The sequence below is a fragment of the Lissotriton helveticus genome, chromosome 3_1 (genome assembly GCF_964261635.1).
Source record: "Lissotriton helveticus chromosome 3_1, aLisHel1.1, whole genome shotgun sequence".
NCBI lineage: Eukaryota > Metazoa > Chordata > Amphibia > Caudata > Salamandridae > Lissotriton > Lissotriton helveticus.
This window is the reverse complement of record NC_136061.1, coordinates 844,052,174-844,340,531: the sequence shown is the minus strand read 5'-3', so window position 1 is coordinate 844,340,531 and position 288,358 is coordinate 844,052,174. Positions and strand designations below refer to the sequence as shown.

General features: G+C 45.7%; 1 protein-coding gene and 1 long non-coding RNA gene across 5 annotated transcripts; one reads left to right on the top strand and one right to left on the bottom strand.

Annotated features, from left to right (window-relative positions):
- Positions 1 to 92,132: 92,132 nt before the first annotated feature.
- LOC144823017 (uncharacterized) lies at positions 92,133 to 170,910 on the top strand. Its single transcript, XR_013608724.1, has 3 exons — positions 92,133 to 92,372; positions 123,489 to 124,576; positions 170,784 to 170,910. It is a non-coding gene; the product is annotated as an uncharacterized LOC144823017 (long non-coding RNA).
- Positions 170,508 to 203,310, bottom strand: LOC144823016 (zinc finger protein 706-like). 4 transcript variants are annotated; one of them, XM_078681141.1, is made up of 4 exons: positions 203,182 to 203,310; positions 198,867 to 199,007; positions 173,207 to 173,320; positions 170,508 to 172,628 (listed from the first exon to the last, which is right to left on the bottom strand). In XM_078681141.1, exons 2-3 carry the CDS (start codon positions 198,996 to 198,998, stop codon positions 173,225 to 173,227), a joined length of 228 nt encoding a protein of 75 aa, XP_078537267.1. In that variant the 5' UTR covers positions 198,999 to 199,007; positions 203,182 to 203,310; the 3' UTR covers positions 170,508 to 172,628; positions 173,207 to 173,224. The 4 variants fall into 4 exon arrangements, with proteins under 4 accessions (XP_078537267.1, XP_078537264.1, XP_078537266.1 ...); XM_078681138.1 differs by having other exon boundaries at positions 173,211 to 173,320; XM_078681140.1 differs by having other exon boundaries at positions 173,211 to 173,320; positions 203,227 to 203,310.
- Between the last annotated feature and the right edge of the window lie 85,048 nt (positions 203,311 to 288,358).

Below are 288,358 nucleotides of genomic sequence, written 5' to 3'. Positions count from 1 at the left end.
ATATATAGTGGTGTAGCCGGGTCAGCATTGCCTCCAGGAAACTCCTTAGGCAGTGGGACATGGTGGGCTGGGATATCCCCCCTGCAACAGCGACCATCCCCTGGAAGCTTCCGGAGGCCAGGAGGTGCAGGCAGCACAATACCTGCACATGTGTGGGCACGGCATTGGTCCTCCTTGTAGGGTGCTGCATCAGGGGTCTAGGTCCCGGAGGAGCTTGATTATCATGGCCCCACTCAGGCGGTACTTGGCATAGATTTGCTCCCTGGTTTGGCCCAGAAGGGTGACCCGCTGGCGGAATATCCGCTCCTGTATCCTCCGTCTGTTGCGTGCAGCTCGCTGCGGCCTACGCCGCCTCACCAGCATGTAAAGTCCAGGCATTGTGGGAATCACTAGGCTCCAGCTGCATGTCCTTAAATGTGTTTGATCAGCCCTGCACCTGTTGGGAGTGACCTAACTGTTTTTTGGAGAAAAAAAAAATTTAAGTACTGGTTCCCACCTGATTTGAGTTCTTCTTAAATTGCGCGTCGCAAATAGCGATTTTGACGTTTTTCGCTTTTAGCGAATTTTCATGAATGGCATTTTTGCGAATTCTCTATTAAATTTGCAGAATCCATGGGTCCTCGCAATTTCCGATTCGCAAATGCCCATCCTCCAGGATTCTGCGAATTTAATAGCGAATTCGCTATTTTTAAATAGCGAATTCGCTATTTTGGTTGTTTGGGTTTCTTGAATTCCTTCCCTTCAAATTGCGAGCGGAATTGCGAATTCGCAGCTATTGCGAGCGCAATTTCCTTTCATGAATCTATGTGTTGGAGAACACACTTTAGGGTGCCACACTTCAGCAGGTCTTCGGCGTAGGCCAGACACACTATTCAGAAAGGGCACGTGGACCCCTTTAAGGGCAGTAATTCTCCATGTGCACAACATAGTCCACTAGCAATATGCACCATGCAGTCCGGGTTCTCCGGTCCCGAGTCCCCGCAAGCGTATCTCACCCTTTGCTGAAGGATTGAATCAGTAGTTATACTGTCATGTGACTTTAAAGTGAGGGGTGGTTTAAAGGGTTTCCCTTTGAACCAAAGGTGTCTCCCCTAAATTGAGGCCTGTCTGCCATGGTTCAGTAGAACACAGCTCTTAATCTTTAGTGTGACCATGACCCGGCCCCTAGAGGATAAGTGTCAAAACATATCTCTACAATATATCCCATTCGACCCTCAAATGGCAGAGGACTGACGTTCTAGTTGTACACCCATGGTTTATGACTGTAGCTGGGAAATGCACAGATGTGGTCTCCTGACCACTGACGTCCACAGGAGCCAGGCATCACAGCACCCAAGACTCTTAGAGCATAGAAATGTCAATATTCTATAAGTGGCATTCCTAGGCGTGACATGCCAAAACCACTTTTAACACTGGATAGGGTTTGGCATGACGAATCCATTGATAGGAAACATCATGAGGCTGTTCCAATGCAATCCATTATTGCAGCCTGAAGTAATGTCTGCCACTTCTCAATGTTAACCTATGGGAAGAGCAAGCCTCATTGGTAGTAAAGACACACACACACAGGTATTCCTCACTACCTGGACGCTCATGCTCTAGTGCACACACAGACATGCAATGGCAGATTGGACGCATAGTCTCCAGCACCAGGGGTGCATTTTCGCCCGCCTGTGTCTGCAATGGCAGATGTTTTTAACTAATATGGGTGTCAGTGCTCGCGCACAGGCTTGCCATGGCAGACTGCACATGCAATCATGAACAGCATAGGTGCGGATACCCACATAAAGCGGCCTGCAATGACAGGCTGCTCATGAGTTTAATCAAGCTAGATGCCAGTGCGCACACACCGGTCTGTGATGGGAGGCTAGCCCATGTTTCAAAACCTCAAGTCAGCGCCACATCCCAACACTGATGGGAAGGGCACGCGCACTTCCACACTGTATTAACAGTGGGAAAGTGCCCAGAGGCCACACAAGAGAATTAGCAAAACCCAGGCGGAAAATGCCTGTCCAGGTTCTTCTCTCTATCATTCCTGAGGGATTTTGCTGGTGAAGCAAGGGAAATCTGTACAGGCTTTTGCTGTTTTGTGGATTTTATGGTGGAATTTCTAGTTGAAGTACTGGACGGTGTAGCCTTTTTAGGCTGCATTATCTGTCTTTAAATTCTCTCTTAAGTGTCTATGCATTTCTGCATTTTTTGACACTGTAAGAGATTATTTTTGATTGCTCCGGGGTCCACGCACATGGGCGGGACTATTCACTAGATTATGACTATACACAGAGATCCCCTACTACAGAAGATATATTTTAATGTGTGCTTTATTTTAAACTCTGGTGCACGTGTGTGTTTTGAGTTTACAGGGAAAGGCAGTCTCGCCCAGGCATGCATCTACCCTGCCAGAATGAAAATTTGCATTTCCATACTTGCACAGGTCCAGCTCTAACCCTGCTCTACACTTTAATCCTAATCCCAGCACAAGAGGTACGGGTAGCTGGAAGGAAAAGGGCTTGTCCCACTCCAATCAGCATCTCATCAACTGTCGCAAAGAGACTCACTGGGGAAGTCTGAAGTGAATTCTAAAGAAATAAACAGTTTGGGGTCTAAAGGGATGGACGGTCTCAGGAGACCACCAGAGCCAGTCAAATAAACAGAAACAAGGGTTGGGGAGAGCGGGACTGTGCAAGCTCACCCTCACTTGATTTTCACTTCAGCGCGTGAACGGTCGGATTTACCTTCCCACGCAAATTTATCATCCTGCGGGGTTAAGGGCCGCAAACACAAATAAGGCAATGTCGCCCGATGCTTCCTGCTGTTCATCATGAAACAATACAATAATAAACCTTGGGATACCTGGAGGAGGGGAGCCAGGATGGCGCTTATGGCTTTTGGCGGAAAAGCAACTGCTCGCGGCATACTTTTGCAAGACACCTACCCATGCTTAAACAAAATAACCAGACACTGTGTAATTGTAACTGGTGTTCATGTTAAGTGCTTCAATGCCCTGCCAGGCTTCCTTCCACTGATACAGTGCCCGTCTTCACATTTTCTCCCAAGATAGGGAGGAATTGGTATAACTTGCTTACCATTTTCAAAAGGCACCACCCGCCACTGCATATACTTTCAGCATAAAACACATTTGGAAATATAACTAGCAGTTCTGGCCCCACTCGTATTGTGATGATATCAATAGAATGCACACTGTGAACAATCCCTAATCCAACACCCCGCAGAGAGAGAGCACCCTCATGCTGTGCGTCATCACTGGCGTAATGAAAGTTGAGGGGACCCCCTTCAAGGTACATGAATGGGCCCCCACTCCATACTTAACATGGAGCTCTCGGGCCTGAGTATGATGCTGAGGGGCCCCTTGCAGCTCGGGGGGCCCCTGCAGCTCGGGGGGGCCCCCTGCATCGCGAGGGCCTGTATTACGCCCCTGTGTGACATGCTGTCAACTGCAGGCCCACACTAGCAATTCTGCTAATACAATCCCACACAGTTATAGGGTACACCCCAGGTAACAACGATATATACATACATGAAACGAGAACACTTTTTAGCAGTACCACAGGCCAGAGCCACACGGGTGAACCCATGTTAAATGTATTGTGCTTTTCGCATGAAATCAAAGTATAAAGCGCACCACTGGCCAGTTTATTGAATCACAGATGTGCCGCATTTAGAATGCAGCGCATCATGGCGCAAGGATAAACATATGCGTGTCGCATCTGCCGGCGTAAGGTTAGCGCAGTGCTGGAGTTGTGTCGTGGGCGCGACACAACTCCAGCACTGTTGCAACCCAGCCAATCTCTAACATGCTGCGTCACGCCTTACGCCTGCTTCAAGCAGGCGCAAGATTTTGACGCAGAGGTGCCGGAAACGTGATTGGGTGAAATCTTGTAGATTTCACTTAGGCACTTTTCCGAGGCGTTCCTGCGATGGAACGCCCCCCGTGCGATGAATGCCCACATGAAACCTGATGCAGGTTTCATGTGGCGCAGGGCTTTACAATGTGACGCATCTCCCTAGATGCGTCACGTTGTAAATATGGCGCAACGTGGCGCATCGTTTATGCCAACGCTGCGTCACAAAAGTGACGCAACAGCTGCGCAAAAGTGGCGCATGGGGCTTGTAAATCTGCCCCACAGTCTGGGTCCTGGGAAGCGATAAATGGGGAGCAAAACAGGGGAGCCTCTTGGTAGGAGGAGGCACCCCATTTGGTGCACATTGATCAGGGTCGTTTCCAGGCTATCCGGGCACAGCATCTGGCGCACGTTGGTATGGGTGCACCAGACACTTCAGATCTCAAACACAGAGTTGCATATTCCATACTTCCCTGGAAGTGGGGCACAATGACCGGTGCATATTGAGATGGGTTACACCAGGCAATTCCGGTCACACACAACAAAGAGATGCGAATTCCGTACCTCACTGGAAAGGAGGCACAAGGTCCCGTGTACGATGAATCAGGTTGCACTAGATCAATCCTGTCACACACAGGCATAAGTTCAGCAGAGCCACATGAGGTAAACTGATGCACAAGTACGGGTACATCCCCACCTCCGAGGGTTGTACCCTGTAAATCGGATACCGCACACAATGAGCATGCAGTCGGCATGACACATGAGGGATGCGGTATTATCGACGAAAAGCACCACGCGGAGTCCTGGAACCAGTGAATCTGCTCACCACCAACTAGAGGTTTATCAGTGTTAGGGTCCCTGTGGTACAGGAACCATAAACCTTAGATGCGGACAAGATTTCTGGGGCTCTGCACTAGACAATCTGGTCTTCAGGCACAAATCTTAGTTTCGCGCTCACACCACACTAACGTTGGGATTCAGTAGCTGAGGTGGGCATTTAAGAGGGCACAGCTCTCTAGAAGACACAGGTAGTTGGCGTAAGTCCCTCTCTGGAGTTCTTTGATGTTCCAGAGATTTCCGGGAGAGCAAGAGGCCCACTGAAAGGCCTTGCACATAGATTCATCAATGTCCAATTCTGCAAATTTCAAATTGCGAGTAAATGCGAATCGCAATTTAGAATTTGCAGAACGGCATTCATGAAGTTTTCCGATTTAAAAATGCGATTTCGAGAAGCCAGAAATCGGTAAAAAAAAATCGCAGATTCCGCCGATACCCCTGTTGAAATTGCGAATTCGCTATTACCGATATCGCAAATAGCGATCTCGCTAACTGCGAGATCGCAAAAACGGGAAGTCGCATCCTGAGCACAGTGATGACATCACAACCAGGAAGTAGGCAGGTCCCACCCTCATTCAGCAGTGAGAGGCTGAAGTACAGGCAGCAGTTGCAGAGCTCCCCTCCAGCATTCCCACAGGACTACAGCAGGAGACAGCACAGTGGCAAGCATGGCACAGGATGCAGCAGGAGCTTCCACCAGTGGGAGAAAGCGCAAAATAAAGTTTTCTGAGCAGGAGCTCGAACACCTAATTGAAGGTGTTTCCAAGGATCACAACCGCCTATTTGGCAGTGACTCCCAAAGGGTACCAGAGGTGGACAAATGGCGCATATGGCTACGCATCTGCGCCAAAGTGAACGCCGTGGGGGTGACCCAGCGCTCGGTGGACGAGCTGAAAAAGCGCTGGTATGACTTAAGAGGGCGGGCAAAAGAAAAGATTGCTGAGAGGCTGGGGGAGCAATTAGCGACAGGTGGAGGGGAGCCCACTGTCCCACCGAACACCCCACTGGAGGACCAAGTGGAGGAGACCATCAACCCACAGGCCTGTGTGGGTGTGACCCAGCTTGACTCCTCCCAACCCACCCAAGACACACCAGGTAAGTGCCATGCGACTGCAACCCCCTGTCCCCTAACATCGTCCATGACTCCAGTGCATCCCATAACAAACCCCAATCATGCAGCCAAAGTACAGCTCCATAGCGCTATTGCATTGTGGGACATGTAGTCTGCCCACAATTACCATCCTGTACCATAGAGCCTGACATGTCCAGTGAGAGTCAATCCTGCAGCGAGACAGGGAATGGTAGACTGCATGCATGTAGCAAGCCTAACTGTGTACGGAACATGTCACTAATCAACGTCCACTTCACATCACAGGTGGCGCTGATGTCCCCAGCTCAGACAGCGAGGCCCTGGTGATAGAGGAGAACACGGAGGGGGATACACATCATACCCCACAGCCCGGACCATCAGGGCAACCTGCCACAACAGCGGTCATCCCACCACCCGCCCCTGTGGCCCGTGCCACCCCCGTGAAAACAGGCGCTGCTGTAGCACCACGCAGCACACAGCCACCAGTGGGGCCTGCAACACCAGCAGCAGGTCGCCAACAAACCCGCCGCCCTGCCGCTGTGAGGAGCCAGACGAGCGGTCTGGTCAGGGAGCCGCGCACCAACACATCCCGCAATGGCAGCGGCAGAATTGTGCAAGCAGGTGGGCTCTCTATTGAGCCCAGGATGCTGAGTGTGCACCAGACCCAGGCCCGACACCTACCCGCCATCCACCTCCAAATGGACAAGACGGCACGTAATGTGGCACATATGACAGCAGCTGTGGAGACCAACACTCAGGCAATGTCCAGGCAGCGGAATGTCAATCACCACAGACACCGCCAACTATTGACCCGCCTGTCGGCGTATACGCGGTCAAATCACATTTTTGGGAACACCACCTCCTAGCTCTCGCGACGCTCCCTGGCCATGCAGGGCCAAATGGTGCAGTGCTGCCAGGACGTCGCAACAGCCCTGGAGAACATAGCAACAGCCATGCAGGGCATGCAGGCCACTGGCCATGGCCAGGCGGGGGGGGGGGCAGATGACAACAGTGAGGCAACATCAAGCCACAGCAGCCAGTCCATACCACCGGTTGTAGCACCCCGCCGCAGCAGCAGGCCCTCTGCTGCCGCACGGCACAATCTGGAGGAGGACGTTGAGAGGAGGTCAGGGGCAACTACCCGGAGACACCACTGAACTGTTGTGCATTGCAATGAGGCCACATGCTGACGCAACAAGCAGGCCATACAGACTAACCTGGACATATGACGCAATATGTCAATCTTTTCACACTTTTCAGAATGCCATGTTTATTGTGCAGTAACAGTAACTAAAATTCTGAATAACGTAAAGTGCCTCATGTCATTATTAATGTCGTCATGCATTAGTTGAGTTATGGGTGTGGGGAGTGGGTGCCCTAGAAATAGTTCATGCAGATTTGGTTGCGGCGCCTGTGTCCTTCTGCTGGGTTCTCCCCGCGTGCGTGACGCACATGTGCAGGTGGGCGATTGCCCCCTTCTGACTCACTGCCAGAGATGTCAACAGGGATCCTGCGCTTGGTAGCAATGTTGTGAAGGATGGCACACACGGCCACGATGCGGCAGCAGACCTCAGGATCGTATTTCATGGCCCCACCTGTCTTGTGCAGTATGCGGAACCTGCTTTTCAACAGGCCAAATGTCCTCTCAATACAGTTCCTTGTGCGAATGTGTGATGCATTAAATCGCCGTTGTTGTGGAGTTGCAGGGTTGAGGTATGGGGTGAGGAGGTACTCACGGAGAGCATAGCCGCTGTCACCTGTATGTAAGGAGCAGAGAGTGAGTGCCTGTTCTGCGCAGCTACATGATCACAACGTACACATTTGGGGCATGTGTACTTACCCAGTGGGTGTCCTTCCCCAAAGTCTCCCCTGGCCAGTCGTGTGTGGATGCCGCTGTGCCTGAAGATGAAGGAGTCGTGTGTGCTACCTGGGTACTGTGCCACAATGTCTGTGATTATTGTTTTGGCATTGCACACCATCTGGATGTTGAGGGAGTGGTAGCATTTCCGGTTGCGGTACATGTACTCCGTCTCAGCAGGTGGGCAAATATGGACGTGCGTACAGTCAATACATCCAATGACGTGTGGGAATTGGGCTACATTGTAAAATTGCAGATTTGTATCATTGAGGTCCTGTTGGCTGTGGGGAATGATATATAGTGGTGTAGCCAGGTCAGCATTGCCTCCAGGAAACTCCTTAGGCAGCGGGACATGGTGGGCTGGGATATCCCCCCTGCAACAGCGACCATCCCCTGGAAGCTTCCGGAGGCCAGGAGGTGCAGGCAGCACAATACCTGCACATGTGTGGGCACGGCATTGGTCCTCCTTGTAGGGTGCTGCATCAGGGGTCTAGGTCCCGGATGAGCTTGATTATCATGGCCCCACTCAGGCGGTACTTGGCATAGATTTGCTCCCTGGTTTGGCCCAGAAGGGTGACCCGCTGGCGGAATATCCGCTCCTGTATCCTCCGTCTGTTGCGTGCAGCTCGCTGCGGCCTACGCCGCCTCACCAGCATGTAAAGTCCAGGCATTGTGGGAATCACTAGGCTCCAGCTGCATGTCCTTAAATGTGTTTGATCAGCCCTGCACCTGTTGGGAGTGACCTAACTGTTTTTTGGAAAAAAAAAAATTTAAGTACTGGTTACCACCTGATTTGAGTTCTTCTTAAATTGCGCGTCGCAAATAGCGATTTTGACGTTTTTCGCTTTTAGCGAATTTTCATGAATGGCATTTTTGCGAATTATCTATTAAATTTGCAGAATCCATGGGTCCTCGCAATTTCCGATTCACAAATGCCCATCCTCCAGGATTCTGCGAATTTAATAGCGAATTCGCTATTTTTAAATAGCGAATTCGCTATTTTGGTTGTTTCAGTTTCTTGAATTCCTTCCCTTCAAATTGCGAGCGGAATTGCGAATTCACAGATATTGCGAGCGCAATTTCCTTTCATGAATCTATGTGTTGGAGAACACACTTTAGGGTGCCACACTTCAGCAGGTCTTCGGCGTAGGCCAGACACACTATTCAGAAAGGGCACGTGGACCCCTTTAAGGGCAGTAATTCTCCATGTGCACAACATAGTCCACTGGCAATATGCACCATGCAGTCCGGGTTCTCCGGTCCCGAGTCCCCGCAAGCGTATCTCACCCTTTGCTGAAGGATTGAATCAGTAGTTATACTGTCATGTGACTTTAAAGTGAGGGGTGGTTTAAAGGGTTTCCCTTTGAACCAAAGGTGTCTCCCCTAAATTGAGGCCTGTCTGCCATGGGGCAGTAGAACACAGCTCTTAATCTTTAGTGTGACCATGACCCGGCCCCTAGAGGATAAGTGTCAAAACCTATCTCTACAATATATCCCATTCGACCCTCAAATGGCAGAGGACTGACGTTCTAGTTGTACACCCATGGTTTATGACTGTAGCTGGGAAATGCACAGATGTGGTCTCCTGACCACTGACGTCCACAGGAGCCAGGCATCACAGCACCCAAGACTCTTAGAGCATAGAAATGTCAATATTCTATAAGTGGCATTCCTAGGCGTGACATGCCAAAACCACTTTTAACACTGGATAGGGTTTGGCATGACGAATCCATTGATAGGAAACATCATGAGGCTGTTCCAATGCAATCCATTATTGCAGCCTGAAGTAATGTCTGCCACTTCTCAATGTTAACCTATGGGAAGAGCAAGCCTCATTGGTAGTAAAGACACACACACACAGGTATTCCTCACTACCTGGGCGCTCATGCTCTAGTGCACACACAGACATGCAATGGCAGATTGGACGCATAGTCTCCAGCACCAGGGGTGCATTTTCGCCCGCCTGTGTCTGCAATGGCAGATGTGTTTAACTAATATGGGTGTCAGTGCTCGCGCACAGGCTTGCCATGGCAGACTGCACATGCAATTATGAACAGCATAGGTGCGGATACCCACATAAAGCGGCCTGCAATGACAGGCTGCTCATGAGTTTAATCAAGCTAGATGCCAGTGCGCACACACCGGTCTGTGATGGGAGGCTAGCCCATGTTTCAAAACCTCAAGTCAGCGCCACATCCCAACACTGATGGGAAGGGCACGCGCACTTCCACACTGTATTAACAGTGGGAAAGTGCCCAGAGGCCACACAAGAGAATTAGCAAAACCCAGGCGGAAAATGCCTGTCCAGGTTCTTCTCTCTATCATTCCTGAGGGATTTTGCTGGTGAAGCAAGGGAAATCTGTACAGGCTTTTGCTGTTTTGTGGATTTTATGGTGGAATTTCTAGTTGAAGTACTGGACGGTGTAGCCTTTTTAGGCTGCATTATCTGTCTTTAAATTCTCTCTTAAGTGTCTATGCATTTCTGCATTTTTTGACACTGTAAGAGATTATTTTTGATTGCTCTGGGGTCCACGCACATGGGCGGGACTATTCACTAGATTATGACTATACACAAAGATCCCCTACTACAGAAGATATATTTTAATGTGTGCTTTATTTTAAACTCTGGTGCACGTGTGTGTTTTGAGTTTACAGGGAAAGGCAGTCTCGCCCAGGCATGCATCTACCCTGCCAGAATGAAAATTTGCATTTCCATACTTGCACAGGTCCAGCTCTAACCCTGCTCTACACTTTAATCCTAATCCCAGCACAAGAGGTACGGGTAGCTGGAAGGAAAAGGGCTTGTCCCACTCCAATCAGCATCTCATCAACTGTCGCAAAGAGACTCACTGGGGAAGTCTGAAGTGAATTCTAAAGAAATAAACAGTTTGGGGTCTAAAGGGATGGACGGTCTCAGGAGACCACCAGAGCCAGTCAAATAAACAGAAACAAGGGTTGGGGAGAGCGGGACTGTGCAAGCTCACCCTCACTTGATTTTTACTTCAGCGCGTGAACGGTCGGATTTACCTTCCCACGCAAATTTATCATCCTGCGGGGTTAAGGGCCGCAAACAAAAAACAAGGCAATGTCGCCCGATGCTTCCTGCTGTTCATCATGAAACAATACAATAATAAACCTTGGGATACCTGGAGGAGGGGAGCAAGGATGGCGCTTATGGCTTTTGGCGGAAAAGCAACTGCTTGCGGCATACTTTTGCAAGACACCTACCCATGCTTAAACAAAATAACCAGACACTGTGTAATTGTAACTGGTGTTCATGTTAAGTGCTTCAATGCCCTGCCAGGCTTCCTTCCACTGATACAGTGCCCGTCTTCACATTTTCTCCCAAGATAGGGAGGAATTGGTATAACTTGCTTACCATTTTCAAAAGGCACCACCCGCCACTGCATATACTTTCAGCATAAAACACATTTGGAAATAGAACTAGCAGTTCTGGCCCCACTCGTATTGTGATGATATCAATAGAATGCACACTGTGAACAATCCCTAATCCAACACCCCGCAGAAAGAGAGCACCCTCATGCTGTGCGTCATCACTGGCGTAATGAAAGTTGAGGGGACCCCCTTCAAGGTACATGAATGGGCCCCCACTCCATACTTAACATGGAGCTCTCGGGCCTGAGTATGATGCTGAGGGGCCCCTTGCAGCTCGGGGGGCCCCTGCAGCTCGGGGGGGCCCCCTGCATCGCGAGGGCCTGTATTACGCCCCTGTGTGACATGCTGTCAACTGCAGGCCCACACTAGCAATTCTGCTAATACAATCCCACACAGTTATAGGGTACACCCCAGGTTACAACGATATATACATACATGAAACGAGAACACTTTTTAGCAGTACCACAGGCCAGAGCCACACGGGTGAACCCATGTTAAATGTATTGTGCTTTTCGCATGAAATCAAAGTATAAAGCGCACCACTGGCCAGTTTATTGAATCACAGATGTGCCGCATTTAGAATGCAGCGCATCATGGCGCAAGGATAAACAGATGCGCGTCGCATCTGCCGGCGTAAGGTTAGCGCAGTGCTGGAGTTGTGTCGTGGGCGCGACACAACTCCAGCACTGTTCCAACCCAGCCAATCTCTAACATGCTGCGTCACGCCTTACGCCTGCTTCAAGCAGGCGCAAGATTTTAACGCAGAGGTGCCGGAAACGTGATTGGGTGAAATCTTGTAGATTTCACTTAGGCACTTTTCCGAGGCGTTCCTGCGATGGAACGCCCCCCGTGCGATGAATGCCCACATGAAACCTGATGCAGGTTTCATGTGGCGCAGGGCTTTACAATGTGACGCATCTCCCTAGATGCGTCACGTTGTAAATATGGCGCAACGTGGCGCATCGTTTACGCCAACGCTGCGTCACAAAAGTGACGCAACAGCTGCGCAAAAGTGGCGCATGGGGCTTGTAAATCTGCCCCACAGTCTGGGTCCTGGGAAGCGATAAATGGGGAGCAAAACAGGGGAGCCTCTTGGTAGGAGGAGGCACCCCATTTGGTGCACATTGATCAGGGTCGTTTCCAGGCTATCCGGGCACAGCATCTGGCGCACGTTGGTATGGGTGCACCAGACACTTCAGATCTCAAACACAGAGTTGCATATTCCATACTTCCCTGGAAGTGGGGCACAATGACCGGTGCATATTGAGATGGGTTACACCAGGCAATTCCGGTCACACACAACAAAGAGATGCGAATTCCGTACCTCACTGGAAAGGAGGCACAAGGTCCCGTGTACGATGAATCAGGTTGCACTAGATCAATCCTGTCACACACAGGCATAAGTTCAGCAGAGCCACATGAGGTAAACTGATGCACAAGTACGGGTACATCCCCACCTCTGAGGGTTGTACCCTGTAAATCGGATACCGCACACAATGAGCATGCAGTCGGCATGACACATGAGGGATGCGGTATTATCGACGAAAAGCACCACGCGGAGTCCTGGAACCAGTGAATCTGCTCACCACCAACTAGAGGTTTATCAGTGTTAGGGTCCCTGTGGTACAGGAACCATAAACCTTAGATGCGGACAAGATTTCTGGGGCTCTGCACTAGACAATCTGGTCTTCAGGCACAAATCTTAGTTTCGCGCTCACACCACACTAACGTTGGGATTCAGTAGCTGAGGTGGGCATTTAAGAGGGCACAGCTCTCTAGAAGACACAGGTAGTTGGCGTAAGTCCCTCTCTGGAGTTCTTTGATGTTCCAGAGATTTCCGGGAGAGCAAGAGGCCCACTGAAAGGCCTTGCACATAGATTCATCAATGTCCAATTCTGCGAATTTCAAATTGCGAATAAAAGCGAATCGCAATTTAGAATTTGCAGAACGGCATTCATGAAGTTTTCCGATTTAAAAATGCGATTTCGAGAAGCCAGAAATCGGTAAAAAAAATCGCAGATTCCGCCGATACCCCTGTTGAAATTGCGAATTCGCTATTACCGATATCGCAAATAGCGATCTCGCTAACTGCGAGATCGCAAAAACGGGAAGTCGCATCCTGAGCACAGTGATGACATCACAACCAGGAAGTAGGCAGCTCCCACCCTCATTCAGCAGTGAGAGGCTGAAGTACAGGCAGCAGTTGCAGAGCTCCCCTCCAGCATTCCCACAGGACTACAGCAGGAGACAGCACAGTGGCAAGCATGGCTCAGGATGCAGCAGGAGCTTCCACCAGTGGGAGAAAGCGCAAAATAAAGTTTTCTGAGCAGGAGCTCGAACACCTAATTGAAGGTGTTTCCAAGGATCACAACCGCCTATTTGGCAGTGACTCCCAAAGGGTACCAGAGGCGGACAAACGGCGCATATGGCTGCGCATCTGCGCCAAAGTGAACGCCGTGGGGGTGACCCAGCGCTCGGTGGACGAGCTGAAAAAGCGCTGGTATGACTTAAGAGGGCGGGCAAAAGAAAAGATTGCTGAGAGGCTGGGGGAGCAATTAGCGACAGGTGGAGGGGAGCCCACTGTCCCACCGAACACCCCACTGGAGGACCAAGTGGAGGAGACCATCAACCCACAGGCCTGCGTGGGTGTGACCTAGCTTGACTCCTCCCAACCCACCCAAGACACACCAGGTAAATGCCATGCGACTGCAACCCCCTGTCCCCTAACATCGTCCATGACTCCAGTGCATCCCATAACAAACCCCAATCATGCAGCCAAAGTAACAGCTCCATAGCGCTATTGCATTGTGGGACATGTAGTCTGCCCACAATTACCATCCTGTACCATAGAGCCTGACATGTCCAGTGAGAGTCAATCCTGCAGCGAGACAGGGAATGGTAGACTGCATGCATGTAGCAAGCCTAACTGTGTACGGAACATGTCACTAATCAACGTCCACTTCACATCACAGGTGGCGCTGATGTCCCCAGCTCAGACAGCAAGGCCCTGGTGATAGAGGAGAACACGGAGGGGGATACACATCATACCCCACAGCCCGGACCATCAGGGCAACCTGCCACAACAGCGGTCATCCCACCACCCGCCCCTGTGGCCCGTGCCACCCCCGTGACAACAGGCGCTGCTGTAGCACCACGCAGCACACAGCCACCAGTGGGGCCTGCAACACCAGCAGCAGGTCGCCAACAAACCCGCCGCCCTGCCGCTGTGAGGAGCCAGACGAGCGGTCTGGTCAGGGAGCCGCGCACCAACACATCCCGCACTGGCAGCGGCAGAATTGTGCAAGCAGGTGGGCTCTCTATTGAGCCCAGGATGCTGAGTGTGCACCAGACCCAGGCCCGACACCTACCCGCCATCCACCTCCAAATGGACAAGACGGCACGTAATGTGGCACATATGACAGCAGCTGTAGAGACCAACACTCAGGCAATGTCCAGGCAGCGGAATGTCAATCGCCACAGACACCGCCAACTATTGACCCGCCTGTCGGCATACACGCGGTCAAATCACATTTTTGGGAACACCACCTCCTAGCTCTCGCGACGCTCCCTGGCCATGCAGGGCCAAATGGTGCAGTGCTGCCAGAACGTCGCAACAGCCCTGGAGAACATAGCAACAGCCATGCAGGACATGCAGGCCACTGGCCATGGCCAGGCGGGGGGGGGGGGCAGATGACAACAGTGAGGCAACATCAAGCCACAGCAGCCAGTCCATACCACCGGTTGTAGCACCCCGCCGCAGCAGCAGGCCCTCTGCTGCCGCACGGCACAATCTGGAGGAGGACGTTGAGAGGAGGTCAGGGGCAACTACCTGGAGACGCCACTGAACTGTTGTGCATTGCAATGAGGCCACATGCTGACGCAACAAGCATGCCATACAGACTAACCTGGACATATGACGCAATATGTCAATCTTTTCACACTTTTCAGAATGCCATGTTTATTGTGCAGTAACAGTAACTAAAATTCTGAATAACGTAAAGTGCCTCATGTCATTATTAATGTCGTCATGCATGAGTTGAGTTATGGGTGTGGGGAGTGGGTGCCCTAGAAATAGTTCATGCAGATTTGGTTGCGGCGCCTGTGTCCTTCTGCTGGGTTCTCCCCGCGTGCGTGACGCACATGTGCAGGTGGGCGATTGCCCCCTTCTGATTCACTGCCAGAGATGTCAACAGGGATCCTGCGCTTGGTAGCAATGTTGTGAAGGATGGCACACACGGCCACGATGCGGCAGCAGACCTCAGGATCGTATTTCATGGCCCCACCTGTCTTGTGCAGTATGCGGAACCTGCTTTTCAACAGGCCAAATGTCCTCTCAATACAGTTCCTTGTGCGAATGTGTGATGCATTAAATTGCCGTTGTTGTGGAGTTGCAGGGTTGAGGTATGGGGTGAGGAGGTACTCACGGAGAGCATAGCCGCTGTCACCTGTATGTAAGGAGCAGAGAGTGAGTGCCTGTTCTGCGCAGCTACATGATCACAACGTACACATTTGGGGCATGTGTACTTACCCAGTGGGTGTCCTTCCCCAAAGTCTCCCCTGGCCAGTCGTGTGTGGATGCCGCTGTGCCTGAAGATGAAGGAGTCGTGTGTGCTACCTGGGTACTGTGCCACAATGTCTGTGATTATTGTTTTGGCATTGCACACCATCTGGATGTTGAGGGAGTGGTAGCATTTCCGGTTGCGGTACATGTACTACGTCTCAGCAGGTGGGCAAATATGGACGTGCGTACAGTCAATACATCCAATGACGTGTGGGAATTGGGCTACATTGTAAAATTGCAGATTTGTATCATTGAGGTCCTGTTGGCTGTGGGGAATGATATATAGTGGTGTAGCCGGGTCAGCATTGCCTCCAGGAAACTCCTTAGGCAGCGGGACATGGTGGGCTGGGATATCCCCCCTGCAACAGCGACCATCCCCTGGAAGCTTCCGGAGGCCAGGAGGTGCAGGCAGCACAATACCTGCACATGTGTGGGCACGGCATTGGTCCTCCTTGTAGGGTGCTGCATCAGGGGTCTAGGTCCCGGATGAGCTTGATTATCATTGCCCCACTCAGGCGGTACTTGGCATAGATTTGCTCCCTGGTTTGGCCCAGAAGGGTGACCCGCTGGCGGAATATCCGCTCCTGTATCCTCCGTCTGTTGCGTGCAGCTCGCTGCGGCCTACGCCGCCTCACCAGCATGTAAAGTCCAGGCATTGTGGGAATCACTAGGCTCCAGCTGCATGTCCTTAAATGTGTTTGATCAGCCCTGCACCTGTTGGGAGTGACCTAACTGTTTTTTGAAAAAAAAAATTTTTAAGTACTGGTTCCCACCTGATTTGAGTTCTTCTTAAATTGCGCGTCGCAAATAGCGATTTTGACGTTTTTCGCTTTTAGCGAATTTTCATGAATGGCATTTTTGCGAATTATCTATTAAATTTGCAGAATCCATGGGTCCTCGCAATTTCCGATTCGCAAATGCCCATCCTCCAGGATTCTGCGAATTTAATAGCGAATTCGCTATTTTTAAATAGCGAATTCGCTATTTTGGTTGTTTTTCGGTTTCTTGAATTCCTTCCCTTCAAATTGCGAGCGGAATTGCGAATTCGCAGCTATTGCGAGCGCAATTTCCTTTCATGAATCTATGTGTTGGAGAACACACTTTAGGGTGCCACACTTCAGCAGGTCTTCGGCGTAGGCCAGACACACTATTCAGAAAGGGCACGTGGACCCCTTTAAGGGCAGTAATTCTCCATGTGCACAACATAGTCCACTGGCAATATGCACCATGCAGTCCGGGTTCTCCGGTCCCGAGTCCCCGCAAGCGTATCTCACCCTTTGCTGAAGGATTGAATCAGTAGTTATACTGTCATGTGACTTTAAAGTGAGGGGTGGTTTAAAGGGTTTCCCTTTGAACCAAAGGTGTCTCCCCTAAATTGAGGCCTGTCTGCCATGGGGCAGTAGAACACAGCTCTTATTCTTTAGTGTGACCATGACCCGGCCCCTAGAGGATAAGTGTCAAAACATATCTCTACAATATATCCCATTCGACCCTCAAATGGCAGAGGACTGACGTTCTAGTTGTACACCCATGGTTTATGACTGTAGCTGGGAAATGCACAGATGTGGTCTCCTGACCACTGACGTCCACAGGAGCCAGGCATCACAGCACCCAAGACTCTTAGAGCATAGAAATGTCAATATTCTATAAGTGGCATTCCTAGGCGTGACATGCCAAAACCACTTTTCACACTGGATAGGGTTTGGCATGACGAATCCATTGATAGGAAACATCATGAGGCTGTTCCAATGCAATCCATTATTGCAGCCTGAAGTAATGTCTGCCACTTCTCAATGTTAACCTATGGGAAGAGCAAGCCTCATTGGTAGTAAAGACACACACACACAGGTATTCCTCACTACCTGGACGCTCATGCTCTAGTGCACACACAGACATGCAATGGCAGATTGGACGCATAGTCTCCAGCACCAGGGGTGCATTTTCGCCCGCCTGTGTCTGCAATGGCAGATGTTTTTAACTAATATGGGTGTCAGTGCTCGCGCACAGGCTTGCCATGGCAGACTGCACATGCAATCATGAACAGCATAGGTCCGGATACCCACATAAAGCGGCCTGCAATGACAGGCTGCTCATGAGTTTAATCAAGCTAGATGCCAGTGCGCACACACCGGTCTGTGATGGGAGGCTAGCCCATGTTTCAAAACCTCAAGTCAGCGCCACATCCCAACACTGATGGGAAGGGCACGCGCACCTCCACACTGTATTAACAGTGGGAAAGTGCCCAGAGGCCACACAAGAGAATTAGCAAAACCCAGGCGGAAAATGCAAAACGTTTAGGGAACGGCTACCTGATGAGTATCAGGTCCAACACTCCCATTATCCCTTTTCTGTATTTGTCTCTCTTGATCAAACTCTGTTGAAGAACAATAGGTGTTGGCCCTCAAAACTGAGCACCAGTGGGTCCTACCAACAACCACTGTCTCAAATTAAGCACTGGCTCTCCCATCCTCATGCATATACAACCTGCCTGCTCTGGACCCCCTCATACACACACAACTCTTCACTGGCCTCGCCAGCAATATATCTTAGTCACAGCAATTGCACCTACCCATAATTCTCTACCTTTTGTCCTCAGATCAGTTCTGCACTTTAGCACCCTCACTCACAATTTATTTTCCTTCAGTCTCACATCTTCCCATAACGAACCACCATAGCTTTTTGCCTCTACAAATTCTGACACTCTGAATGCCCCCAAAAACATGACCAAATATATCTCCTTGAACAACTTGAATGTCTAAACGTATGTGTACACATATCTTAATTGGCCATTTATTCTCCTCAATAGGTCAGCAGTTATTGATCTCCTTTTGTCACCCACCCCCTCTCTTTACTAGCTCATCCTTCCAAAATCCATCTTCTCCAAATTGCCCTCACATAGCTCATATCCACAGAAACAGTTTCCTTAAAAGGCAGTACCCGCCATCTTTTGCTCAATGGTCATTGATGCCAGCCCTTTTGCCACCTCATCAAAACATTTGTTATGTCCACTCTTCTTTCCTTTGACACTGACTTTCACCACTCAATTTAGCTCCTAACTGCACATATTCTGTCCATGCTACCTTGAATGTTCTTATTATGAAGACACCGGCAAGGTAAGATTACTTCAAGCTTTATTAAGGTACACCCAGTGCTTTAAATGGGCCGGTACTCACCGGTACTGAGTACCGGCACTTCTTCATTTTCTCCCCTTGAGCACCAGCACTTTTTTCTAGAAGAAAGAGAGTACCGGTACTCATGGGGATCTGACTTTAACCGAGGCAGCGCGCTCCCTTTATCCCTCAAGTTATACCACGAGCACCTTTCAAGCACTGCACGGAATCAATCAATAGAGCTCGTCACCAGGACCCAGCGTGAGCTGCTTTGTAAATCAGAGCAGGGGTGTGTCTTGCTGAGTCATTTGCTTATCCAAAGCTCTTTCACAGTGGGCGCTAAGAGGGGGCTGTAAAATCTAATGGGTGGCGGTAGGAGGCACTATTCAGGACATAACAAAAGAACGTATGGGAAGGCTTTTACAGTCGCCACGCATCTGAATTGCTTTCTTGCACACTTCCACTTCCACACTCACTGATTCCTATTTCATCGACCTTGGACAGACCTTAAGACCAATCAAAAATGTGGAGATTGTCACCTGGTTCCCCAGTACAGACGTTGTCAGCTCTGGCCCTAACTCCGGTTTACAAATGTTCCAGGAGAGACTTGTTTATTTATTTTATGCTTTTTTATATCGCGCGGACTTTACCCGAAGGTGTCAGAGCGCTTCACAATAGGAACAGTAATGATACATGAGGAGAAAATTACAAGTGAACAAATTACAAAAGCAAACGTTAAGTTACATAATTCAAAAGTGACAATTGTGAGCAAACAAAATACATGAGGTAGCAAACGATACATTACAGGAGGAAAAAGTGATATGTGTGCAGGTTACAAAAGCATACAAAGTACAAGTAGAGGTATAGTACTGCAATAAATGGCAGACACTCCAGCACAAGAACAAACGTTACATGAGGCAATGGTGGCACTTGCGCAAGTATCTAAAGCAAACAAAATGTAAGAGGTAGCAAACAGTATGTTACAAGAGAAAAGTGACGTGTGCATGTTACAAAAGAGTACCAGTACTGGACAGATGGCTCAGTGGGCTGTAGGCCAATGGTTCGATTTAAGGCAGGCTGAAGCAGCATGTAATCCTTAGGCGGTTGATAAAATGCATGCAGATTTCGTGCATACAACCTTGGCACGGTCAAAAAGCTAACCCCGCCCTTTGTTCCCCCTTAGCCCCGCCCTAAACTCCACCCACTGCTCCTTTTGGTGAGTTCCTGCACTTATTTTTTTCCATTTGAAGCACTGCGTACACCACCATAGACAGTCAGCTTGACCGCTTCATCACCCTGTCAGAACACAGGCAGGAGGCAGTGGTAGAATGTTGGGACAATGGAAGGGAAGTTCCAAGGAGGCAGGAAAAGGAGGGGGGAAAGGATGAAACCAATAGATCACAACACATCTCTCTGGGCAGGAGGGAAAGGAAACACAGAAGAAACAGGTGTAGCGATTTCCTGGCGCATTAGGAAACATCATCTCTGTCGTCCTGAGAAAAGCGCAATCTGTAGAAAAGAGTGTACAAAACTACATGTCCCAGCATCCTTAGGGTTGACATTAGTGAAGGAAGAAGGCGGTGCATTCTTAAGGGCCGCCCAGAGAACAGGAAAGTGCTTGTCAATTTTCCCTCGAGGTGTTGGAATGGCGGATGGTGCTCCCCGCCGGAGTTCAGCTTGAAGAAAGAAGAAAAGCTGTATTTCACTGTATGAATTCATCGAACTTTGTTTCCTGAAGGACTGCGGAAAAGACTCTGTTTTTGGTCAGGTATTCTTGTCAGTGGAAGCCTCACGAGGATAATTATCTTGTGTGAATATTTATTCACTTTGAACAAGCCCCCGAGTAGTAGCTGTACTTTTGAAGCATAGGCGCGTTTAAAAGGACATGCAAGATATTTGTGAAAGTGTTTATTTAGAGGCGCGCCTGAAGCAAAGACGCCTTCTGTTCTAAAGCATTCCTAGTGACAAGTTCTGTGAAGAAAAAAGAAAGACTGTTTTTCCCCGTGGCTGGCCTTTTTTGTTTATCTTCATCAGACTGTACCTGATAAAGACAAAGTTTGTGTCAGAAAAAAGCTTCAGCAACGCCGAGATTTGCTGAGTGTGGTATGAAGAAATACCATTAAAGAAGAAAAAAGTGCTGTTAGCTTCATGCACAGATTAAGGACTGTTAATGGTTGGAAATCATTAGAAGGGTTATGTTTCTGAAGGGATTGGATTCCGTGGACTCATTCTGCTCCTGAATACTTATATAAAGCAGAGAGTGTTATTACAGAGACAGCCTGTGGGCTCAGGGTGAGTAGGGAGATGAGCATAGAAAATATGTCAGTCTAGTTATTCTCTATGCATTATTGACACACATTCTTTGTCGTCCTCCTGTAGTGTGCACATCTTTTGGGGTCTGCGCTGACGGCTGGCCGGGACCTCGAGTGATACACTGAAGCCACAGCTACTTTATTATTTTTTCCCTTTCCCTTTTTTTCCCTGGGGGCACGGATTCACGCAGAGGTATTTATCTAGCCTCTGTGGGGGTTCGTGTTTCAGGGGACTAGGGGGGCTAACATCACACATCGTCTCCGCTTGGCGTCTGGAAGAGGTTAGTGGCTATTTTACTATTCTTGAGCTACAGCCAATCCTGATAGATTGACAAGCCCAAGTATATATAGCCAGCCTGGACGATGGAGGTCGAGACAGTGTTGACCTCTGTGGTGGAAAGCTTAGCGACCTTACAGCTGGAGGTAAATGCTTCCAGATCAGAGAATCAGGCCTTGTATAAAGAAGTAGGCATTCTCTGTAGGGAGGTAGCAGGACTTTCTCGAGGAAGCACTGGGGGGGTACCCTATATAAAGCCTGCTACGTTGCCTCCTCCAGTATCCGCGACGTACCCTGCTCCACAAGGTGCAGAAGGGGGTGGGTTTTTTGTAACACCGTCAGTAACATCTTCTCCCACTGACCCTGCTCAGACGGTACATGTAATTCAGAACATGGGAATACCATTGGCCCCTCCTGAACGGTTCTTTGGGGATGCACGTAAATTTGAAACTTTTCTGAATCAGTGCAGGTTACATTACTTATGCAAACCCGGGGTGTTCCAGGATGACTCTGCCAAGACTGCCTTTATGATGTCCTACATGGGAGGGAATGCAGCAAGTTGGACGATTCCCTTACTAGAAAGAAACGATCCAGTGCTGCATAGTTTTCCTAATTTTTGTTTGGAGCTTCGAAAGCTCTTCGATAGGAAATCCCATATGTTGACTTTAGATAGGGAATTGATTACCCTAAGGCAGGGAACACAAGACCTTCTAACATATATTACCACCTTTAATAGGTTAGTGGTTGAAACCGAATGGCCTCCTGCAAAAAGGATTTCCTTGTTCTATCAAGGGTTAAGGGGAGAATTGAAGGACGTCCTGTCTCAAGTAGTCCAACTTCCCAACACCTGCGAAGAGTTGATAGATCTAACTGTTCAGTTGGATCATCGTCTCTTAGAACGAAAAGGGGACAGAAATAGAGGGGATGGTCGATACTTTTTTCCCCCGAGTTAAGAGCTCTGCTGAGGAACATCCTAAGGTAACTGAAGGTGTTGAACCTATGCAAATAGGAGGTATTCGTGGTCCCCTTTCATCGGAAGAAAGAGACAAAAGACGAAGACTGAAACAGTGCATGTATTGTGGAAAAGGGGGACACTTTATTAAGGATTGTAGAGCCCGTAATGCAGTACCTGGAAAATCCTTTGTTCCCCGTGTCCAAGCCAGTATCCAAGCATGTGAGCCGGCGGAAAACTGACGAACCCAAATCAGGAAGAGATCTCTGCCTTGGGTTCCCACTCTTCAACGATCTCACCAGTACTTGCTAATACATTGCATCCAGCTGTGGCCCATATGAACTTGAAGGTTAAGCTCTGGATTACTTCTCACGATTCCTTGAATATCGATGCCTTGTTGGATTCCGGGGCGACTGGTAATTATATCGACCAAGAATATGCTATGAAGATCGGGATCGTTTGCATAAAGAAGGAAAAGCCTGAGTTGGTCAAGGCGGTTGATGGAACTGTGTTGTCTTCAGGTCCTGTGTCATATCATACTCGTTCTCTTTTGATGCAGACTAGTATAAACCACCAAGAATATATTCAGTTTGATGTTATTGATGCCCCTCAATTTCGACTCATCCTGGGCATGCCTTGGTTGACGCTTCATGATCCTCAGGTCAGCTGGGCAGCTCGTACCATTACATTGTCCTCGGAATATTGCAAAGAGCATTGTATTCAAGACTCGTTTAGTACCAGCTCCACTGGTGTAAATCCTTCTGTATGTCTGGCTTCATCCTGTTCTCTGGAGCGGTATTGTTGTGCTACCATCCTTCCTGAGGAGTACAGCGAATATGCTCCTGTGTTCGATAAACAAAAGGCTACTCATTTGCCTCCGCATCGGGTATATGACTGCCGGATAGAGTTGGAGGCCGGGGCTGACATTCCGTGTAGCAGAGTTTATGCTCTGACAGAAAAGGAAACGGAGTATTTGAAGAACTATATTGAGGAAAACCTTTCTACAGGTTTTATTCAGCATTCGACATCACCAGCTTCCTCGCCCATGTTCTTCATTCCAAAGAAAGATTGTGCAGAATTGAGACCCTGCATCGATTATAGAGCCATCAATCGTGTAACCATAAAGAACCGGTATCCTCTCCCCTTAATCCCAGTGCTCATGAATCAACTGAAGGGAGCCCGATATTTTACCAAGCTTGACCTTCGCGGAGCCTACCATCTGGTACGGGTTAAAAGAGGGGATGAGTGGAAAACGGCGTTTCGGACCAAGTTTGGGCTGTTCGAATATAGGGTGATGCCCTTTGGGCTGTGCAACGCCCCCGCCGCTTTTCAATATTTTATGGACGAGGTGCTACGGGGATGTCTGGAAACCTTCTGCGTCGTATATATCGATGACATTTTGGTTTATTCATCAACCCTGGCAGAACATGTAAAACATGTCAAAATCGTGCTTGGAAGATTGCAGCAATACACGCTATATGCTAAACTTGAGAAGTGCTTATTTCATGGGCAGGAGGTGTCATTCCTTGGCTATGTGATTAACGCCCAAGGCTTCCAGATGGATTGTAGTAAAGTCGAAGCCATAACAGAGTGGAGTACCCCCCAGAATGTCAAAGCGGTACAGAGCTTCCTCGGTTTTTCTAATTACTATCGAAGGTTCATCAAGGATTTTTCAAAAATCATTCATCCCATCTCTTGTCTTTTGCGAAAGAATGTTCCTTTTGTCTGGAGTGAGGAGGCAGACAAGTCGTTCAGGTATCTTAAAGAACGTTTCACACAGGCACCCATTCTCCATCATCCTGATTCCCAACTCCCCTTTATACTGGAAACCGATGCATCCCAATATGCAGTTGGAGGGGTTCTGTCACAACGCCATCCTGTGTCAGGTCAATTACATCCGGTTGCTTTTTTCTCAAAGAAACTCACTCCTTGTGAGGTTAATTATTCTGTTTCCGACAAGGAACTCTTGGCCATAAAGAGGGCCTGTGAGGAATGGCGTCACTATCTCTTGGGTGCTGTACATACCGTTGAAATATATACTGACCACAGGAACCTGTTGTTTTTAAAAACCGCCAAGGCCCTGACTCCCCGGCAATTAAGGTGGACCTTGTTTTTTTCTGATTTTGACTTTGTTATTAAGTACAAACCAGGTCCACAAAATGGGAAGGCGGATGCTCTATCTCGTATTGGTGAAACAGGAGAACTAAGAGAGATCGAAGACTTGGAATCTCCCTTGATACTCACGGAGGTGGAAGAGCCTGCACGGTCAGTTGCCTTGTTATCTTCTCATGAATTCCTGGAAGACGTACGAGTTGCTGTAGCAGAGATGGATGTCCTTGAATGGATACAGAAGGATCCTGAACATCGTTCAGAAAAAGACAACCTCGCATATCATCACACTGCCATTTACGTGCCGACTGATCCTCTTCGGCAACAAGTATTGGCTTGGATCCACGATTCCCCCTTGGGTGGACATCTAGGAATCTATAAAACTATTGCCAGTTTGGAGCGTTCCTTTTGGTGGCCCCAACTCCGTGAAGATGTTCGGCTGTATATTAAGAACTGCGCTGTATGCGTGCAAGGAAAATCTCTCCACGTAAAACCTGTTGGACTCCTTCAACCTCTCTCTATCCCTCCTCAACCTTGGCACACAGTGTCCATGGACTTTATAGTTGAAATGCCACCCTGTGATGGAAAAACAGTGATCCTCGTTGTGGTTGACCATTTGACAAAAATGGGGCATTTCATACCCTTGGCTGGCTTACCGACTTCAGCAGAACTGGCGGCTGTATTCCTCCAACACATAGTGAGAGCTCATGGTATTCCTAGTGTACTGATTACGGATCGGGGATCGCAGTTCACGTCTCGGTTTTGGAGGGCTCTTTGCAAGATCTTGGACATTGATGCCCGTCTGTCCTCCAGCTACCACCCTCAGACAGATGGAAAGACGGAACGCCTGAACCAGACACTGGAACAGTACCTCAGGTGTTTTACTCAGCAGAACGGATTGGAGTGGACTATGTTGATATGGATGGCTGAATTTGCCTACAATAATGCCCAACATTCCACATTGGGTTGCTCCCCTTTTTTCTGTTTACATGGCTACCACCCCAACTCACTACCCTTTGATATGCCTGTTCGTTCCCCTGTGCCTAGCATACATGAACATCACGCACACCTAAGGGCAGTACTGATTGCAGCCAAGCGTAGTTTGGCTGCCGCACAGTTCTCTCAGAAACAATTTGCTGATAGACACAGAACAGAGGAACCTAACTACAGGGTGGGGGATAAGGTTTGGCTCTCTACAAAAAATCTCCATATCAAAGTGGTTTCTAAACTAAAACCTAAATATGTGGTCCCTATAGTATAGTGGAGGTCATTAACTCTGTGGCAATGAAGCTCTCCCTTCCGGCGTCTTGGCAAATTCATCCTGTGTTTCATGTTTCTCTTCTCCAACCTTGTCTTCCTGGTATGAGACTACAGGAGAAACCTCTTCCAATTGAAGTGGATGGTGAGGAGGAATATGAGGTTCAGTCCATCCTTGATTCCCGTATGTTGAGAGGTAGAGTCCAGTATCTGGTAGAATGGAAGGGATATGGGCCTGAGGAGAGGACGTGGGAACCTGTGAATAACCTGCATTGTCCTGATCTAGTGGACAACTTTCATGCTTTACATCCAGGCAAACCAGGTCGACCACCGGGACGGCAGTCCTCGAGAGGGGGTTCTGTAGCGATTTCCTGGCGCATTAGGAAACATCATCTCTGTCGTCCTGAGAAAAGCGCAATCTGTAGAAAAAAGTGTACAAAACTACATGTCCCAGCATCCTTAGGGTTGACATTAGTGAAGGTAGAAGGCGGTGCATTCTTAAGGGCCGCCCAGAGAACAGGAAAGTGCTTGTCAATTTTCCCTCGAGGTGTTGGAATGGCGGATGGTGCTCCCCGCCGGAGTTCAGCTTGAAGAAAGAAGAAAAGCTGTATTTCACTGTATGAATTCATCGAACTTTGTTTCCTGAAGGACTGCGGAAAAGACACTGTTTTTGGTCAGGTATTCTTGTCAGTGGAAGCCTCACGAGGATAATTATCTTGTGTGAATATTTATTCACTTTGAACAAGCCCCCGAGTAGTAGCTGTACTTTTGAAGCATAGGCGCGTTTAAAAGGACATGCAAGATATTTGTGAAAGTGTTTATTTAGAGGCGCGCCTGAAGCAAAGACGCCTTCTGTTCTAAAGCTTTCCTAGTGACAAGTTCTGTGAAGAAAAAAGAAAGACTGTTTTTCCCCGTGGCTGGCCTTTTTTGTTTATCTTCATCAGACTGTACCTGATAAAGACAAAGTTTGTGTCAGAAAAAAGCTTCAGCAATGCCGAGATTTGCTTAGTGTGGTATGAAGAAATACCATTAAAGAAGAAAAAAGTGCTGTTAGCTTCATGCACAGATTAAGGACTGTTAATGGTTGGAAATCATTAGAAGGGTTATGTTTCTGAAGGGATTGGATTCCGTGGACTCATTCTGCTCCTGAATACTTATATAAAGCAGAGAGTGTTATTACAGAGACAGCCTGTGGGCTCAGGGTGAGTAGGGAGATGAGCATAGAAAATATGTCAGTCTAGTTATTCTCTATGCATTATTGACACACATTCTTTGTCGTCCTCCTGTAGTGTGCACATCTTTTGGGGTCTGCGCTGACGGCTGGCCGGGACCTCGAGTGATACACTGAAGCCACAGCTACTTTATTATTTTTTCCCTTTCCCTTTTTTTCCCTGGGGGCACGGATTCACGCAGAGGTATTTATCTAGCCTCTGTGGGGGTTCGTGTTTCAGGGGACTAGGGGGGCTAACATCACACATCGTCTCCGCTTGGCGTCTGGAAGAGGTTAGTGGCTATTTTACTATTCTTGAGCTACAGCCAATCCTGATAACAGGAAAGATAAGAAGAAGAAGAGGTAAAGAGCTAAGAGGTAACCAGGATAAAAATACCAGAAACAGGCACAGAAAATGTAACCAACATTATAGTCTTTGTGCCATGAAGGGCAACTGGTGTCCCTTGATGATCTACAAACCGGGTCAAGGTTACTAGGCGAGGCTTTAGCTACTCCTCCCCCCTTTTGAGGATGGTCGTATTTGACCACTCTGTCCATTCCCCAGGTTTGTCAATTTTCCAGGTGAACAACATTTCTTCCTACTGCTGTAATTTCGGAAAACCGGGAGTGACTTTTCCTTCTAGCCAGTGGCAAATCTATGCGAATCCATTCTCCTGGTTTGAATGCGAGTGCCTTGACATTCTTGCTATAGTCATACCTTGTTTTGTATTTCTCGTGTTGCGTTTCAATATTCTTAGTAATGTCTGACCTGTCCATCTTGCACTCGTATGTATTGTACAGCCATCCTGCTGTGAGGTTGGTTTTAGGTTTTCTTCCTTTTAGGGATATAAAAGGTGGAATGCGTGTGACAGTGTTTTCGGTGCTGTTCTGTAGGACCATATAATTTCTTGCAGGGCTTGTTTCACAGCTACATTAGTGGATTCTGCTCTTTGTAGACATTACTGCAAATTTCCTGAATTCGGAATTACCTAAATCTGCCCCCTTCCCATTTACAGACTCTTAAATACCGAATCGGTAAAATTCGGTATTTAAGAGTCTGTAAATGGGAATTACCTACATCTAGGCCTTGGTGTCAACGAGGTTCACCCATTTAGTCACCACCCACCTCGAGTGATAATCTATAAGAACTAGGATGAAACGTTCACTCGCTTGTCTAAGATTCAAAGATCCAATAATGTCTAGCGCCAGTTTAGCCCATGGACGTTTGGGGACTTGAACAGGCGACAAAGGAGATTTTCATACTGAAAGCGTTTTGTCACTTTTAGCACAATCTATACAATTCTTGACTACATTTTCTACCATACTGTCCATTCCCGGCCACCAGTATTCTTCCCGTACTTTGCTTTTTGTCAAACTTCGTCCAAGGTGTCCTATGTGTGCTAACCTGATAATTTTGTCTCTCACTCCTTCATGGGGTACAATTTTTTCTCCTCGATAGACTGTGTTGTTGATTATGATGAGTTTGAATCTTACTTCCCAAAACTTACTAACAGGGTCCGATAATGTGTTACTTTGGTCTGGCCACGCCTTTTTGATAAGTTCTTTGAAAGTCACTGCCGAACTGTCAAGACTTTCATAGTTTTCCCAACACTGCTACTTCCAGTACTACTACATCATTTTCTTCTTCTTCTTTTGTGTTGCAGTCACTGTCTGCTTCTGCGAGAGTGCTCATCTTGTTGGGAAACAACCCTTCAAACATCTTACTGTCTAGCAAGGTGTACGGAGAACACGAGTTGGCGAAAACTCTGACCAATTTATTGTCCAGTTGGATGGTGCATTCCGGAAAGTTGACCATGCCATCATTGTCTTCTACTTGGAATACCAACTTAGCCTCTACAGGTGTGGGTTCTGCTTCTATCAAGGAAACTGTTTTGGGATTATTGTCATGGCACACTCTGGCTAGGTGTCCCTTCCGTCCACACATGTGGCATGTTACATTTTTCGCTGGACAGGATTATTCACCTTATGTGCTGGGTTACCGCACCTATAACATTTAGTTTTAACATTAGAACTCATTTGATTTTTCTGTTTCAATTCCTTTTCCTTTGCTGATTCTTGTTTGTTAATGGCATTTACTTCATGGCGGGACTCAGCACTCACGTTTATTTCTTTTATACATTCTGCTCTGTGTTCAACACTTAAAGCGATTTCTATAGCTTGTTTCAGATCTGGGTTGACCTCCAACAATTTTTCTTGAATCTTGTGGTTGTTTGTGCATCTAACCAATTGGTCTCTAATGAGAAATTCTGTTACGCTTCAAACTCACATGTGTTGGATAACCCTTTTAAAGCTGAAATATAAGGTTTAATCTTCTCACTTTTACCTTGAACTCTGGAAAAGAATTTGTGCATTTCCAGAACAATGTTTATGGCTTTCCCAAAATGTTTCTCCAGTTTGTTCATTGTAGCTAGGTAAACATTGAAATCTCCTTCACTTCCTTCTTCAACTTCTGTGTCAGGACCTTCTAAGTTATTAAAAGTCTTTCGGCCTTCAATTCCTAAATTATGCAATAAAATGTGCTGCTTCCTGAAATGCGAAAATTTTTCTCCCCCTATCGCTATCAAGTATGATTCAAATATTACTCTCCAATCCTTCTATGAGATGGTAAGATCTTCTTCTTCATTCAGAAATGGCGGAGGCAATGCCATGTTTAATGCAGCCATAACGCACTAAAAGAAATAATTGCAGGGTAGGACTAATAAAAGAGTCAACTGGAGGTGGCAGGACTAAAGAACACTGAGGTCTGGTGGGGGAGCGTCTAGGGCAGTTCTCCACAGGATATTTTTAAAAACTGGATATCTTAACGGACTGTAGCTAAGTACTTGCTTGTTAAGAATGGACAATACAACCAGTAATTTAAAATCAAAGACAGGCACTATGGTAATGCTGTGCCTGTTAGCATGCGTTAAAAGGGAATGATTCTTCGAAGTACTGGATGGTAAAGCTGTGCCCATCAGCGTGTCACATTGAAAGCAACTTTGGTAAGGCTGTGCCTATCAGCATGTCACATTGGAGGCAACTCTTAGAACAAGACAGGCAATATAGCATAAGCTGTGCAAAAATTCAAAACTAGATAAGCTGTGCCCATCAGTGTGCAGTAACATAAACTCCCTCAATGACGTGGACAGGCAGTGTAGAATAAGCTGTGCCCATCAGCGTGCACAGCGACTGGTAACAAAGTTCTCGTCGCGAAAAATCCCTCAGAGAAATAATGAGGAAAGTGTGGATGAGAAACTTCAGCTATTTTTCCAGTCAAGATGAATGAAAGTGCTGACTAGAATCACTGACCACACGGGGCGCTTGTCAGCCGAGCTGAGGAGGGTTCACAGGGTGACGTGGGTTAAACTGAATACTTAGCCGATCAGAAACATAGGGGCATATTATCAAGGACCGGTGTTAAAATTATCGCTGTTTTATCGGCAGGAAACTGCCGATAAAACGGCGATAATGGGTTTGATAATACGCCCTTGTTAATTCCCATAGAAGCCCATGTTAACACAAGGATTCAAAAAGGGGGGGTGGTGATGGACAGAGTACCTGAATTAAGCAGAACACTCCTACCCAGTCAAAAGATCAGGGCTTGATCCATCACCGTTTTTTAGCTCACTGCACCATCCCAGTTCAGAACCTGGCTACATGCAAATTAGTCTGTCCCTGGCCCAGTGCATCATGGGAACAGGGCAGACCAAACTACCAAGCCAATTCTTTACTGGAAAGGAAACAAGCTTCCGGGGACCGGTTTCTGGCATTACAGCCGTCTTCGGCCCGGCTTGCTTGAATCCTGATGGTGCAGTGAGCAAGGGACTCACATCTGAGCATACCCTTCCACGCTTGTGGTGGCCAAAACGATTCAAATAGGGGGGTGGTGATGGACAGAGTATCTGAATTAAGCAGAACACTCCTACCCAGTCAAAAGATCAGGATTACTGACCACACGGGGCGCTTGTCAGCCGAGCTGAGGAGGGTTCACAGGGTGACGTGGGTTAAACTGAATACTTAGCCGATCAGAAACATAGGGGCATATTATCAAGGACCGGTGTTAAAATTATCGCTGTTTTATCGGCAGGAAACTGCCGATAAAACGGCGATAATGGGTTTGATAATACGCCCTTGTTAATTCCCATAGAAGCCCATGTTAACACAAGGATTCAAAAAGGGGGGGTGGTGATGGACAGAGTACCTGAATTAAGCAGAACACTCCTACCCAGTCAAAAGATCAGGGCTTGATCCATCACCGTTTTTTAGCTCACTGCACCATCCCAGTTCAGAACCTGGCTACATGCAAATTAGTCTGTCCCTGGCCCAGTGCAGCATGGGAACAGGGCAGACCAAACTACCAAGCCAATTCTTTACTGGAAAGGAAACAAGCTTCCGGGGACCGGTTTCTGGCATTACAGCCGTCTTCGGACTGGTTAAGAGTGGTCTGCTTAATTCAGACACTCTGTTCATCACCACCCCCTTTTCTGAATCGTTTTTGGCCACTATAGGTGTGGCAGGGTATACTCAGACATGAGTCCCTTGCTCACTGCTCCATCAGGATTCAAGCAAGCCGGGCCGACGAGGCTGAAATGCCAGAAACCGGTCCTCGGTAGCTTGTATCCTTTCTGGTGAAGAATTGGCTTGGTAGTTTGGTCTGCCCTGTTCCCATGATGCACTGGGCCAGGGACAGACTAATTTGCATATAGCCAGGTTCTGAGCTGGGATGGGGCAGTGAGCTAAATAACGGTGATGGATCAAGCCCTGATCTTTGGACTGGGTAAGAGTGGTCTGCTTAATTCAGACACTCTGTTCATCACCACCCCCTTTTCTGAATCGTTTTTGGCCACTATAGGTGTGGCAGGGTATACTCAGACATGAGTCCCTTGCTCACTGCTCCATCAGGATTCAAGCAAGCCGGGCCGACGAGGCTGAAATGCCAGAAACCGGTCCCCGGTAGCTTGTATCCTTTCTGGTGAAGAATTGGCTTGGTAGTTTGGTCTGCCCTGTTCCCATGATGCACTGGGCCAGGGACAGACTAATTTGCATATAGCCAGGTTCTGAGCTGGGATGGGGCAGTGAGCTAAATAACGGTGATGGATCAAGCCCTGATCTTTGGACTGGGTAAGAGTGGTCTGCTTAATTCAGACACTCTGTTCATCACCACCCCCTTTTCTGAATCATGTTAACACAAGAACATGGGCTTCTATGGGAATTAACAAGGCGTATTATCAAGCCCATTATCGCCGTTTTATTGGCAGTTTCCTGCCGATAAAACGGCGATAATTTTAACACCGGTCCTTGATATTATGCCCCAAAGACTCCCCAAGGCACTCAATGACGGAGTTGAAGAGGGTAGCAGGTCCCATGCAATGCGAGTCGATACCTAAATCGCCTGAAAATGCTGCCAGGAATCTCTGCCTGAAAATGCTGCCAGGAACCTCCGCTAACGAGAATCCCTGTGTCCAAACGGCAGGAACACTCCCCACTTGACAAGAGAGGTAGCACCAGGATGAAGGTTCTGCTGACAGGAACTGTCGCTTGCCAGGAATGCAGTGTCCACAGCGGCAGAAACCTTCCAAGTGGAGAGTATAACAGTACTAGAAGAGAAGAGTGCTCAACGTCAAGGAAACAGTGAGCAGGGCAAACTCCCCAACAGCCAACCACACAGAGGCGCCGTACTACCAGTGGCACAACTCAACTGGAAGGGTATATGTGCAGGCTGACGCCACAGGAACCAGCACACAAATAGGTAGACAGGCCGTCTGGAGACGTCGGCACCACAGGACACAAAGCACGAAATGGTGAGGGTCCACTTAGAAATGGTTTCAGCACTAGCCACGTCCCTCATGAAACGATGTGCCCCTCACAGCAACCGCGACCGTACCTGAACTCCTCTCCACAATCACCTTCCCTCTGTTGAGAACAAGACACCGCTGTGAACAGCTGGGGATGGTGGTGTAGCTGCCCTCATGCAGCGCTCGTTGCCAGTATTATGAAGACACCGGCAAAGTAAGATTACTTCAAGCTTTATTAAGGTATACCACCTTAGACAGTCAGCTTGACCGCTTCACCACCCTGTCAGAACACAGGCAGGGGGCAGCAGCAGAATGTTGGGACAATGGAAGGGAAGTTCCAAGGAGGCAGGAAAAGAAGGGGGGGAAAGGAAAGGATGAAACCAATAGATCACAACAGTTCTCCTCGTTGAATCGGTCAGCAAATTCTGCTAAATCCCTTGCTTTCATTGTCGGCAGTGTTCGATACTGTATCCCATGACCTTCTATTAAACATTCTACATGAAAAGGGGCTTCATTCGAAAGCCCTCCAATAGTTCAGCTCCTTTTTACGTAATAGAACACAGAGAGGCCAAATGGGCCCATTTTCTTCTAGCTCAACAAACATTAACTATGGTGTCCCGCAGGGAGCCTCTCTGAGCCCCTCTTTTTAATGTCTATGTCTCCTGAAATGGGACTTCAACATCTGCTCCTATGATGATGGTACTCCGCTTTTAATTGCTTTCAAAAGAGGACACTAGGAACAATCTAATTATTTGTCTGTCATAACAGCAGCGTGGATGACAGAACACTGCCTGAAACTAAATGCTAAGAAATCGGAGATCCTGCTTTTTAAAGGAGCTCACCTAATCTGGGACAACACCTGGTGGTCTCGGACACTTGGAGATGCCCCGGAACCAAAAAAAGTCACAAAAAACCTTGGCATCTTCATAGACAATGGACTCACCATGCATAACAAAATCAAATGACTGTGTGGAAAAAGCTTTGCTATTTTAATGCTTTTAAAAATACCTTTTCTATGGATCCCTTTGAACTGTCGCGAGACCGTCAGTCAGGCACTAGTCCCCAGTAGGTGATTCGATTAGGTGAATGCGCTCTATGTAGGCATGTCAGAATACCTGTTCTCCCGACTGCAGGTGATTCAGAACGCCGCCACCAAACTCGTCTATAATAAAAGCAAGTATAGTTCAGCATCAGAGTGCCTGAAATAGTCTTATTGGCCGCCTGTGCACCAGAGATCCAAGTTTAAACTCATGTGCTATACACATAGAGCATTAAACAAGCTTGGCCCTTGAATTTTGCAGGACAAAATTTTATTTTATACTCCCACTCAACAACTGAGGTCTTGCAATCTCGCTCTGGCCAAAACTAAATGTCTTAAGAAAACCAGAGTAGGAGGTCGATCCTTCTCCAATTTGGTAGCAGTTCACTTGAACAAACTCCCCTTAGACCTTCGCCGCATGGACGATTATTTGTCATTCAGAAAGAAGCTGAAAACAATACTGTTTCCAAGGTTGTAAACAATGATACCTGCAGCTTTCACATTGGGTCCCTACTCTGTTCTGCCGGGCCATTTGTTCACTATTATAGCAGCGCCGTGCTATCCCTCAGGATGATTGATGCGCTTAATAAATACAAATACCCATCTTCTACATTTCTGGTGGTACTAGAGTCCCTTGTTGGTAAGCCTCAGGAACAATAGCTGTGGTGTCAAACCAGAGTAATGGGGCGGGCAGGGGGTTGGGGTGGGACAACAACATAAATCACAACAAAACGCAAAAACATATAACTTACCTGCCGCATCGCTACTCTTCTGCTCCGCTCTGGCTCCAGTCCACTGCACACACAGACTCCCAGACTCCCCTGCGGTCAATCCAGATGCTTCTCTCATTCTGCATGAGAGCAGCACCTGGATTGGCCCGAGCGCCCTTGATTTGCACTCCCAAAGCGACTGGGAGGCTGTGCCTTCTGTCTCAAACCCGGCAACGCAGCTCAGGTGTGACAGCTCAGTACGCATGTTGGTTTGGCCGTCCTAAGACAGCCAGCCAAACCGACATGCACACTTATAGCAGTGCCTACCACTCCCCCTCTGTGACAGCCATTGTGATGGCCCCGCTCCAAGACTCGACCCTCAGAGGAAAAATGAGTATGTTCAATCATTTTATTTTTCACGTTTTGAGGCAGCGGGCGGGGGATGATGCTCCTCCGCCATAGCGGAGTAGCCGCCACTGCTCAGCCTAAACCACAGCATCTTACCCTCTATGAATGAGAAAGCAGTCGAGATCCCATTGCCTAGTCCTGGAATATGCCTTGCCCTAAACTACATATTCTACTTCAGGCACACCAACACTAACTCTTGTAAACGTTGAAGCACATACCCATCCTTGATTGACATTTTATTACAAGTCCCACTACTTTGAAGTCCACCCTAAAAGTCAGTCTTTTATCTCCAGCTCTTCACCTCTTAGCTCACGGCCAGCACCACCAAAAAGAATTCCGAAAAGGATATGCTGTGCCTCTTCTGTCTCCACTCCCATCTGCCTTTTTTCCTCGCACTCCTTGCCTCTCTTGCCTGATGCATCAAAAAATATCTCCACAGTCCGGTCTATCAGATTTTCTAAAGCCACAATGTCACTTTGTTACAGCACTCAAAAAAACTCAACAAGATTTCCATGTCATGCCTCACTTTCTCCATAATCCATATTCTATTGGGTCAAAGTTGTTCCTTTCAAGATAAAAGCCAATTTTCACAAAATGCCCCGCCTGAAGTAATTACTTTACTGGCAAAATGTACATCTCGTAGCAACCCAGTGAATAAACCTTAGCTCACACTTGTTTCTCTCCACCAATTCCCTTAATATATTCCTCTGTCTACCTAATATGCCTTCCAGTAATCAAGACACCATTGTCACTGAGACTAACACAGTTCCTAAGAACATCAGTTGTGTACTCAGTCCTACATCTTTTCTGGGGCCGAAGATATCTCAAAGTTGTGCACTACCATCTCAAAACTGCCCTAACTACAAAGACAAACAATTTCACTATAGTGTAGCACTTGCTCTGACCTCACCATCTGTCTTACCACCCATTACAGAATGCGCCAACCTTTTCAAATATCGCATAAGCTACTGAGCAAGGACTTGTCCATATAGAGCTGGCCTTAAACCTGAATGCCAAATAAACAGGAAGAGAGAGAGAGAAGCAGCTATTCATTCAGCTTCCCGAACGAGTACTTAAATAATCAAAAAGAATGAAGCACTTAGGTATCTAAGTAAATAAGCTGATCATCTCCTGGATACAATAGCAGCAGTCAAAACACAGACTTTGTATCCATCTTTTCCATTTCCAATGCTGTTTCGCACCTCAGGACTATTGTCATTGCAATGTCAATATTAGAGTATGTCACTATACAGTCATTTCTGTCTATGAAATCATTCACAGAACCCCCTTCTAGCCATGACAGGTGGTGTATCAGGCAGAGCTAGTCTGTGGCCTTTTTCTGCACTGTGTCCAAGGGGGATTTCATAAAGTTCATTATAGGAATTGTCAAAAGAGCCTGCCATGCATTCCTTCAATGCCTCTCTCATCAGTGTGTCACACACAACCACCGACTATCCCCTGCAAAGTTTGAGGTTTTCTGCCAAGTGCCCTGACCGTGGGCCTGTAGGAGGAATTTAAAATGCCATCCCTGTATCTGGGTACTGTTGCAGATACTGCTGCAGACAGCTTCTCATCCTGTCGACAGTAACCGGTGAAGTTGTCCTTCCCCAACAACCTTTGACTGACACCTCTGCTCCTACTCCCTTGTCCACTCCCACACTGAAGCACATGGCTTTTCCCTCCATTTATAAGACATTTGTGGTGGAACCTACAGGGGCAGGAATAGCATCCCCCTTTCTTCCAAAATGCCCACATCTGTTCGTGTCTGTTTGATCCAACTCAAACTGGCTGTCCGAGCCTTCCTCCCCTATCCCTCTGCCTTAGTCTTCCTCCCTTGCTGACCTCTTCTCCCCAATCCCCCTACATGTTCCTTTACTTCTGAGCTATGTGCTCTCATTGCTGGACTCATAGCCTATCATGTGTACCACCTCCAGCAAACTGAGAGCAGCGCTGTGCTCCATCGCAATACTAACACTCTCACACACTCTTGACTGCAATTCTCTCATGTCCCCCAGAAAATGTTGTTTTGTCTTTGATGGTCTTTCTTCTTATGCGTTAGTCATCTTCTGCCCCCTCTTCAAGTTGACTGTCCCATATGAACCACCTTTTTCCAATGCAGTGGGGGGCACGCCCATGCCATTCCGCCCCTTTGGATTGGGGTCCTGAACTGAAAGCCTCCCCCTCCCTTACTCTGGGGTGCTCCAGAGATTTCTCACACCTGTACCCATCTGATAAATGGTCTCGGCCCCCCAAAGTGGCGATGCTCCATATGGTCTTTCTGCTAGTCACAGGCTCCACTAGCTTGCCAATCTGTAGAGGTCTTGAATCTGCGATAGGGTGCCTCCCTTTCTCGTACTCCCCACTGCATGCTTTTCTTTTAGGTCCTGGCTGGACAGCGCATACGCTGTTTTGAAGCGACATGTGGTATTCAATCAGTGGGCTTCAGCCTGAACAGAGGCTTACCATTTGCTCACTTCATTGTCACTCTGATAATCCTTTGGTGTCCCTTTCTACACATAAACAATCTTAAATGGCGATTTGTAACTTCCACGTGTGCTGCTTTGTGTAGCACACATAGAAGTTGCAACTCGTCTTTTTTTAAAATGATTGTTTATGTTCAGGAAGGTGTCCCTTCCTGCACATAAACAATCATCCATGCGTTTTGCTGTTTCCATGTGTGTCGCACAATGCAGCACATTTAGACACAGCAAAAACAAGGTGAAGTAAAGCATTTTTCCTTGTTTCGCCATGTTAAAATCAGGTTTTTTTTTGGTTTTAATTATGATGCTGCTTCTTATTTATGCCACCCTTGGAAATAGAGGGGAGCATAAAAATCTTTGGGTGTTGACGTGGAACACCCAACACAACACCCATTGCCCACCCCTTTCACACTAAGTATAGCATGAAAGGGGGGGTGTGGCCAACACGATGGCGGAATAGTAGCTCGGAATGAGAGCTCCTCAGACTCCTCATGAATCTGGTATCGATCCTTACCTCCCGGAGCCATCCAGAGTGCTAGAACGGGGTGAAAGTGGTGCAGTAACTCCTGGTGCCCACCGGTCCAATTATCTGCCATTGAAGGAGCCAGTAGCTGGGCCTGGGCACTGCCGGGATTGTGCCAGCAGCGCGGAATGGCGTCACGTGCAACCTGACTCACTAGATGGTGAGGACCATGAAACACAGGGACGGACTGGAACTGATGGACGATCAAGTCCGGGGCCCGTAGCGCTGAGTGCTTCCTCCCAGAGGTGGCTGCGAGGACTGGGCCACGGCAGAATTCCAGTGCTATGGGCCGCTCTGTAAGGCGGAGGAAGTCCCCAAGGGCCTGTAACCCCTGTCCCCTCCCGGTGCCCTGGGAAGTGCTCATAGTCCTGAACGCAGGAGGTGGTGGTGGTGGCCCTGAGACCAGGACTGAACAGCCAGAGGTGCATAGCAGACGGCGGATGCACAGAGTGGATGGGTCTGACCCCTCCCCACCTAACAAATGAGCAGATGTTTCCCCACTGCGGGACATGTAGAAAGCCCTGTTACTAATGGGGGCTAGGGAGAGACTCTGGTCACCATAAGAGTCTCGACCCCTTCCCCGCATAAACTGGAAGCGGAGAAGGCCCTGGAATGGGCGTTATCTACAGGGGAGTCGAGGGAACGCAGAACCTCCCAGTGCACATCTCAGCAGGCATCCAGGTGAGCAAAGTAAGGAGGGGCCAGAGACAATACTACCAACAGGACCTGTGGAGACAATACTGATAGAATAGAGGCACGGAACCCCTGTGGAGGAAGCTGAGGCTGGAAGGAATGTGCACCCTGCACAACAGATCTCCCCACAGTGACTGTTGGTTCGGCCAACTTGCCCCAGGGACATCACCCCACACAATAACAAGACCACCGCCCATCCCCTATTGAAGAAGAGTATTGAGAGAAACTGACGAGGACCTCACTGAATCTAGCGACACCTGTGTCCCAGGCTGCCTTAAGCAAGAGGAACAGAAAACGAGAGGAACCCGAATGAGAGCAATCAGAGCTGAAAGAAGACAGACACAACAACCACTGAACGTTACGTCACATGACTTTGCAACCATGGCCAGGGACAAAAAACCCAAACCACAAAGGCAGGGTAAACTGGAAAAGTTTACAAAAACAACGGCCCCACTGGTAGACCGAGAGACCGGGCCTCTCCCACGACACTGCAATTCTCCTACAAGCAATACATGCAGCCAGAGACACCCTGGAGGGAAAAATAGGGGAAGTCTCTTTAGAAGTCACACTATTGCACCAAGATCTGCGTCAAGTAGCGGAAAGGGTGATGCAAGCAGAAAACAAAATTTCAGTAGTGGAGGATTTGACCAACGTCACGCAGACAGAAGTTTTGGAATTCAAAGCCACGTTGAAGGAGATGGTTTTGAAAGTGGATGATGCTGAAAAGTGAGTAACGAGGAACAACCTACGCTTTGTGGGATTTCCCGAGGGAGTTAGAGGCTCAAATACAGGAGAATTCCTAAAAAAAAACTGGCTACAGGCCTCCTTCCCAGAGGCGGGCTTCTCAGCATGCTTTATAATAGAGAGAGAGCACATAGAGTCCGCAATGCAAAACCCTCGTGGGTGCCCAACCCGCACCCTCATCTCAAAGTTCCTGAATTTTCAGGACAGAGACTTAATCCCTAGAGAAGCAAAGAAACGGAGAGAACTTCGGCACACACAGGCCAAAATAATGATCTTCCCCAACTATTCGAGAGAGGTACAATCTCAATGACGCACCTTTGATGCAGTAAAGACTAAACTTAGAGCACTGAACGTTAAATATAGGCTCCTATACCCACCTAAACTCAAGGTCATCTTCAACCAGAAACCTCTATTCTTCCACTCCACGGAAAAAGCGTGGACAGAGATAGAGGAGCACCCCTCGATCCGACGCGACAAATACCAGAAGACCCCTGTGACCAGCTGGCAGCAAAGATCGGGATCCAAACAAGGGCGGATGGAAAAGCATTTCAGCAGATCCCAGGTACTCACGAAACAATGGCAATCCGCACCGCTACTGGGGGGAAAAATGTACTTCTAGAGTCAGAATGTCCGCACACACGAGAAGAACTGTCTACAGTAAGGACCCCAAGACACAAGGGTTGAGTGATAAGGATGACAATGAAACTGATGATCCACACTCTGGCCATTTGACGACTTCAGACCTAGAACACCCACTTTTGACAACTATTTTGAACTTGGAAAACCCACCTGAAGCAATGCTGGATCAAAATGATAAGCTGGACATTGCAGAGGGAGGACATTAACACATGCCAAAGTAGGCTGGAAAGAGACAAGTAAGACACATTAACTTGATCAATATTTTTGATTTAGAACAGCAAGGAGCCACAGCCCCCAATGTAATACTTATTTGTGGTGGTTGTTGTTATCTAAAACTATTTTTGGGCACACTAATAGTGAGACCAAAGGAGAACTAAGAGTGTTGGGTGGGGGCAAGACCTCTCAGAGCTACCCGTGACACAGTTGTCATGTTGATGTATGGGGGGGGGTGCGTAGGAGAGGGGGTTGGGGTGGGGGGGTTGAAGGGACAGTTTGGTTGTTAGACATCACATACAAAGTTGACAAGGACAATTAGCGGAACATAGTAGCATGACACAAATTCCACGATGTGGTACGGGGAAGGGACAAGTTAAAGACCACTTTACTACAGTGAAATGGGTGGACTGATGACAGGTAATGAGAGGATGTACTCTATACTCTACTGGAAAGTCAATGGATTAAGAAATAAGAGGCCTAGTTCCCATTTACATACATAGACTGACACCCAATTTAATTTTCCTTCAAGAATCGGACCTGAAAGGTACACATTGTCGCTTTCTGGGAAGAGAAGCATACACAACACCTGCACATGCAGGATTCACATCTGGCTCCTGGGGAGTTGCAGTCTTTATAAGGAAATCCCCTCCATCAAAATAAATCGCACATGGGTGGACCCTAGTAGGACATTTGTGGCAGTTCTTGGGGCAGGAACATCTGCAGGGGCATCCACAAATAGGGGCACACAATTGAAAGGATTTACTGACACAATGGGACTTTCCGACCTTTATTGTAGACATCACCTACACACCGGTACATACTCCTATTACTCCGGGGCACACAAGGTGTTCTCATGATTAGACTATGGGGCTCGATTCACAAAGGCAATCCGAGACAAAAGTTTAACTTTATGACTTTTGGTATTTACAGAGGTCATTTACGAGTCATATCTTTAGGTCCGTAGTCGAGCCGGAATCTCTGCACCCGGACCGTAGTCTCCAACTCGGGCCACAACCTACAGCTTGGGTCATACTCTCTGGCTCGGGCCGGTTAAAGTGTAATCAATGAGTTTGAATACCATCTTAACTAAAATGGAACATTAGGAACGTGTGATAAATGGTAGAGGAGGCCATGAAAATCAGTTTGGGCAGGGAAAACGGTGTGGCGAACACTGCGTCATATATCCAAGAAAAGTTTGCTCCTTTGTATCATGGTATATGCAGTCCACAATTTGCGCTCCCCTCGGTGTTGACTGTAGTGTTGTTCCTAGATAAAAGTATGCAACTTACCACCACGCTTCAAAATGTGTGCAGAAAGAAAGCTTACATACTAGAAATTGTTGGGCAAAGTATAGCGCTGGGTGAAAATACGCCTACAAATGCACACAGCCATGTAAAGTTAAAGAAAGGCACCCTGAAAAAAATGTAAGTGTATTACATTCAAACAAAAGTATGGTAACATTATTTAAAATGAGTCATTGAAGCATAAACTTTGAAGCATAAAAATAAGAAGACCTTGCTTAAAAAGTACCAAACATGCAGAGTTGCCATGTGATTTTTATTTTACATAAATATCATTAAAAGTCTATTGGACCTTCTCTAAAAATCATCAAAATGGAAACAAACGACCAGTGTTTTTTTCTGAGAAAGGTAACCACTCTGCCACTCCAGTGGTTCTGACTCGCCATTACAACAACGTTGGGCACCATGAGACATGCCCGTGACTGAACAGTGAGAAATTACATAAGGCACCATGTGATGTTTAAGAATAACACTGAACGTTATACCGTACCATGTTGCTCATTAGTGGGATAGCACATGACACTGTATTGAATGACATGCTGCCTGTCGGGGGTTGAAGTTTGCTGTGTTTTGTTCTGGCTGAGATGTCATACTCCGTGGGTGAGATTAGAGCTGGTTTGTTATTGAATCTGGATGCGGAGATTCTGGCTGTGTCCCAAGCCTGTCAGTGAAGAGGAGAAGGAACTGACCCACACAGAGATGCTATGCTCACTACTGGGAGACCGCGAGGTGCAGGGACACACAGAGGTAACAAGCATTGCTAAATGTAATTGTTTTCACCAAGCATTGGTAAATGAATTGTAAAAATAGCGGAATGGAGTCCCGGGCGTCGGAGCTAGGGAAAGTTTTGTGTGCAAGTCAGGGAAAGTTAAGTAAAAAATGAAAATGAAGGAGAAATGTAGGCTGGAATGCTGCCACAAAAATTCTTCTTCTGATGAATCAGCACTACAGTCAACACAGAGAGGAGCGCAAATTGTGGACTGCATGTACTATAAGACAAAGGAGTAACATTTTCTGGGATATGATGTAGTGTCCGGCCACACCCTTTTCCCTGCCCAAACTGATTTTCATGACCTATTCTACCATTTATCACATGTCCCTAGTGTTCCTTTTTTGTAAAAATTACATTCTGTCCTATTGATTACACTTCATCCGGCCCAAGCCAGAGAGTACAGCCCGGGCGCGGAGAGTACAGCCCGGGTGCGGAGAGTACGGCCAGAGATTTCGGCCCAACTGCAGATGTAAAGATACGACTCGTAAATGAACTCTGTAAATACCAAAAGTCATAAAGTTTGACTTATGTTTCAGATTGCCGTTGTGAATCGGGCCCTATATGTTTGCCCTCGCAGGAGAAATAGACAAGATAGAAAAGGCAGAATACCTACCCGGGGGACAACTCCCCAATGTGGCTTACCGTGGGACAGAAGACACGTGGCTTGGGCCAAATTTGGAAATTAAACACAAGGGAACGAAGAGACGAAGAAGTGGCAAGAAAAATTAGAACAGCCATAGAACTATATTTTTAAGAAAACACGGGGTCAGTAGAATCCACCATTTCGCTCTAGGAGGTCTATAAGATCATCCTCTGTGACAGAGCGCAAAATATATTTGCATAAAAGAAGAAGTAGGAAGTAAAAGAAATAGAGGATATAGAGTCTTGCCTCCTCCATTTAGAAGCTCAACTGGACACACTCCCTAACCCTAAACAATTACGTGAAATGATGATCGCGCGCTCAGAATATCAGGCCATGGCACAAAAAAAAGCCAGAGCTAAGCTCCAAGTCTCCCATAAGGAAAATGCTACTTACCAGTATGCATCTGTTCTTGGCATGTAGGGCTGCTAACATTCATATCTTAGCATAGATCGCCGCCTAGTGTTGGGTCCGGATGTTTGCACCTTGTTGTCTTGGAAGAGTCTTCGAAGTATCACGAGATAGGTGACTCCTCCCCTGACTACAGTGCACATCGGCATCTTCTGAATCCTCAGATTGTTTTTCGCCATTGTCAATCAATCAATCATAATATTTGTATAGCGCACTACTCACCCGGAAGGGTCTCAAGGCGCTTGGGGGAAGGGGTCCGCTTCTGCTCGAACAGCCAGGTCTTGAGTTGTCTCCTGAAGGCGAGGTGGTCCTGGGTCAGCCGAAGGTGGATGGGGAGGGAGTTCCATGTCTTGGCCGCCAGGTAGGAGAAGGATCTGCCTCCGGCGGTGGCTCTTCGGATGCGTGGTACGGCGGCGAGGGCGAGGCTGGCAGACCGTAGCTGGCGGGTGGGCGTGTAGAAGGTCAGGCGGTCGTTGAGGTACTTGGGGCCCAGGTCGTGGAGAGACTTGAGTGCGTGGGTGAGGAGCCTGAACGTGATCCTCTTGTTGACGGGGAGCCAGTGCAGGTCCTTCAGGTGGCCGGAGATGTGGCTGCGTCGGGGGCTGTCCAGGATGAGTCGGGCGGAGGCGTTCTGGATGCGTTGGAGTCTTTTCTGTAGCTTGGCTGTGGTTCCGGCGTAGAGGGTGTTTCCGTAGTCCAGTCGGCTGGTGACGAGGGCCTGGGTGACCGTCTTCCTGGTTTCGGTTGGGATCCATCGGAAGATCTTGCGAAGCATGCGAAGGGTGTGAAAGCATGATGAGGAGACGGCGATGACTTGTCTGGTCATCGAGAGGGAGGAGTCAAGGATGAAGCCCAGGTTGCGTGCGTGGTCTGTTGGCTTGGGAGCGGTGCCCAGGGCTGGGGGCCACCAGGAGTCATCCCAGGCGGAGGGTGATGGTCCCAGGATGAGGACTTCCGTCTTGTCTGAGTTCAGTTTCAGGCGGCTGTTCTTCATCCACTCGGCGACGTCTTTCATCCCTTCGTGTAGGCTGGTTCTGGCGGTGTCGGGGTCTCTGGTGAGGGAGAGGATCAGCTGGGTGTCGTCGGCGTAGGAGATGATGTTGAGGTTGTGTTGGCGTGCGATGGCAGCAAGAGGTCTCATGTAGACGTTGAAGAGGGTGGGGCTGAGTGAAGATCCTTGCGGGACGCCGCAGATGACTTCGGTGGCCTCGGATCGAAACGGGGGGAGGCGGACTCTCTGTGTTCTTCCGGCGAGGAACGAGATGATCCACTCCAGTGCCTTATCTTGGATGCCGGTGTTGCTGAGGCGTTGGACTAGGGTGCGGTGGCAGACAGTGTTGAACGCTGCAGAGAGGTCCAGTAGGATTAGTGCCGCTGTTTCCCCGTTGTCGAGCAGGGCTCGGATGTCGTCGGTGGCTGCGATGAAGGCGGTCTCGGTGCTGTGGTTGGCTCTGAAACCGGACTGCGAGGGGTCGAGGGATCCGTTCGTCTCGAGGAAGGCGGCAAGCTGTCTGTTGACGATCTTCTCGATGACTTTGGCAGGAAAAGGGAGGAGCGAGATGGGGCGGAAGTTCTTGAGGTCGGTGGGGTCCGCTGTTGGTTTCTTCAGTAGGGCGCTGAGCTCGGCATGCTTCCAGCTCTCCGGGAAGGTGGTGGTGTTGAAGGAGGTGTTGATGACGTCCCGGAGTTGGGGTGCGATGGTGGAGTCGGCCTTGTTGAAGACGTGGTGGGGGCAGGGGTCGGTTGGAGATCCGGAGTGGATGGTGTTCATCTTGCGGGCTGTGTCTTCGGTGGTCACCGTGGTCCAGGTGCGAAGGGTGGTGGTGGGGTGCGTTGGTTCGACGGTTGGGTGCGTGGATGGTGCGCCGAAACTGTTGTGGATGTCGGCAATCTTGTGGTGGAAGAACGAGGCGAGGGAGTTGCAGAGATCTTGTGAAGGAGTGATGTCGTTGTTGCCGGTGCTGGGGTTGGAGAACTCCTTGACGATGCTGAAGAGTTCCTTGCTGTCGCGGGCGTTGTTGTCCAGTCGCTCCTTCAGTGATTTCTTCTTGGTGGTGCAGATGAGCTGGTGGTGCTTGCGGGTGGCGTGTTTGAGGGCGGTCATGTTGTTCGTGGTCTGGTCGAGGCGCCAGGCTTTCTCGAGGGTGCGGCAGGTCTTCTTGGAGTCCTTGAGTTAGTCGGTGAACCAGGGGACCTTCTTGCTTCTGGGTCTGCTGGGAGGGTTCTTTAGTGGTGCGAGGTCGTCGGTGCAGGCGGTCAGCCACTGCGTGAAGTTGCGGGCTGCTTCGTTGGGGTCCGTTGTGCTGGCAGGTGGGTTCTGGCTGAGGGAGGTGGTGAGCTGGTCGGCGGTGATCTTGCTCCAGCTCCTGTGAGGAACCTGTTGCGGGTGGTGGTGGGTTGTGGTTTTTCTGAAGCTGAAGTGGACGCAGCTGTGGTCGGTCCAGTGGAGTCCGGTGGAGTGGCTGAAGGTGATGTGCTTGCTGGATTAGAAGATGGGATCAAGCATGTGGCCGGCGTAGTGGGTGGGGGTGTTGACCAGTTGCTTGAGCGAGGTTGGCGAGGTTGTCCAGCAGGGCGACGGTGTTGCGATCCTTGTTATTCTCCAGGTGGAAGTTGAGGTCCCCTAGGAGGATGTAGTCGGCGGAGGGGAGGGCGTGTGGGCTGATGAAGTCCGTGATGTCTTCGCTGAATTGTGTGCGTGGTCCCGGGGGTCTGTAGATGAGGGTGCCTCTGAGGGTCGTCTTTGGGTTGGTGTGAATCTGGAAGTGGAGGTGCTCGGCGGCGGCGAAGGTGTCGTCGGCGTCAGTCGTGATGCGCATGGTGTTCTTGTGGACGATGGCGATGCCTCCTCCGGTCTGGTTGACGCGGTCCCTCCTGATGATCTTGTATCCATCCGGGATGGCGATGGCGAGGGCTGAGGAGGCGTTCATCCATGTTTCCGTGAGGAAGGCGATGTCTGGTGAAGTTGTGTCGAGGAGGTTCCAGAGTTCCACGGCGTGTCTGTGGACGGAGCGGGTGTTGAGCAGGATGCACTTGAGGTCGCTGCTGGAGTTTGGCTTGGCGGGCGCGGTGCAGGTTTGGAGGCAGGTGAACTTGCAGGTTGTGCAGGTGAAGGGTCCGTGAATGCGTTTCGGGGCGGCCTGGCAGCAGGTGGGGTTCCGGCCGGCATTGAGTGCGATGAGGGCCGCGGCGTCGTAGGTCTGTCGGGTCGTCTTGCATCGACGGGCACCAGGGGTCCAGGCGCTGGGCGCGTTCCAGGCGCGGACGGGCGCAGACGGGCTTGCCTTTGGTGCTCCTTCGGCGCACAATCGGTGCTCCCGCTGCACGTGACCGCTGCGCGTACGCGCGGTCGCCATTTATGGCTAAGTGGGAGGAGCAGCTGGGAGGCGGGGAGGACACAAAACAAAAGGGGGCGTGGCCGCGTGAACGCCGGCGGGGAGCGGGGCGGGCAAGGCACAGGGGGACAACAGTAAGGCTAATACAAAAGGCAATAAAAATGCACACGGGCACAGGGGGACAACAGCACAGATAATACAAGAGGCAATGAGAAAACAACAGAAGCACAATATACTACAAAAATACGGCGGAGGTGCTGGGGCGGGGAACAGCGAGGCAGGCAGCTAGGGCGGCAATAGCACAACGAGGCTGCGAGCAGCAGCGAGGGGCGAAGGGCACACACACAGCTGGTGGCCGTGCGGCGCTGGGGTGTCCTGAGAACAGGCAAACTCCATTGTGGCAAAGATGGAGTATAGAAAAGTAAGAGATGACCATGTAAGTGTATGTTAAGAAGGTAACCCTGCAGCTGTGACAGGCACCGGCGAGGAGGGTGGGCGATATCAATGTCAGCAGCCCTACATGCCAAGAACAGATGCATACTGGTAAGTAGCATTTTCCGTTCGAGGCATGTGGGCTGCTGAATTCATATCTTAGCATATGTTAAAGGGGGTGCTTCTATAGCGCACGGCTACTCCGAGGAGGTCCCGGCGCTGTCAGAGCCTCAACAAGTCCAGAGTGGAGAAAGACGGACGAATGAAGGGGGCATAGCTCAAAAAAAGGCGGTGTTATTGCAGGAAGAGGAAGGTCTTCAGGTCTTTCCTGAAAGTCAAAAGGTTGGGGCTGGATCTGAGAGAGAGAGGAAGATCATTCCACAGCCGCGGGGCAAGATGTTTAAAAGAGCGCCCACCACAGCGAGCACGACGGATAATGGGAGTGACTGCCTTGGCCTGGGTTGAAGAGCGCAAGGATCTGGATGGAGAGTAAAAGCTGACCCATTTCTGAAGATAGCGGGCACCTGAACCATGAAGAGCTTTAAACGTGATGGTCAGGGCCTTAAAGGTGATCCGCTTCTTCATGGGAAGCCAGTGAAGAGTTTTAAGAAGCATAGACTGTATAGCAGTTTTTCCTCTAGCAGTGGTCGCCTGTACCAGCTGCAGAGGTTTGAAAAAGAGTTGTAAGGACAGCCTGGCCTACTGCAGCTTGTTGCTTAGCTTGCACGTCAACACAGTAGTGTTTAGTGAAGGTGTGTATGGTAGACCATGTAGCTGCCCTACATATGTCTTCTAAGGGAGTATTTCCTAGGAAAGCCATGGATGCCCCCATTTTGTAATGTAATGTAAAGTGCATTTTTATAGCGCAGCTACCACTCCAAGGAGTATCTTGGCGCTTAACACCAACCCAGATGAAAAGGGTCAGGGGGAATGAAGGCGAACTCAGTAACAATACACTCTACACCAAAGCTCTACACGCGACATCAGTAAGTGAGAACATCCAGGTTTTGAGCGCTTTCCTAAACTTGCTCTCATTAGGGATCGATCGTAGCTGCGGCGGAAGTTTATTCCAGGCCTTAGCGCCCAGAAAAAAAAGAGATCTACCACCTTTGGTAGCCCGCTTAAATCTGGGTATTACCAACAGGTTCTGATTTGCAGACCTCAGACAACGCGTCGGCTGATAGCGCGTGAAGCCGCTGGCCAGATATCTAGGCCCTAACTGTTGGAAAGCTCTGAATGTAATCAAAAGAATCTTGAACAGGATCCGTTTACAGATCGGTAACCAGTGAAGTGCTTTAAGCGCGGCCGAGGCAGACGACTTTCGGGGCCAGCGTAACACCAAACGGGCAGTTGCGTGTTGGACCATCTGCAGCCTGTGGAGCACGGACCTATTTGCTCCTGCGTACAGGCCATTGCAGTAGTCCAATCTAAATGTAATCAAAGCAACTGCCACTGTTTTTCTTGCTGACAAAGGAAGCAGATCAAAAAAATTCCGCAAGGATCTAATAAGGTGAAAACACGTACCAGCCACGGCCACCGCTTGTTGTTGAAAAGACAACTGATCATCAAATTTGATGCCCAAGTCCCGGGCAGAGGAGATAGTGTTTGGGGGGACTTCAGCATCATCAGGCCACCAGTCTTTCGGAGAGAACAGGTTTTGAGAGCCAAACGGCAAAATTTCCGTTTTACCGGAATTACATTTGAGGTGAGTGTTAGTCATCCACTCAAATGTGGCTGTAAGGCAGTTTTTCAAATTTTATTCATCCCCAGGCAATTCCCTATCCAGGACCAGGATGAGCTGAGTGTCATCAGCATAAGATATTGTGCTAATAGAGTAGCTCGCGATTAGCTCAATCAGGGGCACCATGTACAGGTTGAAAAGTACAGGGCTCAAACTCGAGCCCTGAGGGACCCCTGAGCTGATGATTTTAGCTTCAGATTGATACTGGCCCAGTACCGTGATTTGGCGCCTATTGCTCAGAAAATTTCTAAGCCATGCCAATACCACCCCTCCAATACCTGCGTTAGCTAAACGGTCCACTAAGATAGTATGTGAGACCGTATCGAAGGCCGCTGATAGATCGAGTAGCATCAAGACGGCCTTCTTTCCCTGGTCCAGAGCCAATCGTAGGGTCTCAACCGTAAACAGCAGAGCTGATTCGGTAGAATGTTTCGAGCGAAACCCTGATTGGTTGGGGTGCAGGATGTCATTCTCCTCCAGAAAATTTGTAAGCTGGTTATTAACAAATTTTTCTGTCAGTTTGAACACCAAAGGGAGCGGGGAAATAGGGTGCAGGTTGGAGAGGGTGGTCGGGTCAGGGATAGCCTTTTTCTGAAGAGGCTTGACTGCAGCAAGCTTCCAGTCACTGGGAATTTCTGCCGTAGCCAAAGATGAATTGATGATGTTGTTGATGATGGGATTAGCCACCTCCACTAGAGCCTGCACCACTGAAGGTGGGCATGGATCAAAAGGGGACCCAGATTTACTTACTAAGATGGCATTTTTTGTGTCATCCAAGGAAATAGGGACAAATACATTCAGACTTGAAAGGCCTGTAGTTATATTAGCCACCTCCATGTTTCCAAGGGTAGAAGACACAGGTGGAAAAACCTTCACAATGTCCAAGATCTTGTTTTCAAAGTAGTTAGCAATGGCATTACAAAGAGATAAGGACGGGGGAATTTCCTGTAGAAGAGCTGGAGGATTAATAAAGTGAATTTTGCATGTTTAGTGGGCTTTTGGGGGAACTGTTAAAGTGCGCTTTGCCTTTTGATAGCATATTTGAATGCATTTAATTATCCATCTGGCTATTCCTGTCTTTGAAATGGGATTACCCTTATGTTGTGGAGAAAAAGCAACAAAAAGTTGCTTTGTTTTTCTGAATGATTTAGTTCTGTCCACGTAATATAGCAGAGCTCTTTTGACATCTAGTGTGTGTAGGGCACTTTCAGCTACTGACTGTGGGTTTTGAAAGAAAACTGGCAATTCTATGGACTGATTGATGTGGAAAGTGGATATAACTTTTGGCATGAATTTAGGGTTAGTACGAAGCACCACTTTATTTTGGTGTATTTGCATTACGGGTTCCTGAATGGTTAGTGCCTGTAGCTCACTTACTCGTCTGAGGGAGGTAATGGCAATTAAAAATGCCACTTTCCATGTTATGAATTGTAGTTCACATGATTGGAGTGGTTCGAAAGGTGGCCCCATGAGTCTGGTTAGTACTACGTTTAAGTTCCAGACTGGCGAAGGTGGATGCTATGGAGGGATAATTCTTTTAAGACCTTCCATAAAAGCTTTGATAGGTGGTGTTCTGAACAGGGACATGTGTTGCCTGTTTTGAAGATATGCTGCTATAGCAGCAAGGTGTAGCTTTTTGGATGAGTAGGCTGTGGGGTTTTAGGTTTAAACCTATAATAACTGATAAAACCCCACTGAAAGAACAAGCATTGGAAATGCAATAGGGCTCGCATTAGGAAAGTTTGAGCTATTGGTCTTATAAACGATTTTTTTTTAATTTAGGTGTTATTTTTTAAAATAGCTAAATTAATAGCTTTGTCATTTACAATGCCAATAGTTAAAACTTTCGCAAATGTGACACCTATAGCATTTGTAATGCAACATGTTTTGTATTTACGTGACTTAGATGTATTGATATTACAAATAACAATGGCTTTTAATTTTTTTAAATAATTAATACTTAAATAATTTATTTAATTTGTAATGGCAATAGCTTACATTTTTGTAAATAACTTTTGTGAAGATTATGTTCAGTGTTTTTTATTGTGGAGAAAATCCAAGAACAGAAGTGAAATATTAACATCTTTTTGGGATTTGTAATAAAGCCTGAAAGCTTGAAAACAGTTTGAAACATTGAAAGAACATATTTGAACCAGTGATGCTGTGGTTGCGCTGAGTGATGCTGTGGTTGCGCTGAGTGATGCTGTGTGTGAGGGTGAGGATGAGGGTGTGTGAGGGTGAGGATGAGGGTGTGTGAGGATGAGGGTGAGGATGAGCGTGGGTGAGGGTGTGTGAGGGTGAGGATGTGTGAGGATGAGGGGGTGTGAGGATGAGGGGGTGTGAGGGTGAGGGGGTGTGAGGGTGAGGGGGTGTGGGGGGGAAGCAGTGTGTGAGGGTGAGAGGGTGTGTGAGGGTGAGAGGGTGTGTGAGGGTGAGGGTGTGTGAGGGTGAGAGGGTGGGTAATGGTGAGAGGGTGTGTGAGGGTGAGAGGGTGTGAGGGTGAGGGGGGTGAGTGGTAGGGGGGTGAGGGTGAGGGGGGTGAGGGTGAGGGGGGTGAGGATGAGGGTGTGTGAGGATGAGGGTGTGTGAGGGTGAGGATGAGTGTGCGAGGGTGAGGATGAGGGGGTGTGAGGATGAGGGGGTGTGAGGATGAGGGGGTGTGAGGATGAGGGGGTGTGAGGGTGAGGGGGTGTGAGGGTGAGGGGGTGTGAGGGTGAGGGGGTGTGAGGGTGAGGGGGTGTGAGGGTGAGGGGGTGTGAGGGTGAGGGTGTGTGAGAGTGAGGGTGTGTGAGAGTGAGGGGGTGTGTGAGAGTGAGGGGGTGTGTGAGGGGGTGTGTGAGGGTGAGAGGGTGTGTGAGGGTGAGAGGGTGTGTGAGGGTGAGAAGGTGGGTAAGGGTGAGAGGGTGGGTGAGAGGGTGGGTGAGAGGGTGGGTGAGGGCGAGAGGGTGAGAGGGTGAGGGGGTGTGAGGGTGAGGGGATGGGGGAGGGGGAGGGGATGGGAGGGTGAGGGGATGGGAGTGTGAGGGGATGTGAGGGGGTGTGAGGGTGAGAGGGTGTGAGAGTGAGGGGGTGTGAGAGTGAGGGTGTGTGTGAGGGTGAGAGGGTGTGTGAGGGTGAGAGGGTGTGTGAGGGTGAGAGGGTGTGTGAGGTTGAGAGGGTGTGTGAGGTTGAGAGGGTGTGTGAGGGTGAGAGGGTGGGTAAGGGTGAGAGGGTGGGTGAGGGGGTGTGAGGGTGAGGGGATGGGAGGGAGGGTTAGGGGATGGGAGTGTGAGGGGATGTGAGGGGGTGAGAGGGTGTGAGGGTGAGAGGGTAAGTGAGGGAGGGTGTGTGGGTGTGAGGGTGAGAGGGTAAGTGAGTGTGAGGGTGTGTGTGAGGGTGAGAGGGTGTGAGAGGGTAAGTGAGTGTTAGGGTGTGTGAGGGTGAGAGGGTAAGTGAGTGTGAGGGTGAGAGGGTAAGTGAGGGTGAGCGGGAGAGAGTGAGCTAAGGGGGTGGAAGAAACGTCTGCAGGGGAACAGAGACAGAAGAGCGATGCACAGAGACAAAGGGGGTGAGACGAAAGGGCCAACGGGGGAGACACAATTGAAAACGAAATGCAATTCTGCTGTCATTTACCTTGAAGCATTAGATTGGCACAATAACCAAATCTGTCTTGTTTTCCTCTGCGTTGCCTAAATACGTTTTGTATTGGGGCTTTTATCACTTAGAGAAGTGAGTAGAGCTGTTGTACACATGGCATGATTGAGCATATAAGGCCACCTATGAGACTTTGTGAATTCAACTAAACACATCTGTCCCTTGGTGGCGTTGTTTCATGGCGTGTATTAAAGTTTCCCATAATCCTCCCACCAGCAAATTCCGCAGCCATCAGCCTCCTCCATTATTCGTTTTAGAAACTAGGCCAATAGTGAGCATAGGTTAATTAAAGTTTAAAAAGCTGTTCTGTGATACCCGACTGCAAACACCACCAATAACTCCAGGGGTTAATTGTAGAATAAAGCCTCACTAAAGTCTCTAACATGTCCACTTCGGAACCAGAAGACCAGAATTTTAAAAGCCAGCATACCCTAGTGAGCAACTAACTTTAACTCTTAGTACCACACCCCATTACTTGCCAAAATTGGGAGTAACTAAATATGTTTTTGTTTGTATTTGTGCAACCGTGTAAAGCTCTTTTATTCAGTTGCTGCTCTTTACTTTGTCATGATTGTTTGACGTCAGGTTGATAGACTTCAGTCAAATTTAAGTAATGTTAGGCTAAACGTGCTTCCCGGCGGGGCAAGGAGAGTTAAGTGTAAAGGTAAAACGAGTATGGTACAGAATGGGAAAATGTGTAACAAAGAAATAAAATAAAATGGTGCAGTGGCATCTGAAGATATAGAACTTGGGTTCTGAAATACTTACAGATCAGAAAGCACCGTAATATCTTGGTAAGTTGTTTGCAGGAGAAAATCTATTAGGGTGCTCATCCTGTAGCCGGTGCTTCCAGCAGCCATGTCGGAACCCAGAGGAGGTGGCAGAGGAGTGGAGGATGCCGCTGGTCTCCAGTTGCACAGGGGCCATGATGTTGTTGGAGCCCCAGAGGTTGAGTGCCCGAGGAAGGGACTGACAGTAACTCCAGTTACTCCTGTACCCTGCAACTGGTGCACAATTTTATACTACGCCCTCTGTCAGCTCCCTGGGCAGGGTACGGGATTTCTGCGAGCCTTTAGAGAGAGAGAGAGGTGGAAGCTGCTTGGAACTGGCCAGTAACAGCCTGCTAGAGGCTGCTGTCAGCCGGTACCCATGGTGTCCTAGTGAAGGCACCTCCAGTGCTGTTTTCTGCTCTGTTGGACTAGACTGTGTGCCTCTCCGTGCCCTGTAGGTGGTGGAAGGGCAGCGGAAAGGGCTTTGTTTTTATGACCGGTGTGCAAAGAGACGGTGCGGAAGTGTTTTTTTTTTTACGAGCTCAGCTCATTGTCGAGAGATCGACATGCAACTGTGGCATATAAGAATGCTGCCCATGGCTACAGACTATGTACTGTATCTTTTGTTTACCCCCTAACTCGAAGAAATGAGTTTACTTAAAGCAAATTCCAGCTGTGTAGGAGTTTTACACGGAGATTGCACACACACACCGACACCTCCGAAGGGTTCACCGAACAGCGCAATGATATTATTTACTGCAGGCTGGAGTGGCACTGAGAAGCAAAGTGTTTAACAATCTGCGATAGGGCATTTTTTTCCAAATAGGCCTCCTGCTGTCACAGTCAAGAGTCCAGTCTCACTCTCAGCAAACAGTACTCCATGTTTGCACCTTCGAACGGAAAGTGAATAGAGGAACCAACGGGAAGAGGACACTGCCTGGCTCATTTGTTACTTTATTGCAAAGTAATATTTTAGTGGCGCAACCACCAGCATTAAATGTTAATAATTGAAAACACTAGACGACACCTTTATGTTTTAATTATGAAGTTTAAATTGTAACCGTTTTTGGATGCAATTGAGCTGGTTACTTAAAATGTGAAAAATCTGATACTACGTCAGCTATTCTATATAAATGTCTCTTCCCATGAATGACAGTAGTAATTGTATTCCTTGATTTTGAGTATTTTATGTAGCGCTTAAGTTGAAAGTTAATTTAAACAAGCATCAAAGAGCATAAAACGAGACTGAAAGTACGCCGGCCGTCCGTGAATAATTAGGGGAGGGAGGAGAAATGCCGGCCTGAGGCAGAGCGCACGCTGAGAAGCTTGAGGGAGGCTGGGCTGCCTTTGATGTGGTAATGCCAGGCAGGCAGGCAGGCAGGCAGCTGGTGGCATTGTGCACGCGCTTTTTAGGGCTTGTGCATGCGCAATGACCTAAAAAGCACATGCACTGCAAGGAATCGCCAGTGGATATCGTGCTTGGTTCAACCCTGGATAAGCCGCTATAGAGCTTCGCCAGCTATGCGCTATGCGCATCAGCAGGCGAGCCCTAAAAATAGCCCTCACTGGTGAAAAAATATAAACACTGAAAAAACACCTGCACAACAACAAACTAAATGCCATTCAAAGAAAGGAAAAAGAAAGTGAAAGAGTCATTTTGTTCTTACTGAAGGGGTCAATAAAATGTAACTTTGTTATACAAGCTAGCAGAAAGAAAGACTGGCTAACATTATTCTGCTTGAGTTTTGTTCTTTAGGGATGCCACTAAAATATTGTTTCTTCTTCATTTAACTTTTTTCAGTTTTATGGCCTTTGGTCTAAAGATGCAGTGTTTAGTTTCACGTTTTAGGTTTAGTTTAATTATTTTATAAACTGTAGAGAATCAGGAAATATCAAACTCACATTTGATATTTTGGCTGCATTTGATTCTTTCACTGATAGGTAAAATGGCTAGTTTCATAAAAATCTTTCCTAATATGTGTCATCACATTTACCCACAGAGAATGGGTAAAAACTCTTAATACATCAGACCATAGTTTCTAGTGGGTCAGTATTGATAGGTGAATTGCCAACACCTCAGGCTTTAAACATTAAATGCAAGGTATAGTGACAAGTATATATATCACCAAGCATCTGGGATAGTGGTGAAAACGTGACACCAGACTTTTGGAAAACATGGAACGCATTGTCACTTATTATGCTCTGCAAAAAAGGTTCTTTCCAAGTTCAACAAAGATTGGAGTGATATTGTTTGTATTTGTAGTGATTCAGCTACGTTTATAAAAAAATTGTGATATGACCTGTCAAAATTGATACCCGAGCTGAAGTGATTCCCTGTAGGAGATTCTTGCCACTTGTTAGATGGTATGCTGAAAGCATCTTTACAATCTTCAGAGTTAATGAGGGATGCTATTGACTTTTTAGTCCATTCTGGTGCACTGTTTTCTTATGCACAGGAACTAAAATACAAATATTTATCATTTCGTGCTTTATGTGGCATCAAAGAAACAGTCATCCCAACTGTGCCCCTTAGCTGACGGTTCTCAGACCAAGGGGCTATGAATGCTGAGAGGGCCTTTTCACAGAAGTTTACATGGGAAGGAAAGCGCGAGCGCACATGAGCAAGGACTCACTGAAGAAGTATTGTATGGTGTACTACAATAAGATTAATTTGCAAAAATCTCTCTGGACCTCATATACACGATACGTACACTGTCTATATACCATGTTCTTTCAGTGCAGAAAACAAGCAATGATAAAAGCAAAATGTTCCATAAACACCGGAAAAACACTTTTTCTGTTGTTTTTATTGGTGTGAAAATGTATAACCACTGATAACAGTTTTTTAAGATATTGAAAACACTGAAAAAACCCCACCAGAATTTACCAAAAATAGAAACTGAAAACAGGACAGCCTATGGATGAGTATGCTAGATTACATCTTTGAAGATGTAGCAAGTAACAGATTATGTTTTGGATGGAGGCATAATGGATTGATTTGATTGTTATTGCAATAGATTACAAATCTTTTCCATTTAGCTGCGTAGGATGCTCTAGTAGTGGGGCGCCTTGCTTTCTTGATAATCTTCATGCAGTCTGGAGGCAAGTTTAGGTATCCAAACTCTAAGACCTCAGGAGCCAGGTCGCTAGGTTCACCTGATTGGGATCTGGGTGCCTGATTTCGCCATGATTCTGTGTTAGCAATTGTGGCAACAGGCGTAGTCTTTGGTGCGGGACTACTGATAGTTCTAGGAGCATTGTGTACCATGGCTGTCTTGCCCATGTGGGAGCAACCAGGATCATTGTGAGTGACTGCTGTTTTAGTTTGCGTGCCACTAATGGAATCAGTGGGGTTGGCAGAAAAGCGTACGCAAATCTGCCTGACCAGTTCATCCATATTGCATTGCCCTGTGACAACGTGTGTGGGAACCTGGCGGCAAAGGACTGGCATTTTGAGTTTTCTTTTGTGGCAAACAGATCTATCTCTGGTTGCTCCCATTTTTGGAAGAATGGTTATTATTATTATTATTATGCGTTCTTATATAGCGCTCGATTACCCGTAGGCATCTCGGCGCTTGCCTTGGGAACCCGTCCTGGCTTCCCCAAGGTGAAAGCCAGGCATCCCGCCGCGGGGGGGCCGTAGTGGAGATTAAGCAGGCTAATGCCCAGAGCTGCAGAGTGAGAACCCGTGATTCAAGTAGGCACCGAAACGAGAATTATCGAGTCCGTGGATATTTGGGCTCAAGACCCTGCCGCGTCGGGAATTGAACCCTGGTCCCGGGTCTGACCTCTGCTTCAGGGTCTGCCTCCTCTAACCAGTGAGCCACACTTCTCCACTGGTTGGAGAACTTGAGGGTGAATCTCCCATTTGTGTATTTGTTGGCTGTGTCGGCTCAGTAGATCTGCGATCGGATTGTCTATTCCAGGGAGGTGTTCTGCCAGGAGAAAGATGTTTTTTGGAATTGCCCACTTCCATATGCTCTGCGCTAGGTGAGACAGCTGTGGAGAGTGCATCCCTCCCTGTTTTTGAATGTAGTACATTGCTGTCATGTTGTCCGTCCGGATTAACACAGCCTTGTTGTACAAGTATTTCTGGAAGGCTTTCATTGCTAGAAATACTGCTAGTAACTCTAAGTGATTTATATGTAATGTCTTTTGTTTGACTGTCCAGAGACCTTGGACTGTGTATTGAAGGAGGTGGGGTCCCCAACCTGTCAGTGATGCGTCCGCAGTTAATACTACTTGTGGAACTGGCTCTTGAAACAGTCGCCCCTTGGAAAGGTTTTGTGGGTTCCACCACTGCAGAGAGTTGAAAGTGCGACTGTCTACCAACACTAGGTCTTTTAGTTGTCCTTGAGCTTGGTTCCACTGATGTGCTAGGCATTCCTGCAATGGACGCATTTGAAGTCGGGCATGAGGGACAATGAATATGCAGGAGGCCATCATGCCTAAAAGCTGAATGAACACTCGAGCTGGCAGGGAGTGTTGTGGCTTAAATTTTTGAATGAGAGACTGTATGTTGGATATCCTGTCTGGATTTGGCTATGCCTTCGCCACTGAGGTATCTATTGTTGCATGTGGGAGGGCTGCAGATGTGATTTTGGGTAATTTATAGAAAACCCTAGACTGTGCAGAAGCTGGATTGTCTGAGACGTATGGTTTGCACACTGTACGTATGAGTTGGCTTTTATGAGCCAATCGTCCAGGTAGGGGAACACATGGATGTGTTGCCTTCTGAGGTGTGCTGCTGCTACTGCTAGGCATTTTGTAAAAACCCTTGGTGCTGTAGTTACCCCGAAGGGAAGAACTTTGAATTGGTAGTGGTGACCCTCCCTCTATTGTGCACCTGAGGTATTTCCTGTGAGCTGGATGTATAGGTATGTGAAAGTATGCATCATTGAGGTCTAATGTAGTAAAGAAGTCTGGAGTAGCGGGAGTACTTGTTGTAGAGTGATCATATGGAAATGCTCTAAAAGTATATATTGGTTCAGAGGTCTGAGGTCCAATATTGGTCTGAGGGACCAGTCTTTTTTGGGAATAAGGAAGTATAGAGATTATACCCCTGTGCCCTGGTGTTGAAAAGGGACTGGCTCTATGGCTCCCTTTTCCAGCATGAACAGCACCTCTTGTTGTAACAGCGTGATGTGTTCTTTTGACATTGGACGGTGTTTGGGTGGTATGTTGGGTGGAGTAGAAGTGAGTTCCAGGCAGGAACCATACTGGATAATTTGTCTCACCCACCTGTCTGTGGTAATGGCATTCCAGGCTGGTAGGAATTGTGTTATTCTGCCTCCGACTGGGGTTAAGTGGTCTGGAGGGAGTGTGAACAAGTCACTGTTTGTTGGTGGCGGAGGCTCTGGTGTTATTATTACCACGTCCTCTGCCTTTGTAATTATTTCCTCTATAGCTTCCTCTGTTGGAGCCTTTATTACAGGTGCCTTGGGTATTTGTTTTAAATGATGAAGAGGTTTGTGATGTGTGGCTTCTGCCTAAGCCTCGAAAGGAGGAGCGGCGAAAGGAGCCCCTAGACTGTTGGAATTGAAGTGCCCCAATGGACTTTGCGGTGTCAGTATCTTTCTTCATCTTTTCTAAGATGGTATCAACTGCTGGGCCGAATAAGAAATCCTGGTTAATGGGTTGATTAAGTATGGTAGACTGTACTTCATTTTCAAAACCTGAGATGCGGAGCCAGGCATGCCGGTGTAGCAACACTCTAGTGTTGACAGAGCGAGCGGCTGTATCGGCTGCATCAAGGGCGCATTTTATAGATAAGTTAGTGATGAATTTCCCTTCTTGAATTAGGTCGTTAGCTTTTGCCTTATAAGGTTCTGGTAGGTGTTGTAATAATCCCTCCAGTTCATCAGTGTGCTCTGTCATAGCGTGCTAGAAGAGCTTGTGTATTGGCGATTCTCCAGGTATTTGCTGCCTGAGAGGCCACTCTCTTTCCAGAGGCTTCCAAGATTTTTGACTCTTTGTCAGGAGGGGGGCATCACCTGTTTGAGAATTCGCCCGTTTTCTGGCGTTAGAAACAACAAGAGAGTCTAGTGGTAACTGAGACTTGATATAAGAGGGGTCTGCAGGGGCTGGTTTATATTTCTTTTCAATTCTTGGATCCCCTTTTGTATCGCTTTGTTCGCCCTAAGTGTGGCAGGGTTTACTCAGACGTGAGTCCCTTGTTCACTTGGCCACTGGATTCAAGATAGCCTGGCTGATGAGGATTATGAATCCGAAACCGGTCCCAGGATGCTTGTTTCCGGTCCAGGGAAGACATGGCTTGGCAGTTCGGGCTGGACTGTTCCCATAAGGTACAGGGTCAGACTGATTTGCATATAGCCATGTCTGAACTGGGGTGGCTGAGTGAACTAAAGAATGGTGATGGATTAAACCCAGATCAGTTGACTGGGGGTAAGTGTTTGATTTGTTCAAACGCTCCGTCCATCATCCCCTTTTGTATCGCTTTGTTCGCCCTAAGTGTGGCAGGGTATACTCAGACGTGAGTCCCTTGTTCACTTGGCCACTGGATTCAAGATAGCCTGGCTGATGAGGATTATGAATCCGAAACCGGTCCCAGGATGCTTGTTTCCGGTCCAGGGAAGACATGGCTTGGCAGTTCGGGCTGGACTGTTCCCATAAGGCACAGGGTCAGACTGATTTGCATATAGCCATGTCTGAACTGGGGTGGCTGAGTGAACTAAAGAATGGTGATGGATTAAACCCAGATCAGTTGACTGGGGGTGAGTGTTTGATTTGTTCAAACGCTCCGTCCATCATCCCCTTTTGTATCGCCTTACTCTCTTTCCTGAGGCTTCCAAGATTTTTGACTCTTTGTCAGGAGGGGGGCATCACCTGTTTGAGAATTCGCCCGTTTTCTGGCGTTAGAAACAACAAGAAAGTCTAGTGGTAACTGAGACTTGATATAAGAGGGGTCTGCAGGGGCTGGTTTATATTTCTTTTCAATTCTTGGATTGAGGACATGCGCTCTGGCTGGGTCTTTAAAGATGTCTGGTGCTTGCTTAAGTACTCCCTTTAGCATAGGGAGTGTGCGTATACTCTTCTCTGATGTTGGGAAGGAATTAAATAGGAAATCCTCCTCTATATGGTCAGTGTGCATGCTTACATCATGATACTGAGCTGCTCTGTCAAGTAGCTGGTTAAAAGCAACTGTGTCGTCAGTAGGGGATGGCCTAGTGGGATATGTGGAAGGATCTGGTATGGGTTGTGTATCATATGGGTCATGAGGGTCATTTTGATCTTCCCATGTGTGATCTTGGTTTCCCTGATCATCAGGGTCTATAAAGTCCTGCTGAGGGTCTTCACCCATGTCCTCTTCCTCATCATAATGTGGAGGTGTAGGAGAATATGGAACATAAGGCATGTCAGGAGTGAAAGGAGGAGGTGTAAAAGGTCTAGAAGGGGATGTCCCAAAGTCCTTTTTCTTAGGGGGAACAGGAGAAGGAGACTCAGTGTCCAGTCTTCTCTTGTTCTTATTGTAGACTGTTATATGTCCTGTATTAGGGTCTATATGCAGTCTATTTTGGTCTGGGCTCACTAGATCACGATGAAAAAGTTCTTCTTCTACTGTCCGTGGCTTCGGCGCCGATGTTTTTGGATCAGTCGCCCGTTTGTTTTTATTTTTATCTTGAGCTTTTTTCTGCTCGACGTCTCTTGTCGGCTCGACAGCTGTTTTCGGCTCGACGGCCTTGTTGGACTCGACCACCTTCTTATGTTTGGCGGTCTTTTTCAGGTCGACAGCCTTTTTCGGCTCGATGTGTTTTTTCGGGTTGACGACTTTCTTCGGTTCGACTGCCTTTTTCGGTTCGACTGCCTTTTTCGGGTCGGAGGCAGTGTTTCGATCGACGACCTTATTCGGGTTGATTCCTTTTTTCGGCTTGCTGACCTTTTTTGTGTCTGCAGTCTTTTTTGGATCTACGCCCTTGTTTGGGTCAACCGTTTTCCTTGGATCTACGCCCTTTTTCTGGTCGACAGTCTTTTTCGGATCGACGAACTTTTTGGATGGCCGGTGTTTTTCGGATCGATGACTTTTCTAGTGTCGTGGCCCGTTTTAGGCTGTGGAACAATCTTTGAGTCTATTGCTTTTTTGGAAAGGGTCTTGCTCGGTCCCGGGGTACCGGAAGGCTTGGTAATGGTCTTCGAAGCCGAGTCGGAAGGCGGGGCTTCTGAAGCTGTGTTACAGTCGCGGCTAAGGCCTTTTGGCAATGCTTTGACCGGAGCCTTGTCTGGAGGTGGAGGCAGGGTAGGGGCTATAGTACTCACGGTTTGCCCCGGTGGGAGGTCTTCATCGGAGACCGACTGGTCTTCTACGGTGACTAGCTCTAGGTCGGAGTCCGCTGCCTCTGGAAGTTCATGTTCGTCATCGAAATTTTTTTCCGGTTCAGGGGCCTGTCGCTGCATCTCTTGTCAAGCAGCTCTTTGGTTCCGGATAGTTTTCTTCGACCGGAACTGAGCACAAGCTGGACAATCTTCCTCGTTGTGCTCCGGAGACAGGCACTTGTTGCATACTGTATGCTTGTCGCTATGTGGAAACTTGGATCGACATTGTGGGCATGTTTTAAACGGGGTTCTTTCCATCGGCGGTAGGCCCACGTGGCGTCAAAAAGGCCCAACGCCCGGTTCGACTACCAGAGATGGATGGAAAGAGTTGTCGAGTCGAGGGATACAGAGCGGAAACAATACCGTCGAAATTATGAGGTTTATGGCCTTAGAAATTAGGAAACTTTCAATCCCGAAGTTGGAGTTGTCGAAGTGCATCCGAACCCAATGGCGGAGAAAAACAATCTGGGGAGGGGGAAGATGCCCATACGCACTGTAGTCCAGGGGAGGAGTCACCTATCTCGTGAAACTGCGAAGACTCTTCCAAGACAACAAGGTGCAAACATCCGGACCCAACACTAGGCGGCGATCTATGCTAAGATATGAATTCAGCAGCCCACATGCCTCAAACACGTCTTTACGATGCAGGAGGCAAAGTCAGGAAACAGCTGGCCTGGCTCAGTAAGAAAGAGGCAGAAGCCCCATGGGTGACAGCTATAGATACAGAAGCTGCCCACACATAGACAACACCCTGAGAGATTGCAAATTAATTTTCCTGCTACTATACAGCATTTAACAAACCAAGGCCCCTAGCTAACACTCACCAGACAGAGTCGTATCTGACAAAGATCTCACTCCCAACCCACACAACAGACGCAGTAAAGATGTTGGAAGAGTAGATAACTCTGACAGAGATAGAGGCAGTAATACAACACTTGAAAGCGGGGAAAAACCCTGGACTAAACTGCATACCGGCAGAATTCTATAAGGAAGTTATAGAATTCTATAGGGAAGTGTGGCTCAATGGTTAGAGCGGCAGACCCTGATGCAGTAGTCTGGCCGGGGCCAAGGTTCAATTCCCGCCTCGCCGGGTCTCGGGCTCAATTTCCTTGGACCTGATAATTCTCGCCTCGTGCCTATTCTAATCATGAATCCCACTCTGCACCTTTGGGCAATAGCTTGCTTAATCTCTACAACGGCCCCAACAATGCTGAAGATGCCTGACTTCACCTTGGGGGTGCCCAGGAGTGGGCTCCTCACAGGGAAAGGCCAGGAAGGGTTGCTCGGCGGTATTCGTACAAGCGCTGAGATGCCTACGGGTAGTCGTGCGCTATACAAGTGCGTAATCATTTTACTTAATTCATTTCATTATAAGAAGAACAGGAACATACTAAGCCCACACCGACAAACTATTTCTTGAAGCAAAAGAACAAGGTATACTACCCCCTGATCTCAGAAACGCTATGATAGCAGTCATACATAAACCAAATAAACTGCAAAAAGCCTGCAGCTCTTATCGCCCTGTCTCCCTACTGAATATTGAGGCAAAAAAGCTAGCCATAGTTCTGGCAAAAAGATTGGTCCATATGGATTAAGGTCGTTATGACTTGTACCAAACTCGTTTTATGCCTAAAAGATCAACCCACCTCAGCCTTCGTCGCCTTAATAACTGGCTAGAGGCTACCTGAAACCTGAAGATACCACAAGTGATAGTATCACTAGATGATGAAAAGGCGTTTGATGCCATTCATTGGCCCTTCTTGAAACAGTGCTCAAGGGATACAGCTTTGGGTCCCACTACCGAGCCTGAAATGAGTTACTAGATACAAAACTGTGCACCAGAGTACGGGTGAATGGAGCAATATCAGATGAATTTCTGATTAGGAGGGCCACAAGACAGGGGTGCCCGTTGTCCCACTGTTATTTGCGCTGATATTGGAACCACTAGCATGCAATCATGAGATCACATGCTTCTTAAGAAGGAGGAGATATATGTCGATGAGAAGATATTCCTCTTTGCGGATGACATCCTTTTATACATTATGAACCGGCGGCAAACTCTTCTCCGCATATTTGAAACCGTTGAAACATATGGGGCCCACGCAGGCTACAGGATAAACTGGGAGAAATCTAGTATATACACAGCAAGACACAAGTCAGATCAGGAAGATATCCCATGAAACCTGAAAATACCTTGCCAACGGTGTCACATGCTCGGGCATGTATATATCCCTGGATAGAGAAAGAGACATGCAGCATAACATCTACAGGGTGCTGGCAGACTTCCAGAATGACAGACAGATGGAAAACACTCCCACTAACACTCCTAGGCAGAGCAGCCATCTATAAGATCATAACATTACCAAAATGTTTCTACATATTCCAAACACATATCCGAAACTGTCAGATGAGATATTCAACAAGATAGAGGGGATGGTCAGAGAGTTCCTCTGAGTTAGATTTGGGGGTCTCTAGTTGGCACCGGTAGGTACTTGTGACAAATAGGGACCCTTGCCTCTAGTCAGGATAAGGGGATTACACTCCTTAAACAACCCCTGCTCACCCCCTTGGTAGCTTGGCACGAGCAGACAGGCTTATCTCAGAGGCAGTGTGTAAAGCATTTGTGACCACATACAATAACCCAGTGATAACACTACAGAGGGACACCACACAAGGTTTAATATAAAAAATAAGTATACTTTATATAGATTTACCAAAAGACCATAAACGACAAAAATACCCAATACTGTTACTTTAAGATGGTAGTTTTAGCTTCGTTCAGTTCTTAAGATGCGACACTTGGCATCAATGTACCTTACGATGCGTTGCGCTTCCACAACAAGTAATGTCGCAGCGAGGGAAATGCGGCAAAGTTCCGGTGCAAAGAAATAAAAGACGTGAAGATCTTCCGGATGCGGCACGCTTCTCTGGGGATGCGAGAAGTTCTCGGTTCGTAGCGTGGGATGCAGCGGCAACACCCTTGTTTAGCGATGCGACGGCAACAGTCTCAGCTGCGACACTTCTACCACGTTTGCGTGAAGCTGTGGAAAAGTAAATTTTGTCATGTTCTGTGTCCCTACGTGTCATCCATCATATGTTATGTGTGCATGATTAAATATGCATATGTATTCCCCATGTCCGATTCAAGACGCAATTACAGTTGTGCCCACCTCTAGTATGCCAGTTCCCAGTTCTCGTGAATACTATGAGTGTCAGGCCTATGTAAAGTTATGTTGCCACGTTTCTCAGTGTGCACGTTAATTCATTGAAAGTCCCCGTTTCTAGGCCTCAACAGGGCCCGGACACCAGATTCAGCTCCTGTCTCCTGAAGCCTCGCTGAGGAGCGATACAGCCCCCACCTGTATCCTCGACCTTTCGCTTACTTCCTGCCTCGCAGTGCCCGGTGCAGCTTGGCTCTGCCTCTGAGTCTGCCAAGACTATGTTATGATTCCAGCTATCAGTTTAGTCCTCCTTCTCTGCATTCCCAAGCTACTGAACTGCATCAATAGTTTCCGTCATTGTCTAGCCTATTCGGCCCCATGTTAAGAGAAATACTGCATTTAATGGTCATTTAATATTCTTCATCACGCACTACATGTAGAATAAATGCATGCTCTAGCCTTAGAGTCTGTTAGCTTTTCCCCTCATGACTTCTAGTTTATATCAACATGTTCCCTAAACATTAGATACCAGATAGGGTTTAGGTACATGTCGCTCCGACCCTCCAGACTTTAGTCTCTGCTCCTAGCACAGAGTTCATAGCCCCCAGCTTCTCCTAGTAACACGTCATTGCCAGTTTGCGCGCACCATCAGGTTAGAGGTCCCGGCTCCTTAGGTAGCCCCCTCCAATGTTTCCGCCCATTCATGACATATTCTGTTACATTTGCATCACATGTCTATGTGCACACCCAGTTACACCCTCTTTAGCCCTTATCTTTCGCGACTGTTTCGCGTCATGCCACCTGCTCCACCCACTGCTACGCCCATTGCAATGTAATGCTATGTGTTGGCGTTATGTATATATGCTCATGTATTGTTATTAAAAAGTGTTCCCAGTTCCGATCCTGTTGGTGAGCCATTCTAGACCCTGACCACGGCAGCGCTGCCAGGCTTGCCATCCTATTCCGTGCAGGTTGTCCTGTTCCTGTCCTTATGCTGTAATAAACCTGCAAAACTCCTACTACCTCGAATTTTGACTCTTATTTATTGAGCTATCTGTTATTCATTCATTCATTCAAAAATAGATCCGGTATTATTTATTTATATACCACATAATGGCGCCCGAATAGGGACTTGCCCTTTCCCCACGCGTCGGTGAAGCCACGCCGACCCCCTGACCCTCTGCAGTCGTGACGGAACTCTTCTGCGCAGTGGCAGATATTTCTGCTCAAGTATCCCTCAGGCCCACGGAGGAGACGGAGGAGGCGGTCCAGCATCCAAACGAGACGGTGGAGGAACGCGGCGAGTCCCGACCAGAGCCCAAGCCAAGAGTCCAAGGTCCGAGGTATCCGGAGGTCCACCCGTAACTGAAGTCCGAAGTCCGAAGTTCGTCGTCCGTCGTCGTAGCAGTCCAGTCCAGTCCGAGGCCTTCCGTTCTTGCTGCCCGGTGAGTACCGTTACTGGGGTGGTATCTAGACAGGGTCAATTTAATTGACTCTGGTCTGTGGGTTGGTGGTACACAGTCCCACAAACGAAGTGTTCACTTCGGTGGATACGGGTCCTGACGTGTCTCTTTAAGAGACCGGTAAGTTTCGTACTGTTTCAGCAGTGCATCTAGTTTCTGTTCTAGTCAGTTCTGTTCTCGAGAAATTTCAAGTGTTCTGTTCTCAGTATTTCCAGGTAGTATTCTGTTCGAACTGTTATTTTAAATGTCCTTCATGTATTTTAATGTCGTGGTATGAATGGGGATTAAGTATCGTGTTTATTGTGTATTGTATTGTGTCTAGATTACAGTTCAGTCATGCCCATATTTTCCAAGTTACGTCAGTTAAAAACTAGAAAGGGTCTGCTGGAAGCAGCAGTTCCCGTCCCGCCTAGGGACAGTCCAGGTCACTTTATGTATCAGAAACATGGCATAAGCGCCATATTATATTTAGATTTATGGGTAGAGTATACAAAGGAGCTAGAAGAGAAGTATAGATGGCCCGTATCGGGTACATGGGATGCCGAATGCATCATGCGAGTAGAAGAAGCATTATGGAAAAAGAAAGCCAGACAATCACAGAAAGATGCCATTGAGTTATGGCGCAAAGAAGCTCATAAAAGAACCGAAAAAGAAATCAGAAAGTCAGAACTAAGTAGAGAATCCCAAGAACGAGCCCAAGAAAGGGAATTAATCGAGATAGGTGAACAAGTCAAAGCCGAACAGTCAGACAGACAGAGGCATGCCCTTATTAAGGGTATGTATCCTCTTCTTGCCGAGGGCTTGCCAAAAGCGACCCCGGAGGCATCCAGTAATTTCCCGCCACCGTTAGTTCCGACCAAGCTACGTCACAAACCGACCGCAGCTGATATTTTCATCTCGTCCTATTTGGACGACACAATCCCTGAATATGTAAATCCTGTCCGCGCTCCGCCAGTCCCTGTAAATCAGGTAATTCCTACTCCCCCAGACACCGGGGTGCCCTTAACAGCCCCCCCGGGTCAGCCCGCCATACAAGTCCAGCCCACGTTACAATTACCCACCCTGCCAGGACGAAAAGCATCAGTTGATGATTCTAGTTTAGGGGCTGCAGGAGGAGGTCTTCCTCAAACCCCGCCGCCATACAAGCGTTTATCAGCACTCGAATTACATGCTCAAGCATCACAGCGTACTCCTAAAAGTAATAAGTCTGTTGCAGAGATCAGGCAAACCCTTGGCGAATGTGTCTATGACCCAGTTCCAGGCGAGTTTAATATGGTTTTATATTCCGTACGCGTAAGGAGAGTGACCGAGTATCTAGTCACCCTGCCGAATATGAAAGAAGATCTAGATAGGATATATCGTTTCATCCGTACAGGGGATGACCCACAAAGTATTAGTGATGCCATGTCTCAAAGGAAAGCCGAGATTCAGCGCATGATATTAAAGTTCTTGATTAACTGTCTAATAAGAGAACAGGATCATCCGTCTAAAGACCCGGAAGAAATGAAAACTCTAACAAAGTGGAGTGATAATATAGCCGAAGGAAAGCACAATACCATTGGTGCCATGGAAAGTATGTACAAGAAAATCCGTAGAGAGATAATAAAGATACACGAACAGCGTAAAGCAGCACAAGTAAGCGAGAAAGAAAGTACCTCTGATCCTGAAGAAGAAGACGATGAGAATACCGCCAGAATAGCGTATGTAGGAAAATCTAGATTTCCAGATCGCCATTTACGTCTAGAACACAAGCCAATTTCCCATCATTCAGCACCAGAACAAGGTTCCCTAGAACAAGTATTCCAAGCTACCGATCACATTCTGAAATCACGAATCGGTTATAGTGAGTTAAGTACTATGCATGAACAAGAAATAGTTCGGTCAGCAGTCCGATGGATTACTGATTCTACCACTTTTCCAGACGAAATAGTGGCACAAATGTTTCTGAAAATGCCCCCAGCCGAGCAGCGACTGGTGGGTATGTATATGATTCAGCACCTCATTACTCTGTATGAGGGTCAACATTCTGATCCAGGCCCGTTACATGATATCCTGAACGAGTTACTCCAGTACAGATGGAGAGGTCTAGGTACCGATTTAATTAGTGTCATTCTAGAACAACGCCATAAATATAGAATGTTCTTGAACCCGCATTTTGTTCATGTCTCACCCCCAGAAAGTAAACCATTTTACATGGAAAGACAGAATCCGTTACGAGAAGTGCATCCAGTTAAGACAGAGGGTGGCGAAATGCAGCGAGTGTTTGTATACACTCCAATCACAAAGATGGAACTTCTAGAGATGAAGAAATTAATTCCCTGTCATGACAAAGATCCAGCAGGGTACCATAGAGAATTAAAAGACATGCTCCGTATGGGAGAATACACTTACCCAGATATCATTAAAATGTTAAAGGTTCTGTTGCCCGCAGGGGTGTATGAAAAGCTCAAAGAGAAAGAATGGGAGGTGGGAGAGAAAAAGATAGATTGGGCAGTCCTAGAAGCAGAAGATAAGATACGTGTACCAGGTACTGGTCTAGGAGAGAAATGTAAAGAATTACCAGAATTATTGATTCAAGTTTTACCCAGATTATTGACAACTAGAAAAGAAGACTGGGATGCAATCTCAGCCTGTAAACAGAAACAAGATGAAGATATTAGTGATTTTTATTCTAGGTTTGAAAAGTGCTTTAGTATCAATAGTGGCCTCAAGACAAGTAGTGAGTCGTACCCTCACCTTTTCGTTACTAAATTAGTCGAGAATTCAAGTCCACCAATTAAAAACCGAGTTCTGAAAGTCGAAAGTACCTGGCAAGCTAATACTCCGTCCCAGATGCTCCAGATGCTCCAGTATCACCAGAATAGAATCAGAGAAGAACAAGAACACGAAAGAAAACGTATGAAAGACACAAAAATGAAAGTGCTAGTTGCACAATCTGTTCCTCACGACAGTCAGAAGAGGGGTCCGAATCAAGCCAGTCATCCTGCAGCACCCGTTAAAGGGAACTGCAATTATTGTAAACAGCCAGGTCATTTCATAAACGAGTGTACAGTTCTGAAACATAACATAGCTACTGGTAAGACTAAAGAAAGACCACGTCCGCCTAGACAAGAACAAGTTTCACAGACTCCTCAGTCACAGAATGCACCACAGACAGTTACAGCACCGCAGCCTATTGCTGCAACACAGCATGTTACATCGCAGATGTACCAGTATGCACAGTCTGAGTATCCAGAGTATCAGCAGTATTCATGAAACAGCCTAGAGAGGGAGGTAGGCTTGCCTCTCATCGAGATACCTGTAGATCAAGAGGGTCCCTATGTTCACAGTCAAGTATTAGGGAAAGACAGAAAGTTTTTGATTGATACAGGGGCAAGTAGGACCACAATTAGTCACGCCGAAGTTCCAGGGGCTCCGCTCTCAGGCTCTAGAAATGTTTCCCTTGGATTTTCAGGAAAGCCTATCGTAAATGAGATTTCAAAGCCAGTTACTCTAGAAGTAGGTCCATTGTCCCGCACTACTGATCTGTTACTTACTAAGTCATGTCCAGAAAATCTGTTAGGCATTAAGACATTGAAAGAGTTAGGTGCAGTTATATGTTGTTCCCCCGAGGGAATACGATTGTTCCTACGTGACTTTAAGGGTCACTATGTATTACGAGATTTTGATCCGAGATTGTCTTATGTCCCGCAGCATTTATGGGCGCAAGGTCCAACTGATGTAGGTTACATGCAAATCACACCCCATCGTGTGACTCTCAAACCAGGTGTAGTGTTACCACGAATCAGGCAGTATAGATTGCCACCTGAGGCTGTAGCAGCCTTATCCAAAATTATAGACGAGCTCATGGCTCAAGGAGTAGTTGTAGAAACTGACTCCAATGTATGTAACTCTCCGATCATTCCAGTCATGAAACGTACTGATCCAAATGCACCCCCAGTATATCGATTAGTGATTGATTTACGAGAACTTAACAAATGTATTATTCCTCAGTACCCAGTTGTCCCAGATATCTCTTCCCTATTGACAGCCATTGATTCCGAAGCCATGTTCTTTACAGTAATCGATCTTAAGAATGCATTTTTTAGTGTTCCCATCCATCCAGACAGCCAGTTTCTTTTCGGATTTTGTTTAAATGGAAGGAGCTATATGTTTACACGAGCTCCTCAAGGTTTCACAGAAAGTCCTAGTATTTACAGTCAAGCACTTAAGAGACAACTAGACAATATTCACATGCCAACTGACACTGCCCTGCTCCAGTATGTCGATGATCTATTGATCACAGCCCGTTCTGAACGTGACTGCGAGCGAGCGTCACTGACGGTTCTGTATTTCCTAGCCGAGATGGGGCACAAGGTGTCCCCTTCGAAGCTTCAATTCTGTGTCCAGCAAGTGGTTTACTTAGGACACTTGCTGTCCAAGAGGGGTAGGCAGTTGACACCTGACCGTATCCAGTTAATAGCGAGTCTTCCTCAGCCCAAGACCCAGAAGGAGGTACGTGCCTTTATTGGCCTTACTTCTTACTGCAGACAATGGATTCCTCAGTATGCGTTTCTAGCCAAACCACTGATACAGTTAACGACACAGGAGGCAGCCGTAACGACTGTCCTCCCTTGGACATCTGAACATACACTTAGTTTCAACGAGTTAAAGAAAGCTTTATGTCAAGCTCCAGTTCTAGCTACACCAAACTACAGTAAGTCTTTTACACTTTTCGTCACTGAACGCGAAGGTACAGCATTATCTGTTCTCACACAAGATCAAGCAGGACAATACAAGCCGTGTGCTTATTTTTCTAGCACATTAGATCCAGTCGCCCAGGCTTTGCCTGCGTGCCTCAAGTCAGTTGCAGCCACAGCACTAGCTATCAGACAAAGTGATTCCATAGTTTTAGGACACTCCCTGACAGTACAAGTTCCACACTCCGTGGAAGTTCTTTTAAATAGAACACAAACACAGCACTTGACAATTGCACGTTTAACGGGTTATGAATTAACACTGTTCCAGCCACACATAGAAATCAGACGCTGCAACGTCCTGAACCCTGCTACACTGTTGCCATCAGCTAGTTCAAATTCTGCCGCACACAATTGTGTGGAAGTAGTCAACATTACGACAAAGCCAAGACAAGACCTGACAGACATTCCGTTACTAGATCCCGACCTGACACTTTATGTGGATGGGTCATGTATGAGAACTAGTACAGGAGATTTAGTTGCCGCGTATGCAGTGACTACTGACACTGAAGTTATTGAGACACACCGCATTGACACTCTGTCCGCTCAAGCAGCAGAGCTAGTTGCTCTGACACAAGCTTGTATACACGCCAAGGAAAAGAAAGTTAATATTTACACAGATTCACGCTACGCATTTGGAGTCGTTCACGACTTTGGAGTGCTCTGGCAGGAGAGAGGTTTCATGACTTCTCATGGAACCAAAATTCAGCATGGTCTCCTTATTCAAGCTCTGTTAGATGCAATACATTTACCGACATCCATTGCTATTATGAAATGCAAAGCACATACGAAAGTTACTGATATTATTTCCCAAGGTAATGATCTAGCAGATCGCACAGCCAAGCTTACAGCACAGACTCCAGACATTCAAGTTAATCCGACACAGACACAAACTCCAGATCTGACTACATGTATGACAGTTAAGGACCCTACACAAGATGTCATAAATATCCAGTTACATGCTACTCCTGAAGAAATCAAGAAATGGTCTGAACAAGGAGGGGTCCAGACAGATCAAGGATGGGTGACGAAGGGAAGAACCACATGGTTTCTCCCCGACTCTATGGTTCAAGTTATCATTAATACCGCACATAGTCCAGCACATTTAGGAGAAAAAGCAATGTTAGACAGTATCCAGAACATTTGGTTTAACAAGCATTTACGAGCTGCAGCCAAGCAGAAAGTCCGTACCTGTATGATATGTTGTCAGTTTAATCCAGGTAAAAGTGTCCCGGTGGAACAAGGGGGATTCCAGCCTCCTGACCACCCTTTTGAGGTCCTCCAGATGGATTATATTCAGATGGAGCGATGTCGAGGTTTCAAGTATGTTCTTGTAGTTGTATGCGCTTTGTCCAGATGGACAGAAGCATATCCAGTCCCAGATTACACAGCCGCGACCACTGCCAAGCAGTTGGTTCGTGAGTTTTTCCCTCGATATGGACTCCCTAGAGTCGTATATTCTGATAACGGTCAGCCATTCTCATCTGAACTCATGAAGCACGTTTCCCTGTTGTTAGGGTACCAGTGGAAGTTCCATTGTGTACGCCATCCTGAAGCAGCCGGTCTCGTTGAGAGACATAATCAGACTCTGAAAATCCGAATTGCCAAAATATGTAAAGAGAAAGGTGTGGACTGGCTAGTAGCTCTGCCAGTTGCTTTGTTTTATATGCGCATGGTCGCACATTCCAGATCAGGTCTGTCCCCGTATGAGGTCGTTTTCGGCCGCCCCCCTAACATGTGGGGTACTCCTAGACCCCGAAGTATTACCGATGTTTCAAGTAATATGCTGACAGATTACCTAGCTTCCTTGATGTCTGCCCTCAACTCATGTCGTTCACAGGTTGCCGCCGCATTTCCAGACAATACCGAGGTGGCCCCGCATGAAATCGTTCCAGGTTCAATGGTCCTCGTACGTAACTTCGACAGATCAAGTCCGCTGGAGCCACGTTGGAAGGAGCCCCGTCAGGTCCTCCTCACCACCCGTACAGCCGTGAAATTGGAAGGACGCCGCGGCTGGGTACACCTTTCGCACGTCAAGAAATTCTACGGATTAAAGCCGGTCTCCAAGAACATTTCCCAGGATTTAAAAACTTGTCAAAACATTGTTCCTAAGGACTGTCCCGCAAATGACATTGACACAACCCCTCCCCTGTTAGAGAAAACTCCGCAGCAGGAGTATAAGCAAAAGCTACGGTCTAGTAAAATAAGTCAGCCAGTTTGATTGTCTAAGTCCTCCCCTAGGTGAAACGGTTAGACTGTTTCTGACATGTATAAAATAGACCCCCATAGTGAGAGAGTTAGTCAAAACTCAATCCGATGTATCGTTTTTCTAAGTTTCATATTATTTCTCAGCCTTTTGACTTCCTGCACTAGTTACGCATTTTATCTGTGTTTTTCAGTTCCTCATGTAAATAAGTCTTCTAATGTTACAGCAGAGCACACGTTTAGTGATCTGCCCCCTCATGAATATTCATACCGCCTCGCTATGCGAAACAATACTTTTATCCGCATGTTACATTATTCACACCAGACCAGCAATGCCACTAATTGTTGGGTGTGTGGTCGACTCCCCCCTTTCCAGACGTCAAAGGGAGTTCTGCCACTCTTTCCTTATCCTTTTTCACATAATGGTTCGTGTGGAGCATGGTCCACGTTAACGTCATCCTCAACAGATATGTCTTTTCTTAACAGCACATGTTCCCCAGACAAGCAAGGTCCCCCCCACAGAACAGGTTTAGATCTAGAAAATGAAGTGTACAATTTAGGTAACTATTCGTCGAATTTTATGGTCCTGAATGTTCAGTCTGATACTACTCCAGACTCACCTGCTATTTCAGTGTTACCAGTCAAAGGCGAATTATGTGTCCGAAATTATGGTTCTGTACACGTAGGACATAGTGATTGTACTACTATTGTCAAGTATGGTGACAGTGGGAAATCTATTTTTAAAGCTTCACGTCATTCTTATTTTGTTTGTGGTCAAACTGCATATGTTCGTCTGCCCCTCGCTTGGGAGGGAACCTGTTACATTGCCTTCCTACTGCCACCTGTTTTTCTAGCCCCACCTGACTACCATAGGAATTCCTACCTAGTACATACTAGACACAAGAGAAATCTCCCGATTGTCGACTATACTGAAACTGCTGCAGAGCAATTCATTGATATTGATAAAGGTGTTTTCCCTTATTTAGGTACAGTTGTAAATAGTAAGCTAATCCGTAGGTTAACAAGAACCCTTGAAGCTGTAGTAGACGAGACTGCCTCCGCTCTAGGTAACTTAACCGAAGAGCAATCCTTTATGAGAATTGTTGTGCTCCAGAATCGTCTCGTCCTTGACGTCATACTGGCCGATAGGGGCGGGGCCTGTAGACTCATCGGATCCCGTTGCTGCATTTTCATTCCAAATAACGCGCCGTCTGTTTATTCAGCTATAACCAGACTTCATAAAATTGCCCATCTGTTACACCAAGATCCAGGCACCTGGACATGGTCCGGTTGGTTCTGGAATATAATTTCTGCATGGGGATGGAAAGTCTTGTCCTTTCTAGGTGTCACAGTAGCGATCATATTCAGCTGCTGCCTCTGTATACAATGTGGCCCTGCGATTTGCGGCATGTGTGCTACCTCTTGTATTCCTAGTCCCAAGCCCCGTTCTAAATCTCGTTCCAAGACAATTCGAGATGAACAAATGGTACTGTATGAAATGATAGATGGCATCATGAATATTGATGTTTCCTGATGGAAACGTAGTGACAAGGAGGGAATGTGGAAAAGTAAATTTTGTCATGTTCTGTGTCCCTACGTGTCATCCATCATATGTTATGTGTGCATGATTAAATATGCATATGTATTCCCCATGTCCGATTCAAGACGCAATTACAGTTGTGCCCAGCTCTAGTATGCCAGTTCCCAGTTCTCGTGAATACTATGAGTGTCAGGCCTATGTAAAGTTATGTTGCCACGTTTCTCAGTGTGCACGTTAATTCATTGAAAGTCCCCGTTTCTAGGCCTCAACAGGGCCCGGACACCAGATTCAGCTCCTGTCTCCTGAAGCCTCGCTGAGGAGCGATACAGCCCCCACCTGTATCCTCGACCTTTCGCTTACTTCCTGCCTCGCAGTGCCCGGTGCAGCTTGGCTCTGCCTCTGAGTCTGCCAAGACTATGTTATGATTCCAGCTATCAGTTTAGTCCTCCTTCTCTGCATTCCCAAGCTACTGAACTGCATCAATAGTTTCCGTCATTGTCTAGCCTATTCGGCCCCATGTTAAGAGAAATACTGCATTTAATGGTCATTTAATATTCTTCATCACGCACTACATGTAGAATAAATGCATGCTCTAGCCTTAGAGTCTGTTAGCTTTTCCCCTCATGACTTCTAGTTTATATCAACATGTTCCCTAAACATTAGATACCAGATAGGGTTTAGGTACATGTCGCTCCGACCCTCCAGACTTTAGTCTCTGCTCCTAGCACAGAGTTCATAGCCCCCAGCTTCTCCTAGTAACACGTCATTGCCAGTTTGCGCGCACCATCAGGTTAGAGGTCCCGGCTCCTTAGGTAGCCCCCTCCAATGTTTCCGCCCATTCATGACATATTCTGTTACATTTGCATCACATGTCTATGTGCACACCCAGTTACACCCTCTTTAGCCCTTATCTTTCGCGACTGTTTCGCGTCATGCCTCCTGCTCCACCCACTGCTACGCCCATTGCAATGTAATGCTATGTGTTGGCGTTATGTATATATGCTCATGTATTGTTATTAAAAAGTGTTCCCAGTTCCGATCCTGTTGGTGAGCCATTCTAGACCCTGACCACGGCAGCGCTGCCAGGCTTGCCATCCTATTCCGTGCAGGTTGTCCTGTTCCTGTCCTTATGCTGTAATAAACCTGCAAAACTCCTACTACCTCGAATTTTGACTCTTATTTATTGAGCTATCTGTTATTCATTCATTCATTCAAAAATAGATCCGGTATTATTTATTTATATACCACAAAGCTTCCGCACGATGCCACAACTACAGCGGCGACATCCTTGTTCAGAAATGCGACTGCAGCAGCTCCGACGGCGGCAAGCTTCTCGGGGGATGCGAGGCGCTTTCCTCGATGCGGTGCAATACGACAGTTTCAGCGGCGGCACCCCTGTTCAGAAGTGCGACAACAGAAATAGCGACAGTGACGCGCTTCTTCCTTGTTGCGAGACTCTACTCTCGATGCGGTGCAATATGACATCTCCAGCGCGACACTCTTGTTCAGAAGTGCGACGGTAGGCAGCAGCGACAACGACACGCTTCCTCTTTGTTGCGAGACGCGTCTCTCGATGCGGTGCAGTGCGACAACTCCAGTGGCGACACCCTTGTTCAGAAGTGCAACGGCAGCATCAGCGACACGCTTCCTCTTCGTGGCGTCGCGCTTCCAGCTCCTTGCGACGCGCAGTTCCTCAGAAGGCCCAAAACAGCAGCAGGCACTTCCAAAAGAACTCTGGGGAGCTGGGGGTTGAAGTCTGTTGTCCCTGAGACTTCAGCAGGAGGCAAGCTCTTTTCAAAGCCCATGGAGATCTTTCACAAGTTGAAAGCAAAGTACACAAGTTCCTTTCTCCACTCTTTGGCAGTAAGGCAACCACTGCAGGCCAATCCCCTAAGCAGCACTTCGGCTCAGGAATAGCCTCTCCTCAGTTTCTTCAGGTTCCTCTCCTCAGCAGAGGTTTCTTCTTGTTTGTCCAAAAGTGATCTAATTTCTTGGGATCAGGGTCCCAATATTTATTCCCCAAAATCCTTTGTCCTCTGAGGCAGAGGGGCCTTTGCCCAGTCCAAGCCAGATCTGGTGCACTCTGTTTACATGACTCCTTCTTTCCTTTCATCGTGCAGGGCAGAAACATCAGACGCCCCATAGGAGGTGGAGCCAGCATTGTGGAGGGAAAGCACAGCCCTGGAGCACTTTGTTGACATGATTCCTTCTCTCCTTTCACAGTGCAGGGCAGAGACATCAGACGCACCACAGGGGGTGGAGCCAGCACTGTGGGGGGCAGGCACTGTCCTATTCAGGTCCCAGGTGCAACTCCTCCCTCCCATCTAGATGCAGATCTCTATATTCACCACTGGGCTGACTCATTCTGTCTCCTGGAATCCCCCAGCCCGGTCACTCAAAAACTCCAGACAAGGAATACACAACCTAGCAGAGGCAGGCTTTGGATAGTTAGACAGGAAAATACCTACTTTCTAAAAGTGGTATTTTCAAACACAGAATGTTAAAACCAACTTAACTTAAAGATGTATTTTATCATTCTGAGTTCAGGCATACTAAACTCGAATTTCTACCATGTTCCCTGAGTCAGTTAGGATTATAAGATGTAATAATCTAACTGCCCATTCTGGCCTATGGAGAACAGGTAGCCATGCAATGGTGAAAAATAAAAATGGCTGTAATTCACTATTAGGACATGCCGCACACGTCAGGGCTTGTCCTACCTTATACTTACAATGCACCCTGCCCTTGGGCCTACCCTAGGGGTGTCTGATATGAAGAAAATGGAAGGTTTAGGGACTGGCCCAGTCATCATGACAGTGCCAGACTGCACACAGGCTCTGCAATGGCAGGCCTTAGACACACTTTTACAGGCTGCTTCTGTGGGCGACGCAACCAGTGCTGCAAACCCACTAGCAGCATTTGGATTACCAGCCCTGGTCACTCCTGGTGCACTCTACTAGGGTCTGATAGGTAAACCAAATCAGCCAATCATGGAATCACTAATTCATACATTAATTTCTAATAGGGAGAGCATATGCACTTTAGCACTGTTCAGCAGTGGGAAAGTGCCCCGAGTCATAAAACCAACAAAAACAAGTCAGACAAAATAGAGGAGGAAGGCAAAAAGTTCAGGGATGACCCTGCAAAAAGGGCCAAGTCCAACACTCTGGGAGAGTGCAGGCCTGAAAGTAGTGCTCCAACCAATGCAAAGAAATCAATAAAATGGCCTATTACAACGGGCGGCACACCTCATTATCATTAATGACTGGGAACACGCCCCAAATAACGACCCACATATGCACTAGAGCGAAACCAATTTAGCTCCCAATCCCACACCCACTACCTCAATGTGGGAGGGAAGGACATCAAAAGACTACTCTTGGCGACACAAATGGTGACAAAGGGCTGGAGAAAAGTAGATTTAGAAATGCACTTGGATAACCGGGTGGCACAGGAGACCCCACTATGGGCTGGAACACGTTTAAAGGAATTTGCAAAGCTGCAAGGTTTCAAACATTGGTACATGCTGGGAATTTCAAAAGTAGGAGACATACTGGAAGGAGGGACTCTAGCTTCATTCGACTTCTTACCGAAAGAATTCGAACTAACTTATACACAATACTACAAATACCTACAAGTTACTCATGCCTGGAAATCACAGCAGATTGAAACTGAGACATTGCCTGAATATGCACCGTTAGACAGAAGACTACTCATGGGAGAAATAGGAGAAAAGGCAATCTCCTAGCCATATAAAACACTGATCAATAATCAACCATATACATTAGTAACCTTAAGGGCGAAATGGGAGGGAGAACTAGGGCCCTTGAAGATTTAGATTGGAAGGCAGCACTGATGCACCATAGGGAAGTAGCGATCAAAGCACTTCTCCGACTGATACAATTTAAAATTCTGCACAGGACATACAACAACACGGCCCGGGTACACGAATTTGGGAGAGCAGATACACCTCACTGCCTTCAATGCCACACAGAAATGGGAACATACCTCCATATACTATGGCAATGTAGAAAAATCACCACCTACTGGACCTCCCTCACTGAAGAACTTGGCTGCATACTAGAGGCACCAACACCAATAGACTCCAAATACCTATTGCTAAGAATACCCAGAACCAAGCTACTTTTTGCAAACCTAGGAATAATAGTAGGGAAAAGGGACTTTAATTGTATTGTAAAGGAATTTATATAGTGCTTACTATCATTGACGATTGTCGAAGCGCTTTTTCAGTGGGTAGCACGCTCCTCCAGAACCCATAAAGGATTAGTGGTGAATTTGTATAGTGTCGTCTTGCTTGCAGAAAAAGACCTTGATGCCCCCAAGTTAGCCTCCCGTAGAATCGCGGCAATGATGTTTGCCGACGACACCCTACTGGTAGCTAAATCGCCTATGGAGATACAAAGGGTTCTGGATAAATTTGAGATGTTCTGTAGAGAAAGAGGCCTAGAAATAAACCTACAGAAAACCAAATTTATGGCATTTAATTGCCCAAAAAGTACACGCCCTAACCAGTCTTTAAATGGTAAACCCCTTGAGAGAGTGTCATCCTTCGTGTATTTAGGCATTACAATCTCCAAGTCTATGGAATGGGGGGCGCACATCACAAAATCTACGCTAAAATTAGCACAATCTTCAGGTGGCATCATGAAGGTCTTTATTAAGTCTAGCAAAAGAATTGTCAGCCCAGCAATAGAAATGTATAGGGCACAGGCGAGAGGTGGGGCTCTATACGACGCAGAGCTATGGGGCCACCTAAACCTGAAGAAACTAACACAGGTGGAGAACCAATATTTAAGACAGTTATTTAGACTACCACGTAGCACCCTGTTGGTCCCGCTACGTCTTGATACGGGTATAATCCCAATAGCTGAAGTAGCGAGTCTCAAACCTATAATGTACTGGTGTCGCCTGTGGACCACCCTCAAACTCATATCCTATAGGGAGGAATTACTAGAGGTATTGAGGGCACGGGGTGCTGCAAAGATACCGTGGTTTGACCACATTAAATCTCTGCTAATTGACATGGGTTTAGGGGATTGTTGGTCTGAACTGAATCAGCCTATTTGTTAACATCTAAGGATTACATGAAGGCATGTTATAAAGAGTACATACTGACTCAACTTCATACCTTTTCCAGAACTGGGAAACTCACTAGTGGTTTTCTAGAAATAAAAGATATTCCTTGCTTCGAGCCGGCAATAGATCTCATAATTCCACCAGCGGAAGCTCTATTTACAATACAGATATGGGGTGCTTCCACTTCGCTGCTTTACATCTAAGTGGAGAGACCAACAAATGATTCAGTGCCCGGCATGTGACTACCCTGAGGAAACTGAGCTCCATGTTTTTTTAGCTGTCCAGGCTATCAGAAAGCAAGGAGACGTTGGTTGGTCCAGATTTGTAGGAATCTTGGCAACAGGCGCTGTCTCGAAGTATTTAGGATATTGAAATCTGATTCTAGCATCCCAATAGTATATTCGGTTGCAGGTTTCCTGTTTTCAATGTGGTGCACTAGAAGGGTTCACCTGAGATCTTGAAATGTTGCATCGATTGCCCTGTGGTGAAGCAATTGTGATAGTACAGTAAACTCCCTAATTATTTTGTATATCATGTATAGTTTTAAATTCAAGAGCTTTTGTTTTTTTATACACTTTTTTTTAGCTAATGTATGTATTTATTGCACTACGCACTTTTCGAAATTAATTGTGTAAGCTTTGCCTAATCTTATATCTCAAAAATCCAATGTTCTCTAATATGAAAATGTGTGTACAATTACCATGGTTTTTATTCTTTTAATCATGACTGACAGCATGATGTAATTTTAGACGTAAATGTTTGCTGTATGTTGCACTTTTTAGGTCATTTTGACCGAAATAAAGTCTTTTTGAATTGAATTGGAATAGTGAAAATATGAAAGTAATTTGAGTGGTGGATATGTTAGTCAGTTATTTAGATTGAGGATAGTGGAGAGATAGAGAAGGGAAAAGGGTTTGCATTGATTTAGCGCTTGCTACCCCTGATGGAGTGAAAGTGCTTTTTTCAGTGAGTAGCACGCTTCTCTAGAACCCATACCGTGTTAGTGGTGAATTAGTGTAGTGAAATATGAAAGTAATTTGAGTGGTGGATATGTAAGTCAGTTATTTGTATTGAAAAGAATAGTGGAGGAATAGAAGGGAAGGAGGAGAGGGGTGAGTAAAAGGGAGGTGGAGGGAGAGGAGTCGTAGAAGTGGTTATAAAGGCTCGTTTTGGGGATGGGAATAGTAAAGAGGTATGAGATGATGCAAGGAGGGGTGGAGTATGGAAGAGTCAAGAAAGGGTTATTTTGGAGATCATAGTAGTGGTATGGGGTTTGGGATGAAACAGAGTTGAGGTAGATGGTATATTGATAGAGGTATAGGGTGAGAAATAGGCTACTGCACTGGAAAGAGTAGTAGAAAGAGGTTTGAGATGAGTCAGAGTTGAGCTAGAGGATCTATTGAGAGCGGTGTACGGTGAAAAATAGGGTAGTGCATTGGATATGCTGAACAAGAAGAAAAGTAATAAATAAGTAAAAGCAATACATATATAGATCCAAAAGTAATAAAAAGATATAGACCCATGATGTATAAGGAAGGTATATAGATGCATAAAGGAAGGTAGTATATGTAAATTAAAGATGCAATAATTAAACTCTGGCTTTCAAGTGTTGATGTACTTTAAATGTGTTTTATATATATATATATATATATATATTCACTGAAAAAACCCATAGGTTATAGACCATATATAGTTAGGAATTAGCATTTACAAAACCTTGAAAATTCACTGAAAAAACCATAGGTTATAGACCATATATCGTTAGGAATTAGCATTTAAAAAACCTTATTTTACCCACACAAAACCATTGAAATTCCATATATAGTTAGTTGCACTAACTATATATCGCGCACCCGCAATCCACTGCTGATGATGTCACATATTACATCATTCATGACATGGTCAGTGACATCACTGATGACATCACTGATGACATCTCAAATGACATCACTGATGACATGACTGATAACAACATCCAGTGATTTTTTGTTTCTGTAAAGTTTAAATATGTCTTACATATTGAAGAATGAGTGGATGTGTAAGTGTCTGGACGAAGGATTTAGTAGGTGCATGACTGACTGTATGACTGAGTGATTAAATGTGTCTCACTGAGTGCATGGGTTAGTGACTAAACTGTCTTAATTTGTGCATCATTATGTCTGTTGTTCTATAAACTGCTGCATGTGTTGATCAGTAGCTATATGAGTAACTATATGGGTTATTGATTGATTGCCCAAGTATTTGTATGGGAGACTGTGTGTGTGTGGCTGGCTGGGAGGTGTATGACTTTGTGCAGATCAATGTGTACTTGTATCAATGATTGTATAAGAAGGTAAGTATGTGTTAGTATATGTTTGAAAATGTAAGGTGCTCTATGTTTAACTGTATAGACAAGAAAATGGAAGTGTCATTGATTCTTTACAGGACTGACTAGGTGTGTGAGTAACTCCATGGATGAGTGGCAGACTGTGAGTGTCTGTATAGGTGTATGAGTGCATATGATAGTGTTGTAAAGATGAGTGATTGTATGTATGAATGATTGTATGGGTGAATGAGTGAAGGTGTGTGTAGACGTAGGAATCAGTGAGTGCGTATGTAGTAACTAGTATTGGTGTGTCAATGGTTTCAAAAATTATACTCTGTATTTAACACTGGGTGAAACAGAGGTTATATTAAAATGTGAGGAGATGCATTGTATTGTCACATGAATGATATCATCAGTGATGTGGTCATTGATGTCAAATGAGATGTCATCAGTGATGTCATCAGTGATGTCATTTGAGATGTCATCAGTGATGTCATCAGTGATGTCACTGACCATGTCATGAATTATGTAATATGTGACATCATCAGCAGTGGATTGCGGGTGCGCGATATATAGTTAGTGCAACTAACTATATATGGAATTTCAATGGTTTTGTGTGGGTAAAATAAGGTTTTTTAAATGCTAATTCCTAACGATATATGGTCTATAACCTATGGTTTTTTCAGTGAATTTTCAAGGTTTTGTAAATGCTAATTCCTAACTATATATGGTCTATAACCTATGGTTTTTTCAGTGAATTTTCAAGGTTTTGTAAATGCTAATTCCTAACTATATATGGTCTATAACCTATGGTTTTTTCAGTGAATTTCAATGGTTTTTTAATAGCAAATATCATAAGCTGTCGAATGTCAAGTACGTGGTAAGTAAAAACATTTTCGTGTTTATGCACACTGATCTGCTTTGAATGCTGCCCCCCCCCCCTCATTTCTATTAGGAGTACTCTCTCTTTGCAGATAGTGAAAGGTAGTTAACGCAGGCCTTTGCCCCCGTTGTAATACGTCGTGCCTGCTTCTCTCTCCATTTGATTGATTGTTATCCAAGCATTTACTGTTTTAGAATTGGTTCTCTTTGGTTCATTCTCTATTTACAAACAAACACAGAGTCGCAATACTCTGTTTAGTCTTTGCAGATAACGAAAAATCGTGTAAAAAAACAAAAGGAATCGAGCAAAATCAGTAGGCCACTAATGGGATCTCTTTTTGACCTCGCTAAAATAGAAACATTAAGAACAACCCCTCATGACAAATACGAAACTAGTGAGATGAACTGAACTCCACACCATGATGGCTGCAATACAGCTCGGCTCCGCCACCCACCCCGCCCAAAATAACGATAAAGAGCGGCTGCCATGATTGCTCGCGGAATGGCCACGACGGAGCTACGAAATGGTGGTGCTCTCATGCTAACGCCAGCTTCAGTCTGAAACATCCAGAAACACTGTAGACTACCAATTCGATCAGTTCCGGTAGCGCCCCAATGTAACCCGGTAGAGAAGAACTAGCCCTCCCCTCTTTGACTGATGGTTCTTGTTGCCTGTCCCTTCTGTTGTCATTTAACAGAACTATTTAGCCTGCTGAAAGGGGTTGTGTTCCGACCGCTGGTTGGTGGAGACATTTTGATTATATTCTGGACCTGCGTTGTCGCGTAATGCGTCATATGACGCGCCGCGTTAGCGCATCCGGAAGTCATCCGGGGCGCGACGCGCAGCGCGTAACGTAAGCATAACAGGTCATGTGACTTGTTAATAAAACTTTTCATTGGTTCATTTTACTTTTCTTATTCTAATGATGAAAGGCTTGGTCATATGACCTAAAAATTACGCTTTTTATTACTTCCGAACATTATTTTTTCTTAAATATATGTTATAATGTTCCAGGCTAATGTACTTTCCCGGAAAATTTACAACTGTCCTGCAAGTAAAATATATTCTTTTTTCGAGAAAAAGGGCGTTTCTTCGTCCCATGACGGAGCCGTTGAGCAAAAGAGGGTCGACCTGCTGTCTTAGTCGCCGATACGCCTGAATATGAGATTCTTATCGATCACTTTATGTTGCAGGAGTAGAAAACACAACAGCCCTTGACCATTTATCTTTACTGCGTTCCTGCGTATTATACCTTTTACCCTTCATGTAATTGTTCTGCTTTATTTCACTTACCTTTTAATGATTCTAAAACAGTGACTATTATTAAAAACTTTACCAATGTATATACTACTACCATGTTTTCTTTTAAAAACCTTTATTGTGAAAATGTCATTATACAAATACGAGCCTATAACCACGTGGGCCGGCCACGGAGCAAACTGTAATCGTATATGATGAGTAGACATTTACACTGTAGAGGAACGTAACGGGCGGGCCATTAGGTTGCAAGAACTAAGGTGTCTAACAGTTGCGGAATCGGTGGACGTACATTTTATAATTAAAATACGACAGGGCCAGTTACAATAAAATTATCTAGATATACATTTGCGGGCAAGTACCATGCGTGACGTTAATTCGAACTTTCAATAGTACAGTAATCAATAACACATCAGAACTTAATATCTATAGGGATGTCGAAATACTCAATCAATTCTCGTCCCCGCCCGCCATGTGCTTCAAAACTGCATACGTATCTCGTGATTTCAAGGTTCTGCAACCAGTACACAACAAGGAGTTACGAGTCCCATTTATTCCGGCGCCATTTTGGGCGAGGACGGGCAGGTCCAGGATATAGTCAAAATGTCTCTACCAACCATCGACTATGATGATGTTCATATGCTGTATTTATAGAGTAACACTCATCTGTCCACATGAAATTAATTTGCCACAATCTAAACATGTCATTTTAATCTTTCCAAAGTTCTTCTAAATATTTGGGACCGTTTCCCTTGCCTCTGATGCTGTCAGTGCCACTTCTTTGATGAATGTACTGGCAGGTCGGGGGTTCTCCTCCAAATCTCTCTTTTATGCAGCACTATAATTAATTGGTGCCACCTCTCCATATGACGATGCATGGTATAGTTACCATAACTATATTTTTTTTCGGTTCCTCTGGAGAGTACATCGTGGCAGATGAAGCGTATAACGTACCGGGCATTTACCTTTTTTTGCATGTAGAGGAAAGGAAAAAAAATCGAGCGTCCGAGTTCTAAGGTGTCCCAGGGCCATTTTAGTGGACCAGGCCCAAATCCAAAGAACAGGCCGCCATTTTGAGAGTCCTGTTGCAGCCGCCTGTCGCTGTAGCATCAAGAGCGGCCAAAACTCAGCTGAATGGCAACTGAAACGGTAAAGGGGCGCCCCACTACAGCAGACGAGCCTCCACCTAGGAAGGCCCGTTCACGCCGCCTCCCCCCCCCCTTCGGGCACCCCACGCCGTTATTCGGAGCAGTATTGTAGGATGGCCACACCAGTGCAGCAACTTGCTAGACACCACCTCGGTGGTAACCGAATCTCAGCGCCTTGTGGTGTCTTCTATTCAGAAAACATTGTTGTGCTGCCTTCGACCTATTCGCCGCAAGTGCGCACGCAACTCAGCTGCATAGCTTGCTAGACACCACCTCGGTGCTAACCGAATCTCAGCGCCTTGTGGTGTCTTCTATTCCAAAAATATTGTTGCGCTGCCTTTGGCCCCATTCGCACATCGGTCCGCTACTGCCGCCATCTCACAGGCCAACGGGGCGCCCCACGCCGACTTTCAGCATTGTAGGATGGCCACACCAGTGCACCTTACTAGACACCACCTCGGTGCCATCCGGATCTTGGCATCTCAGCACCTTGTGGTGTCTTCTATTCAGAAAATATTGTTGCGCTGCCTTTGGCCCCATTCGCACATCGGTCCGCTACTGACGCCATCTCACAGGCTAATGGGGCGCCCCACGCCGAGTTTCAGCATTGTAGGATGGCCACACCAGTACAGCAACTTGCTAGACATCACCTCGGTGCCATCCGGATCTTGGCATCTCAGCGCCTTGTGGTGTCTTCTAGTCAGAAAATATTGTTGCGCTGCCTTTGGCCCCATTCGCACATCGGTCCGCTACTGACACCATCTCACAGGCCAACAGGGCGCCCCACGCCGACTTTTACCATTGTAGGATGGCCACACCAGTGCCACAACTTGCTAGACACCACCTCGGTGCCATCCGGATCTTGGCATCTCAGCGCCTTGTGGTGTCTTCTATTCCGAAAATATTGTTGCGCTGCCTTTGGCCCCATTCGCACATCGGTCCGCTACTGACGCCATCTCACAGGCCAACGGGGCGCCCCACGCCGACTTTCAACATTGTAGGATGGCCACACCAGTGCGGCAACTTACTAGACACCACCTCGGTGCCATCCGGATCTTGGCGCGTTGTGCTGCCTTCGGCCTATTCGCACATCGGTCCGCTACTGACGCGAACTCACAGGCCAACGGGGCGCCCCACGCCGACTTTCAGCATTGTAGGATGGCCACACCAGTGCTGCAACTTGCTGGACACCACCTCGGTGCCATCCGGATCTTGGCGCGTTGTGTTGCCTTCGGCCTATTCGCACATCGGTCCGCTACTGACGCGGCCTCACGTGCCAACGGATTTTCTACGCTTTTTATACCCTATGCCGCATAACAGGTCATGTGACTTGTTTATAAAACTTTTCATTGGTTCATTTTACTTTTGGTTTCCTAATGATGGAAGGCTTGATCATATGACCTAAAAATAACACTTTTCATTGGATGAAAACTTTTTTTTTTCCCAAACGATGAAAGCCCCACCTTGTTTCTGGATGTTTCACACTGAAGCTGGCGTCACCATGAAAGCACCACCATCTCGTGGCTCCGTCGTGGTCATTCCGCGAGCAATCATGGCAGGCGCTCCCCACCAGAAGCCTGCAGGAGTCGGGGGCCCCCAAAACTTTTGTTGAATCCTCAAGGCGGAGGGGACGCTTTCGAGAATGGGGTCCAAGACCTAGCAGACAAGCGTCCGATTTCCAAGGTGTCCCAGGGCCATTTCAGTGGACCAGGCCCAAAAAGAAAAGAGCCTGCCGCCATTTTGAGAGTCCTGTGGCAGCCGCCTATCGCTGCACCGCAAGAGTGGGCGCAACTCAGCTGAATTGCGGCTTTTGACACAGTGGACCAAAAGCGGACGGAATGGCAACTGAAACGGTAAAGGGGCGCCCCACTACAACAGACGAGACTCCACCTGGAAAGGCCCGTTCACGCCGCCTCCCCCCCCCCCCCCGGGGCACCCCACGCCGTTATTCGGAGCAGCATTGTAGGATACCAAAACCAGTGCGGCAACTTACTGGACATCACCTTGGTGCCATCGTTCTGCTGCCTTGGAACTATTCGCACAACAGTTTGCTACTGATGACCCACCCCCCGCGACGCCCCACGCCGGATGCCGAAATCAGTGCGGCACCCAGGCAACATCACCTGGGTGCCGTCCAGAAATCTGGACGTTGTGCTGCGTTGGGACTATTCGCACAGCCGACCGCTACTTCGTTGTTTTTCCCTAAAAATGTTTATATGTTTTTACTGTTTTTGTTTTGTTGTATATATTTATAAGTTAAAGTTTTATAATCTTACTACTTTGTTGGAGTGCTATATATTTTTAATGTGACACATAATTGTAAAAAATTTGATGTACAAAGAGTCATCCCTGGAATCTTCCGCTTCAGGCTCGGTCCCCTCCCCAATCACAATACAGGATGGTTTTCAGATAGTAGGAACGCGTGTGCTGTGACGGATCTCATCGAGTGTGGGCCTTGATCTACTATAAATCCTTTGAAGAGGGGTGATTCTTTACAGCTGGGGCCATAAACTACATCTGCAGGGCTAGCTGATAGCCTAGGACCGGCCTGGACAATCGGACACAGAGGAAAAGGAGTGTCAGAGGGTGCGGTAGTGAATAGGGCGAAAGGGAGGTGTCGGGCGGGCACAGGGTGTGATTCTCAGGGAAGAGCAGCGCAGATGGGGGGAGGTTTATTACCCATGCATAAGACAGAGAACGAGGGTGACCAGTGCCTGGGGGAGATGCTTGCGAGGGTGGGGAGCCATGCTAAGGATCGACAGCGTGCAGAGAGTGGGTCTGGTCAAGGCATCTAAAATGACTGCCGTGCACGACAAAAGTGTGGCATTTGAAAAAAGGCAAGATGGCGCAGACAATGTTTTTCAACACTTCCTGATTTCCTTCGAATCGAACGTTAACAGACGTTGGGGCATATTACCAAAGTTAAGCGATATTTATCCCTAACGATGCTTAGCAACGAATTTTTTACCGCTAAGCATCGTCAGAAATTATCGCAGATAAACCTTGCTATTATCAAGGTTTATCGCAAATGCCATAAAAACCGACCGCAATGCATTAATATCGCTGAAAACTCAGCGATATTCATGCATTACCGAGCTAATGCTCTTAGCCATGTTATCCACCTCCCATTGGATAACATGGCTAAGAACTGCTCAGGGCAGGTGGTAGCTTTTGGAGATATTCGCGCTTAGCGCGAATATCTCCAAAAGTTGGTAATAGGAGATAGCGATGTTAGCGACTGTTTCCAGTCGCTAACATCTTGGCATGCCCACTTTGCATGTCATTAGTGATAAATATCACTGACATGAAAAGTGGGGCCCAAGATGGTCACTATCTCCTACTAGCGGTCGCTAACTGGTGTTAGCAACAGCTAGGTAATACAGAGATAATTTTATCTCCGCGAAGCGGAGCGCTGTTACAGATATATATCTTTTTTTGAACGTTAATTTCTCAAAATCCACTGAAGCACATATATTGAGACCTAGCAAAGGCACATCGAGCTACCAGTCCCTACAATTTTGCCAAGTTTCGTGCAAATCCATTCAGCCGTTCGATTATTATTATTATTTTTTTTTTTGCCCCGCGGGGCCCTTTTAAAACCTCCACATCAAACCTAGGGGGTCAGGGAGGATCTACTATGCCCCCTTATGGTCATTTGCCCCTTCGCTTTGGCCTCCTCTTGTCTCTCGATCCTACCGAGAGACAAGATGGCGACCGCTACGGACTGTTTGGAATGTTTACAGACGCCGGAGAACCAATCAGCTTCGCAAAGCTCCGTTGCGCGAAAAGTATGCGAAGCGGAGCGCTGTTACAGATATATATCTTTTTTTGAACGTTAATTTCTCAAAATCCACTGGAGCACATATATTGAGACCTAGCAAAGGCACATCGGGCTACCAGTCCCTACAATTTTGCCAAGTTTCGTGCAAATCCATTCAGCCGTTCGATTATTATTATTATTTTTTTTTTTTCCCCGCGGGGCCCTTTTAAAACCTCCACATCAAACCTAGAGGGTCAGGGAGGATCTACTATGCCCCCTTATGGTCATTTGCCCCTTCGCTTTGGCCTCCTCTTGTCTCTCGATCCTACCGAGAGACAAGATGGCGGCCGCTACGGACTGTTTGGAATGTTTACAGACGCCGGAGAACCAATCAGCTTCGCTTCACAAAGCTCCGTAACGCGTTAAGTCCGCGAACCGGAGCGCTGCCTGGTCCGCTGTTACAGATATATATCTTTTTTTGAACGTTAATTTCTCAAAATCCACTGGAGCACATATATTGAGACCTAGCAAAGGCACATCGGGCTACCAGTCCCTACAATTTTGCCAAGTTTCGTGCAAATCCATTCAGCCGTTCGGGCTAAAAGTGAGGCCAACCGCCCTATGGAAAACTCAATGTTAAAAACACGTTTTGGGACCCCCCTTTTTTCTCGGCCCCCCTTGACGAACCCCCCCCAATTTTTCAGGGGCTGCTCAGAAACAAAATGTTCCATTTTCCTGAAAATTTCAGCCAATTCCGTCCACAAACGCCAAAGTTATTAGACATAGAATTTTCAAAAATCCCATAGAGAAAAAATCCTAACTATATATACCTACTGGCGACCGCCAGTAGGTAATATATATATATATATATATATATATATATATATATATATATACACACACCTTTTTTTTTGTAGGTCAATAGTGAAGCAATTGTAGATAAATAGTTACGATAAAAAGATTTACTTATTTATGCAGTCACTTATATACAGGTTAAAAATATAGATTAATGTAACTATAAGTAATATGTACATTTGTTAAGCAGAACGAATGAATATTTATATATAATATATTTTTTTTTAAATGTAAGTATTCTACATGTACTGCAGTTGTGATGTTATTCAATAATTAATAAAAAATAAAAAAATTAAAAGTATTCTACATGTTTATACAAAGCAATACACATGTATAGGTACATATCTGCAGTACAAATAAATGCTTATATACAGAGAGATGTGCTTTATATTTCTATCGGTTTGTGTATGGTGGTTATGTGGGGAAGAGTCAATTCTAGAGTGTTTTCTGAAGATAAGGTGTTTATCTGTTGATCTTATGTCGGGGGATAAAAAGTTCCATAGTTTGGCTACTTGAACAGAGAATGATGTGCCACCCATTGTTTTTTTCTTGTATCTTGGGATTTTAAGGCGAGGTGCCACTCTAGAGCAGAGGTTCTTTTGTTAAATGTGTCCAATTCCATGTATCGCTTTGAGGGTGATACAAAGCAGCTTGAACCTGGATCTTCTGGGAACCAGTAACGAATGCAAGGCTATTAAGGCAGGTGAGATGTGGTCCCGCGGTTTTATGTGTAAGAGTAATCTGGCAGCAGAGTTCTGAATCTGTTGTAGTCTTTTCATGGTCATTAAAGGTGATCCATGGGAGAGGCTATTGGCGTAATCGAGTTAGGACAGAACAAGGGAGATGGTAGCCTGGATCTTGTGTGGAAATTTCAAATGCGGGGAGATATGTCGCAAAGTTTTTATAGTAACAAAGCTTGATCTTGCTAGTTTGTCCACTTGGGCATTCATCGATAGCTTGGAGTCCAGGGTCATTCCGAGGTTTCTTACTTCATTTGAAATTTTAGGCGGTGATCGAAGTTCATCAGTCCAGGCGGCAAGCAGGTCATAATGCTCCAATCGCCACATGTTAGTATTTCTGTTTTGGAAGCATTCAATTTGAGATGGCTCCATGTCATCCATTGATTCACGGCTGTGGGACAACTGAAAACTGTTGAGTGTGCGATGTCTTTGGGGCATTCCAGCTGAAGGAGTATTTGCGTGTCATCTGCATAGTTATAGCACGGAGGTGAAATTGATTGATCAGTACTGGTAATAACTTAATGTAGATTTTGAAAAGCATGTGCGAGATGATAGAGCCTTGGGGGACCCCAGCTTTTGTGCAGTATGTTTTGGACGAGAAAGGTGGGGTATGGATGTCATCCCACGCCGGCCTCTCTCCACTAACCCCACCCTAGTGGGGCATGTATGGGTCCCACACATACAACACCGTCCAGATTACATTTTAGGCACCAGGCGTCACACCGTGGAGAGAGTACACTTACTTTAAACGCAGCCCTACAGTGTTCAAAGACTGGTGTATTTTGTCCTTTTCCCGCAACACCCCCATGCCAGAGGAGTATCACAGGTCCCTGCAGTGCGGGGTAGCAACATTTGATGTCTCCCCCCCACACCTTCAGGGTCCTCCTTTGAACTCAAAGCCAGATTTGCCAATTAATATCTGTGAGATATGGAAGTCTCAGGGGGCCCAGTCGTCACATTCTGCGGGAGGGCCCCATCATTTTGCGTTACGTCACTGCCTTCCCCCCAGTGGACCATGCACAGGTCTGTCTGTGCACCCACTCCACAGCAGGCATTGTTTTACGCGCAGAGGCGCTTCAGGAAGTTCAAACAAATCTTTCCGACTAGTGCACTTTATTCTTCACTCGGCCTCCCCACCCTACCCCCGGTGGGCCAGGCACGGGCTCCGCACCCGCTCCGGAGTAGAGACAGTTCTTGTGGCCCGGCCTCCCTCCCGGGGGAGGACGCGTCTTCGCGCGCAGGCAGGCAGCCCTGCTGTGTTCAAACACAGCTCCTGGCCATTGTGTGAAAGCCTCTTTTCCACTCGCGGTGCCAAGGCCCCCCGTGCCCTCGAGTATATTTAGTCCCTCCTTTACCCCGTCGCTTACCTTATATAGCAGAGTCTGAATGAATTTCACACCGCCATTAATAACAGCACAGGAGAGGCTCATTGGCGGCTGCCAAAAATAGCAGGCACACAGCGAGAGCAGCTGAGTGCTGGGGAGGGGGGATGGGAGGACGGGGCGGCCAATGTCCTTGTCAGGGTATATTTTCTATATGGAAAACCATCGGGGCGTCTCTTGGCCACTTTGATGAACTCGGGGTGGGACACGGGCTGCTCTGCAGCCTGCGATCCCCGTGTTGTTTCAGACTTAACCAGAGTCAGAGATGCAGTTCCTAAAGCACGTAGAAAAAAACACAAACTACCGCAGTTGGGCACCGGAGGAAATGTTACAAGAAAGTGCGGCTGCCGCGGAGGAGGGTAGCTTCAGCCTGGCAGCAACAGCTGGCAGGAAAGGTAAGACACGGCTTATTAGACATGCTTATTGTTCCAGTTTCTCAGTCGTGGGCATGTTCAGATTTTTCCCCCTGGCGTTACTGTTTTCTTAGTACGTGGCTTTATAGCGCCTATGCGCTATCGAGTAGCTAGTCGCGCATTTTTATATGCGGAAAACCGAAATTTGCACTGTGCATGCAGCGACAGCCCAAGTTTGACAAAAAGTGACTCAGGAAAACCACGGACATATAGTTTTACAAATTTCCCATAGTTCAGGGGTTCGTCGGCACACATACTTCAGTTTCATAGTCTGGTTGGCTTTAAGCTTCCTTCGGTATGTTTGGGGCGAGATCACATTTCCATAGGGTCTGTGTATTGCAGTCTATTCCTTAGAGAATACATGCGGATATCATAGAAGCCGTCTCACTAGCCCTGAAGTGACCGCAGACACGGCTCTAAGCCCTTCCCTTCCTGCTAAAGGTGCATGTGACCCTCCATGCTGTCATCTAACCCCGCACCGACGGGGGACGCAGTCTCTCCTTCCGATGATCCACGGGACACTTGCACTTCCTCCCTTCGGCACTTAGGACCGCACTTCCGAGGCATTCCTGCGCGGCAGGTTACGCTGCTGAGCTGCCGGGCGGCGGCCAGTGCGAGGGTGTGATGGGGGCTATGGAGCTTTGAAGCGCCGGAGAACATTGGCTGTCAGCAGCTGTCTCTCGGCTCAGTGAGAGTGAAACGGCGGGGGCTAGCGCGCCAGTGATAAAATGTGCCAGTCAATAAGGTTGCCGGGGATTTCATTAGCATGGATCTGTGTGGGACTCTCTTTGCTTCTCCCTGTCCCTCCCTCTCATCTCTCCTGTCCTACCTCGCCTGCCCCGTCTCGTGCTCTCGCTCCCATCCTTCCCCACCCGGCTGTCCTCCCCTGCGCCCTCTCTTCGGCCCTTCCAACTTCCCCGTAGTGTTTTATCAGCATCTCCGAGCCACGTTCTCTGACACTACCTCAGCCAGGTGATACCGCCCTTCATCTCCTCTCTCCAATGCGATACGGCCTCGCTTCTACTCCCCTATGCCTCGTGCAGACACTTTACCCCTCTCCGCACGCTTCTGGTATTCCACTTTCTGCCTCTCCAGTGCCATTTCCTCCTCCTCTCTCCCCTCTGTGCCTCGGATTCCACCTCTCTTCACCTCTGCCCCTCGGGTCATCCCACCTTCCTCCATCCAACCTTCCTCCATCTCCTCCCCATCTATTGTCCCTTGTCCCTGTAATGCCCAGCACAAGTCAGCATCCTAGTGCTGAGCCTGTAACTACACTGAACACCCACCCACCACTGATGTCACAGGTCATGTGACACAGTACCAATAAAAGAGGCCGAGCGCACGTGCTCTGGGCCAGTTGCACCTAGCAAGCAGTGTGTCCTGCGTCCCAGTCATTTCCAGCATGAGGGCCTTAGGCCCGACCCTACAATGGCGACGAGGGCGGAGCTGTGCCCAGCGTGCCACAGCTCAATAAAACATTTCGAAGGAAAAGGGGAAGAGAGAGCTGCCTGCTGCAAAGGCACACCCCCTGAGAAGGAAGCCGGCCGCCGAGAGGCCCACGAGGCGTGTGTCGAGCCCCGGGCCGAGAGAAGAAGGAGGAGGTGACCGGGAGCTCACCCCGCACCTCTGCAACCTGCCGTAGCCCGCCCTGCCGAGGCGGTGCCCCGAGAAAGACGAAGAAGCCATCGCGGTGCCCACCCGCATGAGAACAGGCCAGTCGGCCGAAGGTGAGCCCGAGTACAAACAGCACCCAAGCATAAGCCCCGCAGCGTGTGCCAAGCTGCCGGGAAGCTGCCGGGCATACATTCACCGAAAGCGGAGCCCACCCGCTGTAAACACTGACTTTGCCCCAACGGTACGAGCGGCGCCAGCTATGCGCATTTAATTAAGCAAGGCTCGCAGAGCCCACCCGCGGCCTGCCTGTAGCGACGCGGCGTCTGCCGCAACTGCCCCGTAGCGAAGCAAGGCTCGCGGAACCCACCCGCGGCCTACCTGCAGAGTCCCCCGCCGCGCGTGTGAAGTGCGGCGGCGGGGTGAGAAATTCTGATCATAGAGCGCCCGCAGCGTGAAGGGAGCTGCCGGGCGCCGAGACTATGCAAGCGGTGCCCACCCGCGCTGAAGAGGACTGCCGAGAGACAGCAGGAGCTCACCCTGCTGCGTCCTGCCTGGAGATGAGGCGTGAAGTGCCTAACGACGAAGAGGCGGCAGCGGGACCCACCCGCGATCAAAGTGCCCCACGAATATAGCCTGGAAGCTGCACCCGACCAGCGCGACTGAAATTGAATGAGGAACCAGCCCCAGCAGCCCTCACAGAACTAAGGAGGCGGGCTGCCGGTGATCGCCAAAGTGCAAGGGGCAGCGTGAGCGAAGCTGCTCGATGGAGGGAAGCGCTGCAGTCCCAGAAATGTACTTGCAACTAAGCGCCCCAAGTACAAGTGTCCCAAGCGGAGCCCACCCGCGTTCACCACGAGGCCCCCCTCCACCAACACGCAAACACTGAGCACTGTATGTGCCTTGAGCTCCTGCACCTCCAGGAGTAAGATAACAGAGACTGACTGAACACGGAGGAAAGAGCTCCCCTGCAGAGAGGGAAGTGACTCACCAAAACCCGAAGGAACCCTCCGACCTGTAACCCCACAACACGCAGCAGCAACACAGTCCAGCACCGGCAGAAATCAGAGAGAACCAGAGAAAAGGGAAAGTCTGCCGGTACCTGCAACAGAGATCCCTGCCATCTAGTGGCCAAACTGGAAAATCGCACTCACCCATTGAAGGAACTCTAACAGCACTAGAGTACAGAGGAGACTGCCAAACACACAGCCCAGCCAAGAGTGCACAGCCCCCACACGCAATGCCGCCACCCAGTGGCCAGCGAGCAACACTGCACCCAGCAGCACGAAGGAGCTACCCTATGGCAGCAACTTACATGCCATAAGAGCGACACGAGCCAACAAGCAACCGGGTGCCAGGAGGAAAACAAGGCAGCACAGAGCAAGCTGCTGCAGCCCAAACCTACTGACAAAGTGAACTGACCACTGCAGCCCTGCAGTATAGCCCCAAGCGCACCAAACGAAAGCAGACGCCCAACAGAGGAGAACAAGCTGGGGAGCGCTCAAAAGGACAAAGCAAAGTGCAAAGCCAGTGCTACCAGACACGCCAGTGGCACTGCACCGCCACAGGATACACACAGCAAAGCCAGACTGGCGCAGGAACGCCCCGCAGCAACAAGGAAGCCCGACCAAAGACGCTGCACAGCGACACGCCAGCGCCACCAGGACAGCATAACACTGCGCAAGACGGCGCAAAGAGTGAAGGAACTCCGCACCAGGTGGCTGCGAAACGACGCCAGAAAACAAAAAAGAAAACTGACCAAGCGCAAGAACCCTGGTACACCGGAACGCCACCAAATCATCACACAGCCCGAGGAGATAAAAGGGTGACGACCCCGAGAACGCGCCAGAGACCCCAGAAGCGCGTCAGGAGTGCAGCAACTCCACGCAGGACATTCTAGAGGAAAAGTAACCAGCTCCCTCCAGGCAAGGAAAGGAGAAAGCGACCAAGCTCACCAGACTAACTGAATAAGACTACATCACAACTGAGAACACAGCCATGCATGAAGGTAAATGCACAGCAACACTGACTACAGTAGTATCGAGACACTACCCAGATGCAAAAGGCGACCACGCAGGAGCGCGCCAGAAACGCAAAGGGCACCTCCGCCAACAGGAGTGCAAGAACTCCTCAGAAGACACTCGAAAGCACGCCGCAAGTGCGCCCAGAGAAAATCCACAAGAATCGCAACCAACACCAAACAGAAGAAGCAAGACCAGAAGAACGTCAACGGAGTGGTGACGCAACCCTCCAGAAGCATCAACGCCACGCCAGAAGAGAAGACAGCGATGCCTGGTGGCCACAGGTCATCGCTGCAACAGAATGGCGAAAGTAAGAACACCCCACACGAACCAACGATGGTTCTAGAACCCAGCACCAGGAAGTGCGAAAGCGCATGACGCAAATGCGCAACAGTGCGGCCAGCACTAGCCCAAAGCAGCAAGTCACAAGGGAACACCCGAAGAGCGCACCCAGATGCGCACCAAAGCAACTCAACTGCGATGAACAGGAAATGGTTGCGCAGACAACCCGCAGCATTGAAGATACATCACAGAAGCAACCTGACCACTCAGCTTGGTCACAAAGCACGAAGTCGACCAGCCAGATGGTCGCACCAACAAATCCTACCTGCCAGACCTCGGCAGAAGGGACCAGCACGAGGTCCAAGAAGCTCAGCACTACAAATCCTACCTGCCAGACCTCGGCAGAAGGGACCAGCACGAGGTCCAAGAAGCTCAGCACCACAAATCCTACCTGCCAGACCCCGGCAGAAGGGACCAGCACGACGTCCAAGAAGTTCAGACAATGCACGGTCTGACGACCTAAACCCACGAACTTCAACCACACAAATTAACGAAAGCAACAGGAAGAAGATGTGAAGGTCGCGACGCTAACCCTGGGACGCGAGTAATGAGAAGATAGTGTCCTAGGACTAGGACAAGACCAGGAAGACACGTGCAGAGTGCGCGCGCTGCATGGGGAAGCCTGGCCAGAGAAGGTGAAGAAAAGGGGAACAGGGTACGTTGCGAAAAGCGGAGAAGAGAAGAAGAAAGATCGGAGCGGCACACTGCCACCGAAGAAAGGAAGGAAAGAGAAGTCAGAGTGACACCCAGTCACTGCAAGGAGAATGAAGAAAGAACAGAGTGGCCACTGCCACTAAGAAGAAAAGAAGGAAGACGCAATCAGAGTGGCACGACTGTCAAGCTAAGAAGAATGAAGAAAGAACAGAGTGGCCACCGCCACTAAGAAAAGAAGAAAGGTGACAGGCACTGGAACACGTAAGAAAAGAAGAAAGGTGACAGGCACTGGAACACCGGAGTGCAATGGAGAACAAGCCTGGTAAGAGCACCGGCAGAGCAGACCAAAGACAACCCCCCACGAGTCATCCATCCACATGGCGAACGCAGAAGGGAGCAAGATAGACTGTTGAAGAAATCTACCTCTGGGGTTGGCGGAAGATCGAATGGCGAGAATGCTCACACATCCAGCTGATGAACTGACCACTCCACACCGACCCGTGGCAACCCAAGAAGAGGCCTCAAGGAACTCTGGTGGCAGCAAGTCCCACACGGGAGACAGATCTACAGAAGCACGTCTGCAGGACCCAAGAGGATAAAAGCCTCGAGAGCAATGAAGAGAGTCGACAACCCAACCTTCAGGTGGAACTAGGACACGACGGTGAGGCTCGTGGAGCGCCCTGCTCACGGCCCGAAGGCTATGGTAGAGCAACGCGACCAAAAACACCGGTCCAGTGGAAACCTGGCAAAGAGGTCCTCCCGGACATCTTGTGGCAGAAGACAACCGGCGAGAGGGGCATCCTAGTGAGAGGGATGTTCGCACCTACTATCTTCACCTGCTAAGAAACACACTGAAGCCTGCCTGGAAACAACACGCAACCAGCTTGGAGAAAAGTAGCCGGAAGGCAAACAACAACCACGTCATCCATCTCTCTTGAACCATTCGTCACCAAGAGAGCAAAGCAGAAGGCAGGGCTGAAAACAGCCGACAGAGAAAGAATGAACCCGCCGAACAACTAAGAACCGTGCCACCAAAAAACTGCTAATTCAAAACGCAAGAACTGCTAATTCAAAACGCAAGAACTATACTGCCTGCGGCTTGCAAGCAGCCAAAGAGACTCTTTTGAAAGCGCAAGTCCAATGTTATTTTCTGTGTTTTCTTTCCCCCACAGGTGTTTGTACTTTTCATGTTTGGTTTACTTTTTAACCAATTTGGGGAGGGATGTAATGCCCAGCACAAGTCAGCATCCTAGTGCTGAGCCTGTAACTACACTGAACACCCACCCACCACTGATGTCACAGGTCATGTGACACAGTACCAATAAAAGAGGCCGAGCGCACGTGCTCTGGGCCAGTTGCACCTAGCAAGCAGTGTGTCCTGCGTCCCAGTCATTTCCAGCATGAGGGCCTTAGGCCCGACCCTACAGTCCCCACACCTCATATCCCACCCCAGACTACACCTTCCACCACTCCTGCCCCTGTCGCCCTTTCTCCTGCTCTCGCCTTCTTCTTCCCACTCACTCTCCCTCCCTTATACCACTCACTCTCCCTCCTTTATGCCACTCTCCCCTCCCTCAGCCCGGCAGGACAGACCCGTCGCCGGGGGTGGCCGGCCCTAGGAGTCTCCCTCGTGCACTTCTTCCAGGCGCAGTGGTCCTCCCTGCTTCCAGGAGAGGACCGGCCGAGTTGGCATGGACAGCAGGTCGGAGGGAGCGCCCTGCCCCTCCCCCGGCCCCCCCGTGCGCCTGCTCCCACCCGTCAGGGAACTTCAGCTGCCGGGCAGTGTGCGGCGCGGTGCGGTGCGGAGGAGGTGCAGCCTGCAGCGGCGGGCGCGCAGAGGCAAAGTCAAGGCAAGTACGGGCTGCACGCGCTGCTGGCGGGCGGTGCGGGTGCCTGCGCGTGGGGGGTCGGGGGTAGCGGGCTCTACGGTCACCCCATATAGCCCCAGGCTCGTGCGGTACCCCCTCTCCTCCGGGGCCAGGCGGAGAAGAAGCCCCCTCCCTCTGGCATGGGGGAGGGGATGCTGCAGTCCCGCATGGTCCACTGTGCTCGGTGTAACCTTCACTGCTGCAGAGCGCTCTAATGCCTCTCTGGGGGCCGAGGACAGGGGGGTGCGGGGGCGCGAGGACGCGGGCACCGGGGCCGCGCCGAAATGCCACAAGCGTACCCTGATTTAAGAGGGTCTGGCTTCATTTTGGGTGACTGTATATTTTGTCTGCTCTGTCCTTATTTATTTATAAGGCCTCACGTTATATAGTCCACAAATACGTTCAGTAGCATAATTTGCCCCAAAATGTCCTTCAGAATTGCTTGAAAGGGGTGGCAGCTCGGGCTTCACTGCACCCCGAAGAGATGAGCAGAAAAGCGACTTGCTCCGTCGCTTTCCCCCTCTCGCCGTCTCGTTGGGACAGATGTGGTGATATATACACTGAACGTGAAATGTAATGGAGTAAAAGCAGCCCCGCGTGACATCACACGCTGCGGCGTGGCGAGGCTCACCCTGGCCGAGGAAGAGCTGGCATGGGGAATCAAAAGGGGTCAATCCCAGTTTCCTTTTCAAAGCACAGTTTTCACTGTCCAAATTGTAGAAAGCACGACATAAACGCACATAGCAAACCCGAGCTGACCTGCCCCGTCCCCTGCACAGTCTCGGTTCCTCAGATGCAAAGGGTCCTTACCAATGCGTCCTAGGGATACAAAGTCGATTCTGATAACTGGGTTGTAAGTAAGGCAGGTCTGTCATTCTCTGGCTGTAAGATTTGACCCGACAGTGACTTTAGCCGCATTAGTCCATTCTCACGTTTATTTTTTAAGTCACAGTTTTGTTTTCTCGTTGATCTGTGACACATTGTCACAGGTCAACTGGTGCGCAGGGTCAGCACTGTGATGGGTCAAGAATAGCGGTCAAAACGGTTTGTTGAAATATCAGCAAGTTTTTTGCTCAGTGGGTTTTCCTTTTGAGCAAGTCCTTTGTAGACAGTGGCACACAATCTTTCATGCAGGCAAAGAAGTCTGTAATCACAGTCTTGTTTTTAGTTTTGCTTTTAATTTTAGCCTTTTATGTACCTACTCCTTTTTATATACAAGAATCGCTTTTTTAAAAAAAAAAATGTGCTGCTTTTACTGTAGTGATTTTAATTAATTATACAGTCAATAAATAAATTGAAATTGAATTGAAAAAGTCCTTTGTAGAGTGTCTCGTTGAGGTTGCGGAGATGGCCATCTAATATCTCAAAGCCTAATCTCTGTGGAGGTCTGCGTGCTCTTGTGATGCCTGGAGCTGTTCTTGTGGAGCGCCTGCTGCTGTCCGATGGGCCCTCTCCTATTGTTTTTGCAAAGATTTCCAATACTTCTCCTGGTAACTGCTCCAAACCGCTGAAGCTCATGTCCTTGTGGGTCGATTAATTGTATTGATTGCGCGCACCTTGCTCCGCATAGGCATTGTCTTAGACTTAGTCCCCAGAAGCAGTATGTGGATGATGCTTTCTGGTGAGTTTTCTCAAAGTGGTTTCTCCAGTTAAGTTTGGAATAGAGTCTCACCCCTAGGAGGGAACTGCAGTATTCCCACTTATCTCCTATCTCTTGAGGAAGATCTGTAAACGCGCTTAGATCCTCTTTCTTGAGAGCAATGTTGCTGTGGTTTTACACGTGTGGAGGTTTATCCGCCATTCGCTATAACCTCTACAAGACAGTGGCAGTAGTATCACACCCCTGACGTGATGAAGAAGTACTACATGCTCATAAAACTGCTGAAGACGAAAATAAGCCCGCACTGAGGTGAAAAATAGTAGGCTGCTACAGCTAACTGTAAAGTCTGTGTCAACTCTCTCTGGCGAATTAGCTGTTGTTTAACTGGTAAAAAGGGAGCAAATTAACCAATACAAGGCAAGGCAATGTTGCTGTGCAGCAACAGCGACAAGCAGAGGCCCTTGTTGACACACTAGCGGAATTCTTCAAGCCTAAGCAGGCCAGCAAAGTGAAAACAGAAGAACGAGAAGTCTCCCACCATCACTTGGAGCACCTACTGGAAAAAGAAGCTGCAAAACGAAGCTGCAAACATTGAGGAATGCTCAAGGCATGACGTGCTTAGTTTAATAAAGAAACTAAAACACGTCAAGGCACCAGGAAGAGATGGAATAACCAACTAGCCAATTAAGATGCTCCTAAATGCAGCAATGGTTCATTTTGTTGAGATCTTCAACAAATATATTTAGCGCCAGTACTACCCGAAATCCTGGAAAGACGCAAGAGTCATCGTATTTCCTAAACCTGGAAAATCAATAAGAAATCCTGCAAACTACCGTCCTATAAGTCTACTATCTGGCTTATCAAAGCTCCTTGAAAAGTCATTCTTGCACATCTCAGCAATTTTCAGCAACTTCTCAGAGTGGTGCACATAATAAGGCATGGATTTAACGTCAATAATTCACCTAAAGTGGTGTTTCTGGATATAGCCAAATCATTTGACTGAGTATGGCACACAGGGCTGATCTACAAGTTCATTCATTTCAAGTTTTGAAATTACCTGGTATACCTGCTGACTAGCTACTTGGCAGAATACACCTTTCATGCTACAGTAAAAGAGGAGTGTTCAACAGTACAGGCCGAGATACAGTGTCTTAAATTAATGCTGGGGGCATTTGTGGGTGTGGCAAGACTGTCGTGAAGACCAATCAGAGGTTACAAGGAGCCAGTGGAGTCAGTGGTATTACCTCACAGTGTGGTGACAGCAGGGCCCAAGAGTTCCTTTCAAAACACAGAGGTGAAAGCTTTAGTATTTTTGGAACAAGTGTTGTAGTGATAGTGTAATCCATTCAGAAGTCTATGGTAGGTCCGACCACTACCAACATTTCCAGTTGAGGAGTGTGACGGATTAGCTTGGGGGCAAGGCAGGAGATGTAGTTAGTCTGGTATCAGCAGAAAACATATAAGCCAAAAACCACTGATATGATTTTTGACGCATGGGTGATACCAGAGAGGAGCAGCAATCTTCTATGGCTTGGTATTGGGCATGCCTATTCGCATTGCACAGTAAGAGCCTTGTCCAGATAGAGCATGATCACAATCAGGGCCAAGGTGATCTTAAGTGGCTGAATAGTAGAGGGGTGACCCCATGTAATAGCCACAGGTAATGAAATGCCTATTTTGGTAAAGCGTATTGATGTGGAAGAAGGAGGACCAGTCAGTATTAAAGGTTAGACCCACATTTCTGGCCTTTTTTTATTGGTGGAGGGTTCGTTGTGACTGGCTTTTTGTTTGGAAAGGTTAGCGCAATATCAGAGTTTCAATTTTAGCTGCATTGAAGCAAAACTTGTTCAGACCTATACTGGGCTGCAGGTGGGATAAGCTATCTATCATTTGGGCTTGGTCCCCACTTCTTCCATTTTTGGTTGGATCAGGATGGAGGTGGTGTAAATGTAGAAACAGACCAAGTAAACAACTAAGATGAGAGCCTACATACCTAAACTAACACTGAACAAGAACAGTGAAACCAAAGAGAGTGAACTTTGAGGTAATCTGCAGGGAATCTTAGTGGCTTTGCAGTGGAATTCCCCAACCTGCTTAACAGTGACCTGTAACTGTGATCTTACTTCTGTACTGCGGATGTGCCATTTTGTGCAGTCACCAGGTAGTTTTAACTTCACCAGTCTCTTTCGTGTATTTCTTCTTTCTGTTTCAATTTCCTCAAATCATGAATTCTGTGGTGGCTTACAGCATACCCGTAGTCAGGGCACCATCATACTACAGGCTAAGAAGAGAGAAAAAAAAGGCAGCAGGATTTTTAGATCTATGTACCACTGATCTGGAACAACATCCCCTTAACAATATGGACGGCCCCAACATTGCTCCAAATTAGGAAGGAGGTGAAGACTCACCTCTTTAAGAAACACTAAATCAAAGTGCAGTAATGGTACACTTCTGCTCCCAGAATCCAGCTCCCTCTCCTATCACTCACTGACTATCTGCTTGCCTTTGATAGCGTATAGTGCTTCACAGTCTTTTGGCTAGATTTCTTCTATGCAAATAGCGCTTACATACATACAATGTACCACAGAGAGTGAGTTGATACAACATTATAGAACCAACAGTCACCTATGAGATGCCTCATATAAAAAAGAAAACAAGCACCGACAAGGCCAATATGTTTTGTTTGCACCTTGAGTCCTGACTAAAATATTTCAAAAAGCCTGCTACAGTGAAAAACCATACAACACAAAAAACGACTGCATTCTGTGTACAATGTATCTATGAGATGAACAATTTAATGTTTGATGATTTAGTGTACTTTTAACATGTAAAACTGTCCCTAAGGCACTACAATAGGCAGTAGGTCTCACAAAAAAAAATTCAGATCCCCACCCATGAGGCTGGCCACACCTTGGATGGTTTCTTTTCCTCCGTCAACAACCTTGCGCCAATGGAAACGCTGGCCCTGACGTGGTCAGACCATGCATTGATTAAATTTGCTTTTCCATTTACCCCCTGGGACCATCCAAGGTATCAAAGACCGCCACCACTACTAAAAGGAAGTGGGAGCTCATGGATAAGCAATCCCTTCGCTCCCTGTTAGAAGAGTCCTGTCCCTCTTTCCTAGGGTCCCCTGAAGTTTCAGCCCCAAAATACCTTAAATGGCTCAACGACGCATTTAACACTTCTGCCCCTTTAAAGAAAATCTCAGGAAATAGACAAAACCCCTCAGCTCCTTGTTTTTCTGAAGAGCTTCGGCTAGAAAAGCAGCACTGCTGGCAATTAGAAAGACGCTGGCGCGCCAAGTACTGCCCTAACCTGATATCTATCTACAAAACAGCACTATCGCTTTATAAAGATCACCTAGTAGCTAGTAAAAAGGATTTTTATACCAGACAAATCAAGGAAGCAAAAAACTCTTCTAAGGAACTCTTTCGAGTGGTTAACATACTTACATCAGCAAAAGACCCACGATTTAAGCCTGACCAAGAACTATGCGATAATATTGCAGCAGCCTTTAAGATGAAAGTGTTGAACATTTTCAATAACTTTCAGAATTTCACCCCTTTCCCCTCGATAGATTTCACCTGTAGTGAGCATAACAACAATATTTTGCTTGCCTTTTCTCCCGTCTCCGTTGAGACCGTAGCTAGATACATCCAAGACTCTCAATCTGGATCCCCTTCTGATCCTTGCCCGCCGAAAATCCTTAAAGAAATCGGCGATGTGGTTAGCCCAGGTCTCACGGTTATTTTCAATTCCATGTTTAAGACTGGCTGTTTTCCATCAATTTGGAAAGATACCTCCATCCTCCCATTGCTTAAGAAACCCTCACTGGAGCCTACTGACCCAAATAATTATCGCCCCATTGCCAGGCTTCCTCTTCCAGCTAAAATAATAGATAAAATTATGAATCTCAATTGACAATTCATTAATGATAACAATTTGCTGGCTCCATCTCAGTTTGGCTTTCGCTGTGAACATAGTACGGAGACGGCACTGATTAAGGCAACAGAAGAGATCAGGGTGGAGATGGATCGGGGTGGCACAGCCATGCTCATACTCCTCGATCTGTCAGCCGCATTTGATACGGTTGACCATTCTCTCTTGCATGAGCGGCTCGAGAGAATAGGGATCGGGGGCACAGCATTGGCTCTTCTTTCCCCCTTCCTAAAAGACAGAAAACTCATGGTTGAGTTGGATGCCCACCGATCGGACACATACACCCTCCCTTGTGGAGTGCCTCAGGGCTCGTCCTTGAGCCCGTCACTTTTTAACGTGTATGTCTCAGAGCTGGCCCCACTAATTCAGAACTCGGGGTTTTGCCTCACATCCTATGCCGACGACACTCAGATTGCCATTACCATACAAAAAAAAGATTCATCTCCTGCTGCACAATTCCAAACCTGCATGCGTTCGGTCAATCACTGGATGAACACCCATTGCCTCAAGTTAAACTCCTCTAAAACAGAGATCCTGACTTTTGGCAATGTTCAACCATGCTGGGGCACCCTTTGGTGGCCAGTGGAGATGGGTGAACCCCCCAGACCGGCGGAAAAAGTTAAGAACTTGGGGGTGTGGTTGGATCCTAAACTCTCCTTAATCCACCACACCAACGCTACTGTGTCAGCAGCCACTTTCTCATCAAAAAGATCAGAAAAATTCTCCCATACATTCCAGTAGATGCCAGAAAAACTGTTGTCACAGCCTTGATCCAGTCCAAACTAGACTATTGCAATGGATTATTAGGAAATGCCCAAAAACAGTGTCTCAAAAAACTCCAAAGTGTGCAGAACTCGGCCGCTAGATTGCTTCTCAATATTCCCAAAACCCACTCAGTCACCGCCGAAATCCACAAGTTGCACTGGCTTCCGGTGGAGAAACGGATTAAATTCAAAGCTCTGTCCATAGCTTATAAGGCCCTTAACAATAAAGGGCCGATCTTATTTAAAAACTTGCTGGCCAGGTATGAACCTACCAGGAATCTCCGGTCCTCGGGCTCTAAACTTCTCCAGGTACCAAAAACCCGCACCGTGCAATGGGGCGTGCGTAGTTTTCATTTTTACACTTCCAAACTCTGGAACTCGCTCCCTCTTGAGCTTAGAGAGTCTCCCTCTCTTATCGGCTTTCGGAAAGGCTTGAAGACCTGGCTATTCCAGAATTAGCCGTCAGTGCAGACTTCCCCGCCCGTCCATAGCGCCAAGACACCCACGGGTAAACGAGCGCTCTACAAATTACACTAACATAACATAACATAACAATAGAAGCACTCCTTAGAAGGCGGAATAATACACCAAATGGCAAATAGGATGAGGTGAAAGAGTGATACTCCACTAGTTAGAGGCATAGCCCACGCCATGTCTATGTTAAAGAAATAGTACCAATATGTTATGCACACGGGTGAGCTGATGAAGCCACACCTAAAATGGAACCATCACATTTCTGCTTTACAACCAACAAGCCCAAAGGGAAACAAGGAGATTTCTCACTATCCTGGGGGCCCTGACAGACTTTATTGCCAGGGAAGGGTAAGCCCCCTTGTCAAGCAAACTTAACATTAAAACCGACTCTTATATCAGCTTTTCAAAGGCAACGGCCTGACTGGAAATGCTACATTGGATTCATAACATGCCACACAGTCCAGAGAATCACTGGTGTGTGTCAAAATGTGAGACAACCCAAGAAGGACAGGATGGATAACAACACTTTCCCAGAAGAGAGGACCAGGCTGAGGAAGCGGGCCAGGTGGGGGAAGGGAGTTACAATATGTGCTGGGAAGGAGAAGGGTTTGACAAATGCTCAGCGGAAGAGGTGGAGGGAGATCGTCCCATTTCCCTGTAGGACATCCCTCCTTTGCCCTACTTGGCGGATCTTCGGGGGAATATTTACAAAGATTAGGCATACGGGAGCACCGCAAGGACTTTTGCAGTGCTGCCCTATGCCACTTTGAAAGGGCAGGAATGCACCTTATTTACAAGATACAGTGCATTCCTGTCCTTTCAGCCAGTGCCGGCGCACAATTAGCAGCCGTGCGCCAGCACAGGCACCCATGACCATGGTGCAAGGGTGTCTATGTTGTTGGCATGATTGTTTTTGTGCAGGAAGGGATAACTTCATGCACAAAAACAATCACTGGAGGTGTATTCCACATGGAAAGAGGAAAAAACATGGAGAAATGAAAACATTTCTCCACGTTACGCCACCCTTTTAGAGGCGCATGGTTTTAATGCATTTCCAGATTTACGCCAAGTCGTAAATCTGGGAATGGGTCAAAACCTATGGGCGTTGCGTGGGAACACCCATTGCAACGCCCATTGTATGCCTCCCAAACCAGTGTGAGGCGACACAGAGACTTGCACTGTGTTGCCTCACTCCATATCTACAGGGCCATGACAAGCCACTCAGTGTGGCTTTACGTGATCTTGTAGATATAGCTAAGCCCTGTGCGCCACCGGAACTTCACAAAAAGTGATGACCCAGCAGTGCACAGGGTTTATAATCTTCAACTGTTTTCATTCAAAAAAGTAGTGCAAGGGCAGAGCAAACTATGTATGCCTATTTACAGGTCATCAGTTCAGGATATGTTGTGTTGAGGAACAGAATCAAAAGGACTCTGCTCAGAGGACCACACGCCCCTCTTGCATGCCACGGCTCCCAGGGTCACTGCCACCTTGGATGACGTGAAGGTCACTATTGCCCTTTTTGTGAGGGAATTCACAGGCATACATTACATTACATTTCTTGAAAGGTTTTGTACAGCACTCGTGTGAGGCCTACTGGTCACTAGGTATGAATTGCCTATGGAAAGAGGACATCATGAGTCACGTGTCACCAGTGGGCAGCATGGGTGGGATCCTCTTGTTAAAGTGCCCAGAGTTGAAAATCAAACTCCACTACAGGGCTCAGATTAGCCGCGTGGTCATGCTGATTTTTTTCTTTTTGCGAGGGCCTGGACACTGATGGGTGCACTAGCAGACAGTTATCTGCATTGTGGGGTGCCTAGGGCATTCTTGGATGCTGCTATTCAGCTAGCCCCACCGGTACCCTAAATTAATAGCATGCTTAGTCAGCAACATAAAATGACGCTCTCTTTGTGAATTTTTAAACAGTTCAAGTCCTCCTAATAGTCACTCATGATATCCACACATGCACTACTAGCCCTCACGCACAGGTTTATACAGTGCCCTGCTCCGAGACAGGAATTAATCAGGAGTTGATTAAGCTTCACCCAAAGATTTTAGATTGGCTTTACCCCTGCTGATCAGGTTTTTTCTTAGACAGGCTATTCTTTGATGCGAGATGCATGTTTGCGCTTAGATCAAAGCTACGAGTGGACAGGAGCAAAAAAGCCTACAGGACCACAGCTATAGGCTACAAATCTGTATTTTGTATTTCAAAGGAGGCTTCATGCGTAAGGAATTGGGCATCAGTTTTATTAGTGACCTAACCTGAAATCCATTCTAAAGGTTTCTCTTACAGGTTCACCAACTCATAGAAGAGAGCGCTATTGAGGACATTGCCACCAGACCTCTCCAGCAAAGCACTGCAGGTCAAGGATCCCAGAGCCAGGCATGAGCCTATCTCACAAGGCTGAATAAGGGGACTAGGACTGCACAAGAGAGCAGTAGACTACAGGTTTCAAATAGGATATTCTTGGTCTAACCGTTTAAAGAGCAGGGAAGGCCAGACACAATCACATCCTTCCGAACTGACCCTTTAACTAAATGGGGACCCCACTAGCACGTGGAACCAGTTGGGTATATATTATGGGACTACCTACAAAATCTGCATTCATTGATTTCGTTAGCTAGTACACTCATCGAACGCTAGACTAATATATACATTGACATGTTTCTGCCAGTTGTAAATGGTAATTAGACTTCATCATGCATGTAAACAATCAAATATAATTTCACAAAGTCAATGATTACATACACGTGCCCATTATTATTAATTCTATTTAACTTCCAATTAAACATCTTTTCATTTATTTGAAAGGTAAAAATAATGAGTTAACATTTTTAATTTTGAGGAGAATACATCTCATGTCGAAGATAATATTCCAAATGCATCAGTGTAGAAATCTCTGTTACTATCCCTCAAACTCAGTGGTACTAATGCTATCAATTTTGGAAGATTAAAAATTCAGGTCACCACAACAAGTGCAACACAACAAGTGCACAATTCTTTAGTTAATATCCCATTCATTTAGACAACATTGCTGTTTTTAGGTCTCTCCTGTCGATGCGCATGAGCTTGCTTGCGAGCCTATTGCGGCTTAACCACGCTTTAACTAACAAGCAAGGAATCGTGGCGATTCCTTGCAGTGCCCGTGACTTTTAAGCTCAATGCGCATGTGCATTGAGCTTAAAAGCGCGTGCACATCAGTTCCCTCAGCCGCAATCGCCGTCTGTTCCCTCAGCCGCATTCCTCCGACACCTTTTGAAGTGAAGCTTAGCTTCACTTCAAAGGCCCCGGCTTCTTCACACCCACATGCCGCTCTCCCCGCTCCGCCCCCTCCCCTGCCCGCCGTGTGCATTTCTCCTCCACCCCCTCCCCACAGCAATGCCCTCCGTCTTGTTTTTTTTATTTTAACTTTCAGCGCAAGGATCCCGCTTGTTCTTTATTTATTAAACACACGCTTCGCTCTTTCTCTTCTGCTTCTTCCACTCGCAATCTGCTTTTTATATTTTTTCCTTCTTTCCTCGCCCACTCTTTCCATTTTACTTTAGCTTTTTCCATTTTTTTTGCCCCTCTGACTCACACCCGATCTCCCGCCTTCTTTTCCGTCTTATTATAGCCTCTATGTGCTCTCACCTCAAACAATTCTACCCTTCACTACGACACTCCCGCCATTTCATCCCTTCTTTACTCATTCACACTCAATTTCCCGTCTTTTCCCCTTTCCTCTCATTTCTTTTTTTCCTCACACTTCGTCCTATCTATATTTACCCATCTCCAGCCCTACTCTTCTCCATCTTCTTGCTCACGTTGCCCCTACAAACTTTTCTTCCTTCGCACTCGGTTTTCCTGCCCATGTCTTACACGCTCCCCCAGAGTCTCTTCTCGTCGCTGGCAGCCTCACCTTCTTTCTTCACCCTTCCTTCTCGCTCACGTTAGCCCTACAAACTTTTCTTCACACGCACTCGTTTTCCTGCCCATGTCTTACACGCTGCCCCCAGAGTCTCTCCTCGTCGCTGGCAGCCTCACCTTCTTTCTTCACCCCTACACAATATTGCTTGTACATACAGTGAACATGACACACTGACTTTCCTTGGCGCACTCATGCCGATGTTGTCAGGACATTGCAGGTGGGGTCAAGTTAATGTTTAAAAACCATTACTTTGGGCCGCTTCCGTGTACTGCATGAGCAGTCCCTGTAACTTCTGCAGGCCAGCTGCTGCTGAGACGCTGACACTCTCCCGCTTTCTGCTTGGCGCCACCAGCCCTTCCTCCCCTCCTCCCCCCCTCCTTCCAGGGACGACCACCGTCTCACACCCCATCCCCATATGCTCCTTCCCTCCCACTCGCTGGCTCCCTCTCCCCCCCCCCCCCCCAGGCTCTCAATGCTTGTTTTAAACCAAGGCAGCGGGGGCTCTTCAGCGTGTCCGACTCAACATTTATCCAGTGACTCAACAAAACAACATTTAATCAAGAAAACTGCACTCAAATCATCGTAGGTTCCCAGCTTGACAAAATGTGTGATCGTTGTCAAATGACTTTGCTTCACCGTGCATCGGTTTACTCGAGAGTCGAATCCGAGACCTCTTGTGGACACTACGTTTAGAATGCAACGCCACTTGCACACGCAACGCCACTCGCACGCGCAACGCCACTCGCACACGCAACGCCACTCGCACACGCAACGCCACTCGCACACGCCACTCGCACACGCAACGCCACTCGCACACGCAACGCCACTCGCCCACGCAACGCCACTCGCCCACGCAACGCCACTCGCCCACGCAACGCCACTCGCCCACGCAACGCCACTCGCCCACGCAACGCCACTCATCCACGCAACGCCACTCATCCATGCAACGCCACTCATCCATTTGCAAAACGGAAAATGTTAAACTCTTCTATTGCGAGACCTATTGCATTTTCAATGCTTGTTTTAGTTGCATTCTATATTCCTTTCAACTTTGTGGGGAGTAAGAGTGTTGCCATTGAAGTTTTAGCTTCTTTACATTCTTACAGATTTCCGAAAGCTCCTGTCAGAACCATTTCTAAGAAGGTCAGGCAGCATTCACTAACTTTTCTCAGTTTTAATGGGCCAAAACCATAGGCGACCTGTATCAAGTATTATAGGTTAATACAGCTGATTTAAGGACTGCCTCTTTAGGTCTACAATTCTTCTCACACACGCATATAGCTAAATCTGAGGTAGCGTCACATATCTAATGGATTGAACCGCATTAGTATCAGGTTAAGGTTAACAGTAGTAAGCGTTTCTCTTAGATTAGAACAAGATCTACATTGGATCAGACAACACTGACTCTAAAGGGGGTTCTACCATAATGTAACCCAGGAAAGAAAGCTGCCATTGAGTGCATGGCATTTCAACTGAATTGGTCCTACTACCATCTGATAGAGACCTAGGCCTCGAACCCTTTGCCCTGCAACATCAGGACACATAAACTAGAAATTAAACTCTTCTAGAACAGGTGAGTACAGCTCACAGTAGGGCATCAAATCAACAAAAGGATTCACAAAATCTTTGTCAGGACAGGGGGGCCTATACACCAAAATCCAAACTAAAATGGAAGGCTGTGGTAGGGTTATATGGAATCCTAATGCCAAAGCAGTCTGTGACAAGGCTGGCGGCTTTACCTTACGCTCTGTTATTGCTGTCACACCACCTCCCCCCAAATGCTTTAGCACATGGCCAGCTTAAATCAGCTTCAATGAATCTGGTACCAGGTCAACCAAAGCTGAATTACAGTTCATAACCCAAATAAAATGATTAACATAACTAGTCATGTAATCAAATCTCAAATAAAAGTATATTTTTGTGGCTGAATGGTTATTAATCAGGAACACTGCAGGAAAGAGATTGGGCCTGTCTGGATGATTGAGTGGCTGGGACTGCACTTACATTCTGCACAAACATGTTTTATTTGGCGGTAAGGATATGCTGGTTCTTCTAATGTGTGACCCTGGTACCCAATAGCCCAGTGTCCATGGATTGTTTATCCAGTGGCCTGTGTGATTCGTCAATCAATGAATTCCATATAAAGAATAAGCCAACAAGTTTTCTATTGGCTATATGGGCTCAAGAGCAATCCCAGGCTGTATTACAAACGAATGCAAAAAGAAGAGCGAGTACGACCTATGCACGTTCTTTTCTTTTTCTTACTCTACAAGTCCTCAAAAAAATGTGCTCGCCCTTCAGTTGTGTTCTTATGCGCAAGATGGTCAATACAACACTTATAAGCATAGTATGTTCGATATCAGCTAAACGTGGGGTTGTCAAAGTGTTTGGTCATCTTACGTGGTATAGTGTTTTCTGTTCTGGGTTACTACTTTTTCGAACGCTATGATAAAGGCATGTGCACAGTCCTAACAATAATGCATTTGCACACGTAAGTTCTGTAAAAAGCTGTCTAAACCCAGTCCAAGTGGTGCGAGCTGCCAGTTAAGCAGTGATTGAATTCCCCAAAAGAAAAGAAAAATCAAGCACTATGGCATGAAACAGAACATGCTTAAAGGACTAATATGTGAAGAAAACAGCCATTACAACGCAGCTGTTACCACATATAGCCTTTACCAAGCATGCGTTACAATGCATGCACTGTTGCCACGCATAGCCTTTACCACGCATTTTATTACTGCACATGTGCCTTTACCACGCATGCGTTTACAAAGAATTACATTGTACAAGTATGTATGGTAAAGATATACAAGTGATACTGGTGGTAAGGTTATATGTGTAGTAAGGGGTGATGAAGGCTATTGTCGCCGTTAGAGGCTGTGGCAGCCACCACTAACAAAAGGTGGTGGGCGGGTGGGGGAAGCGTGGGGGGGAGAGAGTGAGCGTGGGGGGCTGGAGGGGGGGAACAGGTTAATAATGATTTTAAAAACATACCTGATGCCGCCGCTGCCTCCCGCATCACGTTGCTCCTGGTGGCCTCTTCCTGGGCCCCAGTAGCCCCTTTGGTAGACTCCCAACCAATCCCTGTGCTGCAGAGTAACAAAGGGATTGGTCTAAGCAGGCTGAAAAGACGTCCTGGTCAGACCAGGGAGTCTGTGGGGGTTTCTCCAGCTCGAAATGTAAGTGCGCATGTGTGCCTGAGATGGCCGGCCAAACACATGTCAGCACTTAGGGAGTGCACAAGCACTCCTCCTCCACCCTCCTATGCCCCGCCCCCCATGCACAAGCTAGCAAATGAAAAGTAAAACGATGCTAGAGCATGGTTTTTCTTTTCATTTGCTGGCTCTGTGCCAGACAGTGAGGTGACGCTCCTCCGCAATTGCGGAGGAGCCGCCACTAGTTAGGGGAAAAAGACCCTTCGGCTTCCTCTTTACGACGTGCGCCACGTAGAGCTGCCTGGTCATTGTGGAGAGGTAAGGGGGATTGGGCCTAGAGTAGGAGGCTATGGTTTTAGGGCTCAGGGGAGGGGGGATTTTTAGAAGGGCTGGGGTAAGAAAGGAGTTGCGTAAGGGGTCCCCTTTTACAGCTCTGGGGAGGGGTATTTTTTTTTTAGAAGGGCTGTGAGTCAGAGGGGAAGTTTCACAGGTGTCTGGTTTTAGGGCTCTGGGGAGAGGCATTTCTTTTAGAAAAGCTGGGGGTAGGGGAGAGAAGCTCAGGGGGTCCCCTTTTGGGGCTTAAGGCAGAGGAGGGGTATTTTTAGGTCTCGCCTGTCGATGCGCATGCGCATCGAGCTTGCGAGCCTATTGCGGCCTAAACAAGCTTTAACTAAGAAGCAAGGAATCGTGGCGATTCCTTGCAGTGCCCGTGACTTTTAAGCTCAATGCGCATGTGCATTGAGCTTAAAAGCGCGTGCACAGCCGCCCGCATTCCTCCGACACCTTTGAAGTGAAGCTTAGCTTCACTTCAAAGGCCCGGCTTCTTCACACCCACATGCCGCTCTGCCCCGCTCCGCCCCCTCCCCTGAGTCATCCTGCCTGCCCAGACTTCTCCTCCCCCCTAATTACATCCCGCTTTCACTTGTTTTTTGTTCCGACTCGACGTGCACAGCTACCCTCCCCCCGCCCCCTCCCGCCACGCAATGCCGAGAGCTTGTTTTCCTTCTCGCCCCTCATGCTCAACCTCATTGTCCCTTGTCCTACCCCTCTCATCTGTTTCTTCAATTCTAATTTATTGAGTGCCCTCCCCGCTGTCATGTTTTATAATTATATCTATCAGAGCCCAGGCCTCTTCTTTTACGTCCTCCCTCCTCTTGCCTCTACCCTCCTTTCCTCATCTCGCTTTCCCTGCAACATTCGTCTACCCTTTTCATTCTTCCTCATTTATTTTGTCTCCCATTTCCCAGTCTTTCCCTTCTCTACTGTCTTTCACTATTCTCTTCTCCCATTCGGTTTTCTCAATTCTTTTCTCCCGTATCATTCACATTCACTTTCTTTTTTCTCTCCATTCTTTCTCACACCTACCCTTTCTCCGCTTTTTTCCTTCTCACCATCGAATTCTTCTGAATATTTCGCTCCTCTTTTCTTTTTCCCTTCTCTCGGACTGTATTTTCTGCACTCAATCCCCTCCTTTCTTCCTCTCTTCTCTCTCTATTCCTCATTTTTGGTGCTCCCTTCTCCAGTCACTCGTCCTTTCACGGCGTCTCCCTTTATTTTACTTTTCTTGTTTTAATTCCGCCCTAAAACACGCAGATATCAGCGTAGGCCTGACAGGGAAATAAATCATAAGCATTTTTTGCCAGTGTATTATGCGCCTTTCTGCAGGCCCTTCCAAACCTAACGATGCCACTTATTAAAAGACTTGCGGTGACGCAGCACAGATGTTTCCTTCCACGAGATTTTAAGTAGCAGCACGTGAGTTCCTAAAACTGGCATACAGGGCATGTCCATTTAGTAAAATGTTCGTTAGCAGGTTGCATCGTTTGCTTTAACCATCAAAAGGTTCGTGTGAGGTTGCAGCCCGGTGTCCGTCATCCTCCCATCAGCGTCCCTGGGTGCATTCACGGCAGTTTTTGGTATTCTTTTACACGCTTTAACGAGCAGTGTTTTTCACCTTTTAAGCCCTCAGTGCTATGTGTGTGACTCTGCTCGGGTTCACCGTATGTGGAGCTGGCATCCCATGACACCTCGGGCCTGGAGTGATTTGCAGTGACGCCATTACTCAGCAGTTTACAGTTGGTTCTGGTCTGCTTTATCTGTATGGGGAGGGGAGACATCAAAGGTGTGCAGTGGCTCCCAGCCCCCGAGAGACTGGGCGGGGCAGCTACCTCTTATCTCTCCATCTTTTCACAGGGCACACTGTCTCTGATAGCATCCCGACCTCGGACCCTTTAAAGACGGTCACGTGGTTCGGCTGGACAAAGGGGCCTGAATGTATCTGCCGCCAGCAGCTTCACTTGCGCTCTGCATCAAAGGCTGTCGTCTTCTCTTTTCGAGAGCCTGCGCTGTGCCTCATGATCTGCTAAATCTAGGCAGAATGGCTAGGTTGGAACCGGAATCTGGAAGGGGGCATGGCCGAATCAAGGGCTTGAGGCTTGCATCATACTTTCTATCACACTTGTTTAATTTCCGGAAGACTGTGTGTTCCGTAAACTCCCTTATTAGGTGACTGGATTAAACACTGTCACGCAGTATTTATTAAATGAAGTCTGTTCACGAGCTGCGTGCGCACCAGAGCACAACTCACAAAGAGATGGAATGAAACAATGCAGAAGTTGTTCCAAAAAACAAAAGGGGAGTTAGCGGCTCAACTTTTCAGCTTCTTTCTAACCAGGCCCGCAGGCGCCGCAACACGGCGCTGAAACCTCCAGGGCACAACTAAATACATTTAGGGCAAGCACCCTTTTATCTATGTAGGTGTTTGTACATGAGGCATAGGCGAGTGAAGTGTTGGTAAGTAAGGCATTAGATCCCTTAGGCCCTTATCCTGGTCGTCAAGGTAATACTGGTTCAAGATCGAGCTCCCTTGTAATGTGCATTTACTGGGTGCACAGTGCGTCACCCTCACTCACCCTCAACCCCTCACCCTCACTCACCCTCAACCCCTCACCCTCAACCCCTCACCCTCACCCACCCTCAACCCTTCACCCTCAACCCACCACTCACCCTCACTCTCACTCACCCTCACTCACCCTCAACCCCTCAGCCTCACCCTCACCCTCAACCCCTCACTCACCCTCAACCCCTCACACTCACTCACCCTCAACCCCTCACCCTCACTCACCCTCACTCACCCTCACTCACTCACCCTCACTCACTCACCCTCACTCACTCACCCTCACTCACCCGCACTCACCCTCACTCACCCTCACTCACCCTCACTCACCCTCACCCTCACTCACCATCAACCCCTCACCCTCACCCACCCTCACTCACCCTCAACCCCTCACCCTCACTCACCCTCAACCCCTCACCCACCCTCACCCACCCTCACCCACCCTCACCCACCCTCACCCACCCTCACCCTCACTCACCCTCAACCCTTCACCCTCACTCACCCTCAACCCCTCACCCACCCTCAACCCCTCACCCTCACTCACCCTCAACACCTCACCCTCACTCACCCTCAACCCCTCACCCTCACTCACCCTCAACCCCTCACCCACCCTCAACCCCTCACCCTCACTCACCCTCACCCTCACTCACCCTCAACCCCTCACCCTCAACCCCTCACCCCCTCACCCTCAACCCCTCACCCTCACTCACCCTCACAACCCCTCACAACACATATTGTGTTACAATAGGTGTCACATTTGCGAAAGATAAAACTATCTAGAGATGTAGCATAACGACCAGAGCTGCCATATAAGTCACGTAAATACAAAACATGTTGCATTCCAAATGCTATAGGTGTCACATTCGCAAAAGTTATAACTATTGGCATTGTAAATGACAAAGCCATCAATTTAGCAATTTTAACAACGAAAAAATAAATAAATTATGTCATTTACAAGACCAATAACTACAACTTTTCTAATGCGAAACCTATTGCATTCCAACCCCACTCACCCACGCAACGCCACTCACACACGCAACGCCACTCACACACGCAACGCCACTCACACACGCAACGCCACTCACACACGCAACGCCACTCACACTCCACTCATCCACGCAACGCCACTCATCCACGCAACGCCACTCATCCACGCAACGCCACTCATCCACGCAACGCCACTCATCCATTTGCAAAACGAAAAAAGTTAAACTCTTCTATTGCGAGACCTATTGCATTTTCAATGCTTGTTTAGGAGGGCTGTGGGTTGGAATGCATTACAATGGAATGGGATGTATCGTCATACAACCTACTAATATATCTCATCTAAACACACATGGTTGCACCTAGTTTTCATCGAAAGCAAGCCAGTTCGAGCACTTGTCAAGTAGCTTCCTTCAATCTTAGAGCCTTGGACATCCTTGCATCCCTCCACACAGAAATCACAAACTGCCATGCCTGTTGGAGAGCCCATCAAGATGAGCAAACAGGTAGGACCCCTGAAATGGACTGAGACATTTAAGCTTTAAGTTTCTACACCCACAAATTATTTAAAAGGGATGCAAAAGCCCACCATAATAAAACCTGGATACATTCACATAAAGTTAAAAAGTGTAGTCTAAAATACACAAAGTTTGACATAGTTTTCCAAGAAGCAAGCAACTACAGTAGTAAAGTCAGTGTAGTCCCACAGTGGCAAAGAACAGCCATCACATTGTTTTCTTCAGTCTCATCAGAGTTAAACTACATATCTTAAATCTTAAGAAAGTCATTGATATGTTTGTGAATGATGTGAATAAGTAGCGTGAGAATAGAACTGTTATCCTGGATAAGGTGTAATAGCTGAAGTAATGAGCCGTAATAGACTATTAGTAGAAGTAAAGTCAATGCATCAGGAAGTATGGTGTAGTACTCTCGTAATTAATAATGTGTACATAAGGTAAGCAACCGGCGCTGTAAACAACTTTTCTTCCTATCACACAACTTCAAAATACTCATTAAATTCACCGTCCCTCAAAAGATTGAAGGCTAAGTGGACCTTAGCGAGATTTTTACCTGTAAGTTTCAAGTAGCCCTGTAACATGCAGAAGGCTCAGTAAACCATGGCGCCACCTTCTTACATAAACATAAGTCAAGTCGCTGTGTAGATGGAGTTACAAATGTTATAGCTGTTAATCGTGCTTTTGGTATTATATATGTTAATTTACTTACGAATTCAGTAGAGTGATGCATGTTAACTTGAACCGCCTCAGGTGCAAGATACAGTGAAGTTGTCATCCGTGATCAATGATGATGTTATATTTGATGTCACCAGTGAGGTCAACAATGTCATTTCTGATATCATCTGTCATGTTATATGTGTGGTCATAAGTCGGACATTGTGGGAAGTTAAAGTTTCATGACTTTAATGAGAATTTTTCTCGTCACATTAATATACTTAGAAATTAAGATTACTCACGCCTATGACACATCACCTGTGACATTCAGCCGTGGACTATGATTTGTTCATGTGTGTACCAATCAAACTACTAACTTGGCTTGCAAACTGGGGTTGCAGACCATGTCTCGCATATATAGTAATCGTTTAGTATAGAGACCTCTTTGACTGTATGGAAAGCAAATGTCCAGGTAGGCAACATTTTCCAGCTCTTTTTCTAAGTGCTTTTAAAGGTTATTTTAACCGCACTGGGATGAACAGACTAACTAAGCAGGCTTAGTACATTTTCCAGAGGTTCAGGTGTAAACATGAATGTAACTGGATAATTGGTTGGAAACGTTTATAAGGGCATTTCATGTGAGGGGTTAAAGATCAAATATTCTTATTTTTTCACAAAATAATGTTATACTTTTGCACAACTAGCAACGGTGCCTATGGAAACCCGACTCTGAACAGGGGGGTTCAACATTCAAAAACCATCTTGAAGAACATTTACTTTGATCAGGCAAAGATCTCATCTTATTGATAATATATTGTTATTTGCCTTTTATCTTAGCAAACATTGTGGAGATGGTCGTAGGCATTGTCTGAATAGAGTTCTACTGGCTCCAGTCTGCTATAAGGTGCACAAAAAAGTACTATAGCACAGCCTCCATCTTCCCACTTCACCCTCAACATTTTCACTCAGATCAGCTTTTTCAAGCAGACCTTCTGTAAGAATGTCTCCTCCTGTGGTGACGCAGGCAGAAGCTGCCAGTCTCAGTTTCACAGGGCGCCTTTAATTATTGAGAGCTTATTGAGCTGTTTGGCTGTAGACAGGAAGCAGCTCCTGGAAGAAATGCTTTTACAGCAGAATTTCCCCAACACAGCAATAAGGGGCTGGAGACGTGTTGTGGCATTGGCGGTGTGAGGCACATCGGTGTGTTAAGCCAGCATGCGGCTGGTAGGGTGAACGGCTAGTCCCTGTGATTTCGGATGCATGCAACCGACAGAAGGCCTCAGGGCCGCACTAGGCTCCATCGGCATTAAAAAACAACGTGCGATTGACTCTGCCCCAGCTCTACTTTTTATTGGCAGGATTGGGCTGTTGACTACTCTACACAAAGGGGCAGATTCTCGTAACTGTATGGCAACACAGCGCACCACCCAAAGAGGCTGTGCTGCGTTGCGTGACAGGAAGAGAGCAGGAGAGCGCCATATTGGCACTCTCCTCCAGTCTCTCTAGAACCGGTGCTGATTTCAGCTGCCATGCGCCAGGCACACACCTTAGTGCCATAGAGCTAGGATGCGTGCCTTAGTCTACCATATGTTTTTTTTTACTTGAAGGGTACCCTTCCAGTAAAAAATACTATGCGTATACACACTTCAAAGCTTGTCTTACTTTGCATGTGTGCTGCTTTACTGCAGCTTTCATTTTTGGTGCTAAATGTTAGTAGACAAGGTTTAGCGTCAAAAAGCACAGGTGGTTGCATGGGAACGCCCATGTACCACCCTTGTAATGATCCAGTGACACAAAGTAATGCAAAGAAGCATTTCGTGGTGCTTTGTGTTACTTTTCCATACAAACGAGTGCAAATACCAATTTGCGTTGGTTTGTTAACCCCAAAACAGGTTTAATGTCGGGTTTGCGTTAAAAAAGGAACACTAACCTGAAGCTAAACCTTTGTGAATCTGAGCCAAAATGTCATCCATGATAGTTTCTATCTAGTGGCCTCAGCTATCTACGGCTCAAGGTGGGCGTCATTTTAGGCAGTAAAAGCTCTCAAACACATTACACAAAGTGAACGATCATTAAATGCTCGTCTTTCTTTGGCTTCTTTGGTTTAACGGTTCATTGTGGCTTGAACATCAGCTCATTTTCAGGACTGTTGCGTTCAATTCATTTTGTGTTTGCTGCAACATACCCTATTTCACAATTGAATCAACCCTAAAAATAGCATTAACAACCATGCTCTTTGTTAAAGCTTTTCAATATATATGGTATATATAGTATAGTATAAACGCTTTCATGTGTATTTCAAGTCTGGTTCATCGCTTGGGAGAGTTCAAATCACTGGTAACTTAAAAATGCCAAAGACTCGTGTAACCACAGAATCTTCTATTTGCTACTGGGAGGAATAAGAACAAACATCTTATGTACCTTTATTTCCATTTACAAACATCACAGAGTTATTTTTAGGTTTAAATTAAACCAGAAAGGCACGCACTCGCCTTTCCACAATGGCCAGCATCTTCACACAAAACATGTATGTTTTGATCAGGTCGTAGCTTCAGGGGGGTGTTTGGGGTGTTACTCCCCCCTCATAAATGTATTATGTAGTAAATAGTAGGGTCCAGGTGCTTTAAGTTGGGTATGGGGAGGTGTATGTTGGATTTAACTTATGATTTTTACATATACATGCAGATAAAAATGCACACACACTCACGCCTCTTTTAAAAAGTCTTAAAAAATGGTTACTTTACATAATATTGAGTTTTAAGCACCCCTCAAAATCTGCACTCCTCTCCCTTCCTACTGCTCCATGAACCATCCTCCCGCCCTGCTTCTCATATAATGTATTTTAAACAGTCATTGTTGGGAAATCTGAAGACCACATCCTCTCAATCCTACAGACCAAACTGCGCCCTTGGTTCTGATGCACTGAAATTAAACTGTATTTAGCAGCACACAAAATCACCTGGCCTTCAAGGGATAACGAGTGACTGCATCACACGGGGGAATTCATCTCTCGTTGCTTTATCTGCTGCTGCCCGGACGTAAAGGGTTGGTAAATGTGACCGTGAGAGTATCACACTAAGGCCAAAGGACAGCTGGTTCACCCTTCATCCAGCTTTACAATAGGTGGGGGTTCCCGTTCTTCACTCCCCATCTTCAAGGTATGTGTGGAGCTAAGAATTGTATACTGATAGTTGACAATCTGGATACAATATTTATATAGGACTATATTGCCCACCTCAATATCGTATCATCCAATCAAAACGTTCTTGCACCCTGTGAGCAACAGCCGTGCATTCTGCAGGACACCTGTTCACTTAGAAAGGACGCAAAATGACGCCTTCTTAACCTTTGCCCTCAGTGTCCTGACTCCTCAACCCTTCACGAGGGAGCGCCAAGAGTTAACTCGAGCTCACAGCAAGCGCTGTGTGAAAAGTGATGGCACTGGTTGCAGGTGCGCCTTCTCTTGCAATACAGCGTCATGACGGCAGTTATAGGTGAGATGTCAATATACAAAAGAAGAAATACATTTTTTTTTTTTAAATTCACCTCCGTTAACCTGAGATATAACCCGACGAGCAAGAAAAATATTTCACCTTTCCCTGAACCATAGCTTGGTGGGAAGGAAAACCATTAGCCAGGGAGTCAACTTACAGCATCTTCAGCTCCAAAGGTGACCCGAAAGCAAGGCCTCTCGGGACACTCCCAGCTCCACGCTCGGAGCGAGATTTCCCCCAGCCCTCCCTCTCTCCATAAAGAAAGAAAAAATCAATGTTCATTTGGAGACGTAACCTGAATACGAGCCCCGAGCAGGGCTGGAGTCAGTAATTTATATTTTTGCAGGGCTGGCTCCCAAGGTTTCCAAGTGCGCAGAGCGCGGGACTGCCAGGAAGATGAGCAAGGCGCGTTGTCAGGCCGCCAATTTCCCATCTAGGGTGATCTATGGACGCGGTGCGCGCGCCTCTACGCCAAGTCCATTAAAGTGCATGGAAGCAAAGGATTTTCACGGTGCGTGGTGCGGTGGAGGGGGCGGAGCTTCGTCAGAACGTTCTGCCAAGTAACCTATGTCATGGCGGCGCGGCGAGGCACGGCCTGTTTGTTTCGGTCGGTCTCCATGTCGACCGTGGTTTTGCCGTTACGAATATATTATACATATGATGTACTATTTACAGTGGGCCTAAGCTGCTACTCAGGCATATGGTGACATGAAAATAAACCATCACTCCAATGGTCGAGTCGTATCTCTAGGTTACCAGAACCACTGAGACAACATTATACATATAGGTTGAGGTCTATTGTTAGACAAGACCTTTTGATTTTACCAAAATTATATACAACATACGGTCAGCCAGTTCTCTTCATTGATTGGTCTGCTGTTGTGTCAGTCACATCCTTCCGCCTTCCACTACAGCATGGTGGTTGAACCTTGTGTCACAGTTACCGCGGGCATTTCAATGGTGTTTTTGAATACTGGAAATATTCTATTTTGGTTGCCCAGTTGCACAACAGAGGCTCGATGCAATCGTTGTATTTGCAAATCTTATTGCACAGTGATGTTTTGGCTTTTTAAGGTTATTTTGGAATATTGGAAATAATTGCCAGGAGGGGTTTGGTATGCATACAGCTGTTCAGAGTGTAATATGCCACTTATTAACTTGGTTAAGTATGGGGAGGGACCATGACTCATGAAAGGTAAAACCTCGAATAGGTCCTAATGTCCTCCTGCCTTCAACAATGCTAATACATCGCATATTGCATTCTGCCCAACTGCATGTATAGTTAGTAGCATCGCATCGCATTTTCATGTTTATTTGATTTAAAGAGATTGAATGAACTAAAACCAGAATTCAGTGGGTTAAATTTACGCAGTATGGTAAAATTACTCCGAAGAAGCCTCTTGACCATGAGCAATGTTGTTTCCATGTGCAAAACAATTGTAATATGCAATCTACAAGGCAGTAAATTGTGATTTTCCCATGTTAAGTTTGCTCAACTGAAGTAATACACTGGAATTTGATCTTTGCTCTGCAGTAATACCCCCCCAACCGCGGTCCATTTATATATACAATTTTCTTTTTATATTATTCGTCTTTGGAGGTGTACCATTGAACCCCCTTTTGTTATGATTTGCATCTCTCTCTCTCTCTCTCTCTCTCTCTCTCTCTCTCTCTCTCTCTCTCTCTCTCTCTATATATATATATATATATATATATATATATGTGTATATATATATATATATACATATATATATATATATATATGTGTATATATATATATATACATATATATAATCTTATATTTATTTGTATCCTTATCTTTTTAATTTATCGCTTTATTTTTAACAAAGCACTTAATGTTTGTAATTATTTACAAAACATTCTTCAATGAAGGTTAATAAATCTTGCTTTAATGTTGTAAATTAAAAATACATATTTTTAAGCTAAATGTAGTTTTATGTGCCATAGAATTCAATTATAATTTGATTTAAGATATGGAAAAACAATGTTATTGTAAAATACGTTTTTTCAGGCTTGACATAAAGGAGCCAAACTGTTGACTTCGTCCTCTGAGCCCTGAAATCTTACACACAAGAATAATGTTTGAGTACTTGTTCTATGGTTAGTAGTCAGAAAATGTTAAGAAAAAGCTATATTGGATAAGCCATATTATTTTCCTAAAGTAACGAGCTGCCTGTTTCTTTCAGCATTCGGGGCAAGTTCCTGATCTGCGATTCCAGACCCAAAATCGAGGATGGGCTAGTGTTTGACTGACCTGGAGACGTGTGATGGCTGTATAATCACTAGGAATGCCTGTAGCCATGCAGGTAATCTAAGGAGTATTATGCTCCAGTGCACCCGATGGTCAAGCATGTCAAGTTTTCCAGGGGCATTCTTCTGAATCTCACTCGGAAATATGGCTCAACCAACATCACCGTCACTCGACTAGGTAAACTCCATTGCCATTGCAGCTGGTCAGAAGACTCTTTCAACTGAATCTGCATCTGCTGTAATGTAGGCATTGGTTACCCATGTGTGTGGACCAGGCACTACCATAAACATTGATTTGACCTAGAAGAAAAAAGTTGTTAAACCGGTCAAGGACCAGGCACTACCATAAACATTGATTTGACCTAGAAGAAAAAAGTTGTTAAACCGGTCAAGAAAAAGGAGGATTTTAAACCCATTATCCTTCGGCTGTATGGAGAGCTCAACTACAGTGGATGAATCAAAAGAGGTACAGATTCCCCATCTCAGGGTCACGTACTTCTTCATATGCCCATAAGGAGTAGTCCGTTTTTATGGAATGTTAAGAAGTATGTATCTTTGAGGTGGAAATACCACACAAGCTTCACCCCACGTCCATTAGATTGTTCAGGCATGACTCTTTCAATCATGGTCAACGTCCTTAATTCCATGTGTTTCAGGACATTAGATGACACACAATTACTAACAATATACTTTGCAGTCCATGAAGTCGCTTTCCGCAGCAACATAAACATCCATAAAGCGGAAAGCATCATGTAAAAGGCAATACACTCAACAGGAATATTAAAGGGTTCCAGGTCAGGAGGGCTTTGTCAGCCTTCCCTTCAGCTTTCATACTCCACTCCATTGTTGGTGACAGCCGTATAATGAGGTCTGCCTTAACCTCAACCTTATGATGAGGCCCCAATCTGAATATGTTGTTTTAACAAACTTTTCCCATTGGTCAGCCTGCACTCCACAACAACAGTACACCTAATGGAAGACATTATATGGCCCGGGGGTGGAAATAATCCCTGCCATAACTGAGGTAGGCACTCTGCTATCATTCACCTTTTCATGAAGAAGTAGATTCTGCATTTTCTTTTGGTGTATCAAGGTCACCAGCTGTTCAAAAAAGTGTCTTTTTTAAAGCTTTACAAGCACAGGAAGATGACATATTTAGGGCAAAAGACCCATCGCTTCTTTAAAGTCTATTACAGGTGAAATTCTGACTACAGCAGTGGAATTGCTTTACTAAAAGTAAGGACACATAATGGGGTCATTCCCACTCCAGCACAGTCCTGGTTGCTATTTGTACACCCTGAAAATGCCTATAGTTTGGAGTGTGTTATTTAGCAGTGCGCCATTAAGTTGCTGCTCTTACATATGTTTTTTTCCCCTTTCAAACTGCAACAGGTTTTACATATGCAAAATAAAGGAGAAGATCTCAGATGTACTGCAGTATCCCGATTTGGGCATAAACTACAATTTGCGCCTGAATACACATCTGCACATGCACTCACATGAGGGCCCTAGAACCTGATCAATGAATTTCATTCATTTAGGTAGAAAGAGCAGTTAATTACCCCCAGAGCAGTGTGTAGCGTGTACTTGGTCAGTAAGTGATTTACTACTTGCAGATCCAGGTTCTAGTAGTCTTTACTGCTCCTGAATTAGTTTCCTACTAATAGATAAAGAGGGTTATTATATGCCTTGAAACTATGTAATAGTAGATAATTTAGGTTTAGGTTTTGCTACTTCGGTAGTTTTTAATTGGACCATTGAGCTATTAAGCTTCTTTAGTTCTCTTACAGTAGTGCATGATCAGCTGACGGAGGTAGTAAGAGTCCTTACCTTCTCCTGTTACAGTGTGCTTTTGGATACTTCAGGCTATTTTTTAAATTTGTTACTTCAGCTAGCAAGGAGCCTTTATTTCTCCTAAAGTTAATTACCATTGTTAGACTGAAGAAGTATGTCTACCTTACTTATTAAGAAATCTGCCACTGGTCATTTCAAATTCAAGTAGCAACAGTCCATACTAAAAGTTTCTTACACTGTTCTACTTAAGTACTAATTGCATATACATCAGAATTATGCACACAATCCACAATCCAAAGGAGAAAAATATCTTGAATGATAATAAAAGTACCAGCATATGCTAGGTGGGTACGCTGCTTTTCTCTGGTATTTAACAAAAACAAACTTATAGAATACCAATTTTGAAATCCATTTGACAATCTATTTTCTTGAAACTTTTAAGACCATTATATGTAAGACTCCAATTAGCGAATGGCTTTTATCTCGAAATTCTATTCTACATGTTTTTTTAAACAGTCACAGTTTTTTTAAACGTGCCGGGTCTGGTGGCTCAGTGGACTAATGCGTCCACTGCAGGGGCCTGTGTTCGACCTCATGGTCACAGGTTCAAATCCCGACAGGTACACTCAGCCTTTCATCCATCTGAGGTCGATAAAATGAGATACCCGTCTGGGTGAATATGCGCTTTCAAATACACATATTATAAATCCTTTTTTTCTAGCTCCATCCTCCCCAACTTCCATATTTAGATCCTTTCCTTCCTGGCATTGGAGACCTCAAAAGCTATCCAATATCCGTTCTCCTTTTATACCTCTTCTTGCCCGTTTCTTCCCGCCTTCTTCCTTCCATGTTTTTCTTTCTATCCTTGCTTCGGAGGTAGACCCTCCTACCCCTTTGCATGTGGTCACCTGTTCACCTTTGTTTTCCTCCCCCAAAATGTATTTTATGTCTGTTCCTTTCTTGTTTACTAAACTGATTTGTTTCCACACCTGATTTGTTTTTTTTGTTTTCTTCCCCCTCCTTCTTATCCTTATCTGTAACCACCTCTGCACCTGCAGGTGTCCGTGCTTTATTTATATAATAAGGGTAAAATTAAAAGTGGGTGGAGGACCTCTGTGATCCAATCTGTTAATGTTCTCATTTTTAGTTATTTGCCCCCCTTTTTGGACTACATTGACTTTCATATCCCGCTTTTATATAAAACGTTTGACGTTTTTATGTCATTAAAATGTGCTAACATCTTAGGTTTCCAGGATTTAATACCAAGTTGATGCCATTCTTCAGTTTCCCGTTATTGGGCATTCTGAGAAATGGAGTTTCTAATAAAACATTTTTAAGATGTTTCAGATTCTGTTACGTTGTATCATCAGAAATATTTTCTCTACTAAATCACATACTACAGTGCAGAGACCCTCTAACAGTTGCTTAATTCTACACTTATCAGCTTCTTAAAAACTCCCAGTTGCTCCCCCACTTAAAAGAAATTGCAGTTCAATCCCACAGCAGCACATTTATTCAACAATGCAACAAGTAGTAAAGAGGCAGGCTGCTAGATTTCATTGCATATGGAGAGGCTACGAAAGGCAACCTGAGGTACCCCATCAACTGTGCACGGGTTGCAAGTTGTAGCTGGCATTAGGCCAGAGGGGCCTTTTTATGTGTGTTCTCCAGTGTAATGGCTGCTAAAAGATAGTAGTGCTCTTGTTCTTAGGCACATGGCACACCACTGGAGTTACTCTATTCTCTAAACTACTTAATTGTGCTGTTTGTTTTAAAGGACATTTCGCATTTTGAACCAACTGTTAAATATTAATTGGCCACTTAGTTGTGAGGCATAGTATGTTATGTAGATTTGTAGAACGCACTATCACCCAGTATGGTATCCCGGCACTGTGGCAGGTGTGAGTCTAGCCACACCTGGGCCTAGGGGAGCCATTTGAAAAGCCAGGTCTTCCGTTTCTTGTGGAATTCGAGCAGTAAAGAGGCAGCTCTTATGTGTAGCACCAGGTCATTTCGCACTTTAGGAGAGATTTAGGAGAAGGCTCGATGGTCAGATCTGGTTTTTCGTATGCGTGGGTTGTGTACAAGCAGTACTCCATACCAGCAGAGGTGTCTGAAAGGTTTATGAAAGCAGATGTATGCTATGCCAGTGTTATGCAGCACTTAGAAAGAGTAGGTGAAGAGATTCAATTGTGCCAGTTTGTGAATGGGGAGCTTCTTCAGGTGTGGTGTGAATGGAGTGTGGTGTGGGAGGGTGAGGGTGATTCTGACTGCTGAGTTCTGAATGGTCTGCAGCCTTCTGTTGAGTTTTTTGATGATGTAAGGGGTGTTACTTAGTCCAGCATGTTTGTGACTAAGGCATGCGTGACTGTGTTCTGGATGCTGATTGGGAGTCATTTCAAAATATTCCTCAGAATCCTCAACTTTGTCAGGGTATGGAAGCATGAGGCGGTGATGGCATTGACTAGGGCAGTAATGTCGAGTTTGATGTCAATGATCCTGAAGTTCTTCGTATGAGTGGTGGGGGTGGGTGTCGGTCCTAGTTCTATTGACCACCAGGTGGAGTCCCACGGTGATGTGCTCTTCCTGAAGATCACGATTTTGGTCATATCCATGTTCAGCTTTAGACAGTTGGTCTTCATCCAGTGGGTGATTTCAGTCATGCAGGCATTGAACTTGATCTGGATATTGGGCATCCTCGTCTGTGAGGGAGAGAATGAGTTGCGCGTCTGTCATTCCAGAGAGAGAACGTTGATGTTGTGAGAGCATATGATGCTGGCTAGAGGGATTATGTATGCACTGAAGAGGTTCTGGCTCAGAGAAAGTCCACGCAGAACTCCGCAAATGAGGTCGCAAGCATCTGAGGTGTACGCTGCCAGGCTGACTGACCTGGTCCTTCCAGTCAAGCAGGAGCAGATCTATTGGAGTGCGTATCCTTAGATTCTGATGTGTAGATGTTGGATCAGGATGGGGTGGGAAATTTTGTAAGAAGCTGGGGAGATGTCCGGGAGGTTAAGGGCCATCACGTCTCCTCCGTCCAGAGTCAAGCGGATATCATCTGTGGAGGCAAAAAGGGCAGTTTTCGTACTGTAGATGGATCTGAAACCATTTAATTACAATGTGTGCAGTTCTGAAAAATGATTCAAGTTATCAACTGAGATTGACTGGACTTAGTTCGGTTTCAGCTCCACAACAAAGTTGTCTCTGATGACTTCTTGAGTGATGTCGAGGAGTTGGTGGTCATTAAGGTATTTGGTGAGGTGTCTCTTGATGATTTTCTTCAAGACCTTGGTCAGGAATGGTGTGAGGGAGATCATTTTGCAGATGGTAAGCATTGGAGGGCCGGCAGAGGATTTCTTCAGCAAAGGGAGGAGACTTGCGCTTTACCAAGCATCTGGGAAGGTCACAGAAGAGGTAGAAGCATTCAGAATGGGCTTGAGCATGGTGCTGATGGGTTGAAGTTCTCTGAAGTAGACGGTGTGGGGGAATGAGTTTGATGGGGCCCATAAGTGGATGGACTTCCTGGTGGTGGCGGTTTCTTCTGAGGTTATGACGGGCCATGTGGTGAGCATTGGTTCATCGGATAAGCTGGAGAGGCATTTGGCGAGGTCTTTTGGGTCCAATTGTGGGCTGAAATCGCTATAAATTGTGATAATTTTGATGCTGAAGAATTAGAAAAAAATTCTGCAAAGGTCCAGCGAGGGGGGATCGAGTTGGGGGTGCTCCTGGTGAGGTGAAAACCTTTACAATGTATAAGATTTCTTTGATTCAGTTGGTTCTGGCATTGATGGGGTCCACCAGAGCGGCACATTTGTGGTCCGCATTATTTTGTGGTAACGTCTCAGGGCATATTTGAACGTGCTCCTGTCTGCATTGTCCGGTCTCATTCTCCATTTGTACTCAAATTCTTTGCAGTGGCATTTCATCAGTCTCATTTTTTTCTCTGCACCTGTTATTAATTATGGGGTTACCCTGTGCTCCTCAAAACCGGGGCTCTAAATAGTGTATAATACAAAGTGGCTCTGTTGGATTCACTTATTACATATAAAATGAAAGAAAATATTTCAAAACCACATACAGGAGTACCAAGCCATAGATGACAATTTTTTAAACCATTGCCCCAGTCAAGTTTACTATGATTTCTGCAGAGGTGCTCTGTGATAAGTGCAAAAAGTGCTTATTGTAAACTTGATTGGTGCAATGTTTTCATAAATTGTCATCTATGACTTTTTACTCCTGTGTGTGGTACTAAACTATTTTATATGTAATAAGTGAATCCATTACTTTGTGTTCCAGCTGATCTGGGACCAGGATCTTGTTGATTTTCTGTGTTTGAGGGAGGCCAGGGAGTTGGTGCAGGAGGTGAGCCAATTGATAAAATTCTTGATGGCTTTGGAGAGGCTGTTGCTATGTTTGGGTTTGTGGTTGTTGAAAGCGGTGTTCCAGTCCTTTTCAGTAATGCGGGTCCAGTTTTGGCACACTTATTTGGCAGTGGTGCATGTGCGTTGGACTAGGCCGGGGATGCTGAACATGATGAAGGCATGGCTTGACCAGGGGACTAGTGTGGGCTCACTGACTTGAAAATTGTCACAGGTGGTGAAAATATGATCCAGGAGGTGTCTGGTATCGTGGTTAGTTCCCTTTACTCGTTGGGTGAGGCTTCAGCTTCCAGGGTATTCAATGAGTGCATTTTAGTTAGAGTCGGTGTGGTCTTTCAGGTGGAAGTTCAGGTCTCCGAATTGGATGTAATTGTCAGTAACAAGGGCAATTGGTGCGATGGAGTCCACAATGGTGTCAGTGAAGGTGGTCTACGGTCCTGGTGGTCTGTAGATGAGGCTGCCCCTTATGGTGAAATTGGCTGTGACGTTGAATTTGAACGACAGGTGTTCCATGTTGAAGGCTGACGTGTCCATGGATGTGGTGTAGTTGATGGTGTTCTTGTGGATGATGCCGATTCTGCCTCTGCGCTTGTGAAGTCTATCTTGCCTGCCAATTTTGTAGCCGGGGTGGCTGATGTAAAGTCAGCTGCCGAGGCAGGGTTCAGCCTGGCTTTTGTTTAGAAAAGTAGGTCCGGGGCATTGTCATGCAGTATGTCCCAGATCTCTTTATTGTGTTTGGTGAGTGAGTGGGTATTGAGCATGCATGCAAGTGTGGAGTGTTGTGTGGGTAGTTGCTGCACTGTTTGAGTGTGAGAGAATGGGGTGTTGGGTGCTCTTGGTGCAGGTGCATTGTTTGTTGGGTGTGAGTAAGTGCATGAAAACCTGCAGGAAGCGCATGAGAATGCTCCATTTGTGTTGTGTGGTTTGGCAGGCAGCAATGTGTGTAGCGGTGTCGGGTTGAGGGCACGGACCGTCGCAGTGTGGTGGCAGTGTGGGAAGGCGAGCATCAAGGTTCCTGGTGCTCGGCGTGTTCAAGCAACATGCCCACTGCGCACCCACGCTGTGGCAGCCATTAAGTAGGTCCTCAAAGGGGGAGGAATGATGTCCCTTCCTGTGTAGGTGGATGATGGGACACCAAATGACGTCACTTACTGTGCAAATAGATGCTGGTAAACCACGTTATGTCACTTCCTGTGCAGGTGGATGATCGAAATCAATGGGGCAACGGTTGGTTTTAAGTGTTTGTGAAACCCTCTGACCTGATGAATAACTGCAAGGTGTGGCTAGTTGTTACGTATTGGTAGAGCCCAGTGGCTGGGTGCATGCATTGCAGAGTAGCTTTCTGCTAACTACTGAAAGCGCACCAAGATGTTCAGAATTGACTGCACATTGTTTCTTCAAGTTGATAAAGCTCAATAGCCTCATCGACGGAAGCAAGATATGACTGGTGTTAATGGTTGTAGAATCTCATGGAGTGGCATCTTTCATGGTTTTAAGCTTGATGTTTACTTTTGGTAGAGCTTTATGTCACTACACATTCTGACAGACCGGTTACCACAGGTGGCGCATTCGCCTTTGCTGGTAAAGCGCCTCTTCTGATATATAACCAACAGCACCCAGTCTGAGGATACCTCTTGCGAAAGCCCCATGATTTGAGATATGCCATAGAATACCTTGTGGTTAACTGCTTGGCCGTCCCTAGGATTGATAGATAGACCAGAAGGTGTGTATTGATCCTATCTGCTCTTAGAGGCTGGTGATAAAGGCAATATTGTGAGGTGTGCTGCAGCTCATGTTGGCAACACCCCCTGCATTTAGAAAAGGTTGTATGGTTCGGCCAGGTGCCAATTGCATTTTGCAGGAATAGCTTAAGTATGTCATTACAGTAGGAAATGCCCTAGGCTCTGTGATGGACGTGTTCGACGTGATGCACCATAAGCAAATATGCTTATAGGAGATATCATTTGATGACTCAAGTGCACCGTACTGAGTTACGGATCAACAGGATTCTAGGTGTGGCTTGCTGTCCTCCGTTGAATGGGTTTCCTTCATTCCTGCCAGCTTAGATGTAAACATTTCTAAATTCCTTTGCAGTATTCACGCCTGTTGCGAAAAACGGATACGCAGCACCTCTTCCTTCAGGATGCTAAGACGCACATGCAAGGCATTTTAGAAACAATCTACTAAAATGAGGCAGCAAGTCAGACAACACTCTGGAAAACAAAAACACCCACGTTTGCGTAGGTAAACTTTAGAGGTTTAAGAATACGTTTCTAAAAAATGTTCCAGTGAGATCCCATCTTAACCTCGAGGGATGATGAAAAGTCTTGCATGACGCATGCTCCCAGCAAATAGCTGGCGGCGCAAGAGCTACTCTAGTCACATACCAAATGCAAGGAAAAATAGAGCCTTCCCCTCTCCCTCGTCTCTTGTTCACCAAGCACCGAATTACATAATGACAGGTATCTGTGAATTGCCTCAATCCTAGGTTAGTTAATACTTTGCAGACTAAATTATGGATTAGACAATATCGGTTTGGTCCACAAAAAAGTAGCATATTTGGTCATTTATGTTAACTTCTATGCATTGGACAAATGTGCAATGTTTTTGGAATCCACAAATAATTCCATGTGTACTTCTGTGACTGATGCAGTTTCAGGAGTACTCACGTATATATACAATTATGCATATGAACAAGTATACATTTCTGAGTATGAAAATGTAAGGCATACATGCATTTGCTATTGCTTACCTTTTTCCTTTGAGATCTCCTCGGTGAATTCATTTTTCTCTTTGGAGAGACTAATTTCTTTATACCACTACCAATGTTGGGTGTGTTTCTTCTTCTTTCCTAACCTAGAGAAAGATTTAACTCTGACCATCAGCAGTAAAAACTGTGTTCAGGGTGGTACACACCACATGCAAATGTTTTGTGAATGCTGACAAACTTGTGGATTTGGATCGCAAATCCCAGACCCTGCAAGATTTATTCAGCTGCATAATTACATTATACTGCTGTACCACCCATGAGTGCAACTTCATTTTTGGTGACTCACAAAGTAGAATCTGCAGTCGTAAGTGCCAATACTTGCACTCCTAAGTATCAAGCAAATCCATTTGCGAATTGAGACATATATCTGTGTGGGCAACGGCAGAACATGGGGTCAGTTTAGACAAGACACCATTTTGTTCAGGTGAGTAGCACATTAGTTCCCTCCCTAGCTAAACTATCAGGTTTATGACAAAAACATATAGCCAATGTTACAAAAGACAGCTAGCCACCACCTTCCTCTATGACACATGCTTGATGTGGTTTAAATAGACAGGTTGAACAGCGAATACACATGCCTGCAGAATACCATTTACATATTTAGGGCCATATTTATTACCTGTTTTGCGTTGCTCCTGCACCACACAGCATGGTGCAAGAGCGACACAAATCGCAAATCCTATTTTTGAAGCCACGCAAAGCCACTTTGAGTGGCTTTCAGTAGCCCCCAAAATATGGAGTAACGCAGCTCAGCGCAAATCACTGCATTGCCTTACTCTACCCTGGATAGACGTTCCATTGGCATTGCGTGGGAGTTCCAACACAACTCCCATGGTTTTTGACGCATTCCCAGATTTACAAGACCTTGTAAATTGTGGGAATGCGCCTAAAAGGTACACCTCCACAGTGGAGGTACGACGAGGAGAAATATGTTTATTTCTCCTAATTTTTTTCTCTTTCTATATGTGCTGCATTGTGCAACACATAGAAAGAGGAAAAAGCCACATACAACACAGGCAATCTTGGTGCAAGGGTGCCTGCATTTGTGCTAGGCTGCCAAAATGACATCAGCACACGGGAAAAAGACAAGAATGCACTGTTTGGTATAAATAAGGCACACTCCTACCCCTTCCCTGTGACGCAGGGCAGCATAGCAAGGTAACTTGCTGCGCAGCGCAAGTAAAGCCGCAAATTTTGCCCCTAGTACGCAGGGAAATATGTTAGATTTGGAGGTAAGTTGGGATTTCTGGAGTGACTGCCACCATGGTACTGCTGAACCTTTTTCTACCAAGCCAGCGAACAAAGTGAATCAATACCACAAATCCCTTCCTAGTGACACCAAGCTCATTCTAGACAGTTACAGAAAACTAGCACTGGCAAAACCAATAAGACACCTTAGTGTGCCAGCATAGAGGACACTGGCATTCACAAATTCTGTTTACATGCATTGCATGCACAAAAGCCTGCCCTATTGGCAATGCCAGTTCTGGTGAAAAGTAGGAAAAAGGATTGCTTTCTGAATACAATAGATTTAGAAGATAAAGAATCGACTATGACCAACAGCATGATGATTGAGTGCACTTTATAGACGCAAAATAGTCAATAATGCTTGCCAATGGAATCACTTCCTTGAAGGCTGGAAAGATCCACCAAATCGCCAACAGCATGAGGTGGTAGAGTAATACTCTTCTGGCTGGAGTTAAACTCTACGTATACTTTAACAAATTGTTAAAAACACGTCTTGCAGATCGCTGTACTGTCCAGCTAGACCTGCAACAAATAAACATCTATTAGTCTCTGTAAATAAAAACGTAACTATAAAGCCCTTTACTCCTCAAGAGTGGGTGATGAGGATATTTTCAATCCCTTTACAAAAGCTTACTGTGGTTTCTTGAAAACCATTACTCTCTGGAAATCTACATTATCATGTCCTTTACTGCCTCACCAATTAGACTGTGATTGTCATTTTGGAATCACAGCGTTGTTGCTATAGTCATGTGAACCAACCATCTTCTGCCTGTGCCTATATTGATCCACAGGCGCTCTCCACTCACGTATTTTCAATGTCCACAGTGGTGATATTCCACGGCCGCTAAGGTTTGGCTCAGACCATTTAATTGGTCTACTGGACACATCTTAACACCTACTTTTTTGTCAAAGTATCACTAGATGTCATGTCAACAATATGCCATGAGAGGACCCTTGACCCGCTCTTATCCCCTCAACAGCGAGAGATTTGGGGGACCGCAATGAGTGGAGTCCACAGCAAGTAAACTGGGCTCTTTAATTCCGGTTAGCTTTCTATTCTTGCTGCCGTCTTCATGGCCTGTGAGATAAAACCGGCAGCCATGGCAGCATCAAGAGAACCAAAGGAGAGAAACAAGCTTTGTTACCCCTAAGTTAAATCAAACTATTCCCCTCTCGCCTTCTTCCTTGTGGTCTAGTTCAGCTGTTCATGTCATATTATGCTTCAAAATGGCGCTGCTTCAGACTGAGAATGACACCTCACCTACGGCAGTACACACCCTAGTTCACAATCTACCAGAGGCAGGCGTCAGGAGCCACTAACTTGAGCATGAGGGTTGAACTGAACTTCCGATTGGAACAATCGAACTGAAGGAGAGATTTTAAAAAGAAACATTTTCACAAGAATCGTGTTAATTGTTCAGTGATCCTGGGGTGATCATTCACCAAGGAGGGTTGCTAAGCGGTTGTCTGAATGATCAGAAAGCATTTAGGAGTGTAAGGTGGACTGATGAAGTGTACTTCAAGGCAAAGGAGGTAAGGCATGTCCACCGAACCCTATTGAAGGAGTGGCACTCTTTGGGCCAAATAAACACAGAAAGGACATTTTAAGCATCTAAAGTACGCATCTCCCTCTTGAGCAAAAAAAAAAAGTTGAACAAACTGTTCTCAGCACAATACCTCCGCTTTTCGTCCTTCAGGGGTGCATAACACGAGAAGCAATCTTATTAGAGCGGTAACAATGTCCAACTTGTTTCTAAAGTACCATGACACGGTGCCAGGAATTTAAGGTGAAACAAAGGTATGCAATGCAAAAATGTGTTTTAAGGTTCTGCATGGGCTCCCCAGAACAGGTCATTACATGATTCTTGCACTGAGCGCTTACGCCTGCTATTATTTTACCACAGGTTATCCTATTGGAATTCCAGTTCTTGGCAGATTGATGCACATGTGTGATTTTTCATACACACCAAGAGATTCAGTGGCCTGTACCACAGAATTAGTAGTTGACATGATACTTTCTCTAACAACAAACCTACATCAACTACTGGAAATTAATTGCAACATTTCTGTAAGGGATGCATAGCAATCCCATCAGGTCCATGTTAAGGCGGGCGGTGTGTGCTATTAGCATTCCTTGAGGACAATGTGATCATAGTATGCCAAGTTCATCCAAGTGATGAGTCGCAAATGGGGAAAAAACGGTCGCCTACAACTATAAGCGAGGTCTGTCTTTGGCTAGAAGAGTCACATTTAAAGTGGCATTGTCTTTAGCTGACAACTGTATTCTGAAGGACATCACTGAACCCTAAGAGAGAGAATTTATCATGTGAGGATTTACACATGTGCTGCTCCTGTCTGTGCCATGATTCTGATGAGCAATCATTCGTTAAAGAGGTGCGGGGGCTCTATGGTGTGCAGGTATCCACAGGAACTTTCTATTGCACACACCCTGATATGCTTCCCAAGCAAGGCAAGATGTGCCTCACCAGGTAGATAAACGGAGAACATTTGAGCAAAGAAGTTGCCTGTGTTCTTGAACACACCGGATGACTACCAAGAACTTTTTGTGTACTTTTTTCCTTCATCGTCTTATTAATTCATTGTGTTTGCTGCAGAGTGAATACTCAGATGTGTCTACTTAGATGTCTGGAAAAAGAAAACGAAAATAAAAGAATATCAATAAATACCAGATAAATAGATATTTGCCTATAGTACTAAACAACATACCGGGAACATTTATAATTTTATAACACATAGGTCTTTTCTTCTCTTTACTATAGGAGTAGAAAGAGGACACAATGAAACCACATAGCAGTCCACGAAGACAAGTCGATGCTGGGTAGACTGGGCGGCCCTAAAAGGATAACATTTAATCTAAATGTAAGCCTCTGTATTTGTGCTCGTGCCCATTCAACAATGAAGCCCGCTCACGAATGGATCCAAGGCAACAAAAACATAGAAATAAGGACAAACAAGAGGCATCAACAGGGAACAAGTTTTGGGTAAATGTTAGGGTCCAGATGAGTGACATCTTTATGTCACAAATGCGGGACAATGTTTGATTTGAAAATGAAACTCTTTGGGTGCATCCAGGGCAATGCTAGCTGGAAAGAGACCTCAAAGAATAAAAATAAACATCTATTTTTGGGGCACATCATGGGATCTGCAGCCTGCACCAACTTTATTCTGTTCCCACGTTGGACTGAGAAGGAAGCACCACGATAAATTACAGTTTTTAACCACTTCATTTACAATTGCTGTGCACTTCCACAACCACTGGTACTAATTGCTGGAAGCCCATCCGTCACCTCCCAATACAGCGCAACAACCTAGCAAAATGCAGAGTTGTGAGGGGCTTGTTATGATTTTCTTTGGGTCTCTAATATCCTCCGCACCCAAGCTCAGCTCTGCCTCAACAGAGACTGCAGCCACAACTGCCTACCACTACTCTCTTTACAAGCTCCGTAGCCAGGCCTATCCTTTGTAGGCTGAGCGTCTCCGCTCAGGCCAGTACAATTTATGTTACCCTTAACCCAAGGCTAATTGTAGGTCTAGCCTACCAGACTACCTCGTTGCAAAAGGTATATTGTGACCATAAACTGTCTTACAGCCCGCCCATTCCTTACCATTGGTTGGCTTTGTTTTCACTCTCACTTGCTTCTTATTCAATGGCTTGCCTTCCTTTTTTGTGTGTGCCCCTCTCTTGGAGCATAGCCTCTTACCCAGGGCACAAGTCTTAATAAAATAAGTGAGGGGACACTGTCACCGGAAGTGATGTCACGACAGGAAGTGACGTCACAAAAGGTGGCTTGCACCATCAGGCTCATTACCTACCCTCGCTCACCCCTTAGATGAGACTGCATCTGAGAAGCCAGCACGTGAGCAGCGTGCTGAGTGAGCTCCGATCTCCTCCCAGAGAGACCAAAAAGTGAAGTCCAGCTGTTTGGCAGGGGGGACGGCGTCTACCCGGTAAAAACCCAGTAAAATAAGTGGGGGGACGCCCTTTACCCACGTGGTACCCCGACTCGAGCCCTGCTCTTACCAATTCTTTTGGCTGACTTGTTTCCTTCCACTGCTCACATTCAGGGAAGTACTTTTTAAATTGTAATTTGACACTCCATTAGAGTGCATGTGTTTTCTAGCTCTGTCTCTTTCCTGTAATGCTCCTGCCCTCAAAAACGCCCACCGTGCCCTGTGTTGATCCCCACCTCCCCTAGCTGGTCTGTGAGAGCAGAATAACAGGGAATTTTTTTATGGGGTATAGCTTAAGAACAGACTTTAAGGGCTGTCTTTTTTCTTCTCCTGCATTCTTCATATTGCATGAAAACAGAAGTTTTGGCGCAAAAAGGCGTTAATGGCCATGGGGCAAGAGCCATCTGCTGCACTCATTCAACTGGCGTCTGAGGCAGAAGGTGTGGTTAGCATGACACTTCTGGAGACCCATCAATCTTCTCTCTGGGCTAGTGCAGAAGACCAAATGAATGTATCATGTGGTAAGTAAATTAGGTGATTGCAAGAATTTCTCTTTACATTCTGATAGTTTCTTATTCTATTTAAATTCTATTGCGAACCTTTTTGAGCTACCATAAAAACGTTTGCCTTTCCTCCAGTATTTGTAGATGTTTTGTTATTTTACTTTCTTTTAAGCAATACTTTAGAGACAGACATTGTCAGTGTGACCGAAGATGTCCAGGCATCATGCTTTTATAGCCATTGTGCTATGAACTATGAAGTGGTTATTGTCATAACAAACCACGAGTCCTTGTGGTATGTAATGTTACCAGAACCCTCATGAAAGCATAATAGAACTATAACAGTATTACAGTATGGATTCGTTAAATAACGGGGAAAAAACACACAATAAGGTGAATTGGTAAAAAAAAGTATCTCATAAGAATTATGTTATATTTAAGAATAATCTCCATAAATGCACAGGAAATTCAAAAGAAATGCCCTACAATTGATGAAATAAAAATAGCCAAACAATATATATATATATTAATACAAAATTTTAGAAGGTGGGTACAGTATCATGACAGCTTGTTGGTGCACTGCTTCTTGTCACAATTCCATTAGTTCCTCCTCACACCATAATTCATATCCATGATGATAAAAAGGGTATATGATATATTGACATGTAGATATTGTGTATTGCGCATATTTCACTGAGGTGTTGTGATATCCATGAAAATGTTTCCATATTTTACAGACATTACATAATTCCTGTAAGGTATGGAGTTTGTGTAAAAGTTACTATCATCCATTATTTAATCTGTATTTTGTTCCTGAAAGATAAACGCAGTCTAAACAGTCTACCTGAGGCCCATTGTTATTTGCTACTTGCAGGCAACAGATTAAAAAATCTGGTTTCGACAGATAGAACATGTTTAACATTGCAAAAGAATGTCTTTTTCTAAAACCCTACATGCATAACTACATATTTCAAGAAACGAAAACGTATAGCACAGTTTGTTACTTACTTAGTCCCCTTAGAACCGTGATCACTATATATGAGGTAGGTGAATTGGTATGTATGACCACATTGATCTATGGTAATTGCCACCTACTATAGGATTGGACGACTTGAACTGCTTACTGAATCTACAGAAATTGGATGGTTACAGTCAGATTATAAGATGTGAGATGCAAATCTTGTTTTGCCACTCTCCTGCACAAGGCCTATACTGGATGCATGTTCAAATTGGCGTTTTCACAGTTTATTTTCGGTTTATGCAGTGTGGTTATCCGGGGATCTTCGAATACACTAGCAGATCTGGGACCTAGATTTTTCACAATCCATTTTGATTCACATCATAGATTATAAGGCATTAACTAGTTATATCATCACAATTTTAGGTTTGCTTGAATGAAGGTCATTTGGTGTTTTGATGATAATTTGACGATGTGGCTTAAAAGAAAGTCCCTCCTTGAGGTCTACTACTTCCTTACGCATGGTGAGAGGGAGAAAAAGAATTGTAAATTGATGGAGTAATTTGGTCTCTAGCCCTGATCAAGTTATATATGACAAAACAGGTGTTGGCCACAGAGGACCATATGCTTATTAAATGAAAGAAGAATTGAAACACCCATGACCAGTGGATTGCAACTACTGTGGTATGGAGGGCTCTGGATTTGTTATTGGGAAGGGAAGTGATTCGAAACTTCTCTCGGGGACCGATTGACATCTGTAGGAGCAGTGAATAGCAGGACTGACTTGGCCAGGTTGGCGCAACTAGGATATTAGTCATGGACACTTGCCTCATCTTCCTTAACGCTTTTGGGATGAAGAGAAGAGGTGGAAAACCATAGGTATATATCCCTGACCGGTTTAGCCACAGTGCACTGTCCATGGATTGTAGGTATAGATACCTGGCAGGGAAGCGTTTTTAGGAGTGGTTAACAGGTCTATGGTTGGAGTCCCCCAGTGTTTTCAACACCTGTAGAAAACTTGTGGATAGAGTTCCCATTTGTGAACCTTTTGGTGCATTCTGCTGTGCAGATCCACAAAATCATTCTCCGCTCCGCCAACAGGTTAATGTTGTTTTGAGCTGTCCATTGCCAGATCTGGGTTCACTGGGTTTATAGGGATGTGAAAGAATGCACCTTTCAGATCCAGCACCAGCATGAAGTCACCTTGGCACTGCAGCAGAATAACATTTTGTAGGGTGACCATGTGCAAGCGTTCGGAGGAGTTAAACGTGTTCAATGGTTGGAATTCAAGAATCGGTCAGAGTGAACCATCCTTTTTTGGAATGCGGAAATAGAAGGAGTACACCCTGGTGCATGGGTACGGGTTCGGTCATGATCTTTGCAAGGATCGCCTGTAACTCTTCTTCCAAAACATGAAGGTCTGAACTCAGTACATGATGGCAGGGTGGGATGTTGAGATGGGGGGTTGGGGGGGTCTCAAATTCGAGATAGTAGTCTTCACTTACAATGGAGATTACTCACTGGTCTAATGTAACATGTTCCCAGTGTGACAGGAAGAGCTATAGTGTGATTGGGGGAAAGGGCAGGGGAGTCACTTTTTTGTAGAAGAGAATCCCCTTGCAACACCACCTCTACCTTTCCCACGCCCATTTCCTCTGTAGGCTTCGCTTTGAACAGGGTTAGACTGTTGGGAGTCCTGAAAAGGCTGTTAGTACTGCTGCTAGGGAGGTCTTTGCCCCTAGCACTCCTTTATTTTTTTTTAAACACATTTTATTGCCATCTCACGGTAGGGTTGGTACCACCCAGCAACAGTCATATATAATGCATCAATTCGCTAGCTAAGAAAATACAATAGTGCTAAGTAGCATTCCCTGTGATAGCAATGTGAAGGTGAGGCACCAGCCCAATCTCAAGACCACATTCACTCGCAACTGCGAGTCAATACCCACAACAGGCAGCTCCCTCCTTTGTCCTCAACTCACAGCATGGCCATTCCCCCCCATCACATCCTCAATGGAGGATGTCAACTTTCAATACCGTCTCGGTAATGTATCAGTCTAAACTAGGTGGACCGAGTGGTTCTGTGTAAAATTCCAGTTCCTCTAGCATGGTAGGACCTGCATCTTGTGCGGATGTCAGGTCTCTACAGGAGTAGAAAATCATTTAGGGGGTCCCTGACAGTCTCCCACGTGAGGGAGGAATCAAGATTATACAGGGTACCCACTAACGACTCCCAAGCCCGGTCCAAATCCAGTTATCCACATCCATGGTGAGCCTCCTGCAACAACACCAAACACTCATAACTTGCCCATCTTTCTAGTTCCCTTTTCCAAACCTCCAATAGAGGACCCCTTGGGGTCTTCCAGTTGCGTGTAATCTCTCTTTTTGCTCAAATAACGACTAAGTCCTGCAGCCCACTCTTCACCATATTCTTAGATGCATTTGCCCCAAGCCCTTTTGTTTGTTACCCTCCTCTGGAGTGCTGCCTGTGAAAAACAGACACAGGACTGAGAGACTGGGGGGCACTTAGACTTTTCTATGTCTATATCCTTTATGATCTCTCAAGCATCTGTTATCGCCTGTGCAGAAGCCTGCTTACAGTCCATGTGCATCACCAGGGAATTCAAGAATTCGGGCCAGTGTATCCACAAATATAAGCTAGATCTTCAGAGCGGGTTTATATTTGTTTTCGATCCAGAGGCTCACAGCCATGGCCTTCAATCCTTTAAGGTGTCAGTGCCTGGGAAGATAGCAAATGGACTACTCAGTCTTGGCCAACACTCCCACAAGGACATCGTCCTCACCCTCCACAGTATGAAGCTTGATATGATGGATGGTGTTGGACAGCCAACTGTATTACCGCTTGATACTCAGGTGTATCTTCTAGTGGGGATGCCTTAGCAGGATGTGGCTCAGGTCAGGGTCAACCTGTGGGTCCGCTACATAATCCTTCGTACTATCATCTTCCTCCTGAGGCATAAAGGGCTCCTCACAGGGATCCCGTGAGTAGTAAGGACTAACTGAGTTAAAGTCCTGTGTGTGAGGTGAAGAGGATCTCGTTTCAAAGACGGCATTGGTAGAGGAGGTGTGAAGGGTAGGGGTGGAAAGGGGGTAGGGCAGTAGCTCCATATTTGACCCTTTCGGAGCGTTATGGTGTTGAGAGGAGGGGACCGAGCTTCTTCCTCGAATGCCGGGCATCTGTTTTGGGCATGGGGATGAGCCCTGGAGCCAGAGGTATTGCCAGTATTTTGCTGGTGTCGGAGTGAAGACTTTCTCCGCTTTTTGTCCAGTTCATTTGCTAGCTTTTCAAAGACCGACCCGACTGAGTTGTCCAACCTCCGCATCAGAGGGGCTTTTGGCACGGACTTCAGTGCCTGATGCTGGTGAATCTTTTGCATTAACTTCAGATCCGACTGGGGTATGTTGACAGCTTAGGGCTGAGCTGGTGGTCGTTTTAGTGCCAAGTGAGGTTTTCTGGTGCCTAGAGGCCAAATGGGTGACTGAGAGGATTGGGTTTGGTGCCCTTCGGTAGGGCTTTTACGTAGAAGTAGCCTTTGGAGTCCGGGCATACTGACTGGAGGTGCGTGACCAAAGGTTTAGACTACTTTCTACTCTACTCGAGGTTTGATGCCCGACTTCTGTGATGGAGTGCTCTGCTTCGGCTGCTGACTGTTTAGGGACTTGAGGCCGAAAAGAAAAGTAAGTTACAAACAAATGGGCCCAACACTAGATGGCAGTAGTATGCAAAGCATGTGAAGATACAGCACTACACACCACAAACAGATGGTTACAGGATAAATAACATTTTTCATAAATCTCTCTATCCATATATATATATATATATATACACACACACACATACATATATACATGAGACCGTATGCTGTACTTACTTTTGCATTACATATTGTTTTTGATATCTTATATTGGACTCTCAATAGATCTACATGGATCTGTTTTTAAAAGTTGGATGGAAATCAACGTAGTCAGGGGAAATATTATTGAGAAGGATTCCCGAAAGCCACTTCAGAGTGTTCCCAATTAGATTTCAAAAGGCAATATGTGACTCAAAACAGTTTAATAGAATGTTGCCAAATTTGGCATAGAGTCAAACGTTACTCTGATGTAGGTCTTTCTGGTGTAAAGGAGAAATTTATTAGTTTGAGGTATTTGCAATGCATCACATTTCTATTAGAAAGTATATGTATGCCAACTGCACAACTCTCTGCGAGAGAAGGGGAGGGCAAGTTGGTGTAGAAGTTATTTCTTATAAGAATGTGATGCGCCGCAAATACCTCAAACTAGTTGAGGTACCCCCCCCCCCCCCGATCGGACACCGACACATAGGTAGCATTACCAATCAGTCTTGTTCTTTATTCAATCCCTTCGCTATATATATATGTAGTGCTCTCCACTGGGTAGGTAGTATAGTTTGGACCACGTTTCCATAGGAAATAGATTTTTTGGTTTGCTAATAAATGTGGCCCCATTTGATGAATCTGCACAAAACTGTCCCCCAAAAGAATTCTCATTCATATCCGCTTCTTCCTGGGAAGTCTTGGGATGATGCTTCAAGGAGGGGCGAGAAAAAGGAGGATCCTAAAGCATGTTTTCCCCATGCAAGTTTCCATGGGAAATAGGGTGTAAGTTATGGTAGCTTTAGGGCACGAGATGTAGTTACTTGAGATAACTCGTAACTGGTGAATTTCAGTGGTTGTTACTTTAGAGCATTATGTTTTAACCAACATTTTCAACGAACCATAACATTCGTTTAACCTTTGGGAGGGTGCGAGTGTGTGAGGGTGAGAGAGTGTGTGTGTGTGTGGGAGACAGTGAAGTGTGTGTGTCCTGCTTCACGTGTGAAGCACTCCCGATTTACATCTCGACCAAACTTTCTCTAAGAGAATAAAAGCAGCGCTGATGCAAATTAACTTATTAAACATTTTCATTGATTTGGTGTAGATTCATTCTCCGAGGGCCAAAATATAGGCCTTAAAAAGGTTCCATAGATAGGTTATCGGTTTTAAGCTTAACTAAAAGAAACGGCTGCATTCTTGTGGGTTAAATTCAAGTGCTACTTAGATAGATATATCAGAAGCAAGTGAAATAATTGTCATAATTGCTTCAACTGTTAAGTGCACTAGAGTGAACTTCACAGCATACCGAAATTGGTTACGTTCGTTTAAGGAAAAGAATCAAGGTCAGTAGAAATTTCAAATAGAAACATTTTTTTGCAAGACCACCCCTCTTAGAACGGCTTCACTGATCATCAATTTTGGCCATGAAATCAATAGGCAAAGTCAAAGGACCTTTAATTCAACTCAAGCACACTCTGAGCTAAATTGTATACACATATATATATATATATATATATATATATATATATATATATATATATATATATATATTGACGACACATCCCTCCTCACGAAGAAACCAGAGGCCAGAGGGGAATCCAAGGGGTTAACACGCTTTATTGTACATCACACAGTGGCGGCAAATGCATTTCAGCTTTACGCCTTCCTCAGTGCCCTTCACTGCAAAGCGTCCATCATCCTCTTGCCCAGGTCCTGCTGCTAAATAGATGCTTGCACGCCCTGAAGACTCCTCCCCCATGTTAATGAAACACACCTGTTGGTTGCTGGGGTAAATGTTCAGACTTCAACTCCCAGAATGCCGCAGTAAGGTGCATCTGGGTCGGCGGTGTGGGGAAGTGAGGAACACGTTGTGACGGGCATGACAAATTTGCAGGTAAGTGGGTGGTGAAAGAAGCTCCGGAAAATGTACAAGTCCACTGTCACCACCCTGGGTCCCCTCGTACCGCTACAGCCAGTAGGAGCAGGCCCGAAATACGGCCAGGGCAGTCAATCAGACACAGCGCCCTAACGGAGGTAGATTACCTCTCACAGCTCATGTCAGCCTGGAACACTGGCGGACACCGGACTTCTCGATCCCTCGAGCCTGGAAAGCGCTGTCAGACAGCGCGGTGTCAGTTGTAGTCCGGGTCTCTTTAAGTAGCAGGGCCATCCGTACTGCACCTCTGACTTGCACAGAAATATTGACGACACATCCCTCCTCACGAAGAAACCAGAGGCCAGAGGGGAATCCAAGGGGTTAACACGCTTTATTGTACATCACACAGTGGCGGCAAATGCATTTCAGCTTTACGCCTTCCTCAGTGCCCTTCACTGCAAAGCGTCCATCATCCTCTTGCCCAGGTCCTGCTGCTAAATAGATGCTTGCACGCCCTGAAGACTCCTCCCCCATGTTAATGAAACACACCTGTTGGTTGCTGGGGTAAATGTTCAGACTTCAACTCCCAGAATGCCGCAGTAAGGTGCATCTGGGTCGGCGGTGTGGGGAAGTGAGGAACACGTTGTGACGGGCATGACAAATTTGCAGGTAAGTGGGTGGTGAAAGAAGCTCCGGAAAATGTACAAGTCCACTGTCACCACCCTGGGTCCCCTCGTACCGCTACAGCCAGTAGGAGCAGGCCCGAAATACGGCCAGGGCAGTCAATCAGACACAGCGCCCTAACAGAGGTAGATTACCTCTCACAGCTCGTGTCAGCCTGGAACACTGGCGGACACCGGACTTCTCGATCCCTCGAGCCTGGAAAGCGCTGTCAGACAGCGCGGTGTCAGTTGTAGTCCGGGTCTCTTTAAGTAGCAGGGCCATCCGTACTGCACCTCTGACTTGCACAGAAATATTGACGACACATCCCTCCTCACGAAGAAACCAGAGGCCAGAGGGGAATCCAAGGGGTTAACACGCTTTATTGTACATCACACAGTGGCGGCAAATGCATTTCAGCTTTACGCCTTCCTCAGTGCCCTTCACTGCAAAGCGTCCATCATCCTCTTGCCCAGGTCCTGCTGCTAAATAGATGCTTGCACGCCCTGAAGACTCCTCCCCCATGTTAATGAAACACACCTGTTGGTTGCTGGGGTAAATGTTCAGACTTCAACTCCCAGAATGCCGCAGTAAGGTGCATCTGGGTCGGCGGTGTGGGGAAGTGAGGAACACGTTGTGACGGGCATGACAAATTTGCAGGTAAGTGGGTGGTGAAAGAAGCTCCGGAAAATGTACAAGTCCACTGTCACCACCCTGGGTCCCCTCGTACCGCTACAGCCAGTAGGAGCAGGCCCGAAATACGGCCAGGGCAGTCAATATATATATATATATATATATTCTTTCTCTCTCTCTCATCATTCTTGTTGCATTTTTAAGTTGTCAGAACTGAAAGTGTACTGTGTCACATTGTGAGCTCGGCTGTCAGTAGTCAACCAACGATGACATGCAGATATAATATGCTGGTGTGATAATATGGTGAAATATTGCAGTAACAGCCAACTCCGTTATGGCGTGCCTTGTGGTGTACTTTGGAGCACTGAACAGAAAAAGAGGGACCTATGTATTTGGCACAAATTTCAACGAAAGTGTACAAAGGTCACAGTAGTTTACATACTTAAGACTGCCTTTTCTCAACTTCTGCAAGAGCTGTGTATTTCGAGCAGGGAAAATGGTCATTGTCGGAAACACACAGAGGCCTTAGAGCACTGCCCTCACCCATGAGAATCAGAGGAATATTACACGGACAAGAACACTGCATGAATCTTTTTAAAAGATATTGCCCATGATACACAACAAGCACTGCCCAGAAGAAGCAGAATATCCTATCAGGTTAAGCATGGTATAAATAAAAAAGACCGAATGTGAAAGAAATGAAAGACTGATCTATACTAATAGACAGACCGTGAGAATGTGAAGTGAAAAGAAATAGCAAACATCTTGTACAACCTATCAAATAGTACAAATAGTATTAGTTGCAACATCTCAAATTTACACTTTGTATAAAACAATCAATGAAAGGACATACAATCTGCAATACAGATACCAATAGAGCCTACTGCTTTCTCCTTACACAGTATCAGGCATCTTACAAATATATGACAATATTTTCCAGTAAGGTTTTTTATCTTTTATCACAAACCTTACGTATGATAGCCTTCTTGATATTCGGTGCAGAACATACTGAACCAAATATTTCTAGAGTCACATTCATGAAGATAAATGAGCCTTGAGAAAGTGGGTTGACCCTGCAGGACATGCGCCAGCTGTACTCCTGTCAAGTTATAAGACTGTACACCATACTACAAATCTAACTGAGGATATCCTGGGCAATTTCCAAAGGAGAGGAATCCGAAACTATTCGACTTTTGATCGTCTTAAGGATTTCTGAATTTGGAATAAAAACAATGCATATATTCAAACCTTTTCCCCTCTTCTATCCCTCCGCTACCCTGCTCAATCAAAATAACTGCCTAACACATCCACCACTCAAATTACTTTTATATGTCAATATACTAATCCAACACTAATCCTGTATGGGTTCCGAAGTAGTGTGCTACTCGACCAAAAAGCTCTATATAAATGCAAACCTTTTTCCTTCTTTTATCGTCTGCTATCCTTCTCAGTTCAAATAACTGACTAATATCCACCAGTCAAATTACTTTCACATTTCACTATACTAATCCTTTATGGGTTCCGGAGTAGCGTGCTACTTGCCAAAAAAGTGTGTCAACACCCCATCAGGGGTAAAAAGCGCTATATAAATGCAAACCTTTCCCCCTTTTCTATCTCTCCGCTACCCTTCTGAATCAAAATAACCGACTAACATATCCACCACTCAAATTACTTTCATTTTCACTATACTAATTCAACACTAATCGTTTATGGGTTCCAAAGTTGCATGCTACTCGCCGAAAAAGTGCTTTGACGCCTCGTATGGGGTAGTAAGCGCTATACAAATGCAATTGCAATACAATATATGTGGATGTGATATTTTATCTTTGTATTTACAATAGTAAGAGTATGTATGTATATATATATAGATATATATATATATATATATATATATATATATATATATATAAATAATGGTGCACCATTTACTGCATCATTAATCACACCAGTGGGTATGTGGGATTTTCAGTGCAGCACCATACACCGGGCCAAATGCTTGCCTTATTGTGCTTTCTTTAAACAAACATTTGTGTCGCTGCCCATTTGTGTCATCTATGAATGACTTCAGAACCAAAGTGGTGAGGGTCCACAACATGCCACTTTCTTTGACAACTAATTACAAGGTAAGAAGAATGAATGAGAATCTGTATTGAGGTTGTATTTTTCATTAACACCTTGCCTGCGTCGAACGTTCAGCTCCAGTGCTGAACGTTGAAAAAATGGGTGGGGCACAGTCGGCCAACGGACGTTCGCAGCACTACCAAGGTAGTGCACGTAACGACCGTTGGCTGACGGCAGCAGCCAAGGGGTTAATATAACAAAGCCAGGTAAAAGTTAAACACCTTCTACAAAGACTTGTCAAAAGCGATTCTCCGAAAATATGAGAAACATATAGTAAATGTACATCTGTATAATGCCTTGATAAGAGAGTCTCTCTGCTTGGAGTTGTTTGTGTAAATGCACAGTGCGATGAGTTGAATTGGAATTCAAGATCACAAATACATCAAACTGTCTACACCAGGCTTATAATCCATGTCTTGAAAAGCGGTGTCATAACCAAGAAAACATTTTCACAAGTGCATTTCGTTTTCTGCTGACTTTACAAAATCAAAAATCCATGAATGTTTAGAAAATGATGGCTAGTTGTGTACCCTACGCTCTAAAAGGCTGCCAACCTTCTCCCGCTTTTGAAGACGAAGGACGTTTAAGGCTGAAGCGGCATTCTGCTGGGGCTGGTAAAAAGGAACCAAATCGTGACTGCGCTGGATTTGGTCCCCTTCAACCAGCTGCAGCGGTCTGTTTTATACTCTCTAGCTTGGCTGCCAAGCAGGTCAAGCCCTGGACATGATACAAAACTACAAGTTCGAGAAAGATACTGTTCTGTTTCCCCATGGAGATGCAGCAATCTGAATCCCCTGAACAGTGTTCCACAGAAAGGCTTCCAGTCCATTACCGTGTCCTTGTCTCTGGGGCTCTCCAGAGCAGGAACTCCACCAACGCCAACTCATATGTGTTGTTTATCTTGCAAATCTAGTAACGTTTTTAAGACCTCTGTTTTTTTACATATGTTGTGGAATATGTGACGTTTTCCCACAAACAATTACCCCACTTACCATCACTCCGCAATTACAATCACCCCGCAAATTATCACAACGCAAACTTTTACAACGACTATGCCTTTACCACGCATGCCATTATAACGCAAAGGCATGCATGTTAAAGGTATACTCATTGTAAAAGTTTTAAAGGTAAGTAAGAGTACCCTACCCCCTCATGTAGTACCCCTGTACAACCCACCCTCGACGCCCAGTCCTTTTCCTACATTTACACTACCCAGCACGACCCCCCAACATGACCATAAACCACTTTTCTTGCCTACACCAACACTACCCTAATACACTACCCCTGCACAACCCTACACTACATCACTACCCTACACTACACTACATAAACACCACCCCCAGCATGACCCTACACAAACACCACAACACTACCCTAAACACTACCCCAGCATGACCCTACACTACACAAACACCACAACACTACCCTAAACCCTAAAACACTACCCCGGCATGACCCTACACAAACACCACAACACTACCCTAAACCCTACCCCAGCACAACCCTACACTACACAAACACCACAACACTACCCTAAACCCTAAAACACAACCTCAAGCACGACCCTACACTACACAACAACAACACTACCCTAAACCACAACCACAACCCTACACTACACAAACACCACAACACTACCCTAAACCACAACCACAACCCTACATTACACAAAAACCACAACACTACCCTACACAAACACCACAACACTACCCTAAACCCTAAAACACTACCCCCAGCACCTCCCTACACACACCACACTACCCTAAACCCTAAAACACTACCCCCAGCACGACCCTACAATACACATACACCACAACACTACCCTAAACCCTAAAACACTACCCTACACAAACACTACAACACTACCCAAAACCCTAACACACTCCCCCAACACAACCCTACACTACACAATCACTACAATTCCCTTAACCCTAAAACACTACCCTGCATGACCCCCCCCCCGACTACCTTAAACCCTAAAACACTACCCTACACTACACAATCACCACACTACCCTAAACCCTGAAACACTACCCCCAGCACGACCCTACATTACACAAACACTACCCTACACTACACAATCACTACCCCAGCACGACCCCTACACCCCTAAATAATTAACCAAAACCCCCTTACCTCTCTATCATCGTGGTTCCTCTCTCCTCCTGGTGCCTTCTTCATGAAGTCTGGTTTTTTTTTCACAACACGTGTACATTTACCATACATGCCTTAACAACGTAATTCGTTGTAAAGGCATGCGTGGTAAATGCACACGCGTTGTGAAAAAATGCGGAGTGATGGTATGCGGGGTCAAAGACCTCGCAGAGTAAAGGTATGTGGAGTCAATGTCCGCGGAAAAAAAGATTTGTTGTAAACGTGGATTACCGTTCTTCATAGGAAGAACGCTGTGGAGCTGTTGACAGCAATGTGTTATTTGGATGTGGCTGTTGGAATTGCTCGATTTTTACAGTCTGTTAAACAGAGTTTTAATGAAGAAATGTAGGGGTGTTTGGTAGTTAGGATGGGGTGTTTTTTAATGATTTTAATTGTCAATTGTGTTTTAGGATGTTTTATGGACAATTGTCTAAATAAACTTGCTTCCTTACCTTACTAACTCATATTGATATTCCAAGATTTCTTCTCTGGATGCATCTGAAAAGCTAATCCCGCTGGACAAGTTTTTCCAAGTATTTCTTTATGGACACAATGTGTATTTTCCACAGGGAAGCAGATACTCATGCCAAATTGTGTAAACTACATTTGAATCATACATGACTTCCAATACTGGGAACAATGAACGCTATGGATTTTAAAGATGTCTGTTTTTGTATTTCTGTCACCAGTTCTCAGTAAAGATAAAGCTGGTTCTACGCAACTCATTTTATTGTGGTTTATTAAAAAAAGCTTTATATGTAATATGAGCGGATTCCATCTATCAAATAAACCAAATGGTGTGCCTACCGAGTACAAACTGAATTATCTACTGCACCGGCTGGGACCTGCAGTTCTGTAACCAGAGAAGAGAGGGCAGACGCACTGTCTTGGGAGAGAGGCGAGAAATACACACTGGTGCCATTTCACAAAGGCGTGTAGGGGTAAGGTAAGCCCAGCCTCCAAAGTTCGAGAGTCTCAAGGGTAGAAGCCCTCTCTCACTATTTAGTGGCTGTAGTGGGGGGGGGCGATGGACCGTACTGACCCTTAGCTCTCACGCGGCCGCTGCAGGAAGGGTGGTCAATAAAGCCCATGGCTTAAGCGTTTGACATCTTATTAATGGCCTGATGTGAGCTTTGTCGTCTGCATTGGGAAACGGGACGCACTGCTCTAAGCATATGGATTTTGTTCTGCTCCCGAGTGGCATTCCTTTTGGAAACCTCAGCAATAAACGACGGACAAGGAAGAACGTCTGCATTCCAGGGTAAAATATAATTTGAAGAATGCACTTAATGTGTAATTTAAACGTTATTCCGAGCTCGAAGCGTTTCCTTAGCTGATGGCCGCAGACGATCAGGTCTGGAAATCTGTACAGGTAAGATTCATCACCAGCTCTGTATTTTATTTACAATTGACAAATACTGTTCAAATAATGTACGCCGATATTCATTGATTTCCCCCCTTACTTAATCTGCGTATGCCGTGGCAAAGCCCTGAGCGGAAGTCGAAGGCTAGGTGATTTAAATGAGGGTGTTCATTGTGACTTCTATTGCAGGGGCAAGGTAACTCACAAAGAAACTGGCTGCCAGCCGCTGTAGATTTAGGGGCAGCTTTACAAGAAAGTGACACATCTATAGAGATGCGTCACTTTCCTTGCGGCACTCTAAAAAATGCTTGTGCCACCATGGATGCGCCGTATTTTCAATACGGCACACCATGGCGGAAGGATTGACAGATGCGTCAGAATTTCTGACGCATCTGTTGGGGCAAAAGTCACGCATTGCTGGAGTCATGTCGCAAGCACGACGCAACTCCAGCAATGCATTTTGTGGCCTTACACCTGTTTCAAGCAGGCATAAGGTTTTGACGCAGTGGCTTCCTAAAAGTGACGCAGTTAAATCTTATAGATTTCACTGCGTCACTTTTACGAGGCTTTCCTGCGTAGGTACGCCCCCCCCTGCATACATTATACCTGACGCAGGTATAATGTGACCAGGTATAATGTGACCAGGGCTTTACAACATGACGCATCTCCCTAGATGTATCACGTTGTAAATAGGGTGCATTGTTTGAGCCGCCGTTACGTCACAAAAAGTGACACAACAACGGCACCCAAGTGACGCAAGGGGCTTGTAAATCTGCCCATTAGTTCTGAAGGGTGGCACAGGCAACAGAAGGTGGGACAGTTAAACCAGTATACCATCAATGTCAGGTAGGGGTGGCAGCATAAACCTCTGGGTGGGTCCCCTGGAACTTGCCTTTGCTTCACATAACAGGGGTCAAAAAGGCAGTGGCGGAACATAAAGTAAACTAAGCACAAGAGCCATGTTTACATTGTGTAGTTCTCTAGTCTCACACCATATCTTACCCCTAACTATTAAGGAGCAAATAGAAGATACTGATGTGATAAGGGTGTGACGAGGGTCCACCTTGAATTGTCATCGCAGGTGAAGCGGTGAACGATTACTGCTGATCCTGAGGTTTTTCTCAATTGATCTCCACGAAATATACATGGGAAAGTTCATAGATTATTGGAAAAAAATTGATTGGGGTTTATTTGGTGTAAAATGTTATACAGGATTGATGCCTTTTAAAACACGATCATAGGTTTTCTTGTAAAACATTGAGTATGCTTGAGGATTGGTTTGACGTGTCAGTAGTTGATTTCCTTCCACTACTCTGGCATCAGGACTCAGGCTCCGACTTCTAATCAGACACATGGGCACTTCCAGTAACCAGGAAGCAAACGGATCCCTACTATAATTAGGTTTATTATAAATGAAAACACACCCAAAACCCACCCTCTTTCACAACAATCCCTAAGCCCAAGAAATTATGAGGCATATTTACAAGTTTCTACCGCCTCAGGAGCGTACTTTTTTGGAGACTCCGGTGGCGTTGCACCATTCCCCATATTTACAGGGTGGCACTAGTCTGCTAAACGCCACTTGTAAATATGCTCCTTACCACCGCAGTCTGCTGCGGAAACGGGCAGGCAATGGGTGTTGCTGTGAGGCTTCCACCGCAACATCCATGGCTTTTTGATGCTGCCCCAGATTTACAAGAATGGGGCAGTGCCAAAAACTAAGGCCAGCAAGGTAATACCCGGTCTTAGAATGGCAATGCAAGGAGAAATTATTAATTTCCCTTCGTTTTTTGCTCTTTCCACGAGTGCTGCATCCTTGCAGTAACTGGTTTTGTCAGTGGGCTTAGTGTATACTTCTGTTGTTAAAGCTCTCTCCTGTGCCCTTATCACCAGGTCAACAAATGGTAATTTGTGGTTGCTCATTGTCAAGGTGAATTTCAAATTGACATTCTGTACATTGAGCCACTTCAAAAAAGTGCCTGCCTCTTCTTCTGAGCCCTGCCAGGTTATAAAAATATCGATATAGCTGAGCCATAGTTATTCGGTTGCGGTAGGGCTTTTTAGACAAATTGTACTTGTGAACATACAAATATGCCAGGCTCGGGGCAAACATACTGCCCATTAATGTCCTTTGCTGCTCTTCATAGATTGCGTCCTTAAACTCATAATAGTTTTGGGTGCCAGTGATGCAAGTGTCATGATAAACTTTATAGGAGTCTTCCAGTGGCATGGTCTTTCCCGCATTAATTTCTATATTGTATCCAAGTTTTCATCTTGTGGAATGCTGGTGTAAATGGTTTCCACATCAAGCCCACACGTAGTCATTTTCAGGATTAAATTGAACACCTTGTCTGGTGTTAAGATGTTTTGTATCTTTCACATATGAGGGCATCTCTGTTACCAGGGGGCACAAGAACCAAACCACAAAATTAGATAAAAGGTTCAACCTATCCCAGAAAAAATGGGACCAACTGGACTAGGCTGCTGTTAGTGGATCTTGGACAGTGTATAAAAGTACGGAACACATGATTTTTTTCTTATTTAGGAACTCTGCTTCTGTTTCAGTGATCTGGTGATAATTCTTTGGATTTCGCTTTATAAATTCCAAGTAGTGTTCGACGTGAAAATGTAGTAATTTCTTTATCATTAAAGAGGCTTTTACAGGCCACCTGGTAGTCCTCTTTAGACTGTTTCACTAGTGCCCCTTCCTTATCAGCTGGTTTTATAACGAAGTCCTCTCTTTTCTTCCGATTCCTAAGTGATGTTTGTTCCCATGCAGTGAGGTTGTGGTAACGTTTATTACCGGTGACCAGAGCCTCAGTATCTTGTGTCACTGAGTGTTTGAATGTTATAACCTCAGGAGGCATAGTAGCTGTGGGAGTCACAACTGGAGCGGAGTCTCTGAAGAATGTTTTAACAGGGACCCTATGCAAGAATTCTGCAATCTCACAACAAAACTTGAATTTATCGGTCTGTTTTGTGGGACTAAGCTTAAGCCATCTCTTTCTTCTAGACTCCACTTTTCCCTGGTTGGGGATGTCAACCTGCTGCAAGTTGATACTCCCTCTGGTACTTCCCATCAAAAACTCTTCTTTCTGGTTTTCGTAACCACCCTTCCCCTAAAAAAAACCCTGTCCTAAAAAAAGGGCAGATCTTTAAATTGTGTACAAATAAAATGGATTATCTATAAAGAGTAAATATTATTTACAATGAAAAAAGTTAGTATGAGGAGATGACAGGTCAGTTAAAACTCTCGGCATCTGACTTTTCTCCAGTTTACTGCCTCATACACCTTCTCTTAAATTAACTTTCCTGTGGCCACCATCATTCACAATAGATGTAGGCCCCAAATATCATAAAACTTCTTCATTAGTAACAGAAGTGTCCTAATTATCACAGAACCTCTAGATAAGGTTCAATAGTTAGGACAAGTGTACCGATTAGGGAAAGAAAATAAGATATCTGGTAGGTACTATCACCTGATCCAATAAAATAATGTGCAAGCATAATATTCCAAACCTAGTAGAAATACTATAACAATAACTGTTGAAACAAGCATTAGAAATGCAATCGGGCTCGGATTTATTTGAGTTTGAGCTAATGGTATTATAAATGCCAATGTATTGTTGCTATGTGTTGTGGAGTGTGTTCATGTGGTGTGTACTGCCAGTGATCTCCTTGTGAGTGTGAGAATATTGCACCATTACTGCCTGTGATGTCCTTCTTGAGAGTGTGAGAAGCTTGCACCTCTGCTGGCATGTCTCCTTGTGAGTGTAAGAACTTTGCACTGGTGCTGCCTGTGATGTCCTTCTTGTGAGTGTAAGAAGCTTGCACCGCTTCTGCCTGTGATGTCGCTCTTGTGAGTAGGAGAAGCTTGCACCGCTGCTGCCTGTGATGTCGCTCTTGTGAGTAGGAGATTGCACCTCAGCTGCCTGTGGTCTCCTTGTGAGTGTAAGAAGCTTGCACAGCTGCTGCCTGTGATGTCCTACTCACTACTCTACTCACTACTCTACTCACTACTCTACTCTCTACTCTACTCTCTACTCTACTCACTACTCTACTCACTACTCTACTCACTACTTAGCACTCTGCACTCACTACTCTGCACTCTGCACTCACTACTCTGCACTCACTACTCTGCACTCACTACTGTTATTTTAAGGTGCAATAATAAAAGTAGTAAGCTATTTCACAAGCACAATGTTTTTGATGGCCAAGGTTGCCCCTGGCCCAGATGTCTTGAGGGCACATGTTGATTCGGACTTGGTATTCACGCTATTCCTATGCAAGTGTTCTTTCGTCTAGATCCTGTTACTGATAGATAAAATGAGTGCTTTTCCTGAGGCTGTTTACTGTAGTCCTTCTCATTATTTTTCTGATCTTTGTATCTCATGCTGGTATTTCTGACTGGTGGCACTGATCCTCTACAGAGCAGTCTTTCATTCTACCGAACACGGGTCCAGTGGTCAGTCACTGGTAGAAACCATGTGATCACTTCAGCACAGTCAATACATTGCTTGACAACATGAGCTTTGAGATACTCCTTCTCCCATCCCCACCCAAATCTTTTTCCGAAAGGTTTGAAGGGTGATGGTTGGTATGAGCCCCATCTCCCCCCACTCACCTTTGGCATTCCCCTTAAGAGAAGCTTGGGCAACTGCGTGATTGTTAATTTAATCAGTGGTGGCATTTGAAGGCTTCAGCACTTGTAGGCTTTGATGCCAAGCGACCTCGACCTTTAGTACCACAAAAGCATTTATTTAAAAAACAAAAACATGTATTGACGTGTCTATATGTTAGAGATTCTCCTTGTTCTTTGGTGCAACTTTTACTGCATGGCGACGTTTCACAATACTTTTTTTCTGGGAGAAACTTATGCCTGGGAAAATGAATCACATGCGAAATGATTTGTTGCATGGTATTCACTAAAGTGGGGTCTGCTGGGTAAGATTGTGCTGTGCTCACATTGCATGCATTCAAACACTGATGCACATGAGAGAAGTTTAGTGGAACAAAAATGACCATGAACATGCAAATCACATTCTGTTTATCCACGCACAGTGCTAACTTTTCAAGCGTTTGCTAGCATGCACTCCTGCATTTCCCACAAAATTTACATACAAAAGATCTAACTTGGTATTAAATACATGGGACAACATACCAGTCAGCCTATTTTTTAACCATTTGTATTAAAGTGTGCCATTTATTTACTCTATAGAAAAAACGTAGCTAAATTACTAACATTCTCCAGTTTTCCCTAACCTATCCTTCCACAATGGATTAATAGTGTGCCTTTAATCCAAATACGTGTTTGGGGTTTGAACGTTACAATGTGGACTATACACATGAACATGAATAGGAAAGACCGCACACCGCCCTCAGATATTTAGAATATCCACGTTCAACCCCTCATTATCAGGAGTTGAGAGAATGTGGGGTAACGTTGAAGTTTTAACAAAAAGGGTTAAAGGAAGTCTCTGCGTTCTTAAACCTCGTGAGTTAAAAGCCTTTTCAGGCGGCTATTCGTCCACGTTGCTTCGGGTTCTTTCTTGAGGCTGGCTGTCCTTGCTGTGTTCCTTCGCTTGCTCTGCTTCACGCATGCAAAGTTGGAAAAGGAAGGAGAAATGAAAGCATTTCTCCTTGCACCTGGTTTAAAAAGGCGCAATCTACTGTCTATAGTAAATTGGGTTTAGCGTGAAAAAGCTTGGGTGGTTGCATGGGAACGCCCATGCACCACCCTTGGCACAACCCCATGACACAATGCACTGCTTCGCATTACTTTTACGTTATTTCCAGGGCTAAACAAGTTTAGCGCTGGAAAGTTAATTGGGGAAAAAAGATTTTGCACGGTTTGGCGTCACTTTTGTGATGCAAACGGCACAAAATCTTAGTAAATCTCCCCCTAAATAAGTGACCTAAAGGAAGACTACAGATGCATTGCCAACATGGTCTGGGAATGACCTTTGGCTGGGTAGATGTCCCACCATACAGGGAGCCTTGATAGCACGAGTTAAGAGTACAGTCGCATCCTCCCAGGAGACGAAACTAGCTGTCAGACATTGCCCACCAAGAGTGAAGTGGCTTTGCAAGAAAGGAATTGGTGAAGCTGGTGAAAGAGGAAGCAGGCCCATACCCGGTTGGTCAGTGCTGCGTTTTGGGACCCCTTTTTTTCCTCTCGGTTTCAGCCTGACATATCACCCCGAAACTTTCCAGGAAGGAGCGGAGGTGAATTACCTTTAATTTTTGGGAACTTTTCATGAAGATTCGCCAAATGGTGCCAAGGTTATTACCAAACCAAAAACGCTCTGTCTATGGAGAAGCAGAGCTAACTATAACTGCCAAGTGGTGACAGCCACAGTGAGATATAAATATATATACATACATACATATCACATGCCAAAGATATCACCATTTATGATGATGATGATGTATGCCATGGGTTCTTTCTGTAAACAAAAACGTGTACAAGGTATTCATGGGCTATAGCCCATTTGTAATAATGGCAGTACACTCCTGGGATTGTTACAGGTTGTTTATTCCAGCTTTGACACTCAATGTTACTAAATCGTGAGCTATGCAAAAGGCAATGAGCAGAGGATTAGGAATAAGACTTCTGTGAGTTTTGCAAAGTTAGATGCTAATCTTTTGCAAATGGCATTAAGCCACTTTTGTTTCAGCTGCTGGTGATCCAAATAATTGTTTCCGTAAGATACTGCAAATATATGTCACTCCGTTGCTTTGCAACATTAAGAGGGCAGGCTCGCATTTGGAATGGTAAAACAAAAAACTCATGCAGTAGGTTATTTTACAATCATCTCCATTGCTGCAGGTATGTAGGCATATGCAGCACCAGGGCCATCCGGTTTATCAGTCCGATGTGTTCCACGAGTATGGAAGACCTGCAGTCAAATTGTAAAGGAAAAAAGACCATACAGCGAAGGGGTGATGAGAGCATTCAGAAATAAGAATTTACCATTTGGAATGTAACTTATTTCAGGATATTAGAGTGGATAATGGGATAGTCCACATACGACAAGATAGTTTTCTATAACAACTTCAACCCTGATGTTAAATTAAAGAGCCCAGCCAAAGTCACTTTGTGACTAGACCACATGTCATACTAGATGAAGCAGAGCGGACTGTGCAAGAATAACACCATCATCCTAGTAACTGGAGTCACAATCAAATTTATTGTTATTCAACTGGCTTCAAAGTTGAGACACATGCCCTCACACCACACCAAAAGAAACAAATATTGGAATTCCTTTTCATGCTAATATTCATTTCACTCCCTAGGTCAACAATTTTGTAAAAGGTGCAAACATGCACATCAATCCCTTTTGTTAAATCCCCCGATAATCCACGCCAACCACTGAATTGAGCTGGTCCTTGCATATTTCAACTACTGCTAACATCTGCTTCGTAAGTAGGTCCTAATCAAACCAGTCCTCCACGCGCTCCGATGGCTTCCTTTTGATGCTAAAATCAAAGTTAAGTTCCCATGTACTGTCCAGAAGACAAACCGAGACAAAGGCCAGGTATGCCTACAGGAAGTGGCACCTCACAATACTACAACGAGAGCGCTTCACTGAATGTCAGCCCACTGGATTAACCACCAATCGCTCAAAAGGAAGCAATATTGAGGAAGATCACTGGACATAGTCAAATGTAGACTCTGGAATGTTTTCTGCCCAAGTCTAAGATCTAAAACCATCTTGCATGATGTACAAGACCCTTTTGAAATTAGCAATCTGGACTCAAACTTCCTTCCAAACTTTGCATCTTTCACAGCACTGCCAAGCATTCTGAAATATGCAGGAGAAAGGTGGTCCTTTATAAAGCTACAAGAGCTAGAAATAATCTTATCAGTGTCATATCAAGAAGACACGTCTTTTTTTCAGTCAAGTATACATTTTAATTGAGGGGTAGCTTTAAAGAAATGCCAACCAATCAATGGATGTGACATGCTCACGAAAAGCCCCATTATTTTTATATTACCTTCCGTCCTTCTTTCCACTTATTTTCACATCTTCCGTTTTCACAAACTCTTGATTTCCTGCATGTTCACATTTCGCCCCCTTTCTGCTACCCTCATAACCACAGAACAGTAGTTAACCTTGAAACAAGGAACTTAAGGCCTCAATCTGTTGTTGTTACTAAAACGGTCACATTTATATAGCACTGCCTCTCAGAGGACCGAACACCCACCTATCCCCGCCCCCCACCCCACCCCACCAAATACAAACAAGGCCAGGCTATTCCAAGTCAGGCAACAAGAAGACAAGTGATTAAACTATTCCCAATTTCAAATCTCTCATTGTAGGATTTTGAGACCCCGGAAGAAACTAGTGCTCTCCTTTCTTATTAAAAGGACAGAGGACAGACAACTCTTGAAAAGTCTTTCAAAACTGGTTCCCAAAAGTGATATTTTATGGAAGGGCGCAACATAAAGGTAAGACATTAAACATACCCACAATTGTTTGGACTCCCTACCTATGCCCTGTGTAATACTTACAAGTACCACTACATACGGTGTTACTACACCATATAAAAATATAGGCGCGTGCATCTGTCACGAGCCACAGCACTAGAATAGTCCAAACTGCTAATTTTCGGTTAATTCATTTTCAGAGTCACAAGGAGTCTTTTGTCAGTTTGTCACAATAAATCACGAGGTAAAGAAATACCATTCTCTAACAGGATATAGATTCATTCAATGATTCTTTCTGCTTCGCTGAAGGCTAGTATACTTCTCTACATGCCGAAGTATTTAAATAATGTCTTCCTGTTCAAGTAATGGAATGATTATTGTTCCTGAAAAGACAGGAGCTCCGAGTTTGAGAAAAGCTGAGCTAAAGTCAAAATGCTCACCTAGACCCACAATGTCGAAAATGTCACCCATTTCCTTCTTGAAGTGTTTATTGTACCACAAAAGTGCTGCGTGATATATACCTGGGTCTGGGCGTACTGTTTTGTGCAAGAGCATCTATATTTTTTTCTAATGTGGTAAGAACAGGTCAAAAGTCACGTTTTCAATATAGCGCGTTAGTGTTAAGGGCCGTAACATGATGCTTATTACTTATTGATGGGGATTATTCGCTTCCACTTATCTGTATGCCTCAGTGACACTTATCTGTATGCCTCAGATGCATACTATGCTTTTGCCTTGCATACAATAAAACACTGCAAGTAAACAAACGTCGGGCTTCCACTGTACCTCCCCTTCTGCTGCACCTGAAGATTTACCTTTGGCTTCCATGCAAGACAAAAGAAGTTCACCACCTTGTCAGAACAACATACACCGTGTCTTGTTGGCTACAGCAGGATACATCAGTTCAGGGGCCATCAACACCTTAAAAAGCAGAATTGATAATGGGGGCATTTAGCCTCTTAACTATGCAGGTCATTCTTAATCTGCTAAGTAAGGTTTCAATGCCTAGGGTAGAGGACCAAGGATGCAATGGTGCAGTGTATGGCACCTGCAACACTGTGAGAGAAGGACGGAAGGGAAAAAACTCATGTGTCTCTGCATACCTCCCCTTGAAATTGAAGTTGTTATACGCAAAAGGCTTACTTCCCTGATTTTCCAGTTGTGTAAAGCAATGGTTATAGTTGGTGGCGAGATGATCATGAAAAAAGGTTGGAACAGATCATTTGAGGTCAGTACACTCTGGCACTCATTCAAAGCTTTAAATGTTTACTGCTGCTCCGGGTGCAGTGGATATATGTTGACCTACTCTCACAAAGGTATCGGAGAGTTCTCATTCTGTTGAGGTGCATATGACTTGTATTCCGGACAACCCTACTTCTTTGTAACTCAGGCAGCTCTTCTCACTCTTGACAGGTTTTGAGCTGTAACTGTTTGGGCAAGAGGTATTTCTGAGCATTCCCTGTTGTTGATGGTTGTACGAATACATGCATATGGAAGTGTTGAGGCCTAGAGGATAGACACAAGGCAGACTCTCTCATTAAGACTAATTGTTTATAATTAAAACAAATCAGTAAAGTTTAATGCGAGTCTCTGGGAAGCTTATGAAAGGTCTACGGCATCAGGTCACATCCAAGATAGCGTGGAGAGAAAAAGGAAAGAAGCTTCCCCTGGAGCCAGGGAGTTGAAAAGCAACTCGTTAGCTGGAGCAGAAGCGCAAGCGTCATGCCACGCTGCAGAAGATTGCAAAGGCGGCGACTAAAAGTCCTTTATTAGAGTTCCTGAGAATATTTGATACTGATAATAAAGAAAACAGGTAGCGTGTTTGAGTAGCAGCAACAAAAGGCGATACATGAGTAACGGCAATTGTGATTAAGTAGATAGAGGCATTCCAAGTGACAGTTCAAGTTTCTGCAAACTATTATGAGTCTATATGACTCCTAATTATGCTGTGGGGAAAAGGACTTGAGGACTCGTGTCGGGAATACACGCCTTCCAACCCCGAGTGGAGAAGGGCGAAAAAGTCTAGAACATTTTACACTAGAGGGTGAAATATCTATTGCAATATCCCAATTGCAGGAAGGCATGGTGACAACTTTTTAAAAGATTGACTAGCAGTTCCTCCCAAACAGTTTCGATATGGAAGTGTCGAGAAAGAAGGGTTGTGTACTCCAGGACATGAACCTTTCCACTATGCTGGTTATTTATAAGTCACGCGAACCCAGAGATGAATAGCAATTCTACCGTCCCATCTCATTACTTAATAGAGGTGAAGGTTCTTGTTAAGGTCTTGGCCATTCGAACGCACGAAAATCTTTGCCGCTTATCTAACTTTTTCTGAATAAATTTAAGATAAAATTAAAAACTTTGTTTACATCTAGGATAGTCTCCTCATTCTGCATAACAATGATACCTTAGCCAATATACAAAAATATCGATGTGTGTAAAATAAAAAAAAAGTAAAATAAAATGGAACATATGGAAACCTCCTTTACCAATACCAAATAATAAGTTATTTTGGTATAATCTTTCTCTTCCTTTATCCTGCTAGAGGTATTCTCTTTTGTATACTCCAACAATGTGCGAGGACAGTAAAAGTGGTGATCTTATCTGTGGTTTCCAGAAGTCTCATTCTTTTGGGACTAGAATATCATACTTTCTTTCTCAGAGTCAGAATCACTAGCAGACCAATAACAAGCTTCACGAATAAGTGTTTTTTTTCTTACTTGCTTTCTAGCCTACATGATGAACATCCTCCACTGTTCAAGGATGCTAGAAACAGGTCTTGGGAAAGAAATGTTTTGGTCCATTTCCATTCCAATGCCCCAAACAACCTTGATTCTCTCACCAGATGAAGCACCTTCATGTCTGAACTATTAGCTTAACACTCTCCACTAGTACTGGGATCAGTCCCTTCCCCATCACAGCACAAGCAACAATGCAATTATCGAGGAGGAGCTTCGCGCGCACCCAAGATGGTCGCGTGAGCACAGGGCTCCCGGACCCTCGCCACCTCCATCGACTATCCTGTAATTTATCCTGATTCGGAAGACGGGTGTTTATTGGCACAGTTCTACTGCTCATTTCTTTGTTTCAGCGAACTTTTTTGGACTTCGGGGTCCAGAGCTACAGACTGTCGCAGTTTTCTGGCCTGCTCCAGGGTGACGCCCCGCGCTATCTTGTCTTGCTTGCCGTCCAGTAAGTGAACAACAACGGACTGCCAGACTTGCGTGGGCTGGCGACAGCTTTCAGTTTCGATTCCTGTCCGGAGCTCAACCTGACTTTGTAGGCTCCATGGACGGCCGGACGCTCCTACACCCTTGGTCCCTCCGCTCCTACTGCCGATCTGTGGCAGCTTCCAGATCTGAGACTGGCACCACCTTCGCCCTTTTTGGTCCAACATTTGCCTCCGCAGTTACCATTTTTACCCGTCAACAGGCGACCCGTACAGGTCCAGGATCCAAGATGGCCACCAAGCCTGAGGGTGGGAAGCGCGGGCCTAAACCGGGCGTTCGAGGGAGTGCTCTGCAAACAAACATTATGGACCGGTACACTCTAGCTAAGGGATCGCCGGGAGCAGTAGCTAAACCCTCGACGACAATGCCGGAGGACTCATCGATTGAAGACGAGCCCTCGCTGCGAGATCTCATGGGTGCCATCACCGTTATGAAGGCCTCATTGGGGCAACAATATGAGGCCTTGACTCTCAAACTGGATACAGTGGCGATTGATGTCAATCTGATCAGGGCGGACTTGGCGAAGACAAACGAAAAGGTCAAATCTCTGGATCTTAAGACCTCTAGCCTGGTCACCGATGTTTCTGAATTACAGGCTGAAGTCGGGAATCTGAGGAAAGCCAATGATTATTACTCTGGGCGCCTAGAGGACTATGAAAGCCGTGCCAGGCGCAATAACATCCGCCTGATTGGGGTCCCGGAATCATCGACTGCTGCCTCGACGGACCTATTGGTGGAAGACCTGGTGCTGAATCACTTGGCGCCCAAGGGTCTCAGCAAGTTCTTTGCTGTAGAACGTGCACATAGGATCCCCGGCGGCACACCTAAATCGGGTGCGAACCCTCGACCCATCATTGCGAGGATCTTTCATTTCCGGGACAGAGACGCTATCCTGCAGGCTTCGCGGCAGTCTGGTCCCATTGCCTTTGAGAACTCTGTCAGCTTCTATCTGGACTTTACACAACAGGTCCAGAAACAGAGGCTGGGGTTCCAAGGGGTCAAGAATAGACTCCGGGAAAGGTCTATGAAGTATGCCATGCTCTTTCCGGCCCGTCTGCGGGTGGTACATAGGGATCGTACTTTTTTCTTCGACCATCCTGGGGTCGTGAGTGACTGGCTTGACACGCTGCCTACGGATCCTGAACCTTTTGAGGACTCTGGCAAGTCGGATCGGGCGGAAGGAGGCCCGACAGAGCAGGAGTAGCTGTTGACTTTGACCCCGTACCCTTCCCGTTGGCTTTGAACTGTGCTATGTTGTGTTTTTAATGTTTGCAAGTATTAGTCTTTTTGGGGGTGGGTGGGGGGGGTGAACGGGTCCTTTCTCCTCCTGGGTTTTCTTTTCGTAGACTAGTTGGGTGGTTGGGCGACAGGCACACTGCAAGTTTATGGGGCTCTTTGGTCTTCAGCAGGGGTGCGGGGTGGGGGGTATAGTTGTTTTGACATTGTTGGGGGAACTGGGTTGTTTGTTTGAATTTTTTTGTTACTTGCAAGGCGAAGGAAGGGCGCACTCCTGTTTTTTGCAGTCGCTTTGGGTGTGGGGCGGGGGAGGGGCTGAACGCGGGGATGGGGGGGGTAGGGGACTTCGGTTATTGTGTTGGAACGTGAACGGGTTGGGGGATGGGATTAAGAGGAGGGTGGTGTTGCAATTGCTGAAACGTTTGACTCCAGATGTCGTTTTATTGCAGGAGACTCATTTGCTCGGCAACAAGTGCTACGCTTTGAATAGGCGTGGTTATCGCCTTGTGGAGCACTCGGGTTTCACTTCGGGCTCTAGGGGGGCAGGCATTCTGGTTCGGACCTCCCTCCCCTTGGCCATTGATGATGTCATTCTGGATGATAAGGGACGCTACGCCGCCATTGTGGGGCGCTGGGAGGGGAAGGTTCTTACTTTGATTTCTGTGTACGTGCCCCCGGGCCTCCAGGCCACCACATTTGCTGATCGGGGAGACCCAGGATAAGTCCACCCAGAGGGTCTGCTTCTGGTTGGGGGTGACTTTAATGCGGTGGTCTCGGGAATGCGTGATCGTCACCCTCCCAGGGAACTGCCGAAGGCCCAGACTTGGTTGAGTGACTTCCTGGAGACGCTGGGGCTCACTGATTGCTGGCGGTTGCTTCACCCGAGCCAGTTGCAATACACCTATCATTCTGGTGCTCATGGTAGTCTCTCGAGGTTGGACCACGTATTACTGCCCTCGGCCCATGCATCCCTCATACGGGCAGTTAGACATCTGGCACGGGGCATCTCGGACCATTCTCCTCTTTGGCTGGTGGTTGATGCACGGCAGGGTTCGGCGGGCCGAGTGGCTCCGATCAACCCCTGGTATTTGAAGGACCCCAGGGTCAGGGATGAGCTGGTTAAAGCACACGATTGTTATTTTGAGGAAAATGTGGGCTCTGTTTCCTCCCCTAGTTTGCTTTGGGAAGCTTACAAGACGGTCATTCGTGGCCAGGCCCTCTCACTGATTGGTAGCCTGAAGTTGGCCAACCGTGCTGAGATGGTTCGACTTGAGGGGGAGGTCACGGCCCTGGAGGAGCGCTTGGAATCTGGGGTTACCGCTGAGGGGTTACATCTACTGGAGTTGAAGCAACATGAATACAGAGCTCTGGTCACTGAAGCTGCTAAGGAAATGGGGAGGGAACAGCAGGGACGCTTGTATGATGTGGGTGATAAGGCTGGGAAACTGCTTGCTTGGTTGGATAAGAGGGAGAATGCAAGTCGTGTCGTCCCTGTGATTGTTGCGGAGAATGGCGAGTGTTGTACAGACCCTGTTGATATTGTTGCATGTTTTGCCGATTATTTCCGCGAGGTGTACTCCCAGGTGTCTGATCGTTCAGAGCAGGACTCCTGCCTGCTATTGCGTGATATTGCACTTCCCCGATTGTCTGACATTGATAGAGATGCTCTGGATGCCCCGCCTACTGTGGACGAGATTGCCGCTGCTGTCCGTTCGGTCCGATCCAGCAAGGCCTCGGGCCCTAATGGGCTCCCCATTGAGCTATATAAACTGCGCCCGGATTCGCTAGCTCCTCATCTGCGCTCTATGTTTCTTGAGTCTTTGGAGGTGGGTTTTCTCCCGCCAGACCAGAGACTGGCCACTATTGTTGTCATCCACAAGGATGGTAAACCTCGGGATCGCTGTGCCTCTTTTCAACCCATTTCGTTGATTAACGCGGAACCTAAAATCTTGGCCAGGTTGCTGGCGACACGTTTGGCGACCGTTATTGGGGAACTGGTTCACCCTGATCAATCCGGCTTTATACCGCATCGTAACACGGCGCTTAACCTCCGAAGGTTGCATGGCGTCCTGGCACGGGCCGAGACGCTGCGTGAGCCCGCCATCTTGGCATCCTTAGACGCTACGATGGCGTTTGATTCAATAGAATGGCCGTATTTGTGGGCGGTTCTTGCTAAGTTTTGTTTCGGTTTGGAGTTCGTTCGGTGGGTCAAATTGCTTTACGCCGGTCCCATGGCTCAGGTGGTGGTCAATGGCCGGGTCTCTGCGCCCTTTGCACTGAGCAGAGGGACGCGACAGGGCTGTCCCTTGTCCCCCTTGTTGTTTGCTCTCGCCTTGGAACCGCTGGCGGCCTGGTTGAGGTGGGAACCGTCCCTGAAGGGCATTAGGTGGAACTCGGAGTTTGAGGACCGTATATCTCTCTACGCTGATGATATTCTGCTCTATCTTACATCACCCCGTAAATCCCTCAGTGTGCTGTTCGATGTCTTAACGTCCTTCCGCAAAAACTCGGGTCTTGTCATCAACTGGTCGAAGTCCTGTGTATACGTCCTGTCGGGTGCCGCCCCCCTTCTGCCAAGTGGTTGTCCTATTGCGATTGTGAACGATGGCTTTAAATACCTACGCATTTTTATCACGCCGAGCCCTGCACTGCGGTTTGACCGTAATTTACTGCCCCCTCTTCAGCGCCTTCGGGCAGATGTGGTCGCTTGGGGGAAACTTCCTCTCTCCCCTGGGTAGAGCGGCATTGTTTAAGATGATGTCACTGCCCCGCTTCCTCTACGCTTTGCAAAACACACTTGACGTCGTCCCGGCTACATACTTCCATGAGGTTGAAAGTTTACAGAGGCAACTGGTGTGGGGGGGTAGGCCCCGGATCGCCATTGCTAAATTGTCGCTCCCGTGGTACGACGGTGGAATTGCTTTGCCTGATATCTGTCGCTATTATTGGGCGTCTCAACTGGGGGCGATAAATCATTGCATGTATGGCCCATTGCCGAATCCGGCCTTCGAGATGGACAAATGGTTGTTACCGGGGGGCGACTTCAATAGAGCCCTCTACTCGAAACTCACCCCTCGCAACGTGACGGGCCCCACTATGACGGCCGTCCAGGTGTGGAGACATGCTTCCATGGCGCTTGGGTGGACTGGTAAATTGACTCGTGCCACCCCCCTGTACGCGTCTGATAGACTTGGCTCACTTTGGCAGTTCTGGGGGTTTGATAGGTGGGACTTGATTGGTATCAGCAGGATTGATGATGTTTGGACTAAGGGGAGAATGAAGACGTTTGAGGAATTGAAAACCGAGTACGCTTTGAGCGATCGTGAATTTTTTCGCTATGCGCAGGTCCGCCACGCGGTGCTCTCGGTCTTCCCTTCGGGTGTGGAGATACCGGAGTCGTCCCCGCTTGAAGACAGGGTACTGGACGGACATGTTCCTGATAGTACGATTTCGCTTATTTATAAAAAGTTAATCAACTCCAGGTCTGATCTCCTGGTTCGCCTTAGAGAGGTCTGGACTGGTGATGGGCTGGAGCTGGACGATGAGGACTGGCGGGCGGCGATCTCCTCCCCTAAAGAGGTGGCCATCCAGGCGTGCCTTAGATTTGTGCAACTTAAAATCCTGCATAGAGTGTATGTCACTGGTCCCCGTTTGGTACACATGGGCTTCTCTGTGGATGGTTTGTGTCGGCGTGGATGCGGTCTCCTGGGTACCTTTTTACATATCATCTGGGAGTGCCCTGAGATAGTGCGATTCTGGTCCCGTGTGCACGAGGTGATGAGTGAGGTTACGGGGGTGCGATCGATGCCGGAAGCTAGGAGATGCCTGCTGAACGTGTGGGAACCGAATGATTACTCCGTGTCGCAGCTTCGGTGGGTGACCTTGGGCAATATGGTTGCCAAAAGAGACATTGCGCAACTGTGGGGCGCTCAGGGCCCGCCCGGGATTCGGAAATGGAAACAAAACATGGACTGGTGCATGTTCAGAGAAAAAACTGTCTATATTTCTCGAGGTACCCCCCGAAAATGGGGGAAGATATGGACTCAATGGAACACTTACCGTGGTGATATATGTGCCCCTCCTCTTCCTGACCCAGATGTTGCACCCACGTCCCCGTAACCCGAGGGTTCCTTCACATACTATTGTATACTGGTTGCAATTTGTCTCTTCTGCCCCCCCCCCCACCTCTGTGAGATTCTTTCTCGATGGAACAAATGCTCATGGGATTGCCCTTCCCGCTCCAACACCAAGTACTGCAACGTTGTGTATACTGATGTCTCTTTTTCTTCTCTCCTTGCAAGTTGTTTGTGTTTGTGTTATAAAATCAATAAAATGTTTAAAAAAAAAAAAAACAATGCAATTATCTGTGTTGTGTGATATAGCGGGGTTGACATTTTTAGCCATCTACTCTCAGGCAAAATAAGAATGCAGCCTATTTATACCAATGTTTCTGAAACTGATAACTTCCTTTGCCCCACCAACAGAAACCTAGGGCAATCTTGTACCACACCGACTAATGCCACACAAACAATACAGTTAAAAAATCTACCAAAACCATAAACCAAGACAGTCATTATGACAATTCAAGAAAATGGCTGCAAATATCAGTTATCAACCACAAGTTGGAATAGATCAATACTCTGTACGTTGGTCCATTTACAATATATAGCTATGATAGTTATGAAAGACCTAAAATCAAGGATTCCTGTTAATCCTTAGCCTAATACAAGACCATAGTTCTTAATATCCACAAAGCATCTACTAGCTAATAATGAGGCCACTACTGGAGCCAATGACCAAATTTCCCCAGTGACCAAACAATAAGAAATGAACTATTACAATGGTTAACATTTTCAACTAGCAATTTTGATACCAGTGTGGAATTTGGCAAATCAGTCTATGTACTAATAGGTCAGCTCCTAAAAATTACAAATCCGAGTTTGCCGCAAAGCAAATCAAGGCATTAACATTGACGAGGTTGACTGCAAATTGCGACTCACTAGGTTTGGACACAATTACAGGGATGGTTGCTTGCAAGGCAACCATGCTTGTCACGGTGTAAAAATTAAATTATTATTATTATTTTTTTTAAGTGCACCACATTTTTTGTAACAAACAGGACTGCGCTGAAACAGAAGGTTAAAAAAAAAATTAAAAAAAATAAAAAAAACTCACTTACATGGAGCCACTGCCTAACCTTATTGAAACTTTTTTCAATATTCACAATTCGGAAGCGGCTCATAGGGGACTCTTTCCCATTTGCAAATGTGTTACAAACCCATCTTGGGGTACAGTAAATGTTCCATGGTTTATGACTGGAATTACAGTCACAAACCAAGGATACCAATAAGTATGTCCAAGGGACTAACACAACACGTGCCTTCCAGATACAGAATGGGTATCCAGTCACTATCCCATTTTAGTATTCAGGAAAACGTGGACTCTTAAAATGGGATTCGTACACTGGAAAATCCATTTTTGCAATTGTGACCTCCGATTCGGATTGCTTGCAATTGGGATACAAATTGATAGTACCTCTAACCCGAACTATATATGCTTTTGAAAACCTTGAAGCAGAAGCAATCAAATGAACAATAAGATGTTGTTCAAATTATCTCCAGATCTCGCCTAGAATGTAACCAAGATTATCACAGTGAGCAAGGAAGACAACATAAGATGTGCAACAAGCTCAGTACCCCAAAACAGAACGCTACAGTCATGTCCTAGGAAACTGCCCGGCACCTCACCAATCAGAAACGGACGGCGTACATTTAAATGTTTAATCTTTATTAAAAACAAAGGCAAGACGTTTCTCTTACATGAAATGTGATCTACATAATTAATTGGAATAGAGGTTCACATAACATAATACAAACAGAACGTATCACTGCTTTGTGCAAAATGCACTCGACTTGTACAGTCCAAAGCAGACACAAGGCAAAAGTGCAAGAGACACTTGTGTCAGCTTTAAAAACGCTGAAAGACAATATTTCAATATTCATTATGAACAAGTTAATAAAAATGCAGTTTTTTTTTATCTTTGCAGGTTTGCACAAGACATCTGAGGTACCAGACATTGGAGGCATCCTGGGGTCCCCATCCTTGGCACAAGGAACAGCAGCCCAAGAGTGGCAAATAAGTCCGTTTCCATATATCCTAAATACATCACATTCTTACTGCAGTAATATCTGGACATTGAGGGGAGAATGGACTGTCTCAAATACACATATTGGAGAGGAGAGAAATACTGTATCCACAAAAGGTGAGTAATCATAGCCCACTCCTCCAGGTCCTCAATGAGGCAACGTAAAGACCATTTACAATAAGTATAAATGCAGCCGATTCCCAAGGTTAGCCTGCCACACTAGTGCTTTTCCTTAGTGGGTGTTTTACTTTAATACTCCAATTGTCACAGCAGTTTTAACTAAATGGGATGGAATATGGCCATCTAATTAATCTAGACTGGGCCACATCTCTATGTCAATCAGTAAAACAGACTCCAAGTATCATTCAATTCAATACATCAAGTCTGGATTAATTGATAAAGCATTTTTGGTTTAGTTCGCCAAGCACCAGTAAAAACGGGCATCCTTACTTCGAAAGCAAATGTTAAGTATGCAAAACAAGAGTTTAGGATGACCAAGAAGAGAAGTAATTTTACTTTCAACAACATGGTGCTTTCAGAAGTAGGTCCATGTTAAGAGCACCCACAAAACAAAGTGACTATTGCAAGAAAAATTTGAACTTTAAGATCACCAAAAGTTAATCCATGCCAGATTTCCGAGCGAAGGTAGCTCTACAGTGGTTCAAAATGAGCATTTCATGGAGCCGATTGGATCATAGCAAAATCAAGCCATTGGTTCTTGAATATTTTGCACTGTATTTATGGGCGCCGTGCAAGAGATAAGGAATGAACAAATTGGGGTGTTAAGCAGTAGCGGGGTGGAGGGATGGCTGATCTTGGGCCTTGCAATTCTACATGCTCAAAAACTAATTGGTTGCAGTATCATAACTGATGACATAAAATTTGATTCATAGAGACAACAGAAGAGTACATCATTCATCATCATTCCCGGAAGGAAAAATCACATCCTAGAAAATGGCTTAAAAATTGAAGCATTTACAAAAAGGTGCACTGGTAAAAAATATATATATTAAAAAAAAAAAATAAGAGAAGTGGAATCGCCTTCACAGAATTATTGCCACAAGTCAGGAATTGCAAGCGGTTCCTTTAGGACAAATAGAATTAGCTTAGAGGTAAACCCTGAAGTAAAGCCAAGGAGCAGAGTTCAAATATAGAGGTAAACTGTGGATACTTGTCTGAATGAGAGAAATATTCACAAAAAAGGATTAATGTGTATTGGAAACACAGACACATGGTTTTAGCATGGAGGGCCCCTTTTCAGCTAGAGTACAGAGGGTCTTCAAAAGTCGACAAGGAAGTCCAAACCAGAATAAGCCCTTTTTAGAAAACAAAAATGGCATTTAATTCAATTACTCCTGCATGTTGGATGTCCGACGCCTCTAGATACTAAACTAAATATTGAACTGAGTCCATGTCACCCACTTTAAAACTTTAAATCAAAGGAGGGAGGTTTAAAAAAAGTTAAAATGTCACAGTTCGATTCAGAAAACAGGTTCCATACAACAACAAAAAAATAGCCTGAAAAGAATGTATGTTACAAAGTTATTGAAGCTGTGATCGATTGCAAACTGGAGCCTTAACATTAGGCAGCGACTTAGCCACCGCCTACTCCTTAACATCTGAAAAACAAAGCAACATATCTTTGCAATTTGTTAAAGTAATTAAAGTATACGGCCAGGCTGTTCACTCCCCGGATCGTCCTCGTTTTCCTTTAGAACTCAATTTCCGTCTGAAAATTATCCAAATCTGCAAGAGAAGAATGTAGAGTAACAAAACACAAATGGCAATAACTGCAGCAGTTACCATTGAATCTGCAATGCTTCACCCCTGTCTGCCGTTATGTAAGGTGCATAGGGAGCATTAAGACAAACACACCGCTGATAAATGGAGCTGGCTTGATTACCATTCCAACCTATTAATGGGCCTGCTACCGAACTACGATATCTATAGATGAAGAGTGACTATTCAGCCTAGCAGAGGGGTGAACCTTTAGCACAGAACTAAAGACTATTGAAATAAGGCTTAATGAGACTTTCAAAGCACAGGCTATCCACGTGCATAAATGAGTAACAGGGCCACATGCAACCCTTCCAAAAAAATAAAAAGATTAGCGAACCATTACTTAAATTGTTTCGAATGCGGAAACTGTTGCTAGCTATAAACAAAAGAAAGAGGAGCAATTTCATGAAACAAATATTTTTAACGCAACAATGAAACGAAGCTGGTACATTGCTGAAAATGGTGCCAAACCCACAACCCCTTTAGCCACCACTCAGAAGTCAAAACGAGAGAAGAGCGATCCACGCTACACAACGTTGCTTTACTTGCCATCCAACATGGCTTCACGCCTGCACATCAACCAACTCGGCTGGCATCGGCGACTTGGGATGTTTGCTCTCAAAGTGCTGTTTGAACGTCTTCGGGTCGGGCATCTGTGTCTGAAAAGGAAAACGACCACGCCACTTAACACTGGACAATAACTGAAAATAAGGTTATGTGAACAGCTCTGTACTACTTGGTGCAAACAGAAAGGGTGGGTCAAGCTGACTGACCACATTAACTGAAAAGTTAAACGCCGCCATGACGTCTTGATTTGCTTTATAACGTTTTTAATGGTCCAAACACAGTAAAGCGTTTAAACAAGTGCATATAAAGCATGAAAACAGAACGGCACACCACATAGTGGACTTCGGATCATAAGTTTCTGAAAACTCGGTAAGGAGAAGCCAGCAATAAAGCATCACTTACTTTGCTAACAAGTTAAAAAAAACCATCATATTTAACTTAAAGTCCAAGAAAAGCTCATTGGGCACAGCTATGTTTGTGACCTATTAATTGGGGGGGGAGGGGGTGGGGAATAGAAAAACAAATTGGCAGGAAAAAGATTCGACTGCAGATATTTGCAAAATACCTCTTTTCCTGCTTCTGAATAAGCAAACCCTGGCAAAGTCAATAGGTTTCACCTATGAGAGAGCGATTGGCTTTGCCAAGGTCTTTTAGCCACGTTGTACAACAGCGTGGCTAAAAGTTAGAGATGTGGCGTAGAGGAGAGTGGCACAGAGTAGAGTGTAAACAACGTGTTTTTGGTCGTAGTCGCACTCGGGTGTATTGTAGATGTAATTCAGTTCGTATTTGTGGGTGGTGCTATTGAAGTATAGCCCACTGTGCTCTGGGCTGGCTATAATCTCAAGAAGCGGCACTTCCCTCAGGAGTGACGTCCCTTCAAAGCACTCATTTGCAAATGTTCATATTTGTTCAATAAAGTTCATTCAATTCTTGTGTTCAAAAGTTTCAATTCCGTTTATTTCTTTTAATGCGCGTTTTATTAATCCATAAAACATTTCAAAAAAATTCTATTAGGATTGTGCCCAATGCATTTCGGGCATGTGCCCTTCATCAGGGCACAGGTCCTGTGAAGTAATACAAGAGAACTTTGGATTCATTTGACAAGCGTTGCATTAAGAATCAAAAAACGTAGTCTTTTGTCATGCATGTGAATCTCTTAAAAATAACGTGCATGTGGAGGATTCGGGAAGGCAGTATTGTTGGTATTCTCGGTTTCATTGTCCCTATGTTTTGCTAACTATAACGAGCAGGTAATGGGGAGTCGTCTCTATTATGGGTCGTGAGGATAGTGATCCGGGTGCAGTGATTCTAAAAGTCGGTTATAGGCCGTGTGGCATGCGGGAAACGGTACAGTTTGTGAAATAGTGGGAGCCGGCTAAGTATAGTCAGTATATGCAGGTCAAATTACGATACGAATATGGGTTCCAAGTATTAAACACAGCAAGCAGCCTACAACCCAACAAGGCCGGCCGCGTCTTAAGAAATGTAGCAAGCAATGAACGGTGTTGTAGGCTGGCGATAAAGCAATTGAGGAACAAGGAGTCTCAGGAGCTGCTTGGTGGCCCTTAAGGGAAGTAGGCACATTGTAATAGTCCACGTGTGAACATTGAACAAAACAGGAACAAAGAGAAACAATAAAGAATCCCACCAAAACCCTCTTCCCCCACCCTATCTCCTTAGTGAGCCAAAGAGAAGGGGAAAAGGAAAATGTCAGCGAGTGTTCCCTGTATGTTGCTCCGGGTCCATCACGTCTAAGTGGAAGAAGGGTCGTGTCACGCCTTCTTATGGGAGGATGGTGATATCGTCAGGGACCAGCTTGAGGATAGAGAGGTATTGTGGGCAGGACAGTTCTCGAAATTCTGTGGTGAAAATAGTTAAGAAGGGGGCCCAGGTTTTGGCATAAGCTTCACTCTTCCCTGTTGCTGCCATAGAAAGCTTCTCCATTGCAAGATTCCAGGGCTACACATTTAAAAAAAAAATACTACTCTTCGATACATTTGTGGCAAGATCCTAACTAGAGTATAGACATGGTGAAAATATGACCATAACACTGCCCCCGGTCACAAAGTGCTTGTGACGGCATCAGTCCTTAAAAAAACCATTTTGTGTGAGATTTTAGGATAGCATAGTTACATATAGGGTGTTGGTTTTGGGGTGCGTGCAAGGATTGAGGGTGCAGACCATTATGGATTTGGCACAACGCAACCCAAATTGGCTGAGGGCTGTGTGTGAGGTTGTCCAGACCACCTCTTACCTCAGAGTCATCCCTTTCTGCACGACTCCTGAATTAGGTTGTAGGGGGTTACAGTGGACCTGGGAGTGAATATGCCAAGTCTTTTAGCCCTTGAAGCTTGCTGCAAGGCCATTAACAGAGCACTCCGATCCACCTTCTTTCTACAGATCTGCATCAGCAAAAGAGGTCAGCTGTTATGCAAGTGCCATAAAAATCTTTACTGATTTTTTTCCAATCCAAGGTGGATTGGAACTCTAGGTTTGCATATCTAGGGCAGTAGTTGGCCAATGGCTGCCCTTTACCAAGTTCGGAGTAATCTTGGACTCTGAACTCAAGAAATGTTGCCTGCAACAAGAAGGCTAGGGTCTGCGGTGAGACCCTATGCCCTGCCTTGTTAGAAGGAGAACCTTCTTTCTAGAGAAGAAGTACAGCCAAGCTGTGGCATGGAGACAGGATTGTCATTGGACTGTGCCAACTCTAAGCAGTAGCTCTCCACCCCCTGCATTCAGCAATTTAAGGTCATATCCTAATTTCCATCTACCTACATACCTATGGGCAAGAGTAGTGTCCTTTCAGCTTTGTACCAAACTCACTAATGCTGCTGGATAATTTTCGAATGCATCTCAGTTGACTCCACTAAGCCTTGAAGATCACCTTGGCCTTCCTCTCCACCCTCATTGCTTGAGGTTATCAGAGACGTAGATGTAGGAGATGGCATCAATTTAGGGACTGATGACCGATTACAAATCTATTGTTCGGTTGCTGAAAGACAATCCCCCTACTGACTGTCTTATAAGTCACATTACTGCCCGTCTGTACAAATTGTCTTACAGACTACACAGTACTGAGAATTGCAACATCTGTCGGGTGATATAATAAAATACGTTTATAGAGAGTAAGGGGTAGTGCCAGAGAGCTAAATGCTACCTTGAAGAAAGGGGGAACAAGCATTTGCAATGCAATAGGTCTCGCATTTGCGAGAGGTTGAGCTATTGGCATTGTAAATGGCAATGCCTTTTATTTTTGTGTTGGTTTTTAAAAAACAGAAGTAAACGTAATTGTCATTTACAATGCCAATAGCTTAAACTCTCGCAAATGTGAGACCATTTGCATTGCAAATGCTTGTTTTTCTTTATCTACATCTGCTGGTTCTCTTCCTCCTGACCAGGCACCCTAGAGATCTGCTGCCTGCTTGAGCTGACCTGTGCTTCATGGGTGAGGCACAACGGAAGTCACATTGTTTCTGAAGTTGTTCAGGCTTGACCATGAACTCTGCTTGTTAATGAACCAGCTCATTACTGGGGATCTTGAGGCAAAGAGCAACATTCTATGTACCGAACAAGGAAATCATTTTACGAAACAAACAACCAAGAGCTTCTGAACGGAGGCACCACTTCTAGAAAACCGGTGTGAAGAGAAAAATGAAGTGAAAACCTGCTGGGTTCAGTGGCTCAGATATATGCCTTTTCAGCCGATCACAGAGTACTATGATACCGCCCTCCACAACACATCCCTTCTTGAATGTTTTCATTTGCCTAGTTGCCTCCTGGGTCCATGCAACGGCTTAGAAGCATCTGGGGGGGGGGGGGGGGGGGGGGTTCTGCGGTCTGTTCCTTGTGACATCTTTTAAATCTTTTTGGTCTTATTACGCGCCTGTGTTGCGCCATGAATACATGTAGCATTTATGGCGCACGCTGTGCCTTTGTGGAGATTTGAATTCTCTTTTGGGTGACGCTTGTTATAGAGTCTTCGCAGGCACACCCCCATTCCCAGGGGCTACTCACTTACACCATCCAGATTCCTGCCTTGAATTCTGGGATCCGTAGTAATGATTTAATTAAAACACCACAAGGCCCTGCGAGCAGGTCATCCACACGATGTAAATGTTTTTGTTGGAGAGGCTGATGAGAATCACTTTTATGACGCAGTTATGAAGTGTGCAGAAGTAGGTTCATTTTAGCCTTGAGAGGTGTATTGGGTCCACACAGAGAAAGAACAGGTCAGTTGAGCTCTATAAATGAGAGTCTTCGTTAGAGGAGGATTACTGACCTTTTTATTGACACCCAAATTCTGGTAGTCGGGTTACATAAATCATGGTTTATAGTTAGCGCTGTCCTGGTTTTTGATATGGTGCATCCCCCCAGAATTACAAATGAGCAAGGATACCCCTTGTTCATGGCACAGAATTAACATGCAGAGTGTATCCACAAAGACTGTGCCTTCGAATGTGTGGCAGCAGCCTGATGTAATATGAACCCAAATAGCTTTCCAGTCACCATAATGACGATATATCAAACATCGGGATACGCCACAAGCAGCTCACAGCCAGTCTCAGGCTCGGGAGGCAGGCAACGGCAAAACAGAAAGCAGGCGCAGCTCCACATCTGGGCGGGGATGAGACCTGGGAGAGGGCTGCCCGCGCGGTACATGTTACTTTCGCGTGCCATGCGGCTGGCACTTGCGGCTGGTGTAGGCAGCGCCTGTCCCCTTCCGGGGCTCCCGTGATGAAGAGGGAGCCCCGGCACCATAGAGGAAGTGAAGTGCGGGACTGAAGTCCCGGGAGAGCGGCAGATAGCAGTGCAGGGCTCCCATGGCTAAGGAGGAAGCCCCGCATCGTGCTGCCAGAAATGGAGGAGCTGAAGTTCTCCAGTACCACGCCGCAGCCAGCCGCCACACCGGGTGAGTTTGGAGGAATCTTCATTTGCCTTGGCAATGTGCATTTGCGGGCCGCTCAAACGATGGTGCGAGTTTTCACAAAAGTGAAAGTAAAACTGCATGCTGACTTGCCTCACAAGGGGGACAGGAGATGAGCGCGGCGCCGCCAGGTGCGAGACCTAATAAGAAATCTGTGGCAGGGGCCCAATACAACAAAAGGCCCAAAGGGAGGAGAAGAATCTTCTGCCATAGGACCTCATGTGAACCTCCTGTGGCTCCCTTTTGAGAGAAGCAACATCTCACAAAGGCACCTTCCAAATCTGTTCGAGGCAGAGGCATTTTTGTCGTGCAGGTCTCCATGGAGGGATTACACCTTACAAGGAGAGCTTCAACACGGAGGTGTTTAAAAAGAAAATGTTGCATGAAAATACATTCAGAAGGAAATAGGAAGCAACCAGAACAAACATTTGCAATGAAATAGGTCTCGTATTTGCAATAGTTTGAGCTATTGCCATTGTAATGACAATGCTTTTTATTTGTGTTTTGAAATCCTGAAAGTGGTGCGTAAACACCCACTTTGTATTTATGTTCCTTGCTTACAAGAAGCAAGGCTGCCATTAAAAAAGGCGCTGTAATCGCCAGCCTTGCTTTTTGTAAACAAGAACTATAAGTACAAAGTGCGTGTTTACGCACCACTTGCAGTTTTTCAAAACACATAATTAAAGGGCATCGTCGTTTACAAATGCAAGACATATTGCATTGCAAATGCTTGTTAATATAAAGTAGCACATATGTTCTCTAGTACCTTAAAGCAGGAGGCACTGTTTTGTATTGGGCCTCTTATGCCTCATAGGAGGCCCCTGTTTAATCAACTTGCTTAGTTGCTCATTGAGGCCTCAGGCCATATAAGCGGTTACTGATTTGCAATAGCTCATTTAACTATATTCATCATCAAGTAACAGTGGGTTTAATTTGCCTTCTGATAGTGTGCTTTTTTCTGTATTCATATATTAGTTTGAATAGTTAGTGCTTAGGAACAGGCATAACAGCGTTAGGCATTAATATGAACATGCAAATTAATTCTCATTTTATTTCTGTTCCCTGATATGGTCATACAGTTTATGTATTCATTTAGCTTCATGCAGAGCATTTAGAGTCAAAGGGGCTTATTTGCAAGCCTTTTTATTTGGGAAGAGGTGACGCACCCGCAGCGCTAGGGGCTTGTAAGTAAGCCCCATGGTCTCACAGCGCATTCGTGGCAACGCTAGCGAGACCTAAAAACAGCAGAGGGAGGCACTGCAAACAAGACCGAAACCATGCACTCTGGCACCGGGTGCACGCGGTGCCGGGGGCACTGAGAATTACAGTACATATGCCAACGTATGTGCCCACCCACTGGTACTGTGCGAAGCGCCGCACGCCTTGCATAGGTAAAGGGGCAATGCGCATAATCTTGCGCTGGGGCACCCGGCCCATACCAGCACACCACACCCGGCAGGACGCGGGGGCAAATTGCGCAACCATGCACTGGTGTGTCAAGTAGAAGTGTACCTTTGGCAAGGACAGGCCCCTGCAACGGGCATTGTACAGAGGACAGGGGTGCGGGGCACTACACACAATTAAGGTTCTCGTGCCATGACACTGTACATAATCCCAACACCCGGGGTAAGGTACATCTAACAAAGGTACTATATGAGGTAATGTGAACATAGTACGAGGTCGGGGACTGCAAACAACGGGCAGTACCGGAGTACTGTACACAAGATACGCCGCTAGTGCATTGTGCCCGGTGAAGGAACGGAGGCCGGGCCGTGGCATGTAAACAATCATTGGAGTGGTGATGGGTAATGTACGCATACCAGGGGCCCTGTACACGGGAGCTAGGGCACTGTGCCCGGTCTTGGCACTGGGTCCAGGTGTGTGCACAAATATGGGGCACGGTACAGATGCCAAGGTGCGGGCACCAAGCACATGGCACAGGCTGCACACACAGTCATGGCTGCGACGTCAGGACAGTAGCAGGGGCATTTAATTGAAATAAATAAACAAACAAATGATAGTAATATGAAGACTAATGGCATTAAAAACAATTATAGTTATATTAGCATGCGTACTCTTCTGTTTAGTGACACGCATAAAGTAGGATTTGTGATTTTTCTTTTCATCGCAATTATTTTGGAACTAGGATATGTGCGGGTTTTTTTTTCGAATTGCCAAATTGGTTTCATTTAAGTCTAGAGTTAAATCTCAGGAGGTGGCCCCTGCGCCCACAGGTGTTTGGTGTCCTCGGTCCCGGGCGCTGCTTTGCGCTTCAGAACCCGTTTCCGACAGGTTTGGAAGTTTGAAGTTGCGTTTTCTGCCCATAGCAGCGGCGGAAAGTGAAAGTTCGTAGCTTCACAGAAAACCGTTAAACCGACTCAGATGCTGGAAACCTCATAAATTAAACAAATTAAAGCTCATTAGACCAGCCCGGGAGTGCGCGCTGTAAGGAATGCAGCTGCCATAACGGATGGCACTCTGTGCACTCCCAAGACCCATAGGCCATAGGAGGTGACATTTAAAGATAAGGCAGGACATACAGGAGCCTTTGGCCACTTGCGTGCTTTCTTTTGTGGAAGCCTTATTGCAACTGGCCAATCAAATGCGTGGCATTAAAAAAAAAAAAAAAAAAAAAAAAATACACAACAACAACAAAAACACGAGCAAAGCTGTGGGAGTTGGAAGTCCTTTTGGAAGCCCTTATAAAAGCCTCGCAGAGCAGCGCATGTGTGCTTGCTCAGGCGAGACCTAAAAAAAGTCCCAGAGGTCCTATCTTTGTCTCAAGAGCACTTATTAACTTCTTACACTACAGCTTTCAACACTTCAGCTGCATTACCACAGAGTGGTCCTTGCATGGAGACTCCACAACCTCAAAAAGGATGACCGTCTAGGAGCAAGGCAAAATCCAGATAAACAAATCTCATAGTTGTCTACAATGTAACAGTGTCAAGAAGACGTAACAGTGTTAAGAAGATGGAACATTCCGATCAGAGAGTTCCTTATCACTAACATTTTTATGCATTTCAAGAGGAACAAAATATGCATCAGAAAGGTCATGATTTGCCATAAGCAACGGTGTGCGCCAGTGCTCAGTGATTTTACATTTTGTTTGGGAGTCTGTCCAGTCCTTTAATACCCGTTAAGGATGTGCCCTCAAAATGCTATAACTGTGCACTCAGATGTGCTTCATGGGAGATCCTGTGGAGTCTCCAGTTCCTCCTAGGCCTGTGAGAAGACCTTGCCAGCTCAGCGATGGGGAAATCTGGGGGGAGTGGAGGGGGAGGGAGGAGGGGGAAATGCTCAAACAGAGCAGGGGCTCCCAACCCTCAATAGAAAAACGTTTACCCGGTACAAGCTCCATGGCCTCCAAGGAAACAAGCATTGAAAATGCAATAGGTCTCACCTTTAAGTTACAGCCATTTGCTTTGCTAATGGTATTGTATAGCAAAGAAAATACCTTTAACTTAATCAAAGGCGAGACCTATTGCATTTTTAATGCTTGTTTTATTCTGTAGCAACCTATATGACCGATGAACCAGGGTAGCAAGGGCAGTGTCAGGGTACCAAAGAGCAAGACCAGGGTAGCAACTATCTCCCCTGGGTACCACTAAGTGATGTGCTTAGCTGGAGGAAGATGCTGATGGTGCATGTAAAGTGAGATTACTTATCAGTACATTGTGAGAAATGACGGAGTTGTTTCAGGAAGCTTTCAGAGGGTTTTAGGAGTAAAGACGGAAGGCAGCTACATGGCACAGCTTAAGAGGCAGTGTAGAGAAGTTCGGGTTTGGTGTTCGCGTGTGTGCCTGGTGCTGCCTTCATGCACAAACAAGCTTGCTGCGACACGGTCACATCAGACTCTACCATACACAGGGCCACTAGAATTATGCGACAGACAAGGACCAAATTATGCTGCAGGGTTGACTAAATTATGTAGCAAGAAAGGCAATTTATGCGGTGTAATGCGGCACATTTTGCATTGCCATTACTTTATTATTTTGTCATTTTTACACCTGGAAACCCCGTCTAGGAAAAGATTGCACCTTATTGGTACCAATTTAGTACCCACATACAGCAATAACCAATTGAAAGTTGACCGGTCAACCTTTACGAAGTGCTTTTTGATGCGCATGAACACATTGCACTGTGTGCCCCTGGGCAGGCTGTTCTTCCTCCGTGCCTCTGTTGCTTCAGTTTGAGACTGAGATACTACCTCCAGACAGGTTGGTCATGAAGTGCAGGGGGCAGGCAGGGAGATGACCTTCACAACAGCACCTGCGGGCCGGGCCAGCCCCCCCTCCGCATCCTCCCAGGCCCAGGGTTACAGCGCTGGTCTTTGGAGGAAACTTAACTCTTAAGTGTCCAGACGCACGCATGGGAAGTGGCGAGGTTCTTCACTCATTTCATCCATAAAATTTACCTTAAATGTCATGCCTTCTGTGACCCATGCGTGGAAATGGTGTTCTGCCCCCCTCCCCTCCTTCGTTCACCCGGGCGGGGGCAGGATGCGTTACGTTTTCCTGGCTCGTCCTCACTCTCTTGGAAGAAGACACCAGCACACACCCCGCCCCAAACTCCCCGCAGCTTATAGGGAAAACAACCCTGCTCCCCCAGGTGGGCCAGCCCACCCTGGCACTACCGCCAACCGCCGAACCACTCTCCTCCCAGGACACCTTCCGCCTAGAGAGCCTCCTTCGAGAAGAGGCACTATGACACGCAGAGCCCTAAACAGAACTAACAGACACTCCACACCCTGGAGCACAACCCCGCCAACTACACACCCTCAAGCAACAGAGAGATACGGGGGGGGGGGGGAGGAGGAGAGGGTGCACTAATATATGTAAACCCCTCCCCAAGACAGCAGAGAGGCGCTTCACTGAAGCGAAGCGTGACCTCTGGTCAACCACAGACACAGGGTCCATAAAGAGACTAAGGGCCATGCTCCGGGCAGGCTGGACAGTCGCACATAAACTGACTATATTCAGGTCCAGAAGACTCCCTGTGTCTGATCCACGTGACGCGTCCATAGGCCTCAACTCCGAGAGCGACGTAGGAGGAAGGGGGGGGGCAGGGGTGAGGGGGAGGGGAGGATGACATCACAGAGGAATGCCCCCCCCCCCCAGACAGACTAAACAGCACAGAGAAGGACTTGATCAGACCGGGACACTGCCTGCCACGGCCAGGGGCTCCTTATCAACAAGACACGAGTGACCCCACCCACACCTGCAAGTGCATTGTGATGTCATGTAGAATTTTGGTTATGTGTAAATAGGAGGTGTTGGAATGTTGATGCATTCTTTTAGGGAGCGATGAGAGGAAAGAAAAATGAAAGTGACAAGCCACGGAAAGATGAGAGGAAACCAAGGGACAGCGACGCAATGGCGAGACAGACCGGGAGAAAGGAGTGGAAGATGCTAGGGATAAAAGAGGGTAAGGGAAGAAAGGTGCAGAAAATGAGCGGTCAGATAAGGTGAGAGAGAACAGACTGATAGAGACATAAGATGTGCATGCGGGGCTGCCTTTACTGGCGGCGAAAAAAAAAAAAAAAAAAAAAAGAGTCCACAGAGTATCACGCCGCCAGTAAAGGGGCCAATACCCTCGTACACATCTTCTGGCTCAGTTGGTCTCCCCACTTGCACGCTGGAATCGCATCGATTCCAAACGGCCTCTCATGGCAGAGCAGCGCAGGCTCTGCTTTTGCCAGGCCGAGACCTAAAAACTGCAATAAGCCTTGAGGGAGGAGAGGAGCATATTGAACTAGCAAACAATAAACTGGGACTGTTTAACACTCTCAACAGCTAACCACATCGCTGATTGAGAGCTTTGAGTCAGTACAGACTGGGGGTCCCCCCAACAAGGGATTTCAATTGAGAATATTAATAATTCCCAGGAACATCTTAAACCCGCAGGTCCTCCTTTGGCCATTATAGACTATGACAATGACCTCAAGGCGAAAGATCCCAACGCCCTGGATGAGTCTACCCCCTTTGGCCTGGAGCAAAAATTGTGTGGGTATACAATTACTCAGCAAGGCAATACCAGAGCTCTGAGGCCTCAAGCCACTCTGTACCTGGACCCGGCTGGTGAACACTTCTTTTCAGTGTTAGATGGCACAGACACAGAAGCGACTGAAGAGAGTTCAAGCGATGGAGATCACTCTGATAACAATCATAGTAATTCTCTTAAGGAAACAGGTATGGTGCAACGTAGGAAGACCCCGTTTAGTAAGCGTGAAGGGAAGCGCCTAGAGAAGGATAGTCAGCTTATTGGGACTATTCTGACTCAACTTACCTTCCCTTACGGCGAAGATTCTGGCAAACCCTTAGGCCCAGATAATCAGTAAGTCATATGGATCCTTCGGAAGAACCCTCTATGACTTCTAGCTTACTATCAATTAAGCAGTTCCAGGAGGAAATACACTCAGACAGCCGACTAGCCAAGGGGACTGCTAAAAAGTTGCAAGGGGGTTTGAGAAAACTGAATAAAACCTGTTCCGATATCAGGGAAACGGTCACATGATCGAAGGCCGCACCGAAACCGAAGTCACCACTCTGAACAACTTATGCACTTCTGAAAAGCGCATGTATGACAGACATTATGTGGAAAATTGAAGATCAGGAGAACAGACTGCGCCGAAACAACCTCCGCTTTCTAAGGATAGCCGAGGGGGAAGATCCCTGGGGCTACTATAAAACAACCCTTTTTTTCTGCATGGGCAGAGTGTATGTGAAAGGCCCCTGGCAGGCCCGCTAGATTCTTGTTTGGGCTTTGGAGGGAGGGGAAGATGCCAGGGATTCAAGGGCGATCTAGGGCTGGACCGGGTTTAAAGCCTACGGTCCTGAAAGCGGAGGCAAAAGTAATGGTTTCGTATTCCCTCGTCTTATTGGCCTAAGTATGTTTAAATATTGGTCAGAAATGTTATCAGGGCTGGGTGGCGGAGTTTTACTACAGATGATCTTCATTCAGGTTTGAACTGATTGCTTTATTTTTTTTGGGGGGGGGGGGGAGATGAAGGAAGGGCAGGGAGGATTAGGTTGGGAAGGGTTCCTCTTGGGTTTGGTTCTCTTTGCCACCATAAGTTTAAAATTACTTAAGGAAGAAACAGAAAGTGCAAAAGCTTGGAGTCTTCGCTCCAGCAAGATAATCGATTCCCTAGAGTCAGACAGGGCCCCTTTTGGCAGTTTGGCTATGTATAGCTTATATTTTGATGTACTTTTTATGCTATTCTCAAACATAGTGTTGTATTAATATGACCAACGCAACATACTCTAGAATAGTACCTCTAAATATTTGTGGCTTAAATGATATACAGAAAAGACAGAAGGTTGCCCAAAGGTTATGATTAATGGGGGCAGACGTGTTTGTCTTCAGGAAACGCACAATGAGGGGGTCACAGGTACATCTTTTAAATTCATTGGGATATAGTGCAATTGGGAGATGGGGGGGGGGGGGGGGGGAGAACTTCTCAGGGGGCACGCTCGAAAAGCGTAGGTATTTTGGCTCAACGCAACTGCTTACTAGAGTCCTCTCGCACCAAACCTGATCCTTATGGGAGATAAACAGAATGCTGCCTAAGTACGAAATTTTCTTTTACTCTACTCAATATACGGGAGTATTGCTGGTGATCCCGGAGTAATAAATTGGGTTTCTGAGGAGCTAGCCCACTGGCCCCTCCCAGTTATTGTATGTGGGGGATTAAACATCTACCTAGTAACTGGGGGGAATAACCAATGGAGGTATACAGGCTGGAAACCAAAGGTCGTACAGGCCTTAAGGACTTTAATACAAACACATGGGCTTGTGGATGCCTGGTCTAAGCTTAAACCTAATCAGCCATGGTATACTTTTTATTCGGCTCCTCACCATTCTTTTGCTAGATTGGACTATTTTCTGGTATCGCCTTCCCTGCTCCATGAAAGGCAAACTGATATTGTACCACGATTTTTGTCAGACCATAACCTGTGGATTTTAAATCTAAAGCGTTTAGTGCTCCGTAAAGAAGTCACTGACTTGGAGCTTTTAGTTTGCATCATTGCTTGATTTGAGTTACCAAATTCATATGAAAAGTTGGATTCAGGGTTTTCCTCGAAAAAACATGGGGTCAACCCCCATTATGGTCATCTGGGATGCACTGAAAGCGTGTAGCCGAGGGGAGACACTACAGTTTTCTATTAGAAGGAATAAACAAGAGAAGGTGCAGATTTAGGAGCTACAAAAAAAGTTGGCTACGGTGGAGGAAAAACTGATCGGTGCTCTCCAGTTGGGGGCAGAAATTGAAACTGTGCAGCTGGAAAAGGCAGCCGTCAGGGCAGAAATTAGTTCAATCTTGACACAAACGCCGCTGCAAAATGGGCCACTGCACACGAAAAGATATATGAATGCAGTGAACAAATTGGCCACCAGATGGCCATAAGAACTAGGCACCGCCTCACTACAAATGGGATACATTCCATCCACGTTCCATCAGGAGGTATCACTAGTGTCCCAAAGGAGATTTGTGCGGCCTTTCGGGATTTTTATCTCAACCTGTATACCGAAGAGGGTAATGGATCACAGGAAACTAGACAGGAAGAGATTGATATGTTTGACTCAGTATCATTGTCACACCTTGGTGCAGAGGATCGTGGACAATTAGAAGACCCTACCTCTTGGGAAGAAGTAGCCACACCAGATGGCAAGGCGGCAGGTACAGACTGTATACAGGTCAAATTTTTTAACGTTTTCTCCCCTCAGATCAGAGTTATTTTTAAGGTCCCGGTGGCTCAAATTTTCAATGGTGAAACCCTTCCTGACTCTTGGGCAATAGCCAAGATAATCATCTTTCCTAAAAAAGATAAACCTTTAGAAATGGGCTCTTACCGCCCAATTACACATTAATGGAAACTCCAAAATCCTTGCATCGCGATTATCTACCTAAATTGAACGTCTAGTTTCCATTTGGCAACACAGGTTTATCCCTGAAAAGGGTACAACGGATCATATCTGAAGGACCATTACTCTGTTTGACCCAGCACAGACCACTGGAGATTCGATGGCAATAATACTTCTTGAAGCTGAATAAGCATGCGATCAGGTCTCCTGGCGGATTATGTGGTGGTTCATGCAGAAAATGAACTTTGGACCCAAGGCCATTGAAGCTACGAAAGCATTATACTCTAGTCCTACAGCAGGGGTATTAATAAATTGGCAATTAACTGAGCAGAAATCACACTAGGGACCCGTCAGGGTAGCCCCTGCTCGACACACGCTCGACACACGCTCGACACACGCTCGACACACACACACCTTTATTAAAAAGCTTGAAATCAATCAGGAAATCCCGGCTATAATTAGGCACGGTCTAGAAACAAAAATTATAGCTTATGCGGATGACCTAGCCTTTGTAATCCCAGATCCACAGAAAGCTATAACAGCTATAGAATGTGAGGCTCAGGGTTTTGGGACGATCTCAGGGTATGCATTAAACAATGGAAAGACCCAGATCATAGTGAACAAGAAAATTAATTGGTCAGATGGTAGAGTTGTTGCTAAGGCAGAGTATTTAGGGGTTAATATCTTGGCAGAAACAGATTTAATAGTCAGTGAAAATTTGGACCCCCTCGCTGTGGAGACCAAAAAGGCATTGAATCGGCTCAATAATTTACATCTGACTAGGCCGTTGCAATGTTCTTAAAATTATTTTTTTCCCTAAAATGTTATATATTTTTTTATAGCCTTCCCCCTAGAGTTTACAAACCTAATATTGCAGAAATTTGATAGTCTCTTTTCCCAATTTATATGGACGTACTCTCAACCCAGAAGATCACTTAAATACCTATCACTTCCCCTGGAAAGAGAGGGCTGTGCTCTCCCAAATTTAAGATTATATTATTGGGCCACGGTCCTGCATGCATGCTCCACATAGATTCAAGAACAACCTTCGGTTTCAACAATGGGACTCCCGTCGCCCTTTGACCAATTATTGGGCCCCGAAGCCAGAGAGTATTTGTGGCGCAAACTTGAATTTGGGTACTATAAAAAGGTTAAATTCAAGACCCCCATGGGAACCTACAAGGTATTTACGGCTGTACGCAAACTTCTAAGATTGGGCAGACTGAACCATTATACCCCTACAAATAATAATACCAACTTGCCTGAGATATTGGGGGGGGCGGGGGGGGGGGGGGGGGGGGGAGGGTCCATATTTTTTAAATTGGTTAAATTCTGGCATAAAAAAAGAAAAAAAAAAACAGGGGCATTTTTCTCTTCAAATAAGGTCCTAGCATCTGAGGATCTCACAACCCAATTTGATCAGAGTCATGGGGAGGCCTTTAAATATCTTGCAATCAGGGCTTTTTTTAAAACATAAGGTTGGGGGGCCCTTAAAGTTTACTAAATGCAACATAGAGAGACTACACGAGCCCACCATCCCTCGTATTGGGTTCATCTAGGCTTTACCGAACAGCCTTATGCCCGATGACATGGCCAACATTTCTAATAAATGGCAACTAAGTTAGAAATATTCAACAGCACCTTTCACTTAGCTTTTCAATATGCTCAAAGCGACCTACTATCAGCCAATCTAAAAGCACAATTTTATAAAAAAAACTTTAAAAATATATATATATTTTACACCCAGCAGAATTGCAAAGTGGGGCACAGGTAAAGGCAAGCATTGTCCTCGCTGCTCGGAATGTAGGGCAGATTCTGTCCACATGTTTGCCACGTGTGCTGAACTTGGGACACTGCTAACCAAAGTACAAGACTTTCTCGGGTTAGTATTGTCGCAGGATAACCTGCTAACCCCCACAACCATCCTGCTGGGGATACAGGATACCGGTGATAGAAAGAGCAGAGGGGCCTTAATTTTTGTTGCTATGGCTATTTAAAGGTTATGCATAACATCTGCTTGGATGGACCCAAATCTACAACTATTCTCGCAGTGGCTGGCGATCAATCGGAAATAGGAAATCTTGAGAAGGCTATTTATGCTAAGAAGGGTTTTGGGCCAAAAAGAAAAGGGCTTGTTATCTGGGATTCCCCGTCTAGCTGGCTTCACCAGGCTAACCCCTAATGAATTTAAGGAAGGAAATGAATCTTTTTAGATATGTTGGGCGTGAAAGTACTAGAATACTAGTCTGCTCATAGACTGGTTGTTAGGTCTATGTTCTTATGTTATTAGTATGGTTGTAATATGCATCTTTAGCGCTGTTTTTGATTAATTTTATCTTTAGAATCTTTGCCGCATTCATTATATTATTCCTACTGAATGTATATTAGGAAATAGATGAATTGTACCGTGTTGTTGCATTTTTTTTAGAGAACATCATGAAGGCCTATGAGCGTATTGATCTTTCTGCTATTTTCAGGGATTAATCTTGAAGATTGATTCTATTTTGTACACTTTCTTGTGGCTTCATTTGCACTGTTCTGTCTGGATGCGTATTTTGCACTGGTCACTTTACATTAAGGTGTATCTCCGTTAAATTATGTAAAAGAACGAACTACAATTTGCACTTTAGATAATGAATTTTATCTGGATCAGTAGTTTTTTTTTTTTTTTTTTTTTAAGGAAACCTCCCTCGAATGTTAATGTGGGCCTGAATTGTTGAAGAAGGTTAAAATTCAATTGGACTTTTCTGCCTATGGCATATATATATGTTGGAGTGAAACGAGTGAGAAGGGGAGGGGGGCTCGGCGTGGTCTCAAATGTCAGTTTTTTGGGTAAATGGCATATTTGGAAAAAAAATAAAATCAATAACAATTGTAATAAAAAAAAAGTCATTATACGCTACACAAAGGAGGTCAACCACCTAAGCCCAGACCGGGTCTCAACACTTAATATAATAGGAATCTCCCCCACAGAGGTCTTGAAGAAAGACTTGAGACAGGGTCTTAGCTTAGGTGTCAGAAACACATTGACAGTCCTTGTTTGAGATGCAGGGGACAATTAATCTATCCCATTGACATGCTTTGTGTTTTTAACCTCAACCAAGTACCCATAGACCAAATAAACTATACCTGGTACTGGAGGTAATGTTACAGATTACAGATCATACTGGCAATTCCATTTAGAAGTGCTTCCTCCCTCTAGAGGTTGAGCCCACCTGGACACGCTAGGCGTTCTGAGTGAGAACTCAATGATGAAGCATGCTACTAGTGAATTCTACTTGGTGAGGGTCCTTTTAAAAGTAAAAAAAACAATAAGATTTCCAGATTAGGAGAGGATTTATAGTGGCTCCACTCCCCCTTGATGTTATATGAACACCACCACTCAGACTCATCTCCGGCAATCTAACTAGGAGAACACTGATGAAAGGTGTCAAATGCTGCCAAGAGATCCATAAAAAACGGTAAAGCATGCATAGTTTGAATCTAAAAACCAAAGAAGCGTATCTATGTACACTAACAGACTACAATGTGCCTTTTGTCTCGCTGAAAACCAGCTTTGGACTGGTGAGCACACTTAATTCCTCAACAGAAATTTATATAAGTGGGTCACATCTTTTCCCAGTACAATTCCAAGATAGGTACTAGGAGGGAAGTTGCTTGGCTCTTCTGGGTCATGAGCTTGATGCTCAAGAGACTAGCCACGGCCAGGTTGAGATGCATAGATAGCTGGTGACTGTTCCAATATGTTTGGTTCAAACTGTGGACATAAAACCTGGAGTAGCCAGAAACCCACTGGTCTTATCAGGGTGACTGTAATATGGCAAGTTAGCAGTAAGACTTAAAAAGAGCAAGGGATAATCGGATGACAATGTAATTCGAGGCTTTACTAGAGGAAGCACACTGATCACAGTCAGGGATTACATGAAGAGTGGCTACGATCTCTTATAGATCTTAAGAATTATGTAAGGAAAGTAGTGAGTGTTGCAAAGCAGTTGAGGGGGTAATAAAATAAGTCTGGAGAGAATTAGATATTTTATGACTAAGTTTGAAAATGTCTGTTCATAGGTGAAGAATTTAATATGGAGTCAAAGTAAATTGTCTCCATAGCCATAACTGACATATTACATTTCTTACACTATACTGGTCCCCTATTTGTTTTTCTTCCAAGACCTGGTCTGCATACCTCAAAGAAGGGGTATGCAGACCTGGTCTTGGAGGAAAACCATTAGGGGGGAATCATATAACAAGTGGTGGTCAGGATGTGAATGTGATTAATTTGTCTGATTTTATCTTGCCACCAAAAACGCTGTCAGTACTTAAGAATAGTATGGCTGTTTTGAATGTATATGCCTTCTGTGGGGACTAAGAATCTTTACCTCTGTATGAACTGATGTTAAGGAACATGGAGTAGAAGAAGTAAAGGAAGCTTCATAAAAAAGACTATGGAAAAGACACAACTCTAATTTAGAAAGGTATACTTTATTCTACTTTGAGTGCTCAGGAAAACAATTTCACATTATATTTGTTAGAAAAATTCTCAGACTCTGCAGGGAATAAAGTGAGTATCGCTTGCCCTCAGTTTTGTGTTTTTTTATCTTCTATTATACGTTTGTGATAATCAGGTCTTAGAATTGCACCTTAACTCCACTCACCCCATGCGAGATCGCTAGTCCCGAAAAGAATAGATAAAGTTCAAAGCTGATGTAGTTAAAGAGGTGGCATAAGGCAGAATTTGATCAGAATATACAGCATGATGCCTTTAGCTAGGCTGAGAGCTTTGCAAATATCAACAGAACCCAAGGTGAGTAAGTTAGGGCAACGCAATTAGTCTTGGATTGTTTTTCACTGAAAGTATTAAACAGTAGTTCGGAGAAACTGATATTTTGAATTGATATAAAAACAAAAATCATAAAATATGTCCATGCCTATGTACAGGATCTCAGAGCAGCTGGATATTGCCCGAAGCAGGTAACAAGCAAAACAGGGCAAGTCTAGAAACAAGTTCAGTCCACGTGTTAAACTCCTTAGACCTAATCAAACGAAGAGTGGATTCAGGAAGAGAAAGGTGGCGAGGGTGGCCACACAGGTTTTCAGCGTGTATTGATCCAGAATAGTGTATCTAGATTTAATCAATCAGTTATAATCAGTGCTTGAAATTGAAATAACGAAGTGTGGGGACTCAATATCCCAGAGTACTTGTATGTTCTTGAGAAGTACATAAACACCAAGAGTGCGTAGAGGAATTATTCAAGGAGATCTTCAATCTCCCTACCTAACATTTATAAACCCAAGTGGCCAATCAATAAAAATATACTGGAGGAGGTAGTCTCACCCACGTAATCTGGCATGCTTCATCAGAGACCACCTCATCCCACCCTGGTAAGTTGGTACTATCAGGGCGGACTCAACCTCAACTATGCAAAGGGTGTTCTTAAGATATATTGAACTTCTAAATAAAATAAGGATCCAGTTATTCTAAAAATACTGTAAGGTATATCATAAAGATTTCCTTTATTAGGTGGCTCCTTAGGTAGGATAAAAAAAAACATGTATGTATAGTTACTGGATGCTTTCCAGATACTAGGTCCTCAGGAACCTAATATTCCGTCAACATGTTACTTCCCTTTTCAATTAGCATCTGTAGGTCTGTGGCATACTTCAGTGCTCTAAGGGATCCCCATTACTAGTTGTGCATGGATAAACACCCAGCACTGAGAATGAAATTCCTACCTTGTCTGTAAGCTAGTTTCACATGGGGTATAGAGACAAAAATCATTAGGACTCTTAACATTCTCCATTAGAAGACACCAATATAAAATAAACAGCCATTCATAACCCGGCACCTATGTGAATGAGGTGACACTGCAAATACAATTACACACCAATCAAATGTTGTGACAAAGAACTCTTGGAGATATCCTTGGCAATACTTAGGAGTGCTCCGTTGGCTTACTCTATTTGGGATATTTCTATGCTTCATAGTCTGCAACAGCGAGGCAACTCCTGTAGTCACACACTTTACACACAAACACATATGTAATGCACCATGAAAATCATCAGTAATAACTAATATCCTCTCTCATCTCATTTATGATTGTAAAGTAAGTTTTGGCATCCCGCTTGACTGCTAAATGTTATGCTTTTCAGTCAGTGTCCTTGCTCTGTATTGTGCTAAAAGTGATACTCCTAAAATTAATGTTTTATCCCACAAGACAGGACACCGAAGAAATATCTCCTTATCTAGGTCCCGGGAATGCTGCTAATTAGTACACAGAAACGATCTTTTCGTTATGCTTCTGTTACAGATAAGCCCCAATGACTCACATTGTCTGGGAGATGCACCTGCAATGTGCATACTTCACCCCTGCTCACTCGGAAAAGCGTTTTCCGGGGTTCGTCCTGCATTTCAGCTTGCCAGCTGCCTTTGTAGGGCTTGGGTAGAGCGTTAGATCACATGTGATGTAGGATAACTCTGACACATGGCCAACTCCTCCAAAAGTTGGTCAGGCCATAGTACAGAGGAAGTGACACCCAGTGGGAATTGTAGTTCTTGTAAATCCTGAATGGGAAGTTCAAGTTGTGTGATTAATTATCATGGGGCAACCCTCCCCGAATGTAATGACTAATGTAAAGGATGACTGCTTTAAACTAAGAGTTGGGATTGCAGAGTATTTGAGAAGGATAATACTCTAGATTTTCTTCTCCATCAAAAATGAATTGAGAGAAGAAAGACAGAATGCAGGCCTCCATAAACACTCAACCTTTACTCCAGCACTACATCAACTACCTCCAGAGGTGGCAGCTTTTGAACAAGCTGCCAATCTAGAGCTACATAGGTTAAAAGATGGTAATACACACACATTTTAATATCTTACGAGGCACAAAAAGGGAAGCACGGGAAGATACGAGTAAGGATAGTTCTATAGTAATGAAGCCAGCTGATAAGGGAGGTGGGGCGGGGCAGTGGTGATACTACCAAAGAAAATGCATCATAAAGGAGTGTCTCTGCTTTCTCAATGGCGAGAGAAATGACAAGAGATTAAGCAGAGATCCCACTATAGAGGTTTTGGTGGAGATTTCATTCTGGGTAAGAAAAGGCTTGGAAAGTGAGTGGATCATGAAGAAGGAAGAGGATTTCCTGATAAAGAAAGAGCACCGGACCACATACTTCTATATACTTCTGAAAGTGCACAGGATTAATCATCCCCCACTGGGTCGCCTGATAGTATCAGCGATAAGCTCGGGACTAGAACCACAGTCATAGTTTTGTGACTTCTGGAAAACTGTTGGTATACACCATGCCCTCATACCTTAAATACACTACGCGTGCATCAAAAGACACTGATCCAGAAAATGAACTGGATTACTCTAGATGTAGTCTATTTGCATAAACATTCCCCAAGAATCAACTCTAGAAGTGACATGCCACGAAAAATCATAAAAATGTTAATAGACCTGCAGGTCTAGTAACTTGAATAATCTACTTGACCTAACTAATTTACCTGACCCATAAACTGGTCTCATTATTCCATCCTAGGCAAATATTTTACTTTCCAGTGCCACCTTTTTCTTCACTATCACATATGAGAGAACCTCCCATAATGAGAGTTCTGCATTCCGGCTGTACAAAAACACTGATTTGGTTTCATTTAATAGACTCAACGTTTGCTACAAGCATAAAAAGAAACTAGCCTACATATAGGCTACAGATGACCCCCGACTTGTCTTAGTTTACTAATAGCATTTATTTCCCTCTGATGGGAGGAATGGATCCATTTAATTAAAAAAAACACTTAATAAATATATTACTAAAGCATGAGGTGGTAGTGCACTGTCATTTACAGATAGCACATTTTCTTTTTTAAACAGCCGAAAACCTTCTCACTAACATGAAGTTTTTCTTATAAAACTTTATAATGTATAAACTAATCGGTGGAAATTGGGTTTCAGCAAGCATTTATCATTTGCACATCACCAAGTAAAGTGTTCTGATTTGTCATCCTATTAAAATAGGTTTTCATCACACAAACACAAAACAAGGGTTTTCACAACTACTCACGTTTATTTTAAAATGTTTGTACAGTTCATTTTCTAGTTATTTAAATGTATTAGAATGAAACAGGACATTCTACAGTCTCATTTCACACTTTTTGTACAGCACATTTGTTAGACAGTTCACTATACAAAATGTTCGAATTTTGCATTTGTAGATGTAAACGGACTTTGGACCTCGCTCTGTGAACACAATACATGTGACAAGAGAAAAAACAAAATTTAAAGGCATCTTTAATACTTGTTCGCTTGGTGAGTGAAAAGAACACCTGTTTGTCAGGTCACGAGAAGGGGCGAACAGGCCCTAAATATAGCTCGCCATGATAAAATCTTCCTCGCCATAGCAATGGGCGAGTAGATTTGTTGAGGCATGGCTGATTGAGAAATTGCTTATATCTAGAGTTTGGAATAGGATGACACCTTCAGATTTGGTGTTAGACGGTGCACTACAGTGCACTACGGTGCTTACAAAGAATTTTAATGCAAAAGTGAGGTCATTTTGCAAACACGTGGGACTTCCATGGACAGCGCGTGCACTCCAAGCCTAGCATGACTATGTAAGCACAATTTTGAAACAGAGCTCCTCTACAAGGAGTTAAATCCATTTACTCAATAACTTCCGTTATGGGAAAGAAATAGATGTCATCCTGGTAACCTAGAAAGGTATAACGGAAGAAGCAGAAATATTTTCTATGTGGTTTAACAGTTCCAACCCCTTCCTTCAGTTAACAATAACTAGGAGTAGGCATGAAATGTCCTTTCTGGACCTTAGGACCTTACTGGAGGATGGAACATTGGAAACTGAGGTATACCAAAAATCAACGCACAGGAACAGCCTGCTCCGCTAGGAGCGTTTCCACCCATGCCCTCTCAAGGAGGGTCTTTCAGTAGGAGCCCAAGATGTAACTGTATAGACAGGAGTACCTACAACATTCAAGCTTAACTGAGTAACAAGTTACGAGAGCAGAATTATCGAGAAAATATCATTAAGAGAACAAGAAAGCGGGCCAGCAATAACAATACGGAGGCACTTATGTCACATGACTAACAACTGGTCAATAGACCCATTTGTGAGACAATACTGTCCCAGCTCAAAAAGTTGAGAAAATTGATCAACAAACACTGGAATATCCTAGTATCAGGCAAACTAAAAATTGAAAGACTTAAGTTCTTGTTTAGGAGCGGACAGAACTTGGGGGAGATAACAGCGCACACACATGCTCTAAAAAACAGACTTCAGGCGAGAGCATAACAGCCCCTACAGGACACCATCCATGTGAGGTATGAGGGTTTACAAAGAGATACACAGAGGTTAATTTGGGATTGCAGACCCATGGTGTTTAAATAGCCTTAAGAACTGTAACTCCAATTATATGATTTTCAAGCTCAGGTGCCCATGTTCATTAATATATATAGGAATGACAACTTGAAAGATACAAGTGAGAATAAATGAACAGAGGAGCACTGTGAGATGCAGGTAGGATACTACAAAACTAACAGCACTCGATTGAGAAAAAACAAAGAATAGGATATCGAATGGTATGTCATTGAGAAAGTAAAATCTGTTCAAGCGAATGTTGCATCAGCCCTCTTGAAATATAAAGACAGATAGATGTATAGGCTTACAAGTAACATACCTAGACTGAATGGTGAGATTCCATTTGAACAACTGAACTCCTAGATGTATATTCTAGTCCTTTTATCACATTTACCCCACTTGTATTATTCTACCTTGCTCTTAATATACTATCCCAGTTATATTTGATTGCAAGTACAACACCAGTGGATTTCCACCTGGAAGGGGCATCTAGTGATAAGTCTTTTTATAGATTTTTTACTTCTTGAAAAGGGGACTGCCTGCCTATTGGACCCTTTGAATACTGCTGAAACTTTAATTATCCTGTGGGGACCCTCCCCAAATGTATTTATCACACAATTTGAACTTACCTTGCTTAATTTACAGGAACTACGATTCCCACTGGGTATCACTTCCTCTGTATGAGGGCCTTGTCCTCTGATTGGAGGAACTGCCCACATGACAGAGTAATTCCGGGTCAACTGGTCCTCCTAGCCAAGACCTCCTAGCCAAGCCCTACAATGGCAGCGGGCCACCTGAAATGCAGGACAAACACCGGAACAATGCTACTCCAAGTTCAGCTGTGAGCAGCGGTGAAGTAGGCACAATGCGGGCACATCTCCTTAATGACGTAAGTCACTGGGGCTTATCTGTAATAGGAGCATAATAGAAAGATCATTCCTAGGTACAGGTTAGTGGAATTCCCGGGACCTAGACAAGGAGACATTTTGCGGTATCTTAACTCTTGGGATAAAACATTACTTTTAGCAGTATCACTTTGAACAATACAGAGCAAAGACAATGAAAACCATAGAATTTAGCAGTCATGCGTGGATGCCAAAACTTACTTTACAACCCTAAATGAGATGAGAGGATATTAGCTATAACCTATGATTTTCATGGTGAATTACATATATGTTTGTGTGACTACATGACTCACCTCCCTGCTACAGACCATGGAACATGGCAATATTCCAAACAGGATAAGACAGCTGAGCAATCTTAAGTATTGACATAGAATATTCACTAGTTATCTGGCACAACTTTTGCACGATGGGTAATAGGGTTTGCAGAGTCACCTCATACACATAGGTGCCGGGTTGCAAATGGTTGTCTTGTATATGGATTTCTTCTAATGCAGCATGTTAATGTTTGGAGTCCTAATGAAGTTGGTCTTTATACCCTCGGTGAAACTGTAGCTTAGGGAGAAAGTAGGAATTTCCTTCTCACATCCGTGCACAATAATGGGGATCCCTTTGACCCCCGAATAATGCCTGAGATCTACAGAGGATAATTAAAAAGGGCAGGAACATGCTGGCAGAATATTAGCATGCGGAGGACAAAGTACCAGGAAAGCATCCAATAACTACACATTACAGTGGTTTTCATCATGCATAAGGTACTACTTAATAAAGGAAATATTTGCAGTATTTTTAGAATACCTGGATCCCTGTTTTAATCGAGCTCAACATATCTTAAGAACTCCATTAACCCCTTAAGTGCGTGCGAAATTTTCACGCTGTGCAGGAGTTTATTAGTGGGTGGGATTCAGATGGCCGGGGGCCGTCCTCCGCACACGCCCATCATGACACGTGATGGCTCCTGGCCATCACGAGCATACAAGGGGTTAACATAGCTGAGGTTGAGTCTGCCCTGGTAGTACCAACTTCTCAGAATGGGATGGGGTGGAATATGATTAAGCATGCCACATTATGTGGGTGAGACAACCCCATCCCAAATATACACTTTAAACCTGGGTTTAGATGTTAGGTAGGGATATCGAAGCGCGTTCCTTGAAGAATTCCTCAATTCCTCACCACACGTGTGTTTATGTTTGATTGGAGGATGTACGGGGAGCGATCCTTTTGCTTTCCCTATGTGCTAAAAGTACCCCTGAGAAGAAGTGCCAGTAGTCTCCCAATAAAAGTACTGCACCAGTGCTGAAAAGTGCAGGTAATCTCCCCTTTGAATAAAAGAAGCCCAGGTACTCAATATCTGCCCATTTAAAACACTGGTTATGTTTATTAGGTCTTTAATGCAGCTTTTGTCAACTAAGAGGTTAGTATGTCAAACGTCTGTAACAAAAACTATTTATCTGTTAAACTTTTCAAATATCTTCCCATTCACAGAGCAGTCAGTCTAATGAGTTCCACAAATGCAATATTGAGAGAACAAAATAAAGACTGGCCATAGTAGAGAACAGACCGAACCATACCCTGCACACGGGACAGGTGAACACAAGGGCTGCCTTGGCTGCTGCTTTCTGGTCCGCGCCATGTTTCTTTTTATCTGCCTGCTTCTTGGCATTCTTTTGCTGGGACTGAATCTTCTGTTGCCCGCGGGCCATTGCAAATTCCTGGAAAGAACACATATGGGTGGCTTAAGAATGAGATTTATTAACCCATATTTAGGTGCGGAGGTCGTAAACTATACAAGTTTAAAAAAAAAGGCAGCGGAATGGAATCGGTGACTATAGTTTGATACAGTGTATTTACATTCTTGCATGCCCAGGTAAAGTCAGCACTGCCAAGTACCACATATCAGGGGTTAGACCAACGCATTTTAGTGTAGTGTCCGCATCACCGCACTAAAATGCATCCGTCACGCTTTCATAACACCCTGACCACCCATGCGAGGCAAGCTCTACAAAGAGAGAACTTAAAGCAATGAGCACCGCGCTTCCAACAGGTGCACTCTGTGCTGCCTGCCTGGACTACACAGTGGAAAACCCCTCTTAAATTAAATAATTATTCACAAGATATATGCTGCAAGAACAGAATTAATTATTTAATTTTTAGCGGTGCAGGCCCAATACCATGTGGTTTCCCTCAAAGCGTAGTGTAAGCACCTGGAAGTGACTGCCTTTATGTGACTCTCTAGACTGCGCCTTGCCTGTTGTCCTGTTAGGGGCCCCCCATTCTGGCACCATGCTGGTGTCTGATTGGCCACTCAGGCGCAAGGCGTTCGCTTTGATTTCCCATACAGAGCCCACCTCCACCAGTGGTGCCTCATGTGAACAACATTGGACCTCTGTGCTGCTTAATACTGCACAATACCTATAGCCCGACGCCCAGGACATATTGTTTGGTGTCAAGGGCAACAAGTTTTAATGTGCATTTTGTCCTTGGGACAAGCAGGCCCAACCCCCTGCTGCGCAAACCCTTTCGCTGCAAGTTTGCAGTACCACTTTAAGGCTCAGGGAAGGGCACTGCCTGCAGTTAAGTTAATATTTGTGTACATATGTTAATGCTGTTCAAACTTGTATTTATGGTTCATTAATTGAGAGCCTTTATTATTAGACTGAGCGCTCTCAGTAAATGTAAGTTCTGACTGCACTACGGACAGTGGTTCCAGTACAAAAATGTGGACACACGGTTTCAAAGTTTAGCAATATGAGGCTATGCATAATGCTCCCAGAATGCTCTCTGATTAGATGCAAATATTTGCAGAAGTTTGAAAGCAAGATTAATGATTCTTTGCTTTCAATATAAAATGTTCCTAAAAAATGTTTTTGCTAAACTACTGTAAAATTTCAGTTACCATTTCTTTTCAGCATCATTTTGTAAAATGTGTTGATGCATACTAGTATTTCCCCAAAATAATCATATTAAAAAAAAAAAAAAAAAAAAAAACCAGTAACCAGTTTCAATAAGATTTTGGGAAACAAAAATAAACAAGCATTGGCAAAGCCAGTAGGTCTGAAATGGTAGTCAGCTTTTAGTTTTGGCAATGCGCGACTTGTTTTGGCATAGTTTTTGTAAAACCTTATTGATGTGAGAGCTGACAGACCCTCACCAATATAACAAACATTGGCAAAAGCAAAAATATTTTTTGGTTTCAAAAATAGCACACACTGAACAAAACTACTTTGTCTGCTGATATGCTCCTTGTGAAAGAGCTGAATGCTGTCACTCACCGTGAAGCCAGACGATACAGAGAGAGCATTTTAATAAACACAAAAGCTCATGGGTAACTCCAGACCAAATTAGGGGCCCAATTATTAAAGAAAGTCTCAAAAGTACACCCTTGGTATATGTCCTTGCATTAAGGGCAGCTATATGGCTTTCGTGAATTCACAAGAATTTACAGCAGTAGGGCAAGAAATAGTACTCCTAGAAAATATTTGTGAACTGCATTTTAGCGTAAGCAAATATGCATGTGTCGATTTGCTCATGCGAACACCTGAGTGTTTGCAAGTTTATTTTCCATCCAACCACTTTGTTCCCCAACTCTGGAAGAAGGTTTACATCTGCCATTATCAGGAGTAAATTTCCAACATTTATCAGTATTGGAAAATATTAGAGCAGAGTTGTTGAAAACCCTTAAAACATGCAAGTTATTAGGTTTGCACAGACTCAATAGGACATTCCAACCCCGGAACTATTGTTTACCACTACCTTCTGTCCCAGTATCAAGATCAGCAGAAACGTAGCAACATAAAGGGATTGCTAGAATTCAAACACTACTATGGTATGAGCCCTGGCATAATCAGAGAGGCTATATAAGAGCTCTTTTATAATGAGATTGCTGCCATAATTTGTCGCCGCACAACATGGCACCAAAGGGACAGGTGGATTTTGTTACAGGACAAGTAGATTTATGAAGCAACCTGCCCCATGGACAAGTAGATATTTTAATAAATTCCACACCCCTGGAGTGAAAACAACTCACCTGCTGCTCCCCTTGTGTTTTGGCACAGATAGACTGTCCTGTGCAGGCCAACAGCCCAAGGCTCTAAAAGGCACAGTTCCGCTGACCAGCCAGTGACTCTTGACTGGAGGACTGCAGTGAGGTCAGAGAGACAACTGCAGCAGCATTAAAACCCACGAGAGGCTCACACCTTCCAGTGTGATGGACACCTTGTCCTCCAGCCAGCCAGACTTCAAGTCATTTTTATTTATTTTTTTAAGTGTGAGCCTGGGCCTCAGTTCACTTGTGTGTGTGTGTGCGAGCAGTCAGTAGGTGTATCAATACATTCGACATCAGCACTGCTTTTGTTTCAGTGGCATCCTGCCTGGGGGCTAGCTGCAGTTTAAAACCCTAATGCCGATGCGCTCAAATAAATTCACTGGTCACTTCACAAGTTCTTAAACAATGATTAGGAGGCAGGTTTATGAGTGCCCATAATTTGTTCATCATAAGAGATGCATGCATTGTAAAAAGGTCACGTTTAATCTGCCTTAATAAATAATTTGCAAATAAGTGTTTCTAAAGTACTAACCAGTCTTACTACCCAAAAAAACCTTAATAGCAACCATAGAATAAATAAACCCTGGAAAGAAAATAATGTTCCAAACTGATGCACAGCAGTCTACCAGTCTACATCCAGCTGGTTAGTGCCAGTTCGTAACTCACTGAGCTATAATTCAAGAAGTGTAACTTGTGACCTGTGGCTGTGGGTAACAAAAGGATCTGTCAAGCATAAGCAGTAACCGGCTGAACTGTCTACACACAATACAAATCTGTGAACTGCGTGTTACACGTTGAGCTTAGTAGCAGGCATATTAACCCTCCTTGCTACATGATGAGCCAGACTTGTGGCTAGACTGCAAAGAGATTACTTCTGCAAGTACACGGACCATCAAATAGTTTAGTGTAAATTTGCAGCAGTTCCAATGCGTTCATTTATGATATGTATCTCTTTACATGGACGTTCCGATTTTCTTTTACTTGAAGTGTCACATATTTGGCAGTAGAATGCCACTCATACTACACTGGAACCCTGACAATGTCACGCATTAGCAGTCTAAAAACTTAGCAGCTATGCTGAGAACCGTAGTCACGCAGTTTGTCTCCAGTTAGTGCGCTTCCATTTCTGCTACCTTGCAGCATTTTTAAGATCTTCATAGATTTACTCGTTGCTCAAATGGGTGTAATTTCTGATATTTATAGGTTTCCCTCTTCTTCACTGCTGGACTTTGCTTGCGAGAGCGTCGCTCGTAGTCGTTGAAATGTCACTCATAATTACACTGAAATTACGAAAATGTCACACATAAGCAATCTGAAACCTTGGCAGCTATGCAAAGTATGGCTGCCAGAATGGAGTCCAATCACTTGGTGTACCGGGATATCCCAGAGTAACAGGGTCCGCTCACCCTACCAACAGAAACTGGCACCTTGCTCCGTGTTTGCAATGCACACGGTTTCAATTATTGGGCGTTCCTTTTACAAATAAATCACTGTTGTCAGGAGGGAGAGTCCAAATTGAAATCAATCTAAGACTCCAACTTCAGAATGCAACAGCAAAGCACATTGCTGGAAACGTTGATTATGATGGAAACCCTTTAGATTGCCACCAGTACACCCTACGATGAGGTGCTACGCAGCGCTTTCGCGACATAAACTCTCTTTGCATCATACACACTACACCAATAACACGGTCTACAACGCAGCAGTGTTCGCTCGGTACTTATCCAACAATAACACGGTCTACGTGTTTGCCAATCCCCAAGAACAGCTTTCAACACATACACCAACTCCTCTCCCTCGCCACCGCCCTCAGGTTTTAAGCCGCTTCCCGTCCGACCCACCGGTCCGCTCTCGCTGAGCCCCGTGTCTCCAACCGCTCGCTCTACCTCTCGCTGGGTCCTTCGGAATTCCGGCGGCTCTTATCACAGATGTTCCAATCACTACCGGATTTGGGTTGGCGTCACTTCCTCTATCAGCCGGCGGAGGATGAACAAAAGGACCTCCTTAGCAACCGTCTGCCCCTGGCGACAGCAGGCTCAGCCACACGACCATAGAGCCTGCCTCAGGGCTAGAGAGTACCAACACGAAGCAATGCTGCTATTTCAAATAGTACTCCCAAAACTTGGTTCTTTTAAATAATATTTAATAAATAGTTTGTTCAACTGAAAGAAATCCAAAGCATTGCTTCCCTGCTGTTGTAGTTTCTATATTCTAACTGAGGACATAAGACCCAGCAGCAATCGCGAGGTGTCCTGCTATTAGTGCACAGCTGTCAAGAGTCTCAAGTCCATGGGTGACTACTTGGGGGCAGTACCGTTGTTTTTCTTAGATTTCTGGTACTTGTAGTATCATTATACGAGTTCTAGTACAGGCGGGGCCAACTAATCCTTTTATTATTCGGAGTTTGATAGAGAGATTGCTATTCAAATATACAATACTTTCACCTGTTAGTTACAGCAGCTAGAAAAGGCAAACACATCATATAAAAGTCACTCGTTTTTTACAGTTACCACAAATTTGATACATTTACTTTTTGCATAACTAGGATCACTGAAATAATGTGGCAATGGAGAACCATATTTTCCAGTAGGGTTGAGTAAAATACGCAGTGTAATACAGCACATTCTGTGATACTACTTTGCTATTGTCTCATTTTACCATACATTAATGCAGTCTGTTCAAAAAAGTTCAACTTGTTAAAACCACTTTTACACCTGAATACAGAAATCAGAACATGGAAGATAACAAAGTAAACAGTTAACCTCTACAAAGGAATTTATCAATTTGTCCACTAAGCCACTAAGGTCGCTCTGTGTATGAGGTTGCTAAGTGTAGTGTTGTGAGACTATGTGCGCTAGGACACTTGAGGTTCTGGGTAGACTCAATGGAGAAATTACGTAACTTGCTGGAAGGTCTTATGTGTGATTAATAACAGTTATGACGTAATGAGAGTTGCAGTGTGTGATTGTATGCCAAGGAATAAAGACGTCTGTTACAGAGTTCCATATGTGGTGTATTTACTTACATGCTCCCGGGCTAGGGAGGATGCTACAATTGGCGACAAGCCTGGGATACGTGCCCCGAAGAAATGAGACTGCTCTTCATGAGTGTTTGTAACGGTACAGCAAATTGCTCGTGCTTGGCACATGCGCCCAAATCGATGAGAAGCAGTTTGAAGGTGGCGTACGTGGTGTTAAAGCCCCACTCCAGCCCTGACAAGCCCTGACAAGGCCCTCAAAGAAGGTGAAGAACTTTGAAGGTGGCGTACGTGGTGTTAAAGCCCCACTCCAGGCCCTGACAAGCCCTGACAAGGCCCTCAAAGAAGGTGAAGAACTTACAGAGGAGCACTGTCAGTAAGCCCACCAGAACTTGATGGTAAGGTAAGGTAAGGAAGAGGTGTGGCACCGCGGCCAGGGTGACTGACTCCGGAATCTGGGGATCACGGTTCGATCCCCGGCACCGGCAGCAGATTAGCCCAGCACCAGGTGACTCTGGGCAATAGCTTGCTTAATCTTCCCGACGGCCCCCAGCGCCTAGAGATCCTTACGGGTGATTGTGCGCTTTACAAATGTGGATTATTATTATTAAGGTTGAAAGGAGAGAAATTGAGCTGTATGCATAATAATGGAGAAATTGCTTGAATGAAACAAAATGGTGACAGCAAAGACAACCAGGTGCGAGAAACAGAAAACTCACTCACGGTCAAGGATGAGAGAAGTGCTATACGATCTCCAAGTGGGCATGATGAACCAAAACTCAAGCAGAAGGCTGGTGCTTACAGAAGGTGTAGATTCAGGTGCACAGCAAAAGCAGTCGGAATAGCACATGCTCTCAATGGCAGCAGAAGGGGGCCCGAAATACACAGTAGCCATGTTCCTGAAACCACCATCGCCATTCAACACCACCAAGAAGCAGAATATTGGAACCAGGCGGATGGCATGGATCAGGACGTTCGATGACTTCATAGATGCCTTGGAAGGAGATGATGAGAAAATCATTAAATACTTAAAGAACCTCGCCGGTGACAGAGTAAAAGAAGTGCTGAAGAACATCTTGCAGACTGATGTAATATAGCACCGTCAGATCAAAGAAGCATTGAGAACCAATTTCAATCGGATGCCGAATTTCGACTATGAAAGGTAAATTTTCAATCAAGTGAGACAGCAAGATGGTAAAACAATGGATGAGTTTGTTGAGAGACTTGATGTCCTTATCAAACACTGTAAGTTTAATGAGTTTCATGACGAAGCCATATGCCTCAGAGAGAGAGTCGGTCTGTTTGGAAAAAATATTAATAACTGCAAGGGACAATTGAAGAGCAGGTCAACATGCTGCTGATATGGCAGCTGGAACAGTGAAAAGTGAATTAGCGTCAGTCATGATAAACAAGCACAAGGTAGATAGACAAAAGCTGATGTCTCCAAAGAAGAAAAAGTTGTGTTTCCAATGTGGGTTTTCGTTTGCCCATGAGAGTTGATGTCCAGCTATAGGACAGACGTGAAAAGGTTGCGGGAAAGAAAACCACTTCAAAACAGTTTGCAAGCCAAAAGAGAAACCAACTGCATCACAGCGAGAAGAGAAAATTATTGCAAGAATCATTCTCGCCACGCCCACTAGGCCAAAAAGCAACATCAGTTATGACAAGTAGAAACCAGATAAAGTTGATTGTCATTAAGTTCATCCTATAAAGGCTGGTCAACATCATTATCAAGTGAAGAAGATGGATGTGCGATGATGGTATCAACTAAAGAACAAGATGCACATGTAGGTATGGCTGCTCACAGAGAAGAACATGGGACAAAGATAAACCAACAACAAAACAACAGAATTAATTTGGAAACGGTGTCAAGATTACAATAAAGGTCAACAGTTGCCCCATAACCTATATCATAGACAGTGGTGTGTCAATTAAATTCATGCCAGTAGAAATGTTTAACAGCATGTCTCCTGTACCAGACCTCAACCCGTCAAACACAAAGGTATACAATTTGGCTGCCGCCAAACCAGTGCAGAGCCAAGGGTCATTCATAACAACCAGGCAACATAAAACAATGGCAGTACAAGCACCAATTCACATTCTTCAAGGAACTTCATCCAGTGTGTGCCTACTCAGTTTTGCCACTGTTGCTTACATGGGACCGATATCTCTTAACTATAACCTTAAAATTCAATCTGAAATTGTGAGTCAGTTCCCTTCATTGTTTCATGGCCTATGAAGGCTTAAGAAAATTAAAGTGCAACTTCATATTAACGAGGGCATTTTCCCTGTTGCCCAGCAGCACTGCAGAATTGCTTTTCACTTGCAAGTAGCCATTCAAAAAGAACTGGAAATGCTGTTGAAGCATGACATAATTGAGCGTTCCACGGGTCCTATGTCCTGGGTCTCGCCCATAGTGGTGGTGCCAAAAAAAGGACAAGGGAGGTGCGGAGCATATCTGTGTTTATGTATGCCATGCCAACAAAGCAATTGAGAGAGAAAGACATCTTGGTCCACATATAGTGGACATGATCATGCAGGCAAATGGAGCCAAAGTCTTTTTCCGTCCTGACCTGATTAAAGGATATCATCAACTCGAGCTGGAAGAAAACTATAGGTACATTACTTTTTTTTGGACTCATGTTGGTTTGTTCAGATACATAAGATTGAGTTTTGTGTGTCGTTTACTGCACAAATATTTCAGGATGTTATATGTCTAATAATTCAACTGGTTACACATGCTGTTAACTACAGGATCGACATACTGATATTTGGGACTACGCAAAAGCAGCATGACAAGGCACTTACAGAAGTGAGCCAGCTACTTGCAGATGCAGGTCTCACTCTGAATGAAGCAAAGTGTAAGTTTCACAAGACAAAAGTTAAGTTCTTTGAGAATATATTTTCTGATGGGGGGAATGACTCCTGACCTAGATAAAGTGCATGCACTGTCAGCTACTTGCCCCCCCCCACCAGATGTCACCATGCTGCGATCCTTGTTAAGCATGGCCAGTTATTGCTCGAGGTACATTTGTGACTTTGCAACTGCGTGTGCCCCATTGAGAGACTTGACAAAACTAAATGTCCCTTTCTAGTGGTCTCCTGAATTTTATCACATTTTTTAAAGAATAAAACATGCGATTGAAATTGCAACTGAGATGGACTATTTTGATTCCAAGTTAAATACTGAAATCACAGTAGATGGGAGCCCGGTGGTGCTGGGGGCAATCCTCTATCAACCTAATAGTCATCCGAATGCTCAGAGTCACATTGTGGCCTATGCCAGTCAAGGCCATTCTGACACAGAACGTTCCTATTCTCCACCGGAGAAGGAGAGTTAGACTGTAGTGTGAACCTGTGAACATTTTCATGTGTTTCTATACTGAAAACGTTTCAATATTGTTACAGACCACCAAGCGTTGCTCACTATTTTTGGAAGCCCGGATGACTCCTTGCTTTAAGAGGTAGGGGATGCAACTGCAAGAGTACGACTATGCTATTGTACACAAACCAGGTAAAGATCAGAACCCTGCTGATTACTTTTCACAAGTACCACTGCATTGTCGCATTTTGACATCCAAAACAGCTAAGTAGTACATCAACTTCATTATGTGGTCCAGCATGCCAGCAGTCCTATCCGTTGAACAGATTATTGCTACTACTAATGCAGGCAACAACATACTTATCCTCAAAGACATCATTTGAACTCAATTGTGGAAGAAGAGTACTCAACCTTTTGCTAACGATGTTGAATTTAAAACATTCTAAAATATACAGCATGAACTGTCCATTACCAGGGAAGATGTTGTATTGAGATTCGTCAAACCTGAGACCCTAAGATAGCAAGTCATTGAACTAGCCCATGAGGTAAATAGTGGCATTGTAGCCACCAAAAGAGTCCTAAGTGACCAAGTGTGGTTGCTGCACCCAGATGAGCGAGTTGAGAGGGAAGTAAAAGTGTGCCATCTTTGCAACTTCCTTTCCCACAAAGTGATGCAGTATCCTTTGGCAATGTCTGACCTTCCTGCAAAAGAGTTGCAGTTGATTTTGTTAGGCCCTTAGGAAATGGAGAACATCTCATAATAGTCAGTGATGAGTATTCACGCTTTCCTTTAGTAGAAGAGTTATAATTAACAGCTCATGACAATGTCATCGAACTGCTGAATTACATCTTTGCAGCATGGGGTATCCCCGCCATTCTCAAATCTGACAATGGTCTGCCATTTATTGCAAATAATTCAATGAGTTTCTAGTCAGACTCAATGTCAAGCATCAAAAGAGTACACCTCTGTGGTCCCAAGCCAATGGTGTTGTGGAACGATTCATGGATACCCTCAAAAGGGTAGTTCAACGAGCATCAATGGAGGGAATTAAGTTAAGCCAGGCCCTGTGTCAAGCCCTCCATGCTTTTCGTTCAACTCCTCACTCCACAACTGATGACAGTCCTGCCACCTTGCTATTTGGGATGGCTATCGGAACCAAACTGCCACAGTAGACAGCGAACAAATTCATGAATGCTGATAAGGTGTGCATCACAAATACTTCTCAGAAGTGCAAAATGAACACATATGCTGATTGGTGTTGACTAGCTCACAAAACAGTCTTCAATAAAGGTGACTGGGTCCTGGTCAAGGGAAAACCAAAGCAGACAGTCCATTTTCAGTCTATCCTCTGAGGATTGTGATGTGCAACTGACACATGGTGACAGCGCACTGACCCGGAAAGTCCATCACATGGGACTCGTCACACTTTAAGAAGCCCCCTCCAAATATCTCAGCTCCTGCAATCATGAATGAGAAGACCCGCCTAATAGTCCATGTGAGAAAGTGGCTCTATATATACTGGACAACAATGAAGTACAGTGTTTATAGAGTCCACAAACCCCGAAGGTATAACAGAGGTTAAAGTCATAACTGACCTTACTCTCCAAAGTGGTAGCTTGGTCAATCAGTAAGGCAGTACCAGAGGACAGTGTAAAGCATTTGTTGTACACACTCGGTCAGCAAAAGGTTTAACACACTCAAGAACTAAACTCCAGGCCAATTGTTATTATATCCTCAGATATAGTTGTTTTATTTTTAGAACCAACAGTTATAAAAATATACTTTTCAAGTTATGAGTACTTTCATGTAAATACTTTGCAGAGGAGCAATAAAGTTTGTGCACACAATAATTACAGGATAGCTAGTAAGCAACATAGTTCTGAAACACACTCTAGCATTGAGTTCAATGGTTTTTTCACAGGTAAGTACAGTTGATTACTTTATGGATTTCTTTGGTAGTTCCAGGACTAGATCTTAGATTCAGTCCTGGGGTCTAAGCTGAAACCAGATTAGCAAAAACGTTTTGGTTACTGTGATGAATTTTCATGAATATAAAGTTGTTTTAAAAGTTCACACTCAGAAACTTTTCAATGTAATTCTGACAATGTTATTCAATGGGAGGAAATTCAGGTTGCAGGTAAAGTATGATTGCGTTACTTTTGTAACCCAGCACTAGTCTCCTAGGGCCAGCACGGGGGCTTAACTCAAAACAGGTAGATAATTGCGTTTCATTATTTCATACGATTTTTAAAGAATATTTGCAGTTTTCAAAAGTAGACACTTAGAAGAAATTTCATAAAAAAGCAGACAATGGGTTCCTACGGAGAAAATACAGGTTACTAGTAAACCCGCGAGGGGTTACTTTTGCGGTTCAGTACTGGCCTGAAAGGTACAGTACTGGCTTCTTCCCTGATCACAGTTGAGTACTTTCGAATTCGGACTTTGGCTGATTTTATAGGAATATTTTCAGTTTTCAAAACTTCACACTTAGAAAATTTTCGAGTGCAAATGGGTCAATGTTATCCAATGGCAGGTAAGTGAATTACCGGTTTACTTGGTTGGTGAAGTTAGGGTTCTGGGCATAGACTCAGGGGTCCCCCAGGGTCAGGTAAGTACAGTTAGTCCAGTCCCAGCGGCACAGGGGCGGCCAAGTGCAGAGGTAGGTAGGCCCAATGATATCCAATGAGGGAAATGGGGCCTTCGGTTGGTGGCTGCTGGCTAGCCGGCCACGCGGCTCTGGGAGCTGGGCTCCTGGTCACTTGCTCAGGGCAAGGGGGGAAGTAGGATAGGGCCAAGGGATAACAGCCAGCGGCACTCGGGCGGCTGGGTGCAGGGTGCTTTTGAGCCGTCGGGCGCTGTATGTTATCCAATGAGGATCTTGAAAAAGGAACAAAGGCTGCAGGCTCGGGGACAGTGACTCTCCAGGGGCGACCAGCACTTCGAGAGGTAAGTTGGGATGATGGAGCATAGGTAGGTACCCCAAAGGGAGGCACAGGGGGCCGCAGGGCGCTGGGTGCAGGGGTGTTTTTGGGGGTCGGAAAAGCTTACCCTCGGCTGGTCGCGGTTGGGGTGGCCCCTATTCTGAGTCTGCAGGCGTCGGCTGGTTCATCGAGGAGGGTCTTTGGGCACTGGACTTAGGGTCCCAGTTGCCGGGGGGACGTCCTCGTGATCTTGGTTCGGGTTGGCCCGGCCCGGGCGCGGCTGGTGCAGATTGGGTGGGTCTGGAGCTTCCTGGTGAGCACCAGGTGGGTTGTTGCAGCAGAGCCTCTGCTGATGGGAGTCCCAATCTTCGAGAGGGTCAAAGCAGGCAGGTCCTCTGGGTGTCCCAAGGTTGCTGTCTGCAGAGGTCGCCGGGATTAGGAAGGAGCAGGTTCCAGGATCAACAGGCCAGTAGGGCTGGGGCCTAGTCAGTTGTTGTTGTCCTGTTGTTAGCAGCTGCGTGGCGGGTCTTCTTCTTCTTGATCTTCTTTCTTCTTTTGATATCGGGATCTGAGGAAGGAAGGTTCAGTGAGTCCCTAAATACTAAATTTAGGGGCGTTACAGGTAAGGCAAGGACAGGGACCAATGGTCCCTGTCGTGGGGTGAGGACACCGCCTAGCCTGCTCCTCTCCTGTGGGAGGTGGGCAGGAGCCTAGCTGGGATTGGGCGAGGCTCCCCATCTACAAGATGGCCGGAGCCCGGGGTCGTGTATCACCTTGCCGCCTCCACCTGAGGGGTGGAGTTGGCAAAGGTTGGCACACCCTCCTTCCTGACGTAGATTTTCCCGCCAGTCTTCCCGCCAGAGTGGGGGTAGAACGGGTGGGGGGCCAGTTGCTGGGTACAGCAAATGGTCTGGAGCATCTCTCAGAGGCGGTATGCCTTTGAAGCTTCCCCCTGTCCCTCCTGGGGGAGGGGACATAGTACCTCGCCCAGGATGTGCATTGTTGCAGGCCCAGGAGAGCTGGGTGCTCTCCACCCAGGGGTCCAGCAACATGTCTGCCATGTGGCAACCTCTGCAGCCACTCAGCCCAGACGTGGATTGTAGGTTCGGGTTTTAGAGGGCATCTCTAAGATGCCCTCTCGTGCATTTTACATTAAATTCCCCACTGGCACCAGTGCGGGTTTAATGTGCTGAGAAATTTGGTAGCAAACTTGTCAGTCTTCAGTGTAGCCATTATGGTGCTGTGGAGTTCGTAATGACAACCTCCCAGCACCATATACTCTTAAATGGCATCACTGCACTTACAGTGCCCAGGAATGGCCCTGGCTACTGTAGGGGCACAAGGCTCATGCACCTGTGCCCTCACCTCTGGCATACGGACCCAGTTAGAGGGGTGACTGAAGTATGCCAGGGCAGTGGGTTCTGTGGGCATGGCACACAGGGATGTGTACCATGTCGACTCTTGTTTTAGTTCTGTACTTAGGCACTCAGCCTGCAAAGACAGTGTCTGGTTGCCAGGGTACATGGCCCCTGATGGGGGCACAATAAGTGCTGCAGCCCTCAGGGGTCTTTTCTGGTCACCATGCCCTGGGTACCTGGGGAACGAACAAAATCAAGCAGTAAAGACGAGGGAAATTCATATATAAACATTAGAAATTACACCCATTTGCGCAGCAATAAACTAGGACAATCTTAAAACTGCTGCAAATGACAGAAATGGAAGGGCACTAACATAGTGCCCTTTTACACTGATCATAATTTGGGGAATATGCAATGCATCTTTGGTATATTAGAGTTCTTTTAACAGGGATATTTAGCCCCTCCTTTGTGCGAAATAACTGGTAGCGTTAATTTTATAGTAAAGTCACAACACTACACTGGTGCACCAACGTGGGGAAAAATAACAAATAAATGCAGCTGTCGATGCCCTTGAGAAGTGTCTCTGTGAGTCTAGGACAACCACACTCACTGGCTCGGCCAGCTGTATACACTGGTCTCTCAGCTGCTGTACAGTAGCGAAGTCAGTTTGTCCTTAGTCATGACGCTGGTGAGGAGCCCCCTGAAGAGCTCTCGATGCAGAACTGGTGACTGGTGACAATGGCACTGCTTTGCTAATGTGAGAGGCGTGCCTGCCCTTAACACCACCTGCTCAGCCTCTCTCATACTCAGAGCAGAGTTTAGTGGTGCTAGGAGAGTCAACAGCAACAATTATGGGGGCACGGGCTCAGGGCACAGGCTGAGGGAGGAAATAAATATTGGAAATCACTGGTACCTAGGTCTACACTAACCTCGTCACATAGCTCTGTTCCATAACAGCAATCTATACACGGCAGCTATGGTGAAGTATTTAAATATATGTAATTGATCATTCCAGTTAATAGATTACCTGCTCTCTCAGGCACTTACTAATTATTCGGCATTATGATCGTCACTGGGCAGCTGCAGGCCGGTGGGCTGGGTCCCGGTCGCATCAGATATTACTACCGTCGGGGTGCAGTCAATCGTGCTGCAACCAGCGAGCACTGCAGCTTGCTGCATCCACTCTCACTGCGGCTGGCCCCTGGCGCGGTCTCTGTGACCCCGACTCGTGGCTCTGGCCTAGTCTGTGACCAAATGGTGCAGATGGGATCCATTCCAGATTGGATCCATGAGCTGGCATCTTTACCACATAACATTGGTGGTGTCAGCAGCTTTGAGTCTGGCTTTCCCTGTACTGACCGCAGCTCTTAGCCTGTTTGCCCTTCATTGACAACGGTGAAAATAAACCGGCGTTAGTGTCTAAAATTGTTCTCCTCACTCCCGCCACCCCGCTGCAGTGAGAGCGGTGAGGTCAAGAGGAGCAGGTCTGACCTGCACATTTTAACTTTAAAGAAGCATGGGCGGGAGCAACAGAATGGACGTGACTCACGTAGCCTAGTCACGCTACTTCATCATTGGGCACTGACTGTAGTTACGTCACTTTAAGTTCGGCTCCATGTGTATCGGCCCGGAAGTGTGTCTAACTTGAATATTACAATGACACTGTAGCAATACTAACTCGCAGAGCTGCGAGCAGATCTAGCCATCCTTCTTAACCTCCGCCTGCCTGGAGCAGTTTGCACTGCGATGAAAGGCACTGCAGCTCAGTCCATCACGTGCATTTTAGCAACGCTCCACGTGGCAGCTGAGGAGGCGCTATAATGCGTGACAATGCATTTCAGTGCGGTAATGCGGATCACCACACTGAAATGCGTTACACTAATGCCTGATGCGTGATACTTGGCAGGACTGATGCCCTGGTGAATAACTTTATGAAAAGGGTCCTAGGACATGATTAAAAATAATATTGGGGTATATTGAAGAATAGATTGTACTTCTATATCCCTTAAAAACTGGTCAACATGTTTCAGCCTCTTACGTTAGTTGTAAGGCTTTCATCAAGACCAAAGTGTTGAAAAAAACAGTGAATTGGTTACAAATGTGGAGGTAACCACGTGTGTGAAATATCAGCACACACCCTAATGTGTGCTGTGAGTGTTGTGGGAAAACCGTACTTACGGACCCACTGCTTGGTTTGGTATATGAACCAAGAGTCAAGCGATCTATTTGATCCTGTAGGGACAGGACCTCCTGTAGTCAAACATTTGTCAAGGATGGACCCCCATATTCAAACCTGTAATGTGCTTCACAGGATCCCACCGGCGCGATCCTATTTTTAAGGGATATAGAAGTACAATCTATTCTTCAATATATCCCAATATTATTTTGAATTATGTCCTACGACCCTTTTATTAAAGTTTTTCATCAGGGCATATCTTTGAGATGTTTTTAATCTCACCACTCTCTGAGCATCCTACCCTCAGAGTACTCACTTTATCCCATCAAACTCGCTCCGCTGTAACCAGGCGTCGTAACACAGCTGGGTTGCATTCGGCAACTCAGTTGGGACCCCAATGATGAAGCATGCCACCAACTAGGTTGGTGGGGGAGGGGTCTTCTTAAAAATTCCATTGGATGTTTGCTCTCTACTACTAGGTAGGTGATTCAACTCAAGTGGTATAGCTCTCTGCGGGTCCGTCCAAGTTGTTTCGAATATTACTTTGGGGAAAAGGACGTACCCTCATTTACCCTTTTTTCCCCTCTCTCCTGTTCTTTTCCCATATACTTTTTATTTAACAAAGCGGGAGTGGTAATGTTGTTAGACCTGGCATCTTTTGGCATGTTTCCCCTGCTTGTTTGCTTTCTGACCTTCCGGTTTTGACACTGTTTGCTGGTTTAGTGTCTCTGCGTACTTTCTCACTGCTGTTCAGTGTTAAAGTGCAATTGCTCCTATTGTAAATTGGATTATGGATTGGTGTTTCTATGATTGGCATATTTGATTTACTGGTAAGTCCCTTACAAAGTGAACTGAGAGTGCCGGGCCTGTAAATCAAATGCTGCAAGTGAGCCTAAAGCACTGATCGTGCCACCCATACAAGCAGCCTTTCAAAGGGTTCTCAGACCTGCCACTGCAGTGTCTGTACGTAGTTTTACTGCCATGTCGACTTGGCAAGTGCACTCACTTGCCAAAGCCCTAACCTTCCAATTTAGTACACCCCTAAAGTAGGCCCAAGGTATCTTTGTGGGCAGGGTGCAGTGTATTTGACAGGTAGGACATGTAATGCTGTGTTTGACATGTCCTGATACTGAACTGCAGTGTAATTAGTTTTTCACTGTTGAAAGGCTATCTGTCCCATAGGAAAAGAATGGGGAATACTCTGTAACATTTTACGAGTATATCTTCCCATTGGGAAAAGATAGAGAAATAGAGTTTAGTATGCCTGAACTCAGAGCGTAGAAATGCATCTTTTAGTAAAGATGATTTTTATGTTCTGTGTTTGAAAATACGTCTTTTAGAAAGTAGGTATTTTCTTGCATAGCCATCCTGTGTGGCTCTGCTGGGTTGTGGCTTGACTGCCTGGTTTTGAGTGATAGGGGCTGAGAATTAGCATTTTCTTCAGACAGCCACTGGGGGGTCGAGATGTGTTCTGCTTTTACTGGATGAGTCAGCGCTGGGCTGAATAGACATTGGGCCGCATTTAGAGTAGTGGGAGGAGATTTCCTTGCACCTGAATGGACCTGGTCTCGTATGGACAAATCTGTCTCCACCTCTCACTGGGAAGCTGGGCCAGAGAGGACCAAACTGGTTTGGACTAAGCACAGACACTCTCTGCCCAAGAGAGCAAAGAGAAATGCAGTATAAATATTGGGGCCCATACCCCAGAACTCTAGAACTCGCTTGGATCAAGGAACCTGCCTAGAAGAAGAAGAGCTGGAGAAACTGCTAGGAGGAGTCCTGCCCCGTTGCGGTGCTGTTGCTTTGTTGGGTTGGCCTGCAGTTGCTGCTTCTGCCTTAGGTAGTGAAAGGACTGGACTAAACTTTCTTTACTTGTGCTGAGTATTTCCAAGAGCTTGAAATAGAGCTTGCCTCCTATTCACAAAGTCTCAGGGACAGCAAAGAGTTCACCTACCTCTGGGTACTGCCTCTGGAACCGCAGTTTCAGTTGCCACAGAGGGGGCAAGCGGCCACCACTGTCACCAACACAGCTGTAGACTCCGTGTCCTGAAGGCACCGCCTCTCTTCACTCTGCCACCCTGGTCTCACCGACGACGTTGCTGCCTGCTGACAGCAACACCCATGAACACACCATGGTTTGGGGGCACTGCTCGTAAGTCACACGGCGCACCGCCCATCCCACACTGCAGTCTGGGCAGACTGACGCCAGCTCCCAACAACCGGCACTATCGGTTGGACTGTGACCTTCAGCATCGCAACGAGGACCAGCTCACTCCGCACTGCAGCCCTGATCTCACCGATGCCTCTGGACGACCATCACTGAGCCGATGCCTGCACCGCATACCACACTGCTACGCTTCACATCATAACCGCAATGGTTGCCACAACCAGCTCGTACCGACGCAGTCGGCAGAAGCCAAAGGTACTGGTTAAAAGTCTGCTGACACTAATGTTGGTCCACACTGACACGCTTAGCCGGAACTGTTGGATTCTGTTGTTTTAAGCACAGTTGTAGCACCGGACGGAGCTACCAACTTCAATGAACTGCAATTTTAAGTCATACTTGCAAAGTAACTATTTCTGATTACCATATGTTGGTCTTTTATCATTTTGGTCTTGTTTGCACAGATAAATATTGGTTATTTTTCTAAAACTGGTGTGGTGTCCTTGTGCAGTGTTTTCATTGTATTACTGTTGAATATGTGCAAATGCTTTACACACTGCCTCGGAGATAAGCCTGATTGCTCGTGCCAGACTACCAAGAGGGTGAGCAGGGGTTATTTTAGGAGTGTATAGTCACTTATCCTGACTATAAGGAAGGGCCCCTATTTGCACAAAGGTGCAAACCATTGCCAACTAGAGGCCTCCAGTTCTAATAAATGTCATGAGACTATGTGCGCTACGACCCTTCTAGGTGGACTCAACTGAGGAATTACATAACTTGCTGGGAGTTGTTAGGGTGTGGTTATTAATGGTTATGACGTAATGAGAATTGCAGTGTGTGATGTATACCAGGGAATAAAGATGTCTGTTACAGAGCTCTGTGTGGGGTGTATTACTTGCATGCTCCCCAGCTAGGGAGGATGCTACACTAAGTATATAACAAATTATGATGACAAGATTTTCAGAATCTAAAAACAGGATAGCTATAGAAATAGGACTACATGTTGGCACCAATAGTGGTCGAGCTGAAGGACAACACTGAATGCATTCAGGCTGCTGGTGATCCCAGCCTTGGATGGTGGGTCCCACAGAAGCTGATTCACTCCTCATTAACATTTTATGTGCTGCGTGAATGAGGTGCAGCAGCATAGCAGGTGACTATAAACAAGTGAACATCTGTCCCCGCTTTGATGAGGGCCAGTGTAAACGAGAAACCGCACAACACGGTAATTGATGTGCTCGCCCACCTGACCGTCTCTCAAAAACCAGAATATGTATTTATTTTAACAAAATTTTTTGAGGATGCTGGCACAGTCATTTGAAAACTGGGACTGTCTAGGCAAATCCCGGATGTCTGATCACCAAATGACAAACCAGCTGACCACATCTTCATATGATTGTTAACAACAAGTAAAACAAACAGTAGTCCCCCTGACCCTATTCTGCACTGCCAGGAGGTTGGCCTTACCGTTTGAAGAGCAGAGACGCCCTGCTCAAAACCCCCCAGAGCAGTGTGCTTTCCAAGGATGTAGAGGCTGGCACTGTTCATTGTGACTCAGCACAGGCTGGTGAAAGGCTTCATGCTCATGAAGGCTGCACTATGCCAATGACAGTAGCAATCTTATATTGTCAAGTATAACTTTCCTTGTGATGAGCTGGCATATTTGCTAGCTAATCAAGTTACTTTATTGCTGTACCCAGGACACAAGCTTTGTTAATTTGTGGTTTGTGTAGGAGGAACATTATCTTCCTAAAGAGTTTGCTCAGATAACATAAATATTAGAAGTGGGCAAGCCACTGAAAGTACGAGCCGGGTCTAAGCCTGATGCCTGGCTCTGACTCAGCTCAAGGTCCTCTTGGAACCTCAAGCCAAGCTTTTAACAGAGGCAATATGGACTAGCGGCTACAACTGCTGACTAAGCAACATGATGAAACCCGGCCTCAGCTCAGCACCCCTTGAGTCCCAGCAATTCTCCCAGTGTCAAAAAAACAAACATTCAACATAGTCTGTGTCTGTTGTGAAGTGCTCTTATGTCCTTGGGCAAGGTTGCCCTATGTAAAGCTGCCAAAAACAAAATGTGGATTCTTCATGTCACTGATGCTATAATCTCATCCTTAAAGAATGAAGGATGAAGCATTAACCTTTGATGACCAAAAAAGATGCACATCTAGAGACTCGATTGCAGTGTGCAACTGGAATCCCTGCTTCCTAACCAGTGGTTCCCAATCTGTACGCAGCGGCACCCCTGTGTGCCATTAAAATTAGCGAGGGGCACCGTGATCAGATTCACACCACCAGTTTGGGAACCGCGTAAGCATTGCCATTCAAAGCTCTCCCATATATCCCTGCATCTCTGCTTTTGGTCTGCCTTCCCTTGAAACAAGTCTAGCAAGCAGGGGGCGAACATCAATGAATATCAGAATTTGCCTGCATCTTAATTTCCTCAGTGAAAACTCTGTTTGAAATGTTCAGAAATAATATTTCTTTTCCACCGTACATTATATAGCAAAATGCCTATTTACGCGTTTCAGGTTTTAGAATGTATTTTATGCACCAAATTGCCGATAGAGGGAGCCACAAAACGCTAATTCCTCTGTTAGATGATCTAAAATGTGTTCAGCCAGCGAAAGGCCAGGATGAACATTTCACAATCAACAACATTTTTCAAATGGGCCCATATACACATTCAAGTTTCCTGGCTGTTCTGCTGGGGGTCAAGTTTTATATTCACTTTGATCTTGATTAGTCAATGCCTAACCAAACTTCAAAGATCAACACTCTTCATTTGGTCAATGGACCATTAGTCGGGTAGTTGATGGTGATATTAACAAATTAACTAACTTACTTACAAATCTTAATGAAATAACCACAGACTCTGGGTAAGATTCAATTAATTTTATCTAATATCTCAGTCAAAGTGAACGCTCATTTGTACAGATTCACAGTGCAAACTCCATCAACTTTCATGGGAGAGAAAAATAATTTATCAAATACATTCAATTCACAAACACATTCAACAATTTAATGCATTGAGAGTGGATAGATGGAGAGACAAAAGACATAATAAATCATACATTTGCAAAAGATATTCAAATTTAAGACTGAATAATAATTACCTGATAGTGAAACGTGAAAACCCACCCCTCTGGCCAAAGGACTGGGGGAGGTCTCCTGATGAAGGATCAGGAGATAAAGACTAGAGGACAGGATTAGGACAGAATAATACTTACTAAACTTCTCTAGAACCCCGACGCACCCAAACGCATCTCTCTGACACACTCTCTCCCTCCTCGATATTCTTCCAGATTCTTCAATCTAATCAGGCTGTCTTTCAAGGGTGAATCTTCCCAGTCTGTTCTCTTGCCTCTCTCCCTCTCGTCTCTACAGCAAACTCCAGCAGCACCTTCAGCACCAAAACACTAATCACACAGCAGCAAGCAGCCGCCTTAATCTTTTGGTCACCTTAATTATAGTCTTTATTTCTGCTTGTCCCACCCTTAAAGTTGCAAGTATTGGTAAAATATAGAATATGATTGGTCGAGAGTAGGGGAGTTCACATCATACTATGCTGACACAGCTAATTTCTTAAGACCCTTTTGTTATGTAATCCTTTCCCCTTTAGCTCATCCATACTTCCTTTCTCATACATATGTTGTTGCAAATTAAATATAATTTTATTCATGCTCCATTGACAAATATCACACGTTCCCATATTTACACAGCTGCTTTCCTTGGTCTTTGGCAGTTAATCAAATTTTCCGGGTAACAGGTCACATTACCTCTCTTTCCGGGCATGCACAATACAATTTTTCTTCCAGCGCCATTTACTGTTATTGCCAAGGTATACCGGCCCAAATGTACACTATTAATAAAAGAATCATAAACAGATGTTAATTTCTCAAATATGTGATTGTCTCTGTTCACCACCCACTTCTACTCTATTCCATGTTAAATTATTTTTCTGTAAGCAAAAGCAGTAGCAGAACAAGCTTTTTTTAGGTTCAGGGAAGCATATGCCAGGCACGCAGTGCCTCAAGACCGACTGTTAGTAATTCTTGCGCATGCATGACAGTTTTCCCCCTCAAACAGGTTAGTCACATGATTACTTACGCGGTTCTGGTTTGTGCATGCGAAAAAGCGTTTTTCAGTTTCAAGCGAGATTTAGTCACGTAGCATATTATTCTTTGTTATTCAAGCCTGCGCAGAGCTCTTTTCCCCATATGTGAATGCTGTGGGGGTGCGTGGCTACGGAGGCGACCAAGATGGCCGCATCCACCTGAAGCCTTGCCGGTCGGGCGGTTGAACTAGCTCCTTACTCGATGAAGACGTGCATCTGCCCACCTAGACACCATTCTCCAATGCCTGGGGACATGCGGGACGTGATTTGAGGCCAGATGAGGGTTGGAGGCACTGCTGTGGAAGTCGCCGCTGTCCGATGACGCCGGGACCTAGCTGCGGCCTATTACACCCGAGCGCTGCGCTGCCGGTGAGTCCGCGCCCCTAGCTGCCCTTTGTTTTGTCGCTTTGCCCGTCGCTGCCTGCCCGGGGTTCGCTCCCCTTGCCTGCTCCATGGCCGCCGGTCCTCTGTCTGGCCCTCGTAGCTGGGGCAGAGCTCAGGCCTTTTGGGCCTGCTGCACACCGCGGAGCCGGGGCCTGGAGTGGTGGGGCTGGCCGGCCTTGGGGGGCGGACGCGTGGAGGGAGATCCGGGCTTGGGTGGGGGTCGGGTGATTGTGGCGGACCTGTGGCGGTGGGTGGCTGGGCTCCCCCCCTCGGCTCTACGGGGGTGCCCTACTACTGACAGATTTTGAGAGCCTGTCACTGGCTCCTTGCCCTACCGGTTTGGGGCTCCTCTGTGGGCGCCTGCGACCCTGCGGCCTGGATTGGGTCTGTGGCCGCCTGGTGTTGCCACCCCACCCACGCGGATGTAAAGGCCTGCGTCCCTGCGGCCGGCACACAGGTGCTCTCACGCGACGTGCCCACCCTGGACTCCTGGCCTGACCACCCGGTCGCTGCAGCTCCCGGCCCCCATGTGGCCACTGGCTCCTGGTTGCGCTGCTCAACTCCTGCGCTGTGATTGACCCCTGCCTTGGTGACCCAGCCTGACCACGTCAGTGCCGGTCGCTCTACCCGCCGCGTGGCCCCCTCCAGGAAGTCACCCGGTCCCCTGCTGCCACCGCCCGGTCACTCTACCCACCGCGTGGCGCCCTCCAGGAAATCACCCGTCTCCTGCTGCCACCGCTGCCCGATCCGCAGCCCTGACTGCCCCCGCTGTGGACGGTAGTATCGCCATAGCACTTCTGTTGCTCTGCTGCCTTTTGTGCTCTGTCCCCTGTTGCCGTGCTGCATTGTATTGTTGTGCCGTTTTTGCTCGTTTTGTATGTCTAGCCCCACTGGTATCGTTCTGCTCTGCCCCCTGTTGCCATTTTGACCCTCCTTGAACTGCTGCATTGTATTGTTGTGCCGTTTTGCTCGTTTTGTATTGTTTAGCCGCATTGGTATCGTTTAGCTCTGCCCCCTGTTGCCGTCTTGCCCCATTTGTATCGCTGTACTGTACCTTGTTGCCGTTTTGCCCCATACGTGTGTTGATCTGCGCCATTTTGTGCTCTGCTCCCTGTTGCCGCCGTCTGCCCTAGCCCCAGCTTCTGGCCACGCTGCCCACCCCGCTCCCTGCCGCTGCACCCCCGTGGCCCCGCCCCCACTCCTGCTGGTTTCCCCGAGCCTCTCCCATTCGCCACCCCGCTCCCACCTCCCAGCTGCTCCTCCCTCGCTCCACCCCCTCCACTCTCCATTTATAGCAGAGTCAGCGCATACGCGGAGCGTTAACGCGCAGCGGGTGCGCCAATGGTGCGCCGAAGGCACGCCAAAGGTAAGCCCGTCTGCACCCGTCCGCGCCTGGACCGCGCCCAGCGCCAGACCCCCTGGCCCCCGCAGGTGCCACCTCACCCGCCGGACGTACAACGCCGCCACCCTCAGCACACTCAACACCGGACGCCTCCCCGGCTGCCACCGAGCCACCCCAGGATGAACCCACGGATCCTTCACCTGCCTATCCTGCAAGTTCGCCTGCATCCGGACCTGCAACCCACCCGCACCCGCCAAGCCAAACACCAACAGCAATCACCTGAAGTGCATCCTGCTCAACACCCGCTCTGTCCACAGACACGCCGTGGAACTATGGAACCTGCTCGACACCACAACCCCAGACGTCGCATTCCTCACGGAAACCTGGATGAACGCCTCCTCAGCGCCCGACATCGCCATCGCCATCGCGGACGGATACAAGATCACCCGGAGGGATCGCGTCAACAAAACCGGAGGAGGCATCGCCATCGTCCACAAGAACACCATCCGCATCACGACCAACTCCGACGACACCCTCACAACCGCCGAACATCTTCACTTCCAGATTCACACCGACCCCAAGACCACACTCAGAGGCACCTTCATATACAGACCCCCAGGACCCAGCACTCAATTCAGCGAAGACATCGCAGACCTCATCAGCCCACACGCCCTTCCCTCCGCCGACTACATCCTCCTAGGAGGCCTCAACTTCCACCTGGGAACAACAACGACAACAACACCACCACCCTACTGGACAACCTCGCTAACCTCGGACTCAAGCAACTGGTGAACACCCCCACCCACTACGCCGGACACACGCTTGACCCGATCTTCTCCTCCAGCAAGCACATCTCCTTCAGCCACTCCACCGGACTCCACTGGACAGACCACATCTGCGTCCACTTCAGCTTCAGAAAGACCACAACTCACCACCTCCCGCAACAAGTTCCCCGCAGGAACTGGAACAAGATTACGACCGACCAGCTCATCGCATCACTGAACCAGAACCCTCCCGCCAGATCAACGGACCCCAACCAAGCAGCCCACAACCTGGCACAGTGGATCACCAACTGCGCCGACGACCTCGCACCCCTGAAAACCCATCCCATTAGGCCCGGAAGCAAGAAAGCCCCGTGGTTCAACGACGACCTCAAGAACTCCAGGAAGAACTGCCGCATCCTCGAGAAAGCCTGGCGAAAGAACCCGACTACAGACAACATGACCGCCCTCAAGCACGCCACCCGCAAACACCACCAGCTAATCCACACCACCAAGAAGACAGCTGTCAAGGAACGATTAGACAACAATGCACACAACAGCAAGGAGCTCTTCAACATCGTCAAAGAGCTCTTCAACCCCAGCACCGGTAACAACGACATCACTCCCTCACAGGACCTCTGCGACTAACTCGCCACGTTCTTCCACAGCAAGATCGCAGACATACACAACAGCTTCGGCGAACAGTCCACGCACCCAACCACAGAACCGATGCCCCCCACCACCTCCCTCCCTGACTGGACCCAAGTCAACACTGAAGACACCATCAGGACGATGAACACCATCAACTCCGGCTCACCAACCGACCCATGCCCCCACCATGTCGTCAACAAAGCCGACTCCGTCATCGCACCCCAACTCCGGGACATCATCAACTGCTCCTTCAACACCGCCACCTTCCCGGAGAGCTGGAAGCACGCCGAACTCAGCGCCCTCCTGAAGAAACCATCAGCAGACCCCACCGACCTCAAGAACTACCGCCCCATCTCGCTCCTCCCGTTTCCTGCCAAAGTCATCGAGAAGACCGTCAACAGACAGCTCGCCACCTTCCTCGAGACGAACGGATCCCTCGACCACTCACAGTCCGGCTTCCGAGCCAATCACAGCACCGAGACCGCCCTCATCACAGCCACTGATGACATCCGAACCCTGCTCGACAACGGGGAAACAGCGGCCCTCATCCTCCTGGACCTCTCCGCAGCGTTCGATACTGTTTGCCACCGCACCCTAGTACAACGCCTCAGCAACGCCGGTATCCAAGGGAAGAAACTGGAGTGGATCATCTCGTTCCTCGCCGGAAGAACCCAGAGCGTCCGCCTCCCCCCGTTCAGATCTGAGGCCTCCGAAGTCATCTGCGGCGTGCCACAAGGATCATCACTCAGCCCCACCCTCTTCAACGTGTACATGAGCCCCCTCGCAGCCATCGCACGCCAACACAGCCTCAACATCATCTCCTACGCCGACGACACCCAGCTGATGCTCTACCTCACCAACGACCCCGCCACCGCCAGATCCAACCTACACGAAGGGATGAAAGAAGTAGCCGAATGGATGAAGAACAGCCGCTTGAAACTGAACTCAGACAAAACGGAAGTCCTCATCCTTGGATCATCACCGTCTGACTGGGACGACTCCTGGTGCCCCCCGGCCCTAGGCAGCACACCCAAACCAACGGATCACGCACGCACGCAACCTGGGCTTCATACTGGACTCCTCCCTGTCGATGACCAGACAAGTCAACGCTGTCTCGTCTTCATGCTTCAACATCCTACGCATGCTCCGAAAGATCTTCCGATGGATCCCCACCGAAACCAGGAAGACGGTCACCCAGGCACTTGTCACCAGCCGACTAGACTACGGAAACACCCTCTACACCGGAACCACTGTAGTGTAGTTCCTATTATCCCAATAGGCTCTGCGCATTGGAATAATATCTTCAATAGTATAGACGTAGGACAGAGGTTAACTAGGTCTTCTACTGACGATATTAGACTTAAAGTTTAGTGTTTGCCAGCTAGCTCAGAGTTCACTAGAAACTTTCTCGAATAGACAAGGAGGAGTTTAACCTCCCTGGATAGACAAGAAGGGATTTAGTTTCTGACAACCATAGAACATGACAACTTTGCTCTCCCCTAATCAAGAGTGTATCTCTAGAGTCGTGTGAAAACAAAAGACAACTTATTTTACTCAGTCAGTTCAGTGCATTCTTAGTTTCACCAGATTGTAGAGAAAAGGAAGAGACGGGCGTGTTCAATAAAAAGATGTTATTTATTGATCAGTCTCTTTTCTCGTACAAGAGAAATGAATCGCTATAATTGCAATACTTATAGTTAAGTAAAGTGCATACAGTAATAACAGAATTATAAAATAATACTGTAAAAGCATTGATATGGTTTCTTAGCCATATGATACTTAAAATGGATAAAATAGATACATACATATATACATTGACTAATCGTACTCAACTGGTGCTTCTAACTACGCCTACACCAATGTACCTGACCTAAGCCTAATACGTGGGCGGGAGTAGATAAGTAGCAGTTTAAGTTAAGTTTGCTTTGCCAAGGGTCTGCTTCAAGAATTCTCTACAAAGGGTTATTCAGTAGAAGGCTGGAGGGCTGGTATCTCTATCTCAGGGCTTGATATTCCAGCTGCCTGCGAGGGCGGCTTGGAAGCGCCGGAGCTGGATTTCTCGGCAGGAGAAAAGGCAGCGTCTCTCTCTCAGCGCGTCAGAAAGGAGGGGCAGCGTCTGTGGGCTTCGCTGTCAGCTGGGCTCCTCGGCAAGTCTCGTTGCTCCAATCTTGTCACCACCTCGTGTGTTTGCTTAAGGCAATGTCGGTATTATTTATACCTGTAAGGATGGACATAAATACGTCAATAAGGATGTCATACGAACTGGTCGTTCGCACATTCTTTACTGAAGTTCTCGGCTAAATCAAAACAATGGCTGTGGGGATTTCCCAGGTCGTGGTAGGTTTGATTTGTTTTGAGAACACAGTATGCCTATTAGGGGGCTGGAGAAATAGTGCTTGCCTAATGAGATGGCATGCGCTATGACCTAATCAGATAACGGGCTTCTGTGCCGTTGTATGGCTAATCAGATAACAGGTTTCTGTGCAGTTGAATGGCTGCTAGTTAATTATTAACCAGACAAGGGTCAGAAATAGGGGGATCGATACAGTACCCATAGTAAATACATCACACCCACTCCACGTAATCTATGTCCATATTTACAAATCTAGGCATAGTAAACAAAACTAGTAGTGCATGTGTATACCGAACCACCCCAAAATACAATCAAATGCATTCTGAAAATTGGAAATGCGAAATACACGAAAAGATGAGTATAGTTACTATATGCACTTCAAGCAGTATAATAATGCTAAATCTAATACGCATATTTTGAAATCAGCATGAACGAAATGCGGAAATTACACATGAAATGGCTCTTAATACAGAAGAAAAAGTCGAGACCATCTCATCACAAAAATCATAATACTTGCGAATATGCTAGAGGGTAGCTAATGTCTCTTGAGTAGCTAAAAATAGAAATTTTGTTCTCTAGGAATAGTTTTATTTTAAGCAGAAGATAAGTGTCCCAAAAAAATCGTAAATATTTTTGGAAATGGAAGGGGGAAAAAAAAAATGTCTCGCTCTCCGTAAAAACTGGTGAGAAAATTTCATATTGCTTTATTTTCGAAGTTGAAGGCCAAATACAGGGTGTAGGGAACGCCGTGTGCTAGTTTGTTCAAAGTCATTCTTTCTGCTCTGGTGAAAACATCATATTGTTGAGACTTTCGAAAAAACTGTCAACTGCTTCTTGCGAAAGTTCCACTAACTCGGAAAAATTTAGTAACATGCATTCATGAGCATGATTGCCTTCATTGATGTTTCGATCAGCATAGCTGACAGAAGGTCGTACCTGATCGATGCTGCTTTCATCTTGTACTTCACAACTCTTCAATCGTAGTGGTGAAGTCTCCACGAATGCCGTCATCAGGATTGGTAGCCGCTGGGGACAGCACAATGCATGAGCCGTTACCGGACCCAACAAAGTCTCTGCGTCCATTGGCACATCCGATTGTAGTGTCAGACAGGTGTCCAACACGCATTCTTCGCCGCATAGCAAGCACCTTAATACAGGCATAACACAACTTTGCCACGTCGGTCTAAATGAAAGAAACCAAGTCATGTTTAAATCTCGTAGCCGTGCTAGTCCAAGGACTTTAGTTATGCGGTCCCGGTAGCCAATAGCTCGGATTGTTTCTTCCATTGTCGCTGGTGTCTTGTCTGTGACGTGGTTTGCCATAGCGAAGTAACAGGATCAAAAATAGGATGCCTGCCACTAGTCCCAAAAGGAGAGGAAGTCCGCCAAAGATGGAATGGACAAAATCAGATAAAATACCCAGGATGGCTTTGAATGGGGTTAAGGCTCCCGAAAACACTGTCTTAAATACACTCGAGATTCCACTTGTATCAGAAATATTTAAGATTTCGCTCAGTATTTCTGCGAAATGTATGGGGGAATTGGTTGATAACAGTGAATAAATCTCAGCAGTTGTCCTTGCAACTTGGGGATCATACGTTTCTTTTGATGACGTTAACATGGTTGGCGTCTGTAGGAGCACTGTCTTCATTCTGCTTAAAGTATCAATTCGAATAGAAGAAATTTTCAAACTGGGCCATAACCTTGCCTCCCTGTCTCGGGCATCGTTTGGGAACAATACTCGTTCACAGCACATGACCTTCGTAGTCACGGTTATGAGATAAGGTTTTCCGGGCAGCAGACTGCAACATCTGCGATCTACAATTAGAATGTAACTCCCGTTCGAGAGTCTCCTAAAGAATGGTTCTATTTGTGTTGCAGGTGTGCCTAGCTGGTGACATGAAAGGTTATTTGAAGTCCCTTCACATGCTCCATGCAAACTAATACCCTGACACAGAAGTGTACCGCTTAGTGACCTTTCACAATTATTGCCACTAAGGAACACACTTTGTCCTTTATTACTAACACATGCGTGTGTATAGGGCAAGTTCCATGTTGACTTAATGTATCCTTTACCCAACCTTTCATACTGGCCTGCCTGTATATATTTTTGGCAGTATTGAAACTGGAAAGTTGTTATCGGAATATTTATTATCCCATGTATTATCCATTCAATGACAGGTCGTTCTGACATTGTCAATGGTAATCTCTCAAGTTTTTCAATGCTCAGAATTGTATAGTCAGCACCCTTCTGTGCCAAACTGATTTGTTTATCAGTAAGGTTAAAGATATTAAATAGTGACGTTGTGTTGATAGCCTGAACGCAGATTTTGTAACGTCCAGCCAAGTTGTACAATAGAATGCAATTGGGACTGACCGTGTTGTAACATCAGTAAGTCTTGCGATATTATATCGATTGCTGAAAACACAATACTGTCCAGTGAATATATTCTGGAGGACAGAGTCATTAACCCATTGTCCACAACAGAAAGTGATTTTTCCAAATTAATACGGTCAATTTCCCGTATTTTTTCTGCTGTCTCAATTTGAGTTACTTTCCAAACTTCATTGTAAGCTGCATATATAGAGGCCGCTATGAAACGTTTTTGACGCTGTTTGCGTGGTCCCATAATGAAATCACGCAAGTCAGCACCCTCTTGAAGTAAAGTTAGGTGTTGCTTAATTTCTGCCAGTGTGGATGTTTGTAGCCATTGAAGGCAGAGCTTGCCCACACTGTAAGTAGTTATAATCCCTGGATGTTGTCTTTGGGAATATCTAGGGTCTGGCCTGGTCAATTTGAACCCCTGTATTTTGTTCAGGAATCTGTCTTGACAGTTATTTGTGTCTGTGGGCCAGATCAACCATTGTTTCCAGTCAGGATGTGTTCTGTTTTGGTTTAAAATATGGTTCACGTCTATCTCAACATCTACAGAGCTATTACTGTTCGTTGTTGGCTTTGGAATAGACGGTTTGTTTAAGTCTTTGATTTTGGCTAAGCCAAGACAGGTAGTTTGTTGAATAGTGTCATTCAAAAATATAATTTGTTCTGGGATCATGCAGGCTCTGAACAATGATTCTATACCTTGTACTTGCCAATCTTTTGTACCCCAAATAGTTTTTGCTTCAATGTTATTGTTCCAGAAATCAAAACCAAATGTATTCATTTGCTCAAAAAATGAATCTGAATATATCAATTTCGTGTTTGTAAGTATGGTCTTCATACCTGTCTTATTCGACAATTTGAAATAAAATGTTTCTGCATTACTTGTGTTAAACCCTGAAAAGTATGATTATTTATCATAAAATGTTTTAGAACTACCCTTTGGAGGAGTAGCACAATGTTCCCATTGGTTATAATTTAAAACATTTCTAGGTTGTGCAGATTTATGGAGATAATGGTTACCATAGTGGTTGTAGCAGAACATTTGATCATAATTAGACGAACCCTGCAAATAATCATGTTCTGTAAATTTAGCAGACATTACCAGGTCAGACATCATATCATTAATACTTTCAAAGTCCCAATCATCAGCAAATGTGCTTGGTTTTACAAAGTCACTTAACGAGATCTTAAATTGGTGTGGATACTTCAGGATTTCAACCGGGCCATAGATTTCATAATCAGTATTGTCCCATGCTACACCGCCTGGTATAGGATTGGCTGTGAAGTTTACTGAAGAAAGTTCTCTTTTCTTGACATGTGAAGATGTGTGTGGTTTAAGGACCAAGTTGATTTTCTGGCTTGCTGTGTCCAGTTTAGCATATTTTCCCTCAATGAAATGTCCCAAGCATAGTACCATGATGAGCCAAAGTATGAGGACAAATGCACCTAATGTCACCCAAATTTCAATCCATGGAGAAGTCAGATAGGTTCCTTTTAGTTGATGAAAAAGTTCCTTTGCTTTGTCTTTAAAAGTTTTTGTTGATGGCTGTAATTCTGGTTCGCTTTGTTCTTCTGAAGAATCATCGTAGTTGATGAAGTAGCCAGATGCCGTTCTGTCAATTGTTCCAATTGCTTCTGGATTACTTTTTGCTTTTGGATTTTGCTTTGTTTCATTAGCAAAGTCTGTAGTTACATCATCGTAGGTTGTTGTCTCTTGATGAAAAGCTTTGATTTGGGTTTTAAGAGGTTCAAGTTCCATTGCTTTGTTGCATAGTCCTTGTTGTTTCACTGTAGATTTTCCAAATGTGATCAGTCTTTCAGTTTGAACCTCTGTGGATGTAGCAAACTTTGGTGTTCTGCTACTTCTTGGGAGTCCACTTGGCCTACTATTTGTTATCGGCCACATGATTGTGGTTTAACCAGGTCGATGGATATGACTCGTTCTCCTTTTTACCAGCAAGGGGCGGTAGTACTACTGATCTTGTCCCGTTGATAGACAAGACAGGAACTGCTTTTCTGTAAGAAGGCCCAAATTCCTTCTTTACTGCGATCTTTTCTCTGACCAGATCCCCGACTTTTGGAATCCAGACAGGCCTTGCTGGGACAGGTGGTTTTTCTTCAGTGGTTGTTGGCTGTTGTTTCAACTTTATGTTGCTCAGGTATTTTCTTGTTTCATTTAAGTCCAGTAAAATAGCCAAGCGATCTTTGATATCAAAGCATTTTTCTTTAACCACTGAAGTCTGACTATCTAAGTCCTGGATTAACATTTTAGTCCCAAACAATAGTTCGTACGGACTGAGTCCTTTCAGAGAATTTCTTGGCAGGTTATTTAGACTACGTTGGACACTTATTAGATGTTTGACCCACCCAACTCCTGAACCTAATATCTTTGCTGTTATAGATTGCTTTATGCCTTGGTTTTTTCTTTACACCATCCCGTTTCCCTCAGGAAGGAAGTGAGAAGAGTCCCGCAATGCAATGTTCATTCTGGCCAGGCACCCCCCATAAGCTGTTTTTAGAGCTAAAGGAAAGATTTTGGTCAGAACGTAACATGCTTCTAGCGTATATGCCATTCTAGACTCGCAAATCTTTGTATAACAGTTCCGACGTCAGCCGAAAGTTGGGGTCTTACTATATAAGTGAAAATAGTCTTTACATGTTAATGTGACGCATTATTCATACTGGTTTTTATTTTTTGTTGATTTGAATCATTCTGGAGTGAAACGCCATGGTATTAAACCGTTTCTCTCGCCACTGCGATCTCTATTGCAGTCTGGGCAGTTTTTTACTAAAATGTGATGATGCAGGCTCATGCCTGGCCACCAGTACACTGATTGTAATTCTTCCAGAGAATCTTTTAGCTTAAGGTGTCTGAGACCCTCACCCATATGTGCGTCTGCTATTAACAAGCCTCTCCTGTCCGTGTTTGGAATTACTCTATCCCCCACTCCAGGGATTCGAGCAAAAGGGACTGAGTTTGCATCGATTATGTATGTATAATTGAGTGGATAATTGATTGGTAGCGCTGAGCAGTCGCCTTTTGATGACGTTTTTACTGCCAGCACAGTTTCAATGTCAATGTATTTTACTGCACGCTTTTTTGTAGCTACGGAAGCCGATTTAGTTGCTACCGCTGTGGCTGTCTCAGCCAATGAACTCCCTGCAACGTGAACGCCATCACGCTGATGACTCAGTGAGTGTATCACGTGAGTTTTTGCTAGTTCTTTCTGTAAAAGAACTACTTGTTCCCAAAGCACTTTTTGCTTTATTGTTGCACCTGTGTCATCTTTGTAACCGTTTTGAATCCATTTCTGCAAATCGTTTTTGTATGATTTGACGCAGTAATACGAATCGCACACTATAAGTGTCGGGAATTCGCGATCGGCATTATCTAGCGCCATTTTTAACGCTATTATTTCAGTTTGTTGTTCTGAATTATTTTCCACTGAGTGAGTTTTTGTAAGTAGAGGTCTTAATTTACCTCCGCGCCACACTTCTTTTAGAATTTCGCATGTGGCGTTGTAAGCCAGCTCCCCCCAAACTGAGGGTTGAGCATGACCGTCTGTATATATTACACAGGCGTACTGTCGTAAAGGCAGAATGTCGATTGGCAGAGGGTATTCGCTCTCATATTCTAGATATTTTAAATCTTTCATTTCCGGGTCAAAATAGTATTTTACTTTGTCTGTAGCAACAGAATTTACCCATTGTATCCATTCTGGGTTCAGTGCCGTTGTCGGTAAATTACATGGTGTTGTTAATGCCTCAAAAGCCGATTCTGCTGTTCTGACTGTAACCTGTCTACCGTCGGCTTGGTATTTTTCTTTTGCTACAGCTGTTTGAACCGCCTGAACAATGTTTTCCTTAATGCTGAACCTTTTTTCAGCTTCTGTGTACAAATGTGATTTGTATGCTATTGGTACCTTCTCTCCCTCATTAGAGGTCAGGTATGTGAATCCGCATCTTCCTGGGATGACTCGAATCACAAGGTTGCGTGTGTTGTCACGTGTTTGTAATTTTGTTTTAACTAACATATCTGTTTGTAAAGATTTCAAAATTTCTGTGTGTTTTTGAGTCCAATTGATTCTTTTAAAATCTGGTTTTATAAGATCATAGAGAGGTTTAACTCTCTCTGCATAATTTATAATGTAAGTTCTTCCGAAATTTAAGAAACCTAGAATTGATTGTAAGTTTTTTAGTGTTCTAGGTGCTCGGATTACAGCACATTTGTAGGAAGGTAGATCCCTGACTATGGTTGCCCCCAACTTTTTGCCTGGTGTTTTGCTGGTTTTCTGACTTAGTTGACCTGAGGCCCTGCTATTCAGGACCTCAGGCCTACTGCTCTCTCTGTAAAATGGATTCCATGTACCCTAGGTACATATCTAATTGGATACTGAGTCACCTTATCAGTCCCTGTACAGTGTACCTTAGGTACCCAGGGCATAGGTGTACCCAGGGCCTACCAGGGGCTGCAGCATGTATTATGCCACCCCTGGCTGGCCATCCAAATCTGACACAACTGGCTGCACGACAGCTGGGGCAAGGTGGTGTAATCACCCTTTGCTTTATATATTTTATTCCTATATCTAACCCTAAAATGGACACACAGATCTCCTATCAGTCACTCCTATGGCAGGCCTTAACAATCCTGAAGGCAGAGTGCTTGGAATCGTGTGAGATGGTGCTCTGGCATGAGCTGAGCCTGTCTGCGGCTTTCGGGATCCATCCCTTAGCCGTTTCCATGATATCGCATACCATATACTCTTAAGTGCATTATAATCCTCGCGGTTATATGCCAACTCTGGTATCGCTTTATCAAAACATGTCGAGTAAGGTGTCATACGAATTGGAATACTAACCCCTCGCCAATTCTGGCGACGGGGTTAGCATTCCACCCTTCTAGAGGGACACAACATGTATGTAACCTGTAACCCCGGTTAAAGTCAGACAGAGCCTTAGCATCCACAAAATGGATGCTGCCACCGAGACACAAGTCTGCCCTCCTGCTGCTGGGAGTCCTCCCAGAGCAGGAGGCAAGGACAAAGGGTTTCCTGCCAGGGGCGGTGCCAGCACCGTCCCAGACAGGGTTTTGTGTATTCCAGGTAGGCAGGGCTACAGAGGAAGGTGACTGCAAGTGGCACCCCGGTGCTCACTGTGCATAGGCCGGCTGAAACCAGTTCCAGGGGCACTCCAGCCCCTGGCCTGGGGAAATCCCGCCAAGGAAGTGGGTGTAACCACCCCCCTCCTGGTCCCACCCCTAGGGCAGGACTTAGTCGCGTGCCAGCCCCCTTTTCCAAGATAAAGGTAGAGACTGGCCCCCTTCCAAATCAGATCATCTTTGGAATCAAGATACCACTTTCCACGAAAGGACTTCACGATTTCTTCCTCAAGATTCTCCCTTGTGACTAAGGAGTAGTCACCCTGCATCCGCAGGCACCATCTAAGAACACTGCGGTCTGCTGCACGTCCTTCCTCCGGAATCCGACTGCCCAGCTCGAGGAGACCCGGCTTCCCTGGCACCTCTGACCTCTACCCACCTCTACAGCACAGCTGAGAACCGTGGGTGCGACGAGACCTCGAGGGACCGGCCATCGCCAAGACTGTACGACTTCTGCACAGCAAGCCCACCGAATAATTTCCTGGTGAGTGCTTTGGGGTCCGAGAAGCCCCCACCCTGAGCAGCTCCAGCACCGAAGAGCAGCCCCCCAGCATCTCCACGATCGGCGTGGGGCCCTTCTGCTTTCTGCTGCTCACCGCGTTGTTTGGCTACTAGCCCGCTGGCTTGTGGCCTTCCGAACGACGCCCGACGACAACACTGCTGCTAGTCTGGTTGCTCCAGACTGGCCCTTGCTTCCCTCCATCGGAGAAGTACCCTGGACCCTCCTGGTCCGGCTAAGACGCCATTTTAGGTCCACCGCGTGGGCCTTGCATTTGCACATTTCTCTAGGAAATTGTCAGCCAGGCTTTTGCCTTCACTTGATAGTTCATATCCTAAAAACAGGACAGTTAGATGGGCAATTCTTGACTTTTTAAAGTTGAATTTGTAACCCTCTGCTGCGAACCCAAGTATTATGGTGTTCACTCTTTTCAAGTGAGTATCCAAGTCATCATCTGTTAGATAGATGTCATCGACATAAGATAATGCCTCATCATCATATATTTGTAGTAACTCTGTTACTCTTGCTGAGAATAATCCTGGGCTGTTCTTGAACCCCTGGGGCAAACGACAGAAAATTTTTTGCGTGCCATTTATTGAGAACGCGGTTAAATATCTGCTCTCTGGTGCTATATTTTGACAGAAGAATCCATTAGAGATGTCTAATGTTGTTTTGTATTTTTTTCGCACTATGTTATTCAATAGTGCAGCACTATGCGAGTTTTGTACTGCAAAGGTTTTGCAACATGAGTTAAGGTGTCTGTAGTCCAAAACAAGACGATATGAATTGTCTGGTTTGGAGACAGGAAACAAAGGATTATTCATTTGTGAGGTGCAAGTTTCAATCACCCCCTGGTATTCAAGTTGATCTAGGATCTCTTTTACCCGTTTTCTAGCTTCGTGCTTAATTGGGTACTGCCTCTGAGCAGTAGGTTGTGATTTTAACTGGATTTTGTGAGGAGGAGAGTCCTCATCCCATCCCACATGGTTTTTATATAATGCAGGAGCTTGGGCTACTGCCCACTTTCTTGCAAGTGTATATTTTTTATGAATTGGAATATGATTTGAGAAGGCAGGCATAATTATTTCTTCGCCATGAGGGCACTCCCTGACAAACTCTGGTGGCCAGTCTCTTTCAGCTAGAAGGATATCATAGCCCTTGGAGAGATTATCCCAAAAGAGACCCCTTATTTTCCTAGTCTTATCCCCCTCTATACGCAATGTTATTTCATATATTTTATGAGGTTTGCTAACTCTGGTATCTGCAGTTTCCACCTGAATGTATTCATTCGTGTCCACTGTCTCCAGATGATTCATAAGGATCTTGCGAGCTATGCTCACTTCTGCTGCGCTGTCTAGCATTGTCTGAGCCCATTCTCCGTTTTTCAGCTGTGTCCTCAGTATTCTCGGCATGGTTGATTACTTTAATACTGGCTACCTTCTTTTTTGGAAACTGTAATTTTTTATTTTGATGAGCAGGTTCCTTGTCTTTGGACTTGACGTGCTCTTCCCTGTGTTCTGACCGTCCTCTTCTTTCCGATTTCTGCGAGGAAGTCTGAAAAGATTGAGAGGGACGTGTATCAATATCTTGATATCTATCAGGTTTCTTTAGATTATTCCTATTTCTAAGGTTGTATTTTTTCTCAGAGGGCTCCCTTTGGGGAGACTTGCGTCCTTGGTCCGGAGATCTTTCTCTCCGCCGAGGAGACCTTCCTCTGGACTGGAATCTTTTTTCTTTAGGAGTGGATTGTTTATTTCCATCCCAGATCTTCTTTGAAGTGTTTAGATTATTTTTAATAAATACCTTTTCAGGATTTTCAATAAGTTGGGGTTTCACCGGTTTTCCACCCAAACTATCTCTTCCTAGTTCTTCCTAGGATTTTTCTATGATTCTGGCAATTTCAAATGGTTGGTCTGCTATATCTGTCTCTTTCAACCTCTGGCGGATTGCCACATTTGCTGCTTCTCCCTTTATATTGGCTAATAATATTGCAGAGACCTGCTTGAAGTCTTTTACTAATTTCATACCAAGAGTTAAAGCAGGTTCTGGACCGTATTCATCTTGAATTTGTTTTAGCACATCTGGTATTACTGACATGGATGGAACACCATGTGTTTTTGTGTAAATGGAAGCAAAGACTGTACCCCAAGTGTCACAGTCCTCCACATGTGGTGTGATTCCCATTGGAAGACAGATAGTCAGAATCCTGTGTTTCTCAACCGGGGTGGTATCTGGAAATACCGCGTCTATTTGAGTGATTTTTTTGTGCTAACCAGAATGGAATTTGTTCCCGTTTCGCGGGTGCTTTACCTAGACAGGACTGTATGTTCTGTGGTGTAATTTTATTTGTGTTCCCCTGGTGAGGGATCAGCTGTGGAATTTTAATAACTGGTAGGACTGTTGAAGTCCGCATTACATATTGGACTAATTGTCTATGTATTTTAATTAATTGTTTTAGCTGTGCTAAAAGATCTGGTGCAGGCATTTCTTCAATGTCTGGATGTGGTGTGTATCCGGCTAGGACCGGCCACGTTGCTCCTGGTCTACCTAGTGGACCGAGCCTGGTGATGTGATTATTATGTTTTAGGGCGCCATTAAACCAGAGCAGGTGCTCTTGGTACTTGAGTGGTATTTCCACCTCCTCGAAAGGATTGTACTCATTAGGAGGTTCCTCTATTTTATAATAGTGGAAGTCCTTTGTTACAGCGTTTGTTGCTGGAAAGTTTATCCATGAATAGAATACCTCTGTCTGCCGATATTCGTGTGCCTCAATTACGAATATGACTGTACCACCTCTCGGTGTCAGCCCATTTTCTATAAGTTTTAAAGTTATAGATTTCCTTATGTTGACCAGGATGAGTATTGCCTCCGGGTCAGTTTGCAGCAGAGTATTGTCAGCTGCTATGAGTTCGGCTGCTACTCTAGCTGTCTCCCTTTCTTCTTCAGTTTCTGACATTCTAATGTCAAGAAAGTTATTTTATTTATTTGCAGATCAGGTTTCTATGGAAACAAAGATTAGATGCACAATATTTTGGAACAGTGTATCCTTCAACGTTGAATAAACCAAGAACCATACATAGGAGTCTCCTCCTACTAAGTTTGGCGGATTTAACCTTTCACCCACTCCAGACGTCTTTGGAGTATTATGGGAAAAAGGGGTCTGTGTGAAAAAGCACGACTGAGTTACTCTAATGTCTTACGTTAGATTTATCGCCTATCCAAACCGTTGGGCGCCATGTAGTGTAGTTCCTATTATCCCAATAGGCTCTGCGCATTGGAATAATATCTTCAATAGTATAGACGTAGGACAGAGGTTAACTAGGTCTTCTACTGACGATATTAGACTTAAAGTTTAGTGTTTGCCAGCTAGCTCAGAGTTCACTAGAAACTTTCTCGAATAGACAAGGAGGAGTTTAACCTCCCTGGATAGACAAGAAGGGATTTAGTTTCTGACAACCATAGAACATGACAACTTTGCTCTCCCCTAATCAAGAGTGTATCTCTAGAGTCGTGTGAAAACAAAAGACAACTTATTTCACTCAGTCAGTTCAGTGCATTCTTAGTTTCACCAGATTGTAGAGAAAAGGAAGAGACGGGCGTGTTCAATAAAAAGACGTTATTTATTGATCAGTCTCTTTTCTCATACAAGAGAAATGAATCGCTATTATTGCAATACTTATAGTTAAGTAAAGTGCATACAGTAATAACAGAATTATAAAATAATACTGTAAAAGCATTGATATGGTTTCTTATCCATATGATACTTAAAATGGATAAAATAGATACATACATATATACATTGACTAATCGTACTCAACTGGTGCTTCTAACTACGCCTACCCCAATGTACCTGACCTAAGCCTAATACGTGGGCGGGAGTAGATAAGTAGCAGTTTAAGTTAAGTTTGCTTTGCCATGGGTCTGCTTCAAGAATTCTCTACAAAGGGTTATTCAGTTCAGTACCTGGGATTTAGAAGGCTGGAGGGCTGGTATCTCTATCTCAGGGCTTGATATTCCAGCTGCCTTCGAGGGCGGCTTGGAAGCGCCGGAGCTGGATTAAATAATACCGACATTGCCTTAAGCAAACACACGAGGTGGTGACAAGATTGGAGCAGCGAGACTTGCCGAGGAGCCCAGCTGACAGCGAAGCCCACAGACGCTGCCCCTCCTTTCTGACGCGCTGAGAGAGAGACGCTGCCTTTTCTCCTGCCGAGAAATCCAGCTCCATTTTAAGTATCATATGGCTAAGAAACCATATCAATGCTTTTACAGTATTATTTTATAATTCTGTTATTACTTAACTATAAGTATTGCAATAATAGCGATTCATTTCTCTTGTATGAGAAAAGAGACTGATCAATAAATAACATCTTTTTATTGAACATGCCCGTCTCTTCCTTTTCTCTACAATCTGGTGAAACTAAGAATGCACTGAACTGACTGAGTAAAATAAGTTGTCTTTTGTTTTCACACGACTCTAGAGATACACTCTTGATTAGGGGAGAGCAAAGTTGTCATGTTCTATGGCTGTCAGAAACTAAATCCCTTCTTGTCTATCCAGGGAGGTTAAACTCCTCCTTGTCTATTCGAGAAAGTTTCTAGTGAACTCTGAGCTAGCTGGCAAACACTAAACTTTAAGTATAATATCGTCAGTAGAAGACCTAGTTAACCTCTGTCCTACGTCTATACTATTGAAGATATTATTCCAATGCGCAGAGCCTATTGGGATAATAGGAACTACACTACATGGCGCCCAACGGTTTGGATAGGCGATAAATCTAACGTAAGACATTAGAGTAACTCAGTCGTGCTTTTTCACACAGACCCCTTTTTCCCATAATACTCCAAAGACGTCTGGAGTGGGTGAAAGGTTAAATCCGCCAAACTTAGTAGGAGGAGACTCCTATGTATGGTTCTTGGTTTATTCAACGTTGAAGGATACACTGTTCCAAAATATTGTGCATCTAATCTTTGTTTCCATAGAAACCTGATCTGCAAATAAATAAAATAACTTTCTTGACATTAGAATGTCAGAAACTGAAGAAGAAAGGGAGACAGCTAGAGTAGCAGCCGAACTCATAGCAGCTGACAATACTCTGCTGCAAACTGACCCGGAGGCAATACTCATCCTGGTCAACATAAGGAAATCTATAACTTTAAAACTTATAGAAAATGGGCTGACACCGAGAGGTGGTACAGTCATATTCGTAATTGAGGCACACGAATATCGGCAGACAGAGGTATTCTATTCATGGATAAACTTTCCAGCAGGAAACGCTGTAACAAAGGACTTCCACTATTATAAAATAGAGGAACCTCCTAATGAGTACACTCCTTTCGAGGAGGTGGAAATACCACTCAAGTACCAAGAGCACCTGCTCTGGTTTAATGGCGCCCTAAAACATAATAATCACATCACCAGGCTCGGTCCACTAGGTAGACCAGGAGCAACGTGGCCGGTCCTAGCCGGATACACACCACATCCAGACATTGAAGAAATGCCTGCACCAGATCTTTTAGCACAGCTAAAACAATTAATTAAAATACATAGACAATTAGTCCAATATGTAATGCGGACTTCAACAGTCCTACCAGTTATTAAAATTCCACAGCTGATCCCTCACCAGGGGAACACAAATAAAATTACACCACAGAACATACAGTCCTGTCTAGGTAAAGTATCCGCGAAACGGGAACAAATTCCATTCTGGTTAACACAAAAAATCACTCAAATAGAGGCGGTATTTCCAGATACCACCCCGGTTGAGAAACACAGGATTCTGACTATCTGTCTTCCAATGGGAATCGCACCACATGTGGAGGACTGTGACACTTGGGGTACAGTCTTTGCTTCCATTTACACAGAAACACATGGTGTTCCATCCATGTCAGTAATACCAGATGTGCTAAAACAAATTCAAGATGAATACGGTCCAGAACCTGCTTTAACTCTTGGTATGAAATTAGTAAAAGACTTCAAGCAGGTCTCTGCAATATTATTAGCCAATATAAAGGGAGAAGCAGCAAATGTGGCGATCCGCCAGAGGTTGAAAGAGACAGATATAGCAGACCAACCATTTGAAATTGCCAGAATCATAGAAAAATCCTATGAAGAACTAGGAAGAGATAGTTTGGGTGGAAAACCGGTGAAACCCCAACTTATTGAAAATCCTGAAAAGGTATTTATTAAAAATAATCTAAACACTTCAAAGAAGATCTGGGATGGAAATAAACAATCCACTCCTAAAGAAAAAAGATTCCAGTCCAGAGGAAAGTCTCCTCGGCGGAGAGAAAGATCTCCGGACAAAGGACGCAAGTCTCCCCAAAGGGAGCCCTCTGAGAAAAAATACAACCTTAGAAATAGGAATAATCTAAAGAAACCTGATAGATATCAAGATATTGATACACGTCCCTCTCAATCTTTTCAGACTTCCTCGCAGAAATCGGAAAGAAGAGGACGGTCAGAACACAGGGAAGAGCACGTCAAGTCCAAAGACAAGGAACCTGCTCATCAAAATAAAAAATTACAGTTTCCAAAAAAGAAGGTAGCCAGTATTAAAGTAATCAACCATGCCGAGAATACTGAGGACACAGCTGAAAAACGGAGAATGGGCTCAGACAATGCTAAGCAGCGCAGCAGAAGTGAGCATAGCTCGCAAGATCCTTATGAATCATCTGGAGACAGTGGACACGAATGAATACATTCAGGTGGAAACTGCAGATACCAGAGTTAGCAAACCTCATAAAATATATGAAATAACATTGCGTATAGAGGGGGGTAAGACTAGGAAAATAAGGGGTCTCTTTTGGGATAATCTCTCCAAGGGCTATGATATCCTTCTAGCTGAAAGAGACTGGCCACCAGAGTTTGTCAGGGAGTGCCCTCATGGCGAAGAAATAATTATGCCTGCCTTCTCAAATCATATTCCAATTCATAAAAAATATACACTTGCAAGAAAGTGGGCAGTAGCCCAAGCTCCTGCATTATATAAAAACCATGTGGGATGGGATGAGGACTCTCCTCCTCACAAAATCCAGTTAAAATCACAACCCACTGCTCAGAGGCAGTACCCAATTAAGCAAGAAGCTAGAAAACGGGTAAAAGAGATCCTAGATCAACTTGAATACCAGGGGGTGATTGAAACTTGCACCTCACAAATGAATAATCCTTTGTTTCCTGTCTCCAAACCAGACAATTCATATTGTCTTGTTTTGGACTACAGACACCTTAACTCATGTTGCAAAACCTTTGCAGTACAAAACTCGCATAGTGCTGCACTAATGAATAACATAGTGCGCAAAAAATACAAAACAACATTAGACATCTCTAATGGATTCTTCTGTCAAAATATAGCACCAGAGAGCAGATATTTAACCGCGTTCTCAATAAATGGCGCGCAAAAAAAATTCTGTCGTTTGCCCCAGGGGTTCAAGAACAGCCCAGGATTATTCTCAGCAAGAGTAACAGAGTTACTACAAATATATGATGATGAGGCATTATCTTATGTCGATGACATCTATCTAACAGATGATGACTTGGATACTCACTTGAAAAGAGTGAACACCATAATACTTGGGTTCGCAGCAGAGGGTTACAAATTCAACTTTAAAAAGTCAAGAATTGCCCATCTAACTGTCCTGTTTTTAGGATATGAACTATCAAGTGAAGGCAAAAGCCTGGCTGACAATTTCCTAGAGAAATGTGCTGTAATCCGAGCACCTAGAACACTAAAAAACTTACAATCAATTCTAGGTTTCTTAAATTTCGGAAGAACTTACATTATAAATTATGCAGAGAGAGTTAAACCTCTCTATGATCTTATAAAACCAGATTTTAAAAGAATCAATTGGACTCAAAAACACACAGAAATTTTGAAATCTTTACAAACAGATATGTTAGTTAAAACAAAATTACAAACACGTGACAACACACGCAACCTTGTGATTCAAGTCATCCCAGGAAGATGCGGATTCACATACCTGACCTCTAATGAGGGAGAGAAGGTACCAATAGCATACAAATCACACTTGTACAAAAAAGCTGAAATGAAACTTAGCCCAACGGAAAAAATTCTAACCGCGGTACAGACTGCAGTAGCAAAAGAACGAGCCCTAGCACAAGGTAAACGAATAATCATCGTGACACCGATACCAGCCCTGGAGGCGGTAACAAAGGCAAGCATTCCGAATGCTAAAGCACTCCATCCGAGATGGATACAATGGGCTAATTCTCTTGCTGCAACAGACGTGGCATACGAATTTGATCCCAACTTAAAAACACAAGAGTTTCTCCAATATGAATTCGAATGTCCTCTGCCGACCGAAATTCTGCCTCTAGAACATTACGGCTGTATAATATATACAGACGGATCAGCACAACCCGCAGTGGGGGGTAAGCAAGCTTACAGTGCTGCGTGCGCGATTGTAAAAGGTCGCTGGCACGAAGGAAAATTTAAACCAGTGGTCACTAAAACGCAATCTCTAGGAGACTGTACAGCTCAAAGAGCAGAACTACTGGCATTCAAGATGGCGCATGAAAATACCGATCGAGAATTCCCCACACTCATAGTGTGCGATTCATATTATTGCGTCCAATCTTACAATGAATACTTGCAGATCTGGGTTCAGAACGGTTTTAAAGATGCAAAAGGTGGCACAATCAAGCATAAAATGCTTTGGGAACAAGTAGTTCTTTTGCAAAAGGAACTACAAAAGACTCACGTGATACATACACTGAGTCATCAACGTGATGGCGTTCACGTTGAAGGGAATTCATTGGCTGATGAGGCCGCGAAGGCAGCTGTGCAAACGGCTTCCGTAGCTGCCATCACTCGGTCAAAAACAAAAATAGACAGTGAAATATTACAGGCTGTCAGCGCTACAGTGAAAGATGCGATAGAAACACTCCCGAAAGGCTTTCCAGTAAAGTACTCATACATAACTGATGCAAATAATGTTCCGTTTGCTCGAATCCCTGGAGTGGGGGATAGGGCAATTCCAAACATGGAACATAGGTTAGGACTCATCATAGCGGCACACAAAGGGCTTGCTTCTGTACATGCTGGCGTTTCAGCCACAGTATCATTATTAAAACAGAGATACTGGTGGCCACATATGCGACGACAAACAAGGAACTATGTTCTAGAATGTAAAATATGTCAAAGGATGAAAGTATCAACAGTGAAACGACCAGCACAGACGCCCCTTCTAATCTCAGATAAACCATTAGCCTGTGTTTACCTGGACCACTGTGGTCCCTTAAAAAGGGATGGTAACTATAAATATATCTTGGTCGCAGTGGATTCATGCACGAGATTCATATGGATGTGGCCCCAGCGATCGGCTGACGCCAGAACTGTTATAAAAGATTTGCGAGTCTTTATCGGCACATACGCAATTGGCATGCTACATTCTGACCAGGGTCCTGCGTTTAGCTCTCGGGCTTACAAGGAGGCCATGACCAGCATGGGCATTGCATTGCGGTACTCTTGTCCATTTCATCCTGAGGGAAACGGAATCGTAGAAAGAAAAAACCGTGACATAAAGCAATCTATAACAGCAAAGGTATTAGGTTCAGGAGCTGGGTGGGTCAAACATCTAATAAGTGTCCAACGTAGTCTAAATAACCTGCCAAGAAATTCTCTGAAAGGACTCAGTCCGTACGAACTATTGTTTGGGACTAGAATGTTAATCCAGGACTTAGATAGTCAGACTTCAGTGGTTAAAGAAAAATGCTTTGATATCAAAGATAGCTTGGCTATTTTACAGGACTTAAATGAAACAAGAAAAGACCTGAGCAACATAAAGTTGAAACAGCAGCCAACAACCACTGAAGAAAAACCACCTGTCCCAGCAAGGCCTGTCTGGATTGCAAAAGTCGGGGATCTGGTCAGAGAAAAGATCGCGGTAAAGAAGGAATTTGGGCCTTCTTACAGAAAAGCAGTTCCTGTCTTGTCTAGCAACGGGACAAGATCAGGAGTACTACCGCCCCTTGCTGGTAAAAAGGAGAACCGAGTCATATCCATCGACCTGGTTAAACCACAATCATGTGGCCGATAACAAATAGTAGGCCAAGTGGACTCCCAAGAAGTAGCAGAACACCAAAGTTTGCTACACCCACAGAGGTTCAAACTGAAAGACTGATCACATTTGGAAAATCTACAGTGAAACAACAAGGACTATGCAACAAAGCAATGGAACTTGAACCTCTTAAAACCCAAATCAAAGCTTTTTCATCAAGAGACAACAACCTACGATGATGTAACTACAGACTTTGCTAATGAAACAAAGCAAAATCCAAAAGCATAAAGTAATCCAGAAGCAATTGGAACAATTGACAGAACGACATCTGGTTACTTCATCAACTTCGATGATTCTTCAGAAGAACAAAGCGAACCAGAAGTACAGCCATCAACAAAAACTTTTAAAGACAAAGCAAAGGAACTTTTTCATCAACTAAAAGGAACCTATCTGACTTCTCCATGGATTGAAATTTGGGTGACATTAGGTGCATTTGTCCTCATACTTTGGCTCATCATGGTACTATGCTTGGGACATTTCATTGAGGGAAAATATGCTAAAATGGACACAGCAAGCCAGAAAATCAACTTGGTCCTTAAACCACACACATCTTCACATGTCAAGAAAAGAGAACTTTCTTCAGTAAACTTCACAGCCAATCCTATACTAGGCGGTGTAGCATGGGACAATACTGATTATGAAATCTATGGCCCGGTTGAAATCCTGAAGTATCCACACCAATTTAAGATCTCGTTAAGTGACTTTGTAAAACCAAACACATTTGTTGATGATTGGGACTTTGAAAGTATTAATGATATGATGTCTGACCTAGTAATGTCTGCTAAATTTACAGAACATGATTATTTGCAGGGTTCGTCTAATTATGATCAAATGTTCTGCTACAACCACTATGGTAACCATTATCTCCATAAATCTGCACAACCTAGAAATGTTTTAAATTATAACCAATGGGAACATTGTGCTACTCCTTCAAAGGGTAGTTCTAAAACATTTTATGATAAATATTCATACTTTCCAGGGTTTAACACAAGTAATGCAGAAACATTTTATTTCAAATTGTCGAATAAGACAGGTATGAAGACCATGCTTACAAACACGAAATTGATATATTCAGATTAATTTTTTGAGCAAATGAATACATTTGGTTTTGATTTCTGGAACAATAACATTGAAGCAAAAACTATTTGGGGTACAAAAGATTGGCAAGTACAAGGTATAGAATCATTGTTCAGAGCCTGCATGATCCCAGAACAAATTATATTTTTGAATGACGCTATTCAACAAACTACCTGTCTTGGCTTAGCCAAAATCAAAGACTTAAACAAACCGTCTATTCCAAAGCCAACAACGAACAGTAATAGCTCTATAGATGTTGAGATAGACGTGAACCATATTTTAAACCAAAACAGAACACATCCTGACTGGAAACAATGGTTGATCTGGCCCACAGACACAAATAACTGTCAAGACAGATTCCTGAACAAAATACAGGGGTTCAAATTGACCAGGCCAGACCCTAGATATTCCCAAAGACAACATCCAGGGATTATAACTACTTACAGTGTGGGCAAGCTCTGCCTTCAATGGCTACAAACATCCACACTGGCAGAAATTAAGCAACACCTAACTTTACTTCAAGAGGGTGCTGACTTGCGTGATTTCATTATGGGACCACGCAAACAGCGTCAAAAACGTTTCATAGCGGCCTCTATATATGCAGCTTACAATGAAGTTTGGAAAGTAACTCAAATTGAGACAGCAGAAAAAATACGGGAAATTGACCGTATTAATTTGGAAAAATCACTTTCTGTTGTGGACAATGGGTTAATGACTCTGTCCTCCAGAATATATTCACTGGACAGTATTGTGTCTTCAGCAATCAATATAATAGAGCAAGACTTACTGATGTTACAACACGGTCAGTCCCAATTGCGTTCTATTGTACAACTTGGCTGGACGTTACAAAATCTGCGTTCAGGCTATGTGCCTTGGCGTTTAATCAACACAACGTCACTATTTAATATCTTTAACCATACTGATAAACAAATCAGTTTGGCACAGAAGGGTGCTGACTATACAATTCTGAGCATTGAAAAACTTGAGAGATTACCATTGACAATGTCAGAACGACCTGTCATTGAATGGATAATACATGGGATAATAAATATTCCGATAACAACTTTCCAGTTTCAATACTGCCAAAAATATATACAGGCAGGCCAGTATGAAAGGTTGGGTAAAGGATACATTAAGTCAACATGGAACTTGCCCTATACACACGCATGTGTTAGTAATAAAGGGCAAAGTGTGTTCCTTAGTGGCAATAATTGTGAAAGGTCACTAAGCGGTACACTTCTGTGTCAGGGTATTAGTTTGCATGGAGCATGTGAAGGGACTTCAAATAACCTTTCATGTCACCAGCTAGGCACACCTGCAACACAAATAGAACCATTCTTTAGGAGACTCTCGAACGGGAGTTACATTCTAATTGTAGATCGCAGATGTTGCAGTCTGCTGCCCGGAAAACCTAATCTCATAACCGTGACTACGAAGGTCATGTGCTGTGAACGAGTATTGTTCCCAAACGATGCCCGAGACAGGGAGGCAAGGTTATGGCCCAGTTTGAAAATTTCTTCTATTCGAATTGATACTTTAAGCAGAATGAAGACAGTGCTCCTACAGACGCCAACCATGTTAACGTCATCAAAAGAAACGTATGATCTCCAAGTTGCAAGGACAACTGCTGAGATTCATTCACTGTTATCAACCAATTCCCCCATACATTTCGCAGAAATACTGAGCGAAATCTTAAACATTTCTGATACAAGTCGAATCGCGAGTGTATTTAAGACAGTGTTTACGGGAGCTTTAACCCCATTCAAAGCCATCCTGGGTATTTTTCCTGATTTTGTCCATTCCATCTTTGGCGGACTTCCTCTCCTTTTGGGACTAGTGGCAGGCATCCTATTTTTGATCCTGTTACTTTGCTATGGCAAACCACGTCACAGACAAGACACCAGCGACAATGGAAGAAACAATCCGAGCTATTGGCTACCGGGACCGCATAACTAAAGTCCTTGGACTAGCACGGCTACGAGATTTAAACATGACTTGGTTTCTTTCATTTAGACCGACGTGGCAAAGTTGTGTTATGCCTGTATTAAGGTGCTTGCTATGCGGCGAAGAATGCGTGTTGGACACCTGTCTGACACTACAATCGGATGTGCCAATGGACGCAGAGACTTTGTTGGGTCCGGTAACGGCTCATGCATTGTGCTGTCCCCAGCGGCTACCAATCCTGATGACGGCATTCGTGGAGACTTCACCACTACGATTGAAGAGTTGTGAAGTACAAGATGAAAGCAGCATCGATCAGGTACGACCTTCTGTCAGCTATGCTGATCGAAACATCAATGAAGGCAATCATGCTCATGAGTGCATGTTACTAAATTTTTCCGAGTTAGTGGAACTTTCGCAAGAAGCAGTTGACAGTTTTTTCGAAAGTCTCAACAATATGATGTTTTCACCAGAGCAGAAAGAATGACTTTGAACAAACTAGCACACGGCGTTCCCTACACCCTGTATTTGGCCTTCAACTTTGAAAATAAAGCAATATGAAATTTTCTCACCAGTTTTTACGGAGAGCGAGACATTTTTTTTTTCCCCCTCCCATTTCCAAAAATATTTACGATTTTTTTGGGACACTTATCTTCTGCTTAAAGTAAAACTATTCCTAGAGAACAAAATTTCTATTTTTAGCTACTCTAGAGACGTTAGCTACCCTCTAGCATATTCGCAAGTATTATGATTTTTGTGATGAGATGGTCTCGACTTTTTCTTCTGTATTAAGAGCCATTTCATGTGTAATTTCCGCATTTCGTTCATGCTGATTTCAAAATATGCGTATTAGATTTAGCATTATTATACTGCTTGAAGTGCATATAGTAACTATACTCATCTTTTCGTGTATTTCGCATTTCCAATTTTCAGAATGCATTTGATTGTATTTTGGGGTGGTTCGGTATACACATGCACTACTAGTTTTGTTTACTATGCCTAGATTTGTAAATATGGACATAGATTACGTGGAGTGGGTGTGATGTATTTACTATGGGTACTGTATCGATCCCCCTATTTCTGACCCTTGTCTGGTTAATAATTAACTAGCAGCCATTAAACTGCACAGAAACCCGTTATCTGATTAGCCATACAACGGCACAGAAGCCCGTTATCTGATTAGGTCATAGCGCATGCCATCTCATTAGGCAAGCACTATTTCTCCAGCCCCCTAATAGGCATACGGTGTTCTCAAAACAAATCAAACCTACCACGACCTGGGAAATCCCCACAGCCATTGTTTTGATTTAGCCGAGAACTTCAGTAAAGAATGTGCGAACGACCAGTTCATATGACATCCTTATAGACGTATTTATGTCTATCCTTACGTCAATCCCGGCACCTTTCAGGTATAAATAATACCGACATTGCCTTAAGCAAACACACAAGGTGGTGACAAGATTGGAGCAGCGAGACTTGCCGAGGAGCCCAGCTGACAGCGAAGCCCACAGACGCTGCCCCTCCTTTCTGACGCGCTGAGAGAGAGACGCTGCCTTTTCTCCTGCTGAGAAATCCAGCTTTGGCGCTTCCAAGCCGCCCTCGCAGGCAGCTGGAATATCAAGCCCTGAGATAGAGATACCAGCCCTCCAGCCTTCTAAATCCCAGGTACTGAACTGAATAACCCTTTGTAGAGAATTCTTGAAGCAGACCCTTGGCAAAGCAAACTTAACTTAAACTGCTACTTATCTACTCCCGCCCACGTATTAGGCTTAGGTCAGGTACATTGGGGTAGGCGTAGTTAGAAGCACCAGTTGAGTACGATTAGTCAATGTATATATGTATGTATCTATTTTATCCATTTTAAGTATCATATGGCTAAGAAACCATATCAATGCTTTTACAGTATTATTTTATAATTCTGTTATTACTGTATGCACTTTACTTAACTATAAGTATTGCAATATTAGCGATTCATTTCTCTTGTATGAGAAAAGAGACTGATCAATAAATAACATCTTTTTATTGAACACGCCCGTCTCTTCCTTTTCTCTACAATCTGGTGAAACTAAGAATGCACTGAACTGACTGAGTAAAATAAGTTGTCTTTTGTTTTCACACGACTCTAGAGATACACTCTTGATTAGGGGAGAGCAAAGTTGTCATGTTCTATGGTTGTCAGAAACTAAATCCCTTCTTGTCTATCCAGGGAGGTTAAACTCCTCCTTGTCTATTCGAGAAAGTTTCTAGTGAACTCTGAGCTAGCTGGCAAACACTAAACTTTAAGTCTAATATCGTCAGTAGAAGACCTAGTTAACCTCTGTCCTACGTCTATACTATTGAAGATATTATTCCAATGCGCAGAGCCTATTGGGATAATAGGAACTATACTACAAAGATACGCGTGATAATCCCTTAGTTGCACTCACAACTCATTGCGCGTATATCTGGAAGATAAAGGCATAAAATGACTACGGCAATTACACTCCGCGGTCAGCCGGTTCAATGCTACTGCTGCCGGAGGAGTCTGTGCGCTTCTGTCAGCGCAGGCGGGGTTTCCGAAGGCGACTCCAGTTCACGAGTCTTGGGACCGTCGAACGGGCTGCCGGAGGGGCCAAAACACCTGCGCGCACAGTTCAAAATGAGACCGCATCACAATTCCACAACAACGCGGCAACTTCAGGGGTAGAGACGGCCCACCTCACTTCGGCGGCGCCGGTAAGCGCTCCAGTCAGTATGGCACTTCTCCCAAGGGCGAAGGGGGGTTCCAGGGGCTCCGCGATCCTCCCTCCGAGCTCACTCACAGGGGGGTTCCCGCTCACACACCAGCTCCCAAGTCACTCGTGCAGGGCAGAGACAGTAATCTCGCCCAAATGAAGGCCAGCCTTTCCCCGCCCCAGCGCAGCACCTCACCTTCTATCCACAAACAGCGCGTCGACGGCGGTGGGTTCGGAGACGTCCGAACGCCCGCCAGGAGGCACTTAAGTTGAAGGTGGCACTTTAAGAGTTGCGGTTGCGATCTCACCACTGGGGGGGCGGGGAGGCTCTAACTATGGCCAAAGTCTCTGAGGGGCAATTGGGCACTCGCTGACCAGGCGCTGAAGGCTAGAGGACACTGCTCACGCTTCTGACTGGAACGCCAGTCAGGGTCCACGCCAGCAACCTCTGCTGCTCTTCTGCCTGAACTATCAGCTGCCTCAGGGGGTTAACAGGGCAGGTGTCAATCTGGGGTCAAGTCCTCTTCTTCTGGTGTTCTTTGATCATTCTTCTCCAACATGGCCGCCAGGGACTGGGCCTTTTATAGCCAGTGCCCTAGGATGCCAGCACGAGCCAGAAGGTTCTAGAACCTTCCCTGGCTATGTCAATGACATGGCCCTTTCAAGGTATCTTTTTGGTCATTAGGAGCCACCGTACTGGGCTTCCTAAGGCAGACATTTTGTGTACTTGTAACTCCTGAGGGGATTCCTGTCAGGTTTGCAGGTTACACAAAGTGCGCCAAAACCTTCAAAGGGTCAGAGGTCAGAGGGGCTCCAATGGGAGTCACTCTCATAGGGGACAATGGTGTCCACCATTTTAGGGTTGACAACCCCAGTTGGTTATGCCACCGGTTCCGTCAGGCGCCTTGTACATAGGTGCCAGGAACTTGGTGAGCAACTGGGCATCAAAGAGCATCTAGCCCCATGGGACAACACACAAAAAGGTCCTGGTAGACAAAGAAAAAGCGACAAATTTTAGGAGGCACGGGGGAACAAAATAAATCATAGTGTGAGGGGTCTCTCAGAAGAAGACAGGTCTAACAGAGGCCATACGTATTTTGGGTGTCCAGGAGACAACAGCCACTGGCCGCATGGACTCGTTTGTGGAACAGCTTCTTTCTGATCTTTTTGGCAGAGAATCCTTTACCCAGGGCTTTGTCGTTGAGCGTGCCCACAGATCGTTGGGCCCACGTCCCAGACCTGGCTTGCCTCCTAGACCCATCGTCGCTAGGCTCATGAACTTGGTGAGCAACTGGGCATCAAAGAGCATCTAGCCCCATGGGACAACACACAAAAAGGTCCTGGTAGACAAAGAAAAAGCGACAAATTTTAGGAGGCACGGGGGAACAAAATAAATCATAGTGTGAGGGGACTCTCAGAAGCAGACAGGTCTAACACGCGTCCCCCCCAGCTGAAAGTGGGGAGAGCTACCCAACCCCTTGGGAGTTCTCAACACTAAGGCGGAAATACCTGGAGAGACCGTCTGCATTGGCGTGGTCAGCTCCGGGCCGATGTTCCACCCGAAAGTCCATTCCCTGTAGGGAGATAGACCACCTCAACAGTTTTGGGTTTTCCCCCTTCATCTGCATGAGCCAACGAAGGGGTCGGTGGTCTGTCTGAACCAGGAAGTGCGAACCAAACAGGTATGGTCGCAGCTTCTTCAGTGCCCAGACCACCGCAAAGGCTTCCCGCTCAATGGTACTCCATCTCTGTTCCCGGGGAAGTAGTCTCCGTGACAGGAAGACCACGGGTTGATCCAGACCCTCTTCATTGAGTTGCGATAGCACCGCCCCAATGCCAATGTCGGATGCGTCTGTCTGGACAATGAATTTCTTTGAGAAATCTGGAGCCTTCAAAATTGGAGCGTTGCACAATGCTTGTTTCAGGGTGTCGAAGGCTCGTTGGCAAGCCTCGGTCCAGATGACTCTCCTGGGTTGCTTCTTGGCCGTGAGTTCAGTAAGGGGAGCCACGATAGTGCCATACCCCTTCACGAACCGTCTGTAGTAACCTGTGAGGCCCAGGAAGGCTCGGACCTCAGTCTGGGTCTTGGGGGGTTCCCAGGCCACGATTGCCTCAATCTTTGCCTGAAGGGGTTGCACCGTTCCCCGGCCCACCAAGTGACCTAAGTACACCACCGACCCCTGCCCAATCTGACACTTGCTGGCCTTGATCGTCAGACCAGCTTGTTCCAGGGCCTGGAGAACGTCTTGCAGGTGCTGCAAGTGATCCTCCCACCTGCTACTGAAGACGGCAATGTCGTCCAGGTAAGCAGCAGAGAAGGATTCCTTCCCAGTGAGGATCGTGTTCACCAGTCGCTGGGATGTTGCAGGAGCGTTCTTGAGCCCAAAGGGCATCACACAGAACTGGTAGTGTCCATCAGGTGTGGAGAAGGCTGACCTTTCCTTTGCTCCATCAGTCATGGGAATCTGCCAGTACCCTGCTGTGAGGTCAATGGTACTCAGATATTGGGCAGCTCCCAACCGGTCAATTAGTTTATCCGCCCGAGGGATCGGATGAGCATCGGTCTTCGCGACCGAATTGAGTCCTCGATAGTCCACGCAGAATCGCAATTCTGGCGTGGTGCCAGGTGGTGCAGCTTTGGGAACTAAAACCACCGGGCTAGACCAAGGGCTATTCGAAGGTTCAATGACTCCGAGCTCCAGCATCTTAGCTACTTCGCTTCGGATGCTGGCCTTCACCTTGTCCGACAGCCGGTAAGACTTAGACTTCACAGGTGGGCTGTCACCGGTGTCCACGTCATGAACACACAGATGGGTCTTACCCGGGACAAGGGAGAACAGAGGAGAGAATGACCCCAAGACCTGGTGACATTCCTCCTGCTGCTCCAGAGTTAGGGATGGTGAGAGTTTCACTCCCCCCACTGACCCATCCTTCTCTTGAGACGCAAACAGGTCGGGGAGAGGCTCAGTGTCCTCTTCCTCCGATCCATCAGTCACCATGATTAACATGACTTCGGGCCTCTCATAGTGGGGCTTGAGGCGATTGGCATGCAGCACCCTATGGGGATGCCGTGGGGTCTTGACGTCCACCAGGTAGGTAGACTTGCCCATCTTTTCCAATACCTCATAGGGGCCTGTCCAACGGTCCTGAAGAGCGCTCAGCTCTCCCGGCTCCATCACCCACACCTTCCACATTGCCCGCATGTATGCTGACATGAAGTTGGTCCCCCTATCAGACACAACTTCCTTGGGGAAACCCACTCGGGTAAAGATCCCCATCAGGGCCTTTGCCACCACCGGTGCAGTGATGGTTCTCAGAGGAATTGCCTCTGGATACCTTGTGGCATGATCCACCAGTACCAGGATAAACCTGTGACCGGAGGTTGTTGGTGGATCTAGGGGCCCAGCAATGTCGATGCCCACCCTTTCAAAGGGGGTGCCAACGACGGGAAGTGGTTCCAGGGGAGCTTTCAGCTTCATCCCTGTTTTCCCACTGGCTTGGCATGACACACACGACCGACAGTATGCGTCGGACGCCACCCTCATTCGAGGCCAATAAAAGTGGGGGACAAGCCTGGCAAAGGTCTTGTCCTGACCCAAGTGTCCTGCCAAGGGAATCTCATGAACCAACTCTAACAAGAAGGCTCGATAACACTGTGGGACTACCAGGGCCCGTGACAATCCGTGCACTGGCACTCTGGGTTCACTTTAGAGAAGGCCATCCTCCCAGTAAACATGATAGTTCCCAGACTCGTTACCCGCTGCTTGGGCTTCAGCCTGTTGCCTCAGACCCTCGAGGGAGGGACATTCCCTTTGTCCCTTGCTCAGTTCCTCCCTGGACGGACCTCCCTCCACTCGCCAATCAGCGGGGATAGGTAAGTTCTCCAACGGAACCATGTCCTCCTCCGTGGACTCCGGGTCCACCTCCGCAGGTGGCCTATCCGCCTCACGAGGCACAGACGTCGAGGCAGGCTCCTCCTGTCCTCGACATGCTCCCTCATCAGCAGCTACGGGGCGGGCCATTGTTCCAGACTCCGACCCCTGCGACTTCTCCTCTCGAGCAGTCGCCGACCTGGTACTCACACAGGCCCAATCAGGTGTACCCAGCATCTCAGAATGAGCCCGGTATTCCACCTCCTTCCAAGCATTGTGCTCCATATCATTGCCCAGCAAACAATCGACTGGCACGGCGGGGCTTACGGCGACTCGAAGTGGACCTGCAACCCCTCCCCACTCAAAGGGAACCTCGGCCACAGGATAGTGACCCATTCTGCCGTCAGCCATTGCGGCTGGATGAAGTACGCCTGGCATCACCTGCTCCGAGGACACCAGATGACTCCTTACCATAGTCATACTGGCTCCTGTATCTCTCAGAGCTTCCCCTCTATGGCCATTGATGGTGATCCACTGCCCATACTTGGTAGTATTCGCGGGCACCTGGATCTTTGGAACCATCTCCCGATCACCCAGGGACACTAAGGTGACTCCCGCCCACTCCCTTCCCTTACTTAAGGACATCTCCTCCCCGAGCGCTACACTAGCGACTCCCGGGGCCTTTCCTCCAGTGGGAGGGGGTGGTCTCTTTGGGCATTTCGGGTCTCCTTTGTAATGTCCAATACCACCGCACTCAAAGCAATGGACAACCCTTGGCTGCTGACTCTGGCCAGGGTTATGGTTCTTCTGCGGGTTAGCCTTAGAGTTGGAAAAGGTGTTTTTCCCCTTAAAGTTATTTTGGGGACCTTTGGAGAACTCTTTCTTATTATCTCCCCCCTCTTTCCTCTGGGGAGCGCCCTGTCCGGACTTCTGAGAATCTCCTCCAGTCCCCTTCGTGGACACTCAGGTACGCGCCCAAATGTCCGCCTCCTCAGCAAGCTTACGGGGGCAAGTAAGTTTGCTGTCTACCAGGTGTTGCCTCAGCTCGGGAAGACATTTCTCGAGTAGATGCTCCTTGAGGATTAAGTCATACAACCCTTGATAGTCCTCCACCTCACTACCTTGGACCCACCCTTCCAGGGCTTTCTTGGCAAAATCCAGGAAGTCAACCCAATTTTGTGAGCTCAGCTTGTGGCTGCCCCTAAACCTTTGCCGGTATTTCTCGGGGGTCAACCCAAACTTCCTGATGAGCGCCACCTTCATGGCGGGGTAATTAACCTGTTCCTCCCGGTCTAGGGCCAATAGGGCATCCCTACCTGTCGGAGGCATGTACCGGTATAATCCACCACCCCAATGCTTCTCATGGATCCCATGGGCTCTTAAGGAGACCTCATAGGCTGCCAGCCACTTGGCTATGTCGTCTCCAGCGGTATAACTGGCGACTACGTCCTTGGGTAAATGGGGCCTGGGCTCCCTGGCAAATTCCTTTGACTCGACACCCTTCGGAGTGATGTTAGGGGCCTGGAATTCGAGTTCTCGTAGCTTGAACTCGTGTTCCATCCTTTTCCTTTCCAACTCCAGCTTGGACTCATGTTCCAACCTCCTCCCCTCCCTCCTTTCTTCCAACTCCATTTTTGCTATTTCCCACCTTAACAGTCTTTCCTCTCTCCTGTCAGCTAACTCGGTTTCTGACAACCCTCTCGATGACACACTGCTGCCCTCCCGTGAGGTTGCCTTGGGGCTGATTGACATCTCACCCACCCCCGGGGGACATTCCGCAGTCCTATCAATGACAGTACCTCTGTCCGATTCCTCCTCCTCTACCGTTCCCTCCGTGTGTGCTTCCACCCATGCTCGCAGACTAGTACGGAGCTCCTCTCTTTTGGCCCCTCGCCTGACAAACACTCCCCTCTCCTGACAGAAATCCTTGAGCTGGGCCACAGTATAGGTCTCCAGCTCTGACATTTCGAATTCCATCTTGTCAGTGAAAAGTGTGGACCACCACCCCGAAGTAGGTGACCAGGATAAGAACTTTGAGGGTCACTTCCACCCACCTCCAGGAAAGAATTTGGAAAAAGCAAAACGTTGAATTTGAGGGCTGCTAGGAGAAAACTCCGGGTGTGTACCTGTGGTGCACACTGAATTATTATGGGGTTCAAAACAAGCACGGCTCGCAATCCCACCCGCTGAGCACCAATTTTATGTTGGACCTGCGATGGGCAAGCCCAGCACAAAGGGGGTAGCTTGGCTCAAGTGACGAGGCAAGTGAAGGCTGTAGTGTTAAGCCGGCTCTGACCCAATAATAACTCCCTGCACACCACACAAAAAGAAGGACACCACACCACTGTTATAGAAAAATACGTTTCGTTTATGTAAAAGTTCTCTGGGTTTGAAGGAAGTTCACTTAGGTAATCACATTCACATTTCTTACATGGGTTTGATTAGCTGTGTACTGGTTTCTCAGGAATAAATAGTTGGACTCTAATAAATAAATATACTGGATAAATATCAGGATTCAATACATTAGAATAAATATCAGCAATGACTGGAATTAATATCAGCAATGACTGGAATAAATATCAGCAATGACTGGAATAAATATCAGCAATGACTGGAATAAATATCAGCAATGACTGGACAGTTTCCTAGCAGGTTAGATACTGATCGTTTCACATAAATATCACAGGGTCATTCTGGTATCGCTGCCACCAATTAATCACTTTCAGGGTAAACACATTACGTTTGTCATTCAATGCGGAATGCGTGCTCTTACAGTTTTTGAAGTGTTCACGGGTTCGGGCTCTCTGGGCACAAGATACGCGTGATAATCCCTTAGTTGCACTCACAACTCATTGCGCGTATATCTGGAAGATAAAGGCATAAAATGACTACGGCAATTACACTCCGCGGTCAGCCGGTTCTGTCAGCGCAGGCGGGGTTTCCGAAGGCGACTCCAGTTCACGAGTCTTAGGACCGTCGAACGGGCTGCCGGAGGGGCCAAAACACCTGCGCGCACAGTTCAAAATGAGACCGCATCACAATTCCACAACAACGCGGCAACTTCAGGGGTAGAGACGGCCCACCTCACTTCGGCGGCGCCGGTAAGCGCTCCAGTCAGTATGGCACTTCTCCCAAGGGCGAAGGGGGGTTCCAGGGGCTCCGCGATCCTCCCTCCGAGCTCACTCACGGGGGGGTTCCCGCCCACACACCAGCTCCCAAGTCACTCGGGCAGGGCAGAGACAGTAATCTCGCCCAAATGAAGGCCAGCCTTTCCCCGCCCCAGCGCAGCACCTCACCTTCTATCCACAAACAGCGCGTCGACGGCGGTGGGTTCGGAGACGTCAGAACGCCCGCCAGGAGGCACTTAAGTTGAAGGTGGCACTTTAAGAGTTGCGGTTGCGATCTCACCACTGAGGGGGCGGGGAGGCTCTAACTATGGCCAAAGTCTCTGAGGGGCAATTGGGCACTCGCTGACCAGGCGCTGAAGGCTAGAGGACACTGCTCACGCTTCTGACTGGAACGCCAGTCAGGGTCCACGCCAGCAACCTCTGCTGCTCTTCTGCCTGAACTATCAGCTGCCTCAGGGGGTTAACAGGGCAGGTGTCAATCTGGGGTCAAGTCCTCTTCTTCTGGTGTCCTTTGATCATTCTTTTCCAACATGGCCGCCAGGGACTGGGCCTTTTATAGCCAGTGCCCTAGGATGCCAGCACGAGCCAGAAGGTTCTAGAACCTTCCCTGGCTATGTCAATGACATGGCCCTTTCAAGGTATCTTTTTGGTCATTAGGAGCCACCGTACTGGGCTTCCTAAGGCAGACATTTTGTGTACTTGTAACTCCTGAGGGGATTCCTGTCAGGTTTGCAGGTTACACAAAGTGCGCCAAAACCTTCAAAGGGTCAGAGGTCAGAGGGGCTCCAATGGGAGTCACTCTCATAGGGGACAATGGTGTCCACCATTTTAGGGTTGACAACCCCAGTTGGTTATGCCACCGGTTCCGTCAGGCGCCTTGTACATAGGTGCCAGGAACTTGGTGAGCAACTGGGCATCAAAGAGCATCTAGCCCCATGGGACAACACACAAAAAGGTCCTGGTAGACAAAGAAAAAGCGACAAATTTTAGGAGGCACGGGGGAACAAAATAAATCATAGTGTGAGGGGTCTCTCAGAAGCAGACAGGTCTAACAGAGGCCATACGCATTTTGGGTGTCCAGGAGACAACAGCCACTGGCCGCATGGACTCGTTTGTGGAACAGCTTCTTTCTGATCTTTTTGGCAGAGAATCCTTTACCCAGGGCTTTGTCGTTGAGCGTGCCCACAGATCGTTGGGCCCACGTCCCAGACCTGGCTTGCCTCCTAGACCCATCGTCGCTAGGCTCATGAACTTTCGTGATAGAGACACTGCCCTGCGCGCAGCTCGTGGGATGGGAGAGGTCCAGTGGCAGGGGAGCAGGCTATCTTTTTTCCCGGATTTCACTATCATGGTGCAGGAGGCCAGGCGCAAATTTCAGAGTGTCAAGGCAATGCTTAAAAATTTGGGACTCCGCTACGGCATGTTGTATCCGGCTCGTCTTAAGGTGGACATTAACGGCAGACCGAGTATTTTTTACACTCCGAATGAAGCGCAGGAGTTCTTTCGTGACTACAAGAATGGTCACAATAGTGCGGCAGGAGGGTCCAGATCTACTTCTCCACCCATGCAGGCGTCGCAGTCTAGCGTGGCCCTCTTCTCCCAGCCCGGGACTGGCTAATTGTTGCTCATATTGATATGTTCCTTTAACATGTCCTGATAACGTTGGTATTTTTTCCATTTTTCCACGCACTCTGCTTTGTACAATGTTTGATTGCTGATTTGCCCGACTGGCATGGCGTTGCCTTGCCTCATGGTGAATACCTCTAGGGTTTGCTTTATGGTTCGCTATGTTTGGGTCTGCCTCTTCTTGGGGTGTAAGAGGTTGGGCGGAGGGTGGTGGGGGGGGTTTGTTTTTTGTTAAACGATGGTTCTTCCAGTTTGCAGATGACAACGATTGTTCTATGTAGTGTGATGCATGCATGCACTGACTTAATCATTTTGATGCAGTTTGGATGGTACAGTTAGGGAATGTGCCCGGTCCTTCCGGGCTTTCACTGTTAACATGGAATGTGCGTGGCCTGAATAATACTAGGAAGCGCTGACAGGTCCTGAATTATGTAGCTCGACACAAAGTGGATGTCCTTTTCATGCAAGAGACCCACTTGTCAGGCACAGACTGTCCTTCGATGGCTTCTGGCTGGGGCCCCCACAGTTTTTTTTCCAATTATAGTAGGTATGCGCGTGAGGTTTCCATTTTTGTACACAAAAGAATTCAGTTTGCACACTATACCACACACCAGAATCCGGATGGCCGTTTCATAATAATCACTGGACTGCTGATGGGACATAGGGTTACCCTGGTGGGAGTATATGGCCCGAACACTGATTCCCCCTCCTTTTTTCATTCCTTATTGGCACGCCTCCTTTCTATTGACACCGGACTTTTGATCATGGGGGGGGATTTTAACCGCTTGATGGACCACTCCAGGGACTCCACTGCTTCTTCTACTGACGGCAAACCTCACGCCCGACTGGCCCTCAGGGAGATTTGTGCGCAGTACTCCTTAGCTGACGTAGAGTCCCGTCTACACGCGCAACATCCTCCTTTCACTCATTATTCTGGGTTCCACAATACCTGGACTAGGATTGACTACTGGCTAGTTTCTCCAGGGGTGGCGGGTTGGATGGGAACAGTCCTGACTCTCCCCCGCACCCTTTCCGATCATTCCCCGGTGATCCTCCAGCTACACATTTCCCGAGCGGGTGGTTTTGAGAGGCAGTGGCGATTTCCCGGCCGAGCCTTGATGGACCCCGTTTTTAGAGAAGAAGTTAGGCAGGCGATCGAAGACTATTTTGACTTGAACACCGGGTCTGTTGATACATGGGCAGTCTTATGGGAGGGCTTCAAAGCATATATCAGGAGGGTCTGTATCTCGAAGCATGCCGGAGTCTTACACAATTTGCGGTCCACTTTAGACCGTATCGAGAAGGATATCGCTGCCATAGATTGCGAGATGCTCGACGCTCCCACTGAGTTCCTTGCTGCACGACGGCTAGAACTGTGCGTTGAGTTCAGGGATGCCGCCGATAGGGAGTTATTGTTCCTCAATAAGCATAGCGTGGCTTGTCGGTATGGTGAGGGTGAACACCCGGGCCGGCTCCTGGCCGATACGTTGCGCCCTCCTCGAGGCCCCACATATATCGTCTCCATGGCTGGGCCCGATGGCTCCCCCTTACATTCCACCCCTGAGGTCTACGATTTATTTCTCACCTATTATAAATCCCTCTACACCTCTTGCCTATCCGGGGATCCCAGCAATCAAGAGTCCTATTTATCTGAGGTGGCTTTGGTTTATTTGGAACGTTACATGCAGGACTTTCTTTTGACTCCCATCACCCCCGATAGTATTGTTGAGGCTATTGATGCCTTGGGCGCATCCTCTGTTCCTGGTCTTGACGGCTTCTCTGCCGAATTTTATAAAGCATATAAGGACGTATTAGTGCCACGCTTAGTGGAAGTTTATGCCGAGGCTCTTGAAGTGGGTATCCTCCCCTGACATTCCGAGAAGCGGTGATTATCCTATTGCCCAAACCTGGGAAAGATCCTATGCTCTGCGGCTCTTACAGACCGCTATCCCTGTTGAATCTAGATTATAAAATGGCCAAAGTCATAGCCATTAGATTATCATTATTGATGGAATTTATTATCTCCCCGGTACAGTCGGGTTTTGATCCTCATAGGTCCACCTCCCTTAATCTTCGGACGTTGTTTACAGTTTTGCACCGAATTGAGCCCTCCACCCCTGCTGCCGCGATTTTACTCGACGCTGAAAAGGCATTCGACTCTCTCGAATGGCCCTTTTTCCTTTCAATCATGCGTCGTATGGGCATGCCGGAGTGTTTCATCGCGACGGTTGCCCTACTATACACTAAGCCCACGGCCCGGCTGCGCCTCAACGGCACACTGTCCGATCCTTTCCCTTTGTCACGCGGCACTAGACAGGGCTGCCCTTTATCCCCTCTTCTTTTCAGTTTGGCCATGGATCCTTTAGCTCGGCAATTCCAGGAAAAACACCTGCAACGTGGTCTGCAATTCCGAACTGGTCCTCTGTTGCTCTCAATGTATGCAGACGATACGGTGCTATATGTCCGCATGCCCCAAGACAATCTGTCCCCCTTAATTTGGGAAATCACCCGATTCGGTGAATTTTCCGGGCTCCATATTAACTGGCACAAGTCAGTTATCTTACCACTAGCACCACACCCTGGCAGTGCGAGTTCCCGTTAGAGTGGTGTGATGATTCAGTTAAGTATCTCGGGGTCCACATTCACCTTGACACCGCCTTGATAATTCGCCTTAATTATGGCAGCGCTATTGGATCATTGGAGTCGCAGGTCACGAGGTGGCTCCGACTGCCCCTGTCCATGGCAGGTAGAGTCGCCATTATTAAAATGGTAGTCCTACCCCGCTTTTTGTATTATTTTAATAATATTCCCGTTCCCCTCACTAAGGCCTTTTCTTACGCAGCTCCGCTCCATCCTGTTACGCCTGGTTTGGGGGGATAAGACACCCCGTGTCAGCTGGAAGATCCTGACTTCACCACCGGACAGGGGTGGCTTGGTGTCCCTGATTTTTGTTTGTATTATTTAGTCGCGCAGTGTTGTTACGCATACGCTTGGTTCCACCCGGATGGACGCATCCCGAATTTAAAGCCAGAGGCGGATCTGGTACTCCCGCGACAGCTTTTTACACTCCTTCCCTCTGGCTTCCCTCGTGACCCCCGTGTTATCCAGACGGTCTCCACCACGTGCTGGGCTTGGATCAGACTACGCAGACTTTTGGGGCTAGACTTTTTATATTCCCCTGCCTTACCCTTGCCTAATTCTTCCCTTCTTCCGATCACCGGGGAAACCTTGGTCAAGCGCACTTTGGAGAAGTCCATATACACACGCTCGGGGACTTGTTCCCTGACGGGCATGTATTTTCATTGACGGAAGAGGCTCGATTTAGTGAACGTTCCTTTATGGACACATTTATCCTGAATCGAGTGCGCTCTGCTCTGAGAGCCAAGTTTCCATCCTTTCCCGTGGCCCCAGTTGAAGCCCTTCCCCTCACTTTATTGATCCAGAACCCGGATGGTGCACATCTGATATCTAAACTTTATAGGCGATATGGATCACTTAAACCCTTAGATGACTCCAGGATTCGGGCTGCTTGGGAGGCAGACTTGGGAGGGCCGATCCTAGACGACCAGTGGGAGCATTGCTGTAGGGCCACAACTGACGTCTCCTTGAACAGTCAACATAAATTACTCCAGTTGAAATTCCTTCGCCGGATGTATTTCACTCCCACCCAAGCTCACAGAATCGACAAGTCCAGGCCACACACTGTCAGAAATGCTTGGCACCCTTTGCTGACTTTGCGCACCTTACCTGGACCTGTCCTAAAATCCACCAGTACTGGTTGGATGTCCACTCCACATTGGGAGACATATTGTCCATGAAACTCCTTCCTACCCCCGAGATTGCACTTTTAGGATATGTGGTAAACTTCCCCGGGAGGGTTCGCAAGCTAGCCGTGCTTGGTTTCCTTCTGGCCAAACGAGAGATTGCGCTATTGTGGGGCAGTAAGCGCGCCCCCACGCTTCGCTCCTGGTTGAATAGCCTTGCGTTCTGCAATGTGAATTGCGGGGAATTTAGTACTCTACTCCCCAGCTCATCCAAGCCAACTGACATTTGGGGCAGATATAGGGACTACATCTCCAGGCGCCAGACAATGCAGGACTCTCAGGCACAAGCGGGCATTAGAACTGAGGGTGTGGGCTAGACCTCTGCGGACGCTGGGATTGAGTTGCTGGGAAATTGTTTACAAATTATGTGCATTGTATTTTGAAATTGTCCTTGGATGTGTATACTGTCCTAGGTCGCGTCACCTTATTCTCTGACAATATGTTATGTATCACAATATTCTTTGTCAGTATTTTATGTATCACATTATTCTTTGTCAGCATTTGATGTATTTTTTGTTTTATTGATTTGTTTTATCGAGCTTTCACAAATGTCGAGTCATTCAACTGCATCGTATTTTTAAACGTCATGTCTTTATTGCAAAACTGGAAAATAAAGCTTTACAAAAAAAAAATGTGAATGTTGTGTACATGTTAATTTTTGCTTATTTACTATTTCTAGTTATTAGTACCCGTTAATGAGAGATTGATCCGAGCAAGTTTCTTTTTCTTGAATCCTTGCTCCATCAATCCCCCCTCTGACGGCATTTTAGAGCCATCATAAAATACCCATCATTACCAAGTGCCAACTTTATAATTTAATCTTGGTATCTATCTTGTTTTTTTACACATTCTTTATTTCTTTTATGTTCATTTCTTTCAGATTGTCTCTCATTTTCTCTAGCACTATTTCCTCCCTTTTTCTCTTTCTTCCCAACCTTCTATTCTTGATTTCAATCATTGACCCAGTTCTCATTCTTCCCTTGCAACATTTATAGGTCATTATTATCATCAGTATTACCAATGCTATAGAAAGTACAGGTATAATATTTTTCCTAATAAACTACTACCAAACGTAGTAAACTAGCTACCTATAGTGGAGAGACTTTCACGGGGTCTCCCCCAAACACCGTCAACCTCCAGTTGGGTCAAATCTTTATGAATTTTTGTAATATTCTTGATATATCCCTTAATACCTTTACTTTTGTCTGGGATATATGTACATCAGTGCTGAACTTTCAACATGCCACAGACTCCACCCTCCTTTGCCAATAGAACATCAAGGGCAAGTCTATTTTGCAAAACCATAGATCTGATCGTAACCATTTCAGTATTGATCATTAAGAACCCTCCAGCAGTAACTGTAGATAAATGATCAACTACTGTGGACAATTGACGTATCTTATGTGAATTCAATACAACTCCAACTGACGGTATCAGTGTAGCAAATATATCACCTACTATTTCTGAAAAACTTGCTCTTTTATTTCTTGTTAGTCCTTTACTTATTTTATTCACTTCATTGTTCTTAGTGACGTGGTATACCTTTGGAAATATAATGGCAATGTAACAACTGCCATACCATTGAGCCGGTAACCTATAATAGGCATTTTTACTGCACACATAATACATTCCGGGGAGTACAGGGTCAGTTCCCCCTTTTAGTCCCCATCCCCCCATTATTAGGAAGGTATGTTCACATTCGCTAGTACCAATGAAGACACTAATATATTCAGTTTTTAATCTACGTAGACAGAATTTCCCCAACTTTGAGAAGTCTAGGGACATTGCAGCATGAGTCTCGCCTTTCTTTTAACCCCCCTCTAAAGCAGCCCATGGAGGTACATGTGACTTTTGCTCAACAGCTTTCTTTTGGAAATACTGCCTTTTTTCTTCTTTAAGAAATCTTTTTCTTCATCATGCAACAGACATGTAAGGATATTTCTATGAGCGTGTTTTATATCTATGGCATTCGTTGTTAGGAAAAATTCACCCATAAATTCTGCATTCTTACTACTAAGTACGGGATTTAAATTTCTATGAATAGGAATTTTTGAAAAGACTAAATCCATATTACTATAATAGTATTGCAACTTATCAGTAACATAAAACAAACTGGACATAACACTACACGTCACACCATAAGTTAATGGAAGATGGTGATAGGTCACACCTTCCGAGATAGAAATAGGTAGGTAGTTTCATGCAAACATAAATATCACTCGCATCCATTGTTTCTACATAATGATAAAGGAGTTTTGTGAATAAATTTAAAGACGAAACACTACTTGACTGTCATGATAATACATGCTTTTATCCGTTTGTCCTAAATCTTAGTAGTAGTTCTTTTAGTAACCGAACTCACTCTTTCACTAATATTTGTGGTATTTTGATTATTAGTTACCATTAGGACAGGTATCACAACTGTTAATAATAACCACATCAATATTAGTATTGTAATACTACATAAGCAACATTTAACACATCTCCACTTTAAGCTAGATTTTGGATGTTCAGTCACCTTTACTTCTGCCATTTTAGTGTCTAAAATGTATTTCTAAGTTTATTTTCTCAAAAATATGTGTAAAAGAAAAATCTCAATAAATCCACCCCTTTGTACAAAAGTCTTTTCTTTAAGGTAGTCTCAAATCCCTTTCATCAGATCCTTCAACAACGTTATTTTTTGGTTCTCCACTTAGATCAAGATTTTCAAAATCTTCTAGTACTATATAGGGCCACTCTGGAGCCTTATATTTTCTACTTGGTACTCTTCCTCTCTTTGATAACCTCAATGATCTTCTTCTTGTTTGTTCTTGTTCTACTTGACTTGATACCTCATTTACCTGTTCTAATTCTTTCCCTGTTTTTCTCTTCAGAATGTATCTTCATCTTTTCACTCCATTGAGCCAGTGATCACCCTTTCTGACCCTCTTTAACTGCACTGCCTTTTCACCTTCTTCACCTATTTCAAATGTCCTTTTATTTTCTCTTTCTTTATGTTGGTTTGGTTCGAGTTCCGTTCTTTTTCTTCTTCTGTTTTTTTTGTCTTTGTTCAGGGCTCCCTCTTTTCCTTTTCTTTTTGCAAATGAATTTGATCTACGTTTTCGGCAATGATTTCTTCTTTTTCTGACTGAGCTGAATCTGGGTTTTCTGCAATGAGTTCTTTCTCCTTTTGCTTACTTCGTTCTGGTCTTTCAGGTTCACGATCTCCTTTGGTCTCTACAGCAGTTTCTTCAATCCCAGTAACTGGTGCCCACTCTACTTGAGTTGTACTTGGTTGTTCACCATCAATGCGCTCTTCAGAGTCTGTTTCTGTGATTTCTTTGACTTCACAACTTTCAGCTTCTGGTTCTTTTCTTTGTTCTACCAGTTGCTGATTTTGTCATTCAGGTGGACTTGGGACTCTTTGGGTATTATTGGCATGGATTCAGTTCAGCAAACCAGCACACTTCACTGCTGTTGTTGTGACCAATGTGATTTGATGTGGTCCTTTCCACCTGGGCTCCAAATATGATTTCCTCGTGTGCTTCTTCACCACGACCCAATCTCCAGGACACAAATCATGAGCTTGATTTGGCTGGGCTGTGATTGCATCTTCTCCACCCTGGTGAGACACAGAACATACCAGATCAGCTAGTCCCTTACAATAGTCCAACACTAGATCATCAGTTATATTCATCAATTTGTTTCCAGGTACAAATGCTTGTCTCATTGCTCTTCCCATGAGGATCTCGTGATGACTTAATCCTGTTCTTCGGTCAGGAATGCTTTTAACACTCATCAATACAAAGGGCAAAGCATCAGGCCATTTCAGTAAAGTGGATGCACTCACTTTCCCTAACCTGGATTTTAATTGTGTCATTTAGCTGCTCAACCACTCCAGAAGCTTCCGGTCGATAGGCACAATGTAATTTCTGCTCAATTTTGAAAGCTTCACAAATCAATTTGATTATTTCATTATTAAAATGAGGACCTCTATCTGATTCCAAAGTGACTGGAAATCTGAATCACGGAATTAGCTCTCTCAACATTAGTTTGACAACTGTGAGACTGTCATTCCTCCTCGTGGGATAGGCTTCAACCTATCGAGAAAACAGACACACAATGACAAGTACATACTTCAAACCATTGCACGGTGACAACTCAATGAAGTCAAGATGCAATCTGGTAAATGGATCTTTTGCCTTTCCAATTTTCCCCCAACTGACCACTGCCTTTCTTCCCGGGTTTTGTAGTTGACAGGTTAAACATCTTTGGCAGAGACTCTCTGCAACAACCCTAAACTTGGGATTAAACCAAGTCTGTCTGAAATGTCTAATCATGGCATCCCTCCCAATGTGTGTGGTTCCATTATATAACGAGCCATTTGTGATAACAAGCTATCTGGCATTATTGGTCCGCCATCTGGACACACCCATACTTCATTGTCAGCTCTTCTTGTACAACCTGTTTTGATTCAGCGTTCCTTTTCTTTTATGTCTGTCTCATCCTGTAATTGTCTATCTTCATCCCATGTTTCAAAAGCAGAGAAAAACATTAGTTGGCAATTGGTAACTTCTTTTTCCATCCCTTTGTTCGAAGACATTGTATTTCTAGCACAAAATTGTGCCACTTGGTCTGCGTACTGATTACCCAGTGTCACATAATCATTTCCTGACTTATGTGTGGCACATTTGACCACTGCAATTTCTTTTGGCAACTGCAATGCTTCCAGTAGTTCTTTAACATCTTTGCCGTTTCTTATGGGAGATCCTGAACATGTTGTCCTTGGGGAACAACATACTCTTCTTATAATACAGATCCTGAAGAACTCAGAAATCCCCTCTATAGCCACAACTGGCCAAAGTCATGCACAACTCCGAAACCATATTGACTGTCCATAAATATGGTTACTCTAAAATTCTTCCCAATTTTACAGACTTTCGTTAAAGTGAACATTTGGCTATTTGTGCAGACTTGATTCCTCTTAGACAGGAAGCTACTATGATACCTGACACTGTGCATACAGCATGACCAGACATTAATTCTCCATTTTCTCTTCTCAAACATTACCCATCAACAAATAGTACAAAAATCTGACTCTTCCAAAGGAACATCAAGGAGGTCAGGCCTTGGCTTTGTACACATTTCTGTCACATCCAAACAGTCATGATCAATTTCCTCTTTTGCTTCTTCACAATAAGAATCGGGCAACAAGGTTGCTGGATTCATCATGGTGCATCTTGTCACACTTACATTTTCAGCGCCCAAAATTATTCTTTCATACTTAGTCAGCTGACTAAGGCTCAAAGGTTGAGAACCAGTCCTTGTAAAAAGGATTTCAACTGAATGTGGCACATGCACCTTTATAGGATGTTCCCTTACAATCGATTCACTCTGTTCCAGACTCACACAAGTAGCAGCTACTACTTTTAAGCAGCCAGGTAATGCCACAGCCACTGGATCCAGAGTAGCAGAAAAGTATGCTACTGGACGTCGAGACAATCCATATCTCTGGGTTAACACTGAAAGTGCACAACATTCCCTTTCACAACAGAACAAAGCAAACTCTTTCGTATAGTCTGGCATTCCCAGTGCTAGTGCTTGACACAAACATCTTCTCAATTTTATAAATGCTTCTTCACCTTCATCATCTCACTCAATCGGATCCATCATATCTTTTCATGTTAACCTTATTAAATGTTTTGCAAGCAGTGAAAATCCTGTTATCCATTGACGACAGTATCCAACCACTCCCAAAAACATTCGCACTTCCTTTTTAGTTTTAGGCAGGCTCATTCGTTGAATCACTTTTATTCTTTCCGGTGTCACCTTTCAGACTCCTCTCTCTATCTTATGTCTAAGATATTGAACTTCTTGTTTGCAAAATTGTTATTTTTCTGGGGACACCTTGTGTCCTCCTTCTGCCAAATGGTTCAATAAAGCTATTGTGTCAGTGACACAGCCTCTCATGTCTTTGATGCCACCAAAAAGTCATCAATGTACTGAACCAAAACCGAATTTCCTGGCATAACCAAAGTTTCTAAACATTTTTTCAAAATCTGATTGAAAATCAAAGGACTCTCTGTGTACCCTTCAGGAAAACAAGATCTCCGAACCGGAAAGCAAAAAGGTAAAGTCTCTCCGGATGCAATGGAATTGAAAAGAATGCAACAATGGCACAAATCAATTACAGTATACCAATGGGCATCCCATGGTATCTGATAAAGAATCACTGCAGGGTTTGGTACTACAGGACAACGGGGTACTACTATTTTATTAATTTTTCTCAAATCTTGCACTTTTCTATACTTTCCACTAGGCTTTTTAAGTCCCATGATTGGCGAATTACAAGGACTGCTCAGTATTTCTTTTAGGATACCTTGTTTAATCATTTGATCAATTACTGGGGCAACTCCTGCTTTTACTTTGGGCTCATTCTGTATTGTGGTGTGTTTGGATATATTGCACCTTCTTTTGCCACAATTTTTACTGGGTCTACCTTTGCCATTAGACCAATTTCTTTTCCTGTAAAATCCTACACATCTGACCTCACTGTGGTTCTTAATTCATCAGGCAAATCGCTCTCAGTAAGAAGTGAAAGCCCCGTCCTCATCTGATGTTTGGAAAGCCACACCATCAGGTGTACAAAAGATGGTGCAGTTCAATTTGCACAATAAGTCCCTACCTAATAGGTTTACTGGGCTCAAGTCGCATACCACAAAGCGATGCATGTCTCTGAAATTCCCAATATTCACTTCTATTGGTTTTGTGACTGGGGTCCTAATCTGCTTATTTGCGACTCCTACAACTTGGATAGTTTTTCCCGAGAGGGGTATGTTCAGAATTTCTGCTGTTCGAACAGTAGAACGGATAGCGCCAGTATCCACCAGGAAAGTGATATAATTTCCTTCAACCTTTCCATCAACAAAGGGACCTGACTGATCTACCGCCAAGGATGTGCCAAGCACGCACTCCTCCTCCCCCCTCAGGTAACGTCATTGTGACATCCCCAATTCTCTTGGATCACTTTGCATCCAATATTGTTGAACGGGCTGTGTATTCTTACAATGTGCACCTGAGCGTTCACATTGTTGGTCAAAGGGGCTTGTGGCGTCTGTAACTGAGAAGTAACTATCTGTTGCTGTTGATTCACAACCACCTCATTCTGCATCTGTAGATTTAAAATTTGATTAACCCCATTAGTCTGTTGAATATTTCTACACTCATTCTTCCAATGTCCAAGCTTTCCGCATCCATGACAAGGATATTTCTTTCTCGCTTCATCTCTACTCATTCATCCTCTTCCCTTACTTCCGTTCAATACCTGACTATTCTGATTCTGCACATTCGTCTGGTTGTCATTTTGAGAACCAGAGACTGCCTCTTGGTGTCCTGCCAACTTCAATTGTGCTCTCATCATTTTCTCCTCCAACTTTTTACGTTTTGCATCAATGTCATCACTACAGTACTTTGCGTACTATAGGATGTCATCCATTGGCTTGCTTTGCCAACAAAGCATATGCTGTTGAATGATCTGACTAATTTCTGATCTTAGTCCATACACAAACCTGTATACGAAATGTCCCATATCTTTATCACGAATATTCTCAAATCCACTGTAATGCTTAAACACCTATAACAACCTTTCATGGTATGCATGCACTGACTCCTTAGGTTCTTGAGTTGTTCTGTCTATTTTTACACAATCGGTTTTTTTCGGGGGAATTTTCCCTTTTAGAAAGGTAATCACTTGATTATATTTCTTCATTACTTCCTCTGAAGGTGCACCTGTCTTTGTATCTCTGGGATACTCTTCATTTGGCCAATCAAGTGTAACTTTACATTCTGTCCACAGATCTGTCGGTACCACTATGTCAAACAAACCATCCAAATCCTTTAGCAAACCCTTGGAAAGCTTAATAAACCTCTGTATCTGCTTGTACCATTCAATCGGTTTCTCTCTTAATCTAGGGAAATCATTTGTGAAGGATAGAATATCCTGTCTACTATATGGAACATGAACATATCCACCACCAGGGCCTTCTCTCATCGGACACATCTTTTCCACCTTTTCTACCTCCCTCAACGGAAATGTAGATACCTCCTTTGTAGCTGCTTCCTCTCGTTTCCTTTTCCATCTACTTCTCCATCGATCTACATCTCCCCATTTCTTAAAAATGTGTATTAATTCCTTTATTTGCAATATCCTTCCTGACACATTCAAGCTTTCTAAGTCTTTCTCAGTAAATTCTGATCCATAGGGTTTTTGTAGTACTTTTGACTTTTCTATGTCTATTCCAAATTATAAAGCTGCTTCCACTATTTTCTCATGAAAATTCTTTGTCCTCCAAGTGATACTTTTGCACAGAAACAACAACTTTTCATCTCCATATGAGCCTAGTCTGTCAAGACTTATCGTACCAATGATCATTTCTTCTAATTCCACCCTTAACTTGCTTACATCTATAGATTTTGGTGGTGTTTTCTGCTTTTCTAATCCTTTTGCCCATTCTTCCAGATCTTCAGGAGAAAATCCAGCAGAACTTCCTGCCACTGGAGTGACAGTTGATACTTTCCTCCTTGCATTCTATAGGTGAAATTCTCTTTGGGGTTTCAGTCACATTCTCAATATTTGGGAGATCTAATAATGAAACATTCGAATCACTCTCACTAGTTTGATCTTCTAGCATGACTATCTCGTTTCTAACACCATTCTGTGAAACTAGGGCATTCTGCGATTTTGGTGTACCTCGTTTATCACCATACAGGATCAATAATTAATGGTAGTCAGTGCTTCTGCATTTAAACCTAACAAATGTATTTCTGAATGATCTCTTCTTTGGTTTTATTCAATGCATCCCTTTCTTTTTCTTGTGATGCTCGAATGACTGTTGGATCATATAGAACTTGTGGAACCAATGGAGTTCCCGTCATAGGGGCACTTGGAGTTGTATCTCTAGCACTTTCCTGATAAGGCAGAGGTCTTTTTACTAGAATATCCTATAACAATTTATCATCTGACTCATCCCACCCTATTCCTGTCACACTCATGTGTTTTGTTTTTTCCTTACACTTACTCCCTTCTTTGTCTTCAGCCATCAATACTGGATACAAACCCTCCGATACTACAGCCCTTCTCCATCTTTTCATCCGATCCACCCGAGTGTCAAATGGATATCTGTGTATAAATCAACTGTTAATTATTCTACCTCCTCTGTATTTCTCTTGTTCATATGCCTCAGTTTCTCATTATTCCAAAGCCTCATACTGTGTTAACCTAGGTTTCGGTTCGAATGAATTCTCAAATTCTGAAGAATCCTCCCATTAAATGTACCATGTTCCGGGAAAGCTAGAACACCATCACCTCTTGTATACTCCACCCATTCTCCAACCAGACACACGTAGGATATCCACTTTCCATCATCATAAAGGAAGCAGGCATATTAGGTGGTGGCATAATAACTCCCTCCTTAGTCATTACTTTTTTGTCCTTTTTAAAAAAATTCCTAATTTTATTAATCAGTTTCATTTTTCCGATTCGTATAATATAACCAATTCAGTCGGCAAAATACCAAACACTCTATCGTAATTCCACAGACCCTGTTCGTTAACACTCGACCTATAACAGCGCGACTCACACCAACAGTCCAATCAGGGCTCATAACGTATTCCTCTCTTCAACCAGTACCAGCACGCTACCTGTCAACTCACCAATCAGAGCTTAGAAGACACCCATTTGTCTGACCAATACCAGCGCGGCTCTTGTGACGTCAGTATTACTCCTCCTACTGACCCTCCCTTAACAATTTGCAGTTTTCTTATGCCCGCTGTTTCAACCAATACCAGCGCAGCTCTCTGTGACGTCAGTATGGCTACTGCTACTGACCCTCCATTCACAAGGTAATACAACAATGCCTTTTATACCTTTTCTTTATACAATTCTTGTTAGTAACAATGTAAAACCAGCGCCAATCTGTCTGCTCCGCTAAACCAAAGATAGTTTCTTTACTCGCTTCAAAGACAAAAAATTCCTTCCTGTCACTATTAGTAAACACCTCTGTTTACCCTTCACTTAAGGTTGTGGAGGTCTGCTACTCCTCTAGGGATACTCCTCCTTTGAGTAAGGCCAAAGTTTCACAGGCAGGCCCTCTGCTGTCATTCACAGTCTACTCTTATATGATATTGTCCCTAATATAATACTGCCAGCTCTGCGTAGCTTCTCAGTATTATGACAACAGACGAGTAACCTTTTGCAGTGTGATTTCCTTATCACACTCTTCTAAATTCCGTTCCTGGAATTCCCAGGTGTCTCTGTACCTGTGTTTCCAGACAACATAAAACGCAACACTAACTCTTAGTGTTAAACATATAGTCAATTAATCAAAAACAATAATCAATAATCAATGATCAATAATCACCAAACTAATCGATAATAACCATCGCTCTGCTACCAGAAAAACTGATCCAACAAAAGGCCAGGATGAACATTTCACAATCAACAAAAATTTTCAAATGGATCCATATACACATTCAAGTTTCCTGGCTGTTTCGTTCGGGATCAAGTTTTATATTCACTTTGATCTTGATTAGTCCATGCCTAACTAATCTTCACAGATCAACACTGTTCCTTTGGTCAATGGACCATTAGTCGAGTAGTTGATGGTGATATTAACAAATTAACTAACTAACTTACAAATCTTAATGAAATAACTATATACGCTGGGTAAGATGATTGTAAGATTGAACAACTACTGCTTCAACCACGACTTCTGGAACAACGAAGGCTAAACCACGACCATTACTTAACCACTACATTTCAAACCACTACTCCCTAAACCACGAAAAATTCTGTTCGTGATTCGAATGCATTTTCAATTGTAAAATCAAAGCAACACTGCCATCTCCTGACATAAACCAGTAAATAAAATGTAAATCACTTTCTTCAACAACCTTAGCTGTATTTGTTACGTTACTATTACGAATTTATTCATCAGGTTATATTTCTAACTATAAATATTTTTTTTATTGTATTTGTGGTGGGAGTCCCCTCACACCCCCATCAACCCATTTATATGTTTTCCTAAATTATCCTATGTGCAACTCTGGTGTTCTAAAAGTCGTGGTTCCATCCTTCGTTGTTCCGTCGTTCGTGGATGTTACCTTCGTGGTTCAGCCCTCTTCGTTGTTCACTCTTCGTTGTTCCGGTAAGTTGTTGTTAATTCATCGTGGTTAAGGATGTTTCCCGGGTAAGATTCAATGAATTGTATCTAATATCTTAGTCAAAGTGAATGCTCATTTGTACAGATTCACAGTACAAACTCCTTCAAATTTTATGGGAGAGAAAAATTCATTTATCAAATACATTCAATTCACAAACACATTCAACAATTTAATGCATTGAGAGTGAATAGATGGAGAGAAAAATACATAATAAATCAAACATTTTCAATAGATATGCAAATTTAAGACTGAATAATAATTACCTAATGGTGAAACGGGAAAACTCAACCCTCTGGCCAAAGGACTGGGGGAGGTCTCCTGATGAAGGATCAGGAGACAGAGACTATAAGACAATGATTAGGACAGAATAATACTTACTAAACTTCTCTAGAACCCCGATGCACCGGAACGCATCCCTCTCTCACCCTCTCTCCCGCCTCGATATTCTCCCAGATTCTTCAATCTAATCAGGCTGTCTTTCAAGGGTGAATCTTCCCAGTCTGTTCTCTCGCCTCTCTTCCTCTCATCTCTACAGCAAACTCCAGCAGCGCCTTCAGCACCAAAGCACTAAGCACACAGCAGCAAGCAGCCTCCTTAATCTTTTGGTCACCTTAATTATAGTCTTCATTTCTGCTTGTCCAACCCTTAAAGTTGCAAGCATTGGTAAAATATGGAATATGATTGGTTGAGAGTAGGGGAGTTCATATCATACTATGCTTACACAGCTAATTTATTAAGACCCTTTTGTTTTGTAAACCCTTTCCCTTTAGCTCATCCATGACTTCCTTTCCCATACATATTTTGTTACAAATTAAATATCATTTTATTCAAGATCCATTGACAAATATCACATGTTCCCATCTTCACACAGCTGCTGTACTTGGTCTGTGGCAGTTATTCAACGTTTCCGGGCAAGAGGTTACATTATGTCTCTTTACGGACATGCGCAACACAATTTTTCTTCCAGCGCCATTTTCTTTCATTGCCAAGGTATACTGGCCCAAATGTACACTATTAATAAAAGAATCTTAAATAGATGTTAATTTCTCAAATATGTGATTGTCACTGTTCACCACCCCCTTCTACGCTATTCCATGTTAAATAATTTTTCTGTAAGCAAAAGCATTAGCAGAACAAGCTTCCTTTAGGTTCAGGCAAGCATATGCCAGGCATGCAGTGCCTCAAGACCTACAGTTAGTAATCCTTGCGTGAGAGTTTTCCCTCTGAAATGGGTTAGTCACATGATTACTTACGCGGTTCTGGTTTGCACATGTGCAAAAACGTTTTTCGGTCTCAAGCAGGATTTAGTCGCGGAGTCACGTTTGTTATTCAAGCGCGAGTAGAGCTCTTTTCCCCATATGTGAATGTCGTGCACATGTTAATTTTCGCTTATTTATGGTTTCTAGTTATTAGTACCCATTAATGAGAGATTGATCTGAGCAAGTTTCTTTTTCTTGAATCCTTGCTCCATCGTGTCACACTGGTTACACAAAGATCTTTACAACAGGTACATTAGTCCACAATCTACACAGGGAGAGAACAACGAGCAATATCCTGATTAGGAGCCTGCAATGTAACCCCGCATTTACTGCAGTGATCTATTAGAAGCACAATTATTACAAATAATAAACACCACTGGCTATTCAAATAAGGCATGCCACAAATGCAATTGTGATAGAATAATCGTATTTCTTTCATAGTCCAAAGAATAATTACAGTTAGAGACATCCTACTGGCACTGGAATTCGTTACCTACAAGTTCCAAACAGATCTCGGCTCAACCTACCGAGCTAGAACTACCGGCCAGTAGATGAAGAAAGCACAATAGCGCAGCTCGCTGACTTCATGATGGGAGCAAGTAGAATTAGGATCCCAAAAGGCAATTGCTGCGAGAATAAAACACCTTTAAACATTCCCTCAACCTTTGTTTCCTATTTGAAGGAAATTCAAATTCATCATCCTTACAAGTTACAGGGGAGCAAACAGTGGGGGTGTAAAAGGGTTTAATTCCCACAGTTTATTTAAACTTTCATGGAAGTGGAAATATAACTATATTAACGAGGACGCAAACCAACACTTCAAAACACGACATCCAATGTGATTCGGGGTCGTTTTAAAGTCAAATAACGAATAAGAACAAAGACAAATAAATATGAACAATATTCATCCATGTCGCAAACACGTATTCCGCTCGCGACAGGTGCAGACAGCACTCATCTTCTTTGTGCAGTTTTCACACTTCATTTGTTCATTCCGTATGACTCCCTTGAGTTCCGTTTTCCAGGTTCAGCTGCGAAACACAAATTCCCAAGGCTTACCTGGGGCTCTTACAATCTTGTGTGAGGGAGAGGAGAAGACAGCGGTTTAGTGGGGCCCAGGGCCTTTTTTACGGGTCTCACGGCTGCGTCTCCAAGATCCTGTGCCACTACCAGGAGACTGGCTCCATCCGGCCTGGGGCACCTCGGCTCCGGGATGGGTGCATTGAGGGGTGGGTGGAGCAGGATGAGCACCCCCTCCTCGAGGCACGGAGCTGGCACACTTAAGGGCCAGGTGTAGAGGATGATGGAGACCCTGAAGGATGAACTTCCACTCTGAGGCACAATGCTGGCACACCTAGGGGGCTAGTGGAGAGGGACAGCAGGCACAAGTTGTGCACTTCCATCCTGTCCACAACGCTGGCACTGAGAGGACTGGTGGAAAGAGGGGCAGGAGTCCAGAGGTGCACGCCTTCACCTCCAGCACAGAGCTGGCACACCGAGGCAGAAATTCCAAGGTGATCACCGCCTTCCCTGGACAAACTGATGGGGCTTGAGGTGAGATGGGGCAGCAGGCACAAGGTGAATCCCTCCACACCCGGATGCAGAATGAGGGTTGCTGGCATACTGAGTGAGCTTTAGTGGAGAAGCGAGAGAATGCCCAGGAGGACCACTGTTCCACGTGCGCATGATGTGAGCCCTGCGGACATAGCGAGAGGAGGCCAAAGAGAAATACCTTGTCTCAGACACTGTAAGAGCACCACTGGCACACAGTGTCCAGCAAAGCCTGGAGGGAAGGGCCTGCATTGTGAATGGGCACACCGCTGGCACTGTGGGGGCTGCAGGAAAGAGGGAGGCCATATGATTATAATACCTTCATCGGCTTCATCCCAATTATTTTCATGAAGAAAAATAGAACTCAATAGGCCAGACTTACATCCCTACCATGCCAAAAAGAGTAACATAATGGGGAGCCACGGCCAATAGCCAATAGATCAAGGGAGCTGCGGATCGAAAAAGTTTGGGAACCACTATGTTAGGCAAATACTTTATTTAATTGAGCCTCCTTATTGTTCATTATTATACATGAGAGCACTTTTAAATACGTGAGTCCTGGCAAAATTTCCTTCCTGTTACTTAACAGGTAGTCCTCAGCATCATCTCCAAACTTAAGCCTTCTTCGCACTCCAAAGATCCTCTCCCCTCCAGCCTCGTCCTTGACCTCAAACACATCATCGCCCCTTACTGGACTTCAATCATTAACTCCTCCTTTGCCATGGGGCATTTCCCTGACTCCTTTTAGCTCGGTCAAATCACTCCCATCCTCAAAAACCCATCTGCCGACCCGAATGACCCTAACAACTTTCGCCCCATTTCGAACCTCCCACTGCTATCTAAAGTACTGGAAAAATGCGCTCTGTGACAACTTGACAATCACATCTACAATTTCCACCTCCTTGACCCGTTGCAATCCAGTTTCAGAAAAGGATGTAGCATGGAAACAGCCATGCTCAAGATTGTCGATGACCTCTACTGTTTCCTTGACAATGGGGAGTCCTGCCTTCTCATTCTCCTTGACCTCTCCGCTGCCTTTGATACAGTTAACCACACCTCTCTACTAAACTCACTCGAAACCCATTTCGGCGTCAACGGTCTTGCCCTCAAATAGTTCTCCTCCTTTCTCCAACACAGAACACAACAAATCAAAATCAAGGACTGCCTCTCCAACCCCACACCAGTATCCCTATGTGTATCCCAGGGCTCTATTCTCTCTCCCTCCTTCTTCAACCTCTTTATGGAACCCCTTACCCTCATTCTGAAACAAGCAGGAGTTAACTACCATCTCGCTCGGACGACACCCAACTGTACTACAGGATCAAATCCCACTCCGATATTATTCACCTTAACAATGCCCTGAGTATCATCCAATCCTGGTTCTTCTCCAATCACCTCAAACTTAACCCAAATAAAACCAAAATCATTCTCTTCTCACCCAAAAACAACAAGCTCCCCAAACAAGGCTGGCTCTGACCTCAATGCCCTGAACTGCTCGCACTCCTTATCTAACTCAGCAAAATCACTTGGCTTCAATATCGACAACAAACTCACTCTTAACAATCACATTAAGAATGTGGCAAAAGGAGCTCTCTGCACTCTCCGGCATCTTAAAAAACTCCAACCCTTCATTCCTTCTGACGACTTTAAATGGGTTGTCCAATCCCTAGTTCTCTCCAAAATAGACTACGGGAATGCTATCCTCACTGGAATCTCCAAAACACACTTTGCCCCCCTCAGATCTATGCTTAACTCTGCCGCCAGGCTAATCACCGACTGCAAACGCATCCCCCCCGCCCTGAAGGCCCTAAACTGGCTACCCGTTGAGGGGAGGTCTGCATACAAGACTGCCTGCATTACACACAAAGCCCTCCACCAACACACCCCACTATATCTCTCCGACAAACTTGAAAAAGCGGGCTGCTCCCGGCAGACGAGCAGCTCAAATGCTCTACTTCTCCGCCCCCTTTTAAATAGGAGCTCCACACAATCCCGCTCCTCCTCCGGAAACGCCCCGATCATCTTGAATGCCCTCCCCTGAGACCTGCGCTGCAACCCCTCATACCACAGCTTTAAAAAAGACCTCAAATCCCACCTTCTCTCCAAATACTGGGGTCCGTAATCGCTGCATTCAACCCTTTCTTCATCCTCCGTCATTTATTCCCCCCAGAAAAGTATTTTTCTGTCCGACTCCTCCTCTCTCTCTCTCCTAGACGTTCTCTCCACTCAAATGCTAACCTCCCTCTTTTTAACCCTTACCTGTAGCTCCTCCTCAATCTCCCCCAAACTCGTCGCTCCTTTCTCCTCTCTTTTGCCATAACTGTTAGCCTATTTGCTTATTTAAGAAGTGTTTTTAATGTGTAAGGTGTGTATATTTTTTGATCCCATCGAATCTACTGTACCGACTGGAATCTTAATGCTCATGTAAAGCGCTCTGCTACCCCCGGGTCTTGAAGCGCTATATAAAACTTTTCAAATAAATAAAATAATATGTGCTGTACAACAATCTTTCTTGAGTTTAAGTTAATAGACTATAAAGTTGCTCCATGTATAATGAGAAGATAGGCCACATACAGAGTACACGTGACTCCTGATGTGCCTCTTAGTTTACAAAAAGAATTATCATCAGGGCAGGGTGCAAGAATGTTTCTCAGTTCATATTTAAAAACTCTCACTTAATAAAAACTTCTCAAATCCTCTGATGTACTAGGGTGAAATGCTTTTGCTTGTTAAAGCGATACATTTTTAGGTCTTGCCTATTATATCCCGCAGGGATGAATAGGCGTGATCATAGTAAGCGGAAAAGAAAGTCTACCTAGCCTGCGGATCGCGTACAGTTCATGTGAGCTATACGCGTGCACACTAACGCCAGCCACATCACACACCACCATTTGTCTGTGCCTCGGCATCAGACTTCAAAGGCTGCTGCTCCCCCCTCGCATGCACATCACACACCACCATTTGTCTGAGTCTTGGCATCAGACTTGAAAGGAATGCGCTCCCCCGCCCGCGCCACAGCAATGCCGAGAGCTTGTTTTTTTTTTGCATCCATTTAGCGGGGAAGCCGTGTTTTGTTCGGCGTTCTCTGCACCTTTCTCGGGTTTTTTTCTGGACGAAAGTGAAGCCTACTGTGCTTGTTTACAGTAGCCTTGCTCCTCAAATGCTGTTGCTGTGTTGCCATCTCTCTAGGGACACTCAGCTGGAAAACACTCGACTTGCTAGCTGCAATGCTACATCCGCTATGCTTTGCCTCTAGATACATTGATCCCTCACAGACTGGGCTGACTCTGCCCCTCCTGATTCTGAAACTGACCAACGCAGTCACCACGCAGTCTCTTCTCTCGGTCTTATGATGTCTGCCCTGCCACCATTTACTTCGGACCCTCACCCTTACACCTCCTCACCCTCACACACCCTCACACCCTCTCACCCTCACTCACCCTCATACCCCTCACCCTCACCCTCACAACCCTCTCACCCTCACCCCCTCACATACCCACACACCCTCACCTCCCTCAGCCTCATACCCCCTCACCCTCACAAACCTCCTCACCCTCACACCCCTCCCTCTCACACCCCCTCACCCTCACCCTCACGCACCCTCACCCTCACGCACCCTCACTCACCCTCTCACCCTCACACACCCTCTCACCCTCACCCACCCTCACACACCCTCACCCACCCTCTCACCCCCCCTCTCACCCTCACCCCCCACACACCCTCACACCCCTCACCCTCACACCCCCTCTCCCTCATACACCTCCTCTCCCTCACAACCCCTCCCTCACACACCCTCACACCCCCTCATCATCACCCTCACACCCCCTCACATACCCTCACTCACCCTCTCACCCTCACTCACACTCTTACCCTCACACACCCTCTCACCCTCAGATACCCTCTCACCCTCACACCCCCTCACCCTCACATTCCCTCACCCTCACATCCCCTCACCCTCCCTCACACCCTCACACCCCCTCATCCTCCCTCACACCCCCTCATACCTCCTCACCCTCTCACCCACCCTCTCACCCTCACCCACCCTCTCATCTTCACACAACCTTTCACCCTCACACACCCTCACACCCCCACACCCCCTCACTCTCACAACCCCTCACTCTCACATCCCCTCACCCTCACACCCCCTCAACCTCACACCCCCTCACCCTCACACCCCCTCACACACCCTCACTCACCATCACCCCCCCTTCACCCTCAAACCCTCTCGCCCGCACACACCCTCACCCACCCTCTCACCCTCACACCCCCTCTCACCCTCACACCCTCACTCCCCCTCACCCTCTCACACACCCTCTCACCCCCTCACACCCCCTCACACCCTCAAACTCACATCCCCTCACCCTCACACCCCCTCTCACACTCACCCTCACACACCCTCTCACCCTCACACAACCTCACACTCCCTCACCCTCACCCCGTTACCCTCACCCTCCCTCACACCCCCTCACCCTCACACCCTCACACACCCTCACACCCCTCCCCCTCACACACCCCCTCCTCCTCACACACCCTCTCACCCTCACACACCCTCACACACCCTCCCCCTCACCCTCACACCCTCACACCCCCTCACCATCACACCCCCTCACATCCCCTCACCCTCACACAACCTCATATCCCCTCACCCTCACACTTCCTCACCCTCCCTCACACACCCCTACTCATCCTCACCCCCTTCACCCTCTCACCCTCACACATCCTCACTCATCCTCACACCCCCTCCCCCTCTCACCCCTCCCCCTCCCCTCTCACCCCCTCTCACCCTCACACACCCTCACTCACCCTCACCCTCACACCCCCTCACCCTCACACCCCCACACCCACGCACCCCTAACTCTCACACATCCCCTCACCCTCTCTCCCCCTCACCCTCAGACCCCCTCACCCTCACACCATTACACTGACCACCCTCACACCCCCTCACCCACCCTCTCCCTCACCCCCTCACACAACCTCACGCCCCCTCACCCTCACGCCCCCTCACACCCTCACCCACCTTCACACACCCTCACCCCCTTCACCCTCTCACCCTCACACACCCTCTCTCACCCTCACACCCCCTCACTCACCCTCACACCCCCTCACCCTCACCCCCTTCACCCTCACACACCCCTCACCCCCTCTCACCTTCACACACCCTCACTCACCCTCACACCCCCTCCCCCTCATCCTCACACCCCCTCACCCTTACACCCTCTCACCCTCACACACCCTCACCCTCACACCCCCTCACACACCCACCCCCTCACACCCCCTCACACACCCACCCCCTCACACCCCCTCACCCTTACACCCTCTCACCCTCACACACCCTCACCCTCACACACCCTCACACACCCTCATCCTCACACCCCCTCACCCTCACTCACCCTCACCCTCACCCTCACACAAACTCACACACCCGCACCAGCATAGCATAACAAAACATAGCATAGCATAGCAAAACACAGCATAGCATAACATAACAAAAGAAAGCATAGGATAGCAAAACATAGCATAACAAAACAAAGTATAGGATAGCAAAACAAAACATAGCATAACAAAACAAAACATAGCATAGCAAAACACAACAAAGCATAGCATAGCATAACAAAACACAACAAAACATAGCATAGCATAACAAAACATAGTATAACAAAACAAAGCATAGCATAACATAACAAAGCATAGCAAAGCAAAAAATAGCATAACAAAACACAACAAAACATAGCAGAACAAAACATAGCATAACAAAACATAGCATAGCATAACAAAACATAGCATAATATAACATAATACAAAGCATAACATAAAACAAAGCATAGCATAACAAAACATAGCATAACAAAACATAGCAAAGCACAACAAAGCATAGCATAACAAAACATTGCAAACATAACAAAACATAGCATTGCAAAGCATAGCAAAACATAGCATAGCATAACAAAACACAACAAAACATAGCATAGCATAACACAACACAACATGGCATAACAAAACAAAGCTTAGCATAGCATAACAAAACATAGCAAAGCATAGCATAACAAAACATAGCATAACAAAACAAAACATAGCATAACAAAACATAGTATAGCAAAACAAAGCATAGCATAATAAACACAACAAAACATAGCATAGCATAACAAAGCATAGCATAGCAAAACACAACAAAGCATAGCATAACAAAACACAACAAAACATAGCATAGCATAACAAAACAAAGCATAAGATAGCAAAACTAAACTTAGCATAGCATAACAAAACAAAGCATAGGATAGCAAAACAAAACATAGCATAGCATAACAAAACATAGCATAACATAAAATATAGCATAACAAAACACACCAAAACATAACATAGCTTAACAAAACACAACAAAACATAGCATAGCAAAACAAAACATATAATAGCATAGCAAAACATAGCATACCAAACACAACAAAACATAGCTTAGCATAACAAAACATAGCATAGCATAACAAAGCATAGCATAGCAAAACATAGCATAGCATAACAAAACATAGCATAACAAAACAAAGCATAGCATAACATAACAAAACACAGCATAGCATAGCATAACAAATCAAAGCATAGGATAGCAAAACATAGCATAGCATAACAAAACATAGGATAGCAAAACAAAACATAGCATAGCATACAGCATCACCCTGCACCACCACAGCATCACTCAGGGGCACCACAACATCACTATGCGCTACCACAGCATCACTGAACGCCACAGCATCACTCGTTCGCCATCACAACATCACTCAGCGCCTTCACAGCATCAATCTGTGCAACCATTCAACAACACCTGGTTCAAATATGTTCTCTCAATGTTTCAAGCTTTATTACAAAATTAACAAAAAGATGTTAATATTTCACTTCTGTTCTTGGATTTTCATCACAATAAAATACACTGAACATAATCTTCACAAAAATTATTTACAAAACTTTAAGCTATTGCCATTATAAATTACAACTTTTATTTAAGTATTAATTATTGAAAAAAAATTAAAAGCCATTGTTATTTGTAATATCAATACATGTAAGTCACGTAAATACAACACATATTGCATTACAAATGCTATAGGTGTCACATTTTCGAAAGTTATAACTATTGGCATTGTAAATGACAAAGCTATTAATTTCGCTATTTTCAAAAACAAAACATAAATAACAAATGTGTCATTTACAATACCAATAGCTCAAACTTTCCTAATGCGAGACCTATTGCATTGCAAATGCTTGTTTTAATTTGCAAGACATCTCATCATGTTATGCAATGATCTTTGTTGCATAATCTGCAAGGCAAGTTATCGCAATTCTCAGCTCGTGCAGAGGCTCTTACAGTTAGGGCCAACCCTTTACTCGGCTCTCCCTATTCAATTGGCTCACCCACCTCTAATAAGTAATACAGAGTATTCTAGAAACCAACTTGTCTGGGAACAACCTTTTTCTTGAAACAGATTTTGTATCCAAAGGCTTTAGGGACCATTTAGAATCTTTTTTAATTTAAATTATTTTGTGAAGGAAAAGAAAGGCTTCTTTCGTCAAAGCATCATTGATTTTTCAGTTAAGCTACAGCCAGACTCAGCACCTAAACCTATCAGTACGGGTACAAAAGACCTGTTTGTCATGGAGAAAGCTGGTCTATGGAGGTTGAACTGAAGCTTGTCAACCCTCCTGGCTGATGGAATGGCCACTAGAAAAATAATTTGATAGTCAAGAGCCTCAGAGAACAGCTGTGTAGAGGCTCAAAGTGGGAACATGTGAGAAAAGTGAGTACCAGATCAAGGACCCATTTGGGTATCCCAAAAGGGGTGGGAGAGGAAAAAGTGTTGCAACCCTTTCAGTAAATGAGTCACAACTGGTGACTTGAATAGAGGAGGCTGATCTGGAACCCACAGAAAAGCCAAAATAGCAGTTAGGTAGCCTTTAGTAGTGCCCAGTGGAAGGCCTTGCCAGACTAACCATAGAACAAACGGCAACACCTGTGGCAGCGGTGCAGATAGGTGGTCCATATGACAAGAGGAACACCAGGTCACAAACTTATCCCAATAGAAGGGATGTACAGTTTTAGTGGAGGGCCACCTGGCCGCCAAGATGGCATCACAGACCTTGAGAGGAATATTGAACACACTCAACTGCTGCAGCTCAATCTCCATGCATGTAGGTGGAGTGTGCACAGGTTTGGGTACATGACCCTGCCCTGTTGCTTTGACAGGAGATCCTCCACATGGGCAGCCTGATTGGAGGACCGAAACTCATGCTTGGAGTTCTCGATAACACTCTGTGCCCAATCCAGAGCAAATAGGAAGACTTGGGTCCGGTCCGTCCTGATCTTCTTAAAAACTTGGAGCAGGAGTGGCATCAGCGAAAGTGTGGTGGTCTGGTCCCACGTGTTCAGGCAACATAGTAGACGTAGCTGAGTTAAATTGAAGTAGTTTAATGAGTCCATAAGAAGATGTTACAACAAGCCCCACCAGGAGCAGCCTCCAAGCTGCTCAGCCCATCTTCCAACTGACAACACTCATACACCAGGTACCCAAGCATTCCACTCACACTAACATTCTAACCGGAACACTCACACTGGCTGTTCAGGATGAAAGGGAACATATTAACAAGAAGTGAGAATAGTACACATCCTCACCCTTTTACACTAAAAATTAATAAGACCTAAACTAAACCCAAACTAAAATGAAAACAACTATACACAGAAATGTACAAAAGATTAAAACAGTCCATATACCCAGGGATGCATGATGAAGGGGAAAGAGACACACTAAGGAGGAAAGAAGGATGAAAGAATAGACAAACACACAAACACCATCCTCCTCATTTAATAGTGAACAAAGAGGGTAAACATAACCCAGGCTAGAACACAATGGTTGGAACGACACTCAAAGAAGTACTCCTCACGTGAGCGGACTGTGGCGAAAAAACACAGAACGCCACCCCTCATGTGAGGGACACTGTTCAAAAAGAAAACCAGTGTATCACTTAATTAAGCATGGGACAAAGACCCAAGTGAGAAAAAAAAACGTTGATTGGGACCAACACCCAACACCAAAATAACAAAGGTGGGACTAACACCCCCTTTACACAGAGTAAATGGGAAAACACCCCATAACCCCACAACAAGTGGGAAGACCACAAAGGTGTGGAGACTAATAACAAGGAAAAAGGACTGAAACCCATTCCAAATGTAGGTAACTGAACATGGGGTCATAGGACTAAAAACCCACTCCTATCCCTAGGCAGGTATAAAATATTTGAAACGAGGGAACATGGGACTAAAAGCCCACTTACCATCCCTAGGCAGGAATGACGAATGTGAATGTAACAAGTAAAACACCATAAGTACAAAGAGCATAATAAATGGCATTCTAAACTGTGACAATACTGATGAGCGATCTCTTACCCTAAAAGTGGGTGCACTTCAATTAGTGCTACTTACAACAACAATGTAAGGAGGCACCTGTGGGGGAAAACATTTGTCAAAGTCATATAACTAAGGCATACCCACTGCACTTTGTAACGAATGAGCAATAGCTATAAGTAAAATTAAGAGCCCAAAAAACCCAATGTAAGGTTTCAACTAACATTTCAATAGTTATGAGTTAAATGTTTGAGTCAGGCAACACCTGTGAGCGATGTTTCACACGAATTGCAACTGTCAACTTGAGGCTGTTCTTCAAAGCAAAATTATAAAGTACCTGTGAGCTGTGAGTAGACTTGGAACAACAATGTCTTGGCTGCCAACCGTCCAACAAATGCCAAATGTTAAACAGTACTTGCGAGTTCTTTCTTCCTTGAGAACATGCTCGACTGCCGAAAAGCAAGTAATATTTGAAGAAGGTAGTCTCACCGCGGCATTCCTGTCTCGGAATAACTTTATTGAAACCACCGAACTTGGGAAAAAGACGTGGTTTGCAGATTGTAAATTGCAGGACGAATGAAACAGCATACTTCACCAATTCCAAGATGGTGGCACGCTGTCCGACGCCGTACAGTATGGCTACCGGCATCTCCAAGCACTAAATACGTCTATAGGCAGCAATGCGTGCTCTGGAAGGAAGAAGACGTCATGGAGATCTGTAGCTGCTTCGCGCGACACCCATACCAGGTGAGGTGCACGAGCCACGTTTGAATTCAAAATTTGCAAACAATCGTGACAAGAATTTTCAATTCTATTAAGGACAAGGAGGCGAGGATTATGCTTATTCTCATTTCTTTATTTAGAAATGCCCAGCAGCCATAAAAAACAGATAAAACTACAGTACCCATCAACACTTGGTTCACAACCATAGAGTCTACACTATATAAGGTCGTGTAGATAGACTGGGAACCCCAACCAACAAAGATGAGTTACTACACTGCCATCACTTTCGTGAACAACCAAGGGCACTGGTTAGACAAAAGGAAAGTATAGCAAAATGGAAATGCTTTTGGCCTACCGTGAACAGCAGGTAACGCCTGTGGGCTTGCAGGACGGGTATGAGGAAATAAGCATCCTGCAAATCCAATGCTACCTACAGTCCCCAGGGCATACAAGACCGGAGTCAGGGCGGGCATCCTGAACATCTCTTTCAGTAAAAAGGTGTTCAGAGGGATGAGATCTAGTATAGGATGAGGTGCTCTGTTTTTTCTCGGCACCATAAGGTAGCAGGCAAAGCAATCGAAACATATGGCTCCTTTAGGCATAAGAGCCAGCACTTCCTGATTGAGCAAGGAGAGATGGTCCTACATCAACCATCCTTGGATGGTGGCAAGGGTGTAGGGGTTTCCATGTATTGAAGGGCATACCACTTCCACACAATGTGAAACACCCACTTGTCACAAATAATGGCAGACCATTGGGGCAGGTAGTGCCTGTTGATGCCGCCAGTGGGGTGGATGTGCTTGATGGAGGGTGCACTAAGGAGGCTTAAAGGCTCCGGAAGCTGGGGGTTGGAGGACTGGACAGCATACTGGGCTTGGCCTCTGTGTCCTCTTGGGATCTGTGACCCGGTCCAAGAAAGAACAGAAAAGGTTGTTGGACTGAGAGATATGGTTGGTACTGCGATAACCAATATGTGCCAGACTAAAGCCGGGGTAGGGGCGGAAGGTCTGTTGCTGGAACCTGACAGTTAGAGACAACCAGGTCTGGTGGTGACCCAGCTCTCCGGAAGCGTTGGAGCACCATATCCGCTTTTTCCCCTCATGGGTGAGAGCCATCAAATGCCATGTAAATCAAGGGTGGTTGGACATCCCTTTAGAAACAAGTGGACTGCAACCAAGCGGGGTGAAGCAGTGCCACTATAGAAGCCATGGCTCTTCCCAGAGAGTCCATAGTATCCAGCCCACACCCAATTGCGAACTATGCTGCATCCCAACCATCCACTAAGTCTTGGCTGAAGATGGTTCAGACCTCCTTGGGAAGCATGGGACGCTGCTGAGCAATCGAGTCCCAAAATACATAAGACTATTGACTCAAGAAGCATGCAGTGTTCACCGACCTCAAGGCTAGGCTGTTGGAAGAAAAAATAAGCTTCCCACAAGTGTCCTGGCTCTTGGAATCCCGGTCTGTTGGAGTGTCAGAGAATGCATTTGCGTTGACCTTTGCTCTCAGGGAGGGGGTGCTGGGAGAGAGAGACTGGGTCTCCTAAGGTGGGACTATAGCATTAGGCGACCATGCAGTGCACAGGCGCAAGGTTTGTCCCAGGCCCCCAGGAGAACGTTGGTGAAGGCTTCATTGAAGTGGAGCAATGGTTCAGCTGAACCCGCTCCTGAGTGAAGCATCTCTGTCAAAACTTTGGTCTTGACGGCAGATTCGGGGTATGACTACGGAGAACCACGCCTCCGAGTAGCCACAGGTGACTCACCGCCCCACCCCCAGTAATGGCGGGCTGTACCTGGCTGGCGGTGTCCTGGCGAATTTGATGATTCGTGCCTGGTGGAATTTTCAGCAGTAGTACGAGGGGAAGAAAAGTCCCGGTGCCGGTGAAACTGGGGAAGCGAGCCTCTCTTCTTTGCCCCTGTTCCAGCGCTCGTGTTAAAGAGGTCTCTTGTCCATGGAAACTGGACGCCGGTGGAACAGCCGGCCGGCGGCATTTGGCTCTTTTCTCTTATCTCTCTCGTGGCTTACTCAACTGCTCCGCTTTGCACGAGGGGGCAAGGCAGGGGCAGGGGATTGCT

Coding starts and splice junctions, on each gene's coding strand:
- LOC144823016 (XM_078681141.1), bottom strand. CDS start 198,998: ATGGCCCGCGGGCAACAGAAGATTCAGTCCCAGCAAAAGAATGCCAAG. Junction 173,321..198,866: donor TCACCTGTCCCGTGTGCAGG/GTATGGTTCGGT, acceptor TTTCCTTTTCAG/ACACAGATGCCCGACCCGAA.